Raw genomic sequence first — 276,664 nt, forward strand, 5'->3', positions numbered from 1 at the left:
ACGCTAAACTAAATTTGCCTTATGCAAGCCTCACATGTCTGAACATGTCATTCTTAGTTTTTTTTGTTTTTGTTTTTCTTTGTTCAGGTTAGGAGACACACAGGCAAAGAGAGAAGCCCCTCAAAGTGTGTTTATGATTTTAGTTTTGACCCTAACTATTGTTTTATAACCTTAAATTATAACTGGGTCAAAACTGACCCACCCAACACAAAGGTAATAATTTTTACCAGAGCATTTTATAATTTAGTAACAATTGGGTTTTTTAAATTTTATTTTAATTAAATACAGGGTACTGACAAAGTCAAAAAGCCTTGATGCAATAAACAAAATTAGGTAGTAGTTTTATGCATTTAAAAAGTAAAACGGGTCGGTGGTGACCCTAACACAAGAGGAAGGTTAAGTGAATGCATGCATGCAATAATCAAAGCAAAAGGCAGTCCAACTAATATTGGAAGATATTTTTGTTACACCTTCAGGCAGTGTAAATTATATATTTTGCAAATACTTGAAAATCATCAGTGATGGAAGCGGTTTTTGGCTTCAATAACGAAAAGCTAATTTTCAAGCCCTGATTTGTAACTGGCAGGATAGTACTTTTATTAATGTATTTGCATGTCTATAGGCACCCATACACTGCAGTACTCCACTGCTATCAGACCAGAGATCAATTACACGGTTGGTAAGCTGGATGAAGAGCCGTTTGTGTACTACGGCAGCAACGTCACAAAGGTGATCCTGATGACGCAGTGGATAAAGAAGTACGATGCTGATGAGCATGATCACTGGAACAGTGAGAAAGCCCGGATATGGCGTGAACTTGATGACCTCCAAAACCTTCTAACCCTGGCAGTGAGGCACTTTAATCATACTGAAGGTGAGAATCAAAGCCCTTGACTGTGCTGTGTTTAAATTCAGTCTCATTTGTTAAAATCTGCAGAATAATAATATGTGAACAGCATTCTACTTTTTAGTGGTGTGGTGTGATGGAGTAGAGTTATAGTTAGCACCCCAACATTAGTAATAATAATAATAAATATAAGTTATAAATAAAGTTTTTTTTATTATTATCACTCACAAATACAGTATCCCCAGCTTGTTTGAGAGCTGATGTTTAAAGCACAGGGTCAGCTATGATACAACAGCCCTGGAGCAGTTGCAGTTTGGTGGTGCTGGGGTTTAAACCCCTGACTTTTACCCACAGCCCTAACCATTGAGTCATTACATACATTTTCCATTTTTTCTATATCAGCACTTTCTAACTTGTTATTCACCAACAAAAACAATAATTTAATAAAATTGTTATTAGTTTTTAATTTTAATGTTTGAATAAATAGTGATTTATTTACAGACAAATCATTGATTATTATGTTATTCCAGGTCTAAAAACTCAATCTATATTCTACATATACAGCAGTTTGCTCTCACCAAGTAATCTGATTAGACGAGAGCCCACAAGTGGTGATAATAGATGGTAAAAGCAATGGGATGTTTAACTACATGTTTCATTTTGAAGCAGGATAAGTGAAAATATAAAGAAAAACTTCATAATTACACTGATTTACATAAAGAAGCCGATTATTATCTGTTGATAATAAATGTTGTTTCTGGAACTATTTGTGGAACAACCTTGTGTGTGATATGTCTTAATTATAATAACATTGCACATATTGGACATTGAACGCAACATTTGCTTTTCAACAGTATGAACTTTTCACTCTCACCTGCTCACACTTAATTTCTCACTGAAAAAGACAAACACTAATTACACACATTCTCATCAGCTGCTCTTGCTTTCCTACTCATTTGACCTGTGCTGACTGACCATACTTTCACCATCACAGCCTTTATTTTCTAGGTATCACATTGTTGATTCCAGTTCACTAATTGGACTGGAGAAGCGATGTTGCACAGTTGTATTGAGTATCAGTATTGCTTATCTATTAATTGGATTAAACATTCAGGTGTTCTTTCTTATTTATTGCTACAACAGACAGTAAAGACCCTTCAGCTGATGAAGAACCTTCTTCAACTGACCCTACCCCTACTTCAACTGACCCTACTCCTACTTCAACTGACCCTAGCCCTTCTTCAATCATTAAGCATGCGCTCATTGGTGCAGGCGTTGTTGCATTCATTGTTGCAGTTGTGCTCATCCTGCAGCAAATGATCGCAATCAGCACGAACAACAACAACTTCGGTAAGAAGAAAAACTTATTGTAATAATGATATTAAATGAAAAACAGTTATTGAGTATTGTCACGATGGTCAGTTATTATTTTATTTTATTTTTTTATTTCTTTAGTGTATGTGATTTAGTAAACCTTTTTTTAAATGTTTACAGTACACATTTCTTATAAGAATTGATTATAAGAAAAAGTATGATCTTTCAGTCCCATCCCCTGATTCAAGATGTGTTCAGAAGCTCGTCCATGAAGTGATTCCTCTGTGTAATCTGCCAAAAGGAGAGTCTGGTAATGAAGGTAACATCCAGGGAAGCAGTGTTTGACGCCAACATGCCCAGTGCATATCAAAACCTGAAAAATGTTTGCATTAACGCTGATGTAAAAAAAAAAAAAAAAAAAACCATTCCAGTCATCTCTGATCATGATCATTAATTAATTTTTTCTGACCACATTTCTTCCACAAAGCATTATTTCTTTTAGATCTTAACCTAATTTTATTAGTTTTAGCAATCTCCTTAGTTGTTTTCTTTGCTAGAAGCACCACAATAATTTGATCCTCCTCAAACAGAGTAACATCTTTGCCATAAACGAACACAGAAAATGTCTTCTTTTTTTTTATTGCTTTGTTTTGATGCATTATTTAGTGTTTTTTGTAACTTATTTTTTGTGCCTTTTTTCAAAGTTCAAATTTAATTTGAGAAGCATTATTATGATATGCAGCGTAGTGCTTATACAACTGTCTGTGACCTAAAAATTGAAAGATGGAATAAAACAGAGAAAAGATTTTTTTTTAAAGGAAATATGCACTAGAATAATAAAATTTAACTAAATATAGAATAAAAAAAAAAAAAAGTAATACTAATTTGAGATGGAATATACACCTTTACAGATTTACAGAAGTTACTGTACAAGTAAAATAAAATTAAAATAGAAATATATAAGTTAGACAATGTGCAAAGTGTAATTTGAGCTTACGGAAGAGTAAAGATATGGTGTGTGGGTATGTCAGCAGCAGTATAAGTAAAACATGAAGTATGGAATTAAATGATGTGTCGGCTACAGTGTTATCGTCAATGTTTTAAAGTGAAGGGTAGTCCGCATTTTATGTGAAAAACAAGAACAAGCAATATATGAGCCATGTGCAAATGTAGCGAGTAATGTGCTCCATCTTGACCTTGATGTGTAGCAGGAATGTAGTGTGTGGGTGTTCATGGTGTGAAATAATTTTTAATCTGATTATTTTCTCCCTTCGCACTGCAGCTCATGAACTGTAACACATGCTGACAAAAAGCACTTAAGGGTTTTTTATTTTCTTTCTTATTTATTAATTTATTTATTATTTGGTACAAATTTGCTAAAAGACATTAACATTTTGTTAAAAAAAAAAATCCTGGAACAAAACATATTTTGTAATAAAACATCTATGGACTGATTGTATTTTGTTACCAAATGCTGTTTTATATATTTTTATGTAATATAATTTTTGGTAAAAAAAAAAAAAAAAAGAATAAATCTAATAAACTTGAAAATACATATTACACTACAGGCACATTAAATAATTAAACAAAAAACAAAGATTTTGTGTGTGGTGGCGGTGTTTTTTTTTGGGGGGGGGGGTGTTGGTGTTTACTCTTGTGTTTGTGTAATTTATAGTAATCTAGACAGTGCGGCCCTAATCGAATTACCAGATCCCCTATAAAATCAATAACACCCTTGATTTATTATGGAAATGAGATACTAGAGTATATTTTTTACTATAACTATACACACTCTGTCCTGTGTATTTTAGAACAGCAGCTCAGTTACATTTCCTATTTTAATTCCATTTAGTTTCATCTGATATTTCAGATATCCTGCTTGTTTCTAGGTGTTAATGTTCAATAGCCTACTTATTAAGAAATATTGCCAACCGAAGCTTTACTGCACCACATGTAATTATAACATGAAATCAGACGCCCTGCAAGTCACACTTCCTTCTTTACTGTAATTGGCTAAGAAAAGCCCCAACCCCTTCCTAACCTTTTGGACCAAATTATGAGACAAATGCACACAACAGCTACTTATATACTTTATATTATATACTTTTATGATAATTATAAAATTATTTTAACTTGTGGTTTATGGAATTGTAGTGTACACTGCCTGGCCAAAAAAAAGGTTGCACACTATGGTTTCATTAAATCAGTTTTAGCTTTAATTACACCAGGCAATGTGGTGTTCGGATTTATGTTTTAAAATGATTCCTCATGCTTCTAGAAACTCTTATATGACCTTTGTCCATCGCTCCAGTGTCCATTCTTTATGCTCTGTAGCAAACTGAATCCTTTTTTCTGACTAAACTCATTAACAAGTGGTTTTATTATGGACTCCAGTGTGTGTGTGTGTGGAAATGCTCTTACTTTCATTGTTAAACATATCTCTGGTTTTTGTACTAATCTTTTACAGTGTATGCAACTTCACTATTTGGTAAATAAACAATATTTAAAGGGTGCCAAAGTTGGTTTTGTTTAGAAATAACACTCACTCATCATTTATTATTGTTTGTTCTCTAAATTGCAATTGTCTTCATGTGCAATATTATTACTACTTGGTTAATATTACTTTTCATTATTTAATATTACTTAATAGTATTTAATTACCACAAATTTTCTAAAGTGCAATAACTTATACTAAACTTCCACTTATGTCAGTAGTTTTTCACTCAGCTGCGGGACTTACAGATAGATAGATATTGTGTGTAGCATAGTCTGTATAATGTATTGTGGTTGTTTTCTTTTTTCCTAGATTTAATTCAGATTTCATTTAGATTTATTCTATTTTATTTACTTTTATTTAATATTGCTTTTGTGTCTCTGTGTCTTTGTGTGTTATGGCAGTCATCACATAAGCAATTTCCTGCGGGATCAATAAAGTTTTCTGATTCTAATTTATAACGCTTTATCCTGTATTCAGGGTCGCGGGGGACCTGGAGCCTATCCCAGGAGACTTAGGGCATGAGGCAGGGTACACCCTGGACAGGGTGCCAATCCATCGCAGGCAGAATCCGAATTGTTTGAGGTCCAGTGTAAAGTGTGCAGTCAGTGGTGGTTTGGGGAGCCATGTCATCTGCTGGTGTTGGTTACCTGTGTTTTATCAGGTCCAAGGTCAGAGCAGCTGTCTACCAGGAAGTTTTAGAGCACTTCATGGTTCCCTCTGCTGACCAGCTTTATGGAGATGCTGATTTAATTTTTCCTGATTAAATATATTTTTTTTTACTAATACCTGGTTTAAGGACCATGGTGTTCCTGCGCTTGATGGACCAGCACACTCACCAAACCTAAAGCCCATAGAGAATCTATGGAGTATTGTGAAGAGGAAGATGTGAGACACCAGACCCAGCAACACAGAAGAGTTGAAGAGCAACCTGGACTTCCATAACATCTCAACAGTGCCATAGACTGATCACCTCCATGCCACACAATTTCTCTGTTTATGTATATATATATATATATATATATATATATATATACTACCGTTCAAAAGTTTGGGGTTACTTTCTAACTCTTTCTACATTGTAATGGAATGCTGAAGGCATCCAAAAAATGCATTAATCTCCTTTGAACAGTTAATAGTGAGATGTTTCTGCTACTTCTGCTCTGTAAAGACTTCATAACGCCTCTAATCTGAGGTGCTGTTAATTGGTCATTTTTCAGCCTGATAACTCTAAATGAACTTCTCGTCTGCGGCAGAGGTAGGTTTTGGTCTCGCCCTCCTGGGACGGCCTTCATGAGAGCCAGTTTCATTATGGTGCTTGACGGATTTTGCAAATGCACAATACTGTTCTTGCAAGAACTATTACAGAAAGGCTGACCTCTGTGTCTCAAAATAACAAGTAATTGTTGTTTTTGTTGTTGTTGTTATGTAATTACCCAATTCCATATGTGTCATTTTATAGTTCTGAAATCCCCAGTATTGTTGTAGAATGTAGAAAATAAATCACTAAACAAAAACAAAGAAATTTGCAAGTGACCCCAAACTTTTGAACGGTAGTGTATATATTTTTTAATTGGTCTATTAAGCTGTAAACCATAACAATCCAAATTAAAAGCAATTAACACTTGAAATATATCATTCTGTGTGTAGTGAATCTGTATAATAAGTTTCACCTTTTTAATTGAATTACTGAAATAAATCTTTTTCAGCATTTCAGTGATTTTCTAATTTATTAAGATGCACCTGTATATGTATAACGGATGTGTCATGACGTTGAAGTTCGAGATAATGATGTCAGGCAATCCTCCCCGCACGGTAAGTGGTAGAAATGACATGGTTGCGCGAGAAAGATGATGGTTTAGCCAATCGTTGAGGAGTAGGCGGAATTTCCCGAAAACGGGTAAAGTGAGGAGTTTGTTTAGATAGGGTGGGTTATCAAAGTGCTTCCTGTGTTTTATCGGACCGAGAGGAGGTGAAGACTTCCGGAAGTCACGGTTCAGAAGTAAGACTCGTCTCAAAGCCGTTTATTAACGTTTATTCAACTATTCAATTTACTAATTAACGATTTAGTACAGAGACGCCGCTAACGTTTATATATAGACATACAGTGGGCTGTGTCTCATTACACTGTAAATCTCACCGCTTCTCTGTAACACTGATAAACACACACCGAATCAGAGTCTCTCTGTACTCCACTTTGTGTTAGTAAGACTAAAACTGGTTTTGTTTCATTAACTGTAGTAGCTGTAATTTACATGCTTGAATGTTTTGGCACCTTTAATCTCAACACTTTGGTTTGTTTTTTCTTACCGGGTTTACTGTTTAAGTGCCCTTTACCCTGTACACTTCAGCATTAGTTCTGTCTTTGTAACTGCTTCTCTGTGTTTCAGTTTGCCCAAGTTGAAAAGTGAGCGATGCCTCTGTTTCGGCAGCCCGAGGTGAGACAGGAGAGGGAGAGCGAGGTGGAGAGAGAGAGGATAAAGAGAAAGTGTCACCAGCGTGACTGTGACGAGGAAGAAGAGGATGAGCCTTCGTCACTCAGGCGTCTGTGTCTCTTCAGCCTGGCGGCGAACATGAAGGACGTGTGGACGCAGGACTACGCTCACAACTACATGGATCACTATTTCTTCCGCTACGTCATGGGGCCCTTCAGCCTGCTGCGTATGTATGTGTGTGTGTGTGTGTGTGTGTGTGTGTGTAAGGCTATAGAACACTGACGATATCCTCCAGGTGTGTAACTGTAGTTGTTGTTTGCAGCGGGAGATCTGATCGAGGAGCTGCTGCGTGTCCTGTCTCAGAGGAAGCTCCTGTCTCGTGCGTCTCTGCATCTTCTCCTGCTGCCGCAGCTACACACACTCTCCCTGTCACACTTCTGTAACCTCGTCACAGCCAACCTGTGCAGCCTGATCTCTGTGCGCTGTCAGGTAACTCTAGCTTTAAAGCATCTGAACAACAGGCAAAAAAAAGTCTTTACAATCAGAAGCAGATTGTCTTGTAACGTGTTTTTGTCCCATTTTCAGTCTCTAAAGTCCTTAGACCTGAGCGGAGCACAGAATGTCTCCTCCGCCGCTCTGTGCTCTCTCCTGACTGACCTGTCCTGCCTTCACTCACTCTCTTTGGCCGGGTCTCTGTGTGACCGCGCCGTGATCGCGATGGTGGCCCGGCGGTGCTCGCAGCTCCAGCACCTGAATGTTTCCCGGTGTCTTCACCTGTCCCCAGGTGCCTTGCTGCCCCTCGCACTGCAAGGTCCTAAACGTCTCACCAGCCTTGTGGCTCTGGATATAGGATTAGGAGAACGCGAGGAGGACGGACCGTCTTCAGCTGCTGTCCTGCTGCTCAGTGTGTCCGGGCTGCATCGTCTGGCGTTTGAGGGTCTCGGACACGCTTGTGTGATCATCCAGAATCAGGATTTTGATCAGACTCGCGGATTTACCACGAGCGAAGGTGTGCCTTGTCTCAGGGAATTATGGGATGCAAGATTTCAGAGCAATGATCAAAGCAAGTGTGATGATGAAGAGAACAGACTCACACTGGAGGAGAAAATGGACAAATCCTTGAGTTTGAAGGAAGGCAGAAGGATGGACAAACCAAAGTTGCAGCTCCGAGAGGTACAGGGACTGACCCTCCACAGTCTGGATGCCGTCAGCAGTTTGTGTCCTGATCTTCACTCCATATCTCTAAACTGCCATGATGATGATGATGATGATGATGATGATGAAGTTTCCTCCCGGAGCATCCGTTTGACCCGAGGTTTGGCTCGTTGGTCGAGTCAGCTGCGCTCTCTTTCAATGCAGTTCTCCGGCCCACTTTCTGAACTGGTTCCTCCTCTGCAGGTTTGCGGTTCTTGTCTCCTGTCCCTCACTCTAGAGGGCGTCCAAACTGACGGGAACCTGCCTTTTATTTCCCTTCTGCGTTCCTGCCCTAAACTCACCGCTCTCACCCTTTACATCGATCCTCCACGTTCCAACCGGGAACAGGATGATGATGACGATGATGAAGATTTTGAAGGCTGGGATTTACCGCATCTTCCTCACCTCCGCACTTTAACACTAATGTAAGCTGTGATACACATATGTGATGATAAATTTGTACAGCATTCTGATCACACACACATCGATGTCTATTAATTATCTGTTTTCTTCACACTCTTTTCAGTTTCTCATTAGACGAGGGACGCATAAAACCTGTTCTGTGCTGGACGTCCCTCAAGGTGGCGCTGTGGGCCCTACTAAGGGGCTCCGTCCAGCTCCGCACTCTATCTCTGATCGCCGCACCGTGTCGCCTGGACCCAGTGTTCAGACTGGTCCTGGACCGTCACGCCGAACCCTTGCGCCAACTCAGACACGTCAGCCTGCAGCGCTCTGACGTCACCATGGAGACGACAACGCGGCTCGTGGACTCCTGTCGCTGCTTGAGCGCTCTGGATGTCAGCGGGTGCTGGTCTTTGAGTCGAAGTGACATCACGAAGTTACAGAGCCGAGCCAGGAGAAGGCGCCGTAAAGTCCATATCACATGGACCTAAGGCTTAAAGGAAGTGCACTAGGAATATATAATATATAAATTGTTATAATCACGGTTTACAAATATATTCAGATTTTAAATCGGGTCTTTTTTACTTCCTGTTTAAGACAATGTCAGTCTTTTTAATGATACCAAACGCTGTTGTATTATTTATAAAGTTAAACACTATCTCTGAATATATAAATAGTAAATAATGTTGTCTATAGTAGTCCAATGTTGTTTCATTATTGTTGCATTGGGGATATTTCTCACTATGTGATCTAAGGTTTCATCAGCTCGTATTATATTTTGATTTTGTCACTTTTTTTAAGGTCAGTAACTCGGACATGTTTGTGTATCAACCAGGGTTTACACAATGCAATAAAAAATACCCCCTAATGTGACCTCATATAAGATGATCCCTTTGCGCTAGTGATGGTGAGGTGAAGCCTTTTAGATGTCGAGGCTTCCCAGACAATAGTTTTAACAAAAGGTCCAGTTCATGAAGCTTTATTCAAGGGCTCATTCTACTGCCATCTAGTGGACAAATTTTGTGTAGCAACTAGATTATAACATCACAAGCAGCACAATTAATATGGACATGCAGCTGCAAGGGAAAGAAAATAAAGTAACTCATAAACTCGAAATAACTCGATTTTCCTTCGAGTGTAAGAAGTAAATGTAAAGTTCATTGTGAAATGCAAAACAACACTTTCCTGAATCTTGATTTATGAATTTAAGAAAAAATCTGGTTTCATTTGTCATTAGTCACATGACTCTAAAGGAACGTTTTAGAAATTCTTTTCTACTCTCCTGAGCGATATCTTTATTCTTCAAAATCACGAAGATCAAACAAGATATCAAGAATCAAGAAAACTTACAAAAAAGCAAATCTTATTTTGAGGTTGTTCAGAATTATTTCACTCATGACAGGTGGATGAGAAATTTGGTTTTAAAAGTGAGATTGCATGTGATTGGTTTATATGTATGAATACAGTCACACCCATACAGTAGTTAAAAAAGGTGTTTAAGTTTAAAACTTTTTTTTTTATCTTTTGCTTTTGATGATTTTTCCACTCGATTTTATATATTGTAATTTTCTATTGAGATTGGGAAATAGTTCTGGAGCTGAAATAAAACAAAAGATCACATGTTTCTGGATAGTGTCATTTTATAGAAAATATATAGTCAAAAGTATGTGGACACCTAACCACCATATCTGCTGTATATGTGCTTTTTAAAGCACTCTATTCCAGGTTCAGATCTATATATTTTTCTGTTATTATAGGCTCCACTCTTCTGGGAAGCCTTTCTACTAGATTGTGAAATGTGCCTGTGGGAACGTTTGTCCATTCAGCCACGAGATGTTCAGTTGTATAACCTGATTCAGTTGTGTGACCCCCTGGGATTTAAAACAGTGGTGTTTTTCAGGTTTTGAAGTGGCCTAGTCAAAGTTAAAAACATGCTGTTCAAGCTCAAGGTTTCTGTATACATTCGACCCTCTTTAAAATGTGGCAAAGCCAAGAAGACTGCATTTGGGCTTTTTCTGCATCCTGGGTAAGATGAAACTATAACTCCCTATATTTAGCTTTTAAAAGTTTAGTTTTTATTTATTATAGTACACACGTGACTTTGAGTATTCCTCTCTCTCTTTCATATTAATCCACACAATGCAGCAAATTGGTTGGAATAAAAAATCCAACTCATCTAGTTCTGTCCTGTTATTTCTCACAGGCATAAACATCAGCATGGCTTCTTCGATTCATTTTGCGTCCCTTCCCATCCTGGTCTTCTCGTCTCACACGATGCTGACCAGCGCTCTCAATGTGTACGGGTTTCAATCTGTCGGCCTCCGCAGGGATTCGTTCGGTAATGCTCCTGACTCGTACGTGAAGGCGAAGTGTGGTGGGAGCAGATACTACAACACTGAGGTCGTTCAGGGAACACATAACCCCAAATGGACGACAGCAGCTATATTCTTCTGCAATGTTGGGGACAGCCTGATAGTGGAGGTGATGAGCAAGGGTTTTAAATATGATGAGAGTTTGGGGTTTCACAAAGCTCAAGTTTGGGGTTCTGTCAAAGCTCCAGAGGTCCTCTGTGAAGAGCCTTCCAGAAGGACAACCATCTCTGCAGCAATCCACCAATCAGGCCCATATGGTAGAGTGGCCAGACGCAAGCCACTCCATAGTAAAAGCCATGTGCCATGAGAGAACCTCTGGAGCTCTGACAGAGTGACCATCAGGTTCTTGGTCACCTCTCTGACTAAGGCCCTTCCCCCCCGATCGCTCAGTTTAGATGGCCGGCCAGCTCTAGGAAGAGTCCTGGTGGTTTCGAACTTCTTCCACTTACGGATGATGGAGGCCACTGTGCTCATTGGGACCTTCAAAGCAGCAGAAAATTTTCTGTAACCTTCCCCAGATTTGTGCCTCGAGACGATCCTGTCTTGGAGGTCTACAGACAATTCCTTTGACTTTATGCTTGGTTTGTGCTCTGACATGAACGGTCAACTGTGGGATCTTATATAGACAGGTGTGTGCCTTTTAATTTTTTTATTTTTAATAAATTTGCAAAAATCTCAAGTAAACTTTTTTAATGTTGGGTGTTGTGTGTAGAATTCTGAGGAAAAAAATTAATTTAATCCATTTTCGAATAAGGCTGTGACATAATGAAATGTGGAAAAAAAGATGCACATTGACATGTGACATTCCAGATGCACTGTACATGCGCATTTACCCCTGTTTAATGTCTTGTACTTTTTAAATACATATCTGTAAATTTATTTTGTTTTTGTCACACAGATAAAAACTATAATGTTCTCCTCCAGTCCTCGACTGGTGTACCTCACCATGTTCATATTAGCGTGCCTGGCATTTCCCACGGGTGTATTAGCTGGCCTATGGGTGTATGGCATGAATGGCAAAGGGCTGAAGGGTGGATCTCCTCCTGACACCTATATGGGGGTGCATGTTAGAAATGGATTTGTGGGACAAACCACTGTGATTAGGGGTAGTTCTAGCCCTCCTGCATGGAGCACCATCATGACCTCTACTACAGCTAAAGTCAACAATGATCTCAAACTACAGGTCTGGGACAAGGATGTATAGAAGGATGACCTTTTGGGAATATGTTATGCAGGTGATGATGCAGGCCTTAGAAGGATGGTTCACTATTTAATGGAAAAAAAAAAGCTCTTCCTGCCCAACTACCCCAGCATTTGGTCACTGGTTCCAAATCTTTGCAGGATTTTCCAAGGCAGTTGATACCAAAAGAAACATCATGCATGGACTGTGCAGGGGAACTTACTGAACCACTGCTCATAACAGCAGATGCCAAACTTATCACTTCCTGTATACTGGTGTTGTAAATGGTGAGACATGTCAAAATATATAATTCGTATCATCTTAGCAAAACCAATTTAAGTTATGATTGACTGATAATTGAAAGCAATCAATAACAATATTGTAATTTTTCTTTTCCTTTCATTTTTTATGCTTTTCTACATACTGATGTAGAACATGTCTGTACTGGCAGATTTTGAGGTACAGCTTTTTAACTTCTTTGCTTGTGAACTTTTCATATCTGTAGTTCAGTGTTAAGAAAGAATGCAGTGCACAGATGTCACAAATAACCCGCTATTGGTGAACTGAGTTCAAAGTGCACTTTTTTCAACAAAACTATAAACAAAGATAAAACAAAACAAAAACATTTACCGGACATGACAGCTATATAATGTATTTATTAAATATGGTCTAATTGTAAATTGTCTAAAATTTACAGGGTGCCGCTCTTCAGCTTGGAGAAATTGATTGTGGGGTATTCATGTCGATGGTAAGTGGTCTTATAATTGCTATGCAGCTGTGTTTGTGTGCTAAACACCACATTTGTTAAGAAAGTTTTGTTTTTGTTTTTTAGTATGCACTCCATGTTACGCTTTCAAAGCCATTTGATTTTGCTGCGGTGAGTTTGCATTAATTTATGGTTATTTATAAAGCAAAAAGGACGGTGAGAACATTAAAAAAAAGACTAAGCCTTCCAATTGCTATCTTTTATCAGTCTGACATGCCTATAATCAGGAAGTGCTGGTGCTATCAGTTAATTCAGACATTTCCTCTGACAAGGTATGGTACTGATAATTATACTTTTGATTTAAACATCCATACTGTGGATTTCCAGTGTGCAGACAATATATAAACAATGCATGCCTAAAACCATGCCTAATGTTTGTCACTTGGCACAGTCAAGTCCAACAACTAGTCACCCAGGAACAACTACCAAATCCAGATGACATGATGGAAGTCACTCCAGCTGAGTCAGATAGCTTGGAGATCACCCCATCCACAGAAATCTATGTATGTAGACACAATGTTTATGTATTGCTTGAATCGTTTATGCATTTACCTTTTCTGTTTTATATAGGTGTTTATAAGCAGAACTTCACTAATTACATTATTATTGGAATCCTTATATTGCACACAGGACTCAGCGGCGATGAAAAACATTTTGTTGGCCTGTACGTGGGTGGAGGAGAACCAACACCAATTTGCTGGGAAGATTGAACTGCCAAAGATCCTGAAGAGGAAGGGGGAAGATGCATTGTTGGCTATCACAATGCGAGACTTGTTCCTAAACACCATGTTTTATGAAGGTGAAAGGGATAAAGAAGAAATTTAGGCTCCCTTTCTTTTTACTTTTCAGAGAGTAGAGGACATGGACATTTTCTTGCAGGAAATACGAGACAAAAGAGACATCCGTGTGTCTTACATTTACATTAAGGCATTTGGCAGAAGCTCTTATCAAGAGTGACTCTTGTTTACACAACCATCACTTGTGAATGTACTAGTGGGGTACTGTAATGTAAATATTGATTTTTGTTTTGTAAAATTTCTTTAATATTTTGTGTAAAAAATTAGTGTTCTGTTCTTGTAATTTATTTATTTATTTTAATATATTGTTATACCATTAAAATCTTGTGTGAAAAAAAGTGTTGTGTTTTTGAAATATATTTATAATTTATGACTTCTTATTATGACATTTTATCTAAATTTAAGATTTATTACTAAAAAGGAAATTCCTGCATATACAATGCACTCATGAGAGCTACCAGACTATAGATGCCTAGTATATATGTCAGCAGCTTAAAACTTAAAATAAATAGAAACCATTCAAGCACAAGCCTTGAGAGCCTGCTGTGGAGCCTCCAAAACATCCCTAGTATCAGCCATACAGGTAGAAACTGAAGTAATGCCGACAAGAATAATAAGAAGAAGCAGAGAACAACCAACAAAGAATATTCTTAAAGAGTGCTGGGAACATAACAAAATGAAACTACACAGCTTCGGATGGATAGGGGACGCTAAAGCAAAAAGCCTAGGACTCTATAAGCTCAACATCAGTCCCACAGTACCACTGCACAGCACCCCACCATGGAAACTGATAATGCCACCAATAGACCAAAGGAAAAAATTAAGGACAACCCAACACACATTCCATGCTGGTTAATAGTACAGAACCATATAAAAATAATAGGAAATAAGAAATTTATAATATACACGGACGGGTTTAAAGACCCAGGTACAGGACGAACAGGGGCAGCGTTCTACATCCCACAACACATAATATCAGCTAAAAAAAGAACAACAGACCAATTGATGGTATACACTTCTGAACTAATAGGAACACAAATGGCACTTGAATGGGTGGAGAACAATCACCAAGGAGAGACAATAAGAGCATCAGACAACATGTCAGCCATAACCAGCCTATAAACAGGAAACTCATGCAGGCAGATAGGACATCATATTTAATATATTACAAATAATAGCAGAATTATACCAGAAGGGTGTAAGAATTACCTTCCTGTGGTTACCAGCACCCGTAGGGGTAAAAGGAAACGAAGAAGCAGATAAACTTGCCAAACAAGCACTCAAAAGCAAATAAAATTTATGTCCAAAAAAAATCCCAATAAGCAGAGCAGAGGTTAAGACAATAATTGAAGAACACACAAACAAAATATGTCGAAAAGGATGAATTGGAGAATAAACAGGTAGAAATGCATAAAATAAATTAAAAGAGGGAAAGTATGGGGCAGAAACAAAAGAGAGGAAATCATTCTAGCTTGGCCAAGAATAGGACACACAGGACTAAATCACAGTCTTAAGATAACAGGCAAACATCCAAGTGGAGAATGTGAGTTCTGTGGACAAATAGAGACAGTAACACATACTGTATATTAACACACCTGTGCGCATGCGCACCTGGTCACCGGCTGGCTGAACGAAGCGCCACGTGTCGCTCCTCATCGTCTCATTCCTGTCTCATAGCGTTTCGGCTGTTCTGTAAAGTACAGCCTGATTAACTCGGAGGACATCTTTCTATAAAGTTTAGAAGAGATGAAGATCTCCACGACACGCCGCGTTTTATTCTATTTTTTAACCCTGCTTAGTTTTGGATCTTCCTCAGGTGAGACGCTAACTCTAACGGTAACTAGCTAAAACCGGTACAGTCAGGATTAATCTGTGTTAAAGATTTACTTCCTGCTTTGTGTATATGTGTAAGATACCTTAATTATTCATTAAGGCTTCAACTTCTAAATAAAAACGCTAAGTATTGATTTATGGTATATATATTTGTCATTAGTTAAAATTAAGTATCTGTAGTGTGAATTTCTAAATCAAATATCTGTATTGACATTTTCCTAGTGAATGTAACGTATAAATTACATATGTTCATTAAAATCATTAAAAGCTTGTTATAGGTCTCAGTTATGTGCTTTTTGTTTTTTCAGCTTCGAACATTCTGTACAATGTCACTGTGGTCAAGACAAATATCACAGAGCTCAGTGCTGTTGCTCAGGCGGACGGTGTGGTTTTTTTTTTCTATCCTGCGGACAGCGTGGGAGATGATTGGGTGAAAAGTAGGGTTCAGCGTGTGGAGGGCCATCGGGAGGACTTAACCACCTTTTTGCCTGCAATAATAAGCGGTTTTAATCACACAGAAGGTGAGATCAGAACACCTCCTGAATGTTGTGCTTCAGAGTGTATTTTAAAAATTGTTCAAATATCAACATCCAGCTGATTCAGATAAATTGCCTCACTGCCCCGCACCACATAATGCAGATTCAGTACATGGTTTTATAGGTATATACTTGTACATGTTTTTAACCTGTTTTTACAGTTTGAGTTTTCAGTGCAAGCTTTCTCTCCTAAAACGAAATCTCCAAATCATTCAACACATTCTTATTTTTAATGTACAGTACTTGTTGTTATTATTAATAACAGCAATAAGAACAACAAGGTTCAGAGACAAATTTAACAATTTTAGAAAGTCTTGTTCTTTCGTATAATTGTTACTTGTCGTTGCAAAACAAGGTAGCCAGTTTTACAATTAATATGAACACAGCACACTAAATTTTAATGAAATTAGTTACATTCCAAAAATGAAACGAACAAGCAGACATGGCAGCAAAACAAGCCCTTACAGAAACCATTGGGGAATGTTAAATTCCACCCTTCGTCCTTGAGCCATTGATCAATTAGTGTATATATATTAAATAAATGGCTAGCAGAATGGGAAGAATGGCAAAACAACAAACTATTTGAAATAAGCCCACTGGTGGGGAAAAGATGCTTTCACCCCTTCAAATCCAGACACGACCAAGTTGTATATACGAGGTGCCCTATAGGCCTTACGAGTTTGACCCATGCATATTTATTTATTTATTGAAGGATGAGGAAACTCCAGCACTAAACTACAGTCCTGACAGGAACTGTCAGCACTATTCTGACCATGAAACATATACGTTTGATTTCATGCCATGAGAAAATGATTTCTACCAGCACAAACCTCAAAGAACATTTTGAAAGATGAAAACAGAAATTCTTTTTACAATTTCTAACAAAAGTGTATCTGAAGAACCTTTTAAACGTTTAAAATATTCATCTGGACAAGGCGATGTTGAAATCTGATATTTATTTATTTATCCATTTAATTTATTTTACCACATTTTAAATCCCTTACATTATATCTGTAACTTGTTATATTTGTTTGTGTACATTGGTTGAATAGCCTGTAAATAGTGGAAATAATTTGACCCTGAGTTTGGTTGTTGGAACACTGTGGTTGTGGCCTGGCATAAAAATCAACGATGACTAATCCAACACAAAGCTATTTCAGCCTGATTATTAAACAAATCAGACAGCTTGCACTCTGTGTAAACCTTGCTGTGTTTGTGTGTGTGTTTGTTTAGAATCTCTACGGTGGTTGATTGAGTGTGATGGAATTAATGTCACCCTCACTAGAGCACACATGAAGTATATCAGTGGCAACCATGTCATCACCTTTCATTCAAAAAATGAAAGCTGGACCCTGTCTGATCCTGAAGCTGCAGTAATACTGAGGAGTTTGTATAAGGAATATGCTCAGAATGCAAAGGACATCCTGCAGGAAGAGTGTGTATATTGGCATAAGCAGTATGCCGTTTATAAGAGCAAAGGTAAAGTGTGTGAGATCATCTCTGTCTTTGACTAACAAACACAGACAGACCTCCAGATCATTTTTCATGTGCAGTCCTGCAAAATTTGCCCTATTTATACAAATCATTATAATTTCACTTTTGCAACCATCAGGAATCAGTTCCACATATACTGAGCTGGATGGACAGCAGTCTGCCAGCACCACCACAGATGTGACCCCAGGGACATCAAAAAATAAGACAGATGCTGGTAAGACAGAAAATAAAGTTCTTATTTGGCTCAGTATATGAGGAACTTCATCTAAACTAAACAATGGAAGTGTTGTATTTAGAGGTTCGTTCGTGCTACTACTGGGTGTTTCAGGTACTGAGTGAAGAACCATTTTGAAATTCTAAATGCTTTGACATTCCAGCAAAACTACCTGTTAATTACGCCAACTGTCATGCTGTTGTGCTGAATATACTGTAGTGATTAAGTAGGCATGTTTCCTACTCTTCTGACCCTTGATTGACAATAACCCCCACCAGCATTTATTTTCTAGGTATCACATTGTGATGGTCATATGCATTATACAACAGTTAATTCCTGTCCACCAATTTAAATGGACCGGCAGTGTTGTGCAGTTGTAGCGAGAATTAGTATTGCTTGTCAGTATTGCTTAGTTTGATTGTAAATTTGCGTTGTTTCTGATTTATTTATAGACAATAAAGGCTCTTCAGTCGTTGGTGCAGTAGTTGGTGCAGTCGTTGGTGCAGTCTTCAGTGTACTACTTGTTGGTGCCGTCATTGCGTTTATCTACTGCAGCATCAGCTTTAAGAAGAATGGCTCTGGTAAGAGGAAAAAGACAAACATATTGTAATATTTATTTATTTTTTTTGCTTTATTTGCATAAAAGGTTATTGACTGTGGTCAGGATTGTCAATTATTTAGTTTTTCTGATTTTCTTTTTATTTCTTTTTATTTTATTTAGTAATCCTCCTTTAGTATATTACTAAAAGATTTACAGTACACATTTCTTGCAAACACTGTCTGTCTCTTTCAGTGCCAACACCTGGTGCCAGATGTGCTCCGAAGCTTATCTATAAAGTGTGTGAACAAATGCCAAGACGAGACTCTGCTACTGAAGGTTACAACTGTGTGTGACGCCAACATGCCCCAGTACAGAAGGATTCTCCTAACATCATCATCCTCATTGATTGCCCTTATAGTATCTCAGTCTGACCTTCCGAACCCCTTCAAACGTCCACCCGCCCCCACCCCCCAGCGGTCCCCCAAGTCCGGGTCACCTTATAATTAAATTGCAATCAAACTAAATAAAATATATACAATAATAATAAATAAATAAATAAATAAAAAGATTTAGGGAACTAAGTGTGAACTGGGTGTGCTTCGAGAGCTGACCCCCCAAGGGACTCCATATGCTCTGAAGCCCTTACGGTATCTTATTGAACTTATTAAACATCCTTAGTTGTTTTCTTTGCTTGATGCAGGACAAGAATTTGACCCTTCTGAAATCAAGGATATGTCTTCTGACATGGTTGTTTAAGAGAAGAGAAGCTTCTCCCTGCATCAGTTAGAGTTTAGAGTAACTTATCAGCTGAAATAGATTAATTATTACAGTAATTATGTGGTACTTATTAATGAAAGGCTCTTAACTATTTGCTTAGTTAAATGTAAGTGGTGACTTTTGTTTTTAGGATTATTAATTGAACATTTCAAAAAGTAGATAAATGTGAGAGTTTTACAGTTGGCTTTAGCTGATTCTCTCGTACCAGCACCTTACACACAATGCCACGTCCTTGTTACTGCTCCACTAAAAAGCGGGAGTTTACAGGGGTTGTGTTTTTTTTTCTTCTTTCTTTCTTTTTCTCCTCAGTCAAAGTAAACACACATGCACTAATGATGCAGGAGAAAGAAAGGAATTTTTTTTTTTGAATTCTCACATTTGTGTGAGTAATGATTTACATATTATTACAATATTGTATTGTTCTGTTCGACTGATCTCCGAGCTGTGTTTGCAAATGTGTTCGCCAAAACAAGTGGATCAGGTCAAGTAGTGTTTACTCAGGTAAACTGCACATTTTATTGCTTTATCTTTTTGTAACTTATTGTGTTTTGACTATTTAAACTGTAAATAGAACAAAATTACAACAACTATTTTAATCATTTTATTTAATATTTATTTATGTATTTTTTGCTATTTATAAAGTTGTATAACTTATAAAAGCTGTTTGAAGGACAAATGTTTTCAATGTGTTCTTTTCGCACTTCCTTTTTTAGTTACCTGTGTATTTTTTATTTGATTATCTTGCCCCTTTGAACTACATCCTATGTATTGCAGCATTCTCAGATGAAAGAGCCCTTGTCCAAAGGCCCACAATAAGCTAACATTTCAATAAGATTTTCAATTAAAAAAACATTTTTAATTGTATTTTCTTTACTTTTCTTGTTTTGTTTTGTTTTTGTTTTTTTACCTAAAAACCCACATACAGTACTAATGTCCAGACAAATACAAAAGTCAATACCTTGTAAGTGTTCAGGCTAAAAGAAAATGTAAAAAACAATTGTTGTAATAAATCGCCTACCTTTCATATGAATGTATTTGTTACCAAATGCTGTTAGATATTTTTATGTAAAATGTTTTGGTAAAAAAAATACCTGATAAACTTAAATACAATATTACATTGCAGGTACTTAAAAAACTTATTAAAAGACTGTTTTTATTGTTGATACTTTTCGTGTGTGTGTGCAGTTTGTAGTAATCTACACAGTGCTGACTGAATCCATCATATTAATGACCCCCTATAAAATCTATATCACACTTTATTTAGTATAAAATTTAGAAACTACATTATAATTTGTTCTCTTTATTCTTGAACAGCATTTGCAACATAATGTCCTGTGTAGGGTAGAACAGCAGCTGTGTAACATTTCCTTTGTTTTTATCCCTTTTAGTTTGATTCGACGTTCTAGATATTCTGCTCATTTCGGAATTGTCAATAATGATTAGAAAATATTGGCAGCCCTTTGCCCCATTGCTTCACTACACTACACGTACAATAGGATCAAATCAGACAGATTTTGAAAAGTTTCCTGAAAGTCACACTAGCTAAGGAGAGTCCCGTCTACTTCTAGACCTTTTGTACCAACCTGTGTGGTCACCTTTAGCTTTGATTACACACACACTGTGGTGGCCAGTTCATGTGTGAGAATGACTTCTCGTGCTCCCACAACCACTCTTTCACACACTGAGCCCTGGAATATGGCCGTGCCATCAGGGAAGAAAAACTCCATAGATGTGATAATCTGGTTATTCAGTACAGGTCGCCAGCTGACTTTATTGCCACATACACTCTAAAAAATAAAACTGTGCTGTACTCAATTTTTTTGGTGAAACATTTTTACACTTAAAAATATTGAGTAAATATAAAAAAATATAAAAATCATGTAAAATATCCTTCATGAATTAAGTACAAGTCAGTAAAAAAATTAAGTAGACATGAATAACTATATTTAGTACAATGATGTACAAAATTGAGTAAATGTAATGAAAATTTGAAGTTAATGAAAAGTGAAAATGAGTAAAATAATTAAGTACATATAGTTGAAATGGAAGGTCGAAGATACTTAAAATTATACTATTATTTAATAAACAAATGTGCTACATTTACTAAATATTTTAACTGACTGAAAGAAACAATACACACATTTTAATTTTAATTAAACATTTATTTGCCAAATTTGACAAGACATGAAGTCTAAACTCAACCTGGTTTACTTTGCAAATGACATGTAACAAGATCATAAACAAAGAGCTGAATTTATCTTATTAGTAAACAGTTTCAGAAACAATACTTCTGCCACAAGTATTATACAGTTAACACATGGAAAGTAGACTTTTGTATTAGAATCTGATGAGTCACATTTTACATCTGAAAGATTGCACACCTTCACACTTCAGTTTCCTGCAAACTGTGGGATCCATACTGTACAAATGTGTGTGCAGACCTTCTTAGGTCTTAAAGAAGCAATGACAGTCTAAATGAAGACAGGACACTAAATATCCATGACGAACAGTACCATGCTTCACTCGGTAATGATCGAAATTCCTTTTGATGATACGACAAATGTGCAGAGATTACACCGCCATCCCATAATGCTGGCACCTGAAAAAGGAACAATAGTATACAAGTAAGTACAAGTTTGACTGTTAATATAAAGTCTACCAGACTGGTAAAATAGTACTTCCGTTTAAATACATACTTTTTGGACTAATAGTCTATTTCTATCTTTGATTCAATAGTTACACATTTAATACTTCTGTAACATTTAAAAAAGTTGACATTTACCTCCTGTTTTATCTCTATTCAACTTCTCTTCATTAGTGGTGTTGGTGCTGTGAAAGAGATATAGAAAATATATAACATGTTTCACACAAACACACAAAATCAATCAGTTTTAGGTTCTTTTACGTACATATCAGAACATACATAATGTTTCACTTCAATATTTTAATTTCATATTACTTTCTCCCAATTCTAATTCTGAGAGAAATGTTGTATTTTTACTAAATCTTTATATTTCATAGCTTTAGTTATTAGTACAATACTTAGCACATTTATTTTATAACATCTGCTGCTGCGTGCGCAGTGTTTAATCATGTTAAAAATACTCATATACAGTAACGGATAAAACACTGCCAGAGTCCGGACACTGCACCTCATTTCTGCTGTTTAAACCGGATTTGGTCCGCGTTTCCTCCTTAAAGTGTCGGAGTGAAACGAGCAGACTCGCGGTTCAGTGTGTGAGGTGGACCGGTACACATGCGGTAATTATTTGAACATGCTAGTTTTATATCCTCGCCACAGTGGCGGTAGGCTGCGCAAAATCACCGCATTTGGCGGGAGAAATTCAAATATTGCGGCACAACCGCGGCCGGTTACACCGAGAAACGCGGACATGCACGCGCTGCTGCTCGGTGTTAAATCTCTCCTTTTACACCAGATTTTAAGTGTCTGTATTAAACGCGCTTTAGCTGAGCAGTTCGGTGGTTGGAACAAACAAGCTAAATCACACTGAACCCCAGGACTGGCCTGTTGCTAGCTATCGTTAGCTCTGGAGCTCGGCTGTGACAGGATTCAGAACAGTAACTCACACCCTATAAAGTTGTGTGTGCAGGCAGACAGAGTCATTATTACAGTAACTTGTGTTAGCTGTTTACTCACCAGGATTTGTAAGGAATGTTCCAGAATGTTCCAGGTGCTTCATGTCCATTCTTACATCTTCACAGTCTTCTTGTCTCTGATGTTACACCAGACTTCCCATGAGCACTTGCACAGGGCAATTTACTCAATTATTTAAGTTTTTGTTGTTAAAAATAAAGAATATTGAGTTGGAATGAGTGATTATTGTAGTTCTTGAAACTAATCAGTACAATTACTCCATTAACAGATATTTTGATTTAAATGTATCAAAAAATATTAAGGGCATGTTAAAAATATAATTCAGTTAGTCAAATACTGATTTTTACTAGTGAAGTAAACTTAAATTATAGTGTAAATTTAAGACAAAATGAATAATTGTTTTTTTAGGCATTTATTTTGATTTGTCTAACTTAAACAATCATGTATGTGACTATTAGAGATTTTATTAAGGTAACATAACTTTTTTATAACTGTGAAATTTACAAGGCCACAGAATCATTTTTTAGAGTGTAATGTTGTTGAGTCTAGACCTGATTAACCCCAGATAATAACACTCCAATAAATGTCTCCAGTCACTTGTACAGAGGACACTATGCATGATGGGTTTCATCGCTTTATGCACCTTTTATCACTTTATTTTCCTTCTTCTCCTGACGCACCCATGACTCTGGAATGGGCGTAATCTACTGTAAACTCATCGGACCACATGCCCTTTTTCCATCGCTCCAAAGTGTAATGTTTATGCTCATTAAGTCAGCTGAGTTTTTTATTCAATTAGTCTCCGTAACAATCATTGTCATTGTCACAACAATCAATCAACAAACAATCATTTCCATTCATGATTTTTTTTTCTCGGACAAAATTTGTTTTTAATTTATGCCTACAAAGCTAGCTAGCTCCTTATATAAGAACATTAATACAAGCTCCTAAATGATTGTATAATTCAATTATAAAATAATTCAATACTGAAACCCAAATCCCTCTTTAACCCCTGATCAAGGGCCCTAATTTGTTTGTGGAACTAGGGATTGTACAAGCTACACAGTGCACTAGCTCTCTATTTAATGCTATATGGGGTTCAATCCCAGAACCCAGAAGTTGATGGGAAATATAAAGTAAATCTCTTTGTTTCTCAGAATGTTTCTCAGAACTGTCCACCACCTCCAGTGTAAGAATTTAAAATTACTTTCACTTCATCTACACTAACTGTTGGTCGCCAGCTCCTGTTATTTAGTTCCACCAGACACAGAAGGATATGTGCATATGTTGTGTAGCAGAATAAAAAACAAACCATAATCTATTGTTTAAAGCAGTACCACACTTACGGTTGTGCTGTATTCTCTGTACTCTCCTGGTGGATGATGGTGTAAGTGGTGTAGGTGAAAACATATTTTATTTATTTGGTCATGACAAGTGCTACCTACAGCTCTTTAGTTGTTATTAGAAATAGAAACCAGCCTGTGTCTCGGCTGTTCAGATATCTACTGTGGGTATATAAACAATATTTAATGCATACTAGCTTTGGTTTTGCTTAGAAATTAATAAATAAATGACTTTATAAAAATAATAATAATAATAAATCATAGCCAATGTACTGTACATTGGTCAGAACTCGCTCTTTCAATACCTTCATGTTTCATACAGTTTCCAAGCCTGTATGTACAGTACAGTATGTACTGTATGTCTGAGGACTGGCACCATAAGTGAAATCAAAATGTTAAGTAGAAGTGAAGTTATGAACAATTTTATGAAAGATTATAAACTGCAAGTTTTGACAATGTACTGCGCATACATCGACTTGAATCGACTGCTGGACAGATGTTAATGAAACTTTGGCATTAAGTAATATTACCACAGCTGAAATAACAGCGCTGTGTGTGTGTGTGTGTGTGTGTGTGTGTGTGTAGAGTCAGCCAACAAAAAATAAATACACAATTCAGGAAAATTTGTATAAACATTATAATATTGAATTTATTGCTATACATTATATATTGATATATATATACTGTATATGATATTATTAATATTATATTATTATAGTAAACTATTTTCTTTTTCCTGAAGGGTGTATAATTTTTCTTTTTGGTTGCCTGTATATGTTTCTGCATCACGTACTGTATGGGCCATGAGGTGGGTAGAAATTAGATTATTAGACAAAAACTGAAGCTCTGGAGCTTCCAGCCAAAAGGCTTCATTTCTCAGGGCTTCATTTGCACACAAACCCCCCCTACTGGTCAAAGAATGTAAGGCGAGCAGATGGTGTCTGTAGTCATTTTACCAGTACTGTATGTGATCCTCTCAAAGCTGTCTTGCCCTGGTTGTTACATTTTGATCAGTGTTCCATGGGGGTTGTGAGGTGGAGCGACAATTTATTAATTTTTATTTAAAAACAATACTACCCACGAATTGTGCAGCGATTGCTTGGGCTTTACATCTTTGTATATATAATTTATTTTTGCACAGCAAAATAATACATTTTTTTGCACAGATATTTACAAAACAAGACAGTAAACACAAAGGACCTCTGCTGTTCTCAATATACATGCTTCCATCATTAGAAGACATGGGATTAGTTTCCATTGCTATGCTGATGATACCCAATTATATATCTCAACAAAACCAGACGAAATACCCAAGTTGTCTAGATTAACCGAGTGTGTCCAGGACATTGGATGACCAATTCAGCCTGCGTTTAGAAAGATGTATTGCTACTATAAGCTCAACAGTAAAAGATCTGGGCGTAATATTAGACAGTAACTTGTCTTTTGAAAATCATATTTCCAATATCACAAAATTAGCCTTTTTCCATCTTAAAAATATTGCCAAACTTAGGAGCATCTTATCCGTATCTGATGCAGAAAAGCTAGTTCATGCATTCATGACCTCCAGACTGGACTATTGTAATGCATTACTAGGTGGTTGTCCTGCATCCTCAATAAACAAGCTTCAGTTAGTCCAAAATGCAGCCGCCAGGGTTCTCACTAGATCCAGAAAATATGATCATATAACACCTATATTATCATCCCTGCACTGGCTACCTGTTCAGTTTAGAATTAATTACAAAATAGTATTACTTACATACAAGGCTTTAAATGGTTTAGCTCCCACATACCTAACCAGTCTTTTGATACGCTATAATCCACCACGTCCCTTAAGATCACAAAACTCCGGACTTCTGGTAATTCCCAGAATTTCAAAATCTACAAAAGGGGGCAGGGCATTTTCATATTTAGCTCCAAAGCTTTGGAACAGTCTTCCAGAAAGTGTTCGGTGCTTAGACACAGTTTCCCAGTTTAAAAGTAGACTCAAGACGCATCTCTTTAATCTGGCATACGCGTAACTCATCCCATAACCTCATACTCCAGTACATCTATCCTGAATGGCAACTGCGCTAATTCTCTCCATCTGTTCTGTACTTTTCTACCCATCCTGAGGCATCATAAGATTGTACCAGCTTCAGTAGACAAAGGCCAACCCTGTGAGGATCCTGAGGCATCCAGAGAAGGACCAGCTCCAGCTGGATTCTGCCTTATGATGGTTGGAGCTACACATCCTGCTCCTGTGCTCCCAGTGATCCAGACCCCATCTGCCCCTCTGCACCTACTGACTCCCTGTGCTGAACTGGACTTTATGTTAATTTAAAGAACTTTTGTTATATTGTACTTTCACCTGCACAACACACATGATGTTATATCATCTCTATCTGTTATCACCCAGCAACCTAAAAAGCACCTAAAAAAACAAAGCTCAGGATTTTAAATCAGGTCTTTTATACTTCCTGTTTGAGACAATGTCAGTCTTTTTAATGATACCAAACACTGTTGTATTATTCATAAAGTTAAACAATATCTCTGAATATATAAATAATAAATAATGTTGTCTATAGTAGTCCAATGTTGTTTCATTATTGTTGCATTGGGGATATTTCTTACTATGTGATCTAAGGTTTCATCAGCTCGTATTATATTTTGATTTTGTCACTTTTTTGAGGTCAGTAACTCGAACATGTTTGTGTATCAGCAGGGTTTAAACAAGGCAATAAAAAATACCCCCTAATGTGACTTCATAAAAGACGATCCCTTCGCGTTAGTGATGGTGAGGTGAAGCCTTTTAGATGTCAAGGCTTCCCAGACAATAATTTCTTCAAAACGTCCAGTTCATGAAGCTTCATTCAAGGGCTCATTCTACTGTCATCTAGTGGACAAATAAATTTTGTGTAGCAACTAGATTATAACATCACAAGCAGCACAATTAATATTAATAAACAAAGTTTATAAATTAAGGTCATTAATATACATTCAAAGATTTTATATGCATTTTCCTTCTTCATATATTAGATAAGAAATAAATGTCAAGTTTCTTATGAAATGTAAAAAAAAAAAAAAAAGTTTAACTGATTCTTGATTTGTGACTTTAAGAACAAAAATATAATGATCCAGTCACGTGATTCCAGCAAGCGAGGCTTCATTTGGACACGCCGCCCTCTGCTTGATTCATACAGTGTTTAAGTTTTGTCTGACAGGTATTTCAGGTACAACATTAACACACACTTTAGGAGGCCTCTGAGACGTCTGTCAACTTGTTAAAGGGATAGTAGAACATGGGCCCTTAATGCTGTACAGAAGGTCTTTTGGCAGGCTCGCTGGTATACAGTATGTAATCACCTGTTGATGATGGCCTTCATCTTACATTTTAGAAATTATTTAATACTTCTTATCTGAGCGATACCTTTATTCTTCCTCCCAAGCAGTCAGATGAATCCAAGAAGAAAAAAAGCGAATCTTAATTTGAAGTTATTCAGATTTATTTAAATTATTTTACGACCAATGGATGAGAAATGATTTGGAATGTGAGATTGCATGTGATTGGTTAATTTTAAATACAGTCACTCCCTTAGTTATAAAATGGTGTGTAAATTTGCATCAAACTTTTTTTTATTTGCCCCAATGTTTTGCTTTTGATAATTTTTTAATTAGATTTTTATATATTGTAATTTTCTATGGAGATCAGAAAACGTTCCGGAGCTGAAATAAAACAAATGATCACATGATTCTGGATCAAAATCAGTTAATTCAGAAAATCTATAGCCAAAAGTATGTGGACACCTGACCACCATATCTATACTGGATGTACTTTTTGAAGCATCCTATTCCAGGTTTAGATCCATTTTTTTATTGTTGTTATAATAAGCTCCACTCTTCTGGGAAGGCTTCCCACTAGATTTTGGAACGTGCTTGTGGGAATGTTTGTCCATTCAGCCACATGATGTTCAGTTGTATAACCTGATTCAGTTATATGACCTGAAGTATGGCCTCTTGGGATTTAAACAGTGACGTTTCAGGTTTTGGAGTGACCTAGGGAAAGTTAAAACTGCCCATTCATGCTCGATAACCCTCCAATGTGGTTGAATTAAAACAATTCTGCAAAGAAGAGCGGGCCAAAATTCCTCCTCTAATTTGTTTAATGAGCTGAATATATTAAGTGTAACATATGCAACAAAAGCTATATCAGTAAGGGGTTAAATACTGTTTCTGTGCATGAATTTGTACATTTACCAGATATATGTGAGACTGCATCACCTGTTGATAAGCTCAAGGTTTCTGTATACATTCGACCCTCTTTAAAATGTGGCAAAGCCAAGCAGACAGCATTTAGGCTTTTTCTGCATCCTGGGTAAGATGAAACTATAACTCCCTATATCTACCTTTTAAAAGTTAAGTTTTTATTTATTATAGTTCACACTTGACTCTGAGTATTCCTCTCTCTCTCTCATATTAATCCACACGATGCAGCAAATTGGGTAGAATAAAAAACCCAACTCATCTAGTTCTGTCCTGTTATTTCTCACAGGCATAAACATCAGCATGGCTTCTTCTCTTCATCTTGCGTCCCTTCTCATCCTGGTCTTCTCGTCTCACACGATGCTGACCAGCGCTCTCAATGTGTACGGGTTTCGAGCTGTCGGCCTCCCTGGGGATTCGTTCGGTAATCCTCCTGACTCGTACGTGAAGGCGAAGTGTGGTGGGAGCAGATACTACAACACTGAGGTCGTTCAGGGAACACATGACCCCAAATGGACGACAGCAGCTATATTCTTCTGCAATGTTGGGGACAGTCTGATAGTGGAGGTGATGAGCAAGGGTTTTAAATATGATGAGAGTTTGGGGTTTTGTATCCATAAAGTGTCCGCGAGTGGAAATGGTAAAGAATTTCACTGTACGTTGAAGACCAAAGGCACACTGTACTATAGATATTATGTCTAAAAAAAAAAAACATTTCTGTATTTATCATGTGAGTCTAACCGTGTTTAATAAAATTGCAGACTATTAACAAAAAAATAGTTTTGTTATTGAGGTTTCTTCGCCAATCCTTTTGTGAAATCGCTCTTCAATTGTGGTTCATATGCGCAACATGCAGTTTCCCTTTCCTTAAAAGAACCATAGATCATCAAGTTTACACCAATACCAGTAGCTACACCGTGTCACCAAAAGTATGTGGACACCTGACCATCGTACTCGTGCATAGTTTAAATCACACAACTGTACAATTTTACTTCAGTACGACCAATAAGCCCAACCCTGTTTCAGTATGACGGTGTGCCTGAGCACAACACGAGCTCTATGGTGTATTAATGTTGAACTGTGTTAATGTTCTTATCACTGTGTTGAAGCTGACGTGGTTAAATACTGTACATGCTCTGAGATATAGAGGTATACTACACGGCAAGGTCTTAAAAACACAGCTCCAACATAAAAGGAAAAAAACAGCTGATAATATCAAGGATGATGTAGAGAACGAGAGTCAGGGAGAAAGAGCGAGAGAGAGCGAGAGAGAGAGAGAGAGAGAGAGAGAGAGAGAGCATTTTGAGAGTTCAGCATTATGGCTGTGGAAACGTTTTCACAAAAACAGGTAAGAACTGTTAAAGTCTTTCACAAACCATGTGATTGTAATTATTTAACTCTGAATGTCGACTGTATTTTTTTTTAATATGTCGTTCAAAAATGTGTTAATCCTGTGTTTGATTGGTTTTAACATTTCTTCGCTCCAGTTTCCTTTTAGGACGAGTATAGGACAAAAAGATTTTATTCAATATTAATTTTCAATTTTATCAATTTTCATTAATAAGCAGTACATCTTTATATTAATTACTGTGTATTCAGTCTATAATGCACAGAACTGGGCTTTGTGTTAAAAATGACTTTATTCTAACATCAGGAAGAAAAGAATAAGAGATTGTACTTCTGTTCATCATATGATATTCGGGAAATTTATATGATGTAGCTTCATGTAGAATCATTATATTATAGAGAGAAATGGTTTCAGAAAATCATAGTGAGTAAATGAAGTACATTTTAATTTTAAGTTATTTCCAGAACCTATAATAGATTCCTAGCTTAATTGTGAAAATAAATGTTTAAAATTTTAAAGTTGAAATGTAGTTAGTGGGCAAAATGTTGTCTTACAGCGTCTTAATCCTTCATGCAAAACCATGCATGCCCAAACCCTGTGATTAAGGCTAATTCTAACCCAGTTTGGAGCTTCAGATACAGGTATGAAATGTAATAATATCAAAGGTTTTTTTTACTGTTTCAAATGTTTCATGTTAAATTCCACTATTTTTGTGTTGTTTACTGTATATACTGTGATTCAGACACATTACATTTATTAGATGAAAATGTCAAACCCATAACTTCACTCACTCACTCATCTTCTAGACCATTTTATCCGGCATTCAGGGTCGCAGGGAGCCTATCCCAGGAGACTTAGGGCACGAGGCAGGGTACACCCCGGACAGGATGCCAATCCATCACAGGCCACACACACACTCTGTGGGCAATTTGGAAACAACAATTAGCCTAATCTGCATGTCTTTGAACTGTGGATGGAAACCGGAGTACCCGGAGGAAACCCACCAAGCACGGAGAGAACATTCATACAGTACTCCATACACACAGAGACAGGAATCGAGCCTGGCCAGGAATCCAACCCAGACCCTAGGGGTGCAGGGGAACAGTGCTAACCACTACACTATCATGCCGCCCACCCATAACTTCAGTTTATTCCAAAAAGGTATTTAATCAAACATTTTAATATCTAAACTTTTTCTGTTCATTCCTTTACACATGGTGCAAATGGCAATTCTTTCTCTCTCATAACAGTTTGTCAGTTTGCCATTATTCTTATGTGACTTTCCTCCTAAAGGCATCCCTGACTTCAGTTATTTTTTACAACAAACACCTGCAGAATTATAATAAATACCAGCCACATGCACTCAAAGTCAGATTCATTTATTGACCAAAAAAAGGTGTCAAATTTCTAGACAGTCTAAATTACTGTCAAGTTAAATTCATTCACCACTGTAAAGTTCCTTGGTTGAAATTTTGTCACTTATCGTAAAAAAAAAACAAAACACAAAGGTGTGTGACCACCCCACAGCAGATTTGCCCTTTTCAGGTTGGAGTACTCCAGCACATTGGTGAGGCTCTTTTTTACAAAAACATTCTCTATCCATGGTATTGTTGGGGTATTTTCTGTGCACAGCCCGCATCAGCTGATCTGATGGATTCTGGTCTGGTCATTCCACTAGGTTTTGAAACATGGCTGTGGAAATGTCTGACTATTTACCCATTAGAGCATTAATGAGGCCTGGCAAGAAGCCTTAGCACACAATTAGCCTCCCAGTTCATCATTATGGGGTTGAGTGGGATTAAGCCCCCCCCTCACACACACACACACACACACACTTCATGGAGATGCCGTCCTGCTGGCTCTAACAAGTAGGCAATGTTTTATTTCATAGTAAAGGTGTGTGTGTGTGTGTGTGTGTGTGTGTGTGTGTGCAAATCGCCCTGACCTGTACATGAAGGTGTGGTGCGGTGGGGGTCAGCGGAGGCCAAACTGAGTCATTACCGGCACAAAAAATCCCACGTGAAACAAAGCGTTTAATTTTAGCTGCAAGGTTGAGGCAACTCTGAAGATGGAGGTGTGGGACAAATATATCGAATATCATGACCGTTTGGGATTGTGTACCCACACAACCTCAACCTCGACTGGAACTGGTAAAGAACTTAAGTGTACCTCCTTAAAGAAGGGCACATGGTACTACAGATATACGGTCTAAACAAGATCTCTGGACTCTGTACTCATCATGTGACCACAAGGGTGTAACTGTGTTCAATAAAACTACAGAATATTAGCAAAAACTTGTGTCTTTTAGGTTTCTTCACTAATCCATTTTTAAATGTGTTTCATGTTTGGCATGTTTAATCGATTTCCATCAGGGAACCTCTGAGATAATTGTTCTATTGATACTAAAAAGAAATATGTTCCTGTGACAACAATATTAATGAAGTCACATTAATAAATGAATAAACAAAAAAAAGAAAGCGGTACGGTGCGCGCCAGTGATGGGTGTGTCCCTCAATCTGTTGTTGCTCCTCGCTCACTTGGAAGGTTCACTAAGTAGGGGGCTTTCTCTCCTGCAGCTCCACTGAAAATGGGTGTTTTAGAGATATTAAAAAGAAAAAATATTCCTGTGACTTCAATATCAATTCTAATTTACACCAGCACCTGGCCATCATGGCCAGTTCCCAAGCTTCCCAAGTTTGTTCACAAGCTGCCTGACCTCACTAATGCTGAATAAGCACAAAATAAAATGAAGTGGAAAGCCATTTCAAATGACTGGAAGTTATATTTTTCCGCAATACTAGTGTCCATATGCTTTTGCTCATATACCGTAGTTAAACATGTAGCTTTCAAAGAGCTCAAATACAGATGAGAAGAACAAGCTGTGAGTGTTGGTTTTGGCAGACAGCTGTTCTCTTCTCAGATGTCAGCCTTTTCCAACCCATGTGTTTCTTCTCACTGCACCAGGTGTTAAAGTTCTTATCACTGTTTACTGCTGACATGCTGAAGCTCAGGTGGCAACAAACATCACTGGCTGATGAAGTCAAGGATGATGTCTTGATTACAGTATATTGCCTTTATATAAACGTCAGATGAATGAAAGAGGTAGGGTATTTCTGCTGCAGTGCAAATGCAGGTGAGAGCTCTTACACAACTCATGTGAATGTAATTATTTAATTTTGCGTGTAAACTTGTGATCAATATGCATTAGCAATTTTTTTAATGGTTTTAAAATGCTTTATTCTGCTTTTATATAACTAAGGCTAAATATTAATGTATCACAGAATGAACTAATCCATCTTTACATTAATAATTATCTACAACATGTAAAACAATGTTGAAACAATCCATATGGTAACATTATAAATAAAATAAAAAATAAATAAATGAACAAAAAAAATCTTTTGAAGGAAGATGTTTTTTTGATGGTTATATGTAAAGGGAAAGTGTACGGGCAATTTAGATATTGGATATATGTACATTTATAGTTGCATTTACCCCTGTTTAAAATGTTATTATTTTATTTATTTATTAATTTTTGTACTATCACACAGATACAAACCATGATGTTCTTCTCCAGTCCTCAGCTGGTGTACCTCACCGTGTTCTTATTAGCATGCCTGGCCTTTCCTAGCGATGCTCTCCTAAGGGTGTATGGCATGAATGGTAAAGGTCTGGACGGTGATGTTCTAAATCCTCCTGAACCCTATGTGAAGGTGTTTGTTAGAAATATACTCATGGGGCAAACCTATGTGATTAACAGTAGTTCTAACCCCACATGGAGCACCAACGTGGTCTCTAGTACAGCTAAAGTCAACGATGAGGTCAAGCTGCAGGTCTGGGACAAGGATATTAAGTATGACGACCTTTTGGGAACGTGTTACGCCACGGTGAGGAGCGGCATCAATAGCTTTAGGTGTAGTTTGAGCAAAGGAGGTACACTGAGTTATATGACTGAGTTCCACTAAATCATTGATGTGATGTTCTCTGCAGTTCCTCACTGTATATTTGATTGATGATCACATAAATAAAACAACTTAGTAGCATCTTTTGTTGTTGTTCAGTTTGTTTTATGCTTTTCCTAACATACGTAGCGTTTTCATTTACTTAGATCACTTACAACACTTGGCCTATACCGAACTTTAAACAACACAGAGCTAATACCTAATCCCAGGATGCTTGTTCATTACTGATGTCCCTCTAGTCCTCACAGTCGAGGACAACCTGGGTGGTGACCATGGTGATCTTCACCTTGCAGAGGGTCAGAGAATTAATGCCTTGGAATCCAGCACCTCTACTTTAGTGCATAGCCGTTCCGGTTGACCTTCCAGTTGAGGAGTACAAGTCAGACTTTTCACGGCTTTTTGAAGCTACAGTATCTGATCCTGTGATATTGGGGTTGGAGATACCCCTCGAAATCCTAATATCCTTGGCCCCCAATCTTATTGAAGACAACCCTTTTCAGCTGCCATAGACAAACACATAAACACCAATCCCAAAACCCACATCCATAGAACATCCACGTTCGTAGAGTTTACGTTTATTTATATTGCAACTTATCACCATCATACTTCAACATATTTTATAAGTTATTATATAATTAATATCCTATTTAAAAGATGGTAAGATATGAAAATATTGGTGAATGCTTTCAAAACATACTATATCTTGTTCCCTTTACATTTTTATCACTAAGGGTCAGTAGTATGCAGATACCTGGAGAATTAATTCGGGTGTATAGTGCTGTGCTGTAAAACCAACAGGTCTGCAGGCTTTAATCCCTCCGCAGCTTGCACTGGATGAAGCACGGTGACTAAACGAAATCAGTGTTAGGGTTGGTACCAGAAAGCAGCATAATATTAACTCACTTATAGGCTCCAGACCCCGTGACCCTAAATACAGGATCAAGCAGTATAAACGATAAGTAAGTGTGTGAGAACAGCAAAGTAGTTGGTATTCTTGGTATGCTACAAACATAAAAGAAAATGTCGGGAAGGGAAAGGGGTTTAAGGAGGGAAGACAGAAAGAAAGGGAAAAAAAGTATGTGAACGTGTGTACACATGCAGGCATGTGGGCACAGGCTGGCGAGCAGTGGCAGAGTGGGCCCGTGCGGGCAGCGGCCCCTGCCACCGACCGCTCCTTAAACCCTTTGCCCTTTCCCACTCTTCTGTGTTTGTTGTGCCGCCCATGAGTCAAAACCCGTTACACTATTGGAGAATGCGAGCATGAGGCACCCGGTACGGACCTTGGGTTGAGTCCCTTATGAGGTTGAGGCCTTTATCACAGACAGGCAATGCCAGGGGCGACAGTAAGCTCGAAGCTGAGGGTGGGGCAGTGTCACTGCGCAGAGGAATAAAGGGAGTTTTTACTCTTATGACTGTGTTCTGTTATTCTGCACAATCAAAAGTCAAGTTCAAGTTCAAGTAGGCTTTATTGTCATTACAACCATATACAGTTAGTACACAGTGAAACGAAACAACGTTCCTCCAGGACCAAGGTGCTACATGCAACATAAATTTACAACATAAATTAACAGAGACACATAAATTAACAGAGTCCTGGTTTGACTTGAACACTTCTTGTATTGCGCACTTACTTATAATTGAACATAATGTTTAACCAATGTTGCTATAACAATCTGCCTTTAGGTGGCACTGTGATGTTAATAATCCCTCTAAGCATGATGTATTTGTCATTTTATATATATATATATATATATATATATATATATGTATAATTGTGGTATAAAAAAATGTGTTTGTTTAAAAATGTACACATGGCCAGCATCACTGTAGTTAACTGATTAAACATGTGCACAACACTAGCACTACTGTACTTAATTCCAAGGTTTCATATAATTTATTTCCTCTTTAACTGGTGCAATTCAGAGGGGAAAAAAGAGAGATTGTAATAATCCGAATATAATTCCTGTTATATTTGAAAGCATTAATTGAGGCTTTAAGAGCTAATGGTGTGATGCAGTTTTTGACAGTATTGCTGAAATGGGGAGTTGAAGCAGAACTGGAGATATTAATTTTAAAGTCTTCCCTCAAGAGAGAGAGAGATCACATTAACAGCAACAACGTCCTTCTACAGAAATATTCACTTATTCATCCCTGAAAGACAAATGAAAGTTTACATGATTCTGGATAGTTTTGTTTAAAAAATAGACAGTTTTACATGCTAAGGCCAAATGTAAGTACTTTACTCATCTGACCATCACACCCTTGTTCTTGTTGAACATAAAGTATTATTCCTGATTTATACCTGCCGAGACTGAGATAAATGAAAAAGTTCATGAAAATGTGCATATTAAACAAACTTTAACCAGGCTCAGGTTTACAAACATATTTTTATTTAAAGACAATGACCTTGGGAAGGTTTGCCATATTGTACTGTACAAGTTGCAAATTAATATTTGAATCATGGTTTAACCATTCAGTTTTTAATTATACTGTACTGTTATTGTACTTGTTCAAGGTAAAACTGACTGAAAAAATGTTTTAGGTCGGTTTGCCATTTATTGTGGTTCAACAGCTTTTTTTGAAAAATGAAATTCAAATTTTAATGACATTTAAAAAAAATAAATTGTGAAAATCAAAATAATTAAAACAATTTGATATTTTATGCAATTAAGTTGTATTACAGCAATCGATATTTAGTATAAAGTGCTTTATTCTTCAAATTCTGCTGAATTCAGCTAGGCTTAGAGTCGAAAAGATGTCTGCAGTATTCTGGTGTCACTCACTGAATCCAGGTCTGCATGGTTGCTTCCTGGAAGAGATTGAAGACAGAAATATGCAGCTTAAATTGTACGGCTAGAGTTCAGATGGTTTGGACTTATAGAGAGAACACAGTACTAGCAACTGGACTAAAATCATATAACCATATGATCATATTTACATTTAGCAGACGCTCTTATCCAGAGCGACTTACATTTTTATCTCATTACACATCTGAGCAGTTGAGGGTTAAGGGCCTTGCTCAAGAGCCCAACAATGGCAACTTGGTGGTTGTGGGGTTTGAACCTGGAATCTTCCGAACCGTAGTCCAATGCCTTAACCACTGAGCTACCCCTGGCTCTATCATATAACCCCAATATTATCATCACTGCACTGGCTACCTGTTCAGTTTAGAATTAATTACAAAATAGTATTATTTACATACAAGGCCTTAAATGGTTTAGCTCCCACATACCTAACCAGTCTTCTGATACGCTATAATCCACCACGCTCCTTAAGATCACAAAACTCTGGACTTCTTGTAATTCCCAGAATTTCAAAATCTACAAAATATTTAGCTCCAAAGCTTTGAAATAGCCTTCCAGACATTTCTCTCCATCTGTTCTGTACTTTTCTACCCATCCCGAGGCATCATAAGATTGTACCAGCTTCAGTAGACAAAGGCCAACCCTGTGAGGATCCTGAGGCATCCAGAGAAGGACCAGCTCCAGCTGGATTCTGCCTTATTATGGTTGGAGCTACACCTCCTGCTCCTGTGCTCCCAGTGATCCAGACCCCATCTGCCCTCTGCACCTACTGACCCATCCCTATGCTAAACTGGACTTCATGTTAATTTAAAGAATTTCTGTTATATTGTACTTGCAGCTGCATAACACACATGATGTTATATCATCTCTATCTGTTATCACCCAGATGAGGATGGGTTCCCTGTTGAGTCTGGTTCCTCTCAAGGTTTCTTCCTATTGCCATCTCAGGGAGTTTTTCCTTGACACTGTTGCCATCACCCTTGGCTTGCTCATCAGAGACATTTCATTCATTCATCTCATTATTATCTAGACACATTTTTCTCACACATACACAAATTATTATTATTTTTTTTATGAATTTCTTTTGTTTTTGTGAAGCTGCTTTGAAACAATGACCATTGTTAAAAGCGCTATATAAATAAAATTGAATTGAATAAAATCAACTCTCTAACTCATATCAAAGAGTATCTATATAAATCAAAGCAAAGTTTTGTCTGTACATTGGTTAGAACTCACTCTTTCAATGATATATTTGATTTATATTCATACACTGGAGGACTGAAACCATTCTCAGAAAAACATTGTGTCTGTATGTATTTTTGTCTGTATGTCCAGCCAAATTTTGGCACAGCATCATGCAAAACTGGCTGCACAGAATTTAACAAAATTTTCCAGTAGTTTTTCATATTTGCCTGAAGTTTAACCTGCACCATAAATGGGACCAAAATGTTAAGTAGAAGTAAAGTTATGATCAGTTATGTGCCAGATTCTAAATAGCAAACTTTGACAGCCTACTGTGCCTGCGTTAATCTGTGGGTGTGTCTTAAATCAATCTCCGGACAGAATTTGTTATAACTTTTGCAGTACTTAGATATCTGCCTGAAGTTTAACCTGCACCATAAGTATAATCTGAATGTTATGTTATGAATCTAGAACAGTTATGTATCAGATTTGATAATCTACTTTGAAATGAGCTACTAATAAGCTACTTGCTCAATGTAAACAAAAACCTGTGCCAATAGATATTAATTAGAATAAATTAATTAGAATAAATTAAACTGAATATTTATACTGGGATAATTCAGCCAACAGCCAACTGCGTCTTTTTGAACTGCTCACTCATACCCTGTTGGGGGTGGCATAACGCACTCAGAGGACAGCGCTATCCGCTAGTGATGGGAAGTCCGAATCATTTTAGTGACTCTGTTCTTTGAATCTTGTTCATCAAAATGAACGAATTTTTTTTTGAGTCATTTGTTCATTTTGTTCTTTTGATCAGAAATAAATTAAAATGTTGCGTTTTCAATAAAAATACCCTCAATACGTCTATATACACAAATTTTGGCTATAGTTCCAGTTATACAAAATATTACAATGCAACCAAGGACATATTATAATAAACAAAGTGAGTAGCTCACCTCTCATATCTTCCAATCTGAGTCTTTCGTTCTTTTAAATCTATTGCACCGCAATAGCGTCTATGGGAGTCACGAATGACTCGGGACTTGGACTCACTAGCACAATCGTTTAATACTGTTTCCTGTGTACTGCACCTGCATAGCGTCTATGGAAGTCACGTGTCAAAAGAACGAACGACTCGAGACTTGAAGACTTATTGCTGAGAATCGTTCAATACTGTTTCCTGTATATAACATACGGAGGTTTTGCGATGCTTTGCGCATGCATGCCTAATAGAAAATGAAAAAAATCACTCTCCAAGACGACTCATTCATCTGAGTCATGTTGAAGATTCGTTCAAAAAGAACGAATTGTTCATGAACGACCCATCACTACCATCCGCTCCTAGTGCTAGAGCTAGTGCCTCCCCTCTAAGGAGTTCGGCCAATCAACTCTCTCCCGGCCCCCAGCTACAGGAGGCAACAGCATCATCTGGAAATCTACCTAGCGATCTCCGGATGATAGGGCAAGCACTTTCGCGCTACACCACTCGGGGGCTATGTATAAGTGAATTATAACATGCTGGAGTCATTTTAAGACAAAACATAATGCTGATCCTAGACCTGAACAGCAGAAGCAACCTCAGATCATAACACTGTCTCCAGCTTGTACAGTGAGCACTTGGCATGATGGGTGTATCACTTTCTCCACCTCGGTTTTTACCCTGATGCTCTGGAACAGGATGCATCTGGATTCATCAAACCACATGACCCTTTTCCAATGCTCCATAAATTTAAGTATTATATATATATTTTTGGATTACTCTCACTGATAAGTGTTTTTCCTAAGGCTGCACAGCTGTTTAGTCCCAGTCCCTTGAGGTCTCTTCGCATTGTGGGTGTGGGTAAAGCCTAGCTGTGAGATCTACTGATGTTTATTTTATAATGTGATTTCACTAAGCGTTTAAGCGATCTCTCATCATGCTCATTCAGGACCAGATTGCTTTATTGAATCCACATTTCTTCCCAAGCTGTTCTCCTTAGTTGTTTTCTTTTCTCGCGGAACAATGATTTGACCCTTATAAAACAGAGTAACGTTTTCGCCATGACCAACATCCTGTGGTCATCCTTCTAGCATGGTTGTTTAAGAAATCAGAAGCTCCTCACTGCATGGGTTAAATAACTTGTTGCAGCTGAAATATATTAATCACTGCATGAATTATACAATGGGAGGCTCTTATCGATTTGCTTAGTTAACTAAGTGGTAGCCTTTTTCATACTTTTTTCCCTAAAATCTCCGGTACAGCAGGCGGCAGTAAGCTTAAAATGAAGCTAAAAACAAGTAAAGAAGAAGCGCGTGAACACTGGCGCGAACTCCTGCCCTCCCCGCGTGACTGAGTAAAGGTCAGGGGGTAAAGGGGATTCATCAGTAAAGGGGATTCATCAGTATACATCGGGGGTCCGTTACGACGGTTTTAAATAGTTTAAAAACAGTTTAAACGTGAACCGTTAGTCATGAGTCGCGTGCTGAACTGTATCGTCGCGGTCTGTCCGGACATGGGGATAGGGAAAAGTGGAAACCTTCCTTGGCACCCCGTCAGGCTGAGGTAAAGCCGCCCGCATCGTAAATATCTACGTTAACCGTTTTGTAAACAAAGTGAACTATATAGACAACATGACGCTGCTTTTTCACTTCTTGCGTAGTGCACGTGAGTAGCGCGTGACGGGGCGTCTGGGATTCGATAACAGTTGTGCGGAGCGAACGTGTCGGTTATCCTGGGGTAGATAGATTATTATCACTAGTGTGTCACAGGACTACTAACACTTCAGAAAAGTCTCTGGAGTGAGAAAAAAAAAGTCTCTGGGGTGAGAATCTGAAAATAAGAGCATTAGTTCTGCGCGTGCACGCACTCGACGCCCAACTGCGCATGCTCAGGCATTATGTTTAACGCCAACTCAGGTTCTGTAGTATATTTTAGCATTGCAGTGTTAACGTGTGTAAAGGGTATTTATTCCAGTTGGCACAACTGACATATAAAGTATTCACCCCCACAAAATAAACTACCCACCTACATGCTCTGCAGCGGCTCCATGCAGGACAGCAGGGGGCGTAGTAGAGAACTCTGAGCCCTATATATAAACACTCTCATTGGGACCCCCCTTTTTTTTTCTTAAATCATATTTTTTATATAACTATACATGTACTTGTAAGTCTGATTTTAATTTTAGACTTATAATGGCTCTCCTGTAATTGGGGCCTGGGTAGCCAGTGCCACTCTCCACCTAACAAACTGAAGCCTTTTCCCCTGATTACTCTCACTGATAAGTGGTTTTCTTAAGGCTACACAGCTGTTTAGTCCCAGTCACTTGCGTTCTCTTCACACTGTGTGTGTCGAAATACTTTTACTTTCACTATTAAACATAGCTGTATACACAGGGAGAAATACAATGTTGTAGTGATCTCACATCAAAATAAAAGGCGTTCATAAATTATGTCGGTTAGTTATACAGTGGCGCCTTCAGCCTGTTGTATGTATCCAAGGAGTTCTTCGCTTAACCTTGGTGTATTGTGTGAAAATGTCAACCATCAAAGATCGTGTTTTTCTAGTGGAGCACATTTTTATAATACACAGATTTTGGAAAACTCCAAGCAGACTTTCTGAAGACTATCAAAGAATACCAAATTGCGAGATTTATAAGATTTAATAAATAAATATGTGAATAAGAATAATAAAGAGTTTCATTAAACAAATTTTTAACCATAACTTACTCTACGCAATCACTGCAGAGGGGCTTTTTGAACACAATATCTATTTTAACTGAGCTGTTTTTCGATATTGATTGTGACATATAATCTGTTAGACTGTTGTATTTTATAACACCTGTTATATGGATTATAGCATTATGGATCAGCCTGTAGGCTTGGCAACGGTTTGGTCACTATGTAATGTGACTGGGTTTTTTGCTTGTGTTTTATATTTTTTACAGCATTTTGTGTGTGTTTTATATGTAATTTGCATTAAGTTTGTTTAAAGGAAGGTTATAAAGTTTATTTTTTTCAATTGCTAAATAGCTAGTTCCAGTAAAATCGGTAGAAAGAAATATTGAAGTCTGTGACTATTTCTTTTCTTTTTTTCTTTATGGTGTCCCTGACGCTATTTAGTTTTTGTAATAAACACTCAGGACAGTGAAGTCCGACTATGGCACTGAAATTCTGAGCATTAGTCATGGATATGTTAACTCACTTGTGGTGATTTAACTATACATTTTACTGTATCATTTTTTATTTTAATATCTGCCATTTTGTGTCTGCAGTAATGAGTTCAAACACTTCCAGAAGATGACCATGACCCCTACAGTAGAAGGTAAACAAAATCTCACAACCTTTTTTTAATTTAATTTTAAAGTTTACCTAATGCACACATTAGTTCTGTATTAGAATTGATTTATGCTTCTGATACCCAAGTGTCCTATGCCTGCTGCACAAAGATTAAAAGGCTAGTTGGCGATGGGATTTCTATACTTCATCTCTTCACCACTCTGGAGTCTGGAGTTTCTTTTGGTGAACGAAGCTGAGTGGATATTGTTGGGGCTGGAGCTAAGGATGTTGAAGGCAGAAAAGAGCTGTAGACTTGGCTCAGAAGCACAAATCAGGTTTTACTGTACTGTAAACACCGACTGTAAACAAAGTGTGTGTGTGTTTGTTTGTCTGCTTGTGTATGTGTGACAGGTAAAAAGAATGTGGTTATCATGGGTAGGAAGACCTGGTTCTCAATACCAGAACAGAACCGGCCTCTCAAGAACAGGATTAACGTAGTCCTGAGCCGAGAACTGAAGTAAGAATTTCGAGTGAACTCAGTTAATTGCTAAAACGGTCAGTCAATGTAAAACACCTACACACTCTTGTTAAAATGCCAGGTTTTTGTGATAAAGGAGTCTAACAGCATGGTACTGTACATCTTAACTTTTGCCCACTCTTCCATTTCCTGTGCACAGCCCTCGTCACGTCACCCCACTGATTTTCAAATGGATGCAGGTCTGAGCTCCAGAACTTTCTAAACCGATAACCTTCTCGTGGTGAAGCCATATTTCCTGGAGATTTTGTACCGAAATTGCCTGGTATGAAGAACTGTTCTCAATTTCCTCCACCTTGACTAAAGCCCCAAGGAATGATGCCGCCACCACCATGCTTCATTGTGAGGATGGTGTTTTTTTTAAGGTGATGTTGTTCAACCTTGGTTTTATCAGCCCAAATACATGTTTCTGCAACCTTTTGGGAGTCTTTATGTATGATTTTACAAATTTGCCAGGCTTCTTGGATGCTTTCCTTCGTAAGAAAAGACTTCCATCTAGCCACCCTTCTCAATTGCTCAGACAGATGAAGAATATAGGAGACACAACCAGAAATTCCAACAACGTATTTACTGTTGTTTACCACTCTGATCTGTTTTCTTCTTGTTTTTTCATCATTTCATTCTTGGTAATGTCAACGTTGTGCCATATGTTCTCCCCTTTTTGAAGATGGTCTTCCCAGCGTATATTTAATGCCTTGGAAATTCTTTTATACACTTCTTCTGATTGATGCCTTTCAACAGTGAGATCTCTTTGATGCGTTGAGGCTTTTGTTATAAGATGCAACTAAGCAAATGTCAGGAACATCCTACTAGAACAGCTGAACAACTATCTGGTTTTAATCAGAGACACTTTTGATATGTCCTGACAGATATTAAAAATGAGTTTGAGTGATTGATTAATTCTTAACACAGCCACACCCCCAATATTAAGAGGGTGTGCACACTTTTTTTATTCTCCTTTTATTTTAAAAGATCTGTCATATTTCTCAGTTCAGTTGCACAGGATACATTAAAGGAGGAAAAAATTCTAAAATTATTTATCATGGGCTCCTTTTTTAACATCAAACAGCCTGGCATTTTCACAGCCGTGTGTGGACTTTTGATATCCACTGTACATGCGGTTTCTGTGAGATCATCTCTTATCAAACTTAGACAAATGTCTTAATCTGAAATCAGTGAAATTAGTTTTTTTTTTTATTATTTAATTTAGGACAGCCCCAGAGGGAGCACACTACCTAGCCCCTGACTTTAGCTCAGCGCTGTGTCTACTGGAGAACCAAGAGCTCGAGGCTCAAGCTGATCAAGTGTGGATCATCGGCGGGAGTTCACTATACAAGGTCCAATGATCATTGGGAGAGTCCCAATCCCACACACACGCACACATTCCACACATTCACTACAGAAGAACATCACCAAAGCTTTACCATGGCTAATGTGGATTTGTCAAAAACTACACCCTGCTCCCTATATAGGCCACACACTGTATAGTACACTATAGGGATGAGACGGGAACCTCCAGTCATCTCCCGATACAATATTATCCTGATTCTTAGTTTCAATTCTAGTACTGTATAACGCTTTTATAACTATCCTGATTCAATATTACATTTTCACCTGATTTTGTTACAATTTTAAACCTTTAGCCTGTTCCTTACAACATTAGTCTTATCACTTAAAAATCAAGTGAAGCATACAAACTAACTTCAAATACAAGAACTCAAGTTCATTTAACTGAGCGGCACATATGTCTGTTCTCAGCTATAATTATTATTTCTAATCAAACTCAGTAATAAATTCATGAAAATCACAAGGGATGAAAACATGTAAATAGTTTACCTGTAAGATTATAAAGAAACGGTGGCCTTTTACCTCCTCAAATGTCTCTTAAAATTCAACATTAAGAGAGCGGTTTGGGCACGCGGTCTAGTAACTACACAGGCCATAAAAACCTCACTCCAGTATGGACGTGTCCCAAACCACAAATTAAGTAACAAATTAAAAAAATTAAATAAAAAGCACTTAGTTTTGGATCTGCCTGTATAGAATGACTAGATGTTACTTTGGGCTATCAAAGATAAAAAATAAAAAATAAAGAAAAGATTCTGGTGGAGTTATTGAAGACAACACAGACAATCTTTTGTGTGCCACAGAATTGACCGGTCCTAATATAAAGGCCTTCCCTCATCCCTGATAAGCAGTAACGGTATAGTTCACGCTAGAGGAAGCAGATATCCTTCGCACGTACACAACAGGGTGTGGCACACATTAATCGAATAAACATAATAATTTTTGAAAAAACATAAGTAAATTATTAGAACCAGCACCTCTATATTATTACCTGTTTAAAGTGGAAGGACATGAACGTACCTGCTAAATCCCACTAGTGTTCCAACTGTGCTTCCTCCAAACACTTCCCAGTCTGCGTCAATGAACAATAGATCCAGAGATTGAAATGTGCTAGTTAGCTCCCCCAAAGCATGCAAATTGGATCCTTCGAACTAGAGTGATCATTTACATGCATTGAGTCAGATCGAGTTAACCTGCTTGAACAATGCAATAAGCTGTACCCTGTACCAAAACAAAAAAACATGAGCCCTCAGAGCTCAACCTGATCCTGACCGTGTAGAATGGAAGAGACTAATCTAATTTTACTAAGAAAAAAAACAAAAACTAAATGGGAGTCAAGAATACGGGAAATTAAACACACAAAAGATATTATAATGGCAGTGTGGCAGAATGTCTTTACCAATGGTGGAGTTAGGTCTGAGTGCCTGTATCACCTACCTGACGTGGCATATTGTCTTTAAGTGTCATTAAATGTCATTAGGCTATGTTTGTTTTTATTTCCCCACCAAGACAGTGGTAGAAAACTCACCCCCCCGTGTGACCGACAGGTGTACTGCAGTCTTTAATCGTGACAATGGCAACCCAAATACAAACCCAATATGACCCAGAGTTTAGGAAGCATCGGCTCTAAGACATCAGGATAACCAAACTGAAGTTGCAGTCCATGGTGTACTGAAAACCTTAAAGGAGCTTTTAAGACCTGTTTTTTTAAAAAAGAGAATCTAACCAACGTTTACGGAAACGGATTGACGCCACTGGTGTCTTTGCTGAAATTTAAATATTAGCTTTTATTTTTCTATGTAATAAAGTACAAGTGCTATTTGTTTCAATAAATTGTATTGAAAATATGGACTTTTAGATGATTTGTAATGCCTAGTTACTTTTCACACACCCTGTAGTAACGTAAGTTCTTCTACTTAGACACTATAGAGCCAACCGAATAGCCATTCTGAGCTCCATACGCTGGTCCCATGATGCTACTATCATTTTATAAAACACGCCTCCCATAATGCTTCATCTCTGATTCTTGAAATCTTAACTATGGTCTGGACATCAGGACACACACACTACCACTCTACTAGTTTGAAGCAGTCCCCATATCCATACCTAAACCAGGCAAGGATCACTATGGCTCCAGTCACTCGCGCCCTGTAGCCCTGACTAGCTGTGTGTTGTAACACCATGGAGAGGATCAGATAATAATCGTCTTATCTGGAAGCTGGAAAGTAACAATCAAATAAGCAGTCACTAGATTGGCTTTAGAGAGAGTAGGAGTGCATTAGATCACCTTGTCTTTAATATGTAAGGAAAGTGTTTATTTCATTTTAATTAATTAATTTTTATTTATTTAGATAAAGGTTGGAATGTACAGTCTGTAATCTTCGAATAAATGTCCCAAATGGTTTTATATATACTACTCCCATTACTTTTAATGCAAATTTTCTTTTAAATAGCCTGTAGGATATTTTATAGTGTGTGTGTGTGTGTGTGTGTGTGTGTGAGGCAGCACTTCAAATTAAAATTAGAGTAAAAGTAATTTTTACTTCATAAAGACGCTGCAGATGAGCTGAGGATGAGATAAAATGTCTGAGCTCGTCTCTGTGTGTTATTGTGCATTGAATGGCATTAAAGTTTTTAACTTTAAACACACACACCGTGCCGCATGTTTCTTCACTGTCCCTCTGCTCTCCTCGTTCAGTCGGCATGGCAACGGCGATGCTCAAGGACGCTTTTTACAAAAGCCCCCTTATTTTCTCTGTGCTCCTGTTTCACATTTCTTCTTCTCCTCCCTCGGCTTCTCTTTATCTACGAGGCGCTTCTTGTGGAACGTTTCAGAGCTGACGGCATGCACAGTGTGACCGACTGTAAGATCCTTTCACGGCACTCAGACATTAATGCTGTACGTAATGTACTCAGTAACATACAGTGTTATGTTGTTAACAAACATATATATGCATATACTGTATATAAACCACCAGATGTCATTCCAACCCATTTAAACACAACTCCACACTGTACTGAGAATGAAGGGGCCTGGAACTGTTGTATATTTGTGAACCATCTGGTTTCTGTCTGGCAGGAGGCGATGGAGAGCTCGGGACGCCGCCGTCTGTTCGTAACGAGGATCCTGAAGCAGTTTGACTGCGACACCTTTATTCCTGACATCGATCCAGACAAGTTCAAACTCCTTCCCGAGTGAGTGCAGCATTAGTCACTTGGACAATCATCTAGTATTGTTTATTTATTTATTGATTGATTTATTTTCCTCTTTCTATTGAAGGAAATTTAGTTTAAGTTGAATTTAGCAGCTGTGGTGTAACACATCAAATGTACACAAGTCGAACATCACCAGGACAGCAGAAAATGTCCAATTACTGCTTAATGACAAAAACCGAGAGCTTTATCTCTTCTGAGTCTCTTATAAACCATGCAGTAAGTCTTAAACCATGCTCCTCTTGAAGCACCGATCCAGTTCTCCACACCGACTTGAAGTGCTCGACGACATCGTTTTTCCATTACAATGGCCGTAAGTGGATTAGTTGGCTCGTGCACGCTCGTGTTCACTACATCAAAGTCCGAAACAGTCTACAGAAGTCAACATCTTCCATTCAGACGTCTCAAAGAGACGTGGCGAGGAAGACATGCCATTCCGGTTGTTATCTCAACATATAAGTAGTTGAGATGCAGTGCAGAATGCGTAGACATATCAGAGGGGAGGTGGGGGGGACTGTTCTGTTTGCGTTATTTGTTCTGGCTGACGGTTTATATTACAGTATATATGTTTTTGTGAAATATTAATATTCATTGGGGTGGCAATAAATTAGCACATTTTCTTATGTGTATTTTATGTCATTTTCATGATGGGTGCCAATAATTTTAGAGCCGACCGTGCCCTTCCCAATCGCTTTTACCTCTACAAGGTGTTCAATCAGGGGGACTCTGTGTTCTGCTGAATATTAATAATGGTGTGATTTAACACTCTGGAGTTGATTAGTTTCCCGTAACAGCACGTCCCAGAGTGTTTTATTCCTCTCACGCCACAGCAGCTATTACAGACATGTCATACTGTCTTTCCATTTATTTTGAAACTTGATATGGTGAAGCTAGTTCCTGTTCTCGCTTAGGTTTTAGGAGCTTGTAGCACCCCGGTGGGGTTGCGAGAACACTGGGTGAAGTGTCGAGACGAGTTTTTCTCCCACCTATATTCACGTGTCTGGTGTCTCTTCACGCAGGTTCCCTGGAGTGCCGGCAGGACTGCAGGAGGAGAAGGGGCTGCAGTACGTATTTGAAGTCTATGAGAGTGTGGAGCATTGATGTGTTTGCTGCTAAAAGATCTTACACACCTGCTTATTACTGAGATCTGTGTGTGTGTGTGTGTGTATAACGATGACATTTACTTATAAGCAATATTTCTGAAACCAGGTAATTCTCTGAACTTTAAAAATTTAAAGATTTTAAATGCTGTTTCAGCCAGTTTCAACCAGTTAAAGCCTCTTCATCTCTGTGTTTCATCCTTGCCTTGTTGTGTCCTTGCACTTACAGCTCATCTCTATTGTGTGAGTGTGTGTGTGTGTGCGCGCAAGAGAGAGAGTGATGGCTGTTGTTTAGCCCGGCTCACACGGCCCATCCTCTCTCCTCTCATAAATATGCATCCCGTCTTTCGTCTCGAGAGCTAATTATTGACAAAAGGTTCTCGTGCGCTCGGGTTGAATTCAAACCCGTATGGATCAAACGCACGTAAAAATACACACACATCCCCGTTTAACAAAAGCCAAAAGTCTGCAATCCGCTTTAACCTTTGAGGCTGATTGGTTTCAGGTCCCAGCAGGAGGCTAAAGCTAAGCTGGGAATTAGTGTGATCGGCAGGGCAGTTCCCTCCTGCCCCCCATCACCCCCCACCGACCCCAAGCTCCCTCTAACTCCCCTGTTTTGTTCCTTAAATGATGACACACAGACTTAATTCCAGACGGAATCATTACATAAGACAGGATCATTCTTCTTTTGCTACCAGCAGTAACATCAGTGGAATAAATATAGACCCAATAAGAGGTGTTGTGCATTACATTGTATCAAATTCAAATTTTATTTGTCACATACACAGTCATACACAGTACGATATGCAGTGAAATGCGTGTTTACATTTACACACTCTGGTTTTGTTTCCATACAGTGAATAGTAAAGATCTAAAAGAAACAAGGAGTCCTACAGAGTCCTACAGTACTGTACACAGGTCTTATATTTTCTTTAGTACCAATTATCATGCCTGCATTATGATGTACAAAAACTATTCACCATTTACAAACATAACTTAAAAATCTATAAATAAATAAATATCATTACAGAAGAACATTTGCATACCTGTAAAAAATCTTTTTACAAAACTGACGTATTACATGACAGATCAGTTTTTAAATGAGGATCGTACACTTCTGATTTTTTATTTTTTTTTGCATGAAAATGGAAAGGAGCGAGTGTGACAAAGTTATAAGAAGAACTCTGGCATATTTTACGCTCAGTAAAACCTAGCAACTGTTTTAATTACACTACTTATTAGGAAAATCTCATAAGCAAAGATGCCTTTGAAAACATTTCTACATGAAACAAACTTTTATAAAGAGCACTAAAAAAAAACAATAAATACAGTCAAAATTTGCTTTGAAAACTCTTTCCTTGAAATAATCAGGTGGCATGGTGGCAAAGTGGTTAGCACTGTAGCCTCGCACTTTCAGGGTCTGGGTTCGATTCCCACCTCTGGCCCTGTCTATGTTAATGCACAATCCAGGAGTTTTGTTTTTTCCTCATCTGAAAACTGGTGTCATGTAATATGTTGTTTTCTTTATAGGCATTAAACTGTTCTTCTGTAATGTGATTTATTCATTCATTTTTAAGGTATGCTCCGATACAGTGAATGGTTTTGTATACGTATAATACAGATATAATAAATATATGTAATAGTTTGTACTAAATATAAGATCCGTGCTAGAACTTTTGCACAATATAGTATATAGTGTGATTTAAACGGGGCTTCTGTAAAGTTTTTCTGGTATCTTACACATCAAAGACATTTCATAGGAAACTAGGAAATAAATAAAACAAAAACTACGACACACAGGCAGGTTGAGGGGTGAAGCAGAATGAAAAGGAATCACAATGTGTTGATTAATATTTTAAATAAAAAGTAAGGATACTGTATGATTTTCATGTGCAAAGTTCTTTATGCTTCATAATGTGAGTTTTGAAATGATCAAAACATGTTAAACACCCTGGATCCTCTGCCTCTTTTTTTATTGTGGAATAAAATAATTGTACATAACTAACCCGAAAATGACAAGTAAACTTCACGTGCTGTCATTCACGGAGAACTGAGAAAGCAGAGAGATCAGAACCTGGATTCTCCCAACTCGGTGACTCAAACAATACCATCGACCTTCTTTCTACTTTTCACCCTCGTCCTGGACGAAGTACATCAGCCGTGTTCCTCGTCAGCACAGTCAATGCCGCTGTTCTAGCATCACCGCATCATGGGAGGAAAGAAAAATAAAAGGCGTCATGGTGATGCAAGCACACTGCTGTGGCCTTTAGGTCAGGGACGAAGTGACAGTGGAAATGTGTTGCTTGTGGGGGCGGAACAACTCCGAGCTCAGCCACCTCATTCACGTCAGAATAATAACTCTATCGTGTGTTGACGCTCGCTATGCGAAAGGCACCGTCACATCGCTGTTTTTCCTGTATCTCTCTGTCTCTCTCTCTCTCTCTTTCATGCACACGCTCTACTGTAAGGCACCGCCTGCCTCTAGACCTGAGAGCTCACACACCTGTTCCCTCGCTCTCTCGATTTTGTTCACGCTCCCTTTCTCTCATGCTCACATTCACATGCTCTCGGGCTCATTTAGCCAGCACTTGTTGATCCTTCAGTCCTTTTCATCTGGTGTATTGGATAACACTCTGCCTTTTTCCGTCGTGGTGAGAGACCCCCTTGAACTGAACCTGTTCGAGGACTGAGAAGATCTGCAGGAAGCACGAGGTAAGCTGAGCAGGGAGCATGGAGCTTTTATATGCGCACAGTTCAGTTCTCAAGATATGGAGGGAAACTTGCACTGTTTAGTTTGGGTGTTGCATCAAATGAGTGTATTAGTAAAAAAAAAAAAATATGCTCTTATAGTTTTATAACAAAGTGCAACATGACAAAGCCAGTTCTGGTCTGGTTTACAAGCTTTAACGTAGCATTATATATCCTGGGCTCAACTTACTTTATAATTTAGCAAGCAGCAGAAATAAAAATCATAAGCGCTACGCGTAACCTAGTGCGATACCTAGCGTGAATCGCCATTCTGCACTTGTGCGTCAAGTGGCCTGCTTGGTGTTCCACTTGTGTTTCAATCTCGATCCCTGATCTGCCTGGTGATGCTTGTTTGTTCCGTGCTCTTCAGTGCCAGGCAGACAGAGCGAGCGAGCGCGATGTCATTAAGGATTCTCTCTGTTCAGGAGACTGATTGAAGGCCCAGAGAAGAGCGCACAAAGCATGACAGGGCTATAAATGCCATCCCGGGGGTGCACAGCATTAGGAGCCAGAGCTCAGGGGTCCTGCCGGTAAAGTGCATGTGTATGTGTGTATGTACCCTGATGAAGAGGGCCACACATGCCATTTTCTTCCTGTGTTTTCTTTTATTTCATACATGCCATGCTGCTAAGTTTGGGCATGGTGTAATTATCCTAAAAAAAATAATCAGAGTTATATATATATATATTTTATTTTTTTTTTATTTTTTTTTTTTTGCAAAAAATGGATGTCCCAGAACTATTTAATGCTGAGAGCTTGTATATTGCCTCTTTAACCAAAAAGAAATATTTTTTTTAGATCTGAGGACAAGGTCATAAACACAATAGACTCCATCATCCAAAGAAGTTTAATTCCTTTAAAAAAAAAAAAAAAGAGAGAGAAAAAAAAACTCTGCATGCTTTCTTCCACTCTTTTTCACTCTTCATGAATGCAGTCTGATCGAGCCTGGCACAATCTAAAATGGTGCAGTAAAGGTCAGGCCCTTAAATGCCTGCTGCCCACCACATTGCTATCCCTTCTGCGTTTTTAAGACAGAACTTTTTCCCACATCCTGATTTCAGTTAACACACTGAGGAGCGAAAACAAAAAGAATGAAAGAAAAAGAAAAGAAAAGAAAGAACCTTGGGTCAATGATGCAATCTGGAGACTTATGTAAAGGAGTGAGATAACAGAAATAGCTTGCTTCTTCTTGAAATACTATTGTGGTGTGACAAACTCGTTATTGAAACGGTTCAAGCTATTGAACTTTAAGAAAAATACCAATGTCCCATCTAGCAACAAATACAATTCTTAATAAATATGATTTTGCATGGTTTACTAGTCAACTACATGCTATAATACATCATGATATTAGAACTACACCCCTGACTATCTGACTGTCTTCCACTGGCAGCCCTCCAAAGCTCAGACGGCCACTGTCTTCTCCATGAGTCCTTAAACGCCTGTCTGCCTGAAACTGCGAGTGGTCATGGAGGACTCCACAGAGGTGTGGACCGACGGCAACTCCCTTCTAAAGGCTGTTTATCTTTGCCGTTTGCGGCTGACCCGTCTTCTCCTGGAAGGCGGGGCTTATATTAATGAAAGCAACGAGCGTGGAGAGACACCACTGATGATCGCATGCAAGACTCACCATACCGATGCTCAGAGTGTCCCGAAACACAAGATAGTCAGGTATACCCTCCTCGATACCCTGTGCAAACACCACCGAACTGACCCATCAGACACGGTTTTCAGCATTACAGGAGCTGAAATAACATGCAAATTCTTATGGTTTCATCAGGGACGATTAAAGGCTTATATACAGTAGCTCAGCCAAATAATTAGCATTACTGAATAACTTTAGTAACTGAACGAGTCATGTAGCTTATTCAGGTACTAGATATAGAAAATTTATTTGGTATTTAGGACTTTGCTGAGTCACATGGTAATTCCATTGTTTCCCCAGGTATCTGCTTGAGAACGGTGCAGACCCAAATATCCAGGACAAATCGGGCAAGACAGCTCTAATGCATGCCTGTGTGGAGCGAGCCGGGGAGGAGGTTTTGTCACAGCTGCTTTCCAGTGGAGCTGACCTGAGTTTAGAGGACCACTCAGGTTCCTCTGCACTAGTGCATGCCGTTAACGCCGGTGACAAGGAAGCTTTACGAGTGTTACTAGATGCTTGTAAGGCCAAAGGCAAGGAGGTCATCATTATCACCACAGACAAACTCCCCTCTGGCAGACAAATGACCAAACAGTACCTGAATGTTCCTCTGACACCTGATTTGGAGGATCGGTTGCATTTTGCCCCTAGCGTCTGCATGTCACCCTCTGAAATTAAACTCTCTCCTTCCCATGTCTCCTCCCATTCAGGCCAGCCACAAAACGCTCTTTTACACCTGGCAGAAAACCAAGCAATGGGTTCTACCCCTGCAACTGCCACTAACTCAAGGGCTCCATTGCAAGCAGCCAACGTAGCCAAGCTAATTCACCTGCAAAGGTTACATTCGGAGCCATGGCTGAAGATCCCACCATCCCTGTTGCTGCAGCAAAGTAAGGCCTCGTCTTTTACAGAGGAGCTCCTAGATATCACCCCGGAAGAAGAGCTCTCTTTTGGCTTTACCAACCATCGTCGTTTCCCTCAAAGAGCTTCGCCAGTTGCACGTCATCAGAGCATGGATGCCACTGGTCTGCTCAGAGCTTTGGACAAAGCAACTGAAATCGAGAAGGAACAAAAGAAGGAGGTGAACTGGCTGAGCAGGAAAATGTCCTATGATGGTGTTTCACTGCCACATTCAGCCTCACACCATAACCTTAAAGATGCTTCAGGCAGCGAGACCGTTCCCATAGACAAAGACCCAGACTGCCTGCCCAACCTGGCGGTATCCAGCCTTCAGGATGTCATGCGACGCCGCAACATTGGGATGGACCACTACAGCTCAGATTCCCAGCTTCCTCAGTTTGGTAGTCAGCACTCAGACGAGCTTTGCAAAGGCGGCACAGCAGGAGGAGGAACAGAAAAGCGCAAGCTAGTTTACAGCCGATCCTCCACCCTGTCTGGATCAAGGGAGTCTCTGGAAAGCATAGTCCAAAGGAGAAGCCCAGCTGTGATGGAGCGCCGAGGATCTGGGGCTCTTCTGCTGGATCATATTGCACAAACTCGGCCAGGCTACCTGCCACCGCTGAACCCACACGCACCCATTCCAGATATCAAAGTTAACACCACTATTGCTGGCGCTGACCAGGGAACCAAACCTGCTCTTGCCACTGCAGCTGGAACCGGTACCAAATCTGTTGCCCCTGGTCAAAGGCATTTTGTGCCCTGTGCCCCTAGCCTTCCCAGAGACCAGAAGACCAAAAAGACTCTGCTGAGAAGACACTCCATGCACACAGAGCAGATTAAGCGCCTTGGCAACTTTGGGGAGATTTTTGGACAATAGATTCTGCATCGCTATGTCAGAAATCCATTTGACGCTTATATAAAGGAGCTAGTGTAAATATTTATTCTAATTAACCATACATTGAACAAAATATTTGTTCTACATTCACAGGTAAACAGAAAGGAAAGAAAGAACAGCCAAACCTAAAGAAATTCTCAGAAACTGAGAAAATAGAACAGAAGATACACAGTAATTCAATACACATTGTTCTACACTTTACAGTTCAAGTACATCTTGTACAAATGTGCCATCATTGTACAGTACACTCAGACTTAAAAACCAGGTCCCGCTGACTTACATTAATCCACTGACACAGTGAAACGAAGTGAATACTATAGCCATATTGTGTAAAAACGTCATATCATATCATATGTCATGAGGCATGATTTCAGCTCCATCACATAATGTGTTCCTTGTGAAGAGTAAGTCCTAGTGTCACACAGTATATCCAGGTAAGCTTTTAAACTGTGAAATTTGATTTTCTAAGAGATCATAGTAGATTCTGGACTTGCTGAAGTGTTGCCTGTAGGGTAACAAATCCTCCACGTTCAGCACGTCACTCTGGCCCGTCCATATGGTCAGAGTATATCTGAGAGAGAAAGATGGACAAAAAAGTGGAAATGTTTTAGAAAGATAAAGTTTATCCAGTGGAGTGGAAACAACAGCAACAAAACTGAATTGTTGTTAAAGCACTTGTCCATATCAAGCATTCCAACTATACAAATGACATTCATTAGAAACAAATAAATGATGCAACCATATCCCTAATTTTAAATCCTTGTGCTTTCTTCTCCTGAGTCGATAGCAGACTGATTTAACTACACTGTGACCTAGTTGTTCTTAAAATGGTACCAAATTAATCAAATTCTGAGCACCCAGAACGTTTCATTAAAAATGTGTCAAAAGATTACTGTGTGGGTATTTTTATTCTCTCGTTATTTTGGGATAAGATTCATCTTATGGGTCACCCGTTGGGGTTTCTGAGTCAGGTTTTTTCTAAAAGTAAGATAGTCTAAAAGTAAGCTGCCTGGACAAAAAGAAAATGTATATAAGAAAATATGAATAAAAATCGCACACACTTTTCATTGGACCGTCTTGTGCTTTGATTTTGAACATGGCATAATTTCAATATGCAATATCACAATATTTATTTCAGCCCAGAGTCACATTCAATTTCTCTCCAAGATTGTGTTAAAGATGGGAGAGTTGGACCGCTGCACATCCCAAAGATTCTCAATGGGGTTATGGTCTGGACTTTGTGGTGACCAATTCATGTGTGTCTCATGGTCCGTCAACCAATCTTCTACAAATCTGAACCCGATAAATCCTGGCATTATCATCCTGGAATATGACCGCCCTGACATGATGGGTGCATCACTTCATTCACCCCTCTTCTTACCCTGATGCACCCATCACTCTGGGACAGGGTAAATCTGGACTTGTCAGACCACATGATCTTTATATATTGGCTCCATAGTCCAATCTTTATGCTCCCTAATAAACTGGATCAAGATTTGATTTCACAGAGTGTTTAAGAGATCTCCCATCAGCTGGATGTTTTCCTGACTGCATTTTTTTCTCAAAGATGATGGTTCACCCCTAACCTTCCAGGTGTTGTTTATGCGGTAAACAGCTCTTAACCCAAGTTTCAGTAGTTTCAGCAATCTCCTTCGTTGTTGAGGGGTAGCTCAGTGGTTAAGGCATTGGAGTACGGTTCGGATGATCCCAGGTTCAAACCCCACAACCACTAAGTTGCCACTGTTGGGCCCTTAACCCTCAACTACTCAGATGTGTAATGAGATAAAAATGTAAGTCGCTCTGGATAAGAGCATCTGCCAAATGCCTAAATGTAAATGAGAAGCTCCTTAGTGCATCAGTTAGGGTTAAATAACTTGTTGCATATAAAGCATATTAAATCACTGTAGTAATTATAGAATGGAAGGCTCTTAACTATTTGCGTAGTTAAATCTAGGTGGTGACTTTATTTTGGCCATAATGAACGTTTGCAAAATGTACGTTCAGACGTACAGACATGCCAAACTTGCTAACAAGAAAATCCTCCTGACAAGACTTTTCTAAACATGTGAGTCTATACTTGTACAAGTATTTCATGTCTTGTCGCAGTAAAGGGTGGCAATAAGTTGCACAGTCACTGTTAGAGCACAACTCAAAGAGAAACCAGACCTCTAAAGTGCACTAGACCTAGGAAAGGGGAATAAGATAAAGCCTCCGTCTCTATTCTATGAGATCCCCATCTCCACTTTTCAAATGCACCTTTCAGCTCAGTCGAGTGCTTCTATTCTGGTGACAAACAAGTATACCTGGGGGACCAGGCATCGAATTACACCAATCCTAATGAACCATTTTTGTTACATAACACGAATCCAATCAAGCAGGCAATCAATAGTTCAGCGCTAACAAGCACTTAAGAAGCAAACAGGCTTGCTGCACAGCCCGAGTTGTCTTTGGTATGCTGAATACTGATGCGCCACCGCGAGCGACACGTCAAAATGAAAAGGCGCACCTGTCCGACTGCTGGAGGAGCCACTGGAATTGAACGAAGGACTGGGGCAAGAGAGCTGCTCGCACCGGGAAGGTCACAGGCTGCGTCAGGTTCTTACACACCGCCTCCATCTGCTGAACCATCTCCCAGCTGTAACCTAAGAACCAGGGCCGAGTGCGAAAACAAACTCAATCAAGAAATCAGAAAACTGGATATGGCGTCTGTAATCGTTAAATGGGTCACTTTCTAATTAAACTAATATTAAATAATCAAGATTTCATCCAATACACCTCAAAACACAGTGTTTACACAATCATTGTAGATTATGTACATATGATGCGCATATTAATGTCTACTGTACATTAATATGGAACTGCCACCCCGAACAAATGCATGCTGTACCTGGGTTATCTGTATTCGGAGACCATCCAGTGGTCCAGCCCAAGGAAAGCACGTCTCCCTCTGCTTTCATAGCGACTGCTTGTAAAAAGGCCTGAGCGTCTAAAGGTGTCGCCGTGCCTCCAGGCCCAGGCAGGATGTCTGCGTTGATCCACAGAGGTCCCTTCAGTTGATCTCGGACCTTGTCCAGCAGTGCCATTGACTCCACCACCACTTCCAGACTACAGAGAGCAAAAGAACCTGACATGGGTAAGCTAGCTCTGGACAGAGAGCAGCTCTAGTATAGTCGGCTTTCCCTACCCTTCTGTATTGTATCTCACACACAGCAAAGTGTTTATAGGAACTGTCACCTGAACTATTCTCCTACCTTTTAAAGTCCAGTTTGATCCCTTTTTCGGAGCTCGCCACCATGTTCAGCCACTCTTGCAACGTGATGTCGCTGTCATCATTGGGTGGATGTGCCATTACTGGTTCCTTTGGGTCACGACCCCGGAGAAGTACATCGGCTTCAATCATCTGCGTGCTATCTTACATGCAAAAGATAAGAAAGAACACAATTCAGGACATAAATATCCAAAGCAGTTGTTGGTTTGTTATAATGCTCCTGAATTACACTCACCAAATCAACATTAGTCGGAAAGTACATCATAAACGCATTAATGTTTACACTAATATCACAGCTGGTGGTTATAAAAATTTAGGAAAGGAGAGTACCGATCTTAGCTTTAGCTTAGATAAAAAGCTATGATGTAAAATGTAGGTTATTATCACCTATACTCTACATGTCGTCCAGTGTCGACTCCAACATTTCTTCTGACAAGTTAAACTACAACGATGATTCCAATTAGCTGGTTAGTGAAATGATGCATAGCAGACAGCTTGCAGTTTGAGACCTGCAATCCAGCTGTTACTTAAGTCGGCCACACCCCTAGTTACCCCGCCTTTATGACTTAATATAATGTTAACTTAGTTACATAGAAAGTCACACCCCTTACAGTTGTTAAGAATGGGGAGCCTAGATAGTTTTGTACCAGGCTGTGAACATCTGTTTATATCTTTTAGTAATGTTGGACATTTTAAACAACATTAAACACTTCCTTTCCTGATCAGTGACTCTCCTTTCTTAAAGACTCTTAACATTTCTCTTAGAGCTGTGAAGTATCTCCTGCATATATTTCCTGCACGAGAGCAGAACACACTCGATAGTCTCACTCTTAGAGTCCTGTTGGGTGTTTACCTGCTATAAGTAGAGTGCTATTAATCTTGCTGTGTTTATATCTTAGTCTGCCAATTAATACTGTACTTTCTCCGCATCACATCTACTTTCTCCTGTATATAAGGCAAATCTCTTGCTTTTGTCATTTATGGCCAATTACATTAAGTTACTGCAAAGAGTCAATATTTGCAATGTTGACGCTTCTTTTTCAATACCTCTGCAGCTGAGAAGCAACCTGACACATGAATGGTCTCAGGATGCTTTACTGTTGCCATGACACAGGACTGATGGTAGTGCTCACTTCTTCTTCTCCGGACAAGCTTTTTTTTTCCAGAACCCTCAAATGATTGGAAAGGGGATTTATCATAGAAAATGACTTTACCCAGGTCCTCAGCAGTCCAATCCCTGTACCTTTTGCAGAATATCAGTCTGTCCCTGATGTTTTTTCTGGAGAGAAGTGGGTCCTTTGCTGCCCTTCTTAAAATGTATGTCCTGCTACCATCTGCCTCGTATAATGCCAACAGTAAAGCATCCTGAGACCATGTGCTTCTTTTGCCGAAAAACACAAAGAATGGTACAAAATCATCCTCCAAGAGCAACAATACCTTTTCCAGCATGATGAAGCACCTTACCATAACGTCAAAGGAATAACTAAGTGGCTCAGGAAACAAAACATCAAAATTGAACTCCCATGACCTTAATCCCATTGAGAAATCAAGAGGTCCTCAAGAGGGGAGGGGGTGGACTAACAAAATTTCACAAACTCAGACAAACTCCAAGCATTGATCATGCAAGAATGGGCTGCACCATCAGTCAGAATGTGGCCAAGAAATTGATTGACAGCATGTCGGGGAGAACTGCAGAGGTCTTGCAATAGAAGGGAAACACTGCAAATATTGATTCTTTGCTTAAACCTAACGTAATTGTCAATAAAAGCCTTCAACACTAGACGAAGCAAATGCTTGTAATTATACTTCAGTATACCAGAGTAACATCTGACGGGAAAAGAAAAATCTAAAAACACTGAAACAGCAGACTTTTTGAAAATTAATATTTTTGGTCATGGCTGTCTTTATAGAAATGATGACATCTGGCGACCTCTACCGGTTGTTTAAAGAACTGCTGATCAGTCATGTTAAGTATCTGTTCAGTTCTTATAATAAAGACACAGAGTTGTTGTGTTGTGTTTGAGCTATACTCTCTGACCTTGTAGTGCTTCAGTGATCTTGTGTCTGCTGTTGGCTGCATGATACCACAGGATATCTGCAGCATTGTGCTCCTGTACACTCCCCTTCCTGATGAAGTACTCCAGGGTCTGGTCAGGCATCGGAGTCAGGGTTGGTTGGTTTTTATTATAAACTGCAGGAAAACAGGAATGAGTCTACATATGTCCTGGATCACTACTCTGTGAAGTGTAGGGAAGTAAACTTCCCCAAACACACACACACACCCACACTGTAACACATACCTGTTTCACTCAGCGGCGGGTCAGACCTCTTAAAGCAGCAGCTCCATATCACCACAGCAGTGATGACCGAAGATAAAACACAGTAACGCCGCAAACCGAGTCTGTTTAATCCCATGGGCTTTAATACAACATCACAGTAAACACGCGCAACAACGTTTCCACACGGACTCAATTAAGCGCGCACACTTCCGGGTTCTTTTTTTTTCTTCTTCAATCTTTGGCATTCTGTTTTAAAACACAAAGTTAATATAAAATAAAATACAGTAAAAATATATATTAAGTTATATTATATATTAAACTACAATTAAATCCTATCCATATACAGTATTTTAGTTCTGTGGTTCATGACTAGGGAATAATAAATTATTATTTTAAAGTTATATATTAACTGCATACTGTATATTATATTTAACTTAAAAATGTCTCTCAGTATTTTGTCATTAAATTGTATAAACTTAACTACCTATATCTGTAAGTGAAAAAAAACTTAGGGTTTGAGCCCCACCTCGGGGTCTGTGTGCATGGACTTTACATGATATCCTTGTCCTCATGCTTGGTGGGTTTCCTCCTGGTACTCCAGTTTCCTTCCACAGTCCAAACACATGCAGATTAGACCAACTGGTGTTCCCAGATCGCCCGTAGTGTGTGAGTGAGGAACACCCCATCCCAGGCTGTACCTCATCTCGTACCCTAGGCCTACTGGGATAGGCTCCATATAATAATAATAATAATAATAATAATAATAGTAATAATTACTCTTTATATTATTTACACGTGTTGTTTTCCCATCTAGCAGAAGACACTGTATATTCAATAAAAATAAAAATAAACATTTTATTTTAAATGAAAGCATCAAATCATCTGGTTAAGCATTTACATTTTACTTTCTAATACCTGATTCTATTTAATTATTATTTTTCCCCCATGGGACACTTTTCATTTATTAAAATGTATACTTTAAAGTAAACTGATCAGCCATAACATTATGACCGCCCCTTAATATTGACTAGGTTCCCCCCTTTTCCCAACATAACAGTAATGCAAGTGCGTTCTGACACCTTTGTATCACAACCAGCAGCTTCAATTTGATCTACAGTACATTAGTGCTTCTATTGGACCAAACTACACAGGCCGGCCTTCACTCCCCACGTGCATCAGTGAGCCTTGGCCACTCATGACCATGTCTCCAGTTCACTGGTTTTCCTTCCTTGCACCACTTTTAGTACAGTATGTCCTGACCACTGCAGACCGGAAAGACCCCACAAACAGCTGCAGTTTTCGGACTTGCTCTGACCCAGTTGTCTAGCCATCACAGTCTGGCCCTTGTTAAAGTCACTCAATTTTTTATGTTTACCCAATTTTTTTGACTCCAGCACCTATATTAGACAGCAAGTGACAAAAGAGTCATGAGATAACGAGATAATCTCTTGTGACACGATATTGTAGCTTAGTTACTGTAAGAAGGACCAAATTGTGACGGCTAACCTGTGGGGTCAGAGCAACTCCAAAACTGCAGCCCTTGTGGTGGCAAAAGAGAGATCTACTGAACATTAAGCAGGTGGTCATAACGTTACGTCATGGCTGATCAGTGTGTGTATCAGTACATCTCTGTTATTTTTACACATCCTGTCAGAAATGTACTAGACACAAAAATCATTTACTTGGTTGGCTAAAATCCATATTTCTATGTCATAATAACCAGTTCAACATTCAGAATGTTCATTACACTTTCAGGACAATGAAACAAATGCTGATTCAGCATCATTTTTTTCATTAAAAGACATTATAATCCTTGGAAAAAACGCTCCAAACTCTCATGGTTAGTGATTACATCCCGATGACGAAGGTCTTGAGATATCTTTACTCCTTCAGTTTAGTCCTCGCTCTCACTTTGTGTCTTCACTTCATCCTCGCCCATGACGACTGGTGTGTGGTCACATGAACAGGACAGGCGATCTGCTGTTTTTGAGTCCACGTTGCGTTTGAATCTGTCCGGTTCCAGATTCGATTTAGCCCCGTGATTTGAGATGTCGAGCTCCTTGAGCTGTGTCTGAAGCCGCTTCTCCAGGTCCTCGTAGCTCTGCGCTAACATGTAGCTGACCTTCCTTTGATGAGCCAAGGCCTCCTCTTTATCACTCAGCTGAAACACATGATAAACATTGCTCTCTGTATTTGTGTTTGGGTTTGTTTAGTGAAATGAGTTCCCTCTCTCAATGTTAAATTATTTGTCTTCATGTCTTATCCACACTCCTACCTTAGCACACACACTTAACGCTCAGCAAGCTGTGTGTCTGTAAATACCCCAGATAATAATTTAGATGGAGATCAAATTCTGTGTGTGTGTTCTGAGTGTGTTTGAGTTGTACAACGATAGTGGCATGTTATGGACGGATTACACACCAGATCGAGCAGCAGCTGCAGGGTTTCTTTCAGGTTGCTCGGGACTTTTCCTTCTCTGAGAGACGGCAGAAACCTCTTCAGCGCCTGGGTCACGCCAGCCGAGCCCTGCTTCCCTGTAACGTGATCATACGTTAAGTACGGCTGTGACATCTGGAAATATCTAAACGTTTTAACATTAAGTACGATCGGTGTTGTGCTGTTATAATAAAAAAATCAATGATCATGTGGTGTGATGGAGCGGATTTAGAGTCACCATCTGACAGTTGATTATTTTCCTCTTGCAGCACATCCTGAAATCTTTTATGCCAACGTTAACTAATTTCCTATTTATTAAAAAACAGGACAACACCTCTCTCCTGTTTGTGTGTGTCACTCTCTGCCAGCTGCAACACTTTCTCGCTCCCTCTTCTCAGTTGCTGCTCGAACGCGATCCGGAAAGCATCAGCCATCACGTACGCTTCGTCCATCCTCTTCCTCTGTAGCTCCAGCTACACACACACACACACACAAACACACTTCAATATGTGCAGAAAGACGTGACACAACAACTCGACTCACTTATACACTCATACACACCTCTTGTTTCAGCTGAAGGACTTGTTTGCGGCTTGCGGCCGCGCTCTTCGCGCAGGAACACGGATCTCCTGCACTGGAACTGCACTTACACGCCCCGTACACAGCCAGCTGCAAAACACACAGCACACTGTCACCACTTTTAGAACTTTTCTTCTGTCTGTCTAGCTGTCTAAACATCCATCCTCTGGATGGACACATGAGTGCAGTTATGGGGAACATGGATAGATGAGTGGAAGATGGACAGGCCTTGATGGATAGCTAGAATTATAGATGGTGTGTAGACAACCTGCATCCATGCATTAATTCCATTTTTTGGTGTCTATTGGTTAACGTATCAATCTACAAACACATCTATCCAACCTACTTAAATTTTAGTCATACTTTTACCTACCAGTCTGTATCGATACATTCATTTATCTATTAATTTTCCCACCAATTTATCATGTATTCTTAAAATCTGTTTACCTATGTCTATCTATTATTCATACTGCTAACTTTTAATTTATGGCTGGTCATCCAAACATCAAACTATCTGTCAATCTTAAAATCCATTCATCCAGCCATCTCTAATTCAATTTGTCCATCCATTCATCCAGCCATCCATCCATCCAATTTCAGTTCGTCTATCCACCAGTTTATAAATTTATAAAAATCCAGCCATGCAACCACAATTATTTTTAATCATCTAAATTTCCCTCTATTTCTTTTTTTTGTTTAACAAATGTGTAACTTTAAATCCATTTATTTTTATAAACATATTTCGACATTTCTCCATGTTGAAATTTGACCATTATGATCCTTTTGGATTTTCACCCGTCTATCCAGTATCCAGTACAAGTCTGACTATCCATCTGTGTTCATCCATCCACCAGGTTTCTCTCTAATCAACACCCATTTCCCTAGCATGCTTAGATCCTTATCTCTATCTTTCTATTCATCCCTCCCTCCAAGGGATCTTATTCTAGATGTTCACCAGTTTATTCAGCATCCATAATTATATCACTCTATCTGTGTCCATCCATCCATCCATCCATCCATCCATCCACCCACCAGGTTTCTAACCAATCACCCCACCATCCTGAAAAATTTCCATTCATTGATCAATCAATCAATCTATCCACTGATGTTCCTTTATATCGTTCAATTTATTCTCCAATCCCTGGTGCCTTCTAAGTTTTACCATTCTAATCAGCTTTCAAACTTCTATCCATCCATGTACTGTATATATTCATCCATCCATTAGGTTTCTTTCCAATCAACCCTCAATCTTTAATCTTTATCCATTTATTCACCCATCATTTATTCACTGAGGTTCATCTCTATTTTTCCCTTCATCCCTTCATCCATGGTACCCCTTCTAGGTTTTCACCCTTCTATCCAGAATGCAAGGTATTAACTATCTATCTGTCAATACATCCATCCATCCATCCTTCCATTTATCCATGCAATAGGTATTAATCCAACTAACTTCCCATCTTGAAATCCTTTGATCCATCAATTAACCATCCATTCACTCATGCATGAGTGAAAAGCAAGGTCCTCTCCTTCTTGGTGTATATCCATGGTATATCCTTCTAGCTTTTCACCAGTCTATTTGTCAATCCATCCTTCCATTCAGCATGTTCAAATAAAACCATCTCTCATCATTTAAGCCTTTAAAGCTATCCATTCATCCATTTATCCACTAAGGATAATCTCTATCTTTTTACTCATCCCTCCATCCATGGCACCCCCTCTAATTTTTCACCAGTCTATATAGCAGTCATAATTCTAGCTATCCATCTGTCAATCTGTCCATTCATCCATCTATCCATCCATCCAACCTCTCATGTCCATTTGTATATTTTCACTCATCCCTCCATCCATGATACCTCCAGTGCATATCCCTCGCTGCTTTGGTTGCATGGTGGCTGTGCCTTCTGGAAGTCTCTCCTTTCCTGAGCACTCATTAAGCCCATGAGCTCCAGACATTGCTGACTCAATGCTAGTACACACAGCAACAATACACATACAGCAGCAATAAACTTTATCATACTCAACTCCTTCACAGCAACATCAGCTTCAGATGTTTTCTAAACTTACACGAGTTCTCTCTGTGCAGTTCCTGAAACTGTTCCAGCCTCTCGTCAAGAGCTTTATTCAAGGCCTGGTTCTCTGCACACACCCTGTTATACACTTGTTTATTATTTTTCATTGTATAGTAAAAGCAGAAAAGATGTTGAACTACTTATAGTGTATTAAACTTTCTTCTCATGGTTTGTAGAATCTTACCGGTTATATTTTAGCTCCCACGTGTGCTCAAGGTTCTTAAACTGCACCTGGTTGAAGGTGATCTCCCACTGCAAAGCGTTCACTTCCTGCACATGGGGGGTTCATAGAACATCATGATCAGGTTTGACAAGTTTTCAGATGCCACAACGAAAGTAAAAGCATTACCTTTTCCAGAGCTTTGGCCCGCTCTTCACTCTTCTGCAGCAAGATCTTGGTGTGACAGGTGGCTTTATCTAATATGGCCTTTTGGAATAAAAAATTACTGCTAAATAAGGTTTCACACCCAAGTGAATATGTAAATAAATAAAAAATACATATGATATAGCATAATGTGTGTTTATTATTATTACTTGGCCTTGTAGGATTCTTAGAGCTTCATGTTTGCCTTCAAGATGCCGATGCGTCACTTCCAGTTCTGTCCTCAACAGTTCCACTTCCTGCGGGGCAGAACAGCACACAATGTGATTTGTAAAAATGGTAGAGCTTCTATCTATCTATCTATCTATCTATCTATCTATCTATCTATCTATCTATCTATCATCACTAGTCAATAGTTTTAAAGCATCTTAAATCATAAAGAATATTCTCTATATTTTTGATTCTTCAAAGTAGCTACCCTTTGCTTTGATGAGTACACTCTTTGCACTCTCTCAGTCAGCCTCATGAGGTTGTCATCTGGAATGGTTTTCTAACAGCCTTGAAGGAGTTCCCAGAGATGGTAAGTATTTGTTGGCTGCTTTTCCTTCACTCTCACTCTCACTCATCCCAAACCATCTCAGCTGGATTCAGATCGGGTGATTGTAGAGGCCAGGTCATCTGATGCAGCATTCTCCCACCCATTCTTAGACAAATAGCTCTCATATTACCTATAGGTGTGTTTGGGGTCGTTGTCCTGTTGAAAAACCAGTTATGGCCCCACTAAGTGCAAACCAGTTGGGATGGCATGTCGCTGCAGAATGCTAAGGTAGCCATGCTGGGTAACTGTGCCCTTTAGTTATCATCAGCATCACCAGCAAAGCACCCTCACACCATCACATATCCTTTTCCATGCTTCACAGCAGAAACCACATATTAAGTTGACGTCTGTTCACTCTTTCTACGTCTAGCAAATAGACGGTGGGTTATAACCAAAAACAGTTTGACTAATCATACCAAAGGAGAGGATTTAATTCCTGTTCCTCGAGTTTCTTGGCCCAAGGCAGTCTCTTCTCCTTGTTGTTTGTACAAAGTAATGTTGTTCTTCATCGCAATTCAACCATGAAGGCCTGACTCACACAGTCTCCTCTGAACAGTGGATGTTGACGGTGCTGAGGTGCTGTAAACCAGAGGTTTCTGAGGTTGGGATCTAATGGTGCCTTGTTTATCTCTAGTCATTGCAAATGCTCGTTTCTTGCTTTCCCATGAATTGCTTTCTTGATATTTTTAAGAAATATCTGTACAACACTTTCATTGTCTTGTTAAAACCTTTGTGCATTTGAAAGTTACTTTTCTTGTAATTCCTTGTTTCAGGTTATCACATCTTTTATGTAAAGTTAACTTTCCTCTTTCTTTTATATTGTGAAATGAGAGTGCATGCAGGAAATTAGGGGTAATACATGAACTCCCCTATCCCCTGAACCTTCCCTGCCATTCGTGACATTTCCCAATTCTGCAATGAGTCAGTGCCATGTGAATGATCTCCTACATCGCTTATCTACACTCCCACCTGAACACACACTCGGTAGGTCTATAAATAAACCTGATTATAACAACAGAGCTGAGGGTAGTATGAAGTGCATGTTCTCCAGCTGTACAGGTAAATATATTTGAAAAAGATTAACCTGAGCTGTGGGGGAAAAACACATTGCACACTATGAATGTGTAAATAATGATTAACCCTGAGCAGGCATTAAGGTTCTTTTCTATTACATAGGAGTTTCCCAGAACTGACGCACTCAACTGTGCTTGACTTTGATTCTGCTTAACTTTTGAGAACAAACGAGTGAATACAATAAAAAGATTTGAATCAGATCTATGAATTTTGTGTTTAGTGAGATACTTCGCAGTGCTAGCGTGGTGTTTTACCTCTGTGACTTCCTGCAGTCTCCTCTGCAACACCTCACTGCTCTCGTCAGCGCTGATTCCTGCCAGAAAATATTAATAAGGATGTGATTTAAGTAATATGTTAATCGTTCTATATGTGTGGAAAAGTGATAGCTCCAGGTTTGTTTTCCTGACCTGATCCGGTGCTTTGTCAAAGCTGTGAGAAACACAATGTGCTCACAAAGGGCCTTTTGTCATATCACAAACACACCAAAGTCAACAAATTCCAGCAGCCCAGAACAGGACACTAACGGCTCACAGTGAGTAACCGTGTCCCTCTGTCCCTCATTTTAACTGTTTATGATCAGGTAATGGGATAATTGCCCGAGGACACCGTCATGAGCAAACGTTGATGTTTACAGTACATTTAGCTCTATCCTGTTGTAGCGACACTTATACCAACAACATAGATATAATGTGGTGATAAACCCTTGTATACACGTCAGATCTCTTATTGCCCACGTTCTGATCTGTATTTCAGAAATATGGCATGGTGATGGTGTCATGGCTGTTTTTAGCTGATTTAGACTGACCTGAGTCTCTGATTCTCCACTGAGAGATCCTCTCAGCCTCCAGCTCCTCTCTGAAAGCGGTATACATCGCACTGCATGATGTCCAGGAGAAAGATCCCCCACACCCGTCACTGCTCAATTTAGAGGATTTCATCTGTGAAGGCAAATCCAAAAAGTCTCCTTTGCTCCTAGTCCGCGAACGATGGATTTCGGCTATGGGCCGGGTGCCGTCCCCGAGATCTCCCTCAGCCATGTCGTCTTCTAAGGGCTGATCCGTGGTACTCGCTTGGTCTCGGGTTGCATGCATGGTTTCCAGCTTGGCCTGGTGGCAGGGGTATAATAATGTTTTTTTCCCTTAAAATCGTAAGGAAGGCTGGTAGGAACAGAACAACTAACACACTGTATAAGTGAGAGGATACAATTTATTTATTTCATTTATACAAAGGATACTTAATGCTCCCTATCCACTATTTATTACTGCTTATCCTGTGTAGTGTGACGGGGACCTGGGGCCTATCCTAGGGAACTCAAGGCACAAGGCAATGTACACCATGGATGGGCTACCAACCTATAACAGGGTACAAGCACACTCACACACCCAATTACAAACTATGAGCAATTTCGGAAACACCATTTGGAATCAACCTAGACCACGTCTCTTAGCTGTGTGGGAGGAAACAAGAATAAACCCAACTAGCATGGGAAAAAAATGCAAACTTTCTGAACACAGAAGAGAGGCAAGATTCAAACCACCAATCCTGGAGGTGTTGGGCCACTAAATCACCATCCTGACTCTTACTAGAGATCAAGTCGATTCAGTTATGTATCGCAATTCTTTTGTGTGATGGTTAGATTTTTTTTATCAATATTTTTTAAATAAAATGTACTGCATATTTACATTTGAGGTGGTAAACATGTTTTTGCAGTTCCCACAGGTGATTCCAGGCACTCTGGTTTCCTCCCACACTTTAAAGACATGCAGTTTAGGCTAATTGGTATTCCCAAATTTCCCGTAGTGTGTGAATGTATTCAGGGTCACAGAGGGGCCTGGAGCCTATCCTAGGAAACTTAGGGCACAAGCCAGGGTACACCCTGGACAGGGTGCCAATATATCCCAGGGTACACACATACTACAGGCAATTTGGGAACACCAATTAACCTAACAGCATATCTTTGGACTGTGGGAGAAAACTAGACTAAATAGAGAAAACCCACCAAGCATGGGGAGAACATGCAAGACATGATAGAACCTGGCCGGGAATCGAACCCAGACCCTGGAGATGCAAGACGACAATGCTAACCACTAAGGAATTTAAACTAAACTATTCAAACATTGGCATTGAAGTTTAAGTTTCTGTAGAATTGTAATGAAATCATGATATTTATAAGGGCAGTGTTCGCTCAAATGGTTAAGGCTAAGGGTTACTGTGTTTTCCCATCCCTAAATGCCTGTTGATTCCCATCTCTAAATTCTACACCATATTTCAGAAGATATTTTAAATTATGCCACAGCCCTGTTAGATTCTGGATTCTGATTTCTATACCAGCATCACTGACAGTCAAGCAAATGCTCTAATATGTTACTGTTTCTATGGTAACAACTCATTCACAGTGACTTGTACAGCAGATGCTTTACATAAAATGGTCTAAGGATAACCCAGTGGGGATGATACAGATTAATCCTCAGGTCATCTAAGGTATAAGATATAACTAATCACTAGAGATGGGGGGAAAAAATTCAGTGATGTATCGCAATTCTTTTTGTGGCAATTCACGTATTGCCACACTGACTCCAAAATTTGCATTTTAAGTAGTAAAGTGTTGCAGTTCCTCTATAATCCTACAGCATCCTGTGTTGCAGGAGCAAAGTATTTGCTAAGTGTGCTTAAAATTGTAAAAAACAAATACATTTATTGATTAATAATATAGAATTACAATACAAATCTAATTAGCACCTTAGTATCATAATAACATTGTATTATTTGATCCCTGATGATTCCTAACAGTTACTCCGTGACTGCTAACTCCGTGCTCTAAAGAGTATGTTAATATGAGGACTTTAGGAAATTTGTCTTGAACTTGTTTTGGTTAGGGGTAGCTCAGTGGTTAAGGCATTGGACTACAGTTTGGAAGATCCCAGGTTCAAACCCCACAACCACCAAGTTGCCATTGTTGGGCCCTTGAGCAAGGCCCCTAACCCTCAACTGCTCAGATGTATAATGAGGTAAAAGTCGCTCTGGATAAGAGCGTCTGCTAAATGTAGGTTAATCAGGGTAAGCTCAGTGGTTAAAGCAGTGGGTTAATGATCAGAATGTCCCAGGTTCAAACCCCAGCACCACCACCACTGTTGGGAACTTGAGCGAGGCCCTCAACTGCTCAGATGTAAAATGGAATAAGAAATGTATTAAGTCACTCTGGAAAGAGCATCTGGCAGAATGTGATAAAGTTACATCACTGTTGCTGATTATTTATCTAAAATAGCACAACACTGTGGAAGCATATATATGATAATATCATGATACCCAGGTGTTGATTTAATTTGTATAACTGTGAGTGATGCTGTTATAGAACTTTGATCAACACCTTTTGACCAATCAGAATCCAGAATCTAACAGGGCTGTGGCGTGATTTTAAATATTTACTGAAATATGGTGTAGTGGAGGTCACCTGCTATATTATCATCATGATACACAGGTGTCGAATAAATTTGTATTGTGATTCTGTATGCATCACAATTTTATTAAGATTGAGATTCAATTTAACTTACAGTACAAGTGAAATTATTTTTTCACATATTTCAGTTAGGAAGCTGGGGTCAGAGTGCAGGGATAGAGCCAGGATACGGGGCCCCTGGATCAGATAGGGTTAAGGGCCTTGCTCAGGGGCTCAACAGTGGCAACTTGGTGGTGCTGGGACTCAAACTCCTGACTGTCCGAACAGAAAGAAATTAACCTACAGTCTTAACCATTTGATCCAGCACTGCTTTAAAAAAATCAGGATTTCATCACATTTCTAAAAAAAACTTTTCCAATGTTTGAATGGTTTAGGGCTGCATGGTGGCGTAGTGGTTAGCACTGTCGCCTTGCACCACCAGGGTGCGTGGAGTTCGCATGTTCTCCCTGTGCTTGATGGGTTTCCTCCGGTTTCCTACGATTTCCTCCCACAATTAAGGCTAACTGGCGTTCCCAAACTGTTCGTAGTGTGTGAAGGAGTGTGTGAATGTTTGTATGTGTGTGTGCCCTGAGATGTTTGGCACCCTATACCCCGCTTCGTGCGCTAGGTCTTGTAGGCTCCATGGCCCCCGCGACCCTGAATACAGGATAAAGCGATATAGACTGTGACTGAGTGAGAACAACACAGAGTTTTTCATTCATTACAATAATGATTCTTCAGGAGCTTCAGTACATTAAATGAACTTCAGTACTTTATAATTAACCCAAGTGTGTTAAATTTGGCTTGAAAAAAAAATAATCCACTTAAAGTTTTTTTTTCCAAAAAAAATCTTCTTGTTATTTTATCCATACAGTACAGTATATACAGTATAGTATGTATAGTCAAAAAAATTTTTATATATTATATTAATATAATATAAATGTTACTTGAGAGGGGCAGAATGAATAGACTAGACAGGCTGGGTTCTTTAGCATTTAGCAGTATAATTATTCCCTGTAAATAATATAATAATATATAATCTAATAGGAAAACCACATGATCTCTGAGTGAGTAACTGAGCAGGTAACGTGTGTGAAGAGCAGAATAGCGACTGATCCGCTGCTCTCCAAAGACAAACGTGTGTGTGTGTGTGTGTGTGTGTGTGTGTCTATTGTTAAATATCCGATCTTTTAATAATCCGACTTTAGAGTTCACATTAAGTTCGGAAACATTCGGAGGAAAAGCGCGAAACTCACCTATAGTCCGATCTCCTATAGATAGTCCGATCTCCTGTCCTGTGGTTAATGTCCTGTATTGTCCTATAGTCCGAGGTCCTGTCACGTGTTTCACGATGTCCTGTATTGTCCTGTCCTATAGTCCGATGTCCTGTCCTGTCCTATAGTCCGATGTCCTGTCCTGTGGTTAATGTCCTGTATTGTCCTGTCCTATAGTCCGATGTCCTGTCCTGTGGTTAATGTCCTGTATTGTCCTGTCCTATAGTCCGATGTCCTGTATTGTCCTGTCCTATAGTCCGATGTCCTGTCCTGTGATCAGCAGGTCAAACCGCGCTGTGGCGGAAATAAACCATCAGACGCGGTTCTAGTGTTTTAGTCTTTATAAATGTACACATACACACCACAGCACACACGGGTGTGTCTCTCTCTCTCTCTCACACACACACACTTCCAGGAGAATTTGATCCCCAGCAGTGTGTAATGAAGCGGATCTAAAGGACTTTCAAGGTTTTTTTCCCTCTTGTATCCTGTTCTTTTCCACAGTTTGTTATGTCACAGCCTTATTCTAAAATAGATTAAATTAATTTTTTTCCCTCAGAATTCTACACACAACACCCCATAATGACAGCATAAAAAAGTTTACTTGAGATTTTTGCAAATTTATAAAATCATTAAAAGATTGAGAAAGCACGTGACACATACTGTAAGTATTCACAGCCTGTTACATGAAGCTCAAAATTGCGCTTAGGCGCATCCTGTTTCCCCCTGATCATCCTGTTTCCCCCTGATCATCCTGTTTCCCCTGATCATCCTGTTTCCCCTGATCATCCTTGAGATGTTTCTGCAGCTTAATTGGAGTCCACTTGTGGTAAATTCAGTTGATTGGACATGATTTGGAAAGGCACACAGTTCATGTCAGAGCACAAACCAAGCATGAAGTCAAAGGAATTGTCTATAGACCTTCAGGACAGGATTGTCTCAAGGCACAAATCTGGGGAAGGTTACAGAAAAATTTCTGCTGCTTTGAAGGTCCCAATGAACACAGTGGCCTCCATCATCCGTAAGTGGAAGAAGTTCGAAACCACCAGGACTCTTCCTAGAGCTGGCCGGCCATCTAAACTGAGCGATCGGTGGAGAAGGGCCTTAGTCAGAGAGGTGATCAAGAACCCGATGGTGACTCTGTCAGAACTTCAGAAGTCCTCTGTGGAGAGAGGAGAACCTTCCGGAAGAACAACCATCTCTGCAGCAATCCACCAATCCGTCTTATATGGTAGAGTGGCCAGACGGAAGCCACTCCTTAGCAAAAGGCACATGGCAGCCTGCCTGGAGTTTTGGCAAAAGGCACCTGAAGGACTCTCAGACAATGAGAAACAAAATTCTCTGGTCTGATGAGAGAAAGATTCAACTCCTTGGTGTGAATGCCAAGCGTCACGTTTGAAGGAAACCAGGCACAGCTTATCACCAGGCCAACACCATTCACAACAGTGAAGAATGGTGGTGGCAGCATCATGCTGTGGGGATGTTTTTCAGTGGCAGGAATTTGGAGACTAGTCAGGATAAAGGGGAATATGACTGCAGCAATGTACAGAGACATTATGGATGAAAACCTGCTCCAGAGCGCTCTTGACCTCAGACTGGGGCGACGGTTTATCTTTCAGCAGGACCATGACCCTAGACACACAGCCAAGATATCAAAGGAGTGACTTCAAGACAACTGTGAATGTCCTTGAGTGGCCCAGCCAGAGCCCAGACTTAAATCCAATTGAACCATTATCAAAAATCTTGCATTAAAATCTCTGGAGAGATCTTAAAATGGCTGTGCACCAACGCTTCCCATCCAACCTGATGGAGCTTGAGAGGTGCTAAAAAGAGGAATGGGCGAAACTGGCCAAGGAGAGGTGGGCCAAGCTTGTGACATCATATTCAAAAAGACTTAGGGCTGTAATTGCTGTCAAAGGTGCATCGTCAAAGTACTGTGCAAAGGCTGTGAATACTTACAGTATGTAAAGGTGATTTCTTAGTTTAATAAATTTGCAAAAATCTCGAGTAAACTTTTTTCTTGTTGTCATTAGGGGTGTTGTGCATAGAATTCTGAGGAAAAAAATGAATTTAATCCATTTTAGAATAAGGCTGTGACATAACAAAACTGTGGAAAAAGTGTGATGTACTTTCCGGATGCACAGAGAAGTTTATTTAAAGTCACCAGCCCCAGAAATCACCAATTAACTAACAGCACCATTACAGTAATTTAGTGATTTCTGTAGTCTGATGGTGTACTTGGTGCTGAAACAACTTACAGGAGAGCGTAAATAGAAGCTGACGAGAAGATGAGACATGGACTACAGTAGACAGTAGACTACGCGCTACTACTGAAAGTAAACAGCATGGAACAAAAACATCCTCAATCGCCAACAAGAGAAAGTTCAATAATCAACCATCAATGCTTTTCAATGAAAAATTCATCATCGCTTACACATTTCTGGGTTTCTCAAGGGATACTTTTCATTATCAGGAAAAGTGAGACTTATTGAAGAGCTTAAGCGTAAACCTCAGATTAAATACAGAGGACTGCTATCAAAGGGTGTTGAGATCTTGCATGAGAAGTTTGCACACGTCTGCCCACGCTGTCTATACTCTGCAGAAACTTAGTTTTAACGTATTAAAACATCCTTACTGTAAACCTGATCTCACTCCATCAGACGCTGACCTGCTTGGACCCCTGCAAGCAGCACTATGAGGATGAAAATTTCTGATGAAGAAGTAAAGACAGTGTTGCATACGGGGCTCGCAGGTCAGCTGAAAACATTTTGTAATTAGGGAATACAAAAGCTTGTCGTCAGATTAACTGAATCGTATTAAAATAGCAAGATTATGTTAAACAATTATGCATTTGTCTATTCTACATGATAATTCAAATAAATCCTACAGCCAGTGTGCAGATAATTTTTGACTTACCCTTGTACTTATTTTTTCCATATTTCGCTTTTACACCATGCTGATTTCGTGACCAATTTAGTGTCACCGCGACTAAAGAAAGCAACTTTTTTTTTTTTGTGAAGTCTGTCATTTGAATTGGTTGTTTTTTTTAAATACACCCAAGAAAATCCACTCATTCACCTTTAAAGTTTTTGATTTACTTCAGTTTTCTCACCCAAAGACAGACATAAGAATTGCAAAACATAAATTTTATTGCCTACCCACGTATGGCACATATTAAAGGACCGACATTTCAGAATTATATTATTCTGCACACACAAAAAAAACAATATAGAAATGACCAAATGTTATTTTTTTCAAAGTTCAAATATAACACTAACTTTCCACAGGTCCCTATGATCCTAGTCTGATAGAAACACTGTAAACACCAACATGTACATACACACGACACAAAGACTGTCCATTGTTCGTTGAAAAAAAAAACAAATAAATATTAAACCAGCTTGTTATTCACATTATAAAAACGTATGCAGAAACACAGGGATGGAGAAACACACACATAGGACGCCAGGTCCTGTAAGGCAGTAATGGTGAAGGACATCCAGAACCAGGACAGTGGGACGTGTCAGTCACTGTCATACTCCTCTATTAGGAGGTCCTCCTCGTCCAGTAAGGCGTCGGCGGTGGTTGGCTGTGGCTGGCTGGCGGGGAGGTCGGCCCCTGGCTCCTGGCTGTTTGGGAGTGAAGGTACAGTAGAAGGTACAGTATCTGGTGGCTGAGTGGTCTCAGCAGTGCCAGTGTTCAGGGTCCCTGTCTCTTCATGATCACTGTCCAGTTCCAGCAGGCCAGGGTCTTTATCTCCAAGTGCTTCAAGTTTTAATCTAAAAGAAATCAGACATGGATTAGACAATTAGGTTCTGTAAATCTGCATGGAATTCTGGGTAATGCCAGCACTGCTAACATCTATACTACTCTCAATCCAATCAGCTTTATATCATTGCAGACACCATCAACACCAACACTACTGTAGGTCATGCATGCAAGAAACTACTCGCTAAATCATTTCCCCATTTCCGTCTCCCTTACATTTCTCCACCCAAGTCTGATCCTGTCCTCATCTCCACTCCATGTCTGTAAACCTCATTCTCATCTCTATCTAAATCACAGGACCCAACTCTGCCTTCACGTTTTTCTGGCGTTTGTAGCGTCCAGTTTGGTAGCTTTTTCTTGGTGTTTAAATCCCAACGAATTTAAGGAAGACACTTCTAGTGTGTTTTCTTTGCTTTCATTTTACACTTCTGGATATATCCCATGATCCTACATGCTATACACAGGGAAATGTGGAAAAGAAAAAAAAAACACAAAAAAACTTTAATCCGACATTGTGCAGTCAGAGGGTGAACCCAGTAGCGGCGGCGCATTACGAGAATTTTTAAAACAAGGAGATTAATGTCTAATAAAGCAAAATGGTTCATATTAAAAGGAGGCACCTCAAATAAAACAAGGGCTTTCATATCCTGTTCCCGACACTACCTCCACAGGTTAACATACAAACTACAATTTGGGCTGCAGGCTGGCGTTAGAGACAAATGAACGCCAGGGTAGAAGTCGATCCAGCGCCACTACAAAACGCAACATAAACGTCTAAGATGTTCAGAGTGCTTTCGTTTATCCAAAAATTTTACGCCCGTGTGAACAAGGCCTTACTCTCATCTATACAGGCCTTGTACTCCAGCACACCCTAGCTAGCCCCATTTCCTTTACTACATTCACACAGTCCACATACTCTATACATTTTTTTGATATACTATGCAAATTTTGATTACTAAATGTCCTTTCCAAACTACTACTCAAAGATGATTTAGAGGAATTACCTTCCAGGAAATCTCCTGAGAGAAAGATGACCGACATCTTGGATGAAGGTTATTTGAGCTGAAAGAGAAAAATACTCAGAAACACAAGTGGTGTACTTCCTGTCCTGTCTAGACTGAGTATAAACATGTTGTGGACCAAAAGTGGTTATGACAATGGAATCATAATTATAATCTAAGTGTGTGTGTGTGTGTGTGTGTATATATTACCTTGATTCCTCATAGGGTTGCTAAGCTTGGCTAAGTAAGGCACTAGCTCCGTCACGAGACTGACAGGTGTCAGGCAGAAGCTGATAAAGAGCGACTGAGCCGTCAGATAGTTTTCTCGGTACTTAAACCAAAAGACAAAAGACAGTCAGGATGATGAGACACACGGCACAGATCAGTGAACAGACCAAAAGCTTATTTTCTCATTACCGTCTTGTTAATATGCAGCCAGTGGGGTTTGTGGAGTGGCTTAAAGCCGACCGAGGACTGCTGTGTGGCCTGAGCGCGTGCGGTGTTTGAGTGGATGAGCCCCCTAGTGGCCACTGAGGATCCATATGCCAACATGGTGGACCTGGACTGGACACAACAGAATCAAACGGTCTAATAGATACTTTTGAGCATTGGGTTCATAAAATGTTTAGAGACCCGTCAGATAATGATAGTGATTTAACGGAAGAAGAGTGAACCTAGACCAGAGTGTGATTAAAACAGGACAGAATCAGGCATTAAAAAAAAACTCCAGAGTGGGCTTCGGCTCAGGATTAAGTCTAATGTGAATTTCTTTACATTTAGTTACTAAGTGTGCGTGTTAAATTCTTAGATACAAACTCACAGTCCATTCAGCAGTCAGGAAGTCGGCGTCTGAGAGGTACTCGCTGGCCCGCGCTACATCCTCCACATCTGAGAAAAAGTCCACATAGTTCTGGTGCAGGTAGAGGTTAAAGAACTCGCCTGACATGTGAGAGCGCTCAATAACAAGCTGAGAGAGAGAGAGAGGGAGAGAGAGAGATTGGGAGGGAGAAAGAATAAGAGAGACCTGGTCATTTAACATTCAGTGCATCTGGTGATTATGTTGTATTCTAGTGACTAGGACAGGGATTATAATAGAGATGAAGCTGTAGCTCAGAACTGGCTGGGTTTTAGTTTGATTGCCCATGACCGATGATCAGGCTTAGATATAAAGGATTCTGTACCAAGCACAGAAGCTTTTGAGTGACGCTATTTTTATGGGTTACATTATCAAAAATCTTGCATTAAAAGCCTCTAATCTGTATTTTCTCCAAAGTCTGTGAGCGAATTAGTCTGAAACACAAGCTAACACCAGTCTTACAACACGGCAAGCACCGATTAATCAACGCCAATTAATTACATGCATTAGAAGACTCGCGTTAACATCCACACGCCTGCATGCTCAACCCGCTCACACACTCACACCGTGTGCTCAGTGACAAGTCAAATTTTGCAACTATGGAAGAATCTGTGGGGGTAAAATGTCAGTAAGAGTTTTGAATTACTGGATAAGTTTGTTTAGAAATAATAATAATAATAATAATAATAATGGTGGAGGACAGAGATACACGCTGCTCAGTTAAATGTTAAACTCTTGTATTTGATGTTAGTTTGTATTGTTTAAACGCTGCTCTTGGTTTTTAAGTGAGAAAACTAATGTTATAAGGAACTGGATACATTTAATTAATCATTAAACTTTTTTAAAGAATCATTAAACTTTTTTAAAATGGTAACAAAAATCTGGGAAAATATGGAATCGCACTTTTTAAACGAATTGACACCGAAGTATCTTGATAATATTGAATCGGAAGGGCGACTCGTGATTCCCATCCCTACTATATTATTCAACACATAAAATATTATATATTATATATATATAGTATAGATTATAATCACAGGAGGTTAAGCACTTTTATATCAAAAACACACTTGTAAAGTGAGCGCAGGCGTGTGTGTACCTCTGGGTCAACCAGTAGTTTATCCCTCTGATGCTCTGAAAGATGTGCGGGAAGCTTCGGGACGTCACCAGCGTCATCGCTTTCTCCTGAAATGATAAAACAGCTTCACTCTATTGTACTTTATAACTTAATGCGAATTAAACAGTCGCAACCCAGACTGACGCTTGCAGTAGAGGATCTTTCCGAGCGCTCTGAAGAGAAACAGGGACGCATCTTTTCCCCCGATAGCAGGGCTCTCCTCCGTAATGTCGCTGGATTTCGCGGACCGTCTCCTGCCTTTGGGTCTGGCTGAGGGTTTGGACGCAGACGCGGATGATTTTCCCTTCTTAGAAGCCCAGAGGTTTTTCTCCAGAAAGGAGTCTGAAGGTGAAAGTACATCATTAGGGGGAAAAAAAGGCTGATTCTTAGGTCTTATGGATGAAATTTACCATACAAGAAATTTGTCAGACTTTAGACTGACCACCTGCAGCAGTGAGAGAGGAGAACTGCAGGCTGTTGATGGCGCTCCGGATGTCTCCTGAGCTCCCAGAGCACAGCTGCTCCAGCGCCGCCTTATCAGGCACGGAGATCCTCCCAGCGCTCTGAAAACAAAATCGTGTGGGTGAAAACAGCCCTGAAAGTGGGCCACAAAGTGCTGAAATGAGTCAGCGGTGCGTTTCTCAACCGTTACCTTGCTCGATTCGACAGTTGCAATCCTACTCAGCACTTTCATCATGCTGGTAGGAGCTACGGGGTTAAAACTGGAAGGAAGAAGAAAACAGAAAGGTTTAGAGAGATGCACGAGTGAACATAGTAGTGAGGCTGCACCGAATCCAAACCTGATGTGATGGATGCTCAGCTCGTCCTGTACGTCTTTGGGAAAGAGGAGTCTGGAACTGGTGTCTCCGCTCAGGCTGTCGGACACAATGAAGACCAGCGGACACCTACCGGTCCGTACAAAACGCCTGCGGGAGACACGCACGCTGTCCTTTACTGTCTGCTTCCTTCACAGATCTCAGTTCTGTTTAATAAATCGTATTGTCTCATATTACCTGAGAATGTCGTGCAAACATCCTGGCTGTCTGTAGAACTGGTTTGGAAAATCCTACAGGGACACGAGAGGACTCGTCAATGCGTCCAAAACAATTTTAAATCAGTTACAGTTTTGATTGTGCATGCGAGTAAAGTCTCATTCATAATCACTGGTCTTAAAGGGCAAACAAACTTTTGAACCCTTACATAACAGTGTTTATTAACGAGATCCTGGCTTGCAGGTTATCACACAGATTGTGTAACGTTCCGCGCACCTCTACGAGGACGATCTTCCTCTCCGGAGCGCCGTCGTCTCCACTCATCTGCAGCCGGTTGTACTTGTTCGCTCGGAGCAGAAACTCCTGGAACGCTGCCGTCTGTGAGCTGCTGCTGAAACTGTTAAACCTGGAGGCTGAAACAGAACAAACACAACAAAATCAATATCGTAAAGTGTGCATACACCCGTAGTGACGTGAAGGCATCTGAGAAACGTTCCCACACCTGGATCGAAGCTCTCTCTGAACGACTCGTCCGTTCTGTACTCGGCTGTAGTCGGGGTCGTCCACTCCTGCACGTGACAGCGCGCATCTTTAGCCAGGACGTGAACCGTGGCGGTTTTTCCACAGCCGGACGGGCCGGTCAGTAACAGAATGGCGCCACCCTGTGGAGAACCACAACGTTATCATTTCAGACAGCATTCGTGGTTAATTTACAAAGAAGAAGAAACCGTGCACACCTTGTTAGTGCTCTTTAAGTCTAAATGAACCATCAGCCAACTCTCGACTTCCTCGACTTTCTTCTTGTGGACTGCCAGCTCAGCCTGAATCAGACAACAAGCAGGATCAGTAACTTGCGCACGTCTTACTTGTGATGTACATCCAGGCTTGTATAGTTACTTGTGTCTGAGGTGCATGCACGTCCACCCAGGGTTCATCCTGGTTCTCCTGTGATGCTCGTCTGCTTGAGAAAATGCCAGGCTCTAGTTTGGAAGTGGGGCAATCTCCCTTTCTCTTCCTCTGCTTCTTTACGCCAGCATCCGCACGAGAGGATTGTGCTCTAGACTTGCTTTCTCCCTTAGTCGAGGGGAGGGTGTTCAACCCGGAACCGCCGAAAATATCACCAAAGGACGGTTGTACCCAGCTGCTTAACTGTAGCGAAGACGATGCAACAAAATCAAATCAGACAATCTGATCAGTTTATACCCATACTTATAAGTTCACGAAAAACGGGCAAGTACTTTTTCATGGCACTGTAGCTGCCAGTTTGCATGGGAAAAAAACTATAAAATATAATGTTTTTCAAGGTATTAAGGCATTGTACTAAGGTGCCAGGTTCAAATCCCAGCACTTTCCCTTGTTGGGCCCTTGAGCAAGGCTGTTAACCCTCAACTGCTCAGACGTATAATGACATAAAAATCTAGGTTGCTTTAAATAAGGGTGTCTGCAAAATGCTGTAAATGTAATGTTATGTTATGTTTTTTGTGTTCCAAGACACACCCAGGGGGCGGGGCATATACATTCTACAGAGCACTAAATTGGATGAACAGAACACTAGTACAGGACACGTCATCAAAAATGTTCTTTTTGTTTGCTTGTTTGCTTTGGATTTTTCAGAAACAACAGACTATAAAATTAAAGCAAAACCTTTTTCTAAGTATTAGGACTTTTTTTTTTTTAAGTATGAGAATGCATTAATAAAAAGGAATTCAGCAGCATTACTCACTTTACCAGAGGACGCTTTTCCTCCCAGAGAAAGTTTTGACATTATCAGCTCTTTCCATTCACACAGCTGGATTAATCAGTTTGGCACTGCACAAATTAAATATATATATAAAATAATAATAATAATAAACTCAAAACAAACATTATGTTTTTATACAATTATGGATAAAGATGCAAAACATCAAAGTGAAAGTCAGTGGGCTGAATATCAAACGGCGCCGCCTGTAACCTTTAGTGCACTAGAGAGAGAGAGAGCGTGTCGAAAGGGCGCTGTGATCACTCTATAGGGCGCCTTAACACGGAGTAAAAGGGAGTTTGGGACACAGCCACAGTATTTGCTTTGATTAATGGGTAAATTAAGAAGCGTGTACAAATATGCGTGTTTTCCACACGTTTAAACTCATAGAAGTTATTCTATAAGTTTAAACATTCTCCAATTTATTTTATTTCACATTATCAGTGTCTCATTGTTTCAGACATTTACACTGACGTTAGCAGACCAGCTGCGTAAACCGTTAGCTTGACTGAGTTAGCATCCTAATTAGCAACCCTAGCTAATGCAATGTCATCGTGTTGTCTGGAAAAACGCAACATTTTCGCTAAACACGCACTTACCGCAGACATTTCCAACGGTAAATAAAAAGCCCGAACGCTTTTTTGCATGTATTAGATATTAACTTATATATAAACAAATATAAAACTATACGTTACGCGTTTTCCATTTAAAGTTCCAACGGTCCGCCTCTCTGTGTTTCTTTTTACTGTAAGTCCCGCCTCCAGCGCTGAGATTGGTTAATACAGCCCTGCCTTCTGAGCGATGATTGGATAGAGGAAAAAAACGATCAAAATTTAAATATTTAAAATCAGATTATTATTTAATTTTAATATTTTGTCTGCAAAATTTGATTGCTAGTATTCTACAATGAAAAACAAAATAATTATTTGTCTTGTAACAAAAATAACATAAGATAAAACACTAGGTGCTCCAGAACGGTCGCGGATTGATGACGTCATCCAGTCGACAGCAACAGCACGTTGTAGTGCACGTTTCTGTTTTGATCACAGTGTGATTACTCGTGTGATATCTGTGACTGCGCTGTGTTAGAGGTTTTTTTTTTTAATCCTGCGATGAGGATCATGAAGAGACCAAACATCCTCCTCACAGGTGAGGTGACAGATACACTTCCTCTGATTTTATTTCTGTTTACATTTATATAAATGGAGCGTCCTGTAGATCTGATGATGCACATGATCACATTCACATCCTGTAGAGTTCCAGCTCCATCTTCAGTCGAAGAATTAAATGACTTTAAAAATAATAAAGTAGCAAATCTTATGCTGGATATTTAAGTGAAGAATGAGATGTCACTTTTATTGGAAACCAATGAATCTGATCACTTTAGTGAGACACTTGTGATGCAACATACAGGGTAGTTCAGGTACAACTGTGTTGTTATTGCATAGTTCAGGGATTCAGCAACAAAGTCTAGTTTAAGTGCGAATAGCAGTGTATATATGTCAGTGCAAATATAGACATTGTGTAAATTATAAGGTGCAGATATATATATATAATTATAAGGTGCACATATATATATATATATATATATATATATATATATATATATAAGCAGTTAATGTCCATAACAGTTTAGCGGGATATGTACATGCGTACATATGTGTGTGCGAGGTGGTATCAAAAACTTTCGAGACTATTTTTTTGTAACATGCCAACAGATAGCAGCACAAGGCTGCACACACAGTCACAAAGGAGCACAGACCTTCACAAGTCAGTGTGCCAAAAGACACAACTGCTGCTATTCTAACCATGTGCATTACCACGTCTGCTATTTCATCATGAACAAGAAATTAGAACAAAGCGTGAACTGGAAATTCTGTGTGGAACTGGACAAATCTGCCACAGAGACATTTGACATGATTCAGCAAGTTTATGGTGATGCTGCGGTGAGGTGTTTTGAGCAGCACGGACACTTCTAGAGTGGAAGAGCATCACTGAAATACGACGAGGGATCAGGAACACCTTTACCGAGCTCAAGCCCTGAAAATGACGAAACCATTCAACAATTTGTGCATGATGATCATCAGAGAGCAATCCATAACATCGCTGCCCTTGTCGGTGTGTCTTATAGAACACTCAAGATGATCCTGACATGTGATTTGTACATGTGTTGTATTGCTGCCGAGTTCGTCCCCAGGAGCAGAAGGAACATCGTGTTCATTAACGGTGACGAAACTTAGGTGTGTGAGTACGCTGAAATGAAGCAACAATCTTCACAGTGGAAGAGCCTGTCATCTCCATAATTGGAAAAAAGGCAAGGTAGGGCCGCTGCTCGACTCATCGTCTTCTGTGGCATTGCGCGTTGAGAATTCGTCCCCAGGGGCCAGACTGTCAATAAGGAATTCTACCGCCAGGTTATAAGGCGCCTGAGGGAGGACGTACTGGGAAAAAAAAATGAATAAACAGAGTTAATTTTGAAACTTTTTGATGGCACCTTGTGTGTGTGTGTGTGTGTGTGTGTGTATAAACACACAAAATGTACAAAAAACTCCACAAAATGATACAAAAAGAGAGAAGTGCTGCAATATTGTACAATGTCTATAGAGAGAAATTTTTATGGAGAGAGTCTAGAGATATATACTAATCCACAGTTTTATGTGGATAATCGAGAATAAAAGTACAGATTAATACAGTAGTGAGATGTATTACAGGTAAGAGATGTAAATGGTTTAACGATGTAGTGTAGAGTTTAACAGTTTACCTGAACCTGCTGCTTCTGGTGCGAATGTTTCTGTACCTCCTATTGTATGTAAGGAGGTCAAAAAGTCTGTGACTGGAGGCGGAGTCTTAAATGATGCTGAGGATATCTGCTGTGGTGAAGGTGTTGAGTAGCAGGTAGTTGCGTGCTGGTGATGTGCCAGTGGTGTGCTCAGGGGTTCTCACCACCATGTGCAGGGCCTTCCTTTCTAAAATCCTAAAATCCTTCCTTTCTAAAATCCTAAAATCCTTCCAGCACACGAACACTTTAGCATAGAGTTTATTCCTTACATGAATGATTATCTGCATCAAACATAGCCTTATGGTTTCACAGTCATAACACATTAAGGCTTTACATTCCTATACACCTTGTACTTATGTATAGCTTGGATTTCTAACTTGTATCTTCAGGAACCCCAGGCGTAGGGAAAACAACACTTGGAAAGGAACTGGCTCAGAAGACCGGACTAACGTACATCAACGTTGGAGATCTGGCCAAGGAAGGTGACGTGCAGCCCGTAATAAGAGCCAAATATAAAAGTGATGAGGAAGAGGAACATGAGTGGTAACGATTTGTCTGCTGTGTTTTAGGTCAGCTGTTCGATGGCTTTGATGATGAATACCAGTGTCCCATCCTGGATGAGGACAGGGTGAGAGCGCTCACGCATGCAGTCGAGAAGAAATAATGAGCAGCCAAGCTCAAGTTACTTTTACAGTGCTGTGAAAAAGTATTTGCTCCTTCCTGATTGTTTTTTGCCACATTTAAATAGTTAAGATTATCAAGCAAATGTTACTATTACACAAATATAACCTGAATCAATACAAAACAGTATTAAAAGGATGATTTTAACTATAAAGGCAAAAAAATGCCATCCAAACCTGCCTGGCTTTATGTCAATGTTCATGATTCAACAATAAGAACGAGACTGGGGGCAAAAATTCACGGGGAGTCCAAGCCAAAAGCCACTACTGAGTAAAAAAAACACAAAGGCTTGTCTTACATTTGCCAAAAACATTGATTATCCCCAATACTTTCGATCAAATATTCTGTGGACTGATTAGGCAAAAGTGGTGTGTCCTGCTACATCTTACATAAAATAAACATTTCATAAAAAAAAAAAAAAAAAAAAAACATCATACCAACAGTGAAACATGGTGGTGGTAGTGTGATGGTCTGGGGCTTTGCAGCTTCAGGACCTGGATGACGCGCCATAATTGATGGAACCATGAATTCTGCACTCTACCAGAAAATCCTAAGGGTGAATGTCCGGCCAGCTGTTTGTGACCTCAAGTTCAAGTGCACCTTTATCATGCTGCAGGACAACGATCCGAAACACACCAGCAAGTTCACCTCTGAATGCCTCAAAAAATATCAACTTAAGAAAAGCAGGCGTTAATGCTTGAAAACCCTCCAATGTGGCTGAATGAAAACAATCTTGCAGAGAAGAGCGGGCCAAAATTCCTCCATAGTGATGTGAAAGACTCAAAGCCAGTTATCAAAAATGCTTGATTGCAGTTTTTTCCACCAAGGATGGTACAACCAGTTCTTAGGTTTAGGGGGCAATTACTTTTTCACCCAGGGCCAGGTTGGTTTGGACTGTTGTTTTCCCCTTAATAAATTAAATCATCATTTAAAAACTGTATTTTGTGTTTATTCGGGTATAATATTAAAATTTGCTTGATGATCTGAATCATTTAAGTAAGACACATATGCAAAACAAGGAAAATTCAAGAAAGGAGGCAAATACTTTTTTACGACACTGTATGTCCATTAATTCTGACCTTTTTACTTTGTCCCAGGTTGTGGATGAACTGGAGGACAAGATGACTGAAGGGGGCGTGATTGTAGACTACCACGGCTGTGACTTCTTCCCAGAGCGCTGGTTTCACATCGTGTTCGTCCTCCGCACGGACAACACCAACCTTTATAGCCGACTCGAGAGCAGGTCAGAAACACAGAACCGTCAGCAGGAGGAATAATTAACTCTTACAAAGCATCAACACGGGACACTCTTTACATTAATGTTAAATAAACCCTGTCTTTAAGAAAGGGCGTGTCCCCGGGGAATATGCAAAACAGTCAGACTTTCCCCATGGCTTAGATTACATTACGGCTTTAGCAGTTCATCAGAGCGCTTATAAACATATCTTTATCAGACATTTATTTATTTATGTATTTCTGTATATATTAAAGTTCCAGATTTCTGTTGTACATGAAATAAAGTCTTGGTTTGCTGTATCTCTCTTGTGTAGGGGTTACACAGGGAAGAAGCTTCAGGACAACGTTCAGTGTGAAATCTTCCAGACCATCTACGAGGAGGCCATGGAGGCATATAAGGAGGAGATCGTGCACCAGCTGCCCAGCAACGAGCCCGATGACCTGGAGAGGAACCTGGAGCAGATATCACAGTGGATCGAGCAGTGGATGAAAGACAATAACTGACACATAAACACTTAAATAAATACACACACCGATGGGACAAGTGTGCTCCATCAAGCTCTAATATAGATTTATATTCAAACATTGCTATGTTTCTCACGGCTCTGTTCCTCCCGAATTAACGTGCTGAGTGAATTAAAATAAATTCTTCTGTAGTGTAGTGTACACTCGAAGGGAGGAAAATGCCTTTATACAGTATAGATGATGGTCTGAATCTAAGAAAAACACTGAAGTGTCTAAAACATATAGACTTTTCCTGAGACTGATATGCTGAAGAATCTAAAAAGGTTCTAGAGGGTGTGTACTCAGTATAAACAAAATTATAGTTTATTTTGCGCATTTATCTACAAAACTAATCAATTCCAAGAAAAAAAAATGAAGTATGTAGGATCCGACCGCCTTCCTGGCGATGTATGCTGTTAGAGTTAAAAAGTGTTTATCTGACATTAATATTTTGCTTTTTATATTTAAGCATTTTTGTTACTTAAAAAATAAATAAATAAAATAAGAGCCAAATGTGAAAATTAACCCTGAAGAATGTTTCAGTATTTTAAGTTTTTGTAATATGATGTGTACTTTCCCATGCCACTATGTCCATAAAACACCCCCCCCCCCCCCATTGTGCTTCCTGATTCCTTATATAATAATACTACCTATATTCTGTGTCCAGACAAATATACATACAAATAGTCTGTGTCCACTGGAACCCTTTCGTTTTAAACAGAATACATCTTTCTCTTCGTCTCTCTGTCTCCAGATCTCCCTATGACTCTACATAGATGTATGTATAAATATATTAACTAGTTAACGACTAGTTTTTTTAATGTACGGGGTACAGGGCACCTGGTCAAAAGTTTAAATATGCTCTCTTTGATGATGAGATACAGAAATTTAGACACATCATACATGCTTGTGTCTATCCCTCTTCGTCATAACCATATCGAGGTGCATTGGAGACATCAAGCAAAAATTCTTCTTTTAATTCCTCTTATAACCCTACAATTTGGGGTCTTTTCCTAAACCTAACCAGTATCAATTTCTGGGTGCACAAACTTTTGAATTCAGCTATTTTGAATAGTCATGAATATTAAAATTGAAAATTGATATTTTTAGAAAGCCCCTTAGTCATGAATTTTAAAATTGGTGAATGTGTTCTTTAACCCTTCTGCTTAAAAAAAATGCTTAAAATTATTTACTTTATATGGAAGTAAGCAGGTTCCTTCTACTGATCATGATATGACATGAAATGACGAACCTTTTGTGTATCATTACTGTATTCAATGATCTTTTCAAATATCGTGTTCTGTTTCAACTTCCCCAAGTCAAAGTGACAAGAGAACAGGACACAAGCGCTCACTAAAGGAGCTTCTGTTTCAAAAACCGAATCCATTTAATGCTCTCTGTTACAGCATCAGAGGTGAGGAGAACCCACAAAATAGCTCAAAGTAGGTTGTACGATCAGCAGATCTTTACAGCTTTCTGTAACCCCCCCCTAATCTGGCCTATTTAAGTGTGTTAACAATCTAAGAATGGTCCTGCTATGAGCATTAAACTCACAGTGGCATACACTATATTGACTATATGGACAAAAGTATTTGGCCAAACCTGCAGTAACATTGTATTTAATATATATATATATATATATATATATATATATATATATATATATATATATATACTTCAATATGGTGGTGTTCCCCCTTTTGCAGGATATTGGAGTGTTTCTGTGTGAATTCGTGTCCACTCATTCTGTTGCCAAAAAGAATTGCATAGAATTATCCAAGATGCCTTGGCATGCTAAAGCATTAAGATTGCCCACTGGGGATAAGGGGCCTGATTGAACCACCTAAATAATTAACAGCCAATAATCAACTTACACCCAATAAAATAATTACAAAAAGTAGCACTATATTTATCGGGTTTGGCCAAATATTTTGGTATTATATTCCTGAGGCCCTTCACTACAACTAGTACATCTCAGCCCTTACATGATGACCAACACATGGGTCTCCAGTCTAATGTTTCTGGAAATGGTATGCAGGAGTAACATGAAAAATAGTGTTTGCGTTTTATTCAATCACATAAGCCAGTGCTTCATGGCTCGGCGATATTGTGACCGAATAGAAATCATAGGCCATTTCCTGTGTTTAACCAAAACCTTGGTGCCCTGCACCTCCAGGGTCCAAGTTCGATTCCTGCGTTGGGTTTGTGTACATGGACAGTCCAAAGACCCCACCTCATACCCTAAGTCTGCTGGGATAGGCTCCAGCCCTCCCTTCCCCCATGGCCCTGTACACAGGATGAAGCTGTATAGACAGTGAGTGAGTAAGTGAAAATTAAAACCTCAAAACAAAACTATTAAAATTTGCCACACTGGAGGAAATAATAAAATAAAAAATCTAAATGTTTTTAATAAATAGACCACTGTATACATTCAAGTAATGCCTAATTTGTTTTATTATTTTACAGCTAAATCATTCCCTGGATATAAATAGTTTAAGACCTCTCAAAATAAAGTACACCCTGAGTAGTGTACTAAGTGCTTTACTAATACAAACACTTTGGGGTACTTTGACCACAATAACTTGTTTGTATTAGTCACGTGACAGGTGTCTGACCGGAAGTCAGTGTTTATATTTAATAAATCCTTACACTAGGTGTGGTGCTGTATTTCTATGCTGTGTGTGTGTGTGTGATTTATGGATGTAGAGAACAGCCACATGACGCGTCTTAATCCGCGAAATGGCGGCGTCTCGAGCCTGACGTACCGCCTGAGGTAACGCCGCTTCGAGCGCGCCAATGACATCATCGGTTTCGGAAGGGCAGGTCACGTGACGCGGCCATACACCTGGCGAACAGGTAGCGGAGAGCCGAGAGTGTTTAGGCGTAAAGGTAAGTTATTGTTGTTGTTTTCCTCTTTTAAACACACGTAGGTCTAAACGTTTTCGGTTTAAACGCAAGCAGTGATGAGTTTAATGATATTTAGTCATAAATACTGTAATCTTTGCAAACTCTTCGTGATTTGTTCGTGCGATTTTATTGCTTTTCCGGTCGTTTCTCCATGTCGTCTCTCTCTCTCTTTCTCTCTCTCTCTCTCTCTCTCTCTCTCACACACACACACCGACTGCACACTAAATTCCAGTAATTTAACTTAGAAAATCATGCTTAGTTATCATTTACTTTATAATCGACCATATACCTAAATAAGCCGGTCTTCTATACTTGTGGTTCTGTCTATTCCCTAAAATCATGTATCTGTCTTTGATCTTTCTTCCATCAGGGAGTGAAAACCAAAACCAAACTCATGTCCTCGGCGTACGGCGCAGCGTCGCGTATCGATCATATCCGGGACGTCCCGTACTATGACCAAGTGCCGTTTGGATCCTTCTCTCGGGATCAGGACATCCCGTATGCTCTCGGTGGTGGGATGCCGGCCGTCAGCGCCGACCCCTTACCGCCTCCCCCACTTCCAATGAGCCCACCGGTGGGTCCAGACTTCTACCCGGACGAACCCGAGGCCCAACAGGACGAAGCCATGGACATCAAGCCGGTGCGGCGTTTTATCCCCGACTCTGTGAAGAACTTCTTCCGGGGCAGCAGTTTTCGGAGCAGCAAAACCCCTTCGTTTCCGCCACCTCCGTCTGACATCGTGAATACCACCAGTCAGGGGGTGCCATGCTCGCCTCCACATTCTCGGCCCCCTTCACCCAACGCCCCCAGCTCCTACACTGACCCGTACGGAGGCTCCGGAGGTAGCTATGCCTCACGTAAGGAGCAGGCAGCACTCCTTGGAGAGCCGATCGAATCGGTGTCGGGCCACTCGGCGCGCACAGCCATGACGTACAGCGAGAAGGTGGAGGAGTACAACATGCGCTATGCCTATATGAAGTCCTGGGCGGGCTTGTTGCGCATCATTGGCTGTGCTGAGCTCCTCTTGGGCGCTGTGGTCTTTGCTTGTGTCTGCGCCTACGTACACAAGGATAACGAGTGGTATAACTTGTTTGGCTATGCTCAGACTGGCTTTGGGTTCAATTATGGAGGAGCCATGGGGGGGACGTATGGTAACTATGGGTACAACTACAGGGGACCCATGACGCCTTTCATCCTGGTGGTGGCCGGATTGGCCTGGATTGTAACGGTTATCCTCCTCGTCCTGGGGATGTCCATGTACTACCGCACCATCCTGCTAGACTCTGGCTGGTGGCCAGTGACGGAGTGTGTAATAAACTTGACACTAATGGTGTTGTATTTATCGGCTGCTATAGTATACGTGAATGATACGGTACGTGGTGGCCTTTGCTACTCCCCCTATTTCAACCAAGGCCCCAATGCTGCGTTTTGTCGCACTGACGCTGGACAAACGGCCGCCATCATTTTCCTTTTCCTGACCACACTGCTGTACCTGATTGGGGCCGGAGTGTGTCTCAAACTGTGGAGGCATGAAAAGGCAAGACTCCGTCGAGAGGCCATGGCACAAGAGGTAAGCCGCGTCTGGAAATACTGTTAATACCTTAAAAGAAATTAAAGAATTACATCCGGGTTCACAGTTTATAATTCTTGTGATAAAAGCAGTGGTTTTTAGGGATCAAATATTATCCTAAAAAGTAACTGGGGACATTTGTGTCAAGTAAGCTTCTCAGGCTCTGTTTATGTGACGAATGAATTAAGGAAGTCATCTCAAATGAGTTTTTCTCTGTTTAGATGAAGACTGTTGGGTCATTACCGCTAAGCATGGTAAATACTTTCCTGACCTAGAAGTTGTCTATATTTACATTTATGGTTGAAACTGATTGTCCCATAACCCTTAATCGTCATTCTTCTCAGATTGAAGCCGGATCCAGCGTATCAGCACCAGTCTATAAAGGCCAAACCATGGCTGCCCCTGACAGTGTGGATGATGCTGTTCCACCGGCTATGATGAAGCCGGAGTACCTGAGGGGTCACATACCGGCGGGACATATCCCCAAACCGGTGATCATTGCAGATTATGTGGCGTGAGTTCATTTGTAGAACATAAATACCGTATGATATTTGGATGGATATGGCAAATGGATTGATCAATGATGAATATAATGTTTATGGGTTAGTAAATAGATTGATGTGTTGATGATTTAATGGACATATTGAGGATAGATTGATGGATAAATGAATACCTCAAGATTCCCTGTGTAAGAAATTATTATTTAATTTTAAGGATGCACCTTTTTTTTCCTTCCTTTTTTTTTTTTGTTGATACTGATACTGACACTGAAAATATGGGATTCTTTGGAATGTTCTCTCGATGTTGATGTTCCCTTGTTGAAATAGTGGCCAATAGTGTGTGCGCTCATGCATAGAGGCTGCTAATCCTAATCTATATTTCATTAGCTGGTCTATTTGAAATGAAGAGCATATTTAATTCTACTGCATGATATTATCATCAGATGTTGGCATCAATGCCCGTTTTATGTGTTAATCAGTTTTGTTACCGAAACATCCCAAATTAATACATGTTGCACTCTTCGCCCCTCCAATTCCAAAATGTAGAATTGGAGATCTTTTCACCATGCATGTTGATGTGATGTGTGACTTTTCCTGCAGGAAGTACCCCACCATCCGTACCGATGAGGAGAAGGACCAGTACAAGGCTGTGTTTAACGATCAGTACGCCGAGTATAAGGAGCTCCATGCTGAGGTTCAGGTCCTGGCCAAGAAATTTGAGGAGATGGATAGTCTGATCCAGAACCTGACATCTCAGCCGTCTAGTCACATGGTAAAGTCTTCAAGTTAACCAAAAACACACTGGTGACTGATTAGTTAGTGATTTTGTTAAGTAATTTTTATAAATTAACAACTTCGTTTAATGGATATTAGTTTAAGGTTAAATCTACTACATATTTTTCTTTTATGCACATGCTCTAAATAACTGATTTAATCCAGCAGAATTCTCCAGTCTGATTGGTCAGAAGGTTTTGTTTAGTTTTTCATTACACAAGCTTTGACAGTAGTACAGCTGCACATCTCAGGCTTATTATGTTAATGTATATGTTTTTGTGTATGGTGACTTTTATTTAACATTTATAACATCTCCGTGTCAAAGGAAAAGCTGTAAGTTTTCCAACATCATCAGGATATAGGAGTTTATGCTCTTTGTGTTATTATATTAAGGCAACTATTCAGCAACTATCTGGCTGGTTTGTGGTTTATAAGGGACCATAAAGGGTATCTGTTCTGGGATCTGCCACAGTGATGTTCATTCATGACCTCAAAGGCAAACAAATTGATCTCAGGTCATCGAGAATGCGGGTCCATGTTTCCCATAATTAAACGGCTCCCTTGATCTTTATGAGAGATTATAGTTTAGCACCAGTCATGTCGGGTGCCTAATGTCTGTGTGTGAGATTAGTTTAGTCACCTTTTTTTTCTTTTTTTTTTAAATCCTACAGGAACAAGAGCGGATCAGCCAACTCATGCAGGAGTACCAGAGGAAAAAGAACGTAAGTGCTGCTCTTACTGCTTAAGATGTTCTCCAAATTGAGGGGTGTTTAGTTACCGGTGTGACTTCTAGATGTAGCCTAATATTTTAACCTTAGGAGAAATGAAAGCTTTAGGCTATTGAGGGCTCTGTACTTTCACTAATGGGTTTTACACTATAAACTGATTATTAAGATTTACATTACACATGCTTTATGATAAACTTCCACACAATGTTTCTTGTTATGATTTCTCTAGTACTATTCATTTAACATGTCTCGGTGTTTGTGCACATTCTTCCAGGACCCCACATTCCTAGAAAAGAAAGAACGATGCGAGTACCTGAAGAGCAAACTCTCACACATCAAGCAGAAGATCCAGGAATACGACAAAGTGATGGACTGGAACGACGGCTACAGTTAAAAGGTCTGACCTCGTCACTCTGCTGTCTGATCACGTCACTGTCTCAGAGTGCTGACAGCATTAATGTGTGCGAGACGTAGCAATAATCACCTAAACCAGGTTAAGACAGATATTGGAAGCTTTTCTTCACAGTAAAATAAACACTAGCACTGTTCATGCCTTAACGCCATACGAAGAGATGGATGAGTTTGTATTTTTGGTTTGTTTGAAGGGAAAAAAAAAAAAGTTTTTTGTAACTTATAATTTTTTTTTAGTGTACACAACTAGACGTGTGCCAAAAAGACTGCCGTCCTGGTTCGAACTACTCGGGCACATCCTGGAGTGGAACAGGACATTTGAACGTGTGTACACATGTACCTGCTAGTTCACGCTAAAACCTCAACTAGGTCCATTTATAGAACAGATTATGAAAACGTTCTTATATGATATACAGTATATGTAAATGTTGCTATTTTTAAATATTTTTATTTTATAAAATGATAATTTCATTTCATTTCCACTTGCAAAAAAAGAAGGGCAAAATTCCCCTTAGTTTTTTTAGGGTAATGGTGTGGCTTTGTGTCAACGTTTCTCACATCACCGCAGCTTGTTCAAACATGATTTTTGTGTAAAATCTTTTTTTTTAGGTAGAATATTAAAATGTGAACACTTTTAATAGTTTGTGTAATAGTTTAACAGCAGATGTTTTTAAATCATGGTCTTCGTTTCTTTATGTGCAGCTGGACATTTTTACTTTATGAAATGGACTGTATGTAGATTATTGCAAATGAGCAAAATGCACATTTTTTCCCAGCTGTTTACAACATAACATTTTCGCACTGAGGTGATTCGCAGATTTTGTTTTAATGTACATATATTCAGTGCCTCATGTTTTTGTATACTTCGATATCAGGAGAGTAAAAAGTGAACTTGCCATGACATGATGTATTGTCTATTTTTTTTTGTGATTTTATTATACTTCTTTTTTTTTTTCATTATTATGATCTGTACTTTTTTTCACCTCATGCTACATTCAAATTAAACTATGTTCTTTTCAGGACATTTTCAAACATCACTGTGTTTCATACTTTAGCATTTCAGAATAAGATGACATTAAAGATCTGGGCCCCTACTCACAAAGCTTCTTAGAATTCTCTCTGAGTGCTCCTATCTTAGCCTAAAAAGTCCTAGCTGGGAGTCCTAGACTAGAAGTGATTTAGAAAACCTTTTAGAGCAACTCTAAGTAAGGAAAATACAAAAACTTTTATCTTCGTGAGAAGGCGTGGTTGATCCTATTGCTAGGGTTGATGCAACCATTCAAGGGCTGTGATTGGTTGATAATATTAACCTCTGACCTCTGTAAAGGTCTTAAAATGCACCTTTTGTGAAAATAGAATAGACAGTGGGCGTAGTGGTTAGCACTGTTGCCTTGCACCTCCAGAGTCTGGGATTGATTCCCGTCTCTGCGTGCATGGAGTTTGTATGTTCTCCCTGTGCTTGGTGGGTTTCCTCCCACAGTCCAAAGCTATGCAGGTTAGGCTAATTGGTGTTCCTAAATTGCACGTAGTGTGTGAATAAGTGTGTGAGAGTGTGAGTGTGCCCTGCGATGGATTGGCACCCTGTCCAGTGTGTAACCTGCCTCGGGACCTCGTAGGCTCTAGGTCCCCGCAACCCTGAATACAGAATAAACCGGTATAGACAATGAGCAAGTGAGTAAGAGAATAAACAGTGAGATCATAATGTTTGTATATGAAGAAATTGTATAATCATGACCACAGGCTACTTGATGCAATAGTTATAGGCTAAATATCTTAAAGTTAATTAAAACAGCTAAATGTTAAAATTGTGTCCACTTCCGAAGCAACCAATTTCCACAGTAGTTATGTTCTTACATTTATTTACCGTACTGATTTTATTACTTATGATCCATTTCAGATTGATGGAAGCAAAATGGCAATTTTTCCCAATTTACATGATTGTAGGACAGTTTATTTAAGTTGCACTTTTGGATGGTATGTAGCCAACAATCTCCTGGAGGGAAGTAAAACGACAGGAAACCAAATTGAACAGAAGAGCAGTGTTTACTTAAAAGTCCTACTCTCTACTCTTAACAATTTTTACCTTAGGATCTGTTTTTAAGATGTTTCATGAATTATTTTTATTTTTACTAAGATTTAATTCCTAAATTTAGGGGAAATTCTATGAAAATGTCATAATTCTAGGAATTTTCTTAGTATTCCGTCACTAGGGCCAACGATTAGGAAGAGCTTAAGAAGCTTTTTATCTCAATAAAAAAAAAGAAGAAAATTATAAAAATTTGGATGAAATGTAAAACACCTGTATGATTAAAAATGATTGGATATAACAGTATTTGCAATGGAATGTATGGGAAGTGGGACCTGGATCTTAGTGCAAATAGTAAAGTGCAAACAGTTCAAACATGATAGTCAGAAATAGGGAAATATTGCACAAGTTGTACTAATAACCAGTAATGACTAACCTTCTTCAGCTTTAATAACAACACAGTCTTGGTGTAAAGTATTTGGTGCAGGGCTTACAGGGTTGGTTTGCCAGCTTGATGTCCAATTGTATCTGAGCAGTTAAGTACAATAATAAATTTATTTAACATTCAAAAAATTACCCATTTCATCTATCATTTTTTAAAATACGAATAATTTTTTCTCAAAATTGTCAAACGTGAGCATATATGACAAATAAATAATAAAACAAAATGTTATATCATTTTAAATGGCAAAGTTTGTACATCCCCCGATCAGACATAACAATAACATCACATCACATTAACACATTAACACATTAACATTGATTATCAAATACCAGTAAACGTTTGGCAGGATCATGGACACTTAAGGGTCACCCATGCCCAAGGGGACCAAAGGACATCCAATCCAGTCCAATCCCACAGAAAAGCCTAAAATACACGTGGTTTGACGTACACGTGGCCCCTAGGGCAAAGAGCCCAAGAGCACCAATCAGGCCTTCAAAGTCCCCAAATTCCAATCCAATTGCGCCACACCCATGGGATGCACTGGACAAACATGTCTGATCCATAGAAGCCCCACCACTCAACCCACAGCACCCCAAATTATCTGCTGCCAATGTCCTCGTTCTAGTTGCCACAGCGCACCTAGAGGTCTGGAGGAGTCATGCCCCAAGGAACTCATAACCAAGGTGGTTTTAATGTTGATGTTCTTAATGTTATGCTTAATTGATGTACGGAGTATTACATTTTTGGTTTTGTGCATAACAATAAATGGGGATTGTGTCAGAGTGACAAACAATCCAGAGAGCAATGAAAGCCAGAAAACTTTAACGGTCTTAAGTGATTTAAGAAAGTTTTAGATTTTTTTAAATGCATGAGAGGGTTAATGTCATACACCATCTGCCTTATTGTAAACTTTAAAACAATGTGTTTATTAATTCCAGCAGACTCATGCTTTTAGTGCACGGTGTGTTATGATGTGTTGGCAATGCCATAGTGATGATGAAGGAATTTGAGACCTGAGTAATGACCGGTCTGACGGGTTTGTAGCCAGTTTCACCTTACTACCCGCAGTTTCAATGAGAGAGTGTCACATCCACCATACACTGCTCCTGATACCTAATTTCTCTGTTTAAGACAGTTTCTCACTTTGTTCTGTTAGTAGTTGATAGTGGATCTTTGTGGCAATGTACAGTAAGTGCACTGTCTCCAAAAAAACAACAACAACTTAACACAGGGCTGCTAAAGTACACTATGTGCGGAACTAAAGATTACTAAATTAAATCCTTGTAGCTGGAGTGGAACCTTACATATGTGTCTTTCACCTGAAATTATGGATATAGTGTACATAAAGGATATTATTACTCGTTAGAGCTTTAAGGGTTTATGATACACTCAAAAGGTGTACAATATGTATTTAGGGTACCATCTCAAATAGTGTGTGCCCTTTTCTGCTTTTTGTTTTGTGTTATGAATTTAAAGTAGAAGTGGGTGTAGTGTGTGTGAGTGAGACTGGGAGTATTTTAGTGTGTAGGTGTATTTGGGTGTGAGGTAAATGGTTATGAAAGTAAGAGGAAGCATGTTTGTTCTGCAAGAAATATCTGATAATATCTGTCATCAGGAACATCAAAAAGAAAAAAAAAACAGACCAGGTTTTACCAGGTGTAGGGTGGGAATACAGACTAGATCCCACATTCACACACATACACATATTCACACTCAGGGGTAATTTAGCCTATCGATCAGCCTGCCATATCTATGGGTAGTTAAAGGAAACCAGGGAACTCAGAGGAAACCAATAGCGACTAGCAAAAGACGATAACAACAGATTGTTTTTTTGAATAATTTTTTTTATCAGGATTTAAAAAAAAAAAAAAAAAAAGGTTTTTAAGATTTAAATATTTTGGAAAATTAGCACTGGATATTTTAAAGCATCTACAGTAAGCTTTATTTCTATTTGTGTATGAATAATTAGGATTCAATTATTTATCTCATGTGTACATTACCACACAGTTACATATATATATATTTTAGAAAGCTGGGTCAGAGCGCAAAGCAGGGTTAGCCAGGATACTGCGCCCTATAGGGCACATAGAGTTAGGGACCTTGCTCAAGGGCTCAAAAGTGGCAAATTACCGGTGCTGGACCTTCTGATCGGTAATACAGAGCCTTAACTATTTTACCCCACCACTGCCTCCTGATAATTATTAGTAAATGTTCACACAAAATGTATGTACATTTCTGGGTCCAGGGTTTATGTATAACTTCAGCATTTATTTCATTTTATCACATATACATTACGGCACAGTAAAATTCTTTATTCTTTGGATATGCCAGCTAGGAGGCTGGGGTCAGAGCGCAGGGTTGAGGGCCTTTCTCGAGGGCCCTGGTGGTCCTGGGGCTTGAAGCATTGACCTTTTTTTGATCAGCAACTCAGACCCGTAACACACTGAGCCCACACTGTCCTGGATCTGAAATTGTAATTTTCACATATCCTAGTTAGGGAGCTGGGGTCAGAGGGGGGGTCAGCCAGGATATAGGGATCAACAAATGACAACATGCCGTTTGCTGGGTCTTAAATCCCTGAGCTGATCAGAAGCTTAGCAACCGACAGCTGTAACAGTTTCTGCTACTACTGCCATATAAATATGTGGTGCTGTATATATAATGGTGACTATTTATTCCCATTTTTACAGCTGTTGTAGGATCTTCAGTGAACATTCTCACTACGGGTAATTTGGAATGCCAATTAATTTAATCTGCATGAACCCGGACCAAGGCGACAGTGCTAACCACTACACCACATAACCACTATGTGTGTGTGTGTGTGTGTGTGCATGTCTGTGTGTGTGTGGAGTTTGTATGTTCTTCCTGTGGTTTCCTACATGTAATCCAGTTGGCTTCCACAGTTTGCTAATTACATGCAGATCTGTGGCATTCCCAAATTGTCCACAGTGTGTGAATGGGAATAAGTTCAAATTCAAATTCAAAATACTAATTCTAATTTAAATTTCATTTGTCACATACATAGCTATACACAGTACGATATGCAGTGAAATGCTTACACAACCGCCCATGACCTTAAAATGTAAAAACAGTTACAATATATAACATACTATATATAACAATATATAAACAGTACAAAATATTTAAAAAACTTAAAAAAACATATATCAGAAATATAAAAAAAAACATCTGTAGAATGAGAAAAAAAATATATAACATGAATTTAAATAGAAATAAGTGGAAATGTCCAGGAAGTGTGCAAATATGCACAATAAATATAATGGTGACCAGTGGCTTTCACATATGAGTTTCTTTTGACTTGTTCACATGAAAATTACAACACACGGCACATGAGGAAAACATTTTATCAATTGTTGAAACGAGTGTGTGGGGAAATAAACAGAGATGGAGATGAACGCGATGATGCGCATGCGCAGTGGTGTACGTTCGCGCGCTCCCTCAGCGCTTTATAAAGGGATGCGGCCGGGTTGAGAGGGCGTGGCTTGAGTTGTGTACCTGTACACCTGCTGCGCGCGCGGCTCATCAGAGAGAGAGCGAGTGAGAGCGCGTGAGAGAGTTCTGTCGGTTTGCTCGGGCACGCGGAGTCTGTAGAGGAGGTCAACAGGTGAGTCATCATTTTTGTTACTCGATTTAATTTGGATTTCGGATAAATTTAAGGTAATAAGTCATAAATAAATAAATAAATCCCAAATGATGGATAAGACGTAATAGGGAAACAAGAAGACACGGAGTCTCGGAGACATATTATAAAGCATATTCTTGCTCTTTTTCCCCCCATATTTCTTAAAGTGTGTTTGTGAGCACGTGACCACATGCATCGGTCGATTCTTTCAGCGTCCGGATCCATAAAGAACTTTAAAAGAGCCTCCGCGTGCTACACACTGTGTCGCGAGACTGAAATCATCTTTCCATCAGCTATGCAAAACTCTGTGGCTGCGATGGAAAACAAGTCCTTCAGTAGTGTAGTGTTATTACATAGGCAGTATGGTCTATCTGGTCTTAATTACTAACTTTAATGTGGTTTAAAATGAGCAGTGTTACTTCTGCACTGTGTCTATCTGTCTATATTATTTATTTATTTACTTACTTATTTACATGTCTCTGTAGCAGGACTACCTAAAGAGACGCCACCATGCCGTACCATAAACACAGCAGCAGCAGTAAGCGGACGTAAGTTGTGAATATAAATTTAAAATTATTAATATGTTTGTCATTTAGGAGAGAAAATGCTTTTAAGTGATTCATGTTCTCATTCCTTAGTCCAAACCGGATGTCTCAGCACACGTTATCGCAGTACCCAGATGAAAAAATGCTCACCTTCTACCGCTGGACATCGCCACCCGGCGTGATGAAGATCTTGAGCATTATCCTCATCATCATGTGCGTGGGAGTGTTTGTGTGCGTGGCGTCCACGCTGGTGTGGGACTATGACATGGAAGGCATGGGCATGAACATGGGCATGGGAATGGGTGGCGGGGCGTACGGTGGAAGTGGAGGATACGCTGGGTCGTACGGCACTGGTATGGGAGGCGGGTACGGAGGAAGCTACGGCGGCTACGGCGGATACGGCGGCTACGGCGGATATTACATCAACCCCCTGACGGGCAAGGGGTTCATGATCGCCATGGCCGTGATCGTGTTCATCGCCGTGCTCGTCATCTTCATCCTCGTGATTTCCAGGCAGAACGCAGCCAGGTCGCCCAAGTTCTACCTGGCGAGTATCATCATATCAGCCATCTTGGCTTTTCTCATGCTCATCGCCAGCATCGTCTACCTGGTGGCAGTCAACCCCATGGCGCAGGGTAGCGGCTCCATGATGTACAACATGATGTGGCAGCTGTGCGCGCAGTACCAGAACCAGCCCCAGATGTCGACAGGACTCTTTATCAACCAGTACATGTACCACTACTGTGTGGTAGACCCTCAGGAGGTGAGCACTTTAATTTGAGGGGTTAAACACACATACACACCCAGGTCATGATTATTCACTTTAAATCTTGCTTCTTCCTTTTTCCAGGTTGTTGCTATCGTTTTGGGATTCCTGGTGGCCATAGGACTGATCATCCTGATGGTGTTTGCCATTAAAACCCGTTCCCAGATGTACCGGTATGGAAGACACCGTGTGCTCTGGGAGGAACCCCGTCCTTTAAACGACGGCCTTTCTCATGGCGTCGAAAAATGGGTGAGTAGAATGCAGTGTGATCCTTCATGCTTATTAGCGCTCAACAATGATGTTTATTGGAAGGCATCATTATTTCTGGGTGTGTCCAAGGTGCCAAAATGGCTCTTCGATGACTTGCTTTACCATTACTTGCAATCTGTAAGAGCAGATGTTGCTTTGAAGTTAAAACAGCATGGGTCTGTTAAACAGTAAACCTGCTGCACTAAGAGAAGGTTCATTTAAATTCTTCACATATTTACTATAGACCGAGGCAGCACTCAGGCTTGAGAGCATTTCCTGGCCAGTGAAAGCTGTGGACATTTCTTCGTGGTGCTTTGTTCTGGTATCTGCATATAGTAACCGGAGGAACTGGTTATACCACGGGTACTTTTGTATTGTTTACCATTGAGAGAGGGAGTGAGGCAGAGAGAGAGAGAGATATGTTGACAACAAAGAAAAAGAAATCAGCTCTCTGTCAAAGCAGCAGCGTTGATGACTTAAAGACAGGAAAGGCTGTTCATGCACGTATTAATTTTCTGTGCCGATGAAAAAGTTCGTTAAGTTTTTTTTAAGGATGTCTTGGTAGCATCTAAAGAATATTCCATAAAAAACATCCCATGATCTTTCTACTAATCAGATCTTGTTTAGTAAACAGAGTAAATCGGGTCACTGGGCGCTCAGAGGCAGGGTTGGACGAGGGTTTATAATCTGTTTAAACTCTGTTCTCAGGTGACTGATGTGTCTGGGGAGCCAGAGGCTTATGTGAATGACCACAACGATTACATCGTCAGTTCACGGAATTACACTGAACAAGCCCGTGATGTGTCGAAACCACTCTATCTGCCTGGGTGAGTGAGTGTGTGTGTATGGGTGTGGGTGTGTGTGTGTACACCCGCACTGATCACAGCCCTATGTTTAGGGAGAGACTTGGGGAGGAGCAAGTTACACTGAGTTTTTGCACGTCAGTTTGGTTTTGACCCTTCCCACCCACAATGTAGCGTGTAAATATTATTGTAATTGTACACAGTATAATGGTATTAACTCACCACCACTGTCAGAGCACAAAGGTGTTACATAACCAGGGAAAGAAGCACTTGGGACGTACACATGGAGTGAAGATGTGCAGAAATGTACTGCTAAAAAAAAAAAAGGCTTAATATTTTGTTGGACTAAATTTTTGCTTTGATTACTGCACACACTCGCTGTGTCATCGATTCAATGAGCTTATTCAATGTCGCAAAATCAATTTCTGTCCGGAGTGGCATTAATTTTTCTCCAATATCTTGTATTTTCTGGTCACACAAAATTAAAAAAAATAATCAATTGATTAAAAAACCTGGTCATTCAGTATATTCAGGTCATCATCTGAACTCATTTTTGGACACATAATCTTGCTGAGTAGGCATCACTTCCTTGACCTTTCTTTACTGATGCATAATCGCTCTGGAACAGGTTTCCATTTTTTATGCTTTCTGGTAAACTGAAGCCTTTTCCCGATTACTCTCACTGATGAGTGGTTTTCCTAAGCCTACGCAGCTGTTTATTCTCAGTCCTTTTAGTTCTCTTTACATTGTGCCTGTGGAAATGCGTTTAATTTCACTATTAAACATAACTTTAAGTTAATTTCCCATTAGCTCATTCTTATTTTTATTTGTCCACATTTCTTCTTTGAAGCTGAAGGTTCACCACTTACCATCGAGGTGTTAATAAAGTGGTTTTCACATTATTCTTCTTTCCCAATTTTAATTGTTTTAGCATTTTCTTAATTGTTTTGATGCAGAACAATAATTTGACCCTTGACTGCTTTAGTTAGGGCTAAATAACTTTTTGCAGATGAAACATATTAGTCCCAGTACTGTAATTATCCAAGGCTTTTAACTGTTTACTTAGTTAAAGTGTTAAGTGCCTTTCTTTTTTCTTTCTTTTTTTTCGGAAGCAGTGTATATTTTGTGTGATAAAAAAAAAAATTGTCATAAATAATTTAAAAAGATATATGAGAAAGCTTTGCAGTACTTCAAACACTAACAAGAATCCATTATCAAACATTATTCTCGTATGAATGGATACCCAAATATGATTTATTAATTTTTAAAATAAGAAAGTCCACCAAAATAAATTCTCTGCATGTCTCAGACAAATTGGATCTCTTAACATGGGTCTAGAGTGAGCACCGGAATGTGGAGAGCCTGCGTTTATTCTTCAAACATGAATATCCGGTTCCACTGGAAGTGTAAGCATATGAGCGTTTACTATCAACACACTGAGGTCTCAGAACAAGTGCTTTTATTCAATCCTGCAGTACAATCTGAGCTGCTGATATCGAAAAACTAATCAACACCTTTTGACAGATCAGAATCCAGAGTCGTATAGCTGTGATTATAGTCAGTACGACTCGGTTGTGAATGAACATCGTGCTAATTGCAGTTCCTAAGCTGTACATAATGTTACATAATGGTAGAAGGTAAGGAATGTTGCACAATGAGTTGAAGCTGATTAGTCACTCTCGCTTTAATCTTAAACTGCTCACTAATTACATCTTGTGAATTAAAACCGAATGTTGTGAATCACCTCCGCAGTAAAGAATTACCAAACCATAAACTAGTACGGCTTAATTATTAAAATTGTTTGTTTTAGAAAATTGGGTACGTCAGGATTATGAAGACGTTGAAGTCCAAATGGCGTCCATTGTTATTGCGTTACTTAATTTAACACTATAACTGTAATCATTCCTCATTCTGAAGGGACAGAAACAGTGAGACAGTGCGTCCTTCCTTCCTTCCTTCCTTAGTTAGAACTAGTCGTGTAACTAACAGCTATCCAATAATGTTTGGCACGAAACCTTTTATTTTCTCCTACTCATGTGTTTACTTTTGAACAATAACATTCTTGACATGACATAACTCTGTGTGCGGTCATGTGACTAGCCTGTACCGCTTCCTATGGAAAAAAAAAACTTATTCCTAACCAGTTTAAACCAGCTGTAAATAAAACAGACAAATGAATAATCATTGGTCTTTTATTATTATTTTGGAGAACAAAGGCATCTTCCTGACCGATCATGTGACCAGGTGCCCATAATTTGTTTGCACAGAAAAAATAACCATCTTTGTTTGAACGTTTCTACTGCATGCATTTATATACATGTATGTATATATATGTGTGTGTGTGTATATGTGTGTATATATATATATATATATATATATATATATATATATATATATATATATATATATATATATATAATTAATTTTTCATTTCTGTGTTTGTTCACAGAGACTCAGATACGACCAGCACGACCATCGTGTTAAAAGGCCGAGCGAGAGACTACGACACGGGAGACTCGGCAGACGAGCTGGACGACAGTGACTATGGCAGGCAAGAAGCTTTAAATGAAATGTCTTTAACATCGTCGTACTAGGTGTTCTCAATTACAGTGTAGTAGCTATAAACAAGTGTTCCTACATTAGTCTCTTGAAATAAGGGGGGGGGGAAGCAGCATATCATATCAGCCACAAAGGGTAAAAATGCTCTTCAAAACAAAATAATTGGTGTCTTTTCTTTTGTATTGGTGGCTTTCCTAATAGTCAAGTAGGCTTTTATTGTCATTCCAACCACATACAGTTCAGTACAGAGTGAAACGAAACAATGTTCCTCCAGGACCAAGGTGCCACTGTACATACATGCAACAAGATAAATTAACAACACAACTCTACTGGAACCATCTAGCTAACTACGAGACCTAATTAGCTGACTGGCTTAGCCTATAAACTAATATTGTGTTTATACTGGATTTCTCATACTGATTTTTTGATGATTTGGTGCCATCGTGATCAAACACGTCGAATGGTGAAGTTGCTTTAATTGTGGGTGTCTGTGAGGTATCTAACAGTGGGTAAGTGTTATGGAATGTGGCAGCTATAAAAGCATAATATTAGTTAAGATCAAGCATAGTTTCACGTTTGTGTATCGTGCACTTCCCAAAATATTAACTAGTTAGAAATTAAAGCTTAAACCAAAGCGACCCTAATCAAGCAGATGAATCTGAATGAAAAAACACAACCCTAACTAGTTAGATCTAAAACATTCATGTTAATGGACATATTTGTCATGAGTGTTTGAAGCCTCACCCTTTGAGTCAGTATGGACAAGCAGCCTTAGATTAAGTGATGATGATATCAAGTTTGAGGACCAGAGCCTGACGGAATTGCTGAGCGAGAAATATAATGCTTTCCAGATGCGACGCTGTTTGTTGCAGGCTGTGGCTTTTGTTGTGGATGTAGTAGACGATGCAGGCACCCACACTGCCATCAGGGTTTTTTTTATTTCATGTGTGGGATAGAAACCATACTGTATTCTTACAGGCTCTTCACGGACTTGTTTTAATTCCGTTATGACTTGGAAATAATCAACACGCGTTTTCTGTCAGCTCTTGTATTTCTTCATGAATGTGTGATGATGTCATCGCATCAGACATTAAACAATCCAATAACAAAGGTTTTAATCTGTTTTCTGAATACAGTTTAAACTCTCAGATTCATAGTGGTGTATAACTTTAACAGATGAGCATTTCCATGACTTCAGGACTTGTTGCTGTGTACAAAACCTAGTGCACTGTTTATTTGCTAAATTAAGCGCTGTATTTGCTTTAACAGTATTTGGGTCTAGAATTTGCTGTGAGAACCACAGGACTGTCTGATCCTCGAATTGAGTTTAAATTACCACATGAATCTGACCGATCTGATGATTTTCTGACATTTACGCTGTCTTTTCCTCTGTATCACAGTGAGTTCCCTCCCATCATGAACGTCAGCGAGAGAGGGGAATACAAGCGGCAGTTCGAACGCGATATGATGGAGTATAAGCGTCTGCAGGCTGAGCTCAACGACATCAACATGGGGCTGGCCGACGTTGACCGAGAGCTTGACGACCTTCAGGAGGGAAGCCCACAATTCCTGGTGAGTGGAATTAAAGATTACAGATCAGTGTATCTAACTGAATCACATGTGTGAACTTTAATAGCCATGTTTGCTCATTCTGGTCAATAAATATATTGTTTTCCACTTGTCCCAATCAGGATGCCATGGAGGTATACTCACGACTAAAGAGCTTAAAGCAGGTAAGACGTCCCAAAAGTGTTTTCTTCTCTTTTTACTATAGTTCTATAATCATGTTTAAGTTTGTCTCATGCCCTCTTTCATTTTGTGTCCCTCACAGTCCTCAGAATACAAGCTGAAGAAAAAGAGATCCAAAGAGCTGAAATCCAGACTCTCGTTGCTCAAGAAGAGGGTGAGCGATTACGACAGGAGAGCGTGAGCAGCTCGGGACATTGTTTTTTTGTTTTGTTTTCTGGTGTACCTCTCCATGCCATGTTTGTCGTCCATATTCAGGTCTCTCAGCTCATGTTTTTTTTTTTTTTTTTTTTTTTTTATGAACCTTTCGAGACGAAAACAATAAGCTTATTTTTTTTCATACATTTTTATACTACTATTGTAACAGTTTATTTTAATTTTTTATCTGATTTTATTTTGCCCATCTCTTTGCTTTTTGATAACCCTTGATGGATAAATGTGAAACCGTAACAAATTCTTCTTTGTTCTAAAGTTCAAGATTCCTGCTGTTTTATCAGGATGTGTGTATTCCATGCCTTCTGTGTATATATATTTTCTTTTCTTTTTTCTTTTTTTTATATATAAAAAAAGTAATAGAAGTACTAGTAGAAGTAAATTATGGGCTCATGCGGTCCAGCGCAATCACTTAGAAGTGCAGAAAGTTCCAGCTGCATAATCTTACTTTTGACAAAGACATTAAATCCAGGAAGCACTTTAAAGGTAAATCATCAGGCTTGTATGATCAACAAATACAAAATGTTCATACTGTACATGTGTGTGTATATATGGAAAGGAATAAAAGCTTGACATTTAAAACCCAGATGTAGATTTTTTTATTATTGTATTTTAACAATGACTGTCTTCTGTTTTGATTAGTCTAATATTCATATACAAATAAATATTAGACTCTATAATATTTTAGTTTTTATAACAGTTTTATTATTATCATATACTGTTGTAAAATTATTTTTCATTTAATGCATACTGTTACTTCAAAAGTCAAAAATGTTATTTTATGTACCTTCATATTTTTTATGCAGCCTTTTAAATACACATTGCTAATCTGTGTTCTGCACAAAGTTATTTTATCTGTTCTGCTCCAAATACGTTTGCATGTACATTCTGTATTGAACAAATGATTAAAATGTATTATTTTCTTGTTGTTTTTTTTCATGTGTTGTGAGGTGTTTTTTTTTTTTTTTTTTTTGTTCTTTAAGGAAGTGTATAAAAAATGCAATACCAAAATAAAATGTATATCTCAAATGAGTTAAATTAAAATGAATCTTTGTATTTCGGCTGTTCCCTTTCAGTGGTTGCCACAGCGAATCATCTGCCTCCGTCTAACCCTATCCTCTGCATCCTCTTCTCTCACACCAACTAACTTTGTCTTCTTTCACTGCATCCATAAATCTCCTCTTTGGTCTTCCTCTAGACCTCCTGCCTGGCAGTTCAAACCTCAGCATCTTTCTACCAATATATTCACCATATCTCCTCTGCACATGTCCAAACCACCTCAATCTGGCCTCTCTGACTTTATCTCCAAAACATCTAACATGGGTTGTCCCTCTGATGAACTCATTCTTGATCCTATCCATCCTTGTCACTCCCAAGGGGTACCTCAACATCTTCAGCTCTGCCTCCTGTCTTTTCTTCAGCTCCACTGTCTCTAAGCCGTAGAGCTTCGCTGGTCTCACCACTGTCCTGTACACCTTTCCTTTCATTCTCACTGACTCCATTTCTTTTTCTATCCAGACCATGGTAAAACAATTTAAATCCTTCTCCTAAGCTTCTTGCCTTGCCTAGACCCTTTCCACCAGGTCTCCAGGACACACAGTATATCCACCTTCCTTCTCTGCATCATATCAACCAACGTCGGATGCCCTTCCTGACACAACCCTCTGCATTTATCCAGACTTGGGACTGGCACAAGAAGACACTGGATTGCGCCCCCTGTGGTTGCATTGAGTTAAATAATAATCATTTAAAAAAATGTATTTTATATATAAAAAAACAGACCCGGAACTAAAAACGTTGCTTGTTTTAGTTCCGGCGGGAAGGTTTATGGAGCTGCACAAGCGCACGCGCACGAATGAAGCAGCCTTAGTTACACGGTTGCTAGAGCTGATTAGTCACTTTAATAAATCTTTGCGTTTGTTTACAGCACGTTTTTAATAAACAATTTTCTAAAATAAATTTTCATTTCTATTTTGGAGAATAATCTCCGCATGTGAAATTGTAAATGTGTTGTTTACTTCGTTGTTAATCTTAGCTAAACGCCGCGCGCGCGCCGGTTAGCATCGTTTATTTTTTGCTGCAGTTTAAAGTAAATAAAGTGATGGACGAGGAGCCGGAGAGAGCGAAGCGCTGGGAGGGAGGATACGAGCGGACATGGTGAGAGACCGACTCAACACCAGTTAGAGATTTCATATAAAATAATGTTTGTTTATGTTAATGAAATACTAACAGAGGGACGGGTTTAGGAAAGAGTTACTGTAAGTGTGTGATTAATTACACTAAAGCTCATCTTCATCACACACATTTATATTTATTTATTTAAAGGTTCGTCTGTCTGAACTCATAACCTTCTGTTCACCAGGACATCCAGCTCGAAATTATTCCCCCCCCCCTTAAAAATTATTATTTTTTCCCCCCAGAATGACTAACTTGCAGTTGTTTTGTAATAAACCAGTGAAAAAGGAGTAAATGTGTAAAGAGTGACACCTGGAGGTCCATCGGTTCTCAAAATGTACATTACATCTGTAAGAATGTGTGTTAAGGTGAAGTGAAGTCACTATAGCAAATTCAATGTGTTAATTTATAAACAGTGAAGTAACTGAACACAGACAGACAAGTCTGGTCCTGTGGACCCGCCCACCATTGGGCAGACTCTAATTAATATTAATGAGTTATTAATGATTAAGAGTCACGTGACAAGGGGTCAAACCATACAAGATGTCAGAAACCCAAATAAGTGAAGATTCTTCTTCAGATCCCATAAAAAGTTAGTGTGGGTAAAATTATAGTGAGGTCATAGGTCATGTGATTTCAGGGCCACAAAAGGTACACTGTGGCTAATTAGCATACCAAAAGTACAGGCTGCACAAAACAATTTCCACATAAAAAAAAAAAACATGTGGAAGTCTAAGGCAATAGCAGTATCATTCATCATTTTTATGATTATTCTTCTTTAATCAATCTTTAACTTACTCAACACAACTATATATATATATATAAACAATATAATATTTCTCCAAATTCAACACAAATGGCCCCTTTGAATGATCACTGAAGTTATTATTCACCCTCCTGAATCAGGTGTCGTCTCAAAGCACAGACTAGACGCCTCGGGTGTATTTGATTTAGAGCACGGCAGTAACCTGGACTTTATAAGAGGTTTGTGATGGAGACATTTGACTGCAGGTCAGAAATGGACAAGTCAAGAGTGATGTCCATAAAGTTAAGAGAAGAGATCATTGACTTTCACAAACAAGGACCAGGATCTTAAAATAGCAAATGTACTAAATGTTCTTAGAAAATACAGAAGGAAGTGAGTTTCACAAGTCCAGATCTAAAGGAACATTGGATTCACAACCTGGACGCGACAGAAAGTGGAAACTGTTTTGGAAATTGCTGGAAATCCCTCAACTGACTGCAAAAGACAATGAACTGTCGCTCTGCACTATACGGCTCATACTGAACACTGAAGGTCACCCCAGCACGTACCTCAGTACTGACCCTAAAACACCCTAAAATGCTTTAATTCAACTGTTGGCTTCAATGTGCTAAAACATTTGAGTATAAACAGAAGTTTGTGAATTCTGTTCTGTGGACTGAAACAAATCATGACCCTTTTGGGCCTGGCCCAACAGTATGTTTGGAGGATAAAGACTGGAGGCTGTGCTGTAAAGTCCATCCTGTCTACAGTGAAGCACGTGTGTGTGGTGGCTCGGTGACTCTTCATAATATGACAGAACACAAAAAAACTTAGGATTAATATATTATTAAATACGTCTTAATTATTGGTTTTGACTCACAGTTTTATATTCAAACCTGAACATGAGGTGCTGAGTGTCTGTATCTGTTTCCTCTTACCTCATATGAACACAACAGTAGGAAGATTAGTGATGTTAATGGTGTGTGTGTGTGTGTGTGTGTGTGTGCTAAAGACAAAGAAAATACGATTCACTTACATATTGCGATTCTTTTGCGACTCCTATGATTTCAAAAATGTTTTTAAAATGTATATATCTTCGTACAGCGGAACCTTGCCATATTTTATCTGGAGGTGCGTTTGTATTGCGATATGAATTTTCTTATAAGAAATAAATGCAGTATTCCCACCCTACGTCCAGCATTCCCCATGTCCACTGTAACCATGTAATGAAGCCACACTATTAACGCTTTGTTTTTGTCCTCAGGGAGGTGCTGAAGGAGGACGAGTCCGGCTCCCTGAAAGCCACCGTAGAGGACATTCTCTTCGAGGCCAAACGGAAGAGGTGAGACAAATGTGTGTGTGTATGCTGTGTATTATTCTAAACAGCACATGTGTTTGTGTGTGTGCACTGACGTGTAACATGTTTGTGTTGTAGAGTGTTCGAGAGTCGTGGGCAGGTTCGTCTGGGGATGGTGAGTTCACTCTCACGGTGTTCCTCTCATAGATAATGTTTCCCTGTAGTGTGTAGAGTGTTGTGTGATTCACTCCTGTGTGTGTGTGTGTGTGTGTGTGTGTGTGCGCGCAGATGCGTCACCTGTTCGTGGTGATCGACTCGTCTCGCACCATGGAGGACCAGGACCTGAAGCCCAACAGACTCACATCTACGCTGAAGGTCAGAACGAGTGAATACAGTTAAAATAATCCTCCTCTCTCTCACACACACACACACACACACACACACACACACACACACACACACACACACACACACACACACACTCTCTCATGCTCTGGTTTCCTCCTCAGCTCATGGAGTACTTTGTTGAAGAATACTTTGACCAGAACCCCATCAGTCAGGTGAGGTGTGGAGTCTCTACAGTGTAGTCACGTCTCTTCAACTCAGTCTCTCATCGCTGAGTTTCTCCTTTTTCTCTTCTGCAGATCGGAATCATCACCACCAAGAACAAACGAGCCGAGAAGCTCACTGACCTCGCAGGCAAGTAACAGAAACATAATAACATCATAACATCAACACTCACATTAACGCAGGTCCAGGCAAAGTAAAGCCTCCTGTACAATATAGAAGATAATATTATTATTATTATTATTATTATTATTAATAATGTAGCACCTTCCTTAGGTTAAAACACAACAAGGAAAGCAGAAAATAGAAATGTGCTAGAAATACACAATCATTCTCAAATAAATATCGAATAGAGAAATACTTTATCAAGTAAATAAAATTAAGTAAATGATGATGATGAATAGGGTGGGAAAAATAATTAAACTTAAATTCAATTAATTTAACCTATCAAAATCATTGAATTAATCAAATTAATTATTTTAAATATCAAGTAAAAAATATCACTAGTGATTAATAATAAAAAAGAAAAAAAATCGAATATTATTTACTACTACTTTAAAATTTTAGGCATAAAACACTAATGTAAAAAATACCTTTTTAAAACCATCTAAGCAAAAAGAATTATATACTTTTTTACCATTTTAAAATAATAATAATTAATTTTTATTTTATTAATTTTTTTTTATTTCCTCCCCCCTGGATGCATATTTACTTAAATTTGTATTAATGAGTGTAATGATTTAGTGGAAAATTATAACATATTAAATAAATAATAATACATAAAAAAAATTTTTTTTTTACATATCTAATGCTTTGACAGGATTTTTTGTACAAAAAAACAGAAAATTGAAATGCAGTAAAAATGTTGTCAAAGCATAATAATAAAAAAAAAATAAATCATAGCTTAAAGTTGCTCAGTATCTGATTTCAGCATCTGTATCTGATTTTCTCCTCCTGTGTTTTTATTCTTTCAGGAAATCCTAAGAAACACGTGACGGCCCTGAAGAAGGCGGTGGACGCGGGGTGTGTGGGCGAGCCGTCTCTCTACAACGCCCTCAACATGGCCATGCAGACGCTCAAGTGAGTGGGGAACCTCAGTGTGGTGTCTCACCTCAGACCAGAGCCGTGTGTGTGTGTGTGTGTGTGTGTGTGTGTGTGTGTGTGTGTGTGTGTGTGTGTGTGTGTGTGAGCCGCTCGAGGTCAATCGCTGACTCGGAGTAGAGTGTGTGTGTGTGTTTACTTCTTGCAGTGTAATTTAGTCCAAACTCCAGCATGGAGACCTGAGGGGTGTTGATGTGTGTGAACGCTGAGTTGAGTGTCTTTGATTCAGTTTAAAAAAAAACATCAGTGCGTCCAGTCATTAGTTTGTGTTTGCAGTCCCTCATGATTGTGTGTGTGTGTGTGTGTGTGTGTGTGTGTGTGTGTGTGTGTGTAGACACATGCCGGGACACACCAGCCGAGAGATCCTGGTCATCTTCAGCAGTCTGACCACCTGCGATCCAGCCAACATCTACGAGCTCATCAAGGTACAACAGCAGGAATGTTTTTAACCACTTTAAGACTCTCACCTGTCTCTCTGTCTAATCGAACGTCTTTTCTTTATAAACAGACTCTGAAATCCCTTAAAATCCGAGTGTCTGTGATCGGACTGTCTGCTGAGGTTCGGGTGTGTACCGTTCTCACCAGAGAAACAGGAGGTGTGTGTGTGTGTGTTTCTTTCTCATGACCTGCGTGTCCTCCTCATGACCTTCTCAGAGCCTAAACATGTGACTTTCACAGGAAGCTACAGTGTGATTCTGGACGAGAGCCACTTTAAGGAGCTGCTGACGTTTCACGTGAAGCCTCCACCTGCCAGCTCGTCCTCAGAGTGCTCGCTCATCCGCATGGGTAACACCACACACACACACACACACACACATTACACACCGTCACACGCTGAAGCCCCTGTGATTTAATCAGCAGTGTGTAGATCTGAGCAGGCGCAGTGAAGATGTTCTCTCTGCCCCATCATCAGGAGACTGCTAGTTCGATTCCCGAGTGACGCTGTAGCCTTGCACAGCCAGGGGTCTGGAGAGAGAGCTGATTGGCCGAGCCCTCTCGAGGGGTGGGATGGGGGAGGCACTTGGTGCTCTCGCATCAATCACGGCTCTACAGCCAATCAGAAAGCAGAAGGAGCCGATAGCGCTGTGTTACGCCTCTCTCTCAGATCAGATGAGAGTTTCATTTACAATAAAAGTAATAATAATTTTGACTTTAATTGGGTACAATTGTGTAATAATACTCACATCTACATGATATCTGGTGGACATATCAGGGTTTAAGGCTGAAGTTTGTGAGATTAAGGAGTAGTGGGGGTTCGCTTGCTGATGAGGATAGGCCACGCCTCCATGATGGTGATGGACAGGCTGAGAATACACACCTCCTTCAGGTAATGTGATTGATAAACTCAATGAGTCTCCATGTCCCTCTGCTCTCTGCAGGTTTCCCTCAGCACGTCATCGCTTCCGCGTCTGATCAGGACGCCAAACCGTCCTTCAGCATGTCGTAAGTCCACATGATCACATGATCACATCCTGAGCCAATCAGAGACTTAGTAATACTGTTACTAGAAGAAGAAAGCCCTAGTGTGTGTGTGTGTGTGTGTGTGTGTGTGTGTGTGTGTGTGTGTGTGTGTGTGTGTGTGTGCACTCATTTAGGCACTTGGAGAGTTCAGACGGAGGACCAGGACTCAGTCTCGGCGGTTACTTCTGTCCCCAGTGCAGAGGCAAATACACCGAGCTGCCTGTCGAGTGTAAAGTGTGTGGTACGTCCTGATAGTTAATACTGTGCTTACACACACACACACACACACACACACACACACACTCTGTCCCCAGAAACTGCTAATGTTCTCTGTATGAGCAGCTAACACTCTCTCTCTCTCTCTGTGTGTGTGTGTGTGTGTGTTGCTCAGGTCTGACGCTGGTCTCCGCCCCTCACCTGGCTCGGTCGTTTCATCACCTCTTTCCCCTTGAAGCGTTTCAAGAGCGCCCCCTGGAGGAGCACACAGGAGACAGGTGAGTGTAGTAATTAAAACCCTCAGAGAGACACGTCCACACTCCTACAGGTCTGTTAGGGGACGGACGGAGCGTCTGGGACGGTGTGTAGGGGCTGAAGAAGGACACTTACTACTTTTTTAAACATGCTGTCTGTGCTTTCTAACGTTTAATATCTGGTACACAATGATCGTCCCGGTACTGAACACATGATGATGATGATGATTCAAAATTCTAATTTTATTCGTCACATAAACAGTCACACACAGTCACGATATGCAGTGAAACACTTAAACAAGATTATTAATAGGAAATAAACAGAGAATAAATTAAGAAATAAAATATAGAAAAACTTTAGCTAAGGAAATTATAGCTATATTAACTACAACAAAATATAGGAAAACCGTAGCTCTACAAATACGGAAACAAAACTCTGTACAAATATAGAAAATTTTAGTGTGGAGATAAAAAGAATTTAAATAGAAATGTCCAGGCAGTGCGAATGTGCACGAATGTGTTAATGTGTAATGAACAAAAATGAAAGAAATATGTGCATGAAGATGTGCAGTGTCCATAAGTGTCCATAAGTGTCCAGACTAAGTCTAATGATGACTTTTCTCCTCGTTCAGGTTCTGTCAGGCCTGTCAAGGACAGCTGAAGGACAAAAGTGTGAGTTTTACTCAATGATTATTTTATTTATATTATATCACGATTCTGATCTTCCCTTAATTATATCACCCGTCTCTCTCCCTCTCTCTCTGTCTCTGTGTCTCTCTCTCTGTGTCTCTCTCTCTGTCTCTCTGCAGGTGTTCACGTGTCCGGTGTGTGCGAGTGTTTTCTGTGTGGAGTGTGACATATTTATTCACGACACGCTGCACTGTTGTCCATGCTGTATACAGAGACAGGACACGTCCTGAGGACACACACACACAGAGAGAGAACTCTCAGCACTTTCTTCTGCTTTGACTCGATCCTCCTCTACTCAGTGTGTCAGAGTTTGAATGAAAAAGATAATTACATAACATCTCACACACACACACACCTTGCAGCATCATACACACTTGCAGATCATGACTAGCATTGAGAAAGCAGTGTGTAGGTTTCTCGTCCTGTTGAATTGTGTTTACTGGCTTCAACACCAAAAGTATTGGGGCACCCAGCGTTCACAGCCCTGATCAGTCGGTCTGGAGTTGTTACAGGAGTATAATTTGCCTTTTGTCCATGAGTGTCTGTGAGAGAGGACAGGTAGCTCCTCCTGGTGGGTGGGACACAAATTACCTGGACAATAAGATCATCATGATTTAAACATTGACACACAATTATGTAATTGTAATAAATAGTGCGCTAAAGAGCTGTAGACCTGTTAACCATTTAAAGAACTGATATAAATGTTTATATTTTTCTAACAGTGTGTGTTTGATTATTTCCTTATTACAGCAAATATACTACACTCCAGCAATTTAACAAGAACTACAACTGAACTTTTTAAAAATTATTATTATTATTAATCATGGATTTAAAAACACAGTTGTATCAGTCCATAGGCTTGTACTGTAACACTGTACTTTAAATGTGGTTAATTTTTATCACACAGTGCTTTCTTTCCAGATGTGCATCCTGTAAAAACTCCTGACGTGATACTGACAGATACTGACGAAAAAAAGATAAGACAAAGTTGGATTGGAAGGTTTAAAATCAAAGTCATGTCCAAAGATATGCAGGTTAGGCTAATTGGTGTTCCCAAATTGCCCCGAGTGTGTGTATGTGTGTGTGTGTGTGTGTCCTGTGATGGATTGGCACCCTCTCCAGGGTGTACCCTGCCTGACCTAAGTCTCCTGGGATAGGCTCCAGGTCCCCACAGCCCTGAATACAGGATAAAGCGGTATAGAAGATGAGTGAGTGAGGTAAATTCTTGGTTTTGTCGTCTATTTCGAGATCGTTACAGCAGAGATTAAAGCTAAATGTAATAGTTTCTCTGTTTTCATTGCAACATTAAAATTGTAAATTATGTTTCATGTGTGGATGGATGTCACGATCCAAACATTCAAAGGAAAAGTCAGTGTCTCTGTCCAGCAAGCACGCCTTATTGTGTTCCAATGTTTATGCAGCTGACTGAAATCAGACTGTGCCATGTCTCAGACTGAGCTGCTGTGTATTTTGACTGTTTTAAGACAGTGCCGCATCTTTTGCATGTTCTACTGTTATTTTAAATGAAGGAGTCACTATAGAGACACCGATGTGGCGCTCTTGTGTTCTCCCTTGTGCATGGGAGTTTCGCAGAGATGGAAATTGAAACTTTCCAGAACGACTGAGGATGTTGAAACTTGGAGCTGTTGAGGTTCACAAGGAACAATTTGCAGGCACAGAGCGCCATTACTTTTGCAACAACTTGAAACGTAGTATGAATCTTTCTGACACTTGAATTTAAGTTGCTTTAAAAACGAGTTGCTTTGGTTTAAGTATGTGATGGCAGTCAAACTGAGGCAGTTTTTTCAGGAAGTTCGACTGTATCTTGTCTCAGTCTTACACATGGATGTGCGCTGCTTGTAAGTTTAAATAAAGTAATTTGCTTATTAGCAAACTGTCTGGACCTTTGATCTTAAATAGAAATCAGATCTGCCCTCTCGAATATTAACTAAGTTGAATGTTAAGTAAATATTCAGTAAGAGTCTATGTACTGTATATCTTTTAATGATTAACTGTGGAAATTTTGCTTGTCCTGGTATTTTGAGTTGGTGTTGATGTCAGGGTTACACTTATATTTCTGCCTCATTTAGCATCATGTTAGATACTAGAAGTTAAACTCTGATGGGCCTTTTTTTAGACTAAAACACAGAAATGTTTTAACTTTCATAAAAATGTAAAACACTGATGAGTCGATCTAAACCGTCGAGGAGCCAAACGGCACACCAGTATAGAGGAAGCAAAAAAAAAAAAGATAAAGCACATAAAGATGATTATTTTGTCCTAAATTTTTATATTTATTAATTTATTTATTCTTAATTTTATTCTTAATCGTGGTTGCATGTTCACTGGATAAACAACGCCACTATAGAGAGCATCTCACTAACAGGAAATATGATACAAAGATGGAGTTTAGTTTAAAAAGGTGAGATTTATTTCAAAATTTTTAAATCTAATAAACACAAATCACAAATCTAATCAACACTTTACTCACCGAGATCAGTGCAAGAAAAACTACAATGTAAAACACAAACCGGCAAAACAGTGTTAAACAAAACCAGGATGTAAAATCAGAACCAGGACATTTGGTGAATCGTTTAAAAAGAAAAGTCGTTTGTATTTATACTGAATTAAGATGGATGTTTTTGTCCAGGTCGCAAAAGCCGGCTCTTCAGAAACAGATGATTAAAAATTTATTTTATTGCCTTTAATCCGTACTTCTGTAATAATTATGCAGCAGCTTCTTACATTTTCTGGTCAGTTTATTAAATCCATGATAAAAAAAATAAAAGCTGCAACAAAACAGGGGCAAAATAAATAGAACAGATAATAAAAACAAAAGCAAACAAATAAATCGTAAAATATACATCGACCAAAAAAAATTAATCAGGCTCAGAAATGACTCAACTCGCATACCTTCAGAATCATAAAAGTGCTTTCTCCAGACCAAACAAAAGAATAACAAAACCCCAAATATTTAGGAACCGCAGCCGTCCCGTGCGCTCCGTCTTCACAGGTCAGTGTGCAGGTCCAAACGCTTCTGTGGCTCCGGATGGTTCTTATCCAGCCAGGCCTGCAGCAGCGGCAGGTTCTTGTCCATCCAGCGGATGTTCTCCTCCACGTTCTCGATCGTCTGCTGGATGCACCTCAGCTCGGAGCCCATCTCGACACTCAGAGACCCGAAGAAGCTGCGAATCTGATGGAGCAGAGAGAGAGAGAGACCCGAGGTGAGCTCATGTAGCGCATTTACATGGTAGAACACGGGGATGCGACCTCATACCCACCTCCTCCAGCTTCTCTCTAGTGGAGTACTGGTTGGTCACGCCCGTCACCATGTGCGCTATGGAGTGGGAGCCGAGGTCGAACCTTAAAGACAGAGGTTAAAAACAAACGAAATAAATCACCTGTACGCCGCTCAGTTATCTAATCAGCCAATCAGATGAGAGCAGGACAATAAATAAAGTCATGCAGATACAGCTAAAGAACTTCTGCTAATGTTCACATCAGAAAACATTTATGTGTGTGAGACAGTCAGGTGTCCACATACTTTTGGCCACACGGTGTAGTTTAAGGGTAAATGAAGGTGCCGTTCTACTTACTTCTTCACCAGCGCGTCCCAGTTGGCCCTCAGGAAGTCCCAGGTGTGTTTATAACCTTTCGGGTTCCTGCTGATGGACACCACGACGTACGGCAGGTCCTGCGTCTTCATCACCGACCCCTCCAGACTCTGCTCCATCATCCTGCACAGAGAATAATAATAATAATAATAATAATAATAAATGAAGTTTGGATAGGATACTACATATTAGATGATCTCTGATACGTTTATATTTAATTATAAAAATTAAAATCTCACCATTTCAGTTTGTGACTGAGCGGAGTGATGGAGAGAGCCGATTTAATGCGGAGCTTCAGTGAAGTGTAGATCGTTTCGCGGTACTTCTCAAACAGGAAGTTCCATCCTTCCTCTGTGCGAGCTCCAACTGCAAATACCGCCAGGCTCACGTCGTTAGGAAGACTGTAACACGCGCAATGGAGTGGAAATGAACTCTAATGCAAAGGTGCTACTGAAATGTTATATAGTAAAAACTTGGTAGCTATTATCCTTAAAAAAACTGCACAAACTGTACCCGAGTTAAAAGCATCGTCAAAACAAATACTGATTTTGTTTCATTAATTTCTGTTTATTGGGCTTTATTGTTGTTTTTTTTGCTCTACAGCATTTCTCTGCTGAGTCCGCCTATCTGAGGGAAAAGGTTGTGTAAAAGAAAGAAAGAATAAAACCAAAAAAATCTGTCTCTCTTTCCAGGTGTCGAGGTCTTATGGCATTGCCACATGTACTGTATGGAAGACTCGGGCCATTCGCCATTTTGCTGCTGGAATTGGACCAAGCGATTCCTTCATGCCTGAAACAATGGGAGAACGATTCCAGGCTGGCTTTCCGTCAAGCTTTGTCAAAGTGCCCTGGATTCTGGAGACATTCTAATATCCTACCAAACCTACCCTTGGTGTCTTTGCAAATAGGGCCAAAGCAGGGACAGTCCAAGTCTAAGAACCTACAAAGCCACTTGGTCAGGTGAAACCCTCAAATCAAATTAAAACAAATTAGCATTGTCTGATCTCTCATATGTCCAGGAGAATAGTGTTTACACCAGGCGTGATACTTTAGTTCTAGGAAAAAGTAACTTCAAATCAGCCCTCTGTAGCCGAGCTGAACAATAGCGATATCATTGTGGCTGTACTGGTGTCACTAGTGGACAGAATGCCTAAGACCCTTTCACCTTGGAAAGATTTGGACATAATTGACTTGGCACCCTCTGAGTAACTACATGCTTTGGCAATAACCACGCTTGGCATGCTTTGGTGCCTGGATGAATCCAGAGTGGGTGAACCATGGGGTTTCTGCTCAAAGTCAAATCACTGATTAACTTTTGCTAATCAGTCTCTTGACCTTGCTTCACTCCATGACCGTGAACGCAGTTTGTGTTTCATTCTATGCCAGTTTACACACCATGGGGTAATTATGTGGATTTCACGGATGCGATGTGATGCGGTTCACGGGTGTCATGAACACTTTTGTTGTTCTGATAAGTTCCTTATTTCAGCTTTATCCTTGACTTCAACTCATGAAGTCTGTAAGTGACATTTAATGAACATCCTGGTGCAGAGTCATGTGACAGTCTGTCAACACATGACAACATTTCCAAAATGGTGGAGTCGCTGGGCAGCACGTCACCAAACTGCTTGTTTTTTGGAACTAATAGTAGGTTTAATCTTGTTTACCAATTCTAAGGATTTAATAACATCTCATATTTTATATCTAACCTTTTCTGACTGCATTTTTGAAGATTTTTTCTTTAATTATGACATTTTCTTAGAATCTCCCCTTAAATTTAGGACAAAATCTTAGTAAAGATAAAAATGATTCACGAATAAAATGTGGTCTATATGGTCTGTGTTTTATTACAGACTAAACTGTCTTATCTAGAAACTCCCCTGACTAAACCACTGGGTGATGGGCGTCTTCACCTGGGCCACACCATGACATGCCAGTCTAGGGGAAGTGTCTCAACTTGATGGAAATTACTAGGAGAGACCTTAGAGGTGGTGCCTTCTCCCAGTTCTACAGAGTTACAACCACCCTTACTAATTCGCTAAACATACTGTAAACTGCTTCCTCACTACCAGTATATCCAGGTCATACCTTCCACCACTGGCTCTTAGACAGTACATGTGGTTCTACATACACAATACAACCAGGGCTCCTTTCACTGGGAACCAGCCCTGACCCAGTGCCAAGAAATGTTGTTGGTATTTTGACTGCTCCCGGTAAGTGGTGGCCACATTCAAACTTGGCACAGGTTTTACGCCGGATGCCCTTCCTGACGTAACCCTTCCATTTTATCCGGGCTTGGGACCTGCACTGCATCCAGTGGCTGGGGTTTGGGCACTGGCTGGGAATCGAACTGAAAATCTTGCCAATTCTGCAAGATATCCATGCGGAAAAGACCTGACTTTGACTTTTTCCACAAGTAAAACCAGTCATGCACCCTTACAGTCTGTTGAAGAATGTACTGTAGTCTAGGCATTTACTTTTGCATATGCACCTAAATGACTCCTCTGACCTCATTTTGCCATCGGACTCCTTCCACTTGTTAAAGAGCTCGTTGGCAGTGGAGACGCATGGCGGGTGACCCCTCACGCAGGCGAACAGGAGAAGGTAACTGCGCAGCATTCTCTGAGACACCGATCCATCATCACTCCATGACTGCTGATCAATGAGCTTATGGAACAGGTGCACGATGTAGCTCTGCATGAAAACCGGAGAACCTTTCAGATTAATAATCTACAACATCACTTAAAGCACAGGTAAAACACGTGGTATTTAAATAACGTCGCTATGATCCATGCCCGACCTTCATCTGGTTCTCCAGTGACTCCAGCGTGTCCCTCTTCTCCATCAGCTTGTAGAGTGGCACGAGCTCTCTGAAGCCCTGCGTCACGGGCATGATCTCGGTCTCCTGGCTCAAATACAGCGTTAGGTCCAGAGCTTTGTCCAGAGGCAGCTTCCCCACGCTGTGAAGAATTACTCAGACATTTAGCAGAGTGAATAAACATGCATGTACGTTAACCAATCAGAGCAAAGCGGTCTACGACCTGACCTGACCAGCTGGAACGCGTTGTTGATAAGACTGGCGCGGTCGTTGCTGGTCAGAGCCATGTGGTTGTGGGTGAGCAGAGCGATGAGGTTGTCCCAGCCTGAGCCCTTGTAATGGACGATGTAATATCCGCTCATGTCCACGTTAAACTTGATCCAGTCCACTTTCTCGGGCAGGTACAGAACGTCTGCCATCAGAGGTTTAACGTTAAAGGGATAATATGAACAAAAAGCTACACAGTTTACCCTCTTTCACCTCAAACAGAGTGAATCTGACAAAAGATGTTCAGTGTGTGAAGTTAAATATATTGATACCTCACATTTTTTTACATATATATATATATATATATATATATATATATATACACACACACACACACACACACACACTACCGTTCAAAAGTTTGGGGTCACTTTCTAACTCCATGATGGTTCCTGATTTTTCTTTCTTTCTACATTGTAAAGGAATGCTGAAGGCGTCCAAAAAATGCATTAATCTCCTTTGAACAGTTAATGGTGAGACGTTTCTGCTACTTCTGCTCTGTAAAGACTTCATAACGCCTCTAATCTGAGGTGCTGTTAATTGGTCATTTTTCAGGCTGATAACTCTAAATGAACTTCTCGTCCGCGGCAGAGGTAGGTTTTGGTCTCGCCCTCCTGGGATGGCCTTCATGAGAGCCAGTTTCATTATGGTGCTTGACGGATTTTGCAAATGTACTTGATAATACTGTTCTTGCAAGAACTATTACAGAAAGGCTTAAAATAACAACTAACTGTGGTTTTCCTTGTTGTTATGTAATTACCTAATCCCATATGTGTTATTTTATAGTTTTGAAATTCCCAGTGTTGTTGTAGAATGTAGAAAATAAATCACTAAACAAAAAAATAAAAAAATAAAAGAAATTTGCAAGTGTTCTAAAGTGTTCTAAAGGGTTGTGTATGTGTATATATATATATGTATATACATATATGCGTATATACACATACACACACTACTCACAATAAGTTAGGGATATTGTTATTTACATGAGTGCTTTTCCGATTTGCTCTGAATTTGAATAAAATAAATAAAAGCTCCCTTTGATATTACTAATAATGTATGAAAAGAAACACCATTTTTATTAGTTTAATATTTATTACCCCAAAAATTTAGACAATAACAGGGATAGCCCCAAATAACAAAAATTGACAATGCTAGTAGCAGGTGTTTCCACCATTTGCCGCAATGACAGCGACGTCTCATGCTCCTCACTAGCCTCGTGATGTTGTTCTGCACTCTTCCACAAGTGCAGTTCTGCCAGGTCACATGGGGGTGGGGATCTGCTTCACCTGGTCCCAGACGTGCTCTATGGGGTTCAGGTTAGGGAAAATGGACTGTCATACCATCTAGGACACTCCAACTTCCTGAAGTCGAGCTGTGACAATTCTGCCACGATGTGGTGGAGTATTATCATCCATGAATAGAAAGTTAGGTCCACCAAAGCAAACCTGGGGACCATGTTCACCTCGCCTTCTGAGCAACGCTGACGACAATCATTTCTGTGCACAGGACGGTAGACCACTGCTGCATTGTCCAGGTCACATGGTCTTGTGCCCACTGCTTTGGTGGAGGAGGTGCAACAGTCTGGGCAGGCATCTCCAGTCAGCGCAAAACAGATTTGGTTATTGTACATGGCTCAGTCACTGCACGTTCTTACCTCAGAGACATCACAGAACCCATCATCATCCCCAATTCCGCCACACACCCCCAACTTTCTGTTTATGGATAATAATGCTTCACCACATCATGGCAGAATTGTCACAGCTCGACTTTAGGAAGTTGCCTCATATGGTATGGCCATCAATGTCCCCTGTAATTGCGGCAAATGATGGAAACGCCGCTACTGACAGTGTAAATTTTTGTTATTTGGGGCTATCCCTGTGTACGGGCATGTTATTCCACAAGTTCTGACGCGTATCTTTCTTATTGAACTGATTTACTCACGATGCGGATGTTCGTTTATTTATTATTTATTTATTTATTGTTCGTTTATTTATTATTTATTATGTCTCTTCGTTTATTTTTTAACGTCAAACGTTTAACACTTCTTACAGTTTTCTTGCATAAATCCACTATGGTTACAACAACTCATTTGCTGTATCTTACCTAGGTTTTTTGATTACGGTCAAAAGCTTGTGTTCTCCACAACTTCCGTATCCTAACAACTTCTACCGTGCGTAATAGACATGCAACTGCGCAATTATGGAATGACGTCACAGAACAACTTACAATTATCATAAATGAATGATTAACTAATAAACTTTAAATAAACACAACAAAATCTTAAAAATGAAAAATGGCTCTTACATTTCCAGCCCCTAATTGACAGGCATGGAGACTGACAATTACATTTATTATTATTATTTTTTTAACGATAGAGCCATGTAGTTTTACCATTCACATTAATCATCATTTTAAACCTTCTAAATGTATACTATTTGCCTTAGAGTGTTCATATCTTTGCGAACCAAAGAAAAAGTCATGTCTAGTCATGACATAATTAACAGTCTATTTTACATATGAGGCACAACTTGTCAATGGGTCTTTCCAGTCTATTGGTCTTAGTTTTAACCAGCACACGTCTCACAAGTTTTTTTTTTTTCATCAGGGAACACTTTCGTGATCTGTCCGATGACCCATGAATTTCTTGGAGAAGACTCATCAATTATTAAAACTACGTCTCCAATCGAGAGGTTTTTTCTCACTTGAAACCATGTTTTGACGCTCCTGAAACAAGGGCAAGTATTCACGCACCCATCGCTTCCAGAATAAGTCAACAAGGTACTGAACTTGCTTCCACTTGCGACGTGCGTACAGTAAATGTCCTCTTTTTTAAAAAGTCCAGGAGGCAAGTTTGGCTGTTGCAGCAGCAGATGGTTAGGTGTCAGGGGCTCCAGGTCTGTGGGATGGTCTGTAGCAGTGGTAAGGGGTCGGTCATTCATTATAGCTTCCACCTCACACCGGAATGTATGCAAGCTCTCATCATTTAGTGTTTGTTCTTTCAGTACAGATCTCAGGATCTTTCTGACTGATCTTATCTGCCTTTCCCATATTCCACCGAAATGAGACCCAGCAGGAGGATTAAATATCCGTTGTATCCCCTTCTGCATAAGGACGCCTTAAATTTTTGACTGATTCCACTGCTGGATAGCTTTACACAATTCAATCTCAGCGCCTATAAAGTTTGTTCCATTGTCACTTCTTATGACTGACACCTGGCCTCTTCTGCACATGAAGCATCGAATAGAGTTTAAACAGGAGTCTGTGTCTAGCGACTGCGCAATGTCAATGTGCACAGCTCTTGTTGTCAGACAAGTAAACAATACGCCATATCTTTTAACATTACTTCTACCTCGTTTGACCTCGAAGGGTCCGAAATAGTCTACCCCTACGTTAGTGAATGGTGGGTGATCTGGTGTTATTCTGTCACGTGGCAGTTCTGACATCTTTTGCTTACCAGTCTTTGCTCTGATCTTTCTACATGTCACACAACTGGAAAGAAACGTTCTCACAAGGGAGTTAGCAGTCGGAATCCAGTATTTCTGCCGCAATTTTGAGAGCATATAATTCCTTCCATAATGTCCAACCTTTTTATGAATTTCTCATTTCATTTCTCACAAGATTAAAGTTGTGATATGTGAATCTTTAGGTATAATGACTGGGTGTTTTACGTGCTCGGGCACTGCAGACCAACCGAAACGTCCTCCAACTCTCAGCACTCCATCCTGCAGTATTGGATCTAGTTTGGAGAGGCAACTGTTCCTTTTTACAGATGCATCACCCCTTTGCAACTTGGAAATTTCTTCTTTGAATTTTTGGCTTTGAATGAACTTGATGACTCCATTTTCTGCTCTTGTTAAGTCCTGAATTGTCAGAGACTTGTGGTTTTCTGTCATTGGGTCTTTTAACCTTTTTTGTTCTCTGTCTAAGCATGTCCTTGATATGAAAAATCCAGGCAACAGATCTTTTCAACTTGTACCAGTCAGAGTGATAATTGATCAGTTTGTTCACGGCCTCTGTGCTCTCTGTAATACTCACCAGATTCACTGAAGCTGAATGTTTAATTTCATTATCGTCCTCCTTTATTGACAGGCCATGAATGTTCCCAGGCCATCTACACTCTGGTTCTTTGAGAAAACAGGGACCATGAATCCAATTGACATTTTTCATGAACTTTTCACAGGATGCTCCCCTGGATGCAGAATCAGCTGGATTTTTTGTATTGACATACCTCCATTGCTGTGGCTTGGTTGACACTCTTATAATAGCAATTCTGTTGACAACGAAGGTTTTGAAGGTTTGTAGGTTTTGTGTCTAAATTTTGGGGGTAATAAATATTAAACTAATGAAAATGGTGTTTCTTCTTATACATTATTAATATCAAAGGGAACTTTTACTTATTTCATTCAAATTCAGAGCAAATAGGAAAAGCACTCATGTAAATAACAATATCCCTAACTTATTGTGAGTAGTATATATATATTATATACACACACACACACACACACACACACATACCTGTCTTGGTCTTCAGCAGGAAGCGATGCACTGTGCTCGAGCTGCTGGTGACGTACGTCAGGGGAATGTGCCACAGAAATCTGTTGAAAAACGTGAGCACTCGTTACACAGAAGTGAAGAGACACCACGAGCCCATAGATCTCATCACTGTGTACTGTACCAGCTCCGCCACAGCACATATGTACACTGTGAGTAGTTTCTTCCCAAGCAATGCTCAAAATCATATACACAAACACACACAGGTGCACTTTATCATTTCCTAGAGCACAGAATTTCCAGAAGAACCCTAAACTATCCATTTTTCTTTTGTCATACTGCAGGAGTATAAAGGAGCTCTGAAGCCATGAGCAGCTTTACTTGTTACAGATTACAGAAAAAGTACGGGTGGCAGTAAAGTATTTGCTCGTCTAATCATTTGACACATTTTGATAACGGGTGCCAATAATTCTGGAGCACTCCTGGCTGGTGAGGTAGATTATATTGGTATAGAAACTCCATCCATGTGGGACACGTTCCAAGCGGTATGAATAATTAGTAACATGTTCCCCTGCGCTCACCCAGAGGTTTGGGACGAGTCTCCGCCCTTCAGGTATCGCTCCTGACTCAGACGCACTTCACGACCTCTGACCTCCACCGTGACGAGCGGGAAGCCTTCCTGCAGGGTCCACGTGTCCATCATCACCCTGACGTCCACCTTGACGTCGGAGTGCTGCTTAGGTGACAACCAAACACACGCACACGCGCACACACACACACACACATTTTCACCCTTAACATGTTCCATCACTATAAATTTCCTCAGCAGTAAACACTAAAACGACGCTGCCGTGTGCTCACAGCGGTCAGACTCTCCCACAGGTGTGTGTTGACGGTGTTCTGGTAGCTGTAGCGTTTCAGATAAGCAACGATCCCCTTCTTAAACACATCAGGGCTCAGGAACTCCCTCAGCATGTGCAGGATACATGCACCCTGACAAAACACACACATACACACACTTTACACACACAAATGCTTTCCGACTGCGTGGCTAAAAACACAACCCTGCGATAGTCAGCTGTTCAACCTTGTCGTAAGACACGTCATCGAACATCTCCTGTATCTGAGCCGGGTTCTCTACGGGGGAGGACACAGGGTGAGACGAGCTCAGACAGTCCACGTCCATCGCCTCGAAGCACTTATCCAGGAAATTGTCCTCCTGCAGGAAACAGCATGGACCATCATATGCATACCATACAATATGATTAAATATATATTACTTTTATGACTAAGTACGGAAAAAGAACGAAAGTGTACGATTTTATTAAAGAATTATATGAAGAATCTGAAATCTTTAACAGCAAGCCAACATTTAAAGAGATCATGGTCTTCATTACAGACGTGTGTGATTAAATGTGCAAACACACTGTGTAACCTGTACTTTCAAATTTTCTAATAAACAGACTTCGAATAAGGGACGTGTTGTGTTTCCAGTTTTATTTAATTCAGTAAATTACTGGTATTAAACAAATAGTTATTGATGATTTTTTTTTTATGATTGTTCTAAAGGAGTGTTTTTAAATGAAGCTTATTCCCTTCGAAACAATCCTGCAGACAGACTCACCACTTGCAGCTCGGGGTTGGTGATGTTAACAGACACAAACTCCATGAACTTAGCGAAGCCCTCTTTTAGCCAGAGATCGTTCCACCACTCCATCGTCACCAGATTACCGAACCACTGTGGAGGAGAACGCACAACTCAGCACGAGGAGAAGTCATGTGCTCTTACTATGCCTATACTATACTTTATGTTCTACTATATAGATGTGTATATATAGGATTTATATACTGCTATATACATTAGTTATCATCAATCATGCAGTAGAAGTTTCTTTAGATTTATATACAGATGGGTGACAAAGGAAAAACCAAGGTACAGTGTGGGTTAGTAGCTCAACAGGTCACCATGAACCACCAAAACACCATGAAGCACTGGACATCATCCCTTCAAAAGATGTTTCCTCAGTTAGTGTAAACACCAGGTATTTTTTATTATTGTTACCCATCTGATTATGAGAAATTGCTCATCTGATCACCTATAAGCCTGAGGATTATGTAGAGAGTGTGAGACCTGATGAGCGAGCTCGTGTGCGATGATCATGGTGATGCCGAGCTTGTTGGAGGCAGAGGACTTGTGAGGGTCAAAGAGCAGTGCCGACTCCCTGTAGGTGGTCAAACCCCAGTTCTCCATCGCTCCTGACTGGAAGTCCGGAATAGCTGCTAGATCTGTGAGGAGCCAGGAGATTAAATGGAATGGATTAAAAGGAGAGACTAAATGAAACATAAAAAGCATGGAGACGAATTCTGTCACATTTGGGTTGCTCTTTATTTTTTTACTACAGTGGCCAGTTTGTTACTGATCTACTCGTCCAAGCCAGTTTTATCTTTAACGTGTTTTGGGTATGAATCACAAATTGAAGCTTGTTAAGAAAAAGAGAAATTCACAGAAATTCTCTCTCTCTTTTCCTATCTGTCTGACTCAACCTGGTTCCCCACTTCTGTCTAGAGATCTTCTGGCATGGATTCCCTGTGTGGTCTGCTTGGGATGCATGTGGTTACTGGGGACGGTTCCACTTGACCATAAAGATGGTCATAGAGTCAGCAGGTGCAGACAGCTGTTCACTGATGGCTTGTGACTACAGTCGCTCAATAGTTCAGGACAGAAATTCCTACAAACATATTTGCACCTGAGCCTCCAATAATGAAAGAGGACTCCAGATTAACTTCCATATTAACACCTTTCCTGTTATACTGAACTTCCAGCCTCCTTACACACAGTATGACTGCAGCTCAATCCTTGCTATCTGTTATCACCCAGATGATGATGGGTTACCTGTTGAGTCTGAAAATTATGATTTATACATATTTTCTCACAGATATCATATTCATTTCCCTATTTTTTTGCATTCTGTAAAGCTTTTTTGAGACAATGACCATTGTTAAAAGTGTTATACAAATGAAAACAATTGAACTGAACAGGGCTGAGCAGTTTAGAAAACTTGACAGGGAAAAAATATCAAATAAATTGTATATAATTTACATAAAACACAAATATGTGTATTTTTAATGAGGCATGGTCATGAGTTAATCTGCTAGATAATTACTTAATTATCTGTTATCAATGATTGATTTATTTTTATTTACTTTATAGCCATAAGTTGTTCAGATTGTAGCATGAGTCAAGAGAGCAGCAGTGTGAAGTGTACCAGTGTGAAACAGCTGTACAGATGTTCACCTTGTTTAGGCAGAGGGTAGGGAATGTCAAAGTAATCATCGTAGAAGTCCAGCAGCTTCACCGCGGCGTCCAGAGCGAACTCGGCCTGGTTTATCTTCTCAGGAACAGCATACACTGAGATCTGACACGACAACACGACAGCACAACGTCTCACACGTTATATTAACTAATAATTATTAAGACAGAATACAAAAATATAAAGTCACACATGTGAGTTCAAATAGTAAACATCTCTATTCTCCTCATAAAACAAGCCCATGGTTTACTCTATTCAGGCTTTTAGGCTACATTTAGAGTACTTTTCTCATATGGCCTCAATGTAAGTAAGAGGACTGTTAAAAAAGAGAAAGCACATATGAAATTTACTTTCGTCATCATCATCATCAAGAATTCATTCAATTTCTTGTAAATGAGACGACAGTTTAGTTAGACGCACTGCTCTGAGGAAGTAAAAAAAAAAAAAAGAACTCACTAATACGAATTGTTTTAATTTTCTTTTCTCAACTTTCATTCTAATGAACATAGTATTATTATTCTAAGTTATATTATTTGCTCTGACCTCGACTCCATGCTGAGTGCGTTTGCTGATGGACAGGAAGTCACACACGATGAAGGCCACCAGGTAGGTGCTCATTCTCACAGTCTCACCAAACTGATCCTCAAACAGTCCGTTCGGCAGAGCCTGCGTCCTCACCTGAGACAAGACGAGACACAAACGTTATTGGTTTTACATTGAACCCGTGAGGATGCTGTACGATTCTGTACTTTAATCCTGCGAGCTGTGCGGTGTGTGAGAATCACCTTGGGCATATTGGAGATGGCGATGTGTCTGCTCTCTCGGCGAATATGAATAGTGAAGTTGGCTTTGAAGGCAGGTTCGTCGAAACAGGGAAAAGCTGCTCGTGCGCTCGTCGGCTCAAACTGCGTGGAGGCCAGCACCCTGTTGACATCAACATCGGTAAAGTGTGTGTGTAAATGTACTGTAGAACAGACCCATATATCTATTTTCCAATATGGAGTTTGGACGTCCTTACCTCTCCTGTCCATCACTGGTGCGGTAGGTGCTTTTATAAAACCCTAGAAAGCTCTCGGACAGTTCAGCTGCGAACTCCAGCTCGATGACGTAGATGCTTCCTCTCCTCAGCGTCATGTGCTCGCTGACCAGAGCAATCTGCTGGTACGCCGGATACTCCAGCACCTTCAGCGCCTGGCTCCGACCTTCAGACAAACCCCGGAGACCGGCCCTGGAGATGTTGAGCTGCTTGGCGTGAAGGATGACGGTGTGCGTGTCCTGAAGGACGTCCACTCGGATCTTGACGTTCCCGGTGAAGTCGAGGCTGGTGAGGTTGGGGTGGATGAGGAGGGTGTAATGGTATGGAGAGACAGTCTGAGGAAGCCTCATCTTGTTCCAGGGGAAGATCTCTCCGCTGGTGGATTTTGGGAAGGAGGACCGGTCCTGGTCTTTCGGTTGCGTCACCGCGGCGAGAGACGAGGACACGGAGAGGAGACACAGGAGGAGAACCTGCAGGGCCATGATCTACAGGGACCAGGAAGTGGGAATGAAACAAAACTAATCTCTAGAGTCTAATTGTGATATACCATGGATATCTTTTGATTTTACATTACTCATGTTTAGCATTTATTCCTCATTTATAGATTTATTTAAAACTCTTTTTTTTTGTAATGTGGCAGAATTTCCACACATTTAATTCACAAGTCCTGGCTGCACACACACACACACACACACACACCCCTGCAAGCTATCGTCTATTACAATAATAAAAACAGGCCAAACCTCGTGGTTTACAAGTTTTAAACATTATGATCTACCTTTCCCACATTTCTATCATTAACATTTACTCACAGTGACTCGGCTGGAACTAAACCCTCACCAGCACTGAGAGGGAAAGTGAAACTAAACCTGCCCAGACCCCAATGCATCATGGGAAACTCGTCCTACTGAAACACTGAAATCGTATAATAAAAACACTTCACACACTATAACTATAGAACTGAGAATTTATGACATAAAAACAAAAATATCCACAAAGCAACAAAGTAGCGTTAATGAATGATATGCGCAAACAGCGCGCAGACTGGAGCGCGCAAATGCACACGACAAGATGGATTTCAAAATAAAAGTCCTGAAGCTGTGAGAGGAAAAAAACCTGTGTGAACAGTATCTTTCTAAGGAAAATAAAGAAAGAAAACGGTTAGTTGGCCAAATCCAACATTGGGGTTTATGAAAGAGTAGTTCCACATGGCTTGTTATAGCTTTCTTTCAACAATGGCTTTCTTTCCTGTCACTCTTCCATAAAGGCCAGATTTGTGAAGTGCACGACTAATAGTTGTCCTGTGGACAGATTCTGCCACCTGGGCTGTAAATCTCTGCAGCTCCTCCAAAGTTACCACAGGCCTCTTGGCTGATTCTCTGATTAATGCTCTCCTTGCCCGACCTGTCAGTTTAGGTGGACGTCCATGTCTTGGTTCAAGTTCAAGTTCAAGTAGGCTTTATTGTCATTACAACCATATACAGTTAGTACACAGTGAAATGAAACAACGTTCCTCCAGGACCAAGGTGCTACATGCAAGGTGCTACATGCAACATAAACTTACAACATAAATTAACAGAGACACTAAACTAGCTAACCAAGAGGCCTAGTTAGCTGGCTAGCAGAGACAGGACAGAGAGACCTAACATAAATTACAACATAAATTAACAAAAACTAACTAGCTAAGTATAACTATTTTTACAGACAACATAAAGTGCACGTGCAAATGTGCAAACAAGAGCAACAACAAAGTGACAGTGCGCAACCACGACATAACAGAACATAAAATATGGTGTTGAGGTAGTGGGTAAACGTAAACATTCTTTAAAACAGCAGCAAGAATTGAGGAATTAGTGCAAAAATTTGTCCAGTAATGATCATTGTGCAAAAGATAAACAGTGAAGCATTTACAGGTTGGTGTGTACGATAATTTAGTGGTGTAGGTCAGTGTGTCTGCACTTGTGTTGATTAGTCAGTCCAGTCCCAATATTTTAAGGTAGTTGAGTTAAGCTGTGTGATAATGTTTGTGTTAGTGTGTCTGTGTGTGTGTGTGTGTTTATCAGTCCAGTCCCTTTTTGTTGAGGAGACGGATGGCTTGTGGAAAAAAGCTGTTGCACAGTCTGGATGTGTGTGCCCGTGGTAGGTTTGCAATTGTGCCAGACTCACAATGGAACAGCGCTCTGTGAGATGTTTAATGCTTGGGATATTTTTTATAACCTAACCCTGCTTTAAACTTCTCCTCAACTTTACCCCTGACCTGTCTTGTGTGTTCCTTGAGCTTCATGATGCTGTTTGTTCACTAATGTTATCTAACAAACCTCTGAGGGCTTCACAGAACATCTGTATTTATACTAAGATTAAATTACACACAGCTGGACTCTAAGAATTAGGTGATTTCTGAAGGCAATCGGTTACACTGGATCAGAGTAAAGGGGGGCTGAATACAAGAGCATGCCACAATTCTCAGAAAAAAAGAAAAAAGAAACATTCATAATTTTCCTACCACTTCACAATTATGTGCCACTTTGTGTTGATCTGTTACATAAAATCTTAATAAAATATATTTAGGGTTGTGGTTGTGATGTGGAAAAGTTCAAGGGGTACGAACCCTTTAGAACGACACTGTACATAGTTGCTTACAAACCCCAGCCACTGGATGTAGTGCCAGTCCCAAGCCCGGATAATATGGGAGACTGCGTCAGAAAGGGGATCCGGCATTTGCGTGCAAATCGAAAAAGTCCTATATTTATTTACCATCATACATGTGTATTTTTTTACTTTAAAATATATTTAAATAGTTACTAAATAGTAAACTAATAGTAAATAATTCATCTATGAAGTGCCGTTCAACTCAGATCAGGACCTTTGATTATGACAAATAACAGAACACAGTTATGGTATTAAAAACTCTCTTTATTTCTCTATATAATCCCTTTGTACACTATTGCACTTATCCCAGTGTTTCTCTGGTGCTTTCAAGGTAGAAAGTTTTCTCAGTACACTGGAGCCATGATCGGACTGCCTGCTTTATGTTTGAAACACTGGCCTCCGAGGAACTCCTTAAATTTGTGTGCGAGTGATTTTTCTTTTAAGAATTAAAGTCCAACTCAAATGATCCACATGCTTGCTAATCAGTAAACTTTATGGTCTAAAAATATGCGTCTTATCTTAGCTTCTGTTCACCTCAGTGTTAAACCTCCTCCCCTTGTCTCACTATCTGACTGAAGAGCCTGACCTTGAGCACAAGGCCATAATCTCACGATCTGCGCGTCACCATCTTCCTGCCCCGTTAGGAGTTGTAGTGTATTTGTAGTGTAGCTGTTGATTATAGTCTCCAGTGTAGATAGCAAAGCAGCTGTGAGCGCTGCGAGAGATCTGCACCATGCTGAAGAAGGTTCTGCTGTGCGCTCTGGGCGGAGCGGTCATCTTCATCATAGGGATCCTGATCGGGCATTTTGGGATCGATAAGAAGACCTCAACCCCATTACCCGAGTGGGTGCAGGAGGTGGCTCAGGATGTGGACGAGAACTTCATCGAGAAGTTCATCGCTCAGGTGGACACCGTGCAGATTGAGGAAAACCTTAAGTGAGTTCTAATTAAAAAAATTATGGAAATCAAGTAACATTGTGTTAAATACAATTCCTTAGTTTTTTTCCCCAGTCTTGTATTTAATAAACTTTGATGCTGGGGTTAGATTTAAATTTAAAAATATTTTATTTAAAATTACTTTTTAGAGTCTAAGAAATAAATACAAATAATTATAAATACAAAAATACAGCATCTGGATTTGAAGTTAAACACCCAGTGCTCATTAAACACAAAGTACAAGCTTTTAACATTCTAGCTAGTCACCTCATGCTAGGATTAGCTTAAAGTTAGCTAGTGGTTAATTTGATTTGTGGAGATTTGGCTTTTTTTAAGACTTGCCTGTAGAGCTCTGTTGCTTGTAATTTATAATGATGTGCTGCAAACGTACATCAAAGATTATGTATTTATGAAGATACGTAATTCCAATTTTTCCTCAATGGAAATAAAGTGAAGTGGAAATGGCATAATTGTACTAAGCTTCATGTGTTCGAAATGGACACTGAAGTGGTGTGTATGTGTATGTGTGTGCGCGTGCTAATAGACCGCTGAGACTGACCTAAACCTGACTCCTTTCCTCCTCCAGGATGCTGACCCAGGTTCCCCACATGGCCACCACGGCTGGAGACGAGGCCACGGTTGATTTTATGCTAAAGCGATGGAAGGACAAGGACTCGGGGCTGGACAATGCGTGGAGGGAGGATTACAGAGTCTATCTGTCCTTCCCAGACAAAGACAAGCCGAATAATGTCACTGTGGGTGAGTCCCTGCAAAGAGCTCAGGTCCTTTCCAAACCCAGTGATGATGATGAGGAGAAGGAGGAGGAGGAGGAGGAGATGGCGATTCTTTAATCTTACTTCTGAGATTCTGTAACTCTGCAGGCGATCAAACAAAATCACACACTCTTCTGTCGCCAAAGTTATACTAAAAGCGCTGACACTGGAGACTCCTTTCACAAATGCTACATAAACAAGAAACTCCACCATAACAGCAATATCAAACATTTTTATGAGTTTCATAAACACTCCTGTTACAAAAAAATTACACATTTAAAAATCATCTCATAAAAATCATAAAAATGGAACTGTAAAGTAAATCACATGGAGCTAAATGTCGAATAAAATGTGAACGAATGTCAGGAAAAAAATTACTGTGATGGAGATGCAATGAAGAGATCTTACATAACAACAAGCCTGACATCATGTTGACACAGCAGTGATATAACTATAATAATGTTATCAGTTGAGAACAGTTCTCTGTTTATAGACCGATAAAATGATAACATGGTTGTAGCCACAGCAAGAGTTAAGAGTTCCTGATCATCCATCAGATAGATAGATAGATAGAGACTTATTAAACCCATGACAGTAACATTCCAGCAGAACTCTACAGCTTCTTCCTCACCAGAAAAGGTTCCAAGTTTAGAAATGGATGAACCAGGAGAAAGAAGTGTTACAGCGTTATTAACATTTCTTTCTCTCTCTCCTCTCTAAACACTAAACATTTCCACACTCTCAAATCTCCATGAAAGATGTTTTATTCTCACATTCGTGAACATTCTTTGTAAATGCTTCTAATCATTATTATAAGTAAATACGTCTTGTTCTGACTTATTTTTTTAACAGTAAAGGATTATATTAAAAAGCATTATATTAAACATTTATATATCTAGGTTAGTTTCATTGAAATGTGTTACTTGTTTTTCCCCCCTACATTTCAGTGAGAGGCTCTGACGTGGTGGACTACATACGGGAAAAAGAGAAGATGTACTTTCCGGAGCAGGACGATCCGGAGGTGGTGCAGCCGTACGCCGCTTACGGACCTGCAGGACACGCGAAGGTGCCGTCGTCCATTTCGGGACAGTTTCATACCATAAATGTTAACCCTTTAATAAGAAATACCCATGTGATGTGATGGATGTTTGGGTTTTTTGCATATTTGTCACACTTAAATTATTGAAATCAGAAATGTAACTCAGCTTTCCAAAAATCACATTTCACTCATGATTTAGCAAGGGGGAAATAACTTAGGGCCAGGTAGGTTTAGACATATTTTTTTTTCTTAATGAATGAAATCATTTAAACATTGCATTTTGTATTTATGGGATTATATTACGGGTAATATTAAAATTAGTTTGATATTCTCAGTCATTTAATTGTGACAAATATAGAAAAAATTAAAACTCAGGAAGGGGGCAATGCTTAGCTTACATTTAATATTATTATACTGCAAAATATAATGTATTAATAGCTAGGAATAAAACCCCTTTATGCAGTTATAGTAAAACTATCAACAACTATGTGGTGTGATGGAATGGAAGTGATTATTTTCCTGCAACATCATGCCTGGAAGTGTTTTGGTTCTAATATGACACTATGATCTTTATTTAATACATCATGATACACTGTAATTTTCATCTGTTTATGGTTACCTTAAATGTTACACAACATCCATAAAACAAGGATTGAATTCATACCTTGGCCAAGCTTTCAGTTAAAACATAAAGGGTTAAACAGTTCTTTTTCCTTGAACATATAGTAACTCGTGACTCCATATGTTTAAGGAAACGCACTTTATACCTCTTGCTCTTTTCATAAGCAGTCATAAAAATGGCTTATTTTGTTCCAGCTCATTTCAGATTTTGATCTCAGATCTTATCTCTGCCGAGAGAGTCATCTCTCTGAACAATCCTCTTCACACTCCCATTCTTCTCCAAGTCAGGTCACTGAGTAACAGACAGATAGCAGGATGATAACGGCCTTTAATAGACCTCCGACTCTGTAATGAGCCATTTATCTGCTGACCTTTGAGGCTATCAAAACCATCAGAGAAGCTCGGCGGCTGCTACATTTTCAACCCAAACTGAATATCAATGTGTCCGTCCATGACGTTTCATTCAAACACACATCTCTATCTGTTGTACAGGGGAAGCTGGTGTACGCCAACCAGGGCAAAGTGAGTGACTATGAGTTTTTAAACCAAACCCTGGGGGACTTAAATGGAACGATCGCCATCGTCAGATATGGAGGAGCAGGAAGAGCTGATAAAGTAAGCAAACCACAAAATGACATCATGACTGCTTCACTTTCACAATTCACAAACAAACACACTTCACCATTCCACATGCATAATCTAAGGATTGGACACCATGGGTATGATTTGGCGCACAGACGGGTATGGCCATGTTTTCTGTCCTGGTTCATGACTTTGGAGATCTGTTGCAGGATTGGGATTTAAACCCTGAGATCTTGTGGCTATCTTTTAAAATGTTAAAGTTGGCCTTTTTATATTTTTTTCCTCCTTTATTCATGACATTCAGAGTTCATCTACATGTAAAAAAGTTCAAACCTGAGACACAGCTTAACTAGAGGGTTTAAGTAAGGATAAAAAGAAACAGCAGAAGAAAGCAGTACTCTCCCTGGCATTGTGAACATTAGGAGATATTTAAGGTTCAGCAGTCTCTAATTTGGTCATGTCTAATTCCCACCCGTCTTGTTAGTGTACTCCCCCATAAGTGACCTCTCCCAACTAGGGAGGACACAAAGACACAAGACAGTGTCTTTGCCGTCCCATTAGGGGGGTGACGTATAGCACTTGGAGGAAGTGAGTTTACGTGATTACGTGATGAGCATCCATGATTGGCCAGTGCCACCTGGAAATAGAGTTTGCATAACTCGGGAGCCACACATTGGTAGAATTATACAAGAAATTAATTAGTATCTTGATGACTGAGTGATTACTATTTTAATGCACCTCTACAAAAGTTTTCATTTCAGACACAGTCTCAAGACTTTTAGGAAACTAGTAGTCTATCAAGTGCATAGATTTTATGCAGTAAGTCTCAGACCTTTCTTTGACTTGTCAACATGTCATGTGTCCTGTTCAGGGCATCAATGCTGCCCCTTTCGGTGTCATCGGTGTGCTTGTCTACACCGACCCCTTTGACATCAACGACGGGATGATGTCAGATGAGAACGAGACATATCCCCACTCGTGGTACCTCCCGCCTTCTGGCGTTGAGAGAGGAAGCTACAAAACTAACTTTGGAGATCAGCTGACACCGTACCTGGCTGCCAAACGTAACTGTCCATGATGTGCAGGTATAATACATATTCTAGTATTCCAAAGCATTATTTTTAAAAAACACAAATCTCAATTTCAGAAGATACATACAGAATTAACGAAAAGGACATCACTGGGGTTTCGCCTATTCCGATGCAGCCAATCGGATTTGAAGATGCTCAAAAGTTAATATGGTGAGTTGAGAAGGTTATTATATTATCCAGACGTGTCTCTTGCATTTATTTCTGATTAAATTTGGAGCTTTACTCATAAACGTTTCTGACGATTGTGGCAGTGAGCTTGGTGGAGCCGAAGCTCCCGATACTTGGCAGGGCTCCTTTCCCTGCAAGTACAACTTTGGTGGACCGGGATTCAAAGACACATCTCGATTTAAGGACTGGTAAGTTCTCTTTGGAGAACAAATCAACACCACCTCAGTGATCTGGTTAAGTCCAGGTATCCGATATGGGTTGTAATTTTTTTGGACATTTGAGAATTTTTTGTAAAAGCACAGCTGCAGATTTGATTTTTCTAATCTGTAACCTTCAGTTTACTCTCCTTACCTGAATAACACACTCTGAGACAGATAGCCATGTGAGAGATAACGCCCAATCAGGTATCTGGATATCAAACAGTAGAGGTGGTGCAGATATTGAGATTGTTTTATGGACATTACTTTGATTAAACTAGTATTATCAGTGTCTTTACAAACATTTTATGATTTCTGATGATGATTCGAAGCAGTGAATTTGCTCTTTAAGTTTTTTGCTTTGTTTATGACTTTATAATGAAACTTAAATAAGAATCATTTTAAAAACAAACATGAGATATTATAGAGTGTGGGACAGTATAGAATTTAACTTCAAACACAGTACGAAATGATGTCCAGGATAAAGCTCAAGCTTCTGTGTTTCTTCTTCTGTGTGCCGAGTGATGTGCAGCTTGACGTGTACAACAAGGCAGAATTAAAAGACTCTGCGAATGTGATGGGAGTCATCTGGGGCAGTGTAGAGCCAGGTAAGCTTAGAACCTAGCAGTAAATTCAACATGTCCTGGTCTTTTTATATATATTTTTTAATTAAACTTGAAAACAGGAAATGCATTTAGCATTCTTTCACCTCAAGTTGTGTGTGTTTTTAGACAGGTATGTGATCTACGGGAACCACAGAGACAGCTGGGTACACGGCGCCATCGACCCCAGCAGCGGTACATCCGTCATGTTGGAGATCACACGAATCCTGGGGCAGATGGTCAAGACAGGTGAATCCACACAGACTTAACATTAACTAGAATGTAAGGTGGAATGATTTTCAAAATATCAAGAGAGATCAAAGCTTGATGATGGTTTGGGTCGTGGCATTTTTAAAAACTTAACATGAGGTGCTCTCTGGTTGGATGGGGCAAGGTCGTTGTGCGTGATCAGCCTGAGCGAGGGTAGCCAATCATGGCTCTGTGTTAGCTCATGTATGAGGAATGGCAGAGTAATGAGTAATGTCCTGTAGTTGTGTTCACATCTGAGAAGTCGATTAACTTTGTATCTGGAAGGGAAATGGCGGCCGCGGCGGACGCTGATCTTTGGCAGCTGGGGAGCCGAGGAATTCGGTCTGATCGGATCTGCCGAATATGCAGAGGTGAGAGCAAAGACAGTGTTGGGTTTATAGGGCAAGGAACACCCGTTGTGCCCTCAGTAGTGCTGTGATCTTTAGGCTGTGAGGGTTATCTGATCAATTTATGAATCTGAACGCTGTTATCTCTATCTTTCTTTAAATAAAATTTTAAAGTTAAAAGTTCAGAGAGTTTATAAAAATATAATGCAGTATTCAAACCCAAATCCATCCCGAGCAGATTTAAAAGAAATGTTCTGCAAAAGTTTTTAAACATATTTCTGAAGTTTAGACTTTTCACAAGGTCAGGAAAGTGACCTTTTCTGTGTTCCATTGTGTCAGGAGTACATAAGCAAGCTGATCCAGAGGACAGTGGCCTACATCAACGTGGACATCTCTGTGTTCGGTAACGTTTCACTATTCTGTCCAACATCTCATGACGGTGATGCTGACAGACTCGTCTCTGATAAACAATTATATGGATGTTCATCAAGTGGCTCTTGAATGTCTAGACCAGAATTGAATAAATCTTGATACCTGCCATAAAAAAAAATCTGCATCATAGAAATAGTAAGTAATCTGACAGTGAGTAATATAAAGTGTGTGCTTCTCAAACACAGCTAACGCCACACTTAGGGCCTCCGCCAGCCCCATAGCGCAGCATGTCATCTTTACTGCAGCCAAACAGGTGAGCCACTGGAGCAAAATTATCTCCTTGACCTATTTTAGGCATCTCATAAATATGGATATACATATACATATTTATGAGATATGAGGTCTAATGTCTAAAGATTTATGAGGTCAAATGTTATCATCAGGTGAAGATACCCGGATCAAACACCGTATCCGTCTACGAGAACTGGAGGCAACACTCAAACTGGACGAGTCCTACACATGGAAACATCCCTAAGTACGGGTTACCAGTCGATATTTTATCATATCATGTGTCTCAACTACAAATCAGTGTGCTTGATGATCGTATTGTTTGAGCAGGATGGGATACCTGACAGGAGCAGGAAGTGACTACGCTGCATTTATGCATTACCTGGGAATATCCTCGATGGACATCGCCTACACCTATGACCGGGTCAGACTCAGTCTCTTCCTCTCTATATAAAAACACAACTGTTTTACAAAGAAACCAAAAAAATGTATTCTGGACAAAATATAACCTTAAAACCTTGAATTGAACTTTTTGTTTCTGTTTCCAGAGCAAAACCAGTGCACGTATCTACCCCGCGTACCACACGGCGTACGACACATTTCACTACGTGTCCAACTTCATTGACCCAGGTGACCTTTTCATCCATCTCTCTCCACATTTCTTTATACCTTCTTCTGTTTTTTTTTGTTTTTTTTAAACCCTCACCTGATGAGATTCTATACATTTCCCTCCTTAAAGGTTTCACCAGTCACCAGACTGTAGCAAGAACAGCGGGGAACGTTTTGTTGCGACTAGCCGATAGCGTTTTGCTGCCGTTTAAATGTAGCGACTACGCCGGGGTGCTCGAGCAGTATCTCACTGAAGCTGTGGGGAAGTTCGAAGCTGATTTGAAGGCTAAGGATATCTCCATGGGTACAGGATTAAATCGTATAATCAGGCGTAGATCTCTATAATGCTAACAAATCCCTAAACACTGGACTGAAATGTATAATGTTGTTTTTTTTTTTTTTGCGCTAGAATCTCTAAAGGAAGCTGTGAAGTCGTTCCAGAATGCAGCCGCGAGTTTGGAGAAGACCATCAGCGGTTTGGATGTCATGAACAGCTCGTAAGTCAGAGTGATTTATACTAGAAGTCTAAAGTCTTACTGTCAAAGATAAAGACAGAGACAAATTGCTGTTGTCTGCCAGGCCGCTGAAAGCTCGCAAAATCAACGACCAGCTCATGCTGTTAGATCGCGCCTTCCTGAACCCGCTCGCCTTCCCTGACAAATACGGCTTCAGGTATCGTTTAAGCATCAACTCAGGACAAATCTTAAACACATTGAGCAGAACTCCACACCTTCAAGTTTAACTAGAAACCGTCCTCATGTCTCCTGCAGGCACGTGATCTGGGCATCCCGCTCCTCTAGCGTGGCCACATTCCCAGGTCTGGCAGACGCCGTAGAGAAAGCTAGGCTCAGCGGCTTGGAGCAGGACTGGGCTCAAGCGCACCGACACCTCTCCATTGTGACGCAGGCCGTCTCCGGGGCGGCTCACACCCTCGCCGAGGCTCACGCCGCCCTGTAACACAGCTTCACCAAACCAGCAAGCAAGAGATGTGTTGTTGTTTTACACAAGTGTGTATATAAAAGTCTTTTGTGTACAGTTCAAACTATGGAGAGAGATCATTCAGTATATCAAAGAATAAACTCAATACAGGACATGAAATCTTTTCCAGGCATGATTTATTTGAAAACACACCAAAGTGATACCCTACAAATCTCCGCTGGATTCTAACAAGTGCTGTGTTCCCGTCAGGGGATTAGTAAAATGAACGGAATACATTCTGGAGCATCGTGGCATCGAGCACTACGAAAGCATGAACGACGTCGCTCTCCTCTACGTCATCGAACCCGCCCCCTGTTTAGTGTGTCTATAGAGTACAATGTAAAATACAAGGCAAAAACCCACCACCAGTCTAGACTACACTGAAGACATGAAGAGAGAGAAAGAGAGAGAAGGGACGGGATTCAGAAAGAGGAACAACAAAGAGCTTAATAGAAAACACAGTTATTCTCGATCTAACACAGAGAAGGGTTAAGGCACATATGATAGTTACAAACACGTTTGCTACCGAGTTGTACATTTACCGTGTGTGTGTGTTTTGTGATATCTACAAAGGTAGGTCTCGATTCCACGCTTCCACCATTTTTTTTCCCTGTAAATATACAATCTTATTCACGCTCATACTGTAGATCCAACTTCAGAATATACAATCCCAAAGTCCTTTGGTTGTGTACTGTGAAAAAAAGGCAGTCCGGATGAGGAGAGGGATTACGGCGTACAAGTCATCTTTCCAAAAAAAAAGAAAAAAAGAAAAACAAAGTTAATACACAAAGCTACTGACAACTTTTTCTTTTTTTTTTTTTTTTTTGTTGTTTTCGGTGTTAGCCGTCTTGGTTATAACACTATAAAAAAAAAACAATAAGAAGGAAAACCAACACTGCAAGCGTGCCACACGACGAGGAGCGTGGAGGGATACGGCAGGCACGTGCAACTTCACCAGATCCGGGCAGGTTTTTTATTTATTTTTCATTTTTCCAGAATAATCTACACGCGAAAAAAAAAAAAAAAAAAAAAAAAATCGTCTCATCTGTGAGTGATCCATCATTCGGTGTTCCCCCGACGGTGTGGAAATGTCTGACGTTTATATCACATTTACATCGAGTGACGCAGAACCCAATCCAGTCTGATCACAGAGCTGCGTCTCACCGGACGAAGCGTAAACGCTGAGGTCTTACACACTGATTTACACCAAATAATACATTTCTTTTTTTTACATTTAGCTCCTTAGCTTGAATCCTTCCTTTTTCCTGTTTGCCTCTCTGATTAAATGCATCAACCCTATGCGGGGTAAAAACGAAATTCTCGACAAACACCTGTCACTTGTTCCTTCACTGTCTTTTCATACATTCCTCTCATTTATTTATTTTTTTACTTTACAAAGTTGTTGACGCTCTAGCAAAGTATAAACAGTTTGTCTTGGCGCTGTGTTTTTATTTTTTATTTTTTTACATTAACATCAGCGCCAAAAATATAAAACCCTTTAAAACCCGACGGATTCTACCTCTCCTTCGTTCCTCACTCACGCTAATCAAACCTGCAGCGCAGCACACTGCTAGCAACGAACGCCACCTAGCCTGTTAGCAAACTGTTAGCATACATTCACGCTGTTAGCGACTCACCGTTAAAACACTGCGGGGTGAAACAGAGCACAAAAGCCGACACCGACACACGAAACAAACTGGAGCACGGGAAAAATGAGCAGAACGTCACGACACAATGTTGGGCCTTTCCCCCCCCACACACTTTTTCACACAAATTTTCAAACCGTTATACGACCCAGAAACATTTCTTCTCCCATCGAAACACATCCTTCATTCCACCACTTCTCAAAAAAAAAAACATAAAACAAGAAAAATAAGCAACAGAATTATTTGAAAAAACAAACAAACAAACAAACAAACCTAAACCCTTTATTTCTTTTCCCTTTTCACTTTACTCTCTTTCTTGTCCTTACACATTCATGTCCACATCCTCACTTTCACATTCGCTGCTGCGCTCATCCTTTATTCTTCATCCGCGGAGTTCGTGTTGTGCCGCTCGGATCCTCGTCACGCCGTGGGAATGCACGTGTGTGAAAAATATACGTTGTTTTTTTTTCCTTTTCCATTTTTTTTTGTGTGCGTGTGTTTGTGTTTGCGTTCCGTTTCATCTCGCCGAATGAAAGATTGCGCTTTTGTTTGTGTCTCTTTGCTGATGAGTCCACGTGGTGGAGGAAATGGCAGTGGTGACTCGTGTCTCGTGAGATCCTTCGACTGGTTGTGATGTAGCGCTGACGCTGGCTAAGCCTGGGGAGGGAAAGAAAACGCAAAGAGAACTGAAGTAAAACAAAAACCACTCATACACACATACGAGAAGATTTACAGACTGAAAGACGATTCTGAATGAACATTTAATCAACAGCTTCGGCACTTGTATGACTTTTCCACCAACATCGGCAATAAAACTTTTACAATATTCGTAAATAATAATAATAATAATAATAATAATAATGTGTAATAAACATTTGTAGCATTTCTGTAACTCAGCGCTGTGTCAGTGGAAAACCCGATACAGAACAGCAGCTATGTACAGATGGATTTAGACTGCGGTTATGAGAGCAATTATGATTTTTTTGATGAAGATGGCGTGATGATTGTATGCCGTGCACATACACAACACATTTATTCAACACATCTAAAACTCACCAGGCTTCTTCACCTAGAGCTCTATAAAGAAAAAAAAAACATTAAAAAGCCCCACATGAACCTTATTAAAGGATGGGTGACCCATGGTGCATCACCCGACAGGTACCCCAGAGTCCCGCGCTACAGGGTGGAGGCGCTCTGAGCCCAAGCAGGATGATGTGATGAGATGAGATGGAGAAAGGCGATGGGTGAAGGGAGCGAGAGCGCGGTGAAGCGTTCCTAATAACCCAGAGAGCTGCACGTACGTCTGACACAAAACAAGATATATCCACTTTCGACGCTTAAAGATGACCGCGGTTGCTATAGGAACGGTACCTTGTGTAGAAAATTAATCCAGGATGAAATGACTAGTATTATACATTACTTATGAAGTTCTTAATTAACTCCCAACGACTAGGGCTTCGTTCACGGTAAAATGATCTTTACATTGTCTGCAGTTAATTAGCGGGTGCAGCTAATTGCCGCAAGACTATTACTGATGAGACATTAACGACGATACACCAGAGCGAAAATATCTGATCCGTGTTGTCAGACGGTCGTCTCTCTGGGTTGGGGTTAAGCGTGGGGTGGACGTGTGCACCGATCAGTAAGGCCAAAAAAAAAAAAAACCTACCATGCATGCATTTACACCCAGGAGTCAACAGGCTGAGTCTTGACATCACAAGCGTCCACAAGACTCACTGTCGGCCTGTTGCTCCGGATATAGTGCTTCCTATTCGAGTCATTCTGCAGCAACGGGAGAAGGGGTTAAAAAAAACAAAACAAATAAAATAAAAAATTTGCAAAAAAACAAATGCATTTCACGTACATAGAGAGAGAACAAAGAGGTAAGTGTACTGAAAGTTAGTCATCACAAACTGGGAAAAAACAAATAAATAAATAAATCATGCGAGTCAAAACAAGCACAAAACAACGAGACAAAACGAAGTGGTACTGAAGGTGTAAAAGCGGGGGGTAGCATCGCGCTTGGACCGAACAAGTGTGGCCGTGTGGAGTGACATCTTTTACTGCCTGATTTCAGCTAATCGAGAAACGGCTAATCTATTCTACTTCTCTGTGGTTTAAACTGTTTAGCTAGATAAGACATATTTTCCAGTATATTCCAATTTGATTGAACCCTTAAAGCCTCAGGCTTATCCGTGCTCAGGTTCGTCTCTTCAACCGTGTCCGGTTCTTGTAAAAAGGACGTGGAAATCACTTTTCGGTGAAAAGGCAGACAGTTTCATGAAGAGGGGCCGCTGTTCCACCGTCACGATCTTGGCGCGCACACACTCGTGCACACACTTAATTACCCGCTGCACAATTATCCGCTGCTTCAAATCAGAGCAAAGGCGCCATGGCCTTTTACAAATACACACACATTTTTTTACGTCCTCTTCAAAGTGACAAAATATCTTGCTAATTGCAACGGAGTCGCCAGAAAGACGTGAAAGCTCAAAAACATCACGGTGTTATACTACAGCGACTCTTCTCTCCTGCCACCTCAGAAAACAGACACGTGTTGAAATACTTATTAAATAGAACTTTATTTATTTATTTTTTTTGTTAGTCACATGTTGGGATCACGTGTCTGACGGTACTCACCTTCAGAGGCTCGCGTTCCGTCAGATCCGACGAGGCGTCGCTGGTTTTGTATTTGCAGTCTTTGTCCCTTTGGTCAATAGTGGAATAGCCGTCTGTAAGAAGACAGAGAAGACGAGAGTGTTAGTCATACACCAGATGAAGACTGGCCGATCAGGTGGATCTGTCCGACGTACGACACGCGCCCACAGAAACGTCCTGAATTTTTTATTAAGGTTTTGTTTTTTCTTCCGGGGCTGAATCGAGACGTTTCATTTTCTTCTTCGCTTCCTCCCTCTTTTTCAACGCTCTTGCTCGCCGGCACAGCTCTCTCAGCTCACATTCTGTCCAATTAGTGTCACTCAGCCTTGCTCAAACCCGCATGGCATCATGGGACATGAAACAGCATGGCAAGAAGTAGTCAGTTTTATAGGATGACTGTCAGCTTCTACCACCATCATCGCACCACTATTACTGATCCAGCCATCACCGGACCTCCTCTTTAACAGCTTGTGCTGCTCCCGAGCTTATTACTGACATTACTGATGTCACCACGACATGCTCTCACTGACCTCACTAAACAAACTACTACCTCCATCTTCCACTCAAGCTCTGACTGAAATAATAAAGCAGGCAACTCGAGTGTCAGTTCCCTCTAACACTGCTGCAGTTTCAAAAATTCCTGGGCAAAACTTCTAAAGTTCCTAAAAAAGTTACAAAAAGATCTTCAGATTCCACTCACACGCTTGTAGATGTTCCTGTTAATAAATGTCCAACTCAATATACCAGCCAAGCACTTACTGGTGATAATAGGGAAGCACTTAAAGATCCTCCTAAAGCCAAGGAGAGGACTCCAGTACAGAAACTACGTATACTACTGAAGCCTTAACTAAACTTTAATTCTGCTGAATTTCAATACTGATGATCTCCTGATGTTGCTACTCCTGTTATCGTCTCCTACGACTGATGAAGTTTTTAAAACTCTAAGACTTCATCTAGAATTCCCACTCAAGCTTCTATTCAAGGTAGTACTGAAGCTCCAATCAACCTTTTTACTGATTATTATCTACTACCAAAATTCACAAAATTTACCAACTAAATCTCTCCTGAAGATCCTTCACAATTTTTTACTGAAGTGACTAGAAAAATCATCACTGAAGCTCTACCTGAATTTCCCTACCGAAGATCCAACCAAATATTTAACTAATGTTCCTACTAAGATTACTATTAAAGTATGTTACTCTTGTTTTTTATACTAAAGTTCCTACAGTATAAAGTTCTTATACGCCTAAACCTTATTATTGTTATCAGGGGCATTATTAAACCCCCAATATGAAATTTCCCACCAAAGCATCATCATGAGTTACTAATGAAGCTTTTAATGTCTCTCCTACTAAATCTCATATTGAGTCAAGTCTGTAGTGAAGTTCCTACTGAGGCGTCACCAGAAAGTTCTCCTGGCTCTCCTATTTAATAAAGCCAACTCTCTGAAAGCTGTGGCTAGACAGAACACAAATTCAGACAGTTTGTGAGTCTGTTTGCTCGACACACACACACCGTCTCTGCGAATACGCTCCGAAAGCACGACTGGTTCTTCAGGGCTCACTGGAATCCCTGATTTAAAAGAGGAATTTCACAGACAGCATTTGAACCAATATTATGAGTTTTAGGGTGGTATTTGGAAAAACAATAATAATAAAGAAAGAGACTTGGATTTGATATTAGTGGAACGGTGAGAAGGTTCATGATCGTTCCCATTCCAGGGGAAAAAAACAAAACAATGTCTTGGATGAAATGGAAAATTTAACATGGTTATGAATTGTTAGAAGTCTGTTATAAGGACCAATGCTTTTTTTGTTTTTGTTGTTTTGTTTCTTTATTTCGGGGGCGGCATGCAAACGCAGTCTTACCTGGACCCAGTTCATCCATAGGTATCATTGCACCAGTGCCACAGCCTCTGTCGCCTGCAAAGCATTTAAAGGCTGTTGCTTTTATCTGTTCACTAAATGTACAGCTTTTTAGCTTTTAGATTTAAAAACATTAACACAATTAAGACAATCCTCAGCTAGGGGTTACCGAGAGCTCGGCTGAGGATGAAAAGATAGCTGCAGCTACACTGTTCACTAGGTCTGAATACGTGTGCTATATTTATATATAGCGATAAGGAAAATGCTGTCATGGTGAAGAATCCTTCCTTTAACGAGATGTCTGAAGCTCACCATCACCCAAACTCCGAATGCACATCCGAGCGTTCTCTTGTAACTGAGCATGTGCAGTGAGAAAATTACTCCACTGTTGAGTAAAAGAGTGATGACTCTGTGCAGTGAAGCTCATTTATCTACATGCTTATCCTGCCAATCAGTCACTACCGTATCAGAACCTGTCTAAATCTAGGGTCTAATTACAAGCCGACAGGTTTCATCTATCTCTGTAAAATATAGCATGACATACGAGGAGGAGTTCAAGTAGAAACTGGAAGGTGAGAGACACAGATATTGAGTGAGGGTGAGGCTGTAAATCACACCAATTCTTGAAGATTCTGGCTAACACAAGCTAATATTAGGCAAACTGGCTCCGATTAAACTGTGCAGTGGAATACGTGTTCATAAAATCAGATTAGACCCGTACTAGATAACTAGCTAACCAAATACATTGCACATTTCTCCCAACCAGTAGTGAAACACATGAGCAATAATCGATTAATCAGTTGTAATTAAAAAACAAGATGTACATTATTTTTCATTAAAGGTTTTTCTTAGCTTAAGTTATATTTAAAGAGTTCTAGCATCACAATTTCAACAAATTAGTTATGTGAGTCAAGTTAATGGAGACCAAAAGTGTAATAACACAAAACAATAATAAATAAATAAATAAATAAATAAATAAATAAAAACAATAACAACCCTAACTAAAACAGATTGGCTATAGAAAAAATATCCTGTCCTGTACTCTGTATCAGCTGAACTGCACCTACTGTGTGGTTAATAAGGATATAATAGATATGTGAACTATAGAGAAATTTAATTCAAAACAAATTAGCAGTTAATACATTTTTATTGCGTTAAATTCTTATCGCAATAATTCAATTAATGACTACAAACAAGAACATCCCTACAGTTAGCTACGCAAATCACTAAGCGAACAAAGACCAGCTAACTAGCTAAGTCAGGCTAGACTATGCACTAGCTAGCTGGCTAAGTCAAGCTAGACTATGGACTAGCTAGCTGCCTAATTAAATCAACATCAGATGATAAGGAATGCAATAAAAACATCGAAGAGTTTTTGTGCATTTAATGTCAGACATCTTTGGTCCCCCCCAAAGCACTACTGTATCTATACATCATGCCACAAGCAGAAAACTGAACTTTTTCACCCTTTCCAAGTTACTGCGATAGCAATGTTCAAGACTATTCTGTCCACTGCAATGATCATGAGGGACGAAATTCAAGTCCCAGATTGCTAACGTTCTTGCATCAGAACTCTAAGTTAGTTTTTTATCCATATACACACTTTAATTGTAGGTGCTACAGTGTTCTTGAGAGAACCCTTGTACAATGCGCATTCCATCAACCCATGCGTAAAACAGAGTGAAAAAGAACGAATACATGAAAACTAAAAGTCACACCTTGGTTCTTCTCCATCAGGGGGAGGGTGGTGTCGTCGTATCCAGACTTGCTGCTTTTTGAGCCTTTTGGAGCCACGGTCGCTGTGGGCTGTGGGAAGTGGACAAGACAGAAATGTAGCCTCGGTGCAAATCAAGCGGAATCACAGTTTTACTTTAGCAAAGATGCAAAACACGCTGAATATAGAACACGTTCATAGAAAAGCTTGATGTTTGTAGGCGAGTGTGTGTAGGAGCATGGCGTTTGCTCTATTATTACAGAACAGAACTCATCCACGCTAAAAGCACTCAAGTACTCCTGACAAAGCTCTTAGAGACGGAGTGAGTGAGCTAGGAAATGAACTAGATGAAAGAAAAGAGATGGACAGAGATAAAGAGGGACTGCTCACGCCAGACTCTCTATAATCTCTGCTTGCGTCGCACCTGAAAATGAGTTTTGTTCCAGCCGTCCTTGGTTAGGGTGTTTCTCAGCTCTTTGTAGCTCCAGACCGTCTGCAGGATGTGAGAAGCAGCCTTGGTCTCTCTGGCTGACTGACTGTGGGGCAGAAACACAGGGCCAGGGATGTAATTTAAAGTCCGACAAAAGAACAGAGCTCTGCTGCAAAAGTAAAAGGCTAAAAGCACTTGACTGAAACGTGTTCGCTCGTGCTTTGGCGGCTCCATGCTGCGTCCATGTGACCCTTACGGAAATAGAATAGAAAAGTACTCTAATGCTGAAGGTTCAAGCATCGCAGCGGGAAGAGATCGGTTGCTCAGAGGAACTCAAATCCGTTTATTCCCCTGGAGCTTCAAATGGCCATTTCCACCAAGCTTCTCGGTGGAGTCTGTGCCTTAGCAACTTAGCCTTTATTCAACATTTATGCTCAGAATTTATTAAGTTGGAGCTACAATGATTTACAGTGCAGAATTCCTGTCCAATCAGAATCCAGCACTGTAGTATGTTGCATTACATTAGCTTCGTACCTGGTCCTGTGGATGGCCACCAGTTTATCGATGGCCTGAGCCATGATGAGCGAGCGGGCGTTCTCCGAGCTGTCCGTCACTATCTCGTGGATGGTGTTGAGCACCGCCACCACCGTGTCCTCCTCCAGGTTCTTGGCTGGACGCTGCTGACCGCTCGGCAGGTTGCTCACCAGGTCCCTCATGGCGTAGCTCCCTGTGACGCCCCGGACAGACACGGACTCAAAGTTATGCATTACATAACCAACGCTACAGATTTGACTGTGATCCCCCACATCTCTATTAGAACTTTTCAGATGATTCAGCCTCTTTAATATTTCATATGCCTCGAAATATCAAGTAATACCCTCGCTTGGCTGACGGATAACACCGCTGCTCGTTCCTTAGATCTAATTTTCAGATGTGGTGAAAGCAAAGCCGTTATTGCTAACTTTCCGGCATATCCCTTGAATGGAAATCAAAAACCAGTTTTTTTTTTTTTTATTAACTTTATTTATCCCCAAGGTGGCAGTGGGAAGCCGTTTAAGCACTAAGATTTCAGCATTCCAGTTGCTAGAAGCAACCTCGGATTTGATTTAGAGCTCAGCACGGGGGCGTGTGGATGATCCGGGGCGCTCACCTATGAGGTCTTTGTTGCGCCGGTCGATGGAGAGGTTACGCAGGGCGATGGCGATGGCGCGCACCACCTTATCCGAATCAGAGCGTAGCAGCTCTACCAGGATCGGCAAGCCTTTCTCCTTACGCACCGTCGCCCGGATGTAGCTGGACCACTGTAAGAAAATGATAAACATAAATAAGATGAGGACGAGTTTGTTGTTTGCAAATACAATTAGATGTTCACACAGATGTCTCCACCCTCTTCCAAACGCTTTAGTAGAAACCTACAGTGACATGAGGAGAGACAGTAACCCGAGTTTAAGATCGAACCGGGGACACTGGAGCTGTTTATTGATTAACACATCATCCCCGTGAGAAATATAAAGCCTGAGTCTGCTCGGCTGGCTGTATATGGTGTAAATAAAGTGCTGCAGTAGCGTACAGTGAGCACTAGGAGGAGATAGTGAGCTTTAGAAAGACATGCATTGGAAATGGAGTGAAACAGTCCTCTGAAATCCTCTTGGGGAGCAGACATGTCTCTCTCGCTCTCTGTCTCTTTCTCTCTCACACACACACGCACACGCACACACACACACACAGTGTAAGCACATGCAGCTTGTGTGTGTGGTCCGACATGCTACTTAGGTGCATCTGGAGCAGGTCTGATACTAAGAAAAGCTGCACGCATATAGGCCCCACACACACATGCACACATGCACACATGCACACATGCACACACACACCCTTCCTTACTATTTTTTTCTCTGTGTTAGTTTAAACACAGTATTGTACAGACAAACTGTATTGTGTTTGCCCATGAGTCTGTGTCTATGTGTCTATGTGTGTGTGTGTGTGTGTACTCACTACCCACTGTCCAGCGCTGAGGTTCTGTAAGGCCCCTGCTGCCGCCTCCAACGTGTTGTAGTTCTGGCTTTCGGTCAGCAGGGACAGATAGAGACGCACCACCTCTGGCTGGTACAGCAATTCGAAGCCTACAGAAGGAAAAAAAAGAAAAACACAGACGTAAATCCCGGCTGCGCTTCACAATAACAAACGGTTTCATTTTTTTGTCAACTACATGGAAAATACCAAAGCGGGAAACATGCTCCTGGTGAGAGGTACATAAAAGAAGTAGTTTTTTTTTCTTTCTGATTTGCATTCTTACTTACGTATCCTTTCTTCTGTTTAACTGATCTTTAGACACAGTGCGTGATTAGTGAGGAGATTCAAACACCTTCACAGCTGTGACGAGGCACGAGAGAAAAACTCTAAAAGAGACTAATGCTTTAATGGAGGCTTTGTTACTGAACGCCTGCACCGGCGATCACTGCCAGGCTCAATCAATACTCAGAGAGAGACGGAGAGAGAGAGAGAGAGAGAGGGAGAGAGAAAGAGACAGAAAGAAAGAAGAGACAGAGAGAGAGAGAGAAAGAGACAGAGAGAGACAAAAAAGAGAGAGCGACAGAGACAGACCGAGAGGGAGACAGAGAGAAAGAAGAGGCACAGAGAGAGAGAGAGACAAAGAGAGAGAGAGAGACAGAGAGAAAAAAAGAGAGAGAGACAGAGAGGGAGAGAGAGAGAGATCTGTGCTCTTCTTACAAAAGCAGGATTAAAACTGCTCTGGAGTCAGTGCGTGATATGAACCTGAAGGCAGCTGTGTTTCTAAAAAGCCAATCCATCCAGCCATCCATCTTCCTGTAAATCCACCTGACTGTCCACCCATTTATCTCAGTCCATCCACTTATCCAACTCTTCCTTCTTACCATCTGTGTTCCCTCCATTTAATTCTCTCATTCATTTATTCAGGCTCCATAATGAGACTTCAAACCCATTGTGAGACACCAGTACCAGAAACACATCAAGAATGGCACACTAAACCTAAACATATTGAGCACAAAACGAGACATGAAACCCAGCATGAGACACTGAACCCAGCATGAGACACTGAGCAGAGAAAGAGTCACCAAACCTAGCATGAGAAACTGAGCACAAAATGAGACACCAATGCCAGCATTCTCAGCACCAAACTGGTGTCTCATTTTGTGCTCAGCACAAAACTGAGCACAAAATGAGACACCACAGCAAGCCTGAGACACCAAACCTAGCACGAGACATTGAGCACAAAACATGACACCAAAGCCAGCATAAGACATCGGACCTGACATGAAACACCAAACCCAGCATGAGACACTGAACCCAGCACAAGACGCCGAACGCAGCACGAGACTTGGAGCACAAAACAAGACACCAAATCCAGCATGAGACAACAAAAAGCATAAAACGGAGTACAAAATGAGACACCAAACCCAGCATGAAAAAACAAACTTAGCATGGGACACCAAATCCAGCATGAGACAGCAAACTCAGCACGAGACACCAAACCGTTGGACAATCTGAACATTTTGATTCATACCCATTTCATACACATTTCCATAATTTTCTTTTGATTCTGTGGTGCTGCTTTACAACAATTGACGATTGTTAAAAGCGCTATACAAATAAAATACAACTGAATTGGACACCGAATCCAGCATGAGAGAATGAGACACCAAAACCCAGCCTAATCCGGAACAAAACGCCAAACCTAGACGGAAACATCAAACGCCAAACCCAACATAAGACGCCGATCCCAGCATGAGACTCGGAGACTCGTCCTGTGTTAATTTAACATTCTCGTGGAGTCGGTGGCGGCCCGCGCAGCACTGCTGCATTTATTACGGGATTAGATTTCAGACACTGCAGCAGAGCGCCTATTGATCAGTCACGACTCGGTAAGGTAACACACACTGCTCGCATGGTCTCTGAGGAGAATCCATTTGCAGTATCTCTATCTCTATTACACACACACACACACACATCTCACTTTAACATGCATTAATCAGAATGTAGGCCTCCTTCACAGCGGCATCGCGTTGCTCTGCAAATGACGGCAATTAATTATAAACATATTTTAATGGCTGTAGCTGAATCCTAATCCCTCACACACACAACGCCCTTCTCACTGTTCCAGTCTTGTCTGGAGATAAAGCCAGACGAAAGCGCTCCTCAGAAACATTTAGTCTGGCCTGTCACCTGCAGAGACGTAGAACGGCTGGCTGCCTTAACCCGGGCAAGAATCATATTAAAGTGGGGTGTGATTGATGCGCGAGAGCTTTCTGTTTCGCCGTGAAACTGGAGACAAAGCAAAGTGGCAGAGTGTATGTGTGTGTGTTTTATCTATGATTATACATCTTTCTGGATGCAATGTTGTTGTTTTCTTTGCCTCAATATCCACACACACAGCCCGAGGCTATTACTTGCTGCTTAGGGACAAAACGGACACGGATACGGAGAACCGTTCATGCTCAGCTGCCGGAAAGATACGACGAAACAGAAGAGAGTTTCCGTATTGAAGCAGATTGTAGCGCAGACATGCGGTCAAGCTAATTGTGCGCGCTGGAGGGAGAGACGTTATCCTTCTGCTCGGGATCCACAGTCCATATGTGGGGACGACTGTGGAACATCAACTCATCTTTGAATGATAAACCGTGTAACGTTTAATCGTTTTTAGGGATCTTCTGATACAGTCTTGGGAGGACGTTGGGATTTTGTGTCAGGTAGAGGCCTCGCGGTGCGCCCGTGCGCAAGTACGGATCCGCTGAGCTGTGTAATCTCGTTCCTCTTTGCCGCGAGTGGTAGCCGTTGGCTTGTTAAGAAGCGACGGTGGATCATTATGAATAATTGGCGAACGCTGCGATGTGACCTTCTGTCCCCGCTACGCCCGGCGCGCAGCCATGTACACCATTACTCACTCATCCGCCTGCTGGGGGGAACCTCTAACACACATCACGTTACATCTACTACAAAGCAGCCACTTGTCAGTCTTGTATGTACACACACACGTCCGCGCGCACACATATATATAGACCTTGGGGAACTCTTTAGGCTAATTAATGTAATTAGGTATCCTGAGTGGTGCTGATGCAGAGCGCCAGGAAAACACCTCACACTGGAGGAAAGAAAGAAAGAAAAAAAGCTGAGAAAGCATTTTATTTTGTTTTATTTTATTTATTTTTTTTTTAACCCAGCTGCTGCACGTTCTTTGTTGCTTCTTAATCATTCATTAGAGAGTAGAAAGCACTACACTGTGTGTTATAACCCTGCAGGACAGAAGCTAGAGGCTGCACAGGCAGCAGTTTTGGGGAGCGTCACTTTTGCTGTTGTAGGGAAAAAACTAAAAAACGTTTGGGTGTTTTGCTTTAGGTGCATGTTCATGAAGGATTTTAGACCTCAGTATAAACATGTACAAGCATATATCTGTAACGATTTACAATCATATCATTTGCTTTCTCCTTGAGTGTGTGTGCTTTCATACTCTGCACCAGGTCTCATGGCCAGATTTCACTTTTCCTACAGTATTTATACATACTGATACAGCAGGTGACAGTATGTAGCTAATTAGCTTTTGATCTGCTAAATAAACAGTTAAAGACTCTCGTCTGCCTCGACCTCATCGAATACGACAGCACATGCTTCACCCATGTGCAGATTTCAGAGGAGACATGCAGTGTGGACATCACGTCCTAAACAGCTCCACCTCCGTGTTTAGGTACACCACATGCTGTTCTATCAAGTTGACGGTACGTTAAACCGTGCCAGGGCGCAGTATAAAATTGTTTACATGAAGCAAACGTAAAGAACTTTTTATAAAGTCACTAATTATACATCTGGGTTTCTGTAAATCTGCTTTGTGTTTAAATGTCTACAGTATGTTTAAAACGTTTAAAGCACAAAACTGAACATTTTCTCTCTTTGCAAAAAAATCATGCCAAAAAACAATCTTTACTTTGGTATTCTGCATTGATTGTCAGTATTTATAATCTTGAGATATATACATCTCTACTGTTTGTATATATACACCTTGGATTGCGAACATAATTTCGTTCTGGAATCATATTTCAAAACACTCGTATACCAAATCACCGTCAGTTTATCTGGGTATAGTATTCATAGCTCTTATTAAAGTTCCACCAACAATCATTTGAATTGGGGACCAATCATTAGGAAAACTTTATCCCCAACACTAGGATCAACTTATTCTTTTCCTCTTCCTTCACTGTTACTTTCCGAACTCCATCTCAGACGTGCAGCCCAATTGGGAACATGTACAGTACTGATATCCTGATCAAGAGGATACTGTGATGTTTTTAATGTACACCATAACCCATCCATATCGGACTGGTTCAAATGAAATGAAGCGCTGATGGGCCGATTCAGGCTGTGTACAATAATACAAAAAGTGTTAATGTGTCAGGATGAAAAATGAAGTAATGTCCGTCCCCGAGTGTCTCATCAATGGACAATTAGGCTTTACTGATTCAGGTGTCAAGCTCATCGCTCGAGGTGTTGCCATCTGACAGAAAGTGGAATGGTTATAGATGATAAACCAACAAGCGCAATTCATCATGCTGATCTTTCTGGTTTTTCCTCCTTTAGGCAAAACATAAAAACAAAGAGAGAGAGAGAGAGAGAAAAATAAAGTTATAAAAAGCGCACAGCAAATGAATTGACCAAGAGAAAAAAAAAAACTTGTTATGAAACGAGGAGCCTGCTCATTATCAGTTGAAATAAAAAAGAAAAGACAGAAGCATGCTATTCTTTTATCCATGAACAAAAACGCAGAAGGAGGAAGAAGAGACCTGGAAAGCTTCTTAAGAAGCGTCTCCTCAATGGAGCGAGCCGCTCGAGTCCATTAAACCGCAGCAGGATGGAGTTCGTGTCCATCCTAAAAGCTTAGCTCTATAACTGTGTGTGTGTGTGTGTTGGGGACATCAACCCTCAGTGTGGCAGGAAGCCCTGAGGCCAGCACGCTGCCTTTATTTCCGTGTGTCAGAAGGGCAGCGAGAGACTGGCAGCGTCTCCGCACGCGCCACGCCGTCCGGCTGAAGCTTCATAAACTGTCTGCTGAGAGGAAGTCTTTAGGAGATGGACACAAAAACAAAAGCACCTTTGTTTTCTTTTTCTTTGGCTAAGTTTTGCGAGAACACACTAACAGCTGCCTGGCATCACCGTTGCCTCCGTCTGATCCAGGAAGTTCATCTGCTTCTGATTCCTTCATGAAACACTGACTCTGCTGCAGACATTCCAGCGGCATTCATTCTTTTCCTTCTTTTTATTTTCATCCACACTCTGACTGAGGAAGATCAGGTCCCGGTCCACGTCTCGTCCAGTGTCTCTTCTCCATAATCGTTACCTTACGAATTTTCATTAGCATCAGGTTATCTCCCATGGGCACGTTCTGCCAAAAGGTGAAGGGTACAGGTTTATTTCTGGGACACAGGAAGAAGGCGACACATTTTCGAAAGTGCGCTGACAAATAAAATAAAAATAAAAACTAGCTATCCACCCTCTTCTACATTCCTAACTGGTTCCTGTGATTGACAGGTGACAGAGAGAGTATGCCCCTCCTACCATTTTGCTCACTTGGACTCCTGGGAGCTTGAATGCTGTATTTGTGCAGGACAGACGTTTTGTAAGATTGTGACCGAGTGTTAAAGGAGCTCTGTTTATCTTCAAAAAGCAGAGCAACAGTCTGGTCTGGAAAGCAGGGAGAGATGCAAGTGTGTGTGTGTGTGTGTGTGTGACGGTATGAGCGGGAATGCGAGACAGAGAGTAACTAAATGAAAGACTAGCATCCGCTAGCCCGCGGGAGATCCAGCAGCCAGCGTCACCAAGGCAACCTCGGGCCAGTCACGCTGACAAATCTCTTCTGCAAGCATGAAAGAGACGGAGAGAGAAAGACTGCGAGGTGCGACGGGCTTTTATCTGCGCTGAGTAAGAAGACTGACGGGCACAGTGCGAGTAGGCTAGGAGGTCCGCCCCTTCCAGGACACGGCGCACAAATGATGCAGTTAGCATCCAAATGTGACCTTCACCTTGGCAACAATGGCTGCTCGAAAGAAAAAAAAAAACCAGCAGGCTGTATACTGTATAAGGTGAGCACAAAAAAAAAATGCTTAGAAATGCAGAACACGTGGGAGAAAAAAAACGTCTAAAAAACACAGGAGGGATTGAGATCCGACTCCACGACGTTTTACATCGAGAAATACCAAAGGAGCTGCGGGATGAAAGCGAGCGAGACAGATGTCTGTGGGTGAGGTCCGCAATCTGCCTCGACTCAAACGTGTCGACGAGTCAGATGTTTTTCAGAGGGAACAGATCCAAGTGAGGAGGTGTGATGTTTTGACAAATCTGACAGCCCAGTCGCTGCACAGCAACATAAACACCAAAGAGTTCGGCAATTACAAAAAGGAAAATAGTTTAAAAATACGTCCGCGGAGCCATCTGCTGAACAGGGTGTTTTTTTTTTTGCTTTCTCTTCATTCCTCGTCCCCCTTTGAGTCGCTTTGGTTCTCTCATCACCGCTCTTGTTTACGCGTCTCATTCTCTCCATCTTCGAGTCTCTTTTGTTTTCCTGCCTCCATTTCTTTCTGTGCATCTCACGGATTTGGAAAAATACGGCATGACGGCACTTTGAGCTCCCGCGTCTGATCTCGATCGGAAAATAAACACGGCGTCTCCCTCGCTCGGCTCTTCTCCTCACCTCCGCTTCATATTCCCTTCGCTCCCTTCGACGCATGTTGTCACGATTCCCTGGAACTGGAGACTCCTTCATGAACCAATAGATTATGATGGATATTAATACAGAGAAATGCACATTTTTTATTTTTTACTACAAGTTATTTTCCTGTTTTCACAATAAGTCCAGGAGTCCAAATCCTACAAGAGTTGTTGAACAAACAAAGCCAATACAATCCATCATCACTCCCGAAAAAAGAAACCCAGAGGAGCCTGAGAGCTGCTGTTCGACATGCAGCTGTGTGTGTTGTGTCTCTCTCAGTGTCCCACCTGCTCTCATTAAAGCAGCATCGCTTCGACAGAATGGGACGAGTGGAAAGGCCTTGCTTCCCCTTAATTACAGAAGATTAATGATGAGTGTCACAAGTCGCCCACTGCTGTGTCTCGAACACATACACACATACAGTACGTGTGTATCTACAAGGACTTTCCGGAAAAAGTATCCAGCCATGCAGAATAAAAAATAGAGACATTTATTGAAGGAGATACGCGAGACATTACACCCAGGACAAAGACGCCTCAGTCCCCTTTAAAGCAAGCACCTTGGGACCTCACACACACACACACACACACCTCACAGCGTCTCGTCTACTGTTCAAAACATTCTGCCAAATCTTTTACTGGATTCACCTTGTCGTATTTTCCTTTAGTTTTGGGAACTCGCATGGCGCCAAATCTGGGCGGAGTCACCTGTGTGATTGGACAGTATGACGAAGTCGTATGCTGCCAGGTTACATCGACGTCCCGCAAACCGTTTTCTATAAGTTCGTTCAGAGGTACACGTTTTCCTACTGTAACAAAACTTGCGCTATGTATCTCTGTACACACACACCTGTGTTTAAACCTGAAGTGGGCGTGGCCTAAACATGATTTCTCTATTTCTTGTGTTTTTCATACGCACTACAGAGTTCCGATGCACACCTCCAGTCTGTATTTGAAATCTGTTTACGATGCGTTATGGATCGGAAAAGTGTGTGTGTGTGTGTGTGTGTGTGGTGTAATTAAAATTACATTCCCCCAGCAGCTGTTACGACCAATCGCTGAAACGGATCCAAACCTGCGCCGCGGTGTGCTCTCCGTGAAACAGGAGCTAAACTAAACTGTGTCTTACATCGACACAGGAGCCTAAAACACCAGCGTGATCCCCCGAGCTGCTCTCTCCCTGCTTCTCTGAAGATATCTCACGATCTCGCGCTGCACGCTGCTTGATGATCATTTGTACTGAAGCTGTGTTCTCCTGGCACTGTGGGTAGGCAGTGAATGTGTGTGTGTGTGTGTGTGAGAGAGAGTGTGTGTGAGTGATAATGATTGGCAAGCGAGGCACAGCAGGATGAAGCTGCCAGTCTTGTGTTACAGCCTGCCATGTCGACGAAGGGGGGAGTTCGGCAGCAGCTGGCGCCCGCTGAGAAAATTCAGACTTAATCTCTCTCTCTCTCACTTACACACACACACACACACAAACACACAAACACAAACACTAAGTGTCACCAAAAGAGCTGTGTGTCTGTGGGCATTAAATACTACTACATTTTAAGAGTACTGTATTCGAAGCATACTTGACATGAAGGGGAAAAAACATCTGGCAACCTCAAACGACACCCAGGTGATTTGCATAATCTCCATTTCTGTTCTCTTACTTTTCAGTTTAAACCTTCTGACCAGAAACACTTTTCCACTCGGGTTAGTTATATCCAGCACAATGCCACGTTTCAGGTCTGACCCAGGATCAGTTTTCACCTCGTTCACACTAATCTGGTTCCTGACAGATTCCTGATAAACTAATCAGAGAACAGTTACGAGTCAAAGCTGGCCTCGGCAGATTTGGAAGTCCGTGGCTATGGCGTGTGGTGTTCCGCTCGTGCTGTTTGTCTTCACGCTGAAATGTGAAAAGCCAAGCTAGCGGGCATGATGGGCCTCACCGACATGGGGCCAGGGAGAGAATTCTCACAGCAGAGAGAGAGAAATAACAGCACAGAGTCAGAACGGGGAGGGGAGGGGCGGGTCGGGTCAAGAGAGAGAGAGAGAGACAGAGAGAGGGGTAGAGAGGCATGGGGTGGCAATAGAGCTGTCGCGGTGATGGATGAGAAGGCAGCAAGAAAAGTAGGTGAGAAATGAGGAGAAATGCAGGGCGCGAAAGAAAGAACGAAAGAAAAAAGAAAGAAAGAAAGAAACAGCATGAGAACGTGTTAGGAGGAATGAGGGAGAGAGAAGATAAAAAAACAATGTGTGTGGTCGCGAATCAGGAGACAGAAAAATAGAAAGCTTGTGCAGGACGTGGCATTCCTACTGTAGGTTTAATGTTTCCCACAGAGACACCGAGAAAAACAGAAAGGGAGATGGCGAGAGACTGAGAGTAAGTGACAGATTTAGTGGAACAATGAGACAGAGTCAGAGACACAAAGAGAGACCGAGTGAGGGTGGGAGAAACAGAATGAGACAGAGAAAATCGCTCATAAGAGAGACGGGAAGATGTGCGACTGTGAGAAATAGAGTGAAGCTATAAGAGAGAATGAGAGACAATGACACAGTTGGCAGTGAGACAGTGTGAGTAAGACATACTGTAGTGAGACAGCATGAGAGACAGTGTAGCACTAAAACAATGTGATTGAGACAGAGTGAGATGGAGTAAGACAGAGTAAGCAACAATGAGACCGTGTGAGAGAAAGTGTGCTACTCATAATGTGAGTAAGATCGTAAGAGTGTAAGAGACACTTGTGTGTGTGCGTGTGTGCATGTGTGTGAGTGAGTGAACTCCAGTGTTGGTGCTTACTGCTTCACCAAAAAGAAAAAAGACAAGAGTTCAATGACTTCTAAGAATGTGTTGATGTGAGCCGGAGGAATTCTGGGGGTAGAAATATGAAGACACACACGTTTTACACCGCAGGACTGAGACAGAGAGAGACAGAGAAAGACAGAGAGACTCCAGAGGGAGATGTGTAAAGCCATGTGTGGTTTCTGCTGTACTGAAAAACGGCCCTGATAAGCTTGCATGCTGTAAATAATTCACTTATGCTCAGAGACACCCATTCACACACAGCAGACTGCCAGGACAGGGACATGAGGACACAGGAACTCCCTCTAAACCACCTTCAACACGCCACCAGATGTTCTTATTGTACATGGGAGGGGCCAGGTGATACAGACGTTCACGAGGCTGTCTTGAATTAGCTGGAGAGCCGGTAAGAGCGAAAGCCGAAGTGAACAAAGCAAAATGTGCCCGGGCGCTCCGGAGAGGACGCCTGGTAATGATGCGCATCAGTCACATCGAACTTATTACGAAAAGAGGACATGTCTAATCAGACGCCAATCAGACAGGCAGCCGGGGGGAGACCGAAAGGCGCGTTGTCCACAGAGGAGCTGTCGATATCATTTATCCTCTAATTAATTAGCGTCTGGGACGAGCAGAGCACACGGCAGCACGCTGGATACTAGCCTGTTCACTGAGGGGTGTTAATGGGGCGTGGCCTTGGTACCTGTCAGCCCAGGTGAACTGGGTATGGCATATGACACCGTCAGTCGGAACGAGGTAGGTGTGTCCAGTTCCTTATGTTTTAAATTTTTTTTTTTTTTTTTTACACATTTTCATTAATTTATTATTACAATATTTATAGATGTTATATATTGATATACATGATAATATTATGATAATAAATATCATATTAATATTATATACATGATACCATTTTTCTTTTCCTGAAGTGTGTATACATATTTTTTAGACTGACTTTATCCATCTCTTAATATGTGCATCTTAATAAATTAGAATGTCATAGAAAAGTTGATTTATTTCAGTAATTCAATTCAAACTCGTATATAGATTTATTACACACAGACTGATATTTCTCTGGACTCATTTTTTTTCCATTTTGATGATTAAGGCTTATAACTAACGAAACCCAAAATTCAGCATCTCAGAACATTTTAATTTTGTGAAAAAGTTAAACATTGGAGACTCGTGATGTGACACACTAATCAGCTAATTAACTCAAAGCACCTGCAAAGGTTTCCCTGAGCTTATAAATGGTCTCTCAGTCTGGTTCAGTGGACTGGCTGTTCACTGCTGTGAGTGCTCTATGGAAGGAAAAAATGTGGTAGACAAAGGTGCACAAGTAACTGGGAGAACCTCAGCGATTTACAAGTAGCGGACGCAGCTAGAGTCAGTGCTTCAAGAGCCACCACACACAGACGTATCTAAGACACAGGCTATAAACGTCACATTCCTTCTGCCAAAGTCCTCTTTTCAGATGAAAGTAAATTTTGCATTTCATTTGGAAATCAAGGTCCCAGAGTCTGGAGGAAAAGAGGAGAGGCACAGCATCCAAGTTGCTTGAGGTCCAGTGTAAAGTTTGCACAGTCAGTGGTGGTTTGGGGAGCCATGTCATCTGCTGGTGTTGGTCCACAAGTTGTAGAGCACTTCATGCTTCCCTCTGCTGACCAGCTTTATGGAGATGCTGATTTTATTGTTGCAGGAGGACTTGCACCTGTCCACACTGCCAAAAGTACCAATACCTGGTGTAGGTACCACAGTATCCCTGTGCTTGATTGGCCGGAAAACTCACCCGACCCAAACCGCTTAGAGGATCTTTAAGGTACTTTACTTAAGGTACTGTACTATGAATCTAAGAGGAACATGCGAGACAGCATCACTGAAGAAGAACAACCTGGGCTTCCATATCACCTCAGCAGTGCTACAGACTGATCGCCTCCATGCCACATCGCATTGCTGCAGTAATTCATGCAAAGGAGCCCTGACCGAGTTCGGAGTGTTTTACATGTTCATACTTTTCAGTCGTCCAACATTTCTGTGTTGAATTTTTTTATTGGTCTTAAGTAATATTCAAATTTTCTGGGATGCTGAATTTTGGGTTTTAATTAGCTGTAAACAGTAATCATTGAAATTAAAAGAAATAAACACTCAAAATATTTCAGTCTGTGTGTAATTAATCTATTTAATTAATGATTTTCACTTTTTGAATTGAATTACTGAAATAAATTGAACTTTTCAATGATATTCCAATCGATTAGGATGCATATAGAGTATATATCAAACTCCACACAGTATTGTGCAGGTCTGGCAGCAGGTCAAATCAATAAGTTATTGCACAGGTCAGAAAGATGCACCTCCCAGTTAGGAAGCTGGGGTCAGAGTTCAGGGTCAGGCAGGATACACAGCCCCTGTGGGGTTTACTGTTCGTGCCACCACTCTTTTAAGAGCAGCTACTCTCTAAAACGTGATCTGATCGACATGCGGCGCCACTGGGACTCGTCAGCCAGATATTAAATTGATATTAAATACTGTATCGTAACTGTGCTGATTATCATTGCTTGCACGCTGGACTGTCTCAGGAGGGAGGCGCTGTTGGGTTTGTTTTGTTTTTTTAAGTAGGGGATTAGCTTGGCTTCCACCCAACACACTTTTCTTATTGTAGCTCTCTCTCTCTCTCTCCCTCTCTCTCATGCAAGTCAATAAGCTATATGGCTGAAATAAACATCAGGCGAGTGCACTGCGTAAAGCATAAAGCACCGAACACGACGGTGATCAGATTCCACCTGTGACCAGTGATCATCATCATCATCATCATCATCACCACCACCCAGGAAAACCTCTGTCTGTTTCTCGCTCTGCCTGGAGGAATAAGGCACCAGATTATAGATCTATTATTCCTCCTTTACTTTTCCACATTTGTTTAAAAATAATTTCCGCTCGGATCCTCGGCTTATGGACATACACCGCGGGACAGCGAGCGATGGAGACAAAAGAGGATGTGCGACCGTGCCCTTGGTCAAGGGTAAAAGGTAGATTCAGTTAACAGCAACAACGCGCACCTCTCTGTCGCGCTCTCACGGTTAATTACCGCCTCCTGCTGATTCCTTAATTACATCTATTTCGTCTTGCCTTCTCGTCTCTCTTTTTTTTCCCTCCCCTCGGAGTGATGAATAATACATAAGTTTTTCACGCTTTTGTGGTTTTTAAGCACGTCCCGTCCACCGCGAATGGCGAGGGGGAATCGACTGTGAATCGATAAATGTCGCGGCGGCCTCCTGACAGCCGCGTGAGAGGTCCTGATTTTCTCGCTCTGAATAAAACAACCTGATCCATATTAATATTGCGAAATTCAACAAACACATCATGACGATATTTACCAAATATTAGCTAAGGAGCGTGGTGGCTAGCTACCAGATACCTGTTTAAGCTTTACTCGCCAGGCTAGCAAAGTCACGTTAATGTTGTTGAATGATTAACACGTGTACACATTTGAGTTCAGCGTGGAACGTCACAATCTTGTTGCAAGTGCATTTTTCTCTCTCGCTAATGGGACAAATTTCAGAGACTGGGACTTGTCACTGACTGGCATTAGCCAGCGATGGGGGAGGGGTGCGCGTGGTCGAGAGCTCACACACACACAAAATATAAACAACTTATAGAAAACGTTCTTCAAATACAAGTACAGATCCAGATTAAGGCTGAAGGTAACACGGAGGAGGGGTGAGGACTAACTGATATCCAAGATGGCCGCCTTTAGAGCAGCCCACAGTCTAAACAAGTGTATTGTCTAAAGTTAAGCTTTCATTTCTGAACTAGCCATGTTTGCTGATAATCTGGTACAAAAGCTTACATTTCGATGTGCTGTGTGCATAATTATATTGCTCTGGAAAGCTTATGGCTCTGATTTTGTCAGAAAAATAGAGAACAGGTGTGTAAGGGTGGGCGTCTGCAGTTTCTCTGCGGTTTCCCAAACCCGACAAGAAACTTTCCTGAGAATGGCTTCACACGCGAGCTTGTGGGATTGAACAAAAGCCCATTTCACATTCATACACGTACAAAAAAAAACGTAGGAAAGAGTCCTTCTGGGAACGGAAACAAAAAGTCATTTCAAAATGAACATTCAATGTCTCAGTGACGTGTACGAGACGTGTCGACGCTCCGGCACGTACCTTTGGTGGGCTCGGTGCGCTTCGGGAGGTCCATGGTGTCGTAGTTCTTGTCGTTTTCCCCGTTTCTCCTCCCTGCAGAAAGAGAACGAGGGCTGTGAGAAAGAGCGTGAGAGCCGAGAACTACGGAGAGTAAATGTCACGTCCATCTCAGACATTCACTCTCTCCCTCACACACACACATACACACACACACTACTCTCTAATGGCTGAGGCTCTCCTGAGTGGAACCCCCTCTTAATAATGCATGAGAGGAAATACATCTTCAGCACAGAGGTCTAATGATCATGCCAACACCCCCCTCTCACACACACACACACACACACACACACACACACACACACACACACACACACACACACACACACACACACAGAGTATACGATACACACAAATGACTCTAAATGATTTGACGAACAAGACTCTGGGTTTCTAAGACGGCCGTGTCACACTGCGACACGTTAACACACACCGGGAGACGAGCGGAGAGGACGTAAAGGAGAGACTCACCTTGGTTAAACCATTCCTCTAGAGTTGGCCAGCGCGACAGCGGGGCCAAGCACCAGCAGAGGGAAAGAAGAGAAGAGAAGAGAGGTATGGTATAAATGTGTGTGAGAGTGTGAGAGCGAAAGAAGAGTGAGAGTGTGTGTGTGTATATATAAATGAAGCTTTGCTCTGGTTTAATACTTACTCTCACTGCGCTAACCACTTCAAAGGAGTAATCGTGCACTTTAAAGCCGTGATTTACATTTACTGAGATTCTGTGGTATTTTGCTCCGCTCATTAATTTTGTACACGAACCTAAATGCGCTCCATTTTTATTTTTTTTAACTGTGCGGACAAATCTCTGAGATGAAGGAAAGAAAAACAAACAGCTCTCTGGAAGCTCAGGTCTTCTCGCAGGTCATTTATGTCTCTTATCTACGTTCAGTGTGAGTTATTAAACATCAAGGGGTGTTAGGATGCTGCAGGTTAGTTGATGTTGCCCTGGGACTGGAGAATTATTATTCCTGACTTCCTGCAGCTGCACCTGTGTCATTCCCGACCACGTGGAAAGTACCGGTTACCCCTGGCACGCTCTACAAAACGCCCACCCGAGCAAGGCACTGTTTACACACACACACACACTCACGGCGTCTGAGTCAGTTCACACCGCGCCGATTAAACCGCTCCTGAGTCATCGCACAAGGCCACAAACGCGCAACAGTCACCGCTGCTAGGCTACACACAGAGCGCGCGTACTGTGACTAATCACAACTCTCTCTTTTTTTTAAGGTTTGAGGAACTCATTGTCATTTTTAATTTCATAATCTGAAGACTCTCCGTGATGGTGACCGACCTTTAGCTTTCTTGCCGCCGAAGCAGCCGGCGTCGTCCTTCTTCTTCCTGTGAGTTCCCGTGGAGCCCGGAGCCTGAAGAGACGACGGGTCATGGAACTTCTCCGCACCGGGGACTTCTTTGTGCACGTGGTAGGAGAGGTTCCTCATGATGCACACACAGTTCTCCACAGACTGGGGGGAAAAGACAGAGAACTCTACAGATTAGCAGGTTGAAAAGATGCCGATGGTGGTGCTGAAGTCTCGGAACTCACCTTGTTGTCCATGTCCTTCTTCCCCACGGCTGAGAGCAGAGCATGGAGCAGGGCATCCACCAGGCCCTCGCACTCCCGCAGCCTTCTGCGTGCCTCCGCTCCATCCGAACTCACGTTCCTGCACACACACACACACACACATACAACTGTAGCACCAACACTACAACAACAAACTACAAAGTATTAACATTAAATACCGAGGTATACACACTATATTGCCAAAAGTATTCGCTCGCCTGCATTCACATGTATATGAACTTAACATCCAAATCCTAGTCCATAGGCTTTAATATGATGTTGGCCCCACCCCCCTTGAAGCTACAGTATAAAAGATTTAACTCTATTGTGAAGTCTTTCCACAAGGTTTACGAGTGTGTTTATGGAAATTTTTCACTAATCTTCCAGTAGTACATTTGTGAGATCAGACACTGATGTTGAACGAGAAGCCCTGGCTCAGAGTCTCCGCTATAGTCAAGTTTTTTTTTTTACACCAAACTCACTTATCTGTGATTTTATGAACCTTGCTTTGTGCACTGGTGCGAAGTCATGTTGGAACAGGAAGGAGCTGTCCCCAAACTGTTCCGCCAAAGATGGAAGCATGACAGTTGTCCAAAATGTCTTGGTTTCCTGAAGCATTAAGAATCCCTTTCACTGGAACTAAGGGGCCGAGCCCAACTCCTAAAAAACCTCTCACCCCCATCAGAAGCCCCCCTCCACCAAACTTTACACTTGGCACAATGCAGTCAGTACCGTTCTGGTTACCTGTCCTGGTAATCGCCAAACCGAGACTCATGCATCATATTGCCAGACAAAGAAGCGTGAGACATTACTCCGGAGAACACGTCTCCACTACTCTAGAGTCCAATAACGGCATGCTTTACACCACTGCATCCGATGCTTTTCATTGCACTTAGTGATGTAAGGCTTGGATGCAGCTGAACCCTCTCCATGAACGCACTGTTCTTGAGCTGATCTGAAGGACACATGAAGTTTGGAGGTCTGTAGCTATTGCTTCTGCAGTAAGTTGGCGCCCTCTGTGCACTATGTGTCTCAGCATCTGTTAACCCTACTCTGTAATTTTACGTGGCCTACCGCTTTGTGACAGAGTTGCCGTTCCCAATTACTTCCACTTTGTTATAATACTACGGACAGTTGACTGTGGAATAGTTAGTAGCGAGGAAGGCTAACTGCTTGATTTTATACACCTGTAACCATGGAAGTGATTGGAACACCTGAATTGGATGGGTGAGTGAATACTTTTGGGAATATAGTGTATTTATAAATACACTTAAACACACTAAAACTGTATTTGTGTGTAAGGTGTGTGTATACATCAAGCAGATCTGTGGAAAATTACAACTTGGCTTACAGAACTATTGTGCTTTGTGCCATTGTGTGCCAGAGTGAACGTCCACTATGATAATGACGTCGTATTTCATCGTGCACACACAAACACGCATGTCTCTCTCTCTCACACACACACACCCTTCAGCTTCAGCTGTGCCATGCACGCAGCTCGTGGCAAATCAGGCTCGGGCTCTGAGCTGCTTCCTAGGCAACAGATGTCGGTGCTTACAGTTGCCATGGATACTTGGCAGAGTGGCGGGATGGAGATGGAGTGGCATCGGGAGCTGGCGACACACGGGCGCAGAGCCTCCGTGCTCATATTCCCGAGTGTGTTCTACAACCTCTAGGACTGTGTGTACATGTGTGTATGTGTTTGTGTGTGTGTGTGTTTGTATCTCTGTCTAACTCTCCTTGGCTCACAAGCTCTGAAGTCAAAGCCAAGTCTGATTATACTGATTAAACTGCTAGAGGGCAAAAGGCAGGAGAGAGAAAGAGACAGAGAGACGGAGGAGAAATGCTGAAAATGAACGAGGGATGGAGGAGGAATGCAATTTCAGGCTTATCAGTCCCTGCTGTCCTTAAGGTCAGTTAATCAGAGCCACATGCCAAGAGAGGGACAGTTACAGAGAGCAAGAGAAAGAGAAAGGGCTATAGATGGACATGGAGAGAAAGACAGATGGACAGACAGAAAGAGAGACCAGATGTTTAAGTTCCACATTAATAGTGTACGAGTTGCAGTCACCTACACTATCCGCCGTGTTATTTACTAATCTGAGGCTGATTCTCATCTCAAACTCATCACACTATGAGTGTGTGTGTTGGGGGGGAGGGTTTCTAAACAGGTTGAAGGGTTCTTTAGATGGCTATAACACACCTCAAGCTTTCTGAGAGGGTTCTGTTAGAAACATGAGCTGAGGAATGGGACTCCTCAGCTTTAAGCTAGTATACAGTACTTTCAGGATTTCCCTCAACAATAACAAAGAATTCTTAAGGGCCCAACAATGCCAAGGTAAACTCCAAAATGGTGCTTTGTTGGGAAAAAACAAGGAACCTAAATGGATGCTAGAGGGGGGCGGTGACAAAAAAAAAAAAACACCTTAAGAACAGTAAATGGGATAAACCCAAAAGCCATAGGGCTGTTAAATGAAGATCACTCAAATATGCCTTAAGTGGTCTAGATGGAATAAAATCAAGAAGCTTCATGAATTCTTAATGGGTGTTAACCCAAAACCCTTAAAAATACGAAACTGAGAAGAACTGAAGAACCCTTAACTGCTCCAGATGGCATAAAACAAAAAAACTCTTAAGAGGTAAACGTAATAGATGCTAACCCGTAAACAATTAGGGTTGCTAAACAGAGATCACCCTAAGAACCCTTATGGATGCTTAATAGATGCTATCCCAAGAACTCATAGGGTTGCTAAACAGAGATCACCCAAAGAACCCCCAATGGCTCCAGATGTCAAACAAAGAACCCCTAGGGAGGCTTAATGTATGTTATCCCAAGAACCCTTAAGGATGCTAAATGGAGATCACCTAAAGAACCCTAAATGGCTCCAGATGTACAGTAACAAACCAAAGAACACTTGTGGATGCTTAATAGATGTTAACCCAAGAACCCTTTGGGATACTAAAGGGATATCAATCAAACAACCCTTAACTGCTTCAGATGGCATAAACTAAAGGACCACCTTTAAAGATCGAAAAAAGGAGGTCATTCAGAGAACCCCTAACTGTTTCAGATGGAATAAACCAAAGAACCTCTTGGCATGCTTAATGGATGTTATCCAAAAACCCTTACAGGTGCTAAATGAAGATCACCTAAGGAACCCTCAATGACTCCAGATGTAACAAAACAAAAAACCCTAATGGATGCTTAATAGATGTTATTTTAAGAAACCTTTAAGATGCTAAAGGGATATCAACCAAAGAACCCTTAATTTCTTCAGATGGCATAACCCAAAGAACCGTTAAGAATGGTCAAAGATGGTCACTCAGAGAACCCTTAACTGTTCTAGATAAAATAAACCAAAGAACCTCTTTGGCATGCTTAATGGGATCAACTAAAGAACCAGATGGCATAAACCAAATAACCTATAGGGAGTGAGGCTTAATAGATGTTAACCCAAAAACTCTTAAACTACAACAAAGATCCAAACGCCAAACAGAGATCATCCAATGAACTTAACTGCTTTAGACAAAACAAACCAAGGAACCCATATGGGTAATTAATAAATGGTAACTTAAGAACCCCGAGTGGTGCTAAACTGAAATCACCCCCCCAAAAATCTTAACTGCTTTAAATTAAATAAACTAGGAAACCCTCATGTATGCTAACAAATAAACAACCTTTAACTGCTTGAGAATGAATAAAACAAACAAACAAAAAACCTTAGGGGATCCTAAACAGATACAAAAATAATAATGAAAAAAACCTTAAAATGTTCCAGATGCCATAAACCAAAGAACCCTTAGTGAAGCTTGGAGAAGCCGGCTCCAGATGGGCCACAGTACAGAAACCTTACAGACTTCTGTCCTGACGCAGCAGAGTGATGAGGAGCTTTAATCAGGAGCCGTACTGCTGAAATGTTCAGAGAAAAGCTGCTAATGAAAGCACTGATACAGAGAGGGATGGAGGGAGAGAGAGCGGGAGAGTGAGGCCACGAGGATCGATTTCAGCCATTCGGCCGACACTGAAGTGTGGAACAAATACAGAGACATTATCCTGCTCTTTACCGTTGCAGAAAAACAGCAGCGCTGTCACGTCTCTGTGCTCCGAGTCTGTTTGCATTCTCATGGTACAGGGTTCAGCATGTGTCGGGTCCTGTTCGTGCAGCAGGGCAACCGGTATGGAATATCATCGGTAATGCTGAAAGGGATGTTAAAATCTGACTAAGCGGAAGTGAGAAAGTATTAGCCCCATAACAGACTCAAAACGGAAGTCACTGCGTTATCTGCTCCGGCGAACGACTCGTCACGTTCATCACGGCTGGTACGCTTGGGCTTCGTCCTGGCTGGTTGTAATCTGATTGGCTGCTGAAACTTCAGGAAACGTTTCTTAACCATGGCACAAAGAGCTTTAGATCTAATTACTGGATTGAAAAGCTTTCTCAGAATTACGTAGGTGTTTTTTTTTTTTTCCAGGTCTACATCCTGAGTCAAGCAATTTTTAGTTACAAGTTAAACCACGTCAGTGGAATCCCTAACATTCAGGGTTTCTCATAACTCCAAGGAAATCCACGCGAGCTTGAGACATGTTCATATAAGTTAGGAGAGAATATGACTTTTTTCGTGAAAATAAAGAACTAGCTAATACAGTACCTTTACAGTTCTCATCAGCTCAAGGTCCACACTTACACACTCCTCACTCTCATAACGACATGCCATTCCTATTAGATTTGGTGTAGTCACTGAATTATTCATAGCGGTTACTGAATAATATGCTTTAAAGTGATATTAAAAAAATTAATACTAATCCAGAGGTTAAGTGATACAGGTTAGACAGAAATGTCATCATTTTGTTACAGACCTCATGAGGGACAAAGATCCTTGTCATTCTATAAAACTAAAATGAACAACCAAATTGGATGTGTGTGTGTACGTACAAACTTATACACAGCCAGCCAAAAAATGTATACGCTCTTCACCATAAAAAATATATAAACATAAGCATCTCTTCTGACGATCACATGATACATCAACGAAATTGCGACTATTGACATCTATGTACTGTACTGTAAATACACACACCTGCACACCTTAGGAAAATAAAGAGAAAAGTGCACAGATAAACTGTTCACACAGGTAAATCGACTCTGACTTGACTCATCTACAGGAAATGAACTCTGGTGTGAAAGTGCCTCAACTCTAACACAATTCACCAACATGGAGTGAAATATACAGCAGCACAACTGCTGTACACAGTTACTTAGACTGTGAATCAACTTACCCACAGAGAGTGAAATGTCGCATTAATTCGACTCTGAACTGACTCACCTGCAAGAAGTGAACTCTACCAAGAAGGTGATTTAACTCTGAAGTGCAGAGAGTGAACACCTGCAGAGAGTAAGCTCTGACTCAAGTCTGAATCGACTCACCTGCAGAATCGACCAAATCGACTCACCTGCACCTGTACACTCTAATGGGAATAAAATTTAACTCTGAATCAACTCACCTGCAGAGAGTGAACTCTAGCAACACATTAATTTGAATCGACTCAGTAATCGCAGCTGAGAAAGTCATTTGATTTAATATTACTTTTGCATATTATTCAGCAGTTACTGAATAATATGCTTCAAAGAGATATAAAAAAAAAAAAAGAATACCAATCCAGAGGTTAAGTGATACAGGTTAGACGGAAATGTCACCTAGACTCTCTCCCAGGACGTAGACTACGTACATGTTTGCTAAACGCAAACCGAGCCAAAGGACAACGCTGTAAAACTATAATTGTGTGTTTATTGTGTGTTTTGGAGATTCGGAGGGACAATCTAATTGTATAATTATCTGATCCTTTATTTAGCGATGCTTTCATCTTCTCTGTGCTCAGGTGAGCAAACAACACAGCAAACATATGGATTTCACTTGGATTCAGCAAACCGGCTAACAGGTGTGTGAGCGCTTTGATCATAAGAACACGCTGTACAGGCAATTATGAGAAACTTGATCAAACGTCTCGGAGTGTAAAGTATAGCTAGCAAGGCTGCAATTAGCTATTGTGCTAGCGCTCAGATGTGTGGTGTAAATAACACTGTGATTCAACGGACCTGGATCTGACGTGTTTTTGGAGAAAAGGTCCAAAAAAAACAAAACTCTTGTCGAATGTTCTTCACTCACTCTCGTTAAGTAACTTCAAGCACCTTCTAATTTTAGGGCTTTTCATTTTATTCACTTATCTGCTTTCTTCTTAAAAGCCCTTGCAATTAAAAAAAAAAAGCCTTTGTTCTGCTGGTACTTTTGCCAGCAGAAGTGAGTGGCTAGTTAATGGACAGCTGTGGCTAAACGCTGCTTAAATGCATCTCTTTTGTCCCCATGGACCTTGTAAAAACAAATTAGTAAAAGATTGGACGGGGGGAAGAGGCGCTGTGCGCACACTCGGAAACTTAGGCTGCATCACTGACACGGTGGAGCTATTGAGATGATTAAAGGAAGGAGTTGACATCCTGACCTTAGATTAAAACCCTCTGTCGATGTGGCTTCTTAATTAAAAACCCTTTAAAGTCTAAGACTAAACTTATGCTCTGTTTCAGAAGCTGAGTGACCGCGCTCGATAAAAGGTCAGTCGTCATATATAAAACTGCACTGTTTGGTGTGGACTGGCGAGTACCTCAGGCAACCGGACGTGTTCTTGAAGACGGTGGTCCACTGGGCGTCCCGGGGCTTCGAGTCCTCATTGGGCTCAGCCTCCCAGCCCGAGTGCGGGATGATCACCTCGTTGGTCATGGTCTGCAGCGCATGATTAATGATCACCATCTTCAACGGCTCGTACGATGATAAATTCCACAATGTTCCTATCAGAAAAAAAAAAACTGTAGAGATGGAAGGACATGCAGTTGATAGAAAAAACAAATAGAAGTAAGAGGCGTTGGAGGAAAGCGCTTTAAAATCAATGTCATGTAATGAAAAGTTTCTGACATTCGCTCAGATCTCTTGGCACCTGATTACAGTACAAATGCGAAAGGCACGTGTCTTTAAACTAAACTAATGAAACAACTTTGTGGTTTCAGGACAACAGAATGTTCCTGTTTTATTCTCAAAACCTGGAGGAGGCGAGCAATGTGCGGCATGACGTTCTGGTCGGAGTGCCCTCGTCCCCTTTCTGTTTCATTAACATTTCTCCTCCATCCCGATCCAGCTGGATCCGCCCCGTGTCCAAATGTAAAAATAACACACCTCGGGTCTTTCATTTAAAAATTAAACCAATAAAAGCTACCTCCACGTGTGTACGTCTGCATGTAGGAACAGTACATTTGGCTCCCTGAGGAAGAGAGTCTGAGGCAGGTTCAGACCAGAAACAGCCATTAAAAGCCAAATCATTATATTACCCATGACGTGGGAGCTTTTCCTGGAGCGCTGGATTGCATGATGTTTTTTTCTAAACCCTGGTGGTTTGGTTATTATGTGCGGTAATAAGTTGATCTTGTCTTATGGGGAGGAACGCTATTGAATGTGGCTTGCGGCCTGAGAGTTTGCGAGCATTCAGATGCTGCACAGATTAAAAAAAACAAAAATGTCTGACAAAGCTTGTCTTTTAAATAAGCTCAGTGAGAGACAAGTAAAGCCAGAGAAACAGTAAATCAAAGGCTGTATATAAAGATAAAGACGTGCTGAAAAAACTCTATTCTCATTTAATGTGTAGGAGTAATAAGAACCAAAGAGTCTAAGTGTACTGCAGTACAAAGACACTCTGTGTAGGGCAAAAGTGTCCCCTCAATACTTATTACACTCAGCTGGGAAACACTGACTCTGACTCGACATGGCTCTATATGCCCCTGACTCCACATGACTCTATATGCCCCTTACTCAACAAGACTTCCTATGCCCATGACTCCACATACGCCAGACTCGACATGACTCTGCCCCTGACTTGACATGACTCTAAATGCACCTGACTCCGCAAGACTCTACATGCCCCTGACTCCGCAAGACTCTACATGCCCCTGACTCCGCAAGACTCTACATGCCCCTGACTCCGCAAGACTCTACATGCCCCTGACTCCGCAAGACTCTACATGCCCCTGACTCTGCAAGACTCTACATGCCCCTGACTCCACAAGACTTTCTATGCCCCTGACTCCACAAGACTTCACATGCCCCTGACTTCACAAGACTCTACATACCCCTGACTCCACAAGACTCTATATGCCACTGACTTTATATTCCTCCTACTCCACAAGACTCTACATGCCCCTGACTCCACAAGACTCTATATGCCACTGACTTTATATTCCTCCTACTCCACAAGACTCTACATGCCCCGGACTCCACATAACTCTATATGCCCCTGACTCAACAAGACTTTCTATGCCACTGACTCCACATACCCCAGACTTGACATGACTCTATATGCCCCAAACTTAACATGACTCTATATGCCCCTGACTTTACAAGATTATATGACCCTAACTCCACAAGACTTTACATGCCCCTGACTCCACAAGACTTTATATGCCCCTGACTCCACAAGACTCTACATGCCCCTGACTCCACAAGACTCTACATGCCCCTGACTCCACAAGACTCTACATGCCCCTGACTCCACAAGACTCTACATGCCCCTGTAAAGTCCCCCTACTCCACAGGACTCTATATGCCACTGACTCTACAAGACGTTCTATGCCCCTGACTCCACCCAGCCCTAACTCCACATGACTCCACAAGACTCTATATGCCCCTAAGTCTACAAGACACTACAATACTCAATATGCCCCTGACTCTACAACCTAAAGCTACAATTCATTCGGCTTCACCAAAACTGGACAACGAGTTTTGATTTCAGCTGTGATTTTCAAGATGGTGGGGTTAGAATTTGGCATAAACAACATTAAAGCAGAGATCCACCCTGCCTTATATTAATGGTGCAGGGTAGTAATTATGGTTTAATGGTAAGAGGCAGATTTTTTTGCTAAACTTTGGGCCAAATACTACCAATTGAGTACGGTTTTAATGCCTTAGCCTTCCATATCTTTATGACCATAGGATAATGTGACTTCACAAAACTAAAATAATCTCAAACTGGCTTTTTGAACAAATGGTGTTCATGTCACTGTACGCAAATGACTTCCACAGTCACCAGATCACAATCCAATAGAGCGCCTTAGGGACGTGGTGGAACAGGAGATTCAGCCGTCAAACCTGCAGCAACAGTATGATGCGATCATGTGACTATGGAATGTTTCCAGCATCTTGTTGAATCTATGCTATGAAGAGTTCAGGAAATTCTGAAAGCAAAAGGTCGGCGTAACCAGTACCAACGAGTTATATGAAGCGTGAGCGTATATGCTCGTGAGCCTGACTATATAACATTCCAAGTGTGTTTGTCTCTAAAAGATTTTATACATCCCTGGCTCTACATGACCCTAGCTCGACAGGTGCAGCTTTTAAAGGTGACCAGGATGCCCTTGCATGACCTATGATTAAACCGAACCTGCACTGTGATGTCACCTGTTTTCAGTAACTCCCCTCTGGATTGCTCAGAAATCAAATCCATAAAAGGGAAAGGAAATGTGTGCCCTCAGGAAGCTCTGTAGGCATATATATATATATGTGTGTGTGTGTGTGTAGCTTTATTGGGTTTGCAGTTTCCTGCTCTGCACCGCAGCCTCCCAGCTAATTCAATTTTTCAAGGAGCAAAAGACATGCTGCCCTCACAGGCCATTCATTAGAGGTGCTGTTATGGCCCAGACTGAGTGGAGGTGACGAGGCGGGCGGTTGTCATGAAAGTAAAGAAAGGTAGAAAATGCAGGAATTCTTAAAAAATGCCACCCAGCGCTCTGCTTTAAGCCCATCTGACCAAACATCAGTTGATATTTAAAAGCTTGTAGAAGAAGGACAGGGCAGAGAGACGAGAATGTAATATGGACATGAACTCGGTTCCTTACGTTATTTCAAGCACAGCCGTTCTCTATGTAAGTCTCTAAGAGTTTTACGTAAAGAACACTGGTCCAGCACATACTAAGAGTAATACTGACATTCTTCATTTTCATTACATTTTAATGTGGTAATGGCTGCTGGAATGAAAAGAAAAGGAAGAGCGGACCAAACTAACCACGACTATGAGTAGACCGTCCTCTGAGGGAAATGTGGGCTACTGAGGTTTTTCACTAAATAGAATGAAAACCTCCATGTTGGACTCTTTCTATTTTTGAGACCCTGCAATTATTTTTAATTGTGCCGCACAGTGCCCAGTTCCTTACGCCGATCCCATAGTATGGAGGGGGTTGTGTTTTCATAGGGGCCTCACCAGCATACAGCATATGGGCGTTTGGGGTTGGGGGCGAGGCCCACACACTTATAGCTATTTTTAGCATTGATTGAAAGGTCCACTGCACTGTAAAAGCAATCATCGCAGCTGGGGTATGGTCAACGTTGAGTTGCTTCCACATGGTGCAATAATCCCACGCCTTTGCTGTGCTCACTGAATTCTGCAGCGAAAGCTGTTCTCAGTTGATCATTTGTCCTACTGGGGCACAACGGCAGCCACTGGATTACGGCCATATTCACAATTGTTATGCTTGATTAAGAAATCATAATGCATGCTCGTTTTTCCATTTTTCAGTAATAAACCACTCTTGCAACATTGTGGGACCTTCAAGTCCAGAACTGAGAGAACATTGCTACGGTCATGAGGAGAGAGGTTTGATTAGAGCTGATGGCTCTGCACCCACTCTCTGCCTCTGAGCAACATGTATCAAAGGATAAATGTTAATATGTGAAGGTAAGAGGAACTTAAAAGCCTTTAGACCACCCATGCTAACGTGAGACCTGTAGTTCTGGGGTTTGTTGGAGCTGCAATCAGCCTTTCTACTGGATTTTCAGTACTTCTGCAAACGCATGCCAGGTAAAACCTGTAAGTGGATTAAAGCTTTAGCTGTACAGGGACAAAACCCCCATTGTAGTCTCCTAGGGCCATTTAGGAAATCACCAGAAGATTTAACTCAGCTGGGCAAACCTGAACAACTGATCCAGGATCAGAGAATCACTCGAAAAATCTGGTGTTGCATGAGTGTGTACTCAATCACCGAACTGAAGGAAGCTCATATCCGACTTAGGGGCGTTAACTGGACAGCAAGGTCCCCAAAATGAACAACTCTGTATAGTTATGCTTAATATTAGGTGTAAAAATATATTAAAAATCATCTGACCATAAATGTTTTTAGAATTGGGCAAATAGAACAACAGGTGATCAACATACTGCATAACCTAGAAACAAAAATAGATGAACAACAAAATAATACCCCATTACTGCTTCCACAGGATTTAGGAGGGTAAGTTGCAGCCAGGTTCTGCTAATCATTAGTCATTTATTAACTGATCATTAGCAGTTGATCAGACCTCTATAAAATCACAAGTTTTGGCAGTTTGCTAGTTTGGAGCGTTCAAGTATGTGTTAATGTGATGCCAAGAGGAGGAACATAAGCAATGGTCTTAAAGAATCACTGCTGAACATCAGTCTGGAAAGGGTTATAAAACCATGAAACCATTGTTCTCCAATAAGAAAGATTATTCACAAGTGAAAAACGTTCGAGACGGTTGCCAATCTTCAGTTCCAGCACATTCACCAACAGGACGGCACAGGTCAGACCGTGCAATGCTCAGAGAATTGCATAAATCCAAGCGCTACATCTCAGAGCTTACAGGCCTCACTGAGCATGTTCAATGTCAATGACAGCACAATTACTGTAGAAGTATGGTTTGTTTAGAAGGGTTGCCAGGAGAATTCTTTTTTGTCTAAAAAGAACATGGAAGTATGACTGAGGTTCACAAAACTACATCTGAATAAAGCAGAAGGCTTATGGAACAATGTCCTACTGAACAGATGAGACCAAAGTGGAGATGTTTGTGCAATGTTTGGCAAAAAAACAAACATCATTTCAGCAGAAACACTTCATAACCTCTGACAAGCATGGTGGTGAAGAGGTTTTGAGCTGTGTGCTTCTGTTAAGATTTAGATTTATGCCATTAAAATGTCAAAAATAAGACTGGAATCAGTATATTAGGAACAAAATATCATCTGACATCCAGCAACCGTAAAATTCAAGTCCGTCACGGACAGCAGCACTCATGAACCGTGATCCAGAACCAGTACAGCAGCCTCAAAATATCTCCTGGCAGGCCAGACTTTGGAGCAAATCCTCTTTAAGACTTGACTAAAATATCCATCTTCTGCCATGCCCAAAGCTTAGAGCTGGTATTAGTAGCTCTCGTAACTGCTCTGGCCTGCAGCAGGCAGAAGAACGCAGGGTTTAGGAATTAAACATGGATGCTACGGAGGTCTCCTGGGACTGTAGATTTGATGTGTCTTTGAAATAGCTGAGAAGTTCTTTGTTGTTGTTGTTGTTCCGTAAATACACATGGATAAAGAAAAGCAGTGGCTGCAATGAGACGGTTAAAACCTAAATATAGACCAAATAACAATAAACAGAATTTGTGGTACCTGTGACGAGTTCGCGAATCTCAGCGTCACCGCTCTTCCTAAGCAGGCGAACGAGAGCGGGGATGCCGTCGCAGCTCCTGATGGCCGCCTTGTTTTCGTTGTCCTTGCCGAAGGAGAGGTTGCGCAGAGCTCCACACGCTTTGCGCTGCACCTCACCCTTGGGGTGCTCGAGCAAGGCCACCAGAGCCGGGATGCCGTTCAGCTGTCGCACGGCTTTCTTTACTACGTCGTTCTCGTAGCACAGGTGCTGCAGGTAGGCGGCGGCGTTAGCTTTGACTGGATCGAGAGGGTGGCCCAGCATAGCGATGACCTCAGGGAGGTCGGGGTCACGCCAACAGCGGGGGTCCTGGCGCGCCAAGCCACTGTCGATGCCACCGTCCAGGCTGGCCGTGCTGCCCCGTTCGGGCTGTGCAAGTGGGGCGGGGAACATGCCAGGACCGTAGCGGTGTCGCTCGTCGATTAGCTCCGACTCGATGGGGTCATCGTAGCCCCTGTTTAGGGTCAGACAGAGAGAGAGAAAGAGAGAGAGAGAGAGAGAGAGAGAGAGAGAGAGATAGGGTGGTTGATGGTGGTTGTTATTTTCAATCTGAACGTTGCAGCTTTTCCATTGATGACTAATTAAGATGTCATTAAGGATTTTAAGAAATCTGAAGTGCATGATGAGTATCTGACATGCCTGAAAAGATAAAACAACAAGGCGAAACTGAGCTCTTTTACTTTTCAAAAAGAACTTAACAGTCACCGAGATGGTAAAATGACCCTGATCATTTTCATGTCAAACAGAGAGACACAGGGACAGACAAACGAACAAACGAAGGAGCTTCATGGGGGAAGCAGAAATAGCTCCTCTCAGAGATTGTCTGAGAAGATGAGCTGCAGGCGGAGACAGACAGGGGAGGAAAATAAGTTTAAGTGGAACAGTCAGAGTGAGACGGAGAGGGATGGAAACGCCAAAACACTGAGATAGAGAGAAAACAGAGCGAGCGGAGGAGCAGCTATTAACCATGCTGTCGGGGAAGCAGCCAGAAGAGCTAGTCTTGTTGATAAGAGGAACAGCTGCCACTTCCTTATTAATGGACAGTCTGGGAGACGTGCAGAGCTTTTATTAATGAAAGTGTGGCTGAGGTTACAGGTGCAGAAATAAAAAAATTACAATGGTGAAGGGGTGACAGAGTTGGGGAAAGACAAGCTAGTCTGCAACATCTCTATCATTTCCTGAGCAGGAATGTGGAAAATAAAATTCCCGTCTCGCTGTTCCGACCAGGGGTACGGTCTAACCCCCGGGCTATCATATTACGCGACTAAATTGCCTTTCACGAGCTCCTAATGATTTTTAAAGCTTTGAGTGCCTTGTATATGGTTTCGGATCACTGGGATCGTTCGACATCGGCCCGTGTCAGCCCGTGTCAGTCAAATGGGTTAATGCGCAGGGGATTCCACTTAACGCAGGAAGTAATGTTGTATGTTAACCTGGAGTGATCCCAGGACTTAAACTCTCAACATTCAGTGCATGCAATACAAAAACCAGGACCTGGGATTTCATCTGGCGACAAAATGAAATATATAAGCTAAAGATTTCTTTATTTCTTTGCACACTAGTTATGACTCTATAAAAAAATAATAAAAATGCAGTCTGAAGGACCCCACTTGCGTGCAATTATTTGCTACTAGGTGCACAAATTAAAATAAATAAATAAATAAATAAAATAAATTGTAACCTATAACCAGAGGTGGGAGGTAAATAAGTACATGTACCGCATTACTGTACTTAAGTACATATTTCACAAATCTGTACTTTGAGTATTTTTATTGAAGTATACTTTTTACTTTTATTCCACTCTAACGTACGGCAAGTACCTGTACTCCTACTTGACTACATGTCCGCATGGTGTTACGTGACCTAACCACATGTGTGTAGTGTTTGAAGAGGGAATGTCGCCACACGCTGACTATTATGTGTAATCACATGACTTTCCTCTCCTTTGACACGTGACTTAGCAGCGGAGTTGGATACAGAGTTTTGTTCACAATTGGAAATCAAAGTACAAGAGGGAGAAAGCATGCACTTTTGATACTTTTACTCAACTACACAAGTAAATGGAGGACTTCTACTTGGGCAATCTTTGCCCTACTGTAGGTAATCTCTACTTTTACTCAAGAACACAATTCATGTATTTCGCCCTCCTCTGCCTATAGTACCTGTAGTATCTGATATCTTCATAGTTTGCTTCTGAAGAGCTATTCTTTCTTGTATATTTAATGCAGTCTTGAGGAATAGTTCTCCAGGCTTCCTGAAGGACTTCATCCCTTTTTTTTTTTCAGTCTAGTCCCTATACCTCAGCAGTTTCAGAGAAATGTTTTAATTAAGCCAAACAGTGACCTATGAATACGTGGATGAAGCAGACGAGAGGGGAAATGAGGTCGCTGCTGAGGCTGCTTTCACATTTTTATTTTATTGTAGCTTTAGGCACTTTGCTGCCTGTCGCAGTTAAACATTATTTCTTATTTCTTTAATTTAATCAACATCTTTTAGGTTAGGTTAAGCCTTTATTCGTCACATATACTTTATTAAAGCTGGGAGGAAATTTTTTTTTTTTTTAAAGAATGAACCTAATTATACTACTTAGTGTAAACAGACAGGCCACGCCCACAAACCGCAAACAAAACTAACATTTTTTTACACATCTCCATCTTAACTAAACAAGTGTGGCTGAAATAAACCCGTAGGAGTTGATTTAAACACCTGGTCATGTGCAGGTGAAATCCTCGACCGCTGAGTCCCTCCACAGTACCGGAGTTTATTAGAGTGAAACCTCACAAATAAACACGTGAATAATGGAATAAATAAGTAGTAGACTTTTTTAAAAGGCTGTAATGTTTCTCAGGCATGAAAGAGATCTAAAGCAGGAGAGCTCAGGGATGTCATTAAAGCGGCGCACCGCTGTGAGCCTTGCGGTAACGCTCTGGTACGGCCGTGCTTTTTGCTTTTTTTTAAAATATAGCACGTCCTTGTGAGTTCATTAAGTCCGGCGTTCTGGCAGCGTTCGCCGCCGCCTCCTCTCGAGTGTGTGACCTAAAACATCTGACCTGTTTGTGTGTGTACAATATCTAAAAATATCAATGTGTGTAGTATGATACTCTTTTAAAAAAAAAAAAAAAAAAAAGATCACACTTTATATAATTACTTTTTTTTGTTCTTTATAATTACAGCTCCACTTCAAAGCACTTTAATAAAGCAAGCGTTCATTAACGCCAAAGCTGTTCCATGTTTAAAAAAAGGAACGTCTGGATTGAACCGGATTTATCTGCTGGAATCGCGTAAAACAGAGTCCGCTAATGGAGGCACGACTGAGTTCGGCCAAAGCTGAAATTCTTTAGGTGTGTGTGTGTGTGTGTTTGTGTGTGTGTGTAGAATAATTCTGTCAGAGTGAATGTAGTCGGCTTGGGAGGTTGTTTGTGGGTAATGTGGCATATAATAGAATAAACAGAATCAACCTTGATAAATGACATCAGTGTCATAACCGCACACACACACACACACACACACAAAGGAACACACTGAGTGAAAATCTCAGCCGCTTGGTCTGAGTGATGGGAATTTGCATCTCAGCCAGAGCCGCGAGTATTCCCGAGGCAATAACACCACTGACACTAGGACCTGGGAGCAGCTTACAGAAGCTCCTTCTTCTAACTATAATTGATAATTTTGTTAATATTCTTGCCTGGACGAAACCGCTCCTTATAAGGCAAAAAGCCCGGCGAGGAGGGCAGCAGGAGAAACAAAACACTCCAGGAATCTTTCCATCTCCCACGCCGAGAGCGATTCACACACAGACGGGATCTCCTCGAAGAGGAAAACAATCGCTCCTCCGCACCGCGCTGAGAGACCTGAAGAGGTTCAGAACAGGAGCAATGTTGAGCCTGGCCTCATGCCAACGCTACAGAGATCTTTGCGTCATCGAGGTGCGCTGGTACCAAAATGACCGTGTGTACTATCGCTTTGTAACTCACGGCGTGAATCGACTACAGGCTGAAAGACAGGACACGGACCATCGACAGCTTTTACACACTTACACGTCATGATCTTCTGCAGAAGTTTCTTTTCTTTTCTTTCGTTTGAGTAAATGTACACATGTCCTGTGATAAATACTGCAGTAACGATCTCTGCACTAATGGACTGCGCCATCTGCTTGTCCTCTTAACTCATCAATCCAAAGACTTAAACGGCGTCTGATCTTACAATATACACGCGCCACGAGCTAAGGGGGACGTCCCGAGGGGTCTCTGACAAGATAAGCAGGTGGATATGGGCTCATCCAAAGAGAAAGAGACAGAAATAGAGGGAGAAAGAGAGAGAGAGAGACAGAGACACAGAGGATGACATTAAGAGATAGAAGTCAAGAGGGAGTTACAGAAACAGATAGAAAGAGGAGAAGAGAGAGGCAGAGAGACATAAAAGAAGTTAGAGACATAAAAAGAGAGAGACACAGAAGAAGACAGGAAGAGACACAGGGTGAAACAGAAGAATACAAAGTAAGATAGAGACAGAGAGACAGAAAAAGAGAGCAGAGCGAACACAATAACAAAAGAATACAGAGAGAGATTCTGAGACAAAAGAGAGTAAGACTAAAAAAATGAAAGGGACACAAATAGGGACACACAAAAAGAGAGTGAGACAAAAAAAACGGAAGAAGACAAAAAGACAGGAGATAGACACAGAAGAACATATGAGAGAGAGACATGGAAGATGGACATGGAAGAATTTTTAAGAAATATGAGAGAATCAGAAGAGACAAAGAAGACAAGAGGGGCACGCAAAGACAGAAGACACACAGAAAAGCACGAAAGATGACAACCAAGAGAGACTAAGGGAGACAGAGAAGGAGACAGGGAGAGACAAATATCCAGAAAAAGACAGAGAAAGAAACATAGAGATACCGAAAAAGAGATGCTGAAGAAACCGGTCACCTTTCGTTCATGCCAAAGAATATGTGATTTCTGATTGGTTGACCGTTTTTCGAGAACATTACATCGACTGGTACAGAACCGCATGGGGGCGATGCCGTTAAAAGTCTGTTAATTTGAACAAAGTCTAACGCAAGGACAGGGTTGGACAGCGATCGAGCAGAAAGAAAGGTTGTTCCTGCAGCGTCAGTAATGAATTAAACATACTCCACCTCTGGCTCGCTCATTTGAACGCATGGGGATGATATCCGCGGTAAACACCTCAATTTTCTCCGGAGCGTAATTGGCGGGTTTTGGAGGCTAACTGCGCGACAAGCCGTAATTATGACACGCGGGTGTCCTCGCGTGTGCGTCACTTGTGCTCCTGGTGCAGCGCTACAGAGATCTGTGTGTGAGAAAAACCTAAGAAAAATTGGGACTTTGTGTCAAGAGTTTGTCATATCTAAGTGTGTGTGTGTGTGTGTGTGTGTGTGTGTGTGTTCAGGGTCAGGGCTAAAAAGTGGACTTTACTATTTCCTAAAGGACTAAAATCCTGCCTGACCAAAAAGAATAAATAAAATCCTTTCTTTATACACCACAGTTCTTTGTCCAAACACACACACACACAGACACACACACACACACACACACCTGTGTCTCATGTCAAATGTCAGCTTTCATTTGTTCTGGAGTTTAAAGAAATGTGCTTGTGTCAGAGCACAGGTCTAGAAGGGGCACGCTGGTTGTGTTTTCTGTATTTTTGTGTGTGTGTGTGTGTGTGTGTGTGTGTGTGTGTGTGTGTGTGTGTGATTCAAGCATAAGCTTAATATGGAAGCCAGGTTGTGATAAAAAAAAAGCAGGAACGATACAATAATTAATCGTTGCAAATGCTCTGACTATAACAAATCGAACATCACTGCCTCCCTCGAGATCGCTCCTGAGGAACCTGAGAGAGACGCGAGAGAAAGCTCCGCCCATTTCCTTCTAAAGCACAAGGGAGAAGTATGAGCGATGAGAAGGCTCTGCTATTACCAACACGAGCACATGCTCACTAGCTATTATCACTGAAGCTCCCCGCGCAGCGTCTTCACTCCGAGCATCTGTTTACAGGAACAGTACATGAGATGATGTTCCTCACGAACAGATGCTTCATGCTTAACTATCCACAACCGACTTCTCTCCTGACAGAGAACACCAACACACAGATGTAAAGTGTTTGGATGGTCAGACTCCACTTGTGAGATCTCAATGAGATCTTTTTGGCGTAAACACAGAGCGAGCAACAGATACTGTAGCTAAACACATGAGGGGATTTAGTATTAACAGGTACGCTAACAAACCACACAAGACGAAGTAAGATCATTTTACCCATGTGGCATCGAGATCATTTACAAATCAGACTCTAATCTTCCTAAAGTGATATTGGGATCAGACTCCAATTAGACCAAAGACTTAAATAATATTTAGATATAACACAGATTGGCCTGTCGTAGTGCTGAGATCAGACTCAGATTAGACCCTGTTCATCCTGAGGTGATACTGGGATCAGACTCAGATTAGACCCTGTTCATCCTGAGGTGATGCTGGGATCAGACTTAGATCAGATTCTGTTCATTCTGAGGTGATACTGGGATCAGACTCATATTAACCCATATTGGACTGTGATAATACTGATAACAGACCCAGATTAGACCTAAATCTTCCTGAGGTGATAATGGGATCAGCCTCAGATTAGATATAAATCATCCTGAGGTGATACTGAGATAACACTCAGAATAGACCTAAATCTCCTTGATGTAATCCACATACGCAAGTCATATTGGACTGAGGTAATGCTTAGAATAGACTTCACCCAAAGACTACACCCTAATCTCCATAAGGAGACACTTGGATCTAACCCAAATTGGCCTGAAGTAACAATAAGATCAGTTTCAGATTAGGGTAATACTAAGACTATCCTTAGATTAAACGAGCTTTTCCGTGATGATAGTCTGATCAGATTTAAATTAAACTTTGACTTTTTGACTGTAATCTCTCTAAGACGACACTGATATCAGACCGCCATTGTCCTTAGGTAGAACTAAGATAGCTGCAAGGTAAAACACTGAGCATCCTAAGATCATAAGAAGCTAACCTCCTTATATTACATTGATTAGAACTAGATCAGATCCTAAGCATCACCTGACACGAGGACCGTTGCGCAACGGGTCCCTCATGGCACGTGCAGCACTGGGCAGCGTGCGGCGGTTGGCAGTGGAGTAGTCGGGCTCCAGCTCATACGGCTCTTCCTCGTCCGGGCCGAGGCTGCGGCGGTCGTCCTCCAGTCCATACGGCTCGGGCTGAAAGCGTTCCGGTTGCGAGCGATTGAGGTCCATGGTGCTGCTGCCTCCAACGGGTACTTGTGGCTGTGCCATGTGCCCGTAGTCGTCCCTGCGAATTGGGAGGGTGTAGCTGTTCTCCATGCGGTAATTGTAGGGCCTGTAGGGGCGGTAGTTAAGACCACGGGAGAGGCTCCCGTAGTTGTCGCAAACATCCCCGTAGGTGTCGTGCGGACTGTAGTACGAGTCGCCATAGTTGTTGTGGTTGTAGGAGCGTGTGAGCGTAGACGTGGCCTGAGGTGTGACGAAGCGCTCGCCGTTCTTCATGAAGCGACGGTCGATGGAGTCCGTGTAGCTGCCCAACGGTGACGAGCCGTCGGAAATCTGCAGGCCGTCTGGACCTAGCGGGACCTGTCGCACGGTGCGGGTGGTTACTGTCTTCACCATCTTGGTTACCTGCCAGAGCCAAACAACACAAAAACAAACATTGTTTTATTAGTTACAAGATGATACTGAATTTCTGTGCTGAACACGAGCTCGTTCTTTGGCAGGCAGCACTGCTATTTGCACTGCACGCCATGTTAATGAAGTTTACTTTATAATGAGCAAGATGTCAAAGCGCTGTCTGATCTGTTTTTTATTTTTATTTATTCATTTATTATTTTAACATGATTTCTAGCATCCACAACACTACACGGCGCCCTGTTTGGGTTGTAAATCATTCATATTTACTTTGAAGCTGGATGATCATAGAGTACTGCAGGACCGCAGTTCAAAGACTCCGTCCTATTAGATGAGTCAGTACCGTAGCGAGGGGGTGGGGGGGTGGGGGGTAGGGGGGGGAGAGTTGTGCTAAGGGGGGTTAAAAACAAGGGCACTTAAACAACAGGGCTGGGAGGATTAATCATATTACTGCACTGTTCTCTCAGGCCATCAATCTCTCTGTACGGTTAGACGTCAATAAACGAGCCCGCTAAAACAGACAGACCATGATGAAAATCAGAAATGGACCAATAATGTCGCCGCATCGATCCCGAGCTGCGCTCACACTCCCACCATTCACTTTGTGTAGCGTTCAACGGCCTACATCCGAATATCCCAAGCAGGCTGGCCTTAAATGTCTGTACACACCCCACGTTCTGCATCTCTCCGTTCATCTGTGGCTAGACCTAAATAATAAATAATTGAGTGTCTCTTTCTCTCAGACCGCCAGCTCGTTCCGTTAAGCGTCCGTGCTCACAGGGAGGAGGAATGCCTCGGTGTTCTGCTGATTCTAAAACCAATTTGCTGCCCAGCAAACTCCACGGCGCCGTTAATTAGCTATTTTGTTCGAGGCTATAAATTTGTCTTGGGAATTAATGAGGGTGATGAAAATTAATCGTCAGCTGAGAGTATCCGTGTCTAGCAACCGGGCACGGCCGTTTGTTTACGTTTAATGCGCTCGTGGGAAACGGCTCTGACAAATCGACTATGCAAACTTCTTCCCGCTTACACCTGTATCGCGACAGAATGTCAGGAAATCACACTGGGCGCTTTATTTTCCCCATTTGCAGTTAATATGAAAACACCACTCGCAAGCATGTCACACACAGCCTGAACAGAAGGTTAATAGTGTACACAATAGGCTGAAATAATTTCTCCCAACATCTATAGAAAATAATAAACCTAAACAAAACATCTATTTACAACTTCCTGCTTCAAAGAAAATTCAGAAATTTTTCCACTTAAATGTCTCGCCACAAAAAATATCTCGAATCAACAAGCCCTGGCGAACGAGCTGTTGCTATAGCAACACCGCATTAAAATTATTGAATTAATTATGAACCCAATATGTCTCTGTCATATGCACTTAATATGTCTCTCTCAGGAATGGATGCTCAATATGTCCACTGTGTCATACATGCTTGATACATTTTCTCTCTTATACACATGCTAAATATGTCCGTCTGTCCCTGTCATATGTGCTCGATATGTCCCCTCTGCTATTCACACTTGATATACCCTTCTCAGTCATACACACTTAATATGTCCCTCTCAGTCACACGTGCTTTGTATGTCCCTCTCGGTCACACATGTTCAAAATGTCCCTCTCGGTCACACATGTTCAAAATCCACACTCAACACTCTCCAACCAGGCGTACAGACTCGATGCGTCCCCTCTCTGATTTAAACCCCCAGTAAGATCAGTAAGGCAGGGGACTTATTTTAAAATGTTGAAGAAAGGAAACTGAGTGGGGAAAAAAAGGGAAAACCGTAAAGAACCCCTTCTCTAAAGCTTTCGCCGTTTCAGGGAATTCATTTTAAAATGTTGAAGAAGGGAAACTAAGTGAGGCATCAAATACACAAACACATTACGGGAATGAAAGGTGTGTATTAATATTTAACATATGCAGCCTTGCAGGTGTGTGTGTGCGTACATGATATACGTGATGATATAAACGGCCTGCAGGGGCGGAGGTTATGCGGAGGTGACCGCTCGGCGAATCAGAGCTCCACGCTGGGATTTCACAGCGGCGCTCAGCGTCAGAGTCTGAATACAGAGTCTCTGTAAGGACGGGTTTCTTTCTGCTCATGTTTTTAAATTGCCCTTTCCATAAACAAGCGGCGGATAAGCAAAGAAAAGCAAAAAAAAAAAAAGTTTGTGTTCGTGCCAAAGCGATGGTTCGTAGCGGGAATATGAATGAAACGGCGAAAGCTTTAGAGACTGGGTTCTTCACCTTTTTTGCTATTTTTAAGCAGCCAGTGACCTTTTCTACTGTAATATAAATTCTACAGACCTGCTTAGGACAGATTTATTTAATGGATATTATATTTAAATCTGCCACAGTAATATTAGAGTCTATTTCTACCGACAGAACAGAAGGAGATCCGAGTTAACTTCGGTGTCTGGACCCCCAAATATAGTAACTCCTTCATATTGGCACAGATACACCCCCCCCCCCCCCCATAGCAGTTCCATATACACCCCTAGGGGTCCTGGACTCGAGAACCACTGGTTTAGTGTATGTAAGTTCATTAGAGGTTTAAACTCTGGTCATGTGATCGCTAAAGAGAAATGACTGTGAATGTTGAACACTTTTACACTCTTTAAACGTCCTGGCATAACACCACCACGAGCAGCACAGATGCATTATGGGGACTTGCGTGGTTAGAGGGTGTGTGAAATTCGAGTTTCCTGTCACGCTAAAAATCTACACCATGCGCTGGACGCACGACAAAGGACCGAGTCTACTGTTCACACGAGGAACATGTGCAGCTGTAGAAAAAAAAAGAAAGGAGGCCCACACTTTAGAAACCTGAAAAAGAGAGGTAAGTGTGTGTGTGTGTGTGTGTATGTATGTGTGTGTGTGTGTGTGTGTGTGTGTGTGTGTGTGTGTGTGTGTGTAAACCTGACTGGACGTGTTTTAAAAATCTCAGTGTCAGCAGTGGTTTTCCAGTTTATGGTAGTAACTCTAAAGATCACTCACACACACACACACACACACACACACACACACACACACACACACACACACACACACAAGACCAGTCATTAGATACATAATGTATTATGGTAAGCAGTGCAACACTACAAACTGTGGTGTGTGTGTGTGTGTGTGTGTGTGTGCACATACCTTGGTCTCTGTGCGGCGCGTGGTCCCGTCCTCTGACGTCACCACGGAGACGTGTGAAGTGGGCGTGCCAGGGTCCTCCTCTATAGTGACCGTCTCCTCCACCATCTCCTGCGGCTCCTGCATCATGGCCAGAGACGTCTGGTTGCTGGGACTCTGCTCCTGTTAAACAGAGGTCGAAGGTCATCGGGATGAGAGAAGCGTTGCTGCAGCACCTTCAGTTATTATTACAGTGTTTATCTGACTCTAAGCCCTGGGAGAGCTTTAGGGGCGAGAGACGAAATGTCAGATCGATAAGATCAGACAGACGGAAAGAGAGAAAACAGTGAATAAAAACAAAAAGGAAGAGCAAGGACGGCTGAAGCAGGTAGAGACTGGTTTATAGACTGAATGTTAAAGGCGCGTTGAGGGGGGGAGGAGACGTGTCCGAGCTGAAGTGTCTCCCGCTCACGCTCGAGTGCTGCCTGCTTTATAAAAGCAATATAGTGAGGTAATGACGCTTTAATTAACTCGTGCAAAAAGCCTGTTAAGAGGCTCGTGGGGGTGAATTTTAAAATCATCATGCATTGTTTATTTGTATTTGCGAATTGTAAAAGCAGCAACATGAACCTGAAGAGCGGTTACAGGTGTCAGCACCGCCTCCGTTCCTCGCTGATGCCTCGAGATCGGGCTGTGGGAGGCGTCAGCGTAAAGAACAAAAAGCAGTGTTCGTGGATCGTCAGGACCAGGCCTGTCCTCTGAATAATAAATTCCCACTTAATCAAAATGGGACGTGACCTGAGAGCTGCTTTGGATCCTGATTGGTCGGCGGAATTTACTACAACAGCAGCCCTGACACTGAGGCAGCTTTAAATCACGGTCTACAACAAATGCTCCAGTTTCTATAGTAACAGCATTCTACTGTACATATACATTACATCATTACATTAGCTCCCCCAGCAATCTGAGACATTTTTGTCTCACATTATTATTATTATTATTATTATAACAAATGCAGCAGTAATGACTTCACAGTCATGGATCCTGTATACAGTACTGGTTGTGCTGGTGCAGAATGTGGGTCCTTATTGTCCTGGGATTTGTTTTATCTGGACATAAAAAGACCAGATTTTATTATTATTTTTTCTGTCCAGTAAACATGGCTTTTCTGGAAACAATGTTGGCAAACGCACCAAGCAAAAGCCTCGATGTAAATAAAGCCCGGTTGCGCTGTTTTTACAGTCCCGTTCAGTTAAATGGGCTTTCTGGAAACAATCAGAACGCACAAACAGGGGAAGAGGATTGCAGAGACATTCTACCAACGATAACAGACGAAAGCTGGGGCTGAAAAAAACAACAAAAAAGTGTTTCTGCTAGAACTTGAGCGCGAACTTAATCTACATAACCTACTAAGCGATTTGTTCTCCATGGAAGCAAAACGCACTTGATAAGGCACGGAAGCGTTGAAGGAAATTTGGGATTAGATAAAACCCATGCTTCAGTCTTTATAGCGTTTGTGATGGATCCGCTCAGCATGGGAAAGAATATCTCCAACACACACACACACACGCTCACTGCTGCACCCTTCTGACATTCGTGTCTGGTTCTGGGACGAGCGTTCGGTTTATTACAGATTTTGTAACAATGATTTGACCCCTTGTGTTTTTTTTACGACGTTGATAAAGGTCAACCTTAGCGCCTCATCTTAGAATAAATACGTCTGAAAGCTTTGCTTCAGTGCTTCGATGGCTAACTCTATAAAGTATACAGTACATGATCGGTGGAACCCAAAAACACTGTCCACGTATCAAGCCCTCGTGGTCTTTCTCTGCGATTGGGGAAAAACGAGACCCCGTGATGTTCTGCATTCCACATTCCGCTGCCTCTCCGTCTCTGGGCCTCATCTTAAACACGCAGATGGAGGGCCCCACACTGGGCAGAAAGGGCGCACAAGAGGCTCCTTCCACACAGCAATATGACCGGCTCAGACGGGGAAGCACAAGAGGCTCCTCCAAAAACAACACTGGGGTAGGGGGGTGTCGAGGGAGGGCCGGGGGATGGAGCGTTTCCTAGCAACAGCTCAAAGAACGAATGCACTTATACAGAACGCTTGAGTGATGAAAAGCTTCTCAGGCGTCCCAAAACGTCAAATCCGCCTGCTTACAAGATTCGATGTTTGCAGGGGTGAGTTTCCATCTGCATACGTGTCTGAGATCTGATTCTCCAACAAGACACAGTTGAGTCGATGTTTATACACCAGGAAATCTGATTGGCTAGAAGGTGTGGAACTGAAAACGTGAGTGTTTCTGATGGTTACAGCTCATTCACAGGTTCAACAAGAAAAAAGTAACTATAAATGAATAGAAATGAAAGCATTCCTTGATGACCTTTGTTTAGCTGTATATATGTGCATATACTGCAGGAGTAGCCACCTTCTGTGGTATAGGAGAAATAAAACAAATGTTAACAACCTGATGGCATAACATTCCCTTTTATCAGGATTCATGGTACTGAGAGATACACCGACCTCGCTATAAAGGGAAAAAAAAAGTAGATGTTTGCGAAAGGTCAAATTATTGATCCTTAATTAACAGGAATTGGATTGTGGAAAGATAGTTCTGAACCGTCAACTTTGTGGAAGTTATTAAGTGTCCATATTAGGTGTCTGTGTGTCCATAAGAAAACCACCTTTTAGTGAGAAATAAAAGCATAAAGATTGCATAAAGCATATGCATAAAAAAGATGGAAAAAGGTCATATGGTTTGATGACTTCAGGTTGAGCCTATTCTGAAATGATGGGCGTGTCAGGGTAAGAAGGGAAGCTCAGGAAGCGATGTACCCCTCATGCATAGTGTCCACTGTACAAACCTCTGGAGACAGGGTTATGATCTGGAGCTGGTCATCTGTGGAGATTTTCTTCACTGATGGCACGGGGTATATTCCAAGACTCAGTGTGGGAAAGAGTGGCTCTGGGAGCATGAGGAATCATTTTCACACATGAACTGGTCACCACATTGTGAGTGTAATCAAAACTAAAGGTGACTGAATGAATGCAAGTCCTTTTTTTTTCTTCTTTTCTTTGGCCAGGCAGTGTATTTTACCTCACTCCATTGTTCCTTTAGCACCAATTAGCCAGGCCGCTATCTGATCACCAAATCACATCCATTCTTTTTTGTTGTCGCTAATGTTACATTTTATATTTAACGAATCCAGGATGCTAAGAGATCACAGCACGTATTGTCCCTCGACATCCTTCAGTCCAAACGCAGGAACCACATTAGTTTAATTAACAGGGTCTGGAACATTCCTCCATAAGCTCATGAGGAAAAAGGAAAGCTTACGTCTGAAGGTCAGAACACAGCGTGATGGATTTGCTCCTCTTCCTCTGCGCGTTCACCTTAAATCACCTGAGCGGTGGTAATTCACTGCACCGTGGCTAAAGGGATTTCGAGTCGGGCTGCAAGCCAGAGATCATTACCAGGCTTTTATACAATTAATCCACGAGCTAAGACAGTCCGGGTAACCTTGGGTCATTCGATTCAGCCACATCCCCTTCTGTTTGACCTTCTGCTCTGCCAGCTTGCCGAGGAAAGTGCGGTGAAGCTACTGCGAGCGTGGACTTTAGCTATCTCTAAAGCGAGCTGTGGAAATATTCAAATCATGTGCTTGCTTGTTTCTGCTAAAGAAGAAAAAAAAAGTCTTCTGTCTTTCACTGGTAGCGGTGACTTTTTTAAGTTCATTATATTATTAACTATTAATAGCATGTTTTCTAAAGAAGCTGAGGTGAAAAAGATGAGTATGATTGGCAGTACTCCAGCTCCTCCTATTTTCTCTGACCAGCAGATCCTGGCACTGGCTTGCTCTTTTAGGTCGGCCACGTCTGGACATCAGGGTGTTGATGAAGCTGTGAGGAAAGGGTGATTCTGGGGTAGCTGGAGACTCGCAAGAAGATTTTTTGGAAAGGAAAAGTAAGTTTTGGAAGGAGTGAAGACACCGGGGGGGGGGGGCTGTGGGGGGTTGGAGGGGACGTTAGGTTAAAAGAATCTTAATGGCATGCGCTCTCGCCTCCTTCCTGCTCCTCACACTTCTTCACTCTGACTGTTTTTTTTTTTTTTCATACCCATTCCCAGACGCTCCCTTTGTGCTATTGTACAAAACGATCACCGAAGCCCAAAGAAAACAAATAACCAATCAAGCGTCTCGGTCTGCAGCACAACCTACAAAAGCCTGCTGCTTCCCTTCGCCATGGCACGGACTCAAAATCCTGAAGAATGCGCCGATGTCGTTCCTCGCTGATGCACCCCCGACCAATCAGAGCACTGTTTGCTCTTCCATTACAGCAAAATGTCTATGACCTCTTCGCTGCGATAAATAACGTCTAAACAAAAAACAATGCTCGGCTTCCAAGTGAAGCTATGAGACGTTAACGGCTGCGAGACCGGAATGTTTTGGAGATGGTCACTTTTTTTTTTTTTTTTGGAAACATCTGGAAGAAATCAGAGGCATATAAATCCACGTCCACACGTCGGAGGCATTCCAGGAACTCGGAGGCTTATAGTAGGGTTGGGGTTAGCCACACAAACACACACACACTGCGGAGAGAGGCAAATCTGTGGAATGTGACCCATTGTACTTGTCTTGGCTATTTATCAGCGGTGTTCAGCACCACTCGAGGTGAAGAATAGAGGAAAAACGTAACAGCAGATTATTTCACAGTGCGGTGTAATAATAAACTATAGAAATGGGCTGCGTTTTTTTATTTCATTTATTTTTAATTTTTTGGGTGGAGTGGTGTCTTCACCTTCCGGACACCAGACTCATCTTGTAGGATTTTGCCCTGTGTTTTATTCCTTCCTTGTCCTGCGTCAGCGCTGAACTCTGAGCTCTGTTGTGTACCAGGAGCCAAAAATTCTGAAACCCGACAGCCTGACGAACTCTCTAAGGACGAGATAACACGCTCCGAGAGGTCTGTGCCCGGACGTTAAACAGCCCTGGGGATGGAGACTTGGTTCCACACGGGGGCCTGAGATGTCAGTAGCAGAAGCTGAGCGTATTGTTCCTGTCAGAAGCGTTTGAACAGCTGCGCAGAGCGAGATAGCTCGGTCCTTCTAAAACGTTGCCAGACAAACGCCATCGGCGGCGGCGGCAGGCTGAGCGTTACGCTTTAAAGACTGCGGGGCGTTGTTTACAGTGTGTGTGTGAACACCAGAAATAATGAAGGGAAGTTTGCCGGACCTGGAGGGGATTGGGGCGACCCACGAACATGCAGGGTCACGTCTGACCACCAGGACAGAAATCTGAGAGGCGTTTAAATCTCATCTCCTCCAAGATCGAAATGATTATGAATCATCGAAATGTTGCACAATAAACCAGCTGCTCTGTGCATCCACAGTTTAAACGTTCAGCGGTGCCTGGGTCAAGCGAGAAACAGACCAGATGGGCCAGAAAGTTCTGGAAGTCGTCACTGCGCCATTTTGAAACCTACTGTACGTCTGTTTGCAGAAATCCAGCTCCGGCAAATCCTCCATCATCATCATCATCATCATCACCACCATCACCTAGCCGACTAACAATTCTGAATGCTCTGATGTACAGTGTTTGGTGTAACGTCTTAAAAAAGTAACGTGTTAGAGTACTCGGATTTCTTTTTTTGATGTAACGAGTAATCCAAACCGTTGGGTCCGCCATTTAAGTACTCAGTTATTTAGTTAGTTTTTGAAAAGTGTAATCCGTTATTCAGACAATTTATGTAATCTGTGAGCCAGACAGCAGTCATTCTCAATCCGTTAGTGAGTGTGTGTAAAAGTCGTCCTACAAGCCCCGTCCACGAAAACGTCCAGGTGAGATAGGGGTATTAGTAGTTAACGGATTATGGGCCAAACTTCACTGAGTGATGAGGGTAGAATAATTATAAAGGGTTCGACTAAAACAACATGCATGAGGAACCACAAAGGAGTTTCCATTTTCTGCAATGGAAAAGTACTCGAACTAGTTACTTTTATCAGTAAGTAACGCTGTTATGTAACTGATTAAATTTTAAAGACAGTAATTTTTTTATGTAATTGGTTACTTTAAAAAGTAACGTCCCCCAATACTGCTGATAGGTTTACTACAAAAGATCATAGAGTTTGCTACATCGTAGCGTCAGCCGATTTTAAATGCGAATGTTCTGGCAGAAGCAGATCGACATTTATTCATTTATTCATTCATTCATTCATTCATTCATCCATCCTCTAAGTGCGCTCAGTTCACCTGCACACCATCTGTCCCCAGAATCCCTACTTTAATCACACGCAGGAAGTATTAATAATTTCCCCGCGCCTTGTATACTTTTTTTTTTTTTTAAATCTAATTTCAGCGCGTTACTCAGAGGCAGGTCATCCTGCTGAGCGGGTTATCAGAGAGCAGCGTGCACGCTCATGCTGGAAGCTGGAAGTCTTCCTTAATCGGAGATTGGATCTTTGAGAATTCCTCCGAGGGGAATCCGAGCAGCTGCTGCTCCAGCCGTCCGTTCTGGCTAATGTAACATGAGGAAGGCGCTCGATGCTGCTCGGCGCTGCACCCGGCCCTCCATTAACTCTCGCGCACGTTAACGGCACGAGAAAGAAAGAAAGAAAGAGACAAAGAGATGCCATTGTTTGTAATGTATTTCACTTTACCGCCCTTTTGTTTTTTCGATTAGCGTCGGATTGGATTTTGATTTCTCGAGTCTCGCCGCTTAATTGCTTGTTTAGATTTTTAATCATACGTTAACGGCGCACAGCGAAAGAGCTTGCGGCTAATAAACTAACAGGCCAGGCGTGGATAATGCTGCCTCACTGAGAGATGTTCCCCGTGCACAAACTATTCGTGTGTGTGTGAGAGTGAGAAAGTGAGCGAGTGTGTGGGGCAACTTTACATGCTAATCTGTGGTCTGTAAAACATGCTTGGGATTATGGAAACGCTTTAAAAATGCATGAAAGGACTCAGAAGAGCTGCAGAACACGCCAGAGCACTTATGATATTTCCATAAATTATAAATGCAGTTTGATCTTTAGTTAGCATGCTGATAGCCAGGCTGCTGCTAGCAGGGGTTCGGCCAGGCGTGGGCGTGTGCATGCGCGTGTGTGTGTGTGTTTGGAGTAAATTAAGATGAAACACGTGTTATCTGTCATGAGCGTGTCACGCTGCTTCTCTATTTTGCCTTTTTTAGTGAGCGACACGTCCGTATCAGACGCTTAAGACTGCAGTCATCGCTAAGGCTACGGAAAGCACATTCGGAGTAAACCGGCTGAAAGAAAGAAAGAAAAAGAAAGAGAGAACGAAAGAGTAAAAAAAACCTGATTTCACTCTCACTTTATTATGTTTGACACGCAAGATATTTTCTGTACTGCTTTAAAGCCGCGGGGCTTTCTCAGCTACAGTCCTCTTTTACATGCTAACAAGTCATTGTGTTGTTTTCCTCAAACGTGCAAACTTTGATGCATGAACCGGGAGACGAGAACACAAAAAAATAAAAAATAAAAACAACAAAAGAAGAGTTTATATTTGGCTCGGTGTGAAAACAAAGCTGGCGTTAGGAGAGAACGGGCGTTGTTTTGTTTTGTTTTTAATTTTTAAAGACGGGATCCAGAGGGAAGTCGTAAGGAAGCTTAAAAAGACGGATTCTTCCTCGGGTTACGAGCGCAAAACATGAGCCAGGCGTGTTAGACGAGACACTTCAGAGCGATGATGATGATGATGATGAGTTGGCTAGGTAGTGCCTGCAGAGTGAGGTGGGTTACATTCCACAACGCTGTGTGTGTGTGTGTGTGTGTGCGGCTGCTGAATCAGTTCAGGCTCGTTCCAGAGACTCTGACTCTAGCCCCTCGAATCAGACAATGTGGAAGGTCCGAGCTGGGAGACGTGCATGCTCTGAGCTCTGGCACGAACGCGCTGTGCATCAGGATGGGAAGGACGTGCCGAGAGACTTCCTGTGTCTGAGTGCCTGGAATGCGGCCCCGCCCTTCCTGCCCCTGATGGACAACAAAAATACACACACACACAGGTTGCTCTTCCTGAGCTGCACATTATATCTCTATACTTCACGGTCTGAGTGTAATTTAATTAAGCCTCTCGGTACGAGTTAATGCTCGGATGTTAGACCGCTCTCAGGATTAATCCGAGGTTGATTTTCAGGTTGTAACACAGGAAGAGAGATTTCTCTGCTTACAGTAATTATGCAGTGTCCTTGAAGGAACTTTTTGCAGGGTTACTAAAAAAGAAAAAAAGAAAGAAAAAAGGATGACCTTTGAACCTAAAGGGCGAAAAGACCCTTCATAAAAAAACAAACACCAAAATGAAACCCTCTAACACAATCATCTAACGCAAATCATCAGAACATAATCTACTGTAGTGTCTTTGTCTCGGTCAGTGTTGTTCTCCGGTGTCACCCAGAATGCAATGCTCCTTCCCCTTCCTCTTCCTCTAATCAGAATCCAGACCTGGTATAAAGCACTAAAGTGTCGGGTAAGTGTGGGCCTGTTTCCAGATGCTGTAACCCTGGAATATTGAACAGAGAGAGACAGAGAGAGAGTGTGTGTGTGTGTGTGTGTGTGTCGGGGGACGACGACGACGACGGCAAGACAGTTTTTGGACAAACTGAAGGAACGCAATCTCACAGAGGAGTCACACCCTTCTGTGTCTGAAAATAGACTACAACTGCATTCCCAAAAATACAAACAAACAAACAAAAAAAACACAGAACTATTTTCACAAACAAACATACACCGTACACAAACACACACACACACACATACCTTGTCTTAGGGCTGCAGCAGGTCTGAATCTAAATTGATGCTGCTAATCTAATCTGTGTAGGGATCAGGTCTGGGGGCGCCGGCTTAATTTCAGTGAAAACACACACACACACTCTCTCACTCTCCCTGTGTGTGTGTGTGTGTGTCCCTGGGGAATGTGCTTGCTCATTGCAGTTAGTGAAAAGGCGCAACAATGGAAGAGATTAAAAAAAAAAACCCATGAACATGAATAACACGACACCACCACAACAACTTTGTGTTTTTTTGAAGGGTTTTTCTTTTTAAAAAAGTAATAAATAAATAAAATAAAATACCTTCAGACAGTGTAATAAGGTGGCACTTTAACACTCTCTCCAAAACATCCCGTCCCCCGCAAAAAAAACCCAAACACTGCCTGTGACTCCGCCCCCTTTGTGACGCCCCAACAGTGACCACACAGGAGAGTAATGAGGGGGATGAGTCAAGCACTGACTCAGAGTGAGTCACGGTGAGTCAGACTCGAGGCAGGCTGGGTGGTCCCCGAGTCACGCACCTGTCCCCGAGGACATGAATCGGATTCCGCGGCTGCTGAAGGAGGAGTCAGATGGGAAATTGAGGACAACAGCGAAGCGTTCAATCGATTGACACGACGGCCCTGTGAGCGTCTTATACGCTGACTTCCAATTCATCACCTCTTTGTTGTAACGTTTTTTTAACCCAAGAACGGTGACTAATCTTGAAAACGTAACCCCACCATCATCCGGCGTGTTGGGTTTCATGAAGCGTGTTAGAGATAAACCGGACCAAATAAAGTCCAGACGTGAAACCTGCTTGTCTTGGACGTTTCTTCGATGTATACATTTCCGCCCTGGACCACTCTGAAATAATCTGAAAGCTTTAGCGAGAATATAAGACGACCCGGGCTTGTTGTTGTAGCCCCTCGGAACGTCGAGGGTTTTTCCAAAAACTAAAACCTCCACATAGGCCTTAGTGTCGAGGGGCTGAGAGACCTCGAGGCATAACCTACACTGGACTCAGAGACAAAGAACATCTTATCCTGCTGCAAATACAGTACGTGTACAAGACCACAAGGGCTGGATATCCTAGCAGGGGAAATAAAAAAAACAAAACACCACCACCACCACAGTACAGAGGGAACAACAAACCTCCGGAATGTTCATGCGAGGAGCAGAAAAACAAGGCTTATCACTGCGACGAAACAGAGAAATGAAAACAGCGTTTGGGAGAAAATAAAGAAAATAAGAAATAAAGAAAAATAAAGAAATCAGCCTTGAGTTAGTGTAACTGAGAGGAAAAAAAAACACCAAGGCTACATGTCTCACGACGGACAATGACATCGCAACGTGTTTATTCCCCAAAACATTACTCAAACCGAAAGCGCTGCTCCGTGTAGCAGGTCACCTCCATCTAAGCACCAGCGTCCGAACACGGTGCCAAAACATCGCCTGCCAAAAGGACGCTGTCCCCTGTTTGAGGGGCTCCAGATGTGGCGCTAGTGTTTAATTGGTAATGGCGATAAAAACAAACTGCGGGTCACATGAGGAATAATTATGTAACTTAAATTCAGAAATGACATTGATGGGATCATAACAGGTTTTTTTTAATTAATTTATTTTTTTAAAAGAGACACTCGTTAGCGACAAAACGCTCTGAGAGGGGACACGCTTGGTATTTCTTCTTAATATCTCTGAAATTTCTCCAGAAACATGTCGATTGGTATTTCTTCTTAACATTAGTTGTCAGACGTTCCTGGAGAAATCTCATCAGTTTCATAACTATTCTTCATGTGATGTTAAGTTTTTTTTTTTTTTGCACATTAGCCATTAGCTGGAACATTTTCCACAAGATCTGGGAAACACGTTGCTGGGAATTTTCACGAAACACTGCGTCTGAGACCCCGTGATCACGGAAAACTGTGCTGAGATTCTGTATGACCTTTGGATCAATCGGATCCTCAGCGTTAAGTCTGACCTGAGAGGGGAAAAAAAAGTTTAAAAAAACATTAAAATAAATAAATAAAAAAAAAAATGCTCAGTATTTGTTTTTCAAAGCATTCTCGTGTGTCACAAAAAAAGAAAAAAATAATAAATTAACTGTGGGCTGCAGTTGCCGTGTTATCTCACGGGCGACGTCCTGAACAATTTCGAGGACGCGATGCAAAGCTCATTTTGGATCAGGTCCACAGGAAGTGCTTTCTATTCCATGCTCGAGACGCTACAAAGGTCCTCCATGCCTAATCCACAGCGCTTGCCCTTTTCCCTGAACTACAAATGTGCGGATGCGGTCTGATTACCAACTCTGCTCAAACGCGGGACTCTCAGCCGGCCAGTACCCTAAAGGGCACGCCGTCCCTCTGGTACGAGCTGACGTCATGCGGAAGCCCCTGTTTAATTGATGCTTAGTGCATATATCTGACGTTACTCTCTGCGATTTCCATCCCCCCTCTCGCCTCCATACATTATTCATCCTAAGTATAGCGCGAATGAAATTCATTTCTCCGTGTCCTTTATTTCAGCTCGCTCCATACCAGCTTAATCAAAAGTTCATTGTGCGTCAAAATCGTTACCCTGAGACAACAAGAGTGAATAAATAAAACGCGTGCTTAATTACTACACCGAGTGAAGAAAAATCACTAAACTTACTAATTCAGTTTTTAAAAAAAAACTATTTATGATTTAGACCTCTTTCAATGGGAAGGAAAAAGAAGCGCGCAGAAGCTACGGATACAATTAGACCTGGCTGGGAGATCTGCAGGTTCTTGCAGATGGATATGGTTTGTACACGCTGCAGTGGGCGTGGCTGAGACCAGGCTTAATGGATTAAGGCTCCAAAAGTGGGGCAGACAGAGGAGAGGGGGGATGAGGAGGATGAGGAGGAATCAGGCTCGAGGTTATCCATTTGGCCAACAGTCTAAAGCACGGTTTGAAAATATAACCGCCTTGAACTTGTTCTTCTCCTCAGTAATATACAAATAAAATCATGAGTTGAGTGAAGGGACGTGTGGGCTTCTGTGTCTCACCTTCAACAGACTAAAATAAATGTTTTAAATCTTTAGGTTTGGGTTAAAACCTAAAGATTTGACCCCTTGAGATCCAGGTCAAGGAGGACTCAAACTGCCACGCTCCTAAACAAGAGAACAGGATCTCTAAGGAAAGTTCTCCTCAGGAGTTATTCCAGGAGACAGATCGAGAGAGACGAGAGAGTAAGACAGTGGCGTTTAGCCGAGACAGCGAGAGAAACTGACCAGTCGAGGTTCATTAGACGACTCAATAGAGCCTTAAAGGAATGTCGGAAGCGCGCCTCTCGCTTTTGTTCCTCTTTGGCGTCCTGGTGGGAACGAGACATTTGGCTGTTAAAGAGAGAAAGAGAGAAAAAAAAAACACACAAAAAAAAGAAAAAGAAAGCGAGCCTCAGTGAGCCGAGCTAACAGCACATGACGGCTTCCTTCTCTCTCTGCTGATTGTTTCCATGCTGCTGTACAGAAAGTGATTTTTTTTAATTATAATTTGGTAATTTGGTTTCCTAGGTGATTTGCTTTAAAGTTTTTTTTTGTTATATCTATTAAAAGTTTGTAAAGAGTGGTTTAAGAGAAAAAGAAAGAAAGAAAAAGGATTGAGGAACAAATAATATGAGGCAGATTGGACTCGAGTCAGCCTCCGTTACTGCGGACAGTAAAACGCGCTCTCTGGAGGTCCGCTTCCTGTAACGCGCCTGCGTCCAGAGATAAAGCTGCATGTGGGGAATCACACTCGGCTCACACACACACACACACACACACGCCTGTTCGCTCTGGAGAATTTTAAACGCTCCATCATCGTGTGTGTGTGTGTCAAATTTTTGGCAAGGATGTCAAGCTCCGCGCGAAAAAAAACAAACTACGTGTGGCGGGAGGGCGAGGTCAACGCAGGGCCTCGCGTGGTATTTATATCCGTCTCATCCCAAAACACGGCCGCGGGATCCGATTGGTCAGAAGTGACGCTCGGATTGTGCTGATATGTGAGCGTCTCCATGGTAACAGCATCCGGATAAAACCGACGGTGGTTTTAGATGGTGGGTTTATTTACACCGTGATTACTGAAGGCACTGAGAAACGTCTGAACGGGGCTACGTGCTAACATGGCTCAGGAGCTCGCGCCTACATCAACCCCCCCTGTCCCCCCCGTCCCCCCTCCTCACGGCCTCTCAACCCGGCTGGTGGGACGGAGAAGAAATGAGATGTGTGCGTGTGTGTGTGTGTGTAAAAATGTCCTTTATGTGTCTGTCAGAAGAGCCCTGGGTGTTTTTTTTTTTTGACAGAGGAGTGGAGCGAGGGATAAGGTGGGGGGGTGAGGAGGAGGTGTGTGTATGTGTGTGTGTGTGTGTGGTGGGGGGGAGAAATGAACTGGCTCTTAATCGATCCGGGACGCTGATGGATGGAAAAAGTGTCTCGCAGCACAAAGACATTGATCTTACGTCAGTGTAAAGAACTCCCGATTGTGCTCGTGTCAAAGACATTTTCTCAAGTTCAAAGTGCGCTGCTTTATTCTTACGCAACTCTGTGTGTGTGTGTGTGTGTGTGTGTGTGAGAGAGAGTGTGTGTGGTGTAACTGATTAATAAAAAACTAAAAGGACAAACAAGGACAAAACCAGGAAACCTGTCCATCGCTGTCCTTTCACTTTCCAATACAGAGCTGCTACTGTGTGTGTGTGTGTGTGTGTGTGTGTGTGTGTGTCATCAATCTTGATTTGTGGCCCAGCTGTACCCTTGTTTATATGATACAAGATAAAAAAAAAACCTCTCCTCACACCATTTTTTCTTCACACACACACACACACACACACACACACACACACACACACACACACACACACACAGGTTTTTGTATTTCTGTGCTAAAAGGCGATTCTATCAGATAAATCATTTAATAAGAGTGTGATTACTTACTGATCTCTCCCCATGTCACCACACACACGCGCGCACACACGCACACACACGCACACACTCGTACACACTCGTACACACTCGTACACACACACACAGGTCAGCAGGAGATTAATGAAAACAGGCCAAACCTTCCTCCCTGTCAAATGTATATCTTATCTGTTTTTAATTTCTATAAAACTAATTAATAAACTGATATTTGGTTAAATGTACTGCAGGTCCAACAACACATTGTGTTTTAACACACACACACACACTCCAAACTATTAATGTGTGTGTCACAGCTCATTGTGTATATAAGAGTGTATGCTATTTACAGTCATGCTGTGTGCGCATATGTGTTTAAGTGTGTGTGTGTGTGTTTAAGTGTGTGTGTGTGTGTTTAAGTGTGTGTGTGTGTGTGATTGTGTGTCGGTGTCATGAGAAACCACAAGGCTCGATCAGTTTCACGTCCAGCTTGCCAAGCGGGATACAACAGAGCTCATGGTATTTTCTCTATGAGGAAACACTGACCTCGGATCAGTCCTGAGGATTTTATAGTCTATAAACAGCCAAATTCCCACTGATCCTAGATCAGTGACAAAGCAAAAAACAAAAAAGTGCTTAGAGCTAAAAGTGGAGGAGATCCTCTTAGAAGCTTATATCCACTTATATATAGCCATTAGTTCGAAGACACACACACACACACACACACACACACACACACGCGGCTATCAGACACACAGCCTCAGGGGGTCCATCAGCCGTTTCCGGGTCAGTGCATCCGCCGTACACAATCCCTTCAGTATCGATCCACACGCAGGAGTGTGTTTCGTCTTATTTTCTTTCCAGACATCGGGGCTCAGAAGGCAAGCGAATCAGGACCAAGAACAAACTAATAATAAATAAATAAATAAATCTCTCTATTCCCACTCACACACACAAAACCACAGCTCTAATTATTAAAACCTAAATCTGTTCCACTGTTCCAGGATCAGCTTGATGACGAACACACTGTGAGGAAAGTTCGACCCAGTCGGAAGGGAAGTGAAGGCGCCGATCTAACAATCGCTCCCGTGTTCATCCACAGCGTTCGATTGATTAAGAATGACATCATCGCTGTCGTCATCACGTGTCAGCTGAGATATGGGCGTGTGAAGCTCAAACCTGGTCACGATGCAGCTCCAGAAGCCCAGGTTGCAGTGTGCAGCGGTCTGTTTCTCTGTCTCGGGTTCGATAAGGAATCGCAGTTACTCTCAAGGCAGAAGACAGGTGGGAATAAAAGTGCCCTGATATGACTGGACTGCCGAGTATGTGAGGAATCTTGCACATGCTGAGGTCAGAGTTCACGATTGGGCATGTTAGGCGTTTTTTTTTTCTTTTTTCCATGGAGCGGTGTATGCTGAGCCGCCGGGGCTCTCGGGTGTCATGAACACAAACGGGAGCGGTGCAAAGAGTCGTTTCACAGATTAACGGCCGCTGGAATGCGTCTCCGTGCCAACTTCTTTATAGACTCTGGGAACAATCATCATGTCAGACGCACACACACAGCTTGCCCTGTAGAAATTGTGTCTGTTCCCCGAATAGTGAGAAAAAAGAATAAATTCCTTAAATTTGCTCGAAACAATCCAATAACCAGAAAACCAGAAAAAGGCCAAATAAGTCAACGAAATCTACCTCTAAAGTTTGGACTCCTCAACATCAGAATCCCTTGCGCCTAAAGCACTTATTGTTAATGAAATGATCTCAGATTATTGCCTTGACGCACTCTGCCTCACCGAAACCTGGCTTAGACCAAATGAATATATTGGTCTGAATAATTCTACCCCAGGATATCTCCATAAGCATGAGCCCCGTCTAGCTGGTGGTCGTGTCACAACTACCTACAATGATGTAATTGTACTCAGGAAACAAGGCCCAGGTTTAACGCATTTGAAGTGGTTATAATTAATGTTGCACTCAGAGAGATACAACATAAACCCTTGTTATATTTTACCCTGGCCACTGTGTACAGACCCCCAGGGCCATACACTATGTTGATTTCCTTAAAGAGTTTAAACATCTGCTGTCTTTATATCAGGCCCCAGACTCTGGACTTCTGGTACTGTAGTTCCTAGAATATCAAAATCTACAAAAGGGGGTGGAGCCTTTTCATATTCAGCTCCAAAGCTTTGGTATAGCCTTCCAGACAGTGTTCGGGGCTCAGACACAGTTTCCCAGTTTATAAGTAGACTCAAGACGCATCTCTTTAATCTGGCATACACGTAACTCCCATAACTTCATACTCCAGTACATCTATCCATGCCGAGGCATCTGGAGATTGTACCAGCTTCATTAGACAAAGGCCAACCCTGCGAGGATCCTGAGGCATCCAGAGAAGGACCAGCTCCAGCTAGATTCTGCTTTACGATGATTGGAGCTACACATCCTGCTCCTGTGCTTCCAGTGATCCAGACCCCATCTGCCCTCTGCACCTACTGACTCATCCCTATGCTGAACTGGACTTTATGTTAATTTAAAGAATTTCTGTTATATTGTACTTTCAGCTGCATAACACACATGATGTTATATCATCTCTATCTGTTATCACCCAGATGAGAATGGGTTCCCTGTTGAGTCTGGTTCCTCTCAAGGTTTCTTCCTATTGCCACCTCAGGGAGTTTTTCCTTGCCACCGTCACCTTCACCCTTGGCTTGCTCATCAGAGACAATCTCATTATTATCTAGGCACATTTTTCTCAAACATTCACACTTCCATAAATTTTCTTTCCATTTTTGTGAAGCTGCTTTGAGACGACGACCATTGTTAAAAGCGCTATATAAATAAAATTGAATTGAATTGAACAATCGATCCTGGCAGGCTTTTAAAAGAAAAAGGTGCGATATGGGTGAAATAAGGAGCTGCTGTGGGAAGAAACGGCTCTTTTAAGACAAACGTGCTTCAAGGGGGAAAAAGAAAAAAAAAAAAAAAAGACAGGACATTCCTTCGACGTCCTTACGCCTTTGCTAAGCGATGAAACAATGGCACGGTGTTCTTCACAGCAAACCAAGTGTCCAGATGTGCTAAATCTTCTAGACTGCGTTCCATCGCTCACGCTCGTCATCGTCGTTCCTAGGACACAAGACTGAGCACTCGTTTCTCACACGTGAGCGTTGAGTCTGGCTTTCACGCTAAAACAAACCGTGCGTTGTTGCTGTGCGAGAATCAGGTGGCATTTAAGTCATCGCACCGAGAGATTTATGAAGAAATAGAAACACATAGAGACATAGAGACAGAGAGACAGAAGAAAAAAAATGAAATGGATCATGGAGTAAATTCCCTCACACTGACCTGCTTGACTTCGGCGGGCATGGCTGGGCTGGATTCCCGTGCGCACGCAGGCACAGTGAGAGCAAACTTTCAGCCTGTGTGTGTGTGTGTGTACGTGATTGTGTGTGTCCTAAATCGCTGCGTGGAAGATAAGCAGCTCAGATCTGCGTGGCCATCCTTTCATCACACGCGTGCACTACTCCTCCTCCCGCGTCCCGCTTCTCGCATGCTCCGAGGGCTCAAGGGTAGAGAATCCACGCAGGAAAAAAGCCGAGATGCAAAAACAAACCAAAAAAAAAAAACCTGCACGCACACACACTCATGCACGAACACCGTGTGAAAAAAAAGTTGCTCCAGCCTGGAGAACAAAACCCCTGGGTCGAGTGAGAAGGGAGGGGAGGAGGAGAACAACAGAAAGAGGAGGGGTGTGTGTGAGAGAGAGAGAGAGAGAGAGAGAAAGAGAATTCTATCCGAGTTGTCCAGTTATTGTGAGAGTAACGCTTTCCTGCTCCCTCGCTCTGCTCTTCTCTGAGCATCTGAGCCGACGAGGCAGAGAGAAAAAGGGAAGGAGGGGGCTGACAGACGGACGCAGCTGGAGAGAGAGAGAGAGAGCAAGAGAGGGAGAGAGAGAGAGCATAAGAGTGAGCATGAGAGAGAGAGAGCGAGAGAGAGAGCATTAGAGAGAGAGGGAGAGCATGAGAGAGAGAGAGAGAGAGAGAGAGAGAGGGAGAGAGAGAGCGAGTCTGACTCCACCTCACCAACGTGCCAAAAAAGCACAATCCTGGCAAAATAGAGGGGCAACTTTTCTCTTCATCCCTTCATTTTTTGCCGTCTTTCTCTTTCTCTTTCCTTTGTGTCTGAGCTTTGTCCTTTTGTCCTCCAGTCTGATAAAATTGTAAGAGCATTTCCAGACATTACTCAGAGTGTGAGAATGAATTTTAATGTTTAGGGCCAGAAATGTTTAAAGAGATACTTTTTTTTTTCTGTGTCGGGGAATCGAAGCAAGTCATTCATTCATCGCACTCTTTATATATATAATTATATATATATATATATAAAACATTGTAGAAAGCCTCGTCCGGATCCTTCCTTTCACTAACGTCGGTAACGGTTTAGCTTTAACTCTTCAGGACTTCCCGCATAGGGACAAAAGAGACACTGAGTTTTTTTTTTCTTTTCAAAATCTTTTTTTTTTGTTACAAAGAAATGAAAATTAACGAGCAACACGATTACAGTGTCACGCACTGACTGACGGGTGAGTCATTGATTCACTGACTGATTCACAGGTACAATTAATTAACTCGTTTATCGCTAATTTCTTAAGTGATTCATTGATTTTTTTCATCTTCCTTCATTCAATTAGTGACTCATGAATCTACTCATTTTCATTTACTGAATGATTCATTCATTCATCTCCCTTTATTCACTGAGGGAATAAATAGCTAGCTGGCTAATTAGACCTCCACGTTAGCTAGTTGTTCTGTTGTTAATTAATGATGTCACGTCAATCTGTCTCGTCTCAGCTAGCCAGCTAATTCGTTTTTTTAGTTAGCGAGTTAGTTCTTGTTAATGTATGTTCTATGTTCTGTATGTAGCACGTTGGTCCTGGAGGAACATTGTTTCCTTTCACTGTGTACTGAACTGTATCAGGTTGAAGTGACAATAAAAGCCTATCAATCATTCCCTCGCTCATCACATCATCTTTTATGCAATCATCAAATCAGTGAGATTTGATGATTGATTTTTTTTCCAGCTTCGTTCATTCAGTGATTCAGCTGGTCATCTTCCTTCATTCACTATGTGATTGATCAATTCATTCATTCATTTTATTCACTCCCCAGGTGATGTATTGATTAGTTTCTTCATCTTTTCTTCATTCACTGCGTGATTCGTTGAGTTATTTCTCCATCTTCCTCATTCATGGAGTGATTCACCCTTTTTCCTTTCTTCCCTGCGTGATTCAATGACTCATTCATTCACTCACTTCTTTCATGCTCCTTTATTCTCAGGTTTCATTTTTCATCCTTCATTCATGGAGTGATTTAAAGATTTATTTGTTCATCTTCTTTCATTCACTGAAGGATTCATTACTTCATCTTCATTGATTCATTACATCATCCATTAATGTTGCTTTATTTATTCAGCAATGCAATGATTCATCTATTCATCTTCTCCTACTCATGGATTGACTCATTAAATCGCTCAATTATCTCCCTTTTATCTTCCCCTGAGTGATTCATTCGTTCATCTTTCTCCATTCATTCATTAAATCATCAATTCATCACGGTGCACCAGTTCATCTATTCGTCTTCCCCATACTCATGGAGTGATTCTCATTGGGTTCATTCATTCATCTTTCCTTATATTTACTAAGTGATTTATTCCTTTTAAATTCATTCACTGCGTGATTTATTGATTCATTTTTTTTCATCGTCCTTCATTCAGTGAGCGATTTAATGACTCATCTGTTCATTCTCCTCCGTTCTCCGAGAGATTCATGGATTCATTCAGCTTCGTCACGTCCACTCAGTGTCAAGGAGTCATATTACTTTTAGTAATCAATCTTAAAAAAAAAAAAAAAAAACCCTTTCATCCCTACATCTGTCCAGATATATATTTAGATAAAGCTTCCACTGAAAGTGAAACCTTTTCTTTTTTTTTTCATTTCCCTATACAGACTTATTTATAACATTAGAAGCATTTGCATCATTCTGGTCACATTTCCAGAGACAGAGATGCACATTGCATTTTCTTAGATACACACACAGATTTGGATTCTAATGATCAACATCATTATGAGATCATGAAAGAAATGAACAGTCTCTCTCTCTTATGTGGAAAACAGCAAACACTGGACATGAAAGAACCAAAAATAAATAAATACAGTGCAGCGCAGTGATGCCATGTGATATTTAACACAAACGTGATCACGTGACCTGCATTACGAAACCCTGATTCGGGTCTTTTTACGCTGGCCGTGATTGTGGCCAGGGCGACAGAATAATTTAACAAACGTAGGAATGAAATAGCATGTTAAATCTTTATCTCCGTTTCCCCCACAGTGTGAATCTAAAAAAAAAAATCTGAAAAAAATACGGAGACAGCTTACGCTAATCAGCTCTAGAGTGAGAGTGTGTGAGAGAAAGTGAGAGAGACACAGGAAATATAATGTATAACAATAACAGTCTGTCTGAGAAAGCTGATCATCACCGGCATCTCATCTCATCTCGTCTCATCTTTAAAGCTCAGCCCTGGTGCATTCGAGTCCACTTCACACACTTCCTTCGACATGCCTCTTGTGAACGCCCCCCCGCCTGATCGAGCCGCGCCGTCAAACTGAGACTGTTTTTAATTTAAGTGTACGCGCTGCTTATGGACGCATCCCGGGGAGGCAGAGGTCACATTCCTCCAGTGACTCCTGAAGACTCAAGAGCCTTATTTTAAACACATGAGGGTGCTTTACGGAAATCTGAGATCATACTGTAGGTTCGGTGAAGGTTTGGAATTCCTTCTAACGGTGCGCCCCTTTATAGCTGCAGCTAAAAACCGCCGTGCCTAGAGGACGGGACAAGAGCACGGCATAAACAAACAGGCTTTCTGAAGTCTGGAGCTCGGAGGGAGGCGAATGCTGTAATATGGCGTAATTTGGTGGATTGAACATTAAGAGTCTGGAGTTTAGAGTTCGCCCAGGGGACGAGGACGGTCTCTGTGGCCTTGGGATGAATATAAATGACTCAGGGAGAGTGAGCATGCTAGCTGTATGTATAAAGGAGGGGGGAAGTGAGCGCGTGTTTGCGTGTGGGACACAATAGCAAGTTTAACCCGTCCTGTAAACAAAAGGAAATAGTCGGGTGCAGGAGGAAGGATGTTAAATACCTCCTGATTAAGGAAAAAAAAAATTAAAATAACAAGAATGAATGTTAATGTGACACAACTGTACTCTTAGCTCTGACCGAAAACTTTACTGAGACCAGCACTGAAATTTGTGTTCATATATGAAAGGTCGTGGAGGGGGCAGAGGGGCGGACGAACGCGACCCCTCAGATAAACTCCACCAACAGTTCAGACATTCAGACAAGGTGTTGATTTTCCTCAAGACACACAAGTAAGCGTCATTGTTAAGCAGCTGATTTATAAAGGTCATGTGACCTTTGTGTCCGATGCTTGGCACACTGGGCTTCCATTGTGTAAAGGGGATACGAGTTTTAAAAAAATCGGTCTTAAGGAAGCGTGTAATAAGTCTTGTAGTCATAAGATTGCTGTTCTGAACAAGTTTTACCCTGAGATCTGGTGAGCCTTTTCTTCAGAGCAGCATATGATCTAGAAACCTAGTCACAAAGCGAATGTCGGGTGGATCTTTTCATGATGGCTTTGCGCTAAACAGATAACCTCGAAAAAAAAAAGTAAAATCATCAACGGTGCTGACGACGCCGAGGCTAAAAAGAAAGCGAAAGTTGAAAGTCGAGTGGCCTTTTTCAGAACGCCTGTACGCCGCTTCACATAACCTGGATTGCGAACCATGGCCCGTGTTACCGAGTTGTGGTTATGGAGTGGGACGCTTTGAGTACTGGATCTGTCTGAGAGAGACTAAGACCTGGATCAGGTGATGTCTGTAACATCGAATTTTATGCGTTATGTGGTTCAAGTTTGTTTCTTTAAACAGAGTTCACCACATACTTCTTATCGCTTTAACAGTCCACTTGAATTGTGCTTCAAGAGGTGATTTCTTACTGCTCGCTCAATGTAAAACGGACAAGTCTTTCAGCTAGAGGTGGGCGTGAGTCATTGGCGCCGCTCACGGCTACAGAATCAGTGACTCGTTCATTCCTGTGTTTCCCGTCCCAGTAAGCAGAATACATTTTTTGACAGATTCACTGCCATCCTTCGGCATTCTGTGCACAAAACTATGGAGCTTTTAAGAAAGCTGTTCAGTTTTTTTAGCAAACATGACCAACGTCTGAAGGGTAATAACTTCAAGTTCGAATAACTTAGACGTGTAAAAGACGTCTACACTCGTCCAGACTTACTGCGTCCAATTTGCGTCGGCTAAGAAAATTAACGTCTTGTCGAAAAGGCTAATTTCTGAGCTGTCACATTATAGACCGTGATGTTAATCATGTTTGGACTTTTATGAGCAGGCAAGGATGCCAGGGCTGCTGAGGAAATGGAGATCGTCAGAAAAGGCTCGCCTGTGACAGGGGCTCGGCACGCACCGATGGAAAATAGATTGACACTCAATTTTCTCTTTATTGGTTTTAAATTGGCAAGTGCATCACACGCAGTTATGCCGCAGGAAGGAAACTGTAGCTGGTTGGAAGCACACACACAGAGATGCAAAATAGTGTGTGTGTGTGTGTGTGTGTGTGTGTGCGCAAGTGTGTCCTCAAAGTGGGAATCGTGACCACAGCCTGTGGCTTAGACAGGGAGGTGGGAGGAAATCGATGATGTGACAATTTAAAACAGATGAGGGCTGTTCTTTCTCAGTTTAAAGAGAAACAAATGAAGAAAAAAGTGATATAAAAGAAAAAAACATATGGATGGGGTTGAATGGTGTCGCAATAAAGACTGGTGGAGCAGAGGATTGGTGAAGGAGCAAGAGGACTGAACGAGAACTGGTAAATGCAGAGGGATTTTTGGAAAAGCTGGGGAGTGATTGAGGTGAGGACTGGTTAAAGCAGAGGATTGTTGGAGGAGCTCAGGATTAGAGGATGTACAGTAAGGATTAATGGAGGCAAGGATTAATAGAAGTGGGTACTGATGGGAGGCGAGGACTGTTTAAAGCCAGAGGATTGGTGGAGGAGGTGAGGATTGATTGAGGCAGAGGATTAGTGGGAGCAAGGACTGGTAAAGGCAGAGTACTGGTAAAAGAGACGAAGATTTGTGGGGGCAGAGGAGATGAGGACTATTGGGTAGAGATTGGGTAGAAGGCGAAGATTGGTGGAGGAGGTGAGGATTCGTAAAAACGAGGTTGGTGGAAGTGGTGAGGACCGGTGGAGGCAGGAAACTGGGGGAAGCAAGAAATGTTAAGGTCTAGAGGATTGGTGTAAAAGATGAGGATTTGTGAAGGTGGAGGTGAGGACTGATGCAGGCAAGGGAGTGGTGGAGGCAGGTGATCGCTGGAGAAGTAAAAAATTGGTGAAAGCGGGTGAGTGGACGATTTAAGGATTAATGGAGGTAAGGATTTTGTGTAAGTGCAGATTGGTGAAGGTTGAAGAAGAATTAGTGGAAACAGGAGATTGGACGATCCTGAGGCTTAGTGGAGATGAGGATTGATGAAGGTAACGTCTGGTGAATGTGGCAGGAAAATAATAGGGGCATGGTTTGGTGGAAGGAGATGATTGCTTATGAAAAAGTAATAGATAATGGCGGTTGCAACCAGAGACCCCAATTTCACCAAATGGAATGATTTTACATCAGAGCTTCACTAAGACGGCGTGACGTTATGGATGGGGCTCATGTTCTTCTCCCAATCAACTGGTTTACCTGCATGACCACCTGCTGCCACGGAAGGTGGTCGGCCCGTGGCACGTTGGCGCGCTCCAGCTGCAGTGAGACGTGGCGTCGCTCTTCCTCAAGCGCCCGTGTCAGCTGCTCAAACCTCGCCTCCTGCTCTTTAACCGATGCCAGAATGCTGGCGGCAGAACGAGCCTCGTACTCCTCCATGTCCGCTCGGACTGTGCACTGGTTACAGAACGAGGTCGGATAAAGCCAGGTTTAAAAACAATAAACAATAAATAGATAAATAAATAAATAAATAAATAAACAGTCAGTCAGGACATGACGCACCACAAACATGGCAGCACAACCACTCGCTGGGTCATATAAAGATGCAAAATGCACAAGCACGTAGAGAATACACCACGATGGACGTGACAATTTGCAACCAATACTAATAATGAACTGAAAACAGCATTTTTATACACACCTAGAGGTTAGTGGAGCAGAACAAGTTAGAGAACGGACATCCTCCGCTACAGACTGACACAAAGGAGAGATGTCCCACTGGCTAGAGGAGAAAAAGCGAAAGACAGGAAAAATGTTAGAAAGACAAAATTCACCTTTTGGAGGAAAATAAAACTGTGTATGGGATCAATGCCGAGCTCTGAAACCTGGGTCGAGGTCTTTCACATGACTGTTTAGGGGAGAGCAGAGAGGGGTGGAAGGAGGTAAACGTTGGACAGAGGAGAGCAGGTGGAGGAGGACAGTGGATAGAAACCATGCACACCTGCACACGGTGAGAACTGTGTCTGGACACACACACACACACACACACACACACACACACACGCACACAATTCTCATCATGGATGTATTCCCTTTGAAGCAGCACACTGCCTTCAGGCTTTGATCATTTATTTATCTGGATCGGTGCTCAGGACACGGCTCATGCGGAGAGCGACTGCGGCACCGTGCTGCTCGGAGGAATCCACCCATTCCCCGCTGTTTACTCTTTCCCACGGGAAGAAGAAGAACAGGTTTCTCTATTACTCCAAGACAACTTCCCATTAACCGGTTAACACATACACGCACACATGGCACGTACAGTACGGTGTGAGAGAAACGTATGCAGTGAAAGACTCGAAATACACGAGACACGAAATATGGCCTGGTTATTAAAGTAACAAAACTCAATAACACACTTGTTTACGTTTATTTTCTCCCTGACAGAAAAATTAAATTATGCTCACATATAAATCATTCCCCACAGTTCATATCGATCATGACTTTCTAATAGACTGTAATAATTCTAATAAACTGTTCTTCCGTAGGTAATGTTCTCGAGCAGAACTTTAACGTTAGATATTTCATCCTTTATTACTCTACATACTGCATGAGGGGAGAAAAAGGAGAGGGACGATATATACATCACAAACACCCACTACGCTTATCATTTCTGGAGTCTGGACAAGGCTTAAAATAGAGCAACAGGCTTTATGAGTGGTGACTGATGAAATCCAGGCCACCGGGGCGGCTGGGGCAGGAAACTCGGCTGACAGTTAGTCGAGACTTCTTTACCACTTTAGATCTAACCTACATTTGGTGTGAAGCTCATATATAACCTTAACTACAAACAGTGTCGACTACAGAGGATCTCTGAAGGCGCTCTTACACTAGAAACGACTGATTTAAACCATGCCCAGGAACCCGTGCTTGTTTCTCCCCGCCCCACTCCCACACAGGCAAGCAGTCACAGTATTATTTCTCTCCGTACTCGGGTACGCTTGTGTATCTTCACTCTCCGATACAGCAGGTGTCAGCGTGCACATAATTGGTTTGTGAGCCGCCAATAAACACAAAGACAAGAAGAGAACGAGGAAAATCAATCTTCTCCCTACCGCTTCTTGATACTCTAGGAAAAACTGAAAAAAAGGGCGATCTTGTGTGCCTTTCTATTTCATCTGCTACGGCTGGGAACATGTTATGATTTTAGAGGAGACAGTGGGCACTGATGACGCCGGGTCCACTTCCGTTTCAGCAACGTTTGGTTTCCATATTCGAGTTGATCCGTGCTCGTTTTTCGAAACCACCTTTTCCAGCAGACTCAGGCACAATTAGCAGAATCAAAATGGACCAGACTTTGGGGTCTAGCCTTCTCGGAAACGATCCCGGGGCTTTCATCTTGCAACCTTCTCAAAACTAGAGGACAAATAGGAACTACTCAGCCACAAAGTGACATACATGCATCATGAACAGCAAGATCATGGCAATATGTACATAAAAACGTACTGGGAGTTGCCACCACTTTGCCAAGGTTTTAAAAGAAAATTCAGATGCAGATGATCAGGCCCACCATGGAAACCAACAAGGCAAAGCCCTGCCATGACCCGAAAGCTGCTGGAACACCAGTGTCACTGTTGACAACCAAGCATGTTTTACTTCACCATGGACTGAAATACAGGTCAGGTCTGTACCAAAAGCCGATTAATTTATTAAAACACCACCAATTCCGCCTAGAAGAGCGGTCAAAATATCCAACTGGAATTCTCTTCTGTTTACTCTATTTATTACTGGCCTAAAAATAGAAGGATAAAAAGTTGCACCGAGACGTGAAATGCAAAACAAAACACATGGATTAAATCCCTCAGGGACTTCATGACAGCCTTGGGAGTCTCCCAAACAAGCTGGCTGGACAAAAAACACTGACTAGTGGGCACTTCATCCGTTCACAGAGTCGAGCAGGTCGATTTGTGTACGCTTCGAGCAATCCCCGATCAGTATTTGACATCAAGAGGAAATAATCAGCGTCTCTCAGTTACGCTTCAGCTCAGCAGAATGGCGGTTCGACTCAAAAAAACAAGCTGTGTGTGAAAAATAGCGCACTGGACAAAATCAATGCGACGTCCTGGCGGGAAAAGAGAGGATCATTAAGTCACGAAGCGCAAGGTTAGCGCGGAGGGTCAGCTGCAAACCAGACAGGCGTCAGAGGGGGGGAGGAAACGAGGGAGCGAGACAGAAAACTGGCGTTAGAGACGCAAACCAATTAGAGAGCGGTCCCGTTTCATTACCCTGTCCGGTCCCCTGTTTGCGCTGATTACCCCCTTCATCTCCCCTCTGAGGGAGGCTAAATCAATCCCCACCAGTGTCCACCTGAGCCTCCATCTGTGTCTGACACCATCACGCTGATCTGGGGACTGCTTTAGGGTTTGGTCACTTATCATCCTGAGTGCAAATCTGATCCGAGATCAGAGGAAGACACAGAGGAGCTCAAACACCGAATCCAGTCGTGTCACAGCTGCCACTCACACACATACATACAGAGCAGGCAAAATCACACATATTAAAAGACGTTACTACACTTTGTACGAGGAGAGATTAAACGTGCTGCGCCGTAGGTCACGGCTCTTACCGCTGAAAGGCACTCTGGGAGATTTTTTCATAATTTAGCACACTCTGTTTCGAGCACTCGGGAGCACTTAAGGGGTCAACAGATTTTCCAAAAACCCCTCCAGAAGATGAAAACGGCTCATTTTTTCAGAATTAAACATGCGCACAGAAGAGTGTCGGGAACGCAGGGGCGGTTTAGTTGAGAAGTGGCCGCATCGGCGGCTCTTAAAACGAGCCGTGCGGTTTAGGAAAGTGCATGAACTTCGAAAATGGTGGTAAAAACCTCAAATGACGGGAAAGAAATATACGATGCACCCAACACCAGATTTCAGCTGTGGAAAGTAGCACTGTGTATACTCACTGTTACAGCTCTGGCACGCGCCGGGCGAAATGCATTGTGGGCAACTCCAAATAAAACGATGTAACAACCTGCTGATTATCGTGCCTTGATAAATGATAACGGGAGTCCGTGTTTTCTTTTTTTCCTCTAAGATTTTTGCTTTGATCAAAACAGTGAAGACACACACACACACTCCAAACGTGCCAAGAGACACCGGGGAAGGAAATAAAACCAGTCAAATTGCCTGTAAACTAAAAAGCATGCAAACACACACATATACTCATAGACACCCTTAGGATCTCAGCCCGGATTTAGGATTCAAAGCGGTTTCTTTTTAAAGAACATTAAAAAGGAAGTAAAGCCGGGAGAATGAGAAGTGCGAGACGAGGCTGAGGGAGCTTAAAGGAAAAGTACAGAGCCAAACGCTGATAAGCCTTAAAACTCAGAAAGAGAGAGACAGAGAGAGGGGACATTGTTTACCATGCTTTTCTTTTCCTCCTTTTGCTTTTTGCTTTGAAGTGCCAGCTCTTAGCTCTTAGACAGTAGCTGTCACGTGTACACACAAACACTTCAAGGGTCCTCAAAGAGCGCGGGCTTCATGAAGAACTTGTGCGCATTCGAACCTTTCAAACTTCGACACCACGACTTTCTCCTCGAGCCATTAAGACTGAACAGATCAGGAGAGCGCCGGATTCCAGGCCGGAGCTCCTTTCGTTAAGAGCTGAGGAGTTCAATCAGAATATAAAACTGTAGACACGAGCATGACGGCGAAACGGGAAACTCATTCGGCCCTGTTAATGTCAGCTCCCTCTGAGGTGTGTTTGCTTTGAGGCATTGAGACAGAGATGTGACGGTGCGTGTCTCTTTGTTCCTGCGGTAAATTGTTCCCTCTTCCGCATCCTTCACTCCAGAGTGTATGTGTGTGTGTGTGTGTGTGTGTGTGTGTGTGTGTGTGTGTGTGGTGATTGGGGAGTGTTTCTCACCTTGCTGCATTTGACTCCGAGGACGTGCTCGCCGCGAGCGCCCGGGAATACCGAGACACACTTTAAAGGCTCAGCCGAGCAGCATCTCTCTCTTTTTTTATTTATTTTTATTCCTTTCCCTTTCGCTCTTCACCTGTCGTTCCTGAGTACAGATTTAACGCCGGACCACGCAATCGTGTTCAGGTTAAATCTGCAGGCCGTGTGCTAGCTGTACCACAGCACTGATGTGTCTGCTTTACCTTCATAAACACAATGCTTGTTTAAAGCCCTGACTCGGACGCCACACGCTGTCCTCTTCCATACGTCTTCAACAAAACGTCCACACGGAAGTCCACCAACACCGATGTGATGAAAGAGAGCTCTGATTTTAATTAATTGAAAATAATAAAATTAATAATTAACTGAGATCAGATGGTGAATTAAAGTATATTTATAAATAAGCTAAAATGTTTTTTATATTTTGTTTTTAGTTTATTTATACACACTTTTTAAAATAGTTTTTCTTTAAAAACTTTTTTATTAAAAAGTGAGAAACTATTTCTTTGTTCCTGTTTTTTTTCCCTTTTAAACTTTTATATTCATTCATGTTTTTTGTATCTCCTTGGTTTTTTTTCCTCTGGTAAACTTTATATTAGATGTCCTTCATTTTTACAAATTGTTATATTCCTTATTATATATTTTTGCTTTGCTTTTCTCACATTCCAGCTGCACTCACGTTCTTGTTTTATTATTATTATTATTATTATTATTGTATTTACTCTAATTCTTGCTCACATTTTTTTATATTTCTTATATTTTTTATTAACTTTCAATTCCTGATTTTTTTTCTTCTTAAAATATATTTGTATTATTTTCTTTCTTTTTTTTTTTTAAGTTAAGATCATTCTTGTTTTCTTTACCCCAAAATATCTATTTATTTATTTTCTCATTTCTGTTCATTTCTCTTTAAACACTATATTTAAATTATTAATGTAATTTTTATTTTGTCCTTTATCTTTTATAAATTTTTCTTCTTCTTGATAGTTTAGTTTATTTATTTATTAATTTTTTTGTTCCATTCATTCTATTTCATCTTATGCTGTTACAGTATATCTGCTCTCGCTCTTGTGTTCTTTTATTGCTGATTATGTTAAATCTCTTCATGACTCTAATGAGCTCTTTTATTGTCTTTTAACTCCCTAAATATTCGACACAACTTAAGACGACTAAGCATTACAGAAAGCCAGCTCTCCAGGAGCGCGATGGCGTTTAATCACCTTTATTGACCTGCGTGTGGAGTGAGGATGAGGGCGCACCATCAGGACACTTCATGGCTGAAATGTGGTTTAATAAATAATAATAAATACGAGGGGAATAAATATGGCGAGTTTGCCGCGAGGATCGCCGTATGATGGATCTCAGACTCTAAACCCCGATGCGGGGCTACGAGCTCGACTGATAAGCGCTCGGCCCTAAATATTCCCTCACCTCTCTGAGCGCGCTGTAATCTGCAAAATAAATAAACGTGTGACGCTTGGAAAACGGGGCGCCTCGCAGATTTATGTCCAATAATAAGCGTAATGGAGCTATTGTAGGAAATGCTGTCAGGGCTGGAGTTTGATGGATCGCACTCTCTCTGGTAATGGAGAGGCATTTATCTGTGTGGCATGAAAAGAAAGAGAGAGAGAGAGAGATAAAGAGGTGAAGGAGTGCACAGTCAGGGTGGCAAGGTCGTTGCGAGACGAATAACTATGCAGAGTGTGGATACACGCTTATTCACACACGGGTAATGCGCCGCGCGTGTAAGAGCGGCTGATTGTCCTCCGCGGCAGAGTCGCTTCTCACTGATCAACTTTAATGCCAGAGAGAAAGAGACGAGCCTAATTGGAGAGAGAGTCTGAAGGAGACAGCCCGTCCCTAATGACTGTAACGATCCCTCATTAGCGCGCGCTAATTTTCACAAACCCTTAAAAAAATAATCAAAAAAGGGCCGAAACCGGAAACTCGTCCGGTTCTCACTGAAGAACTTCAGGAAGGACGCAGAGTTCCTCCGGCAAAGCAGAACCAGACGATGGAGACGCTGGTGCGAGTCATGACTTCCGGGTACGGATCAGCTTTAAACCATTTCCTTATATGGATATGGGCGACATTTCAAACATGTATACTCAGGTTTTTGGGCTACAAAACCGAAAGTCCAGCAGATTGAGTAGGACCTAATCCAACCTAGAACCCTAATCCATGACACTCTATACATCACACTCATCTACAGTACACATCACCTGTATTACTACTGTTTCGACTCCACCCAGTCAGAGAACGTGAACCAGTTCTGACTCCGCCCTCTGGCTGTTTTTAAGCATTCCTCTGCTCGTTTTTTGTGTGTGTGCTGATGCGATGGGAGATGAGAGGAAACAACTGAAAGGAAATAGGAGAATTTGCTGCCTAATTTCCATGCAGAGTTTCAGTCAGAAACTGTGTGTGTGTGTGTGTGTGTGTGTTCTGTTTCGTTACCGGACGACCCTAAGCATCCTGTAAGTGAGAGCGAGGTGACAGATCGCAGTTTGGTGGAAGCTTTAACTAGACATAAAGGTGGAGAGACGTGACTGACAGTCAGGGTTTAATAAAGAGCCCCCGAAGGAAAACATCAATCAGGACATGAGTACGGACCACTGGGGCAACTATCCGGGGTTAAACTCAACGCTGATCACTTCACTTGAACAAGCTGAAGGGTACTAGTCTTAAATTCAGAGCTTGACGACGCTTTGTCTTCTTTCTATACACAGTGTCATGTTTTTTCTTCTCTTGACCTGTCGATAATGTTCCTGATGATCGAAACGTCTCACCTCAGTGAATGAAGACGTATAGGAGCCTTCATGGTTTCTGACAGTGCGCCCTTTTGGCGTCCTCTGTCTTTGCGTTCTGGACCCAAAAGACGCTCGCTGTCTGTTACTATTTACAACGGTCAGATTGACAAGACGAACAAACACACACGCGAGCCTTTCTTCACTGAGTTTAATCTGATGACGCTCAGGTGTGAGGAGAACCTAGAAATGCTGAAAGCATATGGCAACAACTATAGCGAGATTAAAATCTCTTTGTCTGTGTGTGTACAGTGTGTGTGAAGTCTGTTGTGTTTGCTGACATCATCAAGTCCAATACAGAAGGGTGTTATTTCCTTTTTTTTTCCTCTTCTCCGAATCTCACCTCACAAACAAAGTGAATAAACACAAGGACAAATCTGACTTTTTGATATTCCTTAATATTAAAAACGCCAGCTTTATCAAATCCTAGTGTAATGACGCACCGCGCGCTGTAATGATGTCCGGTTTTGTTCATCTTTCAGGTACACAAAGAGCTTTTCCTGAATACTGAGAGAGTTTTATATTTTAATCATGATCAGAGGCGAGAGATGATGAGAGCCGCATCTCGAACGGACGCCGTTAGCGGCTCGGCGAAAGCATAAAATCCACATCGACTCCGCGCATCAATAAAACCCTGATTAACGAGTCGCCGGCAGGTCGACGAGAAAACGGCGGGAACGAAACGCTGCAGAAGAGGTGATTATAATAAATTCGGGTTATTATGCAGATTTCTGACTACAACAATAAAGCAGGAGGGTAAGAGGAAGAAAATACAAAATAAGAGCTAACACAGGATAGGGATCACAGAGGGATTATATATATATATATATATATATATATATATATATATAAAAACACACACACATATACATACAGTATATACACACACACACTCATACACACACTGACCTTCCTGAGTCCTATAAATGAAAATTCCAGGTTTAAGAAAATAAAATGACGCCTCAAAAAAAGTTGACTAAAGTTCTCTGCTTATGTTTCCATTAGAAATAGTTCACCGTCAGATCCGTAATTAAACTCATTCAAATTTGTCTAGACTCATTTTCTTTAACTCTGGTAGTTAATTTCAGTAATCGAGTCGATTTGTCATCTCCACGTTCACAAAGCGTATAAACTGACAGGAGCATTCATCACACTCAGAACAACCGAGAACGACTTTGGAGGCGTTTCATTGTTTATTAAATCAATTAAGGCAGAAAAAAAAACAAAAAAAAACATTTCTATCTATATAATTATGAAGTAACGAAACATGTCCTGATAAAATCACCAGGGACATCAGTCTCCATCAGTCTACCGGGAAGGTGGTTACGCGCTGACTTTGTCTCTCCAAATCACACGTAGCTCATGTATGTGAAAGAGAGTGGATAGCGCGTTCCCCGTCCTTTATCAGGGATCTGAAGGAACCTGCAACCCTGTACTTTAGATGTACATGTGGAAATTTAAACATCCGGAGCACTGAAATGCTCCACAAGAACGTCCAAAAACATCAATGAACGGAAGCAATGTTTTAAGGTAGAAACAGCTTTGTCTCTTTTACTTCTTTTTCTTTTCCGGTTCATGTTTGATAAACAAATAATTTCACAGTAAAAGTAAAAAATTTTGTATTTGTCCAAGTCCTGCTACGATCAGATGAGTCGCATTGAGGCCGAACAACTTTCGCACTGCATGTCCTGGCCTCAACTCAAGAGGATGTCAGCTATTTTGTGCACCGAAAGGATTTTTATATACTCCTCCTAGAGGATTTATACGATCGCCACCAAACCGGGCTGGTGTGATCTAAAGACACTGAGGACGCAAAATTGTAAAGGGATTTTTGATATCTCAAACGGGTCAGCCATGATAATGCCTTAAACTTGTGAAAAGTGGTTAATAAGTTTCTGTGGGACATCAAATTTAATAAAATCATGTTCAGTGACATCATAGTGTGATGCCTTTTTTTTCAGCATCTCTGGCTTTTTGTATGTTTTAACATTAAATTCCCCGTTTCCCAAAATTATATAATAATGGTATTTGTACATCCCCTTTAAATACATGTGCCCACTGTCTTTCTGGTGTGCCTGGGTGGCTTGGGCCCACTTATCCTTGCTTGCAATTATATTTTTTATTATGTTTTTGCACAAAACCACACAGAATTAAAAGGGGGAGTGCTACATTATGAACACAGCAAGCCAACTTGAACAATGCAGGTACTGTAGAAGCAAAGTCAAAGGAAAGAAGTGTCCTGTCTGTTGTACTTGACACCCGTCTCGTAATTGGGTCTAAAGACCTACTAAACTGCGTTATAAAGAAAAGCTGCAACGGGTCGCGACGCACCAGCTGCTGCAATCACAGACGCTGAAGCTCGAGAGAGAAAGTGCTGAGATTGGTGATTCTCCCTTGACACACTTTTTTCTTTTTTTTTAGTAAAAGTAATTACAGAGCGCTACTACGAGGAGAAAGAGAAACAGTGCAGCTCGCAATACTATCTCAATGTCGCCAAGGTGTAGCCACAGGACAGGAGCTCATGCTTGGCGCTTTCTTGGTAATATGACTAACTGTAGAGGAAGAAAAAACACTGAGGTACGAACAGGAACAGGAAGTGACTTGTGTGGACATAACTATAAACCTTTAAAAGAAGTAATGCCAATCAGGAAACACTGAAAAATGTTAAATAATGGTTGTGAATGTGCTTTGCTATAAAGGGAATAAAACAGTTTGTGTAGTGACGCCACCCAGTCATGGATTACATTCCTCTAACGGAACTCGAGCTAGTGTGGAGGGGCAAAACAAGCACCCTACGCAGTTCACTCATCAGCCTTATCAAGTAGCTGAGGTGACCCTCAGGTCTGCGCTTTCAGCCACGTTCAGTTCTGTTCTCCCACTCTTTCACTGCTGTAAATTGAACACACCCTCACACTCACACTTCAGATAAATGCCATATCAGAGGAGACTCGTGGAGGAGGACATATCGTAAGGACATGCTATCTCCTTTTGTGGCGGTTTGACCTTTTACGAGAAACATGGAGCATGACAGAGACCAGGGTGAACTGATTAACGCAAGGTCAGAGTGGGAGCGGAAAAATTTAACCGCACACACACAGAATTAAATAAATAAATGAATCAAAGCAATTTATATGCACCATCGTCGTGTATTCTGTGCAGCTCTCATTAGTATGCATGTGCTCACACACACACACACACACACACACACACAAAAAGAAACCCTTTAACAACATACCATGCTTAAAGAAGCAGTGAATACTGTTACACTTTTAAGACGAGTGTGAGTGATTTACAAGAGGACGGTTTGTTCACTCCACCACTAACACTCTCTTTCTCCCTCTTATTACGCGTTTAAGTCATGCCCGGACTCCCGAGTGTCTCAATCACTCTGAATGGTACACAGCGTGTCTTAGATGACTCCTGTGATACCGACCCAGCACCCATAACTCAAGTGCGTGATTTTGTGCGTATACGGCATTTCGTCTTAACTGGAGATAAAACGTCGAGGTAACGAACATTACGACCACAACAGGTGACGGATGAGAAACTGTGTCAAACGCTAACGGTTCGCCGCTCTGTGGCTGAAGGAGCGGCTTTAACAGAGGACATGAGGGAGATGATTTATAGGGAAGACGTCACTGCGGTTCACCTCTCCTTTAAAAGCCGGAGAGAAGTCCTCTAAATGCCACGGACAGTTTAAGCTTCCTTTTATTTTAGTAGCGGTGACACATAGCAGTAACTCTACGTCAAGAAAAAAAATGAAAACCTGAACATATTAGTCCACTACATCTCTTATTGAACGTCTCTTGGATGTACTTCACTTGTACACGTACAAAACCATCACCTTGAGAGGAAAAAAAAAAGAAAAGAAAAAAAAATGTGTATATATATATATATATATATATATATATATATATATATATAGAAACGTGATGATATTGGGTCTATTTTTGCAAAAACAACAACAATAAGTTCTATTTCTTAATGAGCACCGTGAAAGCCATGCTGAATTAATCAGAAACTAACCGCCGGCATCTTTACGGTGACCTTCACTCACGATTGCTGCGGCACTCGCCGACTAATTGGCTGAGGAAACGAGTTAATACAGCGAAAAATAAAGCTTTCAGATGACCATCTGCTCGGTTTGATTTGTTAGACAAATGATCCTTGGCGTTGACTTGCGAGTGTGTGAGAAAAATAACCCCAGGTGATTAACAAACGTCTTGGGAAATGAAAGAAAGCAGGTGGGACAGATGACCGGCGGGAAATAAATCTAAATCACGTGGACAGACGTGTTTTATACCCGTGTGTGTTTGAGTTTTCTTTATTTCCCGCATCATCTCCCGGAGCTGAATGGCGGCACACACCTCGGTGACAGTGTACGAGTCTGTCATTGTTGATTCATTACCTCCGTAATTACAAGAGTAAAATAAACATGCTGTTCTCCTGCCGAGATAAAACAACTTCTACTCGGTGATTCAACCATGATGCAGCGTACAAGCTCTAACCACATACAGGGTGTCGTTATTGAGGAGTGTAACGATACGCAACATCTGAATTGGCATTCTGTTAATCGTAGACGCATAGTGGTTGCACAGTTTGTACACCGAAGGTCCTAATCTGTACATGCAGCAGAATACAGCTTCACTTAAAATTATAAAAACTCTGCGATTGTTTGTGAACGTCATAACGTTTACTGTAAAACACTTTTTGTAAAAAACAGGTTGTCCCCAACTTATGAACGAGTTCCGTTCCAGGAGCACGTCTGTAAGTCGGATTTGTTCATAAGTCTGACAAAGTGAATCTTCGACGCCTTTGACACAAATATACAACATAAAACATACCAATCCACTTAACTAAATCTCAGTCCCCTTTTCCAAAAAAAACGTCATCACGTGGAAATGATTCTCACAGTGAAATGTTGTCTCTGTGTCTTTAAATTGCGAGGGAGAAACTCGGGCGTCATTTTGTCTCAGAGTGAATTTCTCCATAAGAAATATGCTTTAATGGAAACTCCGGTGATTTATTCCACAACCTAAAAATACTAATATAAAAATTAATAATAGTAATTTAAAAGTAAAGTAGTAAAATATAAAGTAAAAATAAATAAATAAATAAATATATCCTGCACTTGACCTGAAGTGCTCCCGGACCTATTCACTGAAACCAGTAAGGCTGATTCATTTCTCCCGCACACACACAAACGCACACACACACGCACGCACACACATACAATATACTGGACTTAAGATATTTCATACATTTAGTTACACACTGAAAATATTGTATATAATTGTAAATATTGGTATCTGGACTGCAGTGTCTATTTTTATACAATACATGTGAGCTATTTCTGTGATTTGTTTACATCTACGAATGTGCGTAGAATTCGCATCTTCAGAATTTCCTAACTTAAATGTTTGTAAGTCGGGGACTTGCGGTATAAAGGCAGCGGAAAGCGTCCACTTTAGCCTGGTTTGGAGCTCTACTTCTACAGAGCTTATTATCTCTGAGTCTTGGGACAATTCATAAAGCACTAGGCTTATTTGTGTATTTATAAGAAATGGTGAACCAGCTTTTTTACAATGTTAAAGCCGTGTGTGTAGCATTATTCTTTGCAAACATGCACATTAAGGAAAAAATATGTATTTTTTTGTGTTTAGTTGTATTTTTTTTTACAAGAATCTGCCAAAAATGATTCTTTCTGTTTTTCAAATGTTTCAGTGTTTATTTTTTAATCTAAAATGAAATGTGTATCGACAGATGCTTGTTCAAACCATCTGCCACCTGACATATGTACCGTGTTTTTATTTACTCCTCATCTCGTTTTTGTTTTATTGCTAATTCCACATTCTACAGTGGGTTCGTCTAGATGATTAGCAGGAGATTTAATAAATACTACATAAACAAAGAAGTGAATCAGATCAAAATGATTTAATTTAATGCTTATTTAATTCACTGTGTCTAAATGTGGATACATAAAACAAAATTACTTTAAACAATTTAGCTGGTAAGACGTACTTTAAGTTAACAGAACCTGAGGATGATGGATGATGTCAAAGAGTTTGCTCTGAGAATATAACAAATTTAATTGGATATAGAGGATTAAAAAGTATGGCGGAAAATAAACTGTTGTTTTTTTATTAGATGCTAATCACAATGTGTGTGAAAAGAAATAGCTTAAATCTAATTTTCAAATTCACTTGAGTAAAGAAAAATAAATAGCAATAGAATAAATAGAAACTCCTCCTGGCATTTATTTTCACATATACACAGGTTACTTTAACAGCTTTATTGCTAATCTCTTACACATGCTAGGTAGCACGATGATATGGCTAATATAAGCTAGCTGAGCGGCTGTGACGGATGCAGCGTTGATGTAGAATGAGTTACATTACAGTGATGGCTTGCACAGAGATGGTCTGGTTCTGTTCAGGAAAACTCTCCAAACTTAAAACAACCAGGCTTAAAATAATTACAGATTGCTGCTTCCAAAAAAAACACCTCTGGCCTGAAAGTTCTCTCAGAAGAGTTCGGCACAGGAGCGTCATCTTTCATCTGGGTCTGATGACCGACCGGGTGGTCCACTAGGAGGGTCCGGCATCATCGCATCATCGCCCCGGGCTGTAGGAGCGAGTCAGTGGAGTGGGAAATTGCTCTCCCTAAGCACACACACACACACACACACACACACACACACACACACAAACACACACACTGGGAGCTTGAGGCAGGGACAAAGACATGAAGAGAAAGACATGAACCAGGGATGGACGAGTGTAGCCGAGAGACAGAGATGGTGAAGACTAAGCCTCCGTGAAGCGCATTATTAATCTACAACCTGGCAAAAAGTATAAATATATAAAACTACAGAAATGCAGCTGCACATTCCAGTTACTTGGATAATCACAGGGGTGAGTGCAGCATGATTAATGAAACCCTGATCAAGTCCCATGATGCCTCTCTCTCTCTCTCTGTTCTTCTCACTGTCTGACTCTCTGGAGACCTGTGAGTCACTGCAAAGAGGATTTTGCTTTTGACATATTTATTAGGAATTGGTGCATCAGATCACATGATACACAGACAGTACTCCACCAAAGTGTTTTTTTCCCTCTCTCATTTTCAGTCCAGTCCCTGTAACTGAGCGGTTTCAGAGGAGTGCGTTTTTGTTTGTTAAGCCACACAGTGATCTGTGAATCAGTCAAGCATAAAAAATGTCTAACTTAAGGCATGAGAAACCGGTGCAGATGATCAGGTGTTTAGTATACTGATGATGCTGGATGCTGAGTGGTTGGAACAGACGAGAGGGGAAATGAGGTCGCTGCTGAGGTTGTTACATAAACAAGTGACTTTTAAATAGGATATCTTTAGGCACTTCGCAGCCTGTCGCAAAAAAAACATTTGTTTCTACAGTTGTTTATTAAATTGAAGTTAATCTCCATGGTTAAATTTGCTGTAATATGAAGGGGGTTTAAACTTTGCTCGCTTTGAAAGTGACTGCACATGCACATTCTGGATTTGGTTAATTAGACGAGACTGAAGGAAAAGGACTGGATAAGAGGCGCGGCGTGAGCCAAGCTTGATGTGATGCCGTTTTGGCTGCATGCACGTTTTACACACATTGGAGTGAAGGTACGGAATTTTATTTTATGCCTAAGAAAAAAAGATAAAAAAAAAAAAAAACCCACAAAAAACACGCCTCACTTAAAATATGCAACTTTTTTTGGAGGATGCCAGTGTGTAAACCTTCCTTTTTATTTAGTTCAGATCAAAAATAACAGAAAATGTTATTCGTAAGAGTAATCACAGACACAAAACAGGAACTAGGAAGTAGGAAAAACAGGCATGGATAAAAATAACCAAAAATAAGTCAAAGGATAAAATAAAACCAAAAGGTTCTGAGTGAAAACAGACAAACTTATCAGAACGAAACAGGATACGGTCAAAACTATCAGGCAACAGGAACAAGACTAAAAACGGAAAAAGCTGAACACACACCTGCAGGAGACCAACATGGGAACTGTACTGCAGAACAGGGAAACTCTGACACACAGCGGCACACAGAGGGTTCCTTATTAAACTCATCTCCAATAGCCCTACAGTTGTTTTATTCTTCTTTTGTAATATTTGCGATACTTCAAAGCACTTTTAAGGAATCTTCAAAGCACTTTTTTAAGTCGCTCTGCTGGATGCATAAATATAAGTGTAAATGTTGCGAGTTAAAGAAAAGGGATGTAAAAGGTTTTGAGTTCCCACGTAATGTTCACCAGGGGCTCGGAGCTTAATGAGCTTGTTAGAGCTGTGGCTTATCTGCAGTCAATGTTGGGACAAACCAGGTGATCCAGATTTCTCCTTTATAAAACACACAAAGCTTTATACTTTAAATACCCTGACTTCTCCTCGAACGTTGTCCCGACAGTCAGCAGCCATGACTTCATCTACACAGGACAATGGAAATAACCGGCGTTTGTGAAGAAAGAGAACTTTATATTTACAAGACGACGATAGCATCGGTGCTCTCTGGTAACTATTTCCTCTGTCGGTTCGGAATGTAAATACAAGACACCAGTTAAACACAAGCCCTGCTAGAAGGGGCAAATCTAAACCCTGTTCGACTGCGAAAGACTTCGGGGAGGATTTATTAGACTCTGTAGTGACGGTACTGTACTAACTTGTTCACTGCAAAGAAAAAAACTATTCTAAAAGCGTTATCAGAAGAAAACCTTTCATCTCATCCTGATGTTTTTTGGGATGTACATGGGATTTGTGGAATAAAAAACTGCTGAAGCTGAAACTTTCAAAGCTATGCTCAGAGAAGATCTTAAATACAGAGGGTCGGTCATGGATCGGTCATGCTTCGGGCTTGTGGTGCAGACAGGGGCTTGGAGAACTTCTCACCGGTTGAGGGAAGAACGCATCCAACTACGAGTGCCAACAAATATCATACCATCAGGACGAGACACACCGCTAACATTTAACGTTCTGATCTTACTTTTCCTTCCACAGCAGCTCGTTTGCTTTCGGTTCTGCCGCCGTGTTCGGAGGCCAGCGAGAGGTTTGCGCACACATTCCTGCTACGTGAGCGTTTTTTTCTCGCCAATGTGCCTGGAATGTGCTCATTCGTGGCCGTCCCGTGGGACCCGCTGCTGGTTTTTTCTTGGGGTTAAGAGAGTTAGTGAAGTGATTTGGGAACCTATTAAAAGGCGCCCGGTGCAGTAAGGTGAAGGCTTCAGCATTCTTTCTTATCTTCTCAACAGCTCAGACAGCCCAATTAACGTTCAAGACGTCTCCATACATGCTCAGGACTATAGAGAAAAAAAAAAATATATATATATATACACGTTCACACACACTCGTACACAGACACCGCCGCCATCTTATGTCTGGGAGATAAAAGCCAAACTCTTTTTTGTACTTCTATTACCAAAAGCTAATCCGAAGAGTGAACTTTTGAGCCAGAGCGTGAGAGAGAGAGAGAGAGAGAGAGAGAGAGAGAGAAAGAGAGCGGGTGAGGATCTCTTTTACCCGCGCGAGGCAAAACAGAACGAGTCGTGAAATAATTAGGTGTAATTTGAAAGTTCTTTTGGAAATATTCTAATTATCTAATCAGCTCGGGTGGAGACACCATTCTATTTTTGTTATGCTCTCGCACGCGCGAGAGCTAATTAGAGCATTAGCATACCAATGCCAACATGAAACGCTAAGCGCGCGCGGATTCAAGTGGGCCTTGATGGAAGCGGAAGTCTTTTAAACGAGCTCATTTTACACCGCCGCTTCCTTCTCTGGTTTTTAGCGCCGGCGGGAGCGAGAGGTGCTGTTCGGGCAAATAGGAAGCACCCCATTAGCGTAAAAAAATGATGACGGATCAAAATAAACTCGTCGTCCAAGGACGCGGGAGCGATTCCGAGTGATGTTGCGCATGACGAATGGTGTACAGGTCGGAGAACTGAAACACAGAGACTGTGTAGGACTTTGTAAGACCTGGTGAACTCCTGAATGAAGACGGATACGTCGGATACTCGCGAGAGATGTCGGGAACAGACGAGTAACGCCTGCTGGTTTTATATACGCGAGCTGGTTCCTGTTGAACTTGGTTAGCCAAGGATGATATTAACAGATACTGTACAGTTTCAGACTGCAGGTGTGTGAGAGCAGCTGGTCCGCTACCAGCGCAGAATTGAAAGCAATTGAATTCGCTCGGGAAATGAAACTAATATTTTTTAGTTAAAAAAAAAACTTTCACAAACTGAACAGAAATCTCCAGCAGATGGAATCCTGTACAGTTCCTTTCCGATTAGTTACGAGTACTGAGATTGTTCCCAGAAAGTTTTTTGGGATTTATAACGGGATAAATAAACAGGATTTATAAACATTAGAGGCGTTAGAGTCACATTAGATCCTGGAAGCCCGCCATGCTCCACCTGAACACCGCCAGGTCACTTTCACACACACACACACACACACACACACACACAGGGATTTTGAAGGGATTTAAACAGGACAGGCTCAGGGTTTTCCAGCTAGCGTTTGCTCCTGATACAGTTTGATTGGCAGAGATGCCGGGTCGAGATACGGAGCGTTTATTCGGCGGGGCGTGAAGGACGATGCAGCGCTTCACCCAGATTGGACAGGAGATCCGGGGGATTAGTCACACTCATCCATGTCTCCCTCGTCAGAATCTGCTACCTGCCTTAGACAAGGTCACGACAAACACTGCGTCACAACTGGACTGGGAATTCCCAACACTGCAGAAATTTTACATTTAAAATAAAAGTGAGAATACTGTACGATAGAGATGAAGTCTGCATCGTAAATTTTTTTTATATATAATATAAAATTATATATTAATTTTATATATAATGTTAATTTAAAGTAAGAGTAGAGGTGTTTATCAAAGCGTTTGCTTTAGACTGACGAGATGCTGTGTTCAAGTCAAACCGGGACTTATGATGAAATTCCTTTGTGAAAGTGACTAATATTTCCAGAAGACTTCACACTCAGTACAGTGACGAGCTGTTCACTCCTAGCTTTAGTCAAACACTGTAATGGGACAAACATTTCAAAGACGGTCGTATGTCTGAGAATGACGATCCATTCACAGGTGTTCTTGGGCGGCCAGTGTTTCAGATGTACAGCAGGAAGGAGTCTGATCAGAGACCTCCAGTGTACTGAGAGAACTTTTTACCTCGACGATGTCCGAGCACAAGTGAAACACAGACAAGTGCATTAGTGTAGCGGAGGATTATATAGAGAAATACAGGACATTTTTACTCTCATAACTGTGTTCTGTTATTCTGCACTAATTAAAAAAGTCCTGGTTTGACTTGAACGTGGCTCCTTATTGATTTTTGATGCTCTGTGAATATCCTCGAACATGGACATTAGGATTGTGGCTGAATTCGAGCGGATGTAAAAAGACTCTCGCTTCCGTCTCGCCACGTCTCCACTCCACGGCTGTTACTTGTCCTCGGCTTGGCTTTGTTTTTCTCCCATCACGGTTCTTTTAAAAGAGCGAAAACAACTCGCAAATGCACACCTTTTAATTGAAAAAGCGTCGAGTCTATTCACAGCTCGGCGTCATTTCAGGATTCTCGATGTTATAGCAAGAGACATGAGCACCACGGACGGAGCAGACGAAAATCGACTCGTCTCGAAAATCTCCGTGGAGACAACAGTATTATTGCTGATTGCATCATGGAGATGGCGGTTTGCTGATGCATACACACACACACAAAAAAAAAAGTGTCAGGGGAGAGACACGGCATAGAAGAGCAATCTGTTTGTCTCATCGTGTTGTATGGGCCTGGACCGAACACACACATCCAGCCACATCACGTACACACATTTGGTTAATAAGTCTAATGTTCCTCTAAGGGTTGACACACTACCCACTCCCTACAATACATTACACACCCTTCACACACACTCCCTTGTGACTGTGTGACTCTTAATCTCTTACTGGTAATGAATATTGTTCATCTTATGCGGAAACAGACAAGAGAAGCTCATTCAACGTTATAAACAAGTTACGTCCCTTCAGAAATTTTTTTTAAAATTCTTAGCAACCCCAGAGAGGTCTGAATAAAGTTGTCTGACTGTGGGCGGGGGAGGGGTATAAAGACTTCCCAGAGTTTTACCCTGTCCATAAATAATTCAATACAACAAAGCAGACAGTTTCCTGAGCCGAGCTCGCCCTAAATAAGGGACGCCTCGCTCCGCTGCGCGTTATCCTAATGAAAGTCATCTATAAATATATTCTCATACATAAAACATGTTTAAAGAGAGTGAAGCTCAAATTTTGCCGGGCACTTCGGCGTGCACCGGTCTTCTCCTCCACAGGAAAAAAAAATCAATAAAACCAATTATGCAGAAGATGATGCTTTAAAACAGTTGATTATAAAGCATAATAATGAAAAAAAAAAAAAAAAAAAAAAAACACAATCGTACAGAGGTCCGTCTTCAGGCTGCTGCTCTCCTACAGCATCCATGTCGGTCACAGCAGAGTCTCCTCCTGCTCGAGTCGGATGAAGAGCCCATATGCTCCTGTAACGCTGGGTTACATAATCCTGAGACGAGGCCGCCGGCGTACAGCGCGTACAGAGAGAGAACGGGCGTCTCAGTCTCTCGCAGCAGCTTACATAAATTCATGGTTATGCTTCTGAGTGGTGTGACTGTGAGAGGGAACTATTTACTCGATTGAATGAAGCATTCATCTCACCTTCACGCTCTCTAGAGAGCCCATTAGTGCGAAAAAAAACATCATGTTCCTTCAACGCCGAGCTCTATTGTCTATGAAAAAAATAAAGTCTACTTTTTAGAAAGTCTTGACAGTTACAAATTAGACAGGACTGTGATTTCGGTCTTCCGAACTTAACAGAATCAAGAAATTTAACAAGCAGCAAATTGTCCTTTTTTCCTACTGGCTACCGGTCCAGTTTGTGACCAGTCCAGTGCGAGAATTTGATGGCACTTCACTTTCAGCTGGTTCTGCATCAGTGGCGTCTGTGTTGTCCGTCTCCATCGTTCTTGTGAATTTAGTGCGTTTGTTTTCCATTAATTAAACAGTGCAGTGATTTCCCGAGTGCAATTTCTTTCCTTCCCTGTTGCATTGTTTTTTATAATTGTTCATTTATTAATTTTTTACTCAGTAGTGAATATGATTTAAAATGTAGCGATGTAGTACAATACTTCAACAAAACATACTTGAGTAAGAGTAAAATTACACATTTTAAAAACTACTTTAAAAAGTAGAAGGACACAAAAAAAACTACCCGATCACAGTAACGCGAGAGTATTATGTGAACGCGAATGTAATCCGTTACTGAATCTAAAGGCAAAGTGATTTGACTCTGAACCTTCAGATAGTGAACACTAGTGAAGATGTAACTACTTGACCACTCACACTTGCAAATTTCTTTGTTTTCCAAAGAAAAACAAATTTCCATGCAATTCACAAAGAATTTTATTCATTTCAGAAACGCCTGGAGTTCCTCGTCTCTGGATCTGAAGCCTACCGAGCTGCTGTGGGAGGAGCTGCGTGACCGTATGAAGACTCCATGAAGCCTATCCATCCTGTGTGAGACGTTCCAGGAAGCTCGTGGTGAAATCTCATCAGATTATCTTGAAAGGCTAAGGAGGCCTAGGTCTGCCAGACTGGAATTACTGCAAAAGCTGTTTTTTTATTTTTAATAAGAGCAAAGTTTGAAGAACACGTTCATCATTTTACATCAAAATCATTCAGCATGTCTTGTTCTTTTGCTGTATTTTCTATTCAGAAATTTAAATTTTGTGTGTTTTCTTGGAAAACAATAACGACCCCAAACTTTTGAGCGGTAATGTAAACTTAAATTGGCTGAGCTACAGGAAGTGAACTTCACAGAGAAAGACATTCGACTCTGAATCGACTCGTCTGCAGGAAGTAAACACTAGTGAAAAGGTGAACTGGCTCTAAACTGGCTCACCTGCAGGAAGTAAACTGAAAAAGTGACTTAAATGAACTGACCTGCAGGAAGTGAACACCAGAGAAAAAGTAACTGGACTTTGAATCGACACTCCTGCAGGAAGTATCATCTAGTAACAACGTGACTCGAATTGTGAACACTAGTAAAAATGAAAACTGGTAGTAAATTGGCGCAGCTACAGGAAGTGAACCTTACTGATAAAGTGATCCGACTCTGAATCGACTAACCTGCAGGTAGCAAGCACGTGTGTCTAACTGCTTTTTCCCTCGTTTGGCTCAGATGCAGGAAACAAAATCTAGGGAGAAACTGATTTAAATCCGAATCAACTCGTCTGCAGGAAGTGAACACCAGTGAGAAGGTAATTAAATTTAGAGTCGATTCACATGCAGGGATTAAAATCTGAAGACGTCAATCAAACATCGTGTATGTCGATTTATAGATGTCAGCTTCCTGGTTAATTTATTTCCCCGCAGTGCATGATCGAAACGAACAGCGAGCGATCCTCGATCCCGACTCGAGGAAGAGACTGGAGCGGGTGTGGAGCCGAAATCATGATTACAAAAGAAGATTTTATGCAAGACTGTTATATCTGATTAGAAGATATCGAGCCATGAAGGTTTCGCCCACAATAATAAAGTCAAAGCAAATCTTTTTTTAAGTTCAGATAATATCTTGGTGTGATGCTTCTCACGGGTATTTTTAGTTTCATGTAAATAATATAATAACGGAAACACACACACAAAAAAAAAGACAGATAAAAGCTGAGATTTCCAAAGTCTTGAATTAGAAGTGTAATAATTTACTAATGAGAGTCGTACTACACACACTGTAATTACAGATAAACTCTAAACAACAGACCGAGTGGGCGGATTCAGTAGAGCAGAAGCGATGAACTTTTGACCCGGGTTTCGTACTGAACTATTCCTGTAAAAAACAATTATTGTTCCTGTAGAGCTAATTGTTGAGATGTGTTTTTTTTTCCTGTTGAGATGCTCAGTGTTATGATCAGTGTTGGGGCGCGTTACTTTTTAAAGTAACTAACTACATTACAAAATTACTGTCTTTAAAATTTAATCAGTTACGTTACATTACAGTAACTAGTTCGAGTACTTTTCCATTGCATAAAATGAAAACTCCTTTGTGATTCCTCATGCATGTTGTTTTAGTCAAGATCTTTATAATTATTCTACCATCATCACTCAGCCAAGTTTGGCCTATAATCTGTTAACTACTAATACCCCTATCTCATCTATGCGGTTTCACGCGGTGGCCGTAAGGACATTTCATCATGTTTTACCGCAAGTTTTGACGCTGTGATTAGGTTTCCATCTTTCCGCATGTCGGGTCTAGCTTATTCAAACCGCATAGGTGAGATAGGGGTAGAACAGCAGGAATAACAGAGAGGAACGGGTTATCAGGGACGGGGCTTTCGTAGGACGATTTTCACACACACTAACGGATTGTAAATGACTGCTGTCTGGCTCACAGTTTACATAAATTGTCTGAATACTGGATTATATTTTTATAAAAGTAACTAAATATCTGAGTACTTATATGGCGGACCCAACGGGTTAGATTACTCATTACGTCAAAAAAGTAATCCAAGTACTTTAACGCGTTACACCCAACAATGCTTATGATATAGATGTTTTCTGTGTGTGTGTGGGTGTGTGTGTGTGTGTGTGTGTGTGGTGCTGTAAACAAGTGTGGAATCCAGTGTAGCAGGCTTGTTGCTTATAAAATGCCTTTTCTTGCTTTAAGATCGATTTATAGCTTAAGGACGCTGGCAGCTTCCCTGGAGGCAAACAACAAATTTATTAGAGCTTTAAAGAAGAATATTAGATGTGGTGTTTCTAAAAAGAAAGAGAAAAAAAAAAGCGGAACCAAACATAGGAAAGATGTCAGGAGGTTTGTTAGACGGCCAAAATGCAAAAACTAGGACGCTCGGTGGGAGGAGAAAAAAAAAAAGAAGGTGTGTGTACATATATTTAGTTTTTGAGGAGTTGAGGCTAATCGATGGCAGCCTGCTGAGGAACGCAAGGCCGAGCGTCATCACGGTTATGAAGCTGCGTGTGAAGTGAATCTGGATAAGAGCGCGTATCGATTTCCTTGTGCCGCTGCCCTTTTCTTTTCTCATCACACGGCTAATCTGATAGAGACACTTAAAAAGGCGTTATGGATAAACAATTACTCCTTCAGTCTGGACTTGTTTTTCTTCCCAAACAGGGTATATAACAGTAATAATAAAATAAAATAAAAATCTATTGATTCTTCCAGTACTTTTCCTAACGATCACTTTGTGTCCACTGTAGACGGTCGATAAGTGGCGTCCGGCTCCATCCTTCATGTCTCCCAGCGGCGCGGTGGCCTGACTCGCTAATGACCGCAACACCGGCTACACCGCGGCTCCACAGGGCAAAATGAGCCACACGACCCACCATCAGGACCAGCGCCTCTTATCTGGCGAGGGCGGGCGGCTTAGACACGCGTAGGAGCCTCACGAGGAGCCGCCATGTGTGTCTCTTAAGTAGACGTAGCGCTCTGAATCAGCGGCCAATCAGACTGCAGATATAATAAACAGCGCCACAGATGAGACCCGTGTTTAATAGCGTTTATCGCGCTCCCATTGACTTCCTCTAACGACACGAATGTGTTTAAGGCCGGCGCGTACGCCGAGCAGTGACTTCCTAATGGAATATGGAATATGATTATCGCCTTTATGGGCGACAGTAATGTTGGTGAGCGTAATTGAAACGGGACGCATCTGAAACATTTTACTCCTTATTACAGGAACAGCGATGTAGAATTCTCGTCTCAGATTCGTCAGAAGGTATTGATTAAAACTAAAACAACGGCTCGGAGAACAAATAAACAGGTTGTTGTTGTTATATGTGGTTGCTACTTATTCATTAAAGCCTCCAGGGCTGCTAACAGGAACTACTTCATCACAGCTGCAGAAAGTGGCGGAAAAAAACAAACAAATAATAACAATTCTGACACCCGTCACATGTGTCAGAGCGGTTTAATAGACTTTTAGATTTTTTCCAGTTTTGGCATCGAGATTACGTTTTCAATCTTTCCGCGTGAAAAATTCAACTTCAGCTCGCGGAATGTCAGGGAGTCACTGCGTCTCACTGTGAGAAAGACCGCGTAGGTGAGACAGGTGTGTCTCAGGGAAACACAGGGAAAAGTATGAAGGGTGTCTCTGAGCTTTTCTTTCAAATTTTAAAAGCAAATTTCTTTAAAACAACCAAACAAAAAAAAAACATCATTTTGATTCTGAATCGATTCATCTGAACGCTTGCAATATGTAAATAAACCAACAAACAAATAAATTAGTGAATAAATAAATCAATATATAATAAATCAATAAATAAAAATTCACCTCGAACCAACTTACCATCAGGAAATAATCTCGAAATAAAGAAAAAAACATTTTGACTCTCCAGCTAAAAAATAAATAAATAAATAAATAAATAAATACATTTAAAAACATTTTAATTCTGAATTAATTCGTGATAAGTAAAAAAATAATCTCTCTGAATCAACTTACTGTAATTAACCAGGAATACAAAATATATGATATTAATAAAAGTAATTAATGCAACATAAAAAATCTGAATTCTGAATCAACCAGTATACTCCAACACACACAGGATGATTTTGACTCGGAATCAAGCAGGAAGTGAACTGCAGTAAAACAAACAGTATTTTAGCTGTGAATAAACTCGTCACTGTGATGAGGAAGTGATTTATTTTAATGCATCCGAGTGTGATGATAAACTGAGTGTGAGGTGAGAGCAGCTTCGATATATAATGAACACTATTGCTCTGATACGTCCTCGTGTTGCCATGGTTACATCTTACGCTGTGGTACGAGAGGAATAAAACACCCTGAGACACTTACGGTTACTATAAAACCTAGGTGGTAGCTCCGCCCCTAACCCTTTCACACACAGCACGCCGTATCTTCGGTAGGTTCTGCACTAGAGTTCGGCGATACAGACGCTGATTAGGACTCGCCAGTGGGACGCGACCTCGACTGATGAAGACAACGGACATGAGAAAGAGGACAGGACAGCGCTCGGGGTCAGGATCGGATAAAATCTCACTCACCTCGGCCTGAAGAGAAACACCCGGGTAACACCTCAGATTCTCAGGAGAGCCATCAGCACAGATTCAACCAGACACACACACCTAAAACACACACACACACACACACACACACACACAAGACAGGGTCAATCAGGACACATCTTGTGGGGAAACATCAGGTTTGGTCTTTTCCTGTGTCGATGATGACAATAAAGCGTGTGTGTGTGTGTGTGTTTGGCGCTCTGGTGCATCTCAGTTAATCCACATGATGTATTATACGGTTTAAAGAGGAGGAAGTGAACCCTGAGCTCTGAGTAAACCCCACGCACAATTTGGAGCGCAGCAGGCTAATGAACATGAGCCACAAGCTTTAGTCTACGTGTGTGTGTGTGTGTGTGTGTGTATGTGTTGGGCAAGAGCTGAGGCAAAATTAATGTCCTCACGTCACAGGATTTAATTTAGTCTGTGTTACTTTAGACTCGCTTCACAGTTAAACATCCACCGAGGCTGCGTTTAGCAAACGGAGGAGGGGCCAAAACTTACGCTCTCTCAGCCTGTTTATGAACACTATTACGGTGTCGGAGTGAAGCAACTGGGCTACAGTATGGGAAAATAAAACAGGTGTAGTGATAGAACTGATCAAATTAACAATGCTTCATTCATCATCATCATCATCTTCATCATCTGCTTTATTCTCCCAGGACCTGAAGTTCATCCTCCAAACCCAAACAATTCGCCTGTAATCGAACCCCTTCCTTACAACAACCAGCGTCTAGCACGCGACAGTGCAGACGGGAGGGAAAAAAACAAACAAAGGAAAAGAAGTAAAAAAAAAAACCCTCCGCGCTCATCATCTTCCTGTCGTCCCCCAGCGCGAGCGGCGAGAGCTGAACAGTCAGCAGCGCTGATCCTCCATCCCCGAGAAGCCAACCGATGGATTTCACACGCTGCTGCAATAGTGCGGCAACACCGAGCAATCCGTGTGGGGCGAGAGTGTGTCGGGGCCGTCTCCTAAACAGACCGCTGTCTGAGAACGCACAGGTCACACACGAGAGTGCAATTAACACACACACACACACGCACACACACACACACACACGGTGCTGCCAATCAGAACTCTAACAAACTGTTATAGTGTTTATGTACTTTTTTTTTTTTTTAAACACAGAGACTCTTGAAAACTTTCCAATTTATCCTAAAAGTAAAAAAAAAGTACAAAAGAAATACACCTCTTGGGGAAAATCTCGGAGGGCGTGTCGGAGCTTTGCTTTTGATTTAAAAGCGATTCAGTCTGAACTGAAGACGGGAGGTCAGGATCTTCCCAGCGTGCGCTGCAGTCTGAGGCGACACCTCTGCACCCGTCACGTACACGCACGTGCGCTCTCACTGGCGCTCTGTGTGGGATCTCCTTTTATAACACACACACACACACACACACACACACTCCAGCATCTTGTTTTTTTGGATCCACACAACTTTAATTCGATTGTTAAAATGTGTCCCGAAATAACGCATGTATTGAGAAGGTGCAGATGAAGACGTTTTAGAGAGAGACAAGCGATGCACTGACAGACGGAGAGAGACTGTAATTAAGAAAGACGGAGACGACACTGATGGCGTGTGAGTGCTGAGAGACGGGCTGTCAGATGCGGCGAGCAGACGGAGACGTCGCCTCAGACGTTTCTCTGCAGGCCCCAGACAGAAGCTCGGCCTGTGCGTCCTAGCAGCGCTGAAGGACTTCCTCATTCGCATACTGGAAGACGATTGGCTGCTTCCTTTTATGACATCACAACGGTCATGCTCTCCGTGCTGACAGGACATTTCCAGGTCCATTAATTGTAAAAATGACTCGTTCTTAATTTCGGCTTCTTTTACTTCCTTGAAACATTAGTCGCCCCGCCTACTGATGTTCGGCTCCGCCCCCCTGAACATTGATTTGGTGTCTTGACAAACAAACCGCTCACGCTGTGTTCATGAGAAAAAAAAAATTATATCTTTTCTCAGTAGAGTCAAGGAGGTGTGTTCGCTCTCTCTCTCACACACACACACACACACACACACACACAGGCTCACTGCGGCATTCTCACTCAGCTGTGCTGCTTTCATTCATCTCAATCTGCACGTTCAGAGAGAGAGAGAGAGAGAGAGGACGACTGAAACCTGATTACTTACATCACACAAAATCTAAACACAATTCTATAAGAATTCTATAAAAAAAAAAATAAGACGGCTCTAGGGTGTGTGTGTGTGTATTAGTGCTGAGCCCTCTGTGTTTATCTTGTAATGAGATGATGTGTGTGCGTGAGTACCTCTCTCATACTCTCTCTCACACACACACACACACTCTTAAATACAGCTGTGTGATTAATTCTGCAATTGAATCACTTACTTGAGTCGATTCGAATCACTGAATCAAATACGAATCGATTCACACTTATGAACTGATTCTGATAAACATAACAGCGTTCAAGTCTTCAACAAAGGACTCGCAACACAAACACACTTTTGCTTTAAAGGGGTCATACAGGCCTACATGCACTTTTTAAAGCTGTTTGGACTGAACTGTGTGTTAGGAGAGTGCGTACACAACCACTCTACGATGATAAAGAGCCGCCCAGTGGTTTTCTTTTCGTTTATTACAGTAACATCCCCCTTCTGAAATCAGGCCAATCGCAAATGCCTGTCGCCATATGACGCCACACCACAAGAGGCCGCTCCCACACTAGTTGATTGACACTGGTGTTTTAGCAAAGACCCGCCCCGAGTGAGAAGACGCTGTCGGCCATTGTTTTTCGCCGCTGGAGCAAAATGGCGCCTAAGCGAGTGTTGTGTACAGTTGTTGGGTGTAATAGCGAACACAGCAGTCGTCATTCACTACCTAGGGTTAGTGACCTAGGGTACCTACCTAGGGTTAGGTATCTGAGCCACTGAGGAGGCAGTGGCTAAATTTAGTTTTTAAAGCTAACGTCCCCGCCGATCTACCTAAATGCGTTCATGTTTGCGATAATCATTTTTCACCAGACTGCTTTATAAACGCGGGTCAATATAAAGCAGGTTTTACTAGGAAGCTGCTCCTAAAAATGGATCTGTACTAATGCTTTGTGTTCCTGCTTCATCTTCACCAGGCTCAGTGAGTAATTTCTTTTTCTATGACTCTTTGCAGATCGCCTTTTCTAATAATCACGATGAATGCGGAGTGTAAGTTAACATGGAACATGGTTATGGCTTCTTCTCTGTGTACACCCGTCTCTATATAATCCCTAATCGCCCGTTTATAATAAACAATGCATTGAGGTGATTGTCTAGTTGCAAACTGTGTACGTAGTCGGAAAACTATATTATGCTTACCTTTGTTACGTTAGATGGTTTATAACGATGTCTGTCGAAGATTAAGAAGTCATGTAAACACATCAGTAAACACATCGCGTCCGTATCTCTCTCAGTAAGTTTCTCCGGTTTTTGTTGCTCACGGCAGCGTAACAGCCCGTTAATTCATGCCCATGCAGTGATGAGAAAGACAAATCGAGTCGATGCATGTCCATTCTTTTAATTTCTGCGTTGTCAGGCGATATTACAAACTTCCGCGTAGGTTCCGTACTTAAATCAAACCAAAAACGTCTTAAGAAAACAGGCTCAGGCTCTATATTCCAGCGTTTTCCAGTTCGGACTGCATTACCCACAAAGCACTGCCCGCACTGGACTACACTCCAGTGGCTATACCCACTTGTTGTGAAGACACGCCCCACAGAACTGGGGGGGGGGGGGGAGGTGGGTGCAGGCTCAGCAGAGATCATAAGCATTTAAAGGAGCATGTACTGAAACAGGTTGCTGAGAACAGAGCTAGTTTTTACCAGGTAAAAGTAGTGTTTGAGAATTGAGAATTTTTAATTAAAGTATATTACAAACTTTTCATTTGGACCCTAAAAAATCATATTAACATTTAATGAAAAATGGGGCTGGATGACCCCTTTAAAAGATTACATCACCACATCTTTGTTGTAGTTGGGGACTGGGCTTTGGGTGTAATACCGCCACCTACTGGCCTGGAGTGTAAAATATATTATATATAATCTATATCCGTTTAATTATATTGATGAAATTTTGATAAACAAATTATTTCTTTTTCGACATGAAGCCTATTTCATTAAAACAATGATTTTACTGAGATAAGACGTAGAGATACGATGCGCTTGATGTTTTTTTTTTTGTCTCCTGAACACAGCATGAACGGTTTGTCCTTCAACACACCAAACCACTGTTCAGGGGGGCGGAGCTGAACATCAGGGGGCGGAGCAACATTCAACCTAAGACATGTGATTACTCAGATGTTCATATTTCAAATGAGGTCAACTTTTGTTTTTACACACTAAAAAAAAAAAGAAAGGAAACAATATTTCATTATTTGTTTTCCTTCTCTTGGTTTGCACAAAATTGAGAAAAAATCTCATCATCTTTAAAATCTTTGCTTATTACAGATTATTCTTTGACTATTTAAGGACAGTGAAAAGGAATTGTGGAGGATTAATGAAGTGGTTGTTAAACATGAGGGTTTTTGTTATATGTTGCACATGTAACCTGTTACAGCTGTGATCTGTGGCACTGCATTGCATCATATTAACCCAAATATCTCAGAGAGAGAGAGAGAGAGAGAGACGGTGGACAGAGTTCAGCTGCCCCCTGTGGTTGAAAACACGGCATGTGTTTGTGGTAGTACCTCTGAATTGTCTAATGTACTGCAGACTATACACACACACACACACACACACACAGTGGCATGCAGATCTAATTAGGCAGTAAATCTTGCCTGCGCTGCAAAAAAAGTAAATCCATCATCTGCGAGGTCACCGCGCTCAGTTTTATACACAGATAAACACGCGCACTCTCTATAACCTCACTCTCTACAGTTAATGAGGCTGTGGGTGAGAAAGCATTTGTTCCCTCGCTCCGTGTGTGTGTTTGTGTGAGTGTATATACACACATGTGCGACTGCTCCTTGTGCCAAATCCGATATCAGCATCGGAGACGTGCGATCCTGCTTTCTCAGCTCCCTCACACCTCGACTGCACTTGGCCAACACACACACACACACACACACACACACACACACACACAAGAGAAATAAAAAAGATGAGACAGAGATCGTGCAGGGAGGGAGTGAAGACAGGGAGAGGAGGATAAGGAATCTGAATCCTCTGGTAACAGATGTGCGGAGCCTGAACAAACGGCCGTGTGTACACAGAGCTTTAAGCGGAGTGTATGAGCGTGAGAGCGAGAGTGTGTCAGTGTGTGAGTGTGTCTTCAACAAGTGGACCGAGCTGAATGTGAATTTTTTCCACGCATCCGTCAGAGACGAGTATTTTATTTTTATTGGACGTGATCCAGATGATGCTGTGGGACTGTGTGGGAGGGGCTTGCACCGTCTCCCTCCTGTCAATCACAGCCATCGATGAGCTCGTGGATGCAAAAGAGGCCAGACTACGCCCGGGAAACTTCTTCCTCAGGGCTTTATTGCTGAAAACATGACCGCCCCCCCTCCCACACCTCCCCACCCATCCTTGTGTTGACATGGAAACGGCGAGAGTCCACTGAATTAATGGTCAGGAAGCCGTGAAGACCCCGCCGCTTGTCGTGTTGGGAAGTTTAATCCAAATAAGGCCGCGCTTCACCCAATGACTCTCCTAATAACGCGAACCACTTTAGACTTTGGTTTGTTTTGGTCTTTTTTCTTCAAAGGAAGTTCCTGTGCTGGTCATGTGATCCAAACACACTGTATTGCTGTGTTACAGCCGTTACGTATTACAGAAGGTAGTACAGAAACGACGCACGACCGCAGGGGCGGAACTTTTTTTTAAATTACTTTTTATGCTCAAGAGACTCCAGGACAGACAGGGAGGAATCCTGAATCCTGAGCCGCTTCTATAATCCTGGAGTAAAACGTGGAGGAATAAATAAATCATTCGTCTGGATGTACATCTGTTCGTTTGCCCTCCGACGGGCCGCGAGAGCTTGAAGTGTAAAGACGAGCGCTTCTGTCTAACAGGATGTTAATGCGGATGCGCCTTCGTGGCAAGTGTGGATTTAAGACGAACTGGGACAACGAGCCAACCAGCGTCACGCTACATCTCTATTGAGCGTGACGGGTGCGTGACGTCTGTCGCATGGCGTTCGGAGAGGCTGGCTTGCTCTGTGGTGTTAGAGCTGTGAATAATTCACACACCCCGTAGAAGAGGAGAGGAGTGACTCTTTTTTTTGGAGGGGGACATGATAAAAAATGCAGTTGGAGTTGAAATGCAGTGCAGGTTTGGGCTGTGAAACAGGAGGAGAAAAGGGACCTTTGACGAAAAAAAAACCTCGGCAGCTTCGTATTCCTGCACGTATTCCTCCTGTCAGGCTCGTTCAGACTGAACGACGAGCATCCATCAACTTCCATCCTCCGTTTTTTCCCAGAGTGAAGTCTGGGCCGCTCAAGAACTTTCAGAGAACTGTGTCGTGAACCTTCTCCTCAAGAACATCTCAAGTCTGACCGGTGACACCAGCTGATCAGCAGTACCTGCAGTTCATCGATTATTTATTTCTTTTTTATTTTCTTTTTTGGTAACTCAGGCTTCACGACACACACCTTTCACTCATAAGTGTGTTCAATCCCAACACTCCACCCATAAAAACCCCAACAAACCCCAAAACCCCGGCTCGAGCTGTTGGATCTGATTAGAACTGCAGCGACAAAATAAATAAATGAAATAACGATCTGGATAATTTTCCAGACCCCACTAGTCTATTCAACTGCTTTCCTGAGGAAACCCTATCAATTATCCATCAGATAAGAAGCACTCCCACACAGCTCCGTGTTACACAGCGCTCTTACACAATATCAGACGCCGTAGGAAGCATTAGAAGTCTCGAGAAAAAGTAAAATCTCACTACATTATATTTTTAAATGATCCGTGTTCTGGCTGTAGAATTGGTTTTAATTAATTTATAGGCCCCTCAATTAACTTTGTGCAGCCTGTAGAGGTCTGTGCATCCCTCCGTGGATTTGCCACCAAAGCGGTCCTGCTGAACGATTTTACAGGCAGCGTGACGTTCTCCGCAGGTTCTCCAGACCCTTTCATGTCTGTCACAGGTTATCAGGATGAACCTGCTCTCATCTGTGAACAGCACGCGGCACTAGTGGTGGACCTGCCAAATTCTGGTGTTCTCTGCCAAATGCCAATCGAGCTCCGCGGTGCCGGATAGTGAACACCATTGGCCCACTGGAGGATGTCAGGCCCTCGGGACACCCTCATAAAGTCTGTTTCTGATCGTCTGTTCTGAGATCACCAGTGGTGCTGCTGGAGGGCATTAGTGCTCATCCTGTTCCTCCTTGCACAAACGAGCTGATATGGGTCCTGCTGATGGGTTAAAGCAGACCTTCCTGGTCTGACCTGCTTCCCACCCTGGAGGAGCTGGACTGCGTGTCCTGGTGCCGAACTAAACTGGACTACATGTTAACTTAGCCAGAAGTTCAATAGAACGGAAGATGTCTGTCTGCCTGCTATCTGTTATCACCCAAATTCCCTAAACAAGTCTGGTTCCTTTCTAGGTTTCTTCCTAATGCCATCTCAGGGAGTTTTTCCTTGCCACCGTCACTGTCACCCTTGGCTTGCTCATCAGAAACATTATTATTTTATCATTATGATCTATACACATTTTTACTTGCTCCTACACTTTTCCATAATCTTCTTTTAATTTTGTGAAGCTGATTAGAGATAAAGACCATTGTTAAAAGCGCTATATAAATAAAATAGAATAAAATTTAATTGGGTAGTACCGACACTGACCATAGTCAAATGCAAAACGAGTAAGAAAAGATGAGGAGGGAGAGTTCATTTTAACACAGAAGCAGCTAAACCTGACTAACCCCCACCTCAGATACTTCACTGACCAGATCAAGATCTCAAAACTTTAACTGACTTGATGCTACACTCTGATTTTGAGCAGTCTAAAACCATATGGGTATAGATCATTTTTAACAAAAGTATTCAACCCCTTAGTAACCTCATCATAGCTAAAATAATACTTGGGTTTGTTTTTTAAATTATTTGTCAGCAGATTAATAAAATCTAACCTTTTTGCTTATTTATTTCTCACACCACACAAGACATGGTGGTTAATGATTTCCGGGCGGGGTCCTACAGACTCGTGCTGATTTGAAGAGGCCGAACCGCTCGTTATTTCAGCAGCACCTTGTCTGTTGCATAACTATGGATTAAAATGTGTCGGGTTTTGAGAAAATCCTATTGATTTTCACGACTACATGGGAGGTTTCACAGCTGTAATAAGGGCCAATATGTATCGATCCATGTGTGTACTACAGAGTCGTGCTGATTCGGAGAGGCCAAGCCCTTTATTCAATAACTGTATTTTCAGCAGCACTTATAATAAGATGATAACTGACAGGAGATGTTTTTTTTTCTGTTCTAACAACTTGCACAAATAACCATTTTAAATAACTGTTTGTGTAAAATGAACCAAGCAAACAAAATACATACACTACGTATAATTAGTTCAGTGACTTTTAATATAATTACTAATTGACAAAAGTATTAATATTCTATTTAGCGACTTTTATTTTGCCGTTTCTCCTGTACGTATTCTAATAAACCTCGGATTTCTGTACATTTCTCTGTCCTCTTTTGAAGCACACAGTGATATGAAATTTTCACATTACATATAGAAAACGTGAATGAGGATCAGCAGGTAATGTTCCTATTCGAGTGGTTCCTACTGAGGTGAGAAACTCTGAATATCAATGGAATATTAAACCTCGAACTAACTTTATTACTGTGAGGCGAGGCCAGTAGTCGCATTATCGCCAAGATAGAACAAAATGTCTCACTGGAGCTTCATATCGACAGAATTAAAGTATTTCAACTGAACTTACATTTAGCTCTAGTCTACCACATCAAAAAGAAAGTGCCATCTTGTAGGTTTACATGGTATTACCTCATAGCCATATTACCAAACCTGTTATGTACACTGTTCTCACACGCTTAAATTTAGTTTGTTTTTATTTATTCATTTGTTTTTTTTATCCCAAGTTTTTTTTTCCTCCATCCTAAGTTTACAACAAGGCCTAAAGATAAAGAGCCTTCCAGACCACGATCCTGCAATCACCATCTTTCACTGTTTTAGTAATTGGAATACAGCTCTGTCATTATGATTGACATATAAAGAACTTACTCAAAAAAACTAAACCAAAAAAAAAATAAAACCTCACGTCTTCACTAAGTCACCATTGTGTTTCCATTAGGTTCTTTTTAATCATCTTCAAACATGTAGGACTCAGAGCTCCTGTAACGGTCGTCAGCTGTAGCTTCACTTCATGCCACTCTCAGCCCTTCAGAGTTGAGAGTGCTTCACTGCTTCAGAGTTACTGTTGGCCTCAGTGTGAATTCCCTCACCAGTACTGATCTTGTTTTAGCGTTTTGAGGGACGGCCTCGCTTGTGGTAGTAAAGAATGCAGCAAAATATTTAGTACTGAAATGAACAGATGAACAATATCACCTTGTTGTCCTCTGTGAGTTTATCATGCACACTATACCAGTGTTTCCCGTCTACAAACGTTTATCCGTGTTCGAGTAGCGTGAGTTTCGGTACTGTATATTTTGCCGCATACTGTACTTGGATGGGGTGATGCAGCTTGAAAACTCTCGCTATTGATCCAGCAGTGCTTAACCTTTTAGTGCTTAGTGTTTAGCCTCTTAGATGAAATCGTACACCCTGTTGTATTCCCAAGTTTTGAAATCTTATAACGTTTAATTCTTCTCTGTTAACCTTCCTAAGGATGTGTTTTAGTCTTAGTCTCTTTCACTTCTTTGTTTAAGTCTGACTGTGTTCGCAGTAATGGCTCATCCAAGGTGGAGTCTGTTCAGAAAACACAAGCGGTTTGAACATTTCACAGGTGATCGCCAATTATACATCAATTACGCCTTCGGTACGATGAGGTCTTTCATCTGGGGATTCAGAACCCTCTGGGGGGTTAAATACTTTTGTGAGCAGGATTTTCCTTTGATAAACAAACATTCACATACCGTTCTAATTTCGGTACTTTTTCACATGACATCACTTGCACGCAATGCTATTTCCAGGGGGTCGTTCTGGCCTCCAGACCAGATTCCTGCTCGGTTTGTGTTCGCTCAGTGGAAGTGTTCGGATGATCAAACAGGATGTTTTTAAAATATACAAATCTGATGAAGCAGCTTTGAAGATGATATGATTTAGAAAGGAAGTTTGCTGGTAAAGGAAGGGCGTTGACCAAACGGGTTCTAATTACAGCGTGTCCACTAGATGATGAGCGTGGAGGAGATATGGGACGGCCCCCATGTGAATATCTTGTGTCTCAGGCTTTTGAATCGTCCATGCAAGCTCTAACTGGAAGTAAGGCCCATGAAGTGTGTGCGCGTGTGTGTGTGTGTGTGTGTATATACACACACAAGGACAGCGTGTACAGTTCCAATCCTGCTATAATTAACTTCAGTAACTGGATTAATCTCCCCCTCTCGCTCAGTTGCACTTGCTCGGTGGGTTTGTGACGGATCATCGGCTGCAGCCACCGAGGGACGGCAGGGACCACCGACGGAATGCAAATCAAATTAAATCTGAATAAGAACGATACGCTTCGTGGGAGCGTTGCGCGGGTAATGCTGGAAAATTCTCTTTCAGTGGAAGAGACTTTTTCCCTTCCGCAAAAAAGATTTTTCTTCATCTGCCTGTCTCCATCAGAGAGCCGAGAGAGACGGAGAGAGAGAGAGAAAGTATGAAAAGAGAGAAAGAATAAAAGACAGAGAAAAGACAGCCGTGCCAGCAGACTGGTTCCCCCAAAGCTTCTGGGAATAAATTATGACATATTCCATATTCATTAATCACCACTTTTCCTCCTGATCAAATGACCTCAAAGCAAAAAAAAAAAAAAAAAATCCCCAGGGAAGGGCAGCTGAGGTCTGGGTGGGAAAACAGCCCCTTCACATGGTTAATTGGATGCCCTTTAAACTTCCCTTATCGCATCCGGAAATAGACTGTGGAAGCTTAGCAGAGGGATAGGGAGGCTAGGGACAGGCTGAGGAACCGAGTCTATGCAGTGAAGAACAACAGATGGAGCTGCAGATGCTGGATTAAGGCGGTAATAGATTCACAGATAGAGCTGCAGCTGCTGGACTAGAAGACGAGTCAGCAAATCTGGAGAGAGAAAGACTGTTGATGTGTTAATAATATCCATCCGCACCACTGTGTTTGTTTGCCCTTTACACAGCCAGCACCAGCTATACACCATTTTTTTTCCCCGAGACCACACACAGAATGGAAAGCTAGCAGACCGTAAGGAGATATTTGCTGAATTTGACCCCCAAAAAATACAAAAATAAAAAAGTGTATTGGATTAGAGTCGCTTTAAGACAGAAAAAGCAGATTTCAGGATTAAAATTGCAGTAGCACATCCAGACAGATCTGAAACTGCCAGATTAAGGCATTAGGAGCAGATCCAGACAGAGACTGCTGCAGTTGCAAGATTTTGGAAGACGGAAACAGATCCAAACAGAGCTTCACAGTTGCTGGACTAAGGCAGGAGCAGATCCAGATGGGGCAGGAGTGTGATGGATTGGGAAAGTAGTAGAAACACATCCAGACAAAGCTGAATTAAAGCAGCAGTAAGAGATCCGGAGAGCGCTGCGGTTACTGGATTAAGGCAGTAGTAGTAGTAGTGGATACAGACAGAACAATAGCTGCTAGATCCAGACCTGCAGATCCTAGATAACGTTGGGAGAAGTAGATCCAGACAGTCGCTGGAATTAGTTGCTAGATCTGCAGTTGCTGGATGAAGGCCATCATTGCAGACTCAATTAATTAACTCCAAGTTTATCTAGGATACAGAAGCAGATCAAGAAGGATTAAGGCTGAAGTAGAAGATCCAGACAGACCTGGACATTCAGACCTGCTGCACACATCACTGCTGCATGCTATTTGCACTACTTATTATAGGATACACTACCACTCAAAAGTTTGGGGATCACCTGTAAATTACAATACTGGGGATTTAAATCTATGAAATAACACACATGGAATTGTGGGTTACATGGGTTATTATGTAACAACAACTACAACAACTACAGTCAGTTGTTATTTTAAGACACGAAGGTTGGCTGTTCTGGAACAACTCTTGCAAGAATAGTATTTTCAAGTGAATTTGCAAAACTCATCAAGCACCATGATAACTCTGTCTGTAATAAAGACTTTCCCAGGAAAACAAGACCAAAACTTGCATCTGCTGCAGAGGAGAAGTTTATTTCGAGTTACCAGCCTCAGAAATCACCAATTAACAAACAGCACCTCAGATTAGAGCCGTTATGAAGAATTTATAGATCATAAGTAGCAGATACGTCTCAATATCAACAAGTGTATTCTGGATAAACACCTTCAGTGTTGTTTTACAGTGTAGAAAGAAATGAAAATCAGGAGTTAGAAAGTGATCGCGAACTTTCGAACAATAGTGTATGTGATGCACACTACGGCTACCTGCACTACTTTTGCACACTTACTTTATGTACTTCTGTTACATACTGAGAGCCCTGTCTTTATTTGATCTGTACAATTACTGAATGTTGTGTACTCACTGTCTATAACAAATGTAGTGTTTTATTTTGGTCTGTACTGAGTGGGGTTGGGTATCGTTTTTTTTTTTTTTTTTTAGATACCGGTGCCAAATCGATACTTTTAAAACAGTACCAGTGCCAAAACGGTGCCTGAACCGATAATTTACAAAAGCCACAAAATGATGGTGAATGACTCAAGAATACATTTTTATTGATCAAATTTTTTTTTTTTATTCTCCTTAGTCAAATTAGCTTTCTTTGCAATGGTAAATGGGGTCACTGTTGTAATACTAGCTGGAAAGCCATAATTATAAACAGAATCCATGTAACATTAGTATTTTACAAATCGTTTGACCATTTGTTAGCATGAATGCAAGATTTGCTTTTTGCTATTAACATTACTGTACATTAGCCTACGACTAACCTGCGGAAGGGCTGCTGTCGTCATCATAATCAGCGGACTCCTTTTTGCTACGGTTGGCATAACTGGGACTGGGGTCATCCACACCGATAGTGCTAGCTGTTGTCCGCAAGCTGTCAAACACGGTGCATCCCTCTGCTTTTAAGTTATTCTGTTTCCCCCTTTACACGCAACTGCTGTAAAACATTTGCTGCAGGTCGCAGTGTCGGAATCCTTTCTTGTGAAATATAGCCACACTTTCGACCGTTTAGTTTTAGGCATTTTAACGAAAGATGTTTCATTTAGCAAGCTAAGATAACGGTAGACCACCTGCTGCCGTCAGAGCAAGTGTAACGTTAGTTGCTGCATTCGCGCGCATCTCGGATGGTCTCTTATTTCCTGATGATTTGTGCTTTTAATTTTTTTATCTAATCTATTAAATTTAATCTACAAAAATAAAATGGACAGTAACATTACTGCAACATTGTTTTGGATTTGTATTATCAAAGCTTTCAGAAGTTCTCAAGATTTTTCTAATTAAGGAAATAATTTATTTTTCCCATTATTTCTGACAACCCATGAATGCAGTATTTAAATTTTACTAGCGATCATGTGTCTTGGTGAATCTGATGCTTATTACAACTGTGTCATTTAATCGACAGTTCAGGCATTTAAGTGGCACCGAAATGACGCACCGAAATTCGCGTTCTGTTTTGGTCCGGTACATACCGGTTATATAGTTACCGGTACCGTATTGGCACCGGTTTTCGGTACCCAACCCTAGTAATGAGAACGACAAACAGCCGGAATCAAAGTCCTCATGTGTGTCGACTTACTTGGCTAATAAAACCTGATTTTTATTTGATTCTGACCTGCAGGTCATGGATTGAGGTAGCAGTAGCGGGTCCAGATATACATGTAGTTGATGAATTAAGCAACAATTGCTGAATTACTAAATTAGTATTAGATCTGGATAGAGCTGCAGTTTAGTTGCTGGATTAGGACAGCAGTAGCAGAAGCAGACAGAGCTGCAGTTTCCGGATGAGGGAAAGTAGCAGCAGGTACAACTATCACTGCAGTTGCTGGATTAGAAGAGATCCAGACAGAGCTGTAGTTGCTGGACTAATGCGAGGGGATGGCACCCAGATAGAGCTGCAGACAGCAGAAACAGGTACTGAGATGACGCCCGGCGCTGGATGCACAAGGACCAGATGCAGAAATCGCTGTAGTCGCGATGTAATTGATGAGTGGTTGACGCGGCAGAAGCAGAGCTATGTAACAAGCGCTAATGTATTGCTCCACTGCATTCTCTGTAATGAAGACAAACAGCGCACACTAAATCGTCTGAACAAATGCGAGAACACACGTACGCGAGTTAGCAAACAGATGAAGGAGTATGTGCACACACACAAATGTTTGCCCTGAGCCTGTCTCTCTCTCTCTTTCAGTGTAGGCTACACTGATATATTCTCTCTCACACACACACACACACACGCACCTTTCTCTCTCTCTTACACACCATGTCCTTACAGACCCTGTGGTTTTTCCTCTCTAGCTCAAGTCTAAGGCTTGTGTCTCTCTCAAGGACAGAAGTTGCCTTTGTGCTGCTACTCTGATGTCTCTAGAGGGACAAGCGCACAAAAGCTGAAATATACAGACTAGAAAAAAATTGTCATTTATGTGAAACACACATAAATGCAGATACAAGTCGTCCCCTACTTACAAACTAGTTCAGTCACAGAGCACATTTATAAGTCAGATTTGTTCTTAAGTCTGACAAAGTGAGTAAGTGATGCTTACTATCTTGACAAAATCTGTCTCCTTTTCCCCACACTGCCATCATCTGGCCAAAAACCGTAACCACACCTAAGGAAATGAATTTCACACATCAAATGTAACAGGGTTGTCTCTGTGCCTTTAAATCTCGAGGGGAATCCTGGGCACCATTTTGTCTCAGAGCTGTTTTCCACTGTATTAGACTGTGAACGCTACAATTTTTTTTCCGAATTTAGGATTATTATCAGGACAGCTTTAAAGTACAGACATTTTCTATCATTGTGCTCCTGGATTGATTGAAACTGATCTTATCATTTTGATTCATGCACATTTATATTTCATACAAACTTAAATAATTCTTTTGATTGTGTAAAACTGCTTTGCGACAATTTTAATTGTTAAAAGCACTATCCGAATAAAATTTAATTGATTTTTATAAATTGACTTTTATACATTCACTCGCACGCTAAGACTATTGTATATAATTGTAAATATTGGTATCTGGTGCACTGCTGTGTCTATTTTTTGTACAATACATGTGAGCTACTTTCGTGATTTGTTCACAGCTACACAGCTAGAAGTGCGGTCTGTTCGTTTCTCGAATTCTCATGAGTTGCGGACTACCCCTAAATGTCATAATGTGCTTCCGTAAAGATACTTTTCATTACAAGTAGCTGAATGGATATAAATCTGTATTGTAACTATAAAAAAAAATTGTACATTAACATGCTTTAAACATTAAATCTTCCACCTTTTGTGACATCATTCCATGTAAGGAAACAAACAAACAAACAGAAAAAGCCACTTCTCCACTCTCAACAATTTCTGGACTCTGTTTAGAAGTCTGTGCTTTTCAGGTAAGTCCAGTTTCCTGCGTTCTGATTGGCTAGAAAATGCCCTCGTGTAAACAGGCTTGTGGGAGCTCGCTTGTATTTAAGAAACCGTGTGCGTGGAAGAGGACTGGACCAGGGTGGTCAATGATCTGAACAATATTTAATAGCCAGAGTATTAGGGCATCTAAGACCTTGGCACCTTTCTTTTTTAAAAAAAACATAGACTCATACAAATATAATCAACCACAAGATTTTTTTTTTTTAACAATTCATGAAGTAAATTAAGAGGGGGAGAGAGAGAGAGAAAGCAAGGACAAATGAAATAAAAAAACAAACCAGGTAAACCACACACAGAGCTTAAACAGATGGCGATGATAATCAAGCGTCGGTATCTGTTTATCCATAGACTATCCGTGCAAAATTATCTTTAAATTTGTAACCAAATTTACACACCGCTTACGTCTGGTCTAATTTGAATAGACACTTGTAACAGACCTTAGGAAGTCTTTAGATGTGTAGATACAGCAGGTAAACATCTGATCACAAAAAAATAAATGAATTAAAATTGCATACAATTACGTATAATGCTGTTTGTTTTTTTTACTCACGGATATCATAAACGACATGAGGTGTTGGAAATTTACATTCACATTTAGGCCTTTGGCAGACGCTCTTATCCAGAGCGACTTACATTTTTATCTCATTATACTGAAAAAGCAGTTGAGGGTTAACAGTGGCAACTTGGTGGTTGTGGGACATGTTATTAAAAAGACAGCGTGAGTGAGTGAGTAAAGAGTAACAGCTCGGGATCTTCACCAGATAGAAACATTACCATCGTACCAACAAACTCCATCTTTTAAAAGGTCACAGTGAGACCCGGCGGTGCTCTCGGAGCAAAGGGAGGGAGTGAGAGACGGATTATTAAAAATCATGCAAATGGATGCGTCAGAGCTGCTCCTCTGACAGGAGCTAATCGGAGCTGATGCTTTAATGCCTTCCAATGGATTCTGAATGTTAAATCTTTTAAACCTGTCATGTTAAAAAAAATATTCATATTACGGATTCTTTTCGCACCTTTATAAGATGCACAATACTGCGATGAACGGGGAAATGAAATAAATAAAAACCAAAAGTTTAGAAACAGGGAAATAATAAAATAAATAAAACCCAAAAGCAGTCTGTTTGTTCATTTTTTTTTCCCGTCTCTGGAGGTTTTCCATCAGCTTGGCTGAACTCCTGCCTGAGACTGAATTTCTGGGCGAGTGTTGAGAAGAGTGGAAGGAGAGACGTGCTGCAGGATGTGAAAACGTGTAAAGCACATCCTAAGCCACGTGTCGCACCAGACGGACTAATAGATCCTAAAACACGTCAGGTCATTTAAAGCACAGAGCATGTTTTGTTGCCTGCGTTTATCCAATAAATAAAACACTGCCATAAATACGGTTTGCACCAAAATATACAGTCCTGAAACACGCGCATCTCGGACACGTTCTCAACATCTCTCTCTGCCACTGGTGGGAGATTATACAAAGATAGAAACAAAAGTCATACTCATTGTCTTAGGTTTTTAATTTTAAAAGTCTCCTATTCAAAATGTCTTCCACAGTGTAAGTGTAACCGGGCTTCAATTGAACACTTGGAACATATGAAAGAAAACTAATAAAATAAAATCTTAAGGTTCTCGAGTTACAGCAGTTTATGCGAGCACTATGTCCGGGTAGTGTGATGTATGTGAGCTAGTTACCTCATGCTTATCTTTTACATACACAATCATTATGAAATAATGCACTTAAAAAAAAATATATATATATATATATAAAAAAAAATATATATATATATATATATATATATATATATATATTAAACGTCTGGCAAAAAAAAAAAAAAAATATATATAATAATAGTTTGAAATAAATGAATAGATAAGTTTGAATAAGTTCTTATTGTACAAAATGTTTTTAAATAATATGGCGCACCTTAGGAGGAAAAAAAAAAAAGTTTCCTAAAAAATGTCTTCCACAAAACAATTATGAAACAATTTCAAGTTTGAAATTTTCCAACTTAGCCAAGTAGACCATCAAAAACATCAACGGTGTCCATCTTGAGTGTCAGCGTGTCCACAACTGGATGTGTGATCCAGCATTTCGACTGTCTTGACTGCACTGAACCTTCCTGTACCCGTCCCACGTGACTGTGTTTCACCAATCAGATGCAGCAACAATAATCACATGACTCCGTTTGGCCAATCAGTCGAAATTTTATTTACCGAACACACAAAGTATGTTTCGCCTTACACACTGTGCAAAAGAACAACTTCGTAATGTGGGATCTTCTCTATCTGCCAAAACGCACACTTCAGCATATAAACACTTGATGTCTAACCTGAGAAAACATGTCGCGGTTAGTGTAGCGGTTTCATTTAATGTTGTAATGTTAACACATATATATATATATATATATATATATATATATATATATATATACCTACTGTACTCATATATAATATAATTATAATATCTAAAGAAATTAAACGGACATTGCGATTGAAACAATTAACCTAATCTACATGTCTTTGGACTGTGGGAGAAAACCAGAGTACCCGGAGGAAACCCACCAAGCACAGGGAAAACATTGAAAACTCCATACACACAGAAACGGGAATCGAGCCTGGCCGTGAATCGAACCCGGACCCTGGAGGTGCAAGGCGACAGTGCTAACCACTACATCGCCGTGCCACCTTACTTGAGTATCTTTTCACCAAATACTTTTTTACTCTTACTTAGGTAATATTATTTTAAACTACAGTTACTCTTACTTGAGTACATTTTTTGGCTTCTTTACCCACCTCTGGATCTTACACCACCTGATACCTTCTTTTGAGGAGTGTTAAAGTAGAGTGTGTACAACTGTGAAGATCCACCAGGAACCATGCCTTCATTACACCAGAACTCCATAAACACTCTCTAGAGCGAAGCGCCACACACACAAACACTTCGAACACTTACACTACACATACAGCAGTACATCAACATGCTAACAGTGTGTGTGTTAGTTTCTTTCAGGAGAAATAAACTCACAGATGACAATAAGGTAATATTGTTTATCTATTCACCTCTATTCACTGGCTGGTTCTGTATTACAGGACTTTCTGAGACCCAGAACCTTAAACAAAGAGAACCTCACACGTACTGACATCATGATTCATGTCTTGCTTTCGACTCTGGTTTACGTTCTACAAGTTCCAAGAGGCTGTGGGGGGAAAAAACAAAAACAAACGAACATACTGTTTACGTCTCTTCTCTGAGATTGTGCTGCAGAGTTAATTAAAGCAAAGGGATGCGTTAGAAACATCATTCCACCTCACGGTTCCCGAAGCAGGACGTCCTTGGCAGCTTGTTAACTCGTTAAATAAACATGCGTTTCTCAAAGTGACGCCGTTATTGTGCTGGACACACGATACTGATACTGATATGTTAACGAGACGAGCCGATGAGACGCCACCAACTGAAGCATTACATACAGGATTATAGTCACATTATATATGAGAATTATACAAAGTCGTGACATTTACAGTAGCATAGAAGACCGAGGAGCGTGATGTCCCGTCATCTAAAGTTCACTTTGAAACACAGGAGACGCCTTTTTTTTCGTCCAGTATTTTAAGGGGGTGTTCGAGTCAAACTGGGACTTGTGATAAAATTTCTGTGTAAAAAAAGTGTAAAGGAAAGGCGACTGATGTTTAAAGTACAGTGACAAGACTCTTGGGTGCAGAACATCACCTGAATAGTGCAAGCGTTTTTTTTTGTTTTTTTTTAAGCTGCTTTCTGTGAGGTGTGAACGTCCGGTGCAAGTGGAACACATCATCCCAAAAATCTACGGATAACTTGTTGAGAAAAGACGCATCTGTCTGTCCATTTCCACATGTTTGGGTCTTTAAAGGAGTTCCTGGGAGGCCAGTGTTTTATACATAAAGCAGACATAGATGATCATGGCTCTGGCGTATTGAGAAAACGTTCCACCTTGGTGCATTAGTGTAAAAAGAAGTGTGACTCGAACTCGAACCGGATTGACTCGAACGCTGTTTATACATTTATGGCCTAAGGAAATGACGGGTCCTCACTCTGGTCCTGGTGTAAGATTCACACGTGCGTGGTGCTCTGACTGAATCCTCTTAAAGACCCCCCTGAGGAGGAGGCAGTCCCTCAGAGACGTGTTCGTTACTCGAAGACGCGCAACACAATAGTCCTGATGTGACGAGACACACAATCCTTCTGTTCTCTTCCCCTCAGCCCACGGTTTTCAGCACTGACAGGCGAGAGAAAGAGAGACAGAGAGAAAAACAGAGACAGAAAGAGAGCGTGAATAGAATCGATGTCTCAAATAATCAAAACACTCAGCCTTTCATAACGATCAGTGTCACATCTTTTCATCCTGTAACACATCTGAGGAGGAACCAAGCCGGGCCTGTGATGATGATATTACTGTGTGTGTGTGTGTGTGTTGCCTTGGATAATCGCTGTGAAGGAATTCGAAGGTTGTATGTTGCATCTATATAAAACAATGTGTGCTAGAGAGAGAGAGAGAGACAATTAAATTCAGGCCACGCCCCCTGTTCATACAACATACTGTACACACTCTGCAGCACTTTCTCTTTCTCGATTTCCATCCGTTAATCTGACTCTCTCCTGTCCTTTCCGTCCACCCTGTCCCTGATTCAGTCTCCTCTCCGTCTCGGTCTTCCCATTACTAGAGGCGCAGCAAGACGGGCGTCCCACTGAGGCTTTGAGGTTCAATGAGCATGAGCTTTCCCTCTCCTCATCTTCTCCTCCTTCCAATTTTCATCTCTGCATCTACACACACACACACACACACACACTCTACTGTGAGCAAACTCAGCATCTGCTGTTCCAGCATGCCGGAATGGAAGAGAAAACGCAGACATTAGCATGCTAGTGGTTGTGCGTCGCTCTCTGTGGACTCGAGTGGAACGACGGGCGGTGCGGCAGAATCTCTACTCTTCTCCTCCTGTCTGCGTCACCGTCTCGATTTTTTCACACATTTACAAGTCGTCCTGCCGCGGTTTGCGTGTGGAAAAGGGCACACCTGCAGGTATAAAAAGGATGTTTCCTGAAGTGCACGACTGCAGCAAGTGTTCATGGGCTGGAGTGTTCATTTAGGCCAGAAAATAAAATAAACACACTAGAGACGGAGGAAGAGTCCCCAGTGTGACAAGAGGACACACACACACTGAGATTACCGTGATTCATCTCTGACTCAGTTGTTCAGAGGTTCAGTCTCTCAGGTCGTTTGATTAGCTCACACCCAGACGTAGACCCGAGCAAACAGGTCAGCGCCGTGGTGCAGCGCGTGGTGCAGAGTCCGTCCCAGCCCTCCAGTCACGCCGAGGAGGGGACGTCTCTCCGAGACAGGCGCTGGAAGAGATCCGTCATGATTTTTACTTAGAAATGAATCTGGTTAATGTATCATCAGGAGGTTTCATGCTGCCCTCTTGTGGTGGGGAAAAAAGTCTGGAAGCTGCAGTTTATGTAACTAAACCAAATTTAACAGATCCTTCGTAGATCGATTCATTTAACCGAGTAATTTTTTTCGATTAAGAATTTTGTTTTCGATTTATAAACTTATTCAGGTGATCCGACAATTATTATAAGAACTAAAATTCATGAATTTCTCAAATAAATAAATAAATACCACAGTCATGGATTAGATGTGTATTTGGTTGTTGTGGAATTTGGTCCAGGTTGCTGACGTTCAAACTGCGCCATCGTCGTGCAGAGCAGCAAAATGCATAAGCCGTGTTAATGTACTTACATAAACCTAACATGCAAATGAACTAACTATATAAGAAGCATCGTACTGTGTACTTAATATTGTTAAACCGACTATTATAAACCAGTGGTTAAACGATTTATAAATTCTTAAACTGATGATCACTTATAAAATGTTTACCGACTTGCATCACTGCTTCGTACGAGACGTGACATTTGAAAAAATATATCAAAAGGTTGTGCAGCACTTCGGTGCTTATTAGATACTTTGGTTTGTTAAATTTAGTAGGTGAGTAAATCAGGTTTTTAACTTTAATACGTCAAAAACCTGTAAGACATATAGCTGCTTAAATTAAATTAGAAACCAAACAAATCGGAAAACAACGGCAAAAAAAAAATAAATCAAATCAGAAACTGAATTTAATTACACTAAATCCCTGAATAGAAAATTAAGATTTTCCCCAGATACAAAGATTTTCTTCAGATAGACACTGCAGTGCACCAGATACCAATATTTACGATTATATACAACATTTTCAGTGTGTAAGTGAATGTGTAAAAATTTGATATATTGTGTGTGTGCGCGGGAGAAATGAGTCGCCCTCACCAGTTTCAGTAAGTCATTCCAAGAGCATGATGATAGAAAATGTCTGTCCTGTAAATCTGACCTGATAGAGAATAATTCTAATTTCAGAAAATCCTCAAAAAGAGTTCACAGTCCAATATGGTTGTCTGTTCAAGCACGCAGTAAAAACCATGTACATAGCGTTATCCTGGCCCAGGCGCCTCACCGCGACTGCCATACCAGGAATCCCCCTTGTGATTTGTAGGCGGAGTCTCGCAAGACTATAATGTGGAACCAAAAACACTAAATATATTTTAATTCTTTTTTTTAATGCTTGACATTGTATATTTGTGTCAAAGGCGTTTACGTCTTCAAACGTCATCAGATTACGAACGAATCAGACTTATGAACACGCACACCGAACTGAACTCGTCTGTAAGTCGGGGACTTGAATACATCCTAATCATTTAGATTTTATTTTGCGAAGGTCTTGTTGACTTGGTTAGCTTTTGAAAGTAGTGGTGTTTGACATCTTTCTAACTTTGACCAAAATCTAATTTTCCTAAAGAACGCAAAGCGAATCCAGTGAAGAAATTTTTTTCCCAAACTAACTTTTTTTTTTACCCGTGCAGCCTAAATGAACGTACCGATGGTTTATTTATCTGCTCTAGGGTTTAAAACATCTTGAACTGGAAGGAGTCTCCTTTCAGTCGTCACGTCTCTGCAGAAGTTCCTCCTCTATAAGATGTGAGAATGATTATTTGTATCTGGGAGGAGGGAACCCAGCAGCGCAAGCGTGTCAGCCGACCACATAATTAACAAAGCGACTGAAGCGGCGCTGCGTTCTGTTGCCAACGCAGCCTTGAAGCTCAGCGGCGGAGACATAGCTGCACACCAAGGACTTTCTGCTACCGTGGACACCCCGTCCTCTTTCTACATGAGGGATCCTAACTGTTTGTAATCCAGGGCTGATCGCAGATTGGTAACTTAGATTGCAATCAATACAAAATGGAAATCTTTCACCTGGATTTTGTGTTACAGAGCGCATTCCTGTGGTTAAAGTAACCTTTAAACAAGGTTTCATTTGCTTCACACACACACACACACACACACACACACACACACTAGCTCAGGCAGGTAGTCAGATCAGAAGTAAAAAAAAAAAAATGCTGCAGTTCCTCTACAATCCTGCAGGTGGATCTATTCACATATCAGCAGGCAGCACAGTGACCCATGTGGTAGGAGTGAATTTTTAGCAAAATTTCACTAAAACAAAAGCTAGGGGAAAAAAAAAAAAAAAAATATATATATATATATATACACACACACACACACACACACACACACAGTCCCTAACTTACGAACGAGTTCCATTCCCGGGGCATGTTCATAAGTCGGATTTGTTCTTAAGTCTGACAAAGTGAGTCCTGTACGCTTTTGACATGAATATACAGCGTAAATCATACCAATTCACTTGACTAAATCTCTATTCTCTTTCTCCACACTGCCATTATGTGGCCAAAAACTGTAACCACACCTAAGGAAATTAATATTACACAGATGTAAGAAGTGTTGCCTTCGCACCTTAAATTAAAAGCCTTGGGGGTCTAAAGCCTTTCTGAAGTGATATTATTTTGTATTTGAAATTATTGTAAATTTCAAATTTTTACCAATATAGTAGCTAGTACATTTCCCCCACAAACTGGGCCTTTATAATATGGCTGATTCATGTGCGAGTTTTAAACTTCTGTCAAAATGCACATACAATTTCATTCTAAACTCAGGAAAACGGTAAAAAGGGAGAGTAAACAAACCTGTGAGACTGTTTTGAACACAGAACTAAATTGAATAAGGTGATGAGTGTGTGTCCATAGCAAAAGAACCAAATTATAACACTCAGAAAGAACTTTTATTTGGAGGTAAAGTGACTGATGCGCCCAACTTTTCTTACCAGAGCCTCTATTTCTACGACTTTTCATGAATATATAAGACCTACTGACACCCGGATCAGGTAACATCAGGTTTACCCAGGACTCCTAGTGCTGCGTCAGCTGTTTACACCTTTACGCTCAGATTACTCACACACAAATAGGGCTTCTTATAAGAGAAACAAAAATAAAGGTTTCTGAAACATGTTACTCACAATCCAAATCCACTGTGTATATAAATATATAAGGATTATTTTTACTCTCGTCAAAAACCTCTAGATGGTGCTGGAAGAGATCACGCAAAGACCTTTGTTATGAGTTTTATAAATAAACGCACCCTTATAGCAGCACCTTTTTTTTCTCCCTTGAAATGGTCACCAGTCCTGTATAAAGCATGTTTACCTAAATTCAGCTCAGAATTTCCGGCAAAAGCTACATTTTCTTTGCCTTCAATGGTGTCCGCAATTGAGCAACATACACTGTCACGTCAAACACTAAAAGGAAATGACAAATTACTGAGCAGCGCCTCGTGTCAGCACGGGAGCAATCGCCTGTTTTACAGCCAGTGTTTGCTTTCTTTGTAATGACGCCTCTGCCAGTTACCAAGTAACAAACTGCGGCGGCGGAGGGACGTCTTCAGCACGGTTTTCATTCAAATTTCTAAATTACACACGACATGCAAACTGTAAAAGTGACCATCAGCGAAAAGAAGAACCGTTTTTTTCCAGACTGCACCACGTGTTTGTGTGTGTGTGTTTTCACTGAGCTTTATTTGAAAAGTGGACGCGAGGGCTTTTGGAGCAGCCCTTGTCATTTGCTGCTTTGTTTGAAGTGCCCCGCTTTGGAAACACGTTTGGAAACGCTCTCCTCTAAGCCCCACACTCATCCTTGGCCGTTCTGGCACCACGTCTGCGAGTTTGGCTAAAAGCGGGAGAGCTGGCGAATTATGCTTCCCCGAACAAAGCGTTTCCCATGTGTGGCTAATTAGGAGCGCTTTTCAGGACGCGCTCCCTCTGGGGATTCCGGACGACTCCGGCCAAGGTGCTGCCGAGCCAGACGCTGCGTAGACGGACGTGTTGAAACGTTCCTTTCAGACGAGGTAATGAGTGGGCGGGATTGAGTGACATGGTTGGATGGGAGTCAGCACCTCTATTGCAGGAGAAAGAGAGTGTGGGGGGGGATGAGATCAGGTCGAGTCAGTGATTGGGGACAAGAACAGACGAACTGGCACAAAGCACAAAACAACCGCTCTCTTTAAATCATGGCCACGAATAATACAGACACGTATAAAGATCTATTCTCAAGCACGGATTAAGAGGTCTTTTCATAAGTAAGTGGACAAACCTTCTTTAACGTCATATGAACTGTAGGGGCTAAATCCGCCTAAACCCTGTTCTATCCGTAAATAATAATAATAATAATAATAATAATTTATGGGTTAATGGGTGAGACAAACAGATCCTGTCTGATGCTAAGGTGGCTAACAGTTTCATATTCATATTATGCTAAACTTTCTTTACAATATACTGCAGACTTAGTAAAAAAAAATGCTTTGATCTCACATTTTATTAGATTATCGCATTCCTTCTTGTAAAATTATAACCCAGTTAATGCAGTACTGCCACCTACTGGATTGGAGCGTGTAGCAGAAGATTGGCAAAAAAAATTCTATTGTAATATTGTAATATTTAATATAATATTTAATTTGTTCTAATAGACACTTAGCTGCCTGAGAGAGTCTCAGTAATTCACACAGATGAAGAGGCTACAGTACAGGTAGTACCCGACTTACAAACATCCGGGTTATGAATTTTCTCAGATACAAATGGGCGGCGGTTCAACAAACATTCATAGATGATTTACTTCATAAATCGTGAAAGAAGCTCTCACGTGTTTTGTACAAAGAACAGACACTGCAGTGCACCAGATACAAATATTTATCAATTATATACAACATTTTCAGTGTGTAAGTGAATGTATAAAATGTCTAAAGTCCGGGATATTGTATGTGTGTGTGTGTGTGTGTGTGTGTGTGTGTGTGTGTGTGTGTGTGTGTGTGTGTGTGTGCGCGCAGGTGAAATGAGTCGCCCTCACCAGAATCGGTCCGGGAGCACGATGATCGAAAATGTCTGTCCTGTAAATCTGTACCGATGGTGAATAATCCTCATTTCAGGAAATCCATAACAAAACAGAGTTTAAAGTCCAATACAGTGAAAAACAGCTCTGAGACAAAATGATGTCCAGGATTCCCCTCTTGATTTAAAGGCGCAGGGACAACACTATTACATTTCACATTTCACTGTGAGACTAATTTCATAGATGGTTTTTGGCCACATGATGGCAGTGTGAGGAAAGAAGGGCGATTCAGTCAAGCGGATTGGTATGTTTTACATTGTATATTCATGTCAATGGCGTATATGACTCACTTTGTCAGACTTACGAACAGATCCGACTTGGAAACATGCTTCTAGAATGGAACTCGTGTGTAAGTAGGAGACAACCTGTATTGCAGAGAGATTCCTCGGTGTACTTGTCAAACATTCCCCATCAAGTATCCTCACATTATGTTATGTTAAGAAAAAAAATTAAAAAAAACTTTTTTTATTTCTTTTAAAACAATGATTTGTACAGCCTGTGCTGAGGATTGGAGACAATTTTTTTAACAGATAACTTAAAATGGCAAAAACAAACTTCGAGTTATTAAGTTCCTGAAATAAGGCTATGGATTATAAAGCCGTTCAGAAGTTCAGAGGCCAAGTGATATAATTTTCTCGCTCGTTATCTCAACGTATTTGGATCAGCACGCTCGACTCATCATTAGCCTCTCTTCAGGGAGGCTGTGAGACTCTAAAGAGGAGACGAGTTACAGCGATAATGGGTCGGGAATAGTGAACTGTGAGACAACTGAAGGGAAAAAGGACCGCGCTGGACCCAGGGCGACTAAACGAGCAGGACAATCTCAAAATAAAATAAATAAATAAAAATAAATAAATAAATCACGCTGCGCGAGGCCGACCTGTGGACTGGGAGCAGAGGATTACCAAGACACACACCAGACAACAGCAGGACTTTAGAGATCATCCAGTCATGTCTCTGTTGTGTCTCTGCAATGCACTGGCATTATTTATTTCTTTTCCTTTTTTTTGTCCTATAAAAGCCTTCGCCTCCCGAACACTACACAATTCACGTTACGAAGGAAGTGAAGCACACGTGAAGGTGTTATGTGATCGGCTCAAAGCTTTAGCACCTGCAGGTATCTTCGTTAAATAGACTCACGCTGCTCCATCACGTCCTGGGACGAGTCATTTTAATTCCCTGTTGATTAACTCCAGGCATTTATTCGGACATGCCGATTGTTCTAAAAAATTAACATCAGCGCAGTCGATAAACAGGCTGATTTATCACGGCACATAAACGAGGAGGCGGGAAATCCCGAGCCATCCGGGTCCAAATCAAGCAGCGTGTCAGAACAGAACATAGCCGACACCAACTAAATTATTCATCTCGTAAAGCTCCAACCAAACCACAGGGACACAGAGAGAGATAGAGAGAGAGAGTGTGTGTGTGTGCGTGTAATAATGAAGGTAAAAGAAAAAGGCTAAACTCTGCTTTAACTTTCAGCAGCTGTCGTTTCAGCATTAGGGTCGAACGCTAAAGCCACGCGCTCACAAACAGATTTGGTGACTTTTTTTTTTTTGCCTCATTCAATCTGACAGCATTATGGCGTAATGGACGCGTGTCATTAAACATCACACCTCACGCTTGCTCTGCTCAATCAAGAGACAAACACGTCAGAATCCTCGTCTTCTTACACGTCTAATCTGGATCGTTAGGACATCACAATACGTCATCAAGCTCGTCACAAAGAACAAGAGAAAGAAAGAAATAAGGAGAGAGAGAGAGAGAGAGAGAGAGATCTCGCAAATGAGCGTTAACAGAGACATCAGGACGTCCTCTGATAGGAAAACGATCAACGACGGCCCGTCGCGGTGAAGCGTAACGATTGTTCCCGCCCTGAAGCTTGTTAGCTCCATTCGGCTCATTTCAGTCGATTTGTGTCGAAAGGAAAAAAAACAAAACAAAAACAAAAAAAACAGAGCTCGTTACTTGGACAAAGAGATGCGAGAGAGACGCGAGAGAGACGCGCTGCATGCTAATTCCTAGTTCTCACAAAACACGCAGACGAATCGGCGCGCTAGTGTATTGTGATTTATGAGCGCGTGAGTCTGGCCCTGTGTGAAAGAAAAACTCATCTAAATTCTAATACGATGTTTTTTTTTTTCCCCTGACCTCCACTGCAGCACCGAGGAAGTTAAATACCCTGCTGCTTAAAGATTTAATTTCAGTAAGAGTTTAAGTGATCTCTCATCATGTTTATTAAAAAAAAAAATTATCTTTCTCGTAGACCAGTAGGTTTTAAAATTGAGTAGTTTCAGCACCTCCTTAGTTGTTTTGATGCAGGACACTCATTGGACGTGTCTGAAACAGAGTAACATCTTTGACAAAAGCACAGAATACAAGATACGTCCTCCTCTGACATGGTGGGTTTAGAAATCTCATCAGTTAAAGATAAATAACTTTGTTGAAGCCGCACCATATTAATCACTGCAGTAATTATATGATGGAAGAATCTTAACTATTTGCTTAGTTACATACAGGAGGTGTAGCTTAATTATTTATTTTTTTTTAGTTTTTTTTTGTCCACTCTCTGGTATGAAAATGAAATCGAAGATAAAGCATAAAAGCTCAATCAGTTCACATCGTTGGTCGTGAGTCGCGTCCCGAAGTGCATCATCACGGTTTGTCCGGATATGAGGATATAAAGGGAAAAGTGTCTCCACATCACGCTGAGGTGAACCCACATCTAAAACCCTTACGTTTTGTAAACATAGTGAAGTGTGTAGACAACATGACGCTGTCTTATGTAGTGGACGTAGGTAGTGCATAGCGTGTCGTTCGGCGTGTTACCGATAACAGGTGGATAGAGAGAGAGAGAGAGAGGGAGAAATTGAGTGAGGCATTTAACATGGCTTTATTTCTGTTTGTGTGAATTAACAGTCCAAATGCGGCATCACACTACCAGTACACACACACACAGTTTTTAAAGCAGAGAGAGAGAGAGAGAGAGAGAGGGGCTGACAGGTGGCCACTCAAAGCCTCATTCATTCTTGTGCAGAGAGAGTGTTGTATCTTCTGTGCTCATTTGTAGTGTCATGGTGTCTCTCTCTCTCTCGTCATCTCTCTTTTTTTCTCTCTGTCCCTCTCCTCGAACGTGTGAACGAGCACGCCTCACGGACGAGTTCCGCCTTTGGCTCGCTTCTCGATTCGGATCGAACCCGACTGGATTTACACGCAGCCGTGTGTCAAGCGCTTTCCACCAGAAAGGACCGAGTGACGCCGAGGAAACAAATCACACCAGTGAGAGAACAAGAGCTCTACATTAACATATGAAGTGAGCTCTTAGAGGCGCAGGCATTCCAACAGTCCACTGCTCGGGGGAGAAACAGAGGGAAATAAATAAATAAATAATTAAATAAATAAATAAATAAAAACACTTAGGTGGAAATGAGCATCGAGGGCCGGGAGCGTGAAAGTGATTTGACCGAGCGCGTGTTTCAGCAGGGAAGTTCCTCACCTAGCAACGCTGCCTGCTCTATTCCCAGATGAGACGTCTATAGAGACGTCAGGACCGTGTGTGTGTGTGTGTGTGTGTGTGTGTGTGTGTGTGTGTGCCTGTGCCTGAGACACGATGGAGAAATGGCACACGAGAGAGAGAGAGAGATTCTGGCTGACACCTGTTACGAGTTAAGTCGATGCAGCTATTGTGCTTCGTTCATTCATTTAATAAACACACCAGCTCAATTGTTAACGACGCAAAGGAACAATTAGTAACGGTTGTGATTAGCGTGAATCCGCGTCGCCGTTCCTCACTGTAAGGGGGGGGTCTTTCGTCTGCAAGGGTGCCAGATACACCAGAAAAGTGGTGCAGTGTGAGAAAAATGCAGCTTTGTGCTTCATTCACACACACACACACACACACACACACACACACACACACACACACACACACACACACACACCTGAGCCTAAAGAAACACTGCGTCACCAACACATCCACACTGATTTGCTGCGTTTCAGGGAACCCGGTGTTCGGTCGAACCAGATTCAGTCAGGCGTCATGGCGTCCTGCTTCCTCAAAGTCCTTCCACGTGTCACGCCTCAGGACGTGTGTATAAACTCTGTATGTAAAATGTCATGGTATGATTAAAAAGGAACAAACGGAGAAAGAAGATTATGAAGCTTGTCGACGAGTCACAGACGAGAGAGTGAAAGGCACGGTCAGTAACAGAGTCATAAACTCTCAGTCCGATTTGTGAGAGACGAATCGAGCTGTTCTGCCCATTTTTACACCAGTTATATTTACACACTGCGTCCCCTGGAGGCCTGTCCTCTAAAGTGACAAATAAAAGTGGGTTTCTTTTTCAGTGGTATATTGCTTCAACATCAAAGAGGAATTCTCTGACATTTCCCTGAAGAACTTCCCCTGTGGGGTGATGATGATGATGATGATTGACTCCAAGGAGCTTAGTGCAGATGTGAGAAAGAGGATGGTGCACTGACACAAATTAGGAATGTCTCTTTGGAGTCAAAGATCTGTAAACATCTGTAAGGTCGTCCCCTATTTATGAACGAGTTTCCTTCCAGGAGCACGTCTGTAAGTCGGATTTGTTCTTAAGTCTGACAAAGTGAGTCTTGTACAATCTTTTACACAAATATATACAATGTAAAGCATACAACCAATCCACTTGACTCAATTTGTCCCCTTTCCCCACACTGCCATCATGTGGCCAAAAACCTTAACCGCGCCTGAGGAAATTAATCTCACAGTGAAATGTCTCTGCGCTTTTAAATCACGAGGGGAAACTCGTATGCCGTTTTGTCTCAGACCAAATTTCCTCCATAAGAAATAATGGAAACTTTAATAATAGAAATGATTATTTAAAAAAATTAAGTAAAAAAAACCTAATTACCTTGAACTTTACCTTTGGAAAGAAAATAAAGTGCAGAAAAATGTATACATACGACTCATACATATGACAAAAGTCTCATCAATATGACTTTGCGTCCTGTAATATATGGATGTGACTATAACTCGACATCTCACTATTATGACTCAGTATGGCTTTGACGTTCTGGCTTATTATTATTATTTTTTTTTTTAAGGCTATTAAATATCTTGGTGTGTGTGTGTACGCATAGGTGTGTGTATTATTATTCCAGTATATCAGCGTTCTATCAAAGAGGTCTTTTGCTACGACACAGTTTCATTATCAAGGTATTGACAGGGATTAGATTTAAGCTCAAACTAAAAATCAAATCTAAAACAGCAGAGACGCGGTGCAGTGACCTCAGGGACCGAAGTCGAGTGTCTGCGCTGATCTAACGTCAAACTTTACTCCCTTTGGAGCTGGCTCGATTAAAATTGCGATTCTATAAGTACCATGATTTGATAAATATTCGAATTCGATATTACATTTTCATTCAATTTTGCTACAATTTTAATCCAATTAAAAAAGTTGAAAGAGTAAATAAATGTATCCCGTTCCTTATAACATTAGTTTTCTCACTTAGAAACCAAGCGCAGCATTTAAACAATACAAACTATCTTCAAATACAAGAGTTTAACATTTAACTGCGCAGTGCGTATCTCTGTCCTCCACCATTATTATTATTTATAGCAAATAATTCACTCCTACCACATGTGATGAAAACGTGTAAATGGTTCAGAGTGCTTCACCTGTAGGATTTTAAAGACACTGTGACGTTTTATTGCCTTAAATGCCTCCAAAGTCTCAAAACTCAACCTGACTGTGAGCGTACAGGACTTTAAACACTTGGGATTTTTGTCTAATTAAAAAAAGGTCGTGGTGTGGAGAAAAAGTTCAATCAGAGGCTTTTAACGTGCACGATTTTTGATAATGTAACAGTATAAAAATGTGTTTCTGTTGCACCGCCCGAAAGCTCCTGCACTTGGTACAGCATGGTGTATATCTGAGGCTGATCACCGGTCACGGCCAATCAAGATGAAAACCAGTAATTCCTGATCATGGGCTGATCGACCGCTTCATCTATGTTATAAACATAACTGTTCGTAATTTTTGGAGTCAATGTGCGATACGTGAATCACCGTACAAAGGATTCATAACTGGTCTGGCAAAAATCTGAAAGCTGAAGGGTATTACTACATGAGAGAGACGTGTGCATATACAGTATACTGTGGTCAACCATCATGTTCACCTGGTTCAGTTTTTAAATAACAAACCAGCGTTAAAAACTCAGGGGCTCAATAGTCTGTCCAGCGACTTCTAATTCTACAGCATTGATAATGAAGAGCAGTTCAATCCTGTGAGATAAATAACCACAGCTAGTAATGTTGATGAGGAGAAAAGCACCTCATTACCTCTCCATCTCTCTCACTCACACACACACACACACACACACACGAGAGATTTGTGGTTTGCTATGGCAACAAGATGCACCTGACCGCGCGCGCGCGAGTTGAAAGGACCCAGCAGCACCATCACAAACACATCACACACTGGCGCTAACGGCTGCGTCCCAATCCGCACTAATTAATGTATCACAACAGCGCGTGAGCTATGGTAACCATGGCAACCTGCGGCGTACTATGCGGCAGTGTGGTCTGTACTGTACTCGCGCGTGCTGTTTCCAGCGCGGATTAGGACGCGGCCATAACAAACGGTCGCTTTATTCTGGCCCATGATAACTCGCATTACGAATTAAAGCGACAGTTTAGCCAAAAACTAGTGAACCAACATTTTTTTCCCCTCAGAATACAAATAATTATTTCTCTTTGATCACAAACCGGAAACAGTTTGTCAATAATTCAGCGTATATATTTATCCAAGCTCTAACAGCGCGCGCACTGCGCGTGCACAGATTGGCAAGTAACGGCGTCGAAAGCTTCCCGCTTCAGCGCGTTTAAATAGAGACAAAGTGCAACACGGCGAGATTTAACGCGACGTTTCTTCAAGAAATAGTATATAAATATGAGCCCTGAGCCGCTCGACTCAGCCTTACCTTCTCTCTCCGCGCTGCCGGATGACAGTTGACACGGCGGTGCGCGCGCGCGCCTAGCTCGCGTGCGTAAACCTGCGCGCGCGCGCGTGCTGTAAACGGCGGTCAGCTGGTCTCGCGCTTTGATAATACCATTAGTAATAAAATGGTTTATTTTTTAATAAAGAGTATTTTAAGCAAATCACTAATTTTCATTACAATTCGTTTACACTAAAAGGCGTATACTAATATATATATATATATTTTTTGCCAGAAGAAGAAAAATGTGACAGAAACTGAGGCGAAAGTTTGTGCACCCTACACTTCATATATAAGAATAAAACATAAAGCAATTACTTCCAACGTACACCTGTTACAGTATTAGCATTTTTGTTGTTGTTGTAATGGAAATATACAGTACATTGCAAAAGTATTTATGCCCCTTAACCTTTTAAATAAATGTATTGGGATTTCATGTGATAGACCAACACAAAGTGCCATATAATTGTTAAGTTGAAAGAAAATGATAAATGATTTTCAAAATGTTTTAACAAATAAACATCTGTGTGGCGTGCATTTGTATTTATCCCCCTGGAGTCAATACTTTGCAAAACCACTGTTCACTGCAGTTACAGCTGCACGTCCTTTGAGTTACAATATGTCTCTACCAGCCTTGGACATCTATAGAGTAAAATTTTTGCCCATTCTTTTTTGAAAAATAACTCAAGCTCAGTCAGATTGGATGGAGAGTGTCTGTGAAGCAAACACAAGCAATTTTTAAGTCTTGCCACCGACTCTCAACTGGATTTAGGTCTAGACTTTGATTAAACCATTCTAACAAATGAATGTGCTTTGATCAAAAACCATTGTAGGTCTGGCTGGATGTTTATGGTTATTGTCCTGCCGGAAAGTGAAGCTCTTTTGCAGACAGATGTTCCTCTAATATTACCTTGTATTTGGCTCTATCCATTTTTCTATCAACTCTAACCAGTTTCCCTGCCCTACTAAAGCGAAGCATCCCCCACAACATGATGCTGCCACTACACCACAGTGTTAGTTCTCAGCCACACAAAGCGTTTTGCCTTTAGGCCAAAAAGTTCAATTTTGGTCTTATCTGACCAGGGCAGCTTCTTCCACGTTTTCTTTGTCCACCACATGGCTTGTCGCAAACAACAAACAGGACTTCTTATGGCTTTCTTTCAACAATGGCTTTCTTCTTGCCATCTTGCCTTTCTTCTATCTTCCATAAAGGCCAGATTTGTGAAGTGCACAACTAATAGTTGTCCTGTGGACAGATTCTGCCACCTGTGCTGTAAATCTCTGCAGCTCCTCCAGAGTTACCAAAGGCCTCTTGGCTGATTCTCTGATTAATGCTCTCCTTTGCCCGGCCTGTCAGTTTAAGTGGAGGACCATGTCTTGGTAGGTTTGCAATTGAACAGTGCTCTGTGAAATGTTCAAAGCTTGGGATTTTTATAACCTAACCCTTCTTTAAATTTTTCCACAGCTTTATCGGTCTTGTGTGTTCATTGTGCTTCATGATGGACTCTATTTACTAACTAGGTGACTTCTGAAAAAAATTGTTTTCACTGAAGTTTAGTTAGAGGTATGAGAGTAAATGCACAATGTTAAAAACAATTTAGCATTTTCTTCCACTTCACAGTTATGTGCCACTTTGTGTTGGTCTATCACAAAATTACAAAATTTTACGTTTGTAGTTGTAACATGACAAAGTGTGGTAAAAAGTCATAGAGCATGTTCCTCTAGTTCACATTTATTAATCAAATTATGCGTTTATCCAACAAAGTTTTTTTTCTGTGAGACGGGAATAACCAGGGACCAGCTGATATGATATTGCAATACAGTACCTACGTGCTGATTCTATTTGTGTCACAATTCCATAAGCGTCACGATTTTATAAATTTTATATGAATTATTTTTCAGGTTGTTACAATTCTAAACAACACATAGAATTTTATTTGCTCCTAACACACGGTAAATGCTGTTCAAACAGTTTGGAGAACAAAAAAGATTTTTTATTTTTTTTTGCCACACAAAAGAATCATGATGTGTAACTGAATAGAATTTGTTCCTCCATCTCTACTTCTAATTGCACTTACACTAAACATTTGCTTAGTGCATATTTTTTGCTATGCATCTTTCTTGACATACAGTATTTAGCTAATTTATAACTTGCATATATTGCATGCTTATATAAAAAGTTATATATATTCTTATTGTACACCTTGGTATGTTAACTTAGTATGTCTTGCTGTTTATGCACACATTTCGGTGTAATCTTTCCTGCAGCAATAATATCCAAATAAAAAACATTTTTTACAAACAAATAATAATAATAATAATAATAATAATAATAATAATATCTGGTATAATATTATCCCTGAAAACACACTAAACATCATATTTACACCGCCTAATGTGTGTTTTTACTACAGATCCCCCACCTGTAATCCCAAACCCACAGTCTCACCTGACTCCCTGCACACACACACACACACACACTCCTCAGGTCAGGTGTGTGTCCCGGGGATAAAATCCATTAGCACGATAAGGGCATTACAGAAATACAGCTGAGTAACTCATTTTTGTTAAATGTATGTATGTATGTGTGTATGTATGTGTGTGTATACAGGCGTGCTATATCTATAACAACAGCCCCTGCAGCATCCGCACGTGGTGAAACATCTCGACCCGGTAAGCCCCGCCCCTCTTACGCGCGAACTATTACAGCATCACCTCATTGGCTGAACGCGCTGCCAATCAAACTTAGAGCGGGTCAGTTTCTCTACATGGAGTCAGGTGGAACATCGCGTCTCACTGTGTGTGTGTGTGTGATGAATAATAGAAAGCCATTCGTTTGAAATCATTTTTTAAAAATAAAATAACTTCTATATACCACTTTATCACACATTTATCTTATAAAACAACAAATCTGATGTCACACAATGTGATGTTACCCAGCAAACATTGGTCCGTCAGCAATGTCGTGTCCCTCTCCGAAACCAGTCACGATGGGGCGGCATTAATTGGGAAAGATTTAACCAATTCATTCAAAATATGTGACACAGAACTTTCCTAAAAATGCATTTAAATGTCTACATTTGTACATTTCTATAGGTGTCTGGGGTCGCCTGTATAGCCGTTACTCTGACTTTTAGCTAAGTGTTGTTCAGTATATACCATTCATTCTGGAACTATATTACAACCATGACCAGGTGACCTTGTGTATAAATATTTGTCATTTCAATTAATCCTTTTTTAAACTCTTGACTGGTGTTCTGGGTGTGTTAGTGTTTTTGTATGTGTCGCGTGTGTACGAGTGTGATACATGAGTTTAAGTGTGTGTGAGAGACACGTGTGGGTGTTTTCTAATAGCGTTGGTTTAGGAGAACATTAAACATAATTACACAAGTATTTCCTTTTTTAATTATCATTATCAACCAATTAATTAATTGAGACACTCATTAGCAAACACAGCCCTAAAACAAATTACCCGCAGTAAATTCTGACCAATCAGAGGCAAGTATTTCCCAAAGCCTTCCTCCAGTGTGTGTTGCCAGGTGCTCCTACAAATTAATAATCTCAACTAGGGATCTTTGTATGTATATTTTTAGTTTGTATTTTTGTTTGTTTGGTTGTTGTTGTTTTTTTAAGGGGAAAAGAAGAAAAACAACAATAACCTTTCCGAAGACATGAAAATAAACTTTAGACTGGTGAAAAAAAGACATGTTATGGAACAACCATAAGTAAACTCACTCACTCATTGCGTATACACTTGGAGTATGAGGTGGGGGATCACTCTGGATGGAGTGCCAATTTATCACAGGCAATATGGGAATCACACACACACACACACACACTACAGGCAATATGAGAATGTCAGATAGCCTCCTAACCTACAGTATATGTCTTTGGACTGTGGAAGGAAA

At 41.1% G+C, this 276,664-nt stretch overlaps 14 protein-coding genes across 27 annotated transcripts; 9 read left to right on the forward strand and 5 right to left on the reverse strand.

Moving 5' to 3' along the window:
* The first annotated feature begins 7,069 nt into the window (after positions 1–7,069).
* On the forward strand, positions 7,070–9,211 carry si:ch211-214j8.12 (uncharacterized protein LOC100000539 homolog). Its single transcript, XM_053481598.1, has 4 exons — positions 7,070–7,316; positions 7,413–7,579; positions 7,676–8,709; positions 8,811–9,211. The coding sequence occupies exons 1-4, from the start codon at positions 7,070–7,072 to the stop codon at positions 9,175–9,177; spliced, it is 1,815 nt and encodes a 604-aa protein (XP_053337573.1). The 3' UTR covers positions 9,178–9,211.
* Positions 9,212–32,720: 23,509 nt separating this feature from the next.
* Positions 32,721–33,787, forward strand: LOC128509640 (perforin-1-like). Its single transcript, XM_053481454.1, has 2 exons — positions 32,721–32,875; positions 33,294–33,787. Exons 1-2 carry the CDS (start codon positions 32,870–32,872, stop codon positions 33,705–33,707), a joined length of 420 nt encoding a protein of 139 aa, XP_053337429.1. The 5' UTR covers positions 32,721–32,869; the 3' UTR covers positions 33,708–33,787.
* A 6,279-nt stretch (positions 33,788–40,066) lies between these two features.
* On the forward strand, positions 40,067–50,017 carry dhfr (dihydrofolate reductase). The gene is made up of 6 exons (XM_053480691.1): positions 40,067–40,232; positions 41,941–41,990; positions 42,356–42,461; positions 43,690–43,816; positions 46,906–47,021; positions 48,059–50,017. Exons 1-6 carry the CDS (start codon positions 40,141–40,143, stop codon positions 48,138–48,140), a joined length of 573 nt encoding a protein of 190 aa, XP_053336666.1. The 5' UTR covers positions 40,067–40,140; the 3' UTR covers positions 48,141–50,017.
* A 524-nt stretch (positions 50,018–50,541) lies between these two features.
* On the forward strand, positions 50,542–54,309 carry ankrd34bb (ankyrin repeat domain 34Bb). Its single transcript, XM_053480688.1, has 3 exons — positions 50,542–50,851; positions 52,281–52,558; positions 52,833–54,309. Exons 2-3 carry the CDS (start codon positions 52,356–52,358, stop codon positions 54,304–54,306), a joined length of 1,677 nt encoding a protein of 558 aa, XP_053336663.1. The 5' UTR covers positions 50,542–50,851; positions 52,281–52,355; the 3' UTR covers positions 54,307–54,309.
* Positions 54,310–54,352: 43 nt separating this feature from the next.
* fam151b (family with sequence similarity 151 member B) lies at positions 54,353–60,064 on the reverse strand. Its single transcript, XM_053480689.1, has 6 exons — positions 59,893–60,064; positions 59,631–59,783; positions 57,576–57,735; positions 57,212–57,429; positions 56,831–56,966; positions 54,353–54,895 (listed from the first exon to the last, which is right to left on the reverse strand). The coding sequence occupies exons 1-6, from the start codon at positions 60,005–60,007 to the stop codon at positions 54,742–54,744; spliced, it is 936 nt and encodes a 311-aa protein (XP_053336664.1). The 5' UTR covers positions 60,008–60,064; the 3' UTR covers positions 54,353–54,741.
* Positions 60,065–60,710: 646 nt separating this feature from the next.
* On the reverse strand, positions 60,711–71,704 carry ccdc125 (coiled-coil domain containing 125). Its single transcript, XM_053480512.1, has 12 exons — positions 71,642–71,704; positions 67,755–68,055; positions 67,204–67,262; positions 65,490–65,576; positions 65,305–65,382; positions 65,140–65,225; positions 64,951–65,033; positions 64,740–64,852; positions 62,869–62,976; positions 62,642–62,780; positions 62,293–62,405; positions 60,711–62,032 (listed from the first exon to the last, which is right to left on the reverse strand). The coding sequence occupies exons 2-12, from the start codon at positions 68,038–68,040 to the stop codon at positions 61,766–61,768; spliced, it is 1,419 nt and encodes a 472-aa protein (XP_053336487.1). The 5' UTR covers positions 68,041–68,055; positions 71,642–71,704; the 3' UTR covers positions 60,711–61,765.
* Positions 71,705–74,790: 3,086 nt separating this feature from the next.
* Positions 74,791–81,881, reverse strand: rad17 (RAD17 checkpoint clamp loader component). Of its 4 annotated transcripts, none has more exons than XM_053481724.1 (17): positions 81,731–81,881; positions 81,117–81,202; positions 80,291–80,542; positions 80,131–80,214; positions 79,896–80,055; positions 79,670–79,806; positions 79,415–79,467; positions 79,202–79,327; positions 79,054–79,123; positions 78,847–78,964; positions 78,546–78,743; positions 78,384–78,469; positions 77,249–77,395; positions 76,846–76,992; positions 76,639–76,759; positions 76,432–76,489; positions 74,791–75,438 (listed from the first exon to the last, which is right to left on the reverse strand). In XM_053481724.1, the coding sequence occupies exons 2-17, from the start codon at positions 81,156–81,158 to the stop codon at positions 75,183–75,185; spliced, it is 2,055 nt and encodes a 684-aa protein (XP_053337699.1). In that variant the 5' UTR covers positions 81,159–81,202; positions 81,731–81,881; the 3' UTR covers positions 74,791–75,182. The 4 variants fall into 4 exon arrangements, with proteins under 4 accessions (XP_053337699.1, XP_053337696.1, XP_053337697.1 ...); XM_053481721.1 differs by having other exon boundaries at positions 78,844–78,964; XM_053481722.1 differs by having other exon boundaries at positions 78,844–78,964; positions 81,827–81,870.
* Positions 81,882–82,136: 255 nt separating this feature from the next.
* Positions 82,137–86,856, forward strand: ak6 (adenylate kinase 6). The gene is made up of 5 exons (XM_053481195.1): positions 82,137–82,280; positions 84,300–84,392; positions 84,480–84,538; positions 85,689–85,834; positions 86,142–86,856. Exons 1-5 carry the CDS (start codon positions 82,244–82,246, stop codon positions 86,329–86,331), a joined length of 525 nt encoding a protein of 174 aa, XP_053337170.1. The 5' UTR covers positions 82,137–82,243; the 3' UTR covers positions 86,332–86,856.
* Positions 86,857–89,143: 2,287 nt separating this feature from the next.
* On the forward strand, positions 89,144–94,258 carry marveld2b (MARVEL domain containing 2b). The gene is made up of 7 exons (XM_053480416.1): positions 89,144–89,220; positions 89,609–90,808; positions 91,030–91,062; positions 91,153–91,322; positions 91,909–92,080; positions 92,754–92,804; positions 93,085–94,258. The coding sequence occupies exons 2-7, from the start codon at positions 89,633–89,635 to the stop codon at positions 93,202–93,204; spliced, it is 1,722 nt and encodes a 573-aa protein (XP_053336391.1). The 5' UTR covers positions 89,144–89,220; positions 89,609–89,632; the 3' UTR covers positions 93,205–94,258.
* A 4,978-nt stretch (positions 94,259–99,236) lies between these two features.
* On the forward strand, positions 99,237–106,295 carry oclnb (occludin b). 2 transcript variants are annotated; one of them, XM_053480417.1, is made up of 9 exons: positions 99,237–99,317; positions 99,821–99,883; positions 99,974–100,643; positions 100,731–100,895; positions 101,604–101,722; positions 104,148–104,249; positions 105,658–105,829; positions 105,949–105,990; positions 106,089–106,295. In XM_053480417.1, exons 2-9 carry the CDS (start codon positions 99,846–99,848, stop codon positions 106,185–106,187), a joined length of 1,407 nt encoding a protein of 468 aa, XP_053336392.1. In that variant the 5' UTR covers positions 99,237–99,317; positions 99,821–99,845; the 3' UTR covers positions 106,188–106,295. The 2 variants fall into 2 exon arrangements, with proteins under 2 accessions (XP_053336392.1, XP_053336393.1); XM_053480418.1 differs by having other exon boundaries at positions 99,256–99,317; positions 99,824–99,883.
* A 1,884-nt stretch (positions 106,296–108,179) lies between these two features.
* On the forward strand, positions 108,180–115,441 carry gtf2h2 (general transcription factor IIH, polypeptide 2). 2 transcript variants are annotated; one of them, XM_053481024.1, is made up of 15 exons: positions 108,180–108,373; positions 110,401–110,478; positions 110,572–110,608; positions 110,722–110,808; positions 110,943–110,993; positions 111,078–111,132; positions 111,975–112,080; positions 112,436–112,526; positions 112,610–112,697; positions 112,780–112,887; positions 113,481–113,544; positions 113,697–113,803; positions 113,954–114,056; positions 114,665–114,704; positions 114,842–115,441. In XM_053481024.1, exons 1-15 carry the CDS (start codon positions 108,318–108,320, stop codon positions 114,950–114,952), a joined length of 1,182 nt encoding a protein of 393 aa, XP_053336999.1. In that variant the 5' UTR covers positions 108,180–108,317; the 3' UTR covers positions 114,953–115,441. The 2 variants fall into 2 exon arrangements, with proteins under 2 accessions (XP_053336999.1, XP_053337000.1); XM_053481025.1 differs by lacking the exon at positions 114,665–114,704.
* Positions 115,442–117,130: 1,689 nt separating this feature from the next.
* erap1b (endoplasmic reticulum aminopeptidase 1b) lies at positions 117,131–131,191 on the reverse strand. 2 transcript variants are annotated; one of them, XM_053481297.1, is made up of 18 exons: positions 131,071–131,191; positions 130,241–130,743; positions 130,008–130,146; positions 129,766–129,900; positions 129,207–129,327; positions 128,043–128,197; positions 127,536–127,649; positions 126,999–127,130; positions 126,773–126,904; positions 126,493–126,644; positions 125,936–126,015; positions 121,382–121,565; positions 121,136–121,295; positions 120,845–121,029; positions 118,576–118,737; positions 118,319–118,459; positions 118,004–118,085; positions 117,131–117,915 (listed from the first exon to the last, which is right to left on the reverse strand). In XM_053481297.1, the coding sequence occupies exons 2-18, from the start codon at positions 130,738–130,740 to the stop codon at positions 117,730–117,732; spliced, it is 2,760 nt and encodes a 919-aa protein (XP_053337272.1). In that variant the 5' UTR covers positions 130,741–130,743; positions 131,071–131,191; the 3' UTR covers positions 117,131–117,729. The 2 variants fall into 2 exon arrangements, with proteins under 2 accessions (XP_053337272.1, XP_053337271.1); XM_053481296.1 differs by having other exon boundaries at positions 126,493–126,647.
* A 2,319-nt stretch (positions 131,192–133,510) lies between these two features.
* naaladl1 (N-acetylated alpha-linked acidic dipeptidase like 1) lies at positions 133,511–141,879 on the forward strand. Its single transcript, XM_053480482.1, has 19 exons — positions 133,511–133,843; positions 134,430–134,602; positions 135,564–135,682; positions 136,769–136,891; positions 137,730–137,922; positions 138,006–138,099; positions 138,201–138,305; positions 138,837–138,922; positions 139,046–139,165; positions 139,451–139,536; positions 139,852–139,915; positions 140,130–140,197; positions 140,328–140,419; positions 140,503–140,596; positions 140,721–140,802; positions 140,912–141,085; positions 141,191–141,278; positions 141,361–141,453; positions 141,552–141,879. The coding sequence occupies exons 1-19, from the start codon at positions 133,641–133,643 to the stop codon at positions 141,736–141,738; spliced, it is 2,244 nt and encodes a 747-aa protein (XP_053336457.1). The 5' UTR covers positions 133,511–133,640; the 3' UTR covers positions 141,739–141,879.
* Positions 141,880–143,071: 1,192 nt separating this feature from the next.
* arvcfb (ARVCF delta catenin family member b) lies at positions 143,072–239,820 on the reverse strand. 8 transcript variants are annotated; one of them, XM_053480473.1, is made up of 20 exons: positions 239,747–239,814; positions 214,607–214,687; positions 214,165–214,362; positions 190,720–190,878; positions 186,969–187,561; positions 179,844–180,334; positions 174,015–174,198; positions 167,342–167,459; positions 167,090–167,261; positions 166,261–166,278; positions 165,754–165,825; positions 152,065–152,192; positions 151,223–151,373; positions 150,607–150,799; positions 150,067–150,178; positions 149,647–149,734; positions 147,932–147,985; positions 146,046–146,137; positions 145,075–145,187; positions 143,072–144,062 (listed from the first exon to the last, which is right to left on the reverse strand). In XM_053480473.1, exons 3-19 carry the CDS (start codon positions 214,342–214,344, stop codon positions 145,086–145,088), a joined length of 2,907 nt encoding a protein of 968 aa, XP_053336448.1. In that variant the 5' UTR covers positions 214,345–214,362; positions 214,607–214,687; positions 239,747–239,814; the 3' UTR covers positions 143,072–144,062; positions 145,075–145,085. The 8 variants fall into 8 exon arrangements, with proteins under 8 accessions (XP_053336448.1, XP_053336450.1, XP_053336451.1 ...); XM_053480475.1 differs by lacking the exon at positions 166,261–166,278; XM_053480476.1 differs by lacking the exon at positions 147,932–147,985.
* Between the last annotated feature and the right edge of the window lie 36,844 nt (positions 239,821–276,664).

Source organism: Clarias gariepinus, chromosome 21 (assembly GCF_024256425.1).
Source record: "Clarias gariepinus isolate MV-2021 ecotype Netherlands chromosome 21, CGAR_prim_01v2, whole genome shotgun sequence".
NCBI lineage: Eukaryota > Metazoa > Chordata > Actinopteri > Siluriformes > Clariidae > Clarias > Clarias gariepinus.

Coding starts and splice junctions, on each gene's coding strand:
- ankrd34bb (XM_053480688.1), top strand. CDS start 52,356: ATGGAGGACTCCACAGAGGTGTGGACCGACGGCAACTCCCTTCTAAAG. Junction 52,559..52,832: donor CCGAAACACAAGATAGTCAG/GTATACCCTCCT, acceptor TTGTTTCCCCAG/GTATCTGCTTGAGAACGGTG.
- rad17 (XM_053481721.1), bottom strand. CDS start 81,158: ATGTCAAAACTTTCTCTGGGAGGAAAAGCGTCCTCTGGTAAA. Junction 78,965..79,053: donor CAACTGTCGAATCGAGCAAG/GTAACGGTTGAG, acceptor TTTTGTTTTCAG/AGCGCTGGGAGGATCTCCGT. Junction 78,470..78,545: donor AAAGATCCTCTACTGCAAGC/GTCAGTCTGGGT, acceptor TTATCATTTCAG/GAGAAAGCGATGACGCTGGT.
- si:ch211-214j8.12 (XM_053481598.1), top strand. CDS start 7,070: ATGCCTCTGTTTCGGCAGCCCGAGGTGAGACAGGAGAGGGAGAGCGAG. Junction 7,317..7,412: donor GGGGCCCTTCAGCCTGCTGC/GTATGTATGTGT, acceptor TGTTGTTTGCAG/CGGGAGATCTGATCGAGGAG. Junction 7,580..7,675: donor TGATCTCTGTGCGCTGTCAG/GTAACTCTAGCT, acceptor TCCCATTTTCAG/TCTCTAAAGTCCTTAGACCT.
- ccdc125 (XM_053480512.1), bottom strand. CDS start 68,040: ATGCATGCAACCCGAGACCAAGCGAGTACCACGGATCAGCCCTTAGAA. Junction 65,034..65,139: donor TGGGAGCTAAAATATAACCG/GTAAGATTCTAC, acceptor AGTGTATAACAG/GGTGTGTGCAGAGAACCAGG. Junction 64,853..64,950: donor ACTGCACAGAGAGAACTCGT/GTAAGTTTAGAA, acceptor TGTGTGTACTAG/CATTGAGTCAGCAATGTCTG.
- erap1b (XM_053481296.1), bottom strand. CDS start 130,740: ATGGCCCTGCAGGTTCTCCTCCTGTGTCTCCTCTCCGTGTCCTCGTCT. Junction 128,198..129,206: donor CTACCCTCTGCCTAAACAAG/GTGAACATCTGT, acceptor GGCTCCTCACAG/ATCTAGCAGCTATTCCGGAC. Junction 127,131..127,535: donor CCAACCCCGAGCTGCAAGTG/GTGAGTCTGTCT, acceptor TGTTTCCTGCAG/GAGGACAATTTCCTGGATAA.
- oclnb (XM_053480417.1), top strand. CDS start 99,846: ATGCCGTACCATAAACACAGCAGCAGCAGTAAGCGGAC. Junction 100,644..100,730: donor GTGTGGTAGACCCTCAGGAG/GTGAGCACTTTA, acceptor TCCTTTTTCCAG/GTTGTTGCTATCGTTTTGGG. Junction 104,250..105,657: donor GACGACAGTGACTATGGCAG/GCAAGAAGCTTT, acceptor TCTGTATCACAG/TGAGTTCCCTCCCATCATGA.
- gtf2h2 (XM_053481025.1), top strand. CDS start 108,318: ATGGACGAGGAGCCGGAGAGAGCGAAGCGCTGGGAGGGAGGATACGAG. Junction 113,545..113,696: donor AAACCGTCCTTCAGCATGTC/GTAAGTCCACAT, acceptor GCACTCATTTAG/GCACTTGGAGAGTTCAGACG. Junction 114,057..114,841: donor GAGGAGCACACAGGAGACAG/GTGAGTGTAGTA, acceptor GTCTCTCTGCAG/GTGTTCACGTGTCCGGTGTG.
- ak6 (XM_053481195.1), top strand. CDS start 82,244: ATGAGGATCATGAAGAGACCAAACATCCTCCTCACAG. Junction 82,281..84,299: donor ACCAAACATCCTCCTCACAG/GTGAGGTGACAG, acceptor TTGTATCTTCAG/GAACCCCAGGCGTAGGGAAA. Junction 84,393..84,479: donor TGGAGATCTGGCCAAGGAAG/GTGACGTGCAGC, acceptor GCTGTGTTTTAG/GTCAGCTGTTCGATGGCTTT.
- naaladl1 (XM_053480482.1), top strand. CDS start 133,641: ATGCTGAAGAAGGTTCTGCTGTGCGCTCTGGGCGGAGCGGTCATCTTC. Junction 133,844..134,429: donor CAGATTGAGGAAAACCTTAA/GTGAGTTCTAAT, acceptor TTCCTCCTCCAG/GATGCTGACCCAGGTTCCCC. Junction 141,086..141,190: donor GGCTAAGGATATCTCCATGG/GTACAGGATTAA, acceptor TTTTTGCGCTAG/AATCTCTAAAGGAAGCTGTG.
- marveld2b (XM_053480416.1), top strand. CDS start 89,633: ATGTCCTCGGCGTACGGCGCAGCGTCGCGTATCGATCATATCCGGGAC. Junction 90,809..91,029: donor GAGAGGCCATGGCACAAGAG/GTAAGCCGCGTC, acceptor TTCTCTGTTTAG/ATGAAGACTGTTGGGTCATT. Junction 91,063..91,152: donor GGTCATTACCGCTAAGCATG/GTAAATACTTTC, acceptor CATTCTTCTCAG/ATTGAAGCCGGATCCAGCGT.
- fam151b (XM_053480689.1), bottom strand. CDS start 60,007: ATGGGATTAAACAGACTCGGTTTGCGGCGTTACTGTGTTTTATCTTCG. Junction 57,736..59,630: donor GATCACTGAAGCACTACAAG/GTCAGAGAGTAT, acceptor TTTGCATGTAAG/ATAGCACGCAGATGATTGAA. Junction 54,896..56,830: donor CTCCTCCAGCAGTCGGACAG/GTGCGCCTTTTC, acceptor TTTCTCTCTCAG/ATATACTCTGACCATATGGA.
- dhfr (XM_053480691.1), top strand. CDS start 40,141: ATGAGTCGCGTGCTGAACTGTATCGTCGCGGTCTGTCCGGACATGGGG. Junction 40,233..41,940: donor TGGCACCCCGTCAGGCTGAG/GTAAAGCCGCCC, acceptor TTGTGTCTGCAG/TAATGAGTTCAAACACTTCC. Junction 47,022..48,058: donor AAGTTCAAACTCCTTCCCGA/GTGAGTGCAGCA, acceptor CTCTTCACGCAG/GTTCCCTGGAGTGCCGGCAG.
- arvcfb (XM_053480473.1), bottom strand. CDS start 214,344: ATGGAGGAGTACGAGGCTCGTTCTGCCGCCAGCATTCTGGCATCGGTT. Junction 147,986..149,646: donor CCTGATGGAGAAGAACCAAG/GTGTGACTTTTA, acceptor AATGCTTTGCAG/GCGACAGAGGCTGTGGCACT. Junction 145,188..146,045: donor CGGAACGCGAGCCTCTGAAG/GTGAGTACCGTC, acceptor CCGTTGCTGCAG/AATGACTCGAATAGGAAGCA.